Source organism: Micrasema longulum, unplaced genomic scaffold (assembly GCF_059751315.1).
Source record: "Micrasema longulum isolate JH-2025_06_02 unplaced genomic scaffold, ASM5975131v1 h1tg001722l, whole genome shotgun sequence".
In the NCBI taxonomy this organism is placed as follows: Eukaryota; Metazoa; Arthropoda; class Insecta; order Trichoptera; family Brachycentridae; genus Micrasema; species Micrasema longulum.
In genome coordinates, this window is record NW_028278900.1 from 1 (window position 1) to 240,383 (window position 240,383).

At 32.9% G+C, this 240,383-nt stretch overlaps 16 protein-coding genes and 3 long non-coding RNA genes across 28 annotated transcripts; 10 read left to right on the forward strand and 9 right to left on the reverse strand.

Annotated features, from left to right (window-relative positions):
- The first annotated feature begins 3,137 nt into the window (after nt 1-3,137).
- RIOK2 (RIO kinase 2) lies at nt 3,138-19,821 on the forward strand. Of its 2 annotated transcripts, XM_088237433.1 has the most exons (9): nt 3,138-3,319; nt 3,396-3,537; nt 6,488-6,656; nt 8,690-8,899; nt 9,727-9,918; nt 16,916-17,087; nt 17,522-17,671; nt 18,998-19,069; nt 19,274-19,821. In XM_088237433.1, exons 1-9 carry the CDS (start codon nt 3,254-3,256, stop codon nt 19,781-19,783), a joined length of 1,683 nt encoding a protein of 560 aa, XP_088093559.1. In that variant the 5' UTR covers nt 3,138-3,253; the 3' UTR covers nt 19,784-19,821. The 2 variants fall into 2 exon arrangements, with proteins under 2 accessions (XP_088093559.1, XP_088093560.1); XM_088237434.1 differs by lacking the exon at nt 18,998-19,069.
- On the reverse strand, nt 10,486-33,872 carry LOC148274205 (uncharacterized). 4 transcript variants are annotated; one of them, XR_015824352.1, is made up of 4 exons: nt 33,743-33,872; nt 30,720-31,909; nt 12,861-13,003; nt 10,486-10,753 (listed from the first exon to the last, which is right to left on the reverse strand). It is a non-coding gene; the product is annotated as an uncharacterized LOC148274205 (long non-coding RNA). The 4 variants fall into 4 exon arrangements; XR_015824354.1 differs by lacking the exon at nt 33,743-33,872 and adding an exon at nt 32,151-32,556; XR_015824351.1 differs by lacking the exons at nt 30,720-31,909; nt 33,743-33,872 and adding exons at nt 25,483-25,530; nt 25,747-26,094.
- Nucleotides 33,873-33,904: 32 nt separating this feature from the next.
- On the forward strand, nt 33,905-45,597 carry LOC148274206 (sorbitol dehydrogenase-like). The gene is made up of 8 exons (XM_088237435.1): nt 33,905-34,118; nt 35,364-35,397; nt 36,017-36,150; nt 37,190-37,380; nt 38,028-38,212; nt 41,518-41,696; nt 42,669-42,790; nt 44,881-45,597. The coding sequence occupies exons 1-8, from the start codon at nt 34,065-34,067 to the stop codon at nt 45,047-45,049; spliced, it is 1,068 nt and encodes a 355-aa protein (XP_088093561.1). The 5' UTR covers nt 33,905-34,064; the 3' UTR covers nt 45,050-45,597.
- Nucleotides 45,598-46,384: 787 nt separating this feature from the next.
- Nucleotides 46,385-48,779, reverse strand: fws (Conserved oligomeric Golgi complex subunit 5 four way stop). Its single transcript, XM_088237431.1, has one exon. The coding sequence runs from the start codon at nt 48,645-48,647 to the stop codon at nt 46,431-46,433; it is 2,217 nt and encodes a 738-aa protein (XP_088093557.1). The 5' UTR covers nt 48,648-48,779; the 3' UTR covers nt 46,385-46,430.
- A 734-nt stretch (nt 48,780-49,513) lies between these two features.
- On the forward strand, nt 49,514-64,044 carry MBD-like (methyl-CpG-binding domain protein 2). 4 transcript variants are annotated; one of them, XM_088237437.1, is made up of 6 exons: nt 49,514-49,660; nt 50,183-50,356; nt 56,568-56,717; nt 61,142-61,310; nt 62,124-62,268; nt 63,786-64,044. In XM_088237437.1, the coding sequence occupies exons 2-6, from the start codon at nt 50,316-50,318 to the stop codon at nt 63,953-63,955; spliced, it is 675 nt and encodes a 224-aa protein (XP_088093563.1). In that variant the 5' UTR covers nt 49,514-49,660; nt 50,183-50,315; the 3' UTR covers nt 63,956-64,044. The 4 variants fall into 4 exon arrangements, with proteins under 4 accessions (XP_088093563.1, XP_088093565.1, XP_088093562.1 ...); XM_088237439.1 differs by lacking the exon at nt 56,568-56,717; XM_088237436.1 differs by lacking the exons at nt 49,514-49,660; nt 50,183-50,356 and adding an exon at nt 52,146-52,461.
- A 1,397-nt stretch (nt 64,045-65,441) lies between these two features.
- Nucleotides 65,442-68,201, reverse strand: PIG-V (phosphatidylinositol glycan anchor biosynthesis class V). The gene is made up of 2 exons (XM_088237427.1): nt 68,064-68,201; nt 65,442-67,742 (listed from the first exon to the last, which is right to left on the reverse strand). Exon 2 carries the CDS (start codon nt 67,671-67,673, stop codon nt 66,063-66,065), a length of 1,611 nt encoding a protein of 536 aa, XP_088093553.1. The 5' UTR covers nt 67,674-67,742; nt 68,064-68,201; the 3' UTR covers nt 65,442-66,062.
- Nucleotides 68,202-72,126: 3,925 nt separating this feature from the next.
- LOC148274210 (uncharacterized) lies at nt 72,127-78,553 on the forward strand. Its single transcript, XM_088237449.1, has 5 exons — nt 72,127-72,473; nt 72,576-72,864; nt 75,041-75,144; nt 76,556-76,727; nt 77,534-78,553. The coding sequence occupies exons 1-5, from the start codon at nt 72,346-72,348 to the stop codon at nt 77,978-77,980; spliced, it is 1,140 nt and encodes a 379-aa protein (XP_088093575.1). The 5' UTR covers nt 72,127-72,345; the 3' UTR covers nt 77,981-78,553.
- A 654-nt stretch (nt 78,554-79,207) lies between these two features.
- Nucleotides 79,208-92,805, reverse strand: Xe7 (A-kinase anchor protein 17A). 2 transcript variants are annotated; one of them, XM_088237448.1, is made up of 8 exons: nt 92,705-92,805; nt 91,532-91,983; nt 87,588-87,795; nt 86,861-87,083; nt 84,046-84,210; nt 83,329-83,427; nt 82,344-82,512; nt 79,208-80,642 (listed from the first exon to the last, which is right to left on the reverse strand). In XM_088237448.1, exons 2-8 carry the CDS (start codon nt 91,849-91,851, stop codon nt 80,045-80,047), a joined length of 1,782 nt encoding a protein of 593 aa, XP_088093574.1. In that variant the 5' UTR covers nt 91,852-91,983; nt 92,705-92,805; the 3' UTR covers nt 79,208-80,044. The 2 variants fall into 2 exon arrangements, with proteins under 2 accessions (XP_088093574.1, XP_088093573.1); XM_088237447.1 differs by having other exon boundaries at nt 91,532-92,796.
- A 102-nt stretch (nt 92,806-92,907) lies between these two features.
- LOC148274212 (uncharacterized) lies at nt 92,908-94,074 on the forward strand. The gene is made up of 2 exons (XR_015824355.1): nt 92,908-93,275; nt 93,607-94,074. It is a non-coding gene; the product is annotated as an uncharacterized LOC148274212 (long non-coding RNA).
- A 1,620-nt stretch (nt 94,075-95,694) lies between these two features.
- On the forward strand, nt 95,695-98,306 carry Tbca (Tubulin binding cofactor A). Its single transcript, XM_088237446.1, has 2 exons — nt 95,695-96,237; nt 97,520-98,306. The coding sequence occupies exons 1-2, from the start codon at nt 96,029-96,031 to the stop codon at nt 97,653-97,655; spliced, it is 345 nt and encodes a 114-aa protein (XP_088093572.1). The 5' UTR covers nt 95,695-96,028; the 3' UTR covers nt 97,656-98,306.
- LOC148274214 (uncharacterized) lies at nt 97,781-105,823 on the forward strand. Its single transcript, XM_088237445.1, has 3 exons — nt 97,781-98,335; nt 100,357-100,543; nt 105,573-105,823. Exons 1-3 carry the CDS (start codon nt 97,781-97,783, stop codon nt 105,614-105,616), a joined length of 786 nt encoding a protein of 261 aa, XP_088093571.1. The 3' UTR covers nt 105,617-105,823.
- A 3,383-nt stretch (nt 105,824-109,206) lies between these two features.
- DCAF12 (DDB1 and CUL4 associated factor 12-like protein) lies at nt 109,207-123,173 on the reverse strand. Its single transcript, XM_088237440.1, has 8 exons — nt 122,902-123,173; nt 121,819-121,975; nt 119,225-119,377; nt 115,601-115,822; nt 114,347-114,599; nt 113,000-113,314; nt 112,792-112,889; nt 109,207-109,433 (listed from the first exon to the last, which is right to left on the reverse strand). The coding sequence occupies exons 1-8, from the start codon at nt 122,997-122,999 to the stop codon at nt 109,281-109,283; spliced, it is 1,449 nt and encodes a 482-aa protein (XP_088093566.1). The 5' UTR covers nt 123,000-123,173; the 3' UTR covers nt 109,207-109,280.
- Nucleotides 123,174-124,998: 1,825 nt separating this feature from the next.
- Nucleotides 124,999-140,042, forward strand: LOC148274216 (3'-5' RNA helicase YTHDC2-like). Its single transcript, XM_088237441.1, is given in 12 exon segments — nt 124,999-125,486; nt 127,023-127,269; nt 127,938-128,263; nt 129,009-129,155; nt 129,550-129,845; nt 130,990-131,168; nt 131,247-131,347; nt 131,926-132,067; nt 132,206-134,056; nt 134,059-134,483; nt 136,987-137,141; nt 139,798-140,042. Coding segments are annotated over 11 exon segments (3,999 nt in total). The 5' UTR covers nt 124,999-125,486; nt 127,023-127,052; the 3' UTR covers nt 139,958-140,042.
- Nucleotides 140,043-144,223: 4,181 nt separating this feature from the next.
- Xpd (general transcription and DNA repair factor IIH helicase subunit Xpd) lies at nt 144,224-174,250 on the reverse strand. Of its 2 annotated transcripts, XM_088237442.1 has the most exons (18): nt 174,058-174,250; nt 172,153-172,252; nt 170,428-170,525; nt 169,679-169,835; nt 166,637-166,739; nt 163,525-163,655; nt 163,000-163,220; nt 162,312-162,445; nt 161,020-161,136; nt 160,062-160,302; nt 158,193-158,260; nt 156,847-156,950; nt 154,350-154,448; nt 152,723-152,902; nt 150,676-150,852; nt 149,317-149,387; nt 147,025-147,163; nt 144,224-146,503 (listed from the first exon to the last, which is right to left on the reverse strand). In XM_088237442.1, exons 1-18 carry the CDS (start codon nt 174,060-174,062, stop codon nt 146,366-146,368), a joined length of 2,283 nt encoding a protein of 760 aa, XP_088093568.1. In that variant the 5' UTR covers nt 174,063-174,250; the 3' UTR covers nt 144,224-146,365. The 2 variants fall into 2 exon arrangements, with proteins under 2 accessions (XP_088093568.1, XP_088093570.1); XM_088237444.1 differs by lacking the exons at nt 163,525-163,655; nt 166,637-166,739; nt 169,679-169,835; ... (1 more) ...; nt 172,153-172,252; nt 174,058-174,250 and having other exon boundaries at nt 162,312-162,483; nt 163,000-163,137.
- Nucleotides 174,251-176,941: 2,691 nt separating this feature from the next.
- Dpm3 (Dolichyl-phosphate mannosyltransferase subunit 3) lies at nt 176,942-177,655 on the reverse strand. Its single transcript, XM_088237428.1, has 2 exons — nt 177,533-177,655; nt 176,942-177,438 (listed from the first exon to the last, which is right to left on the reverse strand). Exon 2 carries the CDS (start codon nt 177,430-177,432, stop codon nt 177,151-177,153), a length of 282 nt encoding a protein of 93 aa, XP_088093554.1. The 5' UTR covers nt 177,433-177,438; nt 177,533-177,655; the 3' UTR covers nt 176,942-177,150.
- Nucleotides 177,656-179,055: 1,400 nt separating this feature from the next.
- On the forward strand, nt 179,056-202,481 carry rb (adaptor related protein complex 3 subunit ruby). Its single transcript, XM_088237426.1, has 19 exons — nt 179,056-179,446; nt 180,367-180,474; nt 184,684-184,822; nt 185,814-185,974; nt 186,156-186,405; nt 187,254-187,509; nt 188,578-188,687; nt 190,149-190,416; nt 190,847-191,064; nt 191,932-192,190; nt 193,218-193,390; nt 194,517-194,620; nt 194,868-195,096; nt 196,324-196,501; nt 197,587-197,786; nt 198,599-198,737; nt 199,457-199,566; nt 200,484-200,587; nt 201,877-202,481. The coding sequence occupies exons 1-19, from the start codon at nt 179,343-179,345 to the stop codon at nt 202,022-202,024; spliced, it is 3,258 nt and encodes a 1,085-aa protein (XP_088093552.1). The 5' UTR covers nt 179,056-179,342; the 3' UTR covers nt 202,025-202,481.
- A 2,746-nt stretch (nt 202,482-205,227) lies between these two features.
- LOC148274220 (uncharacterized) lies at nt 205,228-220,194 on the reverse strand. Its single transcript, XM_088237430.1, has 3 exons — nt 219,986-220,194; nt 214,438-214,586; nt 205,228-213,035 (listed from the first exon to the last, which is right to left on the reverse strand). Exons 1-3 carry the CDS (start codon nt 220,041-220,043, stop codon nt 212,826-212,828), a joined length of 417 nt encoding a protein of 138 aa, XP_088093556.1. The 5' UTR covers nt 220,044-220,194; the 3' UTR covers nt 205,228-212,825.
- A 7,206-nt stretch (nt 220,195-227,400) lies between these two features.
- Nucleotides 227,401-234,818, forward strand: LOC148274221 (katanin p60 ATPase-containing subunit A-like 2). Its single transcript, XM_088237429.1, has 6 exons — nt 227,401-227,529; nt 229,808-230,188; nt 231,581-231,991; nt 232,284-232,480; nt 233,005-233,249; nt 233,669-234,818. Exons 1-6 carry the CDS (start codon nt 227,485-227,487, stop codon nt 233,797-233,799), a joined length of 1,410 nt encoding a protein of 469 aa, XP_088093555.1. The 5' UTR covers nt 227,401-227,484; the 3' UTR covers nt 233,800-234,818.
- Nucleotides 234,819-235,153: 335 nt separating this feature from the next.
- LOC148274222 (uncharacterized) lies at nt 235,154-239,750 on the reverse strand. The gene is made up of 3 exons (XR_015824350.1): nt 239,605-239,750; nt 237,890-238,036; nt 235,154-236,798 (listed from the first exon to the last, which is right to left on the reverse strand). It is a non-coding gene; the product is annotated as an uncharacterized LOC148274222 (long non-coding RNA).
- Between the last annotated feature and the right edge of the window lie 633 nt (nt 239,751-240,383).

Genomic DNA, 240,383 nt, shown 5'->3' on the forward strand with positions numbered 1-240,383 from the left:
TAAGACTGATCGTCTTACCTTCATGTAACAAAAATGATCAAGATATGCTACGATTGGTGTAACAATGCAGTACCCTATGCACCATTAGGTGTGGAAAGGGAATGATGATTTTATATTTAGTATTTATTTCAATCATAATGATTAGTGTAGTTAAAGTTCTAACTGATTACGAAGATACAGTATTGACCCTGAATCTTAAGTTTTGACAGTAGTTGGAGAAAGTATAGCTACATTGATAGCTATTGAGAACTCCCGCACATAACAGTCAGAGGCGGTTCCTTAGTATGTGCATAAGTGCAGTACACTGCTAAGTAAAAATATGTATAAATAAATTAGTAATTTTATTGATAGTAAAAACATGCTATAGGAACAAAGAAACAGGGATTTGTTGCAATATTATATTCGTAAACATCATAATATTTAATACTAGCGCCAAAAGATCTAGCGAGATCGACTCTAGTGGACGATTTTCTCATCTTGTCTACGCATGCGCAATCGTCCCCATGCATATTCTGTTTTGCACAATTCTTTACCCTGAATTTGTATGAAATATACCATATCCTCTAAAATCGTTATTTGAGCGAGAACGCATAAGAGGGAGAAGATAATATACATACTCCGGGCATTGCCAACGCATGCGCATTTGAAGTCTGAAGTTCATTTGTAATGTCACTTTGAACATGCGTAATGACATACTTATTAGTACGGATTTAGTTATCTATAATGTGCGTATAATGTTTAATGCGCAGGTTGTCATAATATTGCACGCTTATTGTGTCAGACCTGTCATATTGTTAAAATATTATTGAACTTAATAAACAAGTTACAAGTTGACAAAATGTAAAGAAATGCACGCCAATGTTTTCGGTCCGGAGCTGCCAGTGATGACAGTACACTTGTCTACGCATGGATTTAGATTTAGAAATTAGAAAAATAATTTTCCTGAATCATGTATGGCCCCATATTCTTATCGAAATTCAGATCACAGTCAAAATCTACTATAAACATTTGTGTAATGTATGCATGACTTATATAACATATGCGTTACCGTCCATCATATCGAATCTAAGCAACATCATCTGCTAAGAAAAGTAGCATGGATGATTGGCCTCAAGGGGGGAGACTACACTTACGGAGAAATGGAGTCAATTGTTAAAATCTCAGGTCTACAAAAACGCAGAAATAACATTGACTCTATATTTGTGTTTAATTTACTAAATGGCTTAATTGGTGTACCATCGTTACTGGAACAAGTGGCATTCAATGTTCCGATCCGCTGGTTGCGAAATAATAATGTGCTGTTCCTTGATCAGCACAGTACAAACTATGGCTTGTATACACCAATGTCCCGATTGTGTCGCATTTTAAACTCAAGACTTTTTTGGTGTAAGTCTTTCTAGATTTAAACAATCACTAAGATAGACCAGATCTTGTCTTGAGGTAGTAATTTCAAGGTTTCAAAAAATTATTCTAGTTATAATTTTCTCACCTGTACTCTCACAGAGCATGTGACAGCAAAATAGTGTGGTTCAACTGGTGAAAAATCTATATAATCTATCGCACCAAACTCTTTAACAAGGATAGGAGCCTAAAACAAAAGATATATTATCACGTTCATATTAAAAAGTATTGAATAAAAAATAATTCATAACGCACAAATTTGAAAACAGTATTTTTTCATATACATAAATATTTATATTGAGAAAACTTACGTCTAACTTTTTCCAGTAGATATTGTCTGATGTCAAGGGAACGGCAGTTTTTTGGTAAGACTTAGAATCGATTTTCTTAAATTGAAAAGACGCCATTGTTGAAAACTAATTTCGTGCATTTATTAAAAATCTAAAATAATAATAACCAACACGTGCAAATGCAACTGTCAAATTAACGTCATGTAGTTCTACAATGTCTCTGATTAACGTCAAATTGAAACCACAGACTAAAGAACTAACAGAATTAAAACCACAGATACATTACAAGACGTAAATCGTGATTTTAGATATACATACGCAACATGAGGACTAGGAGTTGGGTTCGAGCGTGCAGGACGTTCATCTAGTGATCAGATTCTATAATACAAATAGTATTGAAGAAATATTGATGTTCATAAACAGAACGGTGAATGTTCACGGTGTATAATATAATACCTATAAATGCTAAGATTCCTATATTCCCTTTGATACGAGCTAAACATACGTATCTAAAATATTTATGTTAAAAAAAAAATTCCCTTTAAAATAAGCAGATATTTTCATAACTCATTATAAAGTCGACCATTGTCTGCATTGGGAAATAACGCGGCAATATTAGAAAATATTTCGATAGGTATTAATTTAACCTTGCAATACATTCCTTTGTATTCTAGGATTTCTGAAATAATAAGGCACTTTGATAATAATAACCTTTAGGTTCACGTTAGCCAGTTCTGAACAGAACCACATTTTAAGTATCGCCATTATAAATAAATCATTTCAAACAATATTTACCTGAACTGTTACTAAGTACAAATTTATTCAGTTAAAGATTAGTCGAAGCGAAAATTAGTCGCATGGAAAAAATAAATATCCCTAAATTAATCACTCTCTAGAGAATAGAAACATAGAGAAGATTCATAATTGCACCCCAGGAAGACGCGATCTTCCATTTAATCTCAAGTTTCCGATTGGCGGATGTTCCCGCTTCCTCTCAGTTAGTGGAGAGACGAACAGCTACCGTCTATTTATACGCGTGAATGTGGAACTTCATTTTACAGCCTCCGATATAATACAATATTATCTTATTTTTTCTCAAACTTACCGCTATCTCAAATAAATAAACCACATTTCATAAGATACCTTGATTTATTTACCCCCGTGATACCTTCTTTAAAATGTTCTTTATATCTTTTGTAATATCTTGACAATAAATGTTGATTGTCAATACTGATTATTTTTTATTATTAGCGAGCGTCCCCGAGGCTAGTCAAACCCAACATCGACTGGATCTAGTAGGTATTGGTCAAACCCCTAATCCACATGCTTGCGCTTGTTGACGCTTGGCAAGCGTGTGAATTCACCTTCATATTTGTTTATGTAATCATTTAGTTCGACTATTGTTTGTTTATTGTCTGTAGTTCGACTTCTATGCTCAAATCTGACAAGTAATATGTTCATTTTTGACAGTGGCACGTGTTCTTGTTTAATATAATAAATCAATTAACAACGGCTTTCATTTAAGGAATTTGCTATTTATTTAGTACAAAAATATACACACCATGGGAAAGCTCAATGTCACTATTTTGCGATATCTGTCGAGAGAAGATTTTCGAGTACTGACAGCGGTAAGTCATTATCATAATAATAATAGTCTAGACTTTGTAGTAGTTGCACCTCCTATATTAACATATTTTTTTATAGATTGAGATGGGAATGAAGAATCACGAACTAGTTCCCGGTGCTCTTGCTGCATCAATCGCAAATTTACGACATGGAGGGGTTCATAAACTCTTAAAGGAACTTTGCAAGCAAAAATTACTATGTTACGAAAGAGGAAAACATTGTAAGATACCCAATTGATTTTTTTAAACCTATTATAAAATTACTTATCACTCACACACTGCGTTAAACATTGCAATAATGAATGATTTTTTTATTTCGTGTTTATTTTTAAAGTATGTCTTATTAAGGGCTTTTCAGTTATGTAAGCTTTGCATTGTTCGTGATCGGGCGGATGAAAAATACAGTTCTGAACTAGAATGGACGAGTGTTTTCGACTCGACGGCCACTCCCAGGTAAAAATCCTGAAAAGGGGATTGAGTGGAGAAAACAGTAGTTGCTAATAAAAATATGTCAATCGAAGATAAACGGGCATTGCACAGCCGAGTTTTAGTCCCAATACTTAAGTATGGAAGTGAAACATAGAACTGGCAGAGGAAGGATGAAATCAGAGTAAACGCAGTCGAAATGCGATATCTTGATGAATATGTGAGAAATCAATATATGACAGGTTTACAAATTATGAAATCAGGCGAGAATGTAAATCTGCGTCAGGTATGATTGATAAGATTAAGAAAGGGTCTCTGAGATGGTTTGGTCATCTCGAACAAATGGATGACGAAAGAATGGTAAAACAGGTATATATGGTGAGAATGAACGGTACTGTGGGACGAGGACGACCAAGGAAGACATGGCATGATCAGATAAACCGATATGTTAGGTCTGGTCATGTCAAAAGTAGGCAGAACGGACGGACATGTATCACAAGATGTATGAATGCGGAAGAAGCTTGGAATGTATGCCAGGATAGACATGTGTGGTAGTCCATTCTCTCTGCCTACCCCTACGGAGAAATGGCATGATGGTAGTAGTAGTAGTAGTAAAGAGGAGAAAAGTCCGTTTCATAGTTTAGTGACTAGCGTGTTCGCCTACCATGCTTGAGGTCCTAGATTAGATTCCTATACTCAACACCTCGCCGTGCATTCAGTTGAACTGTGGATAGGGGTGATTCTGCAGCTGCTATTTAACCGGCTATCTCGGGTGAGATAGCTTTCTTCAGGCTGGGTCTGCGGCGATATTCTCCAAAGGGGCAAGCGGCGACGTCGAAGGCAGAGAGGGCGTAGATTCAATAAAACAAGCAGAGTCTTGATTAATACATACTTTTATTTACAAAAAACATAGGGGTTTTACTATCAAATTTGTACCGTGTCGCGGTCAGGCACGGTACGAGACAGCATACTTAGGCCGCAAGGGAGAGCGAGAAGGGGTCGAACTTTCCCGGATTATATCGTAGCGCGCTCTCCCATTGGCTGGACAATTTTATATTTTATTTTTACCTTCATACTTATGAAGTCCGATAATTCCCTCGGGATATGTTTCACATATGAAACGAGTATGTAGGCCTCTTCCCCGTATCTTAATTAATGTAAAGATGATACAGGAAAAGATCCTACATACTGATAAAAAGGGTGACACAAGTTTCAATGGGATTGGACAGGGTCTGATTCCCCGCAATCCGATACATATATGTAGCTAGGGTCTCGATATTCTAACTTCTGCCCCTGCGAGTGACATAATTTACCGTCTTTATTTAAGGGGCAGCTAATTAGATTACAAATCGAGACTCCTAGCCGCAAATAAGCATGAAAACCCGACATATAAATAATACTGTAAAACACTTGTATCGTACACTCTCGTCCGAGCGCCATTCGTCGCCCTGGCGGCCACTCAGGAAGCTTCGGTCGCGGCCGGGGTGTTCGACCGCCTCTCCGTGCTCATTCCAACGTTTTTCCCCGTGCAGCTATCATCTCTAACTGGGAGCCCGCAAAAGGGCCGCTCGGCTTGGTGTCGATGTTTAATGCTCGGCGCTTGTTCGCCGCGCCACAGGCCGCGTTCTATGTCCCTTTGCCGCACGCGCGGTGATTCCGATACAATTCCTGTGCTGCAATTATGAACGCTATCTTCATCTGTGCATATTGAGACGGTACACTTAACTTCTGTACTGTTTCTATCTACCTTGGTATGTTTTACTGACTTGTGATCTCGGTGTCATATGATCGAATCCAACCAATGAATGACCCCGAAAATTTAGTCCGTGTTCCTTACTTAATTAAAATTTAAAATAGTTCTCATACTTGTAATAGGCTTCTGTGATAAAAAGTGCCCACTTCAAAGCGATTATTAACTCTGATAAATTCCAATTCAAGCAAAAAATGCTTGCTTGAACACGATTTGACAATTGTCTTCGTAATCTTTAGAGAAAATTTATCTTCAACTATACATCATAATCACGGCCCTAAGAGGGTCGGCATGAAATTTCTTCTTTATAAGGTAGTTCACACTGCAGTATTTCATAGGTGTACTGACAGTGATAGGGGCGGGCATTGAAAGCAGTAAATGAAAATTCTGAATAATGCGAATCTTTTATAAACAAAAATATTTTTGAATTAAGACATAATTCATTCACTAAAGCTTAAATATTTATTTTTGCTATGTGTGGTTCTAAAAAGAGGCGACAAGACTTCTAAAACAGATCCAGATATGTGGAGGGGGCTTTTTATGCAATACTTAACTGTCCCTGGACTGGCACTTGAACCATAACCTTACCTTCCTGTAACACATGATCGAGATTCACTGCAATGCCCTATGCACCATTAGGTGTGGATACAGGTTTGACGATGACGATAAAGTATTGCACTAAGCAAAACTATTTCCTGTAATAGATTGGGTTTTCTTACTGACATTTCTTGGTGGAACTGTATTTTAATTATAAATAAAACTTTGTGTATTTTTACTATCATAATTATTTCCTGTGATTTACCACACATTTGTCTAAGAGATTTAATTTCAACCAAATTCACTCTCCTTTCTTCCTTCCTATGCCAGTTCCACATTTCTCTTTCATAATTACGTGTTGAGACATTAATAATGATTATTATTGAATTATTACAAAATAAATACTTATATCTAAAATCCTGCTGTTTTTATAAAAGTTATCTTTTGAAAAATTTTAGATGATGGGTTCAGATTAACAAACTCCGGTTATGATTATTTGGCGCTGAAAGCTCTCGCTATGCGTGATGTGATTGCTTCATTTGGAAATCAAATTGGTGTTGGAAAAGAATCTAATATTTACACCATTGCTGATGAAGATGGTAATCCTCTCTGTCTTAAGCTTCACAGGTACTACTTCCTTTTCGTTCTCACTTACCGTCAGTTTATCTTAAAGTTAAAATACAAACAATATTTTTAAGGCCATCAGGCTAAGCCGCCATTGGCTGGTTTAAGTGCACTTTACACACTGTGAAACATTACCATTCTGCCTATGTTTCAACGCACACATTCCTGCAATTCTTCGATCTGTTAATTTCTATGAAGTAAAAGAGCTAAAACCCTTGTTGAATTAGTCAATGAAGTACGAAAATCGATAAGTATTTCAAGGTGTTTCCTAGTGTGTAATGATTTCAGCTTTTTTATTTCACGAAAATCAACAGATGAAGAAATATCATCGTCCTAACTTGCGAAAATCTTAAATCCCAAAAAAACAGGTTTTACTTTAGTAGCGAATGAGGCAGTTCAGTCCTACGAAAAATTGTATATAAAAAATATTTTCTTACTTGTGATAAAAATTAGACAATTAAATTGTACTGCGAAGTTTCTAATAAATAAAATGGAAAAAAAATATGGTTTTATTAAAAATTAACTACTTTGATCGATGTCACTAGTTCTTCCGAATCAACTGATAGTAGAGTGTTGTGACAGATTTCCGGTTTACGGGAAGCCAATTCATCAATGAGCAGAACTCACCGAAGAGAACTTGTGATGTCAATATTAGCAAATATATTTTTTTTACAAAAACCACTTTTTTATTTTTATTGTAGTGAAGTTTTTTTTTCGATGTACATATTTTTTAACAACGCATCACTGTACAGCAGGGGCGAACTGTGTATAGAAGCAATTATGTCCAGCTTACCATTATATTTGACTAACCATAATAATGTTTTACTGTAATTTTATTTACAGAAAACAAACAAAGATTTACTTTTTATTTTAAATCATTTCCACCGTTTGTATCTTTATCCTATTATAAAAAATAATATTAATAAAGCGCGCCCAGTGCCTGCAGTGAGCCAAGAAACTAGCCGATTATTCCAGCTTATTTTTTCATACAAATAAGTATACTATATTTTGAATGCCTTAACCCCAGTGCGGGTTTTTTCTCCTAGATGAAACTTGCAGATTGCACAAATTATTTTAAGATTCTTGATTTGGAAAACAGTCTTTCAAACATTATTTCTTAAGGGCTATTTTTCTTTGAGATGGTACTTTTGACATAAGACCATTTACTTTTATGCGTCATATTGCAGGACATATGGCACTCGAAGCAGCCGTTTTTAGCACTATTAATTTCTAGAACAATTCGGCCAGTTGACATTTCAATTGAATATTTAATATTGACTGAACTCGTAGTGCTATTTTTTATTTATTTTTAATGAGTTATGTATTAAAGTAATGGATAATATATCTATATAATATAATATATCACGAAGTTACGTCGTTTGAGTTGATTTCATGGATGAGAGTTGTTGTGTCACACAGAAATACAGAAAAATATGAATTTATAGTATATATTACTTACATTATGTTATGTACCTTCTATGTAGGTAAAAATATATGATATTTTTTTATAGCTTACCTGTAAATAAAACCACCATTCGCCACTGCTGTACGGATATACAAATTTTACACGTGGATATAGAAGTCCTACCAGAAAACGCCAAAATATCATTTTTGATCATTTATGGATTTACAAGTTAGGGTGATGATATTTACATCTAACCATAGGTTGGTGAATGTTTCACAATGTGTAGATCACTAGCACGTCCAGTTATAGAGCCAAAATGGATTTGATAGAATTAATTAAATTTTTTTTTAACACTCAGCAATTTGGCTTTTTCAGATGGAATTTTTTAAAGTGAGGCTTCTAGAACGGTCATTCATTTGTCTATTTGAGACCCCACTTTAATTAAAATTGTGTGAACATTCATTTTAAAAAAAAAAATACACCTGCCGATGGTGGTAGGTCACGAGCCCTGTAAATGGAAAGACTTTTGTTTCTTAAAAAAAGTTTATTGAGATATCTGTCTATGATGCTATTATTAAGTCATTTCATATAAATATATCATTATCATGAATCAACTGATGTGTTTTTTTAGGTTGGGTCGTACGTGTTTTCGCAATATTAAGAACAAACGAGAATACCATCAGCACCGTAATAAGGCTTCATGGCTCTACCTGTCTCGCATATCGGCTACTAAGGAATTTGCATACATGAAAGCATTATATGAAAGAGGATTTCCAGTTCCCAAACCAATAGATTACAACAGGCATTGTGTTGTCATGGAATTAGTCAAAGGGGGTCCTTTGTAAGTAAACATTTTAAATATATGTTGGCCTCGAGGAAAAAATCATAAACCATAAAGAATTATTGCCAATAATTGCCATATAGAATTGTTCATTTGCATAATAGACAAACATATTTCAGTATTCCACTAGGCGGACTAACATCTACTTGATTTCCCTTTGCAGGATTTTTACTTCGTATAGGGTTCTAGTTCTATGGATAATTGTAGATTTTTACATTCCATTAATTAAAGTTACCGTATTTTTAGGACCATAAAATGCACATTTTTTACTCTGAAATTTCAACGAAAAATTGGGGTCCGATGCGTCTTATGGTCCGATGCGTCTTATAAACAAAAACATTTTTTTCTAAAAATTGATAGATAAATTTTATGGTGCGTCTTGTGGTCCGATGCGTCTGCGTCATCCGCAAAATACGGCCATCATTATTTTTTAAATAACATTTCTATCAAAACCCAAATATAATCCAGAATAATTAATAATGAAATACTTGGTTTTAAACCATTTATAATAATGAGTGGTTAAAATAAAGTGTTTTATTTTAGTTTTATAATATTTACTCCGCTTTGCCTAGCATTTTTAGGTCTGCCAACAAATATCCCAGTCTTGATTTCTTTGATAACAAGTTGTATTTTTTCAAGCAATCACTGAATCAAATTCAACTATAACCATCTTCTTCACATATAAATGATTTTGTCTGTATTCTTAAAATGTATATTGTGTTTATAAATGCCCACTGGACGTGTGTATAAATAAAATAATGAATAATCGCAAAGTTATTGCTTCAAATATAAATTTTATATTCTAAAATACTTGTTTTTGTTTACAGGACTCACGTTTCATCTGTTCCTGATGTGGAATCTCTATATGATGATCTGATGAATTTAATAGTAAGATTTGGCGATTGTGGCGTTATTCACGGAGATTTCAACGAGTTCAACATTATGATAGATGAAGAAGGCAAACCAATTATTATAGATTTTCCCCAAATGATATCGACGTCCCATCTTAATGCTGAAATGTATGTATAAATATTTCAATTATTTTACTAAAATATTTTTACCAATGTTTTTAAACATTTAAAAAAAAAAAGATCTATTAAGTTGAATTTCTCAAGTGGATTTTTTTGTGCCTATCTATGTAAAGAACGGGAAAGAATTTCTAAGTTACTTTGTTAGCTCTTTTTATATAACTGAAATATCTTATTTTTTGCTAAAGGTTAAAAATAAATTAAAGTGTAATAAATTTTGCAAACAATATTAAATTAGTAAAAAATATGCATTTAGAAAAACATGTTCAAACATAGGCAGAATGGTAAATGTTACTCAGTGTGCAAAGTGGCCACTTAAACTAACCAATGACAGGTCATAATCTTCTCTGAAATGTTCTCCATCTCTATTGTAATATATTAATAAACATATAATGTAGGATAGGTCTTAGAAAATATGTAAGAAAGGTCTTAGATAGAAAATATGTAGAATAGGTCTTATTGCCCATAAATGGAAAACATTTTTGAAAGGGGAATATGGAAATCTAGGGATTTACAGGGCTTACGATACCTTATGGATAGGAGATAATATATAAGATCTTTTGTTTATTAAATATTAAAATTTCATTTATTTTCAATCACTATGAAAAAATACATATTTCAAATGGTTTCAATAATTCATATTTTACGGTTAGTTATGTCAAACCGTGTATCGATACAAAACAGTTTAATTTTTTCATCATTTGAAAACCATTCAATTTTCATTGTTATAGAATCTCTTAGGGCGTATTTCAAAATGGATTCCAAAATTTCATTGAGAGGGCAGTCTTCTATTTTATAAACACCGGCTTTAATTGGGCAGCTCAAACTGCAACAAGAAAATATCGGTTTAAGTTAAGCATGAGAGCAATCTGTTGTGACCGTTTTTTGATAGATTCCTGTTTAGTGATAATAGACATTTATTTATTGAGAAATTACACATGCAACATTTATTTACTTGGAAATTTATTATTTATTTCAACATACAAAAATATAATATATTAGAAATTTGTATAACACAGGTAGTCAAGCTGGTGATTTACTTTTTAAAGCATTAGTAGCGCTAGATAATTCAGCTCTCCAGGCCAAATTGGACAGACCAGGTACTAGACTAGGGAAATATAACTTACTACGAATACCGAAAAAAACGTGTGAAATGCAAGAAAAATTAATTGTATTTTCAAAATCAATATGGATATTGTGGAGAAATGTTATCATAAATAATGTTTTTTTAATTTTTTTATTTAAATGTGTCTACAAAAACATGACATGTTTGGCCTTGACATTTTTGACGATGTTCTATTTAAATTTAAATGGTCACAAAGTTCAACATTTAACTGATTCGTGACGTATTAGGGGCGTGGCCAATACGATGTACCGTTTTTGCGAGAGAAAATCGTAAATTTAAAAATATTTTTTATGTTACTAATAAGTACAAAAAATAATATTTTTATTCAACAGTATTTCATAGACCCTTATTAATTTAAAATTGTAAGAAAAAACGTGATATTTCACTATTGTGGTTTTTTTATAGATTTTTTTGTTATTATTATTATTAGTGTACCCTTTATATCACAATTTTAATAATATAATATCTCAAATGCATTTTATAAAGCTGATTATAATCGTATTATGATTTGAAAACATGATTTGTCTATTCATAACATGGAGGAGAATAAAAAAATGTGTTTTTAGTGGGAAACTCTCACATGCTGATTTTGAAGTTCCAATTAAAATTGAATTTTCAAATGAAATAATTTATTTTGTCATTACATGCTTAGGGTTGATTTATACTCATAGCATATATAATACATATGAGACGTATTAAAACAAAGTTGGCAATCTCAAATTTTTTTAGTTTTGAGATTACTCAATACATTTTTGACTCAAGTGGCATGTTAATGCGATTATTCTTTTTTATTTTCATCAGCCTCGTGGTGTGGGTAAGCCCATTTGCCCACCATGCAAGAGGTTCAATTCCTGACACGGTTGACCTGAAATATTAATTTAAAAAGGGTTTTTACATAGTCCCTGGACTGGCACCTGAAACGTAAGACTGATCATCTTACCTTCATGTAACAAAAATTATCAAGATACGCCGCGATTTGTATACCAATGCAGTGCCCTTTGCACCATTAGGTGCGGAAAGGGAATGATGATGATGATTGTTTTTTTTTGTACTTTTCCCAGCCTGCAGAAGTTACTCTCTGTACATTTTATTGGAATTTATCTGTAAATCATTAGGTTATGAAGAAAATTTTAGAGAAAGAAATATAGAAGTTTAGGCATCCACAGGGCTTATGACCTGTCATTTTTCAATTTAAAAAAAAAAAGGAATAACCCGCCAAGCCTCTATTTAGAGGCTTGGCAGCAGGTGGGATAGAGGAGATATGGAAGGAAGTAATGAAAAATACACCACAATACCCAGACCAATTAAGAAAAAAAATCTTTCTTGGTCGTTTTTCTTGCAACCGGCGGGAATCGAACCCGCGACGTCAGTTTCACAGTTGGCCGTCTTACCAACTGCGCCACTCTAATTGGCTGGTTTAAGTGGCCACTTGAGTCAAAAATGTATGAGATACTGCCCTGCCATTTATGTAGTATTTTGGTTTCTTTATTCATCGCCATATCTAACGCATTTAAGGCCAACGGTGGAAATTGCCGTCTTTGTTTTAACACACCTCATATATATTTATAAAGTCGATTAGAGTTCTAGGAGTTATAATGAAGTACGAACTGGCCTATAAGGGGCATATTCAAATTATGGTAAATAAATCACTGAAACTACTTGGCTTCAATAACTGAATATCCTCAGATTTTACTAACATCCGATATCAGTAAATTAGAATTAAATTACTTTTGGTACCAACACAACAGCAATTCTAGAGAAATTATGATCTGCTTATCTAATAATGAAGATGGTATCAAGCCCTAACCTTGGTTTAATGTATTCGAATTCATTGGAGAATGTTGTTAATGTTTGGTTGAAAATAGAACAACCATCTTCTGTTTGTAATTGGTCCAAATATATTTCGCAGGAATTAAAGTTGTGGATATCTTTGCATTTTAAAACTTCCATCTGAAATCAGTTGAGGTTTAAGCGTTTAAACTCAAATCAAATTATAATAGTCATACATGTTATTAAATATTTGTATATAACCAATAAATCAACTCCGTTTTGCAGACGGTATAGTAATAATAAGTGAAGAGGTAAACAAACCCTCTAGAAAGATCGGTCTGAAAATGAATATAGATAAAACTAATATTTTGAGTCTAATATCTAGCAATATATGTACTGGAAGAAAAACTATTGGTACTGTTGACGAGTACATTTACCTTGGACACAAAATCAAATTTGGGAAAATGAAATCAAACTGCGGAACTGCCTAGACGAATCGGGTTAAGTTAGGCTGCGTTTGGAAATCTGAAACACGTTTTAAGAAATAAGAAAATCCCAAATAATCTGAAGGGCCAAAGTCTACAACTCTTGTGTTCTGCCGGTGGCAACTTACAGTCTTGAAACCATGTCACTCACTGCTAGAAGTGTTCACAAAACTAAGTGCACTCAGCGTTCTATGGAAAGACAAATGTTGGGCATCTCCTTAAGAGACTGAATAAGGAATGAGGATATAAGACGCCGTACAAAGGTGACCGATATCGCAGAAAGAGTGGGAACACAAAAATGGCAGTGGGCGGGTCATGTGGCGAGACAAGAAGTGGATAGGTGGGCCCCAGAATACTAAACTGGAGACCCTACGAAAATAAAAGGAAAGTAGGGAGGCCACAAAGGAGATGGACTGACGACATCGTCGAACTCGGGGGCCATGGATATAAAGAGAGTGCCCGGGACAGAAAAACATGGAAAAATTTGGAAGACGCAGTGGAGAGAAACAGGCTGATAAGAAGAAGATATAACCACTTACCGACTTTTTTATGTCTACCGGTTTCGAGACATACCTGTCCCTCCGTCAGGACACCAATTAAACCAACATGCCATGAATTTTAATAAGCAAACCTTACATGCACTAATTAGGTTATGAAAATATTTTATGTTGTGGGAGAAATTGTTGAAAAAAAAGGGAGGGGCGTGAGTGATAGGTGACCATTACAATTTGGTTTAATTGGTGTCCTGACAAAGAGACAGGTAGGTCTCGAAACTGGAAGACATAGAAAAGTCAGTAAGTGGTTATATACAAATATTTAATAACATTTAGTAAAATGTTTGACCACAAAGTTAATGAATAATATTTTTAGTTTATCTAAATTTTTGTAGACAAGAACTGAATTCAACTCCCTGGGGACCTGTTAATATAAACATATTACAACAGAGATGAAGAACATTTTAGAGAAGGTAATATAGAAGTCTATGCATCTATCTACAGGGTTTATGACCTGTCATTGGCTGGTTTTGGCCACTGTATCCATTACCACTTTACACACTGTGTAACATTCACCATTCCGCCCATATTCGAACATCTATAGTCCCTTTATTCTTTCATCTGTTGATGTTTGTGAAGTTTAAGAGCTGAAACCCTTTATTTATGCGGGCGACCAATGACAGGTCATAAGCCCCGTAGATGCCTAGACTTCTATATTACCTTCTCTAAAATGTTCTTCATCTCTGTTGTAATATGTTAACAAAGTTAATGCTCTAAATATCAAAAATATATAATAATCATATTTAACGGTGGCTTTGTTGTACACAATAAATTAATGGTGAGACGTATCTAAAAGGTCCACTTTTCATATGATTTCTTCCAATTTTGATTATAATATTTTAATGTAAGAAACTATTTTTAACTGACAAATTTAGATTTATCTTTTATTCGTAAAATAAATCAATATTATTTTTTACCTTCATTTTCCAATCATCTAGCAAATCTTCCTTTACTTCAAAACTGCCGCTGATAAAATATTCTCCCTTATTTTTTTGTGCCACTCTCAGCTCTTTTAATGTTACTGGTAAATCTCTATCACCTGAACACTGACCAATTCTTTTCATCAGCACTTTTTTCGGTATATAACTATTCAATGCACAATTTAACATGCAAGTGTATAGCAAAAATATACAGATGAATTGCATTCTGAAGAAGTTTATCTGATACATGGTTTCCGATGTAAAATTTTGAGTTAATGACACTTTTTTATGTAGTGTCCCAAACAATATCATTTCACTTACATATGTATATACTGTTTAAAATATCAAATAATATAATAACCATCATTATGCTATGAAACGACCATCATTAACCCATCAAGTCCCAACTTTTTTTTTACATATTTTTTTTCATATTTTACGAGAGGTAACACCCTATAGGGACCTTTCTTCGTCTTTTAACCTCAAAAATACAATTCAAGCACGTAATATCAACAGTTTTAAAATATTTTATTTGAAAGATGCGTTATCTTGATGTTTGGAGATTTTATTTTCGTGATTGTCTCTCGGTTCTGACTTAAGAATAGAAGTAAATAGTCTGTACGTTTATAAAATTTATTTGATTTTTTTCATCATTATGATTGTAATTCAGTTAAATATGCATGTAATTATAAGATTTTTTTTAAAGAAAATAGTACCTAATTCTCACAAAAAGTAAAACAATATTTCAGTATTTAGAGAAATTGTGGATCGATTCCATAATTAGAGATGACAATGTGTCCCAATTTCCAAGTGTTCCAAGAAGCCAAACTTTTGGAAATAAGAAAAGTATATTGTTTTCAATGTTTAAAATATATATTTAAAAACCAAAATGTATTTACAAGTAATTCAAATAGATGAAGTCAAAGAAGGAATCGTGTGCTAGAAATACCACATTGTAAAACGAGGCTAGCACAAAGACATGCGTATTGTATAGGCCCAAAATTTTTTAATTCTTTTTAATTGATATTGATTAATCTTCGAAATTTTCCTTCTTTTAAAAAACACGCACTATTCTGGATTCAAACTAAAGATATTAATTTTTTTTATGATATATTTTGTTGCTCTTTAATAATAAGGAATATTTTTATGTTTTTGATACATTTTCTTTCCTTATTTAATTACTATAAAATTAAAAAGTACCTCTAATATTTTACAGAATATTTTCTTTTCTCTTATATTACACACAAATATTATACCTGTCTATTTATTATAGGAGCAAAAAATTCATAAATATTTCTTGTATACCCACAAACAGGCCATGCCTTTGTGGGATTTTTTGTTTACTATTTTTACTGTTAATATGTACTTTATTGCTATGTAATTATCCTTTATTTTTTTTATTTATTTCTTATGTATATTGTAAAAAAAACAAATAAATAAAAAAAATAATAAAAAAATATATTTAAAAAATTGGTACCGAATGGGTTAATACTAATCCATTGTTTTTTTAAAATAAATAGTGAATTTGGGTGCAATCATTTTTATCTTTTTCAAATAATAGCAATTGATACAAGTACATTTACGAGTTTAATAGAATATTTTTTGTATTTAATGAATCTACGAAGTCAGTACCTAATGTAATGATAAAAGGAGAGGTCTCAGCAGAATGTCCGTACGAGGTTTTCCCAGAGCATGAATTATGTCATACCCAAAACCCGTACGACTTTTGCTCAGGGACATCTCTCATTTATCGCACCGAGTGTTCAATATTTTGGAAGAACATATTAAGCTCTCAAGAACAAAAAATATTTTCAAGAAAGGAGTTAAGGACTGGATTTTCCTTAGTGGGAGGGATTTAAGCTGGAAACTCCTTGATGATTTTCCAAATATTTGAGTTTACTGTTAACCATATTGATGTGCCATATACATGTTTTTTAAAATATTTTTTTATAATTATTTTTTATGTTTCTAATCCTATATTTGTGGTGATATACTCATGTGTCTGTGTCATATAATTGCTCGTCCCATCTCAACACAGGACTTTAGTCCCATGGAGTTGGGACTTACTGTCTCAAATAATGTACAATAACCTTATGTATGTAAATAAATAAACGATGCTATTATTTATCGCAGGTATTTTGATCGAGATGTTACTTGTGTTCGAGACTTTTTTAAGAAAAGATTTGGCTTCGAGAGTGACTTGTTTCCGGTGTTTAGTGATCTGGATAAAGATGATGAAATGGACAAAGAAATTGCATGTTCGGGCTATGGATTTACCGGAGAAATGAACGAAGATTTAATAAGGGTAATGGATACTTACTCTCATTTTGTTTTTATATAAGTTTGTTTACAGTTACTTTGAAATGGATAATTTTGTATTGTTTTCACCTGAGGAATAACAATCCGATAAACAAAGGGGCCACTGTTTGATATCATCATACCTTGCAGCGTATCCCTATCATATTTGTTACATGAAGGCAAGGTGATCCAGTCTTATAGCAAAAATTTCATGCTGACAGGAATCGAACCCGGGACCTCGAAGTATGGTAGGTGAATGCGTCATCACTTCACCACGAGGCTGACTTATTCTCACTCGATTTCCTTTTCCAGGATTGTTACCTGAGATTAGTCATCTGCCTGGACACAAACAATCCCTATTAATAAGCTACGTAAACACCTAAACTTGTAATTAACCATAAAAACCTTATTAATCATTGAAAGAATTTCTTATCATTTTAGGAATATGGATTCATCACAACTAGTTGCTTCGCCAAAACTATAGAGGATAGTGATTCAGACGCAGAACTTAATGCACAAGATGACATATCATTTGAAGACACAAATAAATCTAAACTCTCAGATAATGAAGTTGAAGAACTTAGACAACAGGTTTATATTTTGTTTTCTTAAATTGTAATTTATTTTCGTATGGTTTCCAATTTAGTATTCTGGGGGTCCACCTTTCAGCTTCTTGTCTCGCCTCATGATCCACCGGCAGCCATTTTTGTCTTCCTGAGGAATATCTTAAAGCTTATTCAAAATAAATCATAGTAATTACGAAATACATTACAAACGTCCTTTTTTGGGTGCACGTGTGTATTAGTACTGAGGCGGGGAGGGAGAAAAAGAAGACTTTAAATAATAATTATTTTTAATTTTGAAACATACTGTAATGTAAATGAGGAAGTTCAGAGCTATGGGAAATTGGATATAAAAAATGTTTTCTTACACGTGGTAAAAATTAGAGCATTTAATTGTACCGTAAAGTTTTTAAAAACTGCATTATAATAATAATAAAAATGAACTACTTTGAACGACGTCACACATTATTGTAAATCAATTACAGTATTGTGATAGATTTCTGGTTCCCAGGAAGCCATGTTTTTAAACATTTAGTATATTTTTACAGCTACAAGGCTTTACTTTTTAATTTCACAACACCTTACTGACAAGAACTAGTGACGTCACGGGCAGAGTATTTTCAAAATTACAAAACTTCAAAAATTCATTGCAATGAGAATAAGATAAGTACATAAATATAAAAACCACTGAACTTCCTCGTTGGCCAATTATTTTATCGAATTGGCATATTTTGCAACACTTGTATCTTAAAGAAAATAATTATTATCCATTTTTGCATCCATCATTATTTCTAGCAGGATGCTGGATTACAACACCCTCGAATCTCGTCGTCAAATTTTTCTTGGGAAACATATGAGCTGATTTCTGGAAGTACATAATTGTTATCCAAATTTACTGAAAGAGATCAGTTTGTATGTTTCCTATAATTATACTAGAGCGAGATCTCTTGCGCTATTTTACGCACTCAGAAGCCATACAAATGCAAGTCAGAATTCACACATTAATAAGGCAATTCACTTGCTAAATACGGCTTCTGTGGAAAATTTTCTGTAGATTTCGGTAGTTTAGGAGCTATCTGCTTTTCTATTCATTAACTTCTAACTTATATTTACAGTCTGTATTATGTAATGGGTTAGACAGCTCGTAACGTAATGCGACTACAATTGTCAAATAAATATAAATAATATGCAACAAATAATGGTCCTATCCATATTAAATTAAATCTTCCTGAAAGTTATAAACCTTTAATATGTGTTCAATGTCCTGGATGAACATATTGAGTTCTCCAAAACGAAAGCCATTTTCAGAAAGAGTACAAATCTGGATTTTGTCTAAGGGAAGATACCATTGCAGGAGACTGCTGCGAGATATTGCATAGATTTATACACTATTAAGCGTGTTATCCAGATGCCCTTTGAAATATATGTATGTTTATGTAATAATATTTTATTTTTGCTATTATTTAAATATGTACGTGCTTCCATTTTCCATTATGTTGTATCCCAACTCAGCACAGGGCCCTTGGCCTCATAGAGTTTGGGATACGTTATTATTGTATTTTTTTGTAATATTTATGTATGAATAAATAATTTTTTAAAAAAATGGCCCTAATTTATTATTTATCTGCAGTTGGAACAAACATTAAAACAAGATGAGGAATCTTCAAAAAAAGAAGTCAATTCACCAAAAAAACCAGACCAATTTGAATCTAAAAAGGTATCAACTCAAAACTTGCGCACATTACAATATGTCAACAGTCTTACACGAGTATGTAACCCAGAGTCACAGCAGACAAAAGATGTAGATGAAGATTGTATTCCTATTTTGGAAACCATAACGGAAGACATTGTACACAAAGAAGACATTTCTAAGCTTGATAAAACATCACAGAAATACAGATTAGCTATGGTGGAGAAAGTTTTGTCAGATGTACGATCTATGAGATCGTTCTCTACGACATCAACCATCGCCCCAGAGGTAATAAAAAATAAAGTGAGGCGAAATATGAATATCCAACATAAAAGAGAGGAGCGAAAACATTGTGTCACCAAAGGGGAAGCGAGTGCTTCTACAAGAGTTAGGCGAGATAACAGAGACACTATTAAACAAAGTAAAGGTATATGGGGATGGGATGAATAAATTATACATGTATTTTATGCAGCAAATAAACAATAAAATAATTATATATGCTTTTATTATTTTTTAGTATCTGTTGTTACCATTAAACAGCCTATATCAGGCCTGGGCAAACTTTTTGAATGAAAGGCTTCATTAGGAATTAAAATTGAACAACGGGTTTCTAGTAAAATACTGTTTAAAGATATGTATTATTTTTTGTCATAAAATAGATTTTCAATAATAAAAATAAATGATTCTCTAATATCCAGCAATCAAATGAGAAGATTGGAACTGGTTTACATCTTCCAACTTTTTTTTATTTTCAAGTGTTCATTTTGTAGTTAGTGAGAGACCATGACCTGATAAAAACTGCGTAGTCCAGTGATCGGGGATAACCCAAGAAGATTCTAAGCGCTGACGGAAGATTCTAAGTTAACTGTATATAATAGAAAATTATTGAGGGATAATATAGATTTCATGAGAGCCTTGCTAGGAATTGACTTGGGACCTTGAGCATGATAGGCAAATGCACCAACCATTACATTACGAGGCGGACTTATCTCCAATTAAATTCCTTTTTAAGGGTTTTTACCTAAGAGTAGCTTAGTACAAGTCGAAGATTCTAATTATATTTCACAAACAGATCTTTATCCAAAAAAGGCGACCTCCGTGGTGTAATTACTAAACACTTGACTTGCGCACGGGATGTTCTGTGTTCAATTCCCGGTGAGAACACATTTTTTTGTGATTTTCTCGGGTGTTCTGTGCTGTTATTCACCACTGTGATTGCGCCTTCTGCACTGTTGTGCAAAAAAAAAACACTGACACTTAAAACGATTGTTAGGTACTTAAATTATTTTTTTACACGATAACAGTATATCTAATATTTTACATTTATAAAAAAAAGATAAACATTATTGTTTGAATCGAATCCGGAGAGCTTGAGGGCAGGTGAAAAAGAAAATGGATCGCTAACTTTTTGAAAAACCTCATATCAGTGAAGTTTCCTTTTGCCATCTTAACTTTTCTTCTATTTTTTGATCGGTACTGTCCTTTACGCTGTTACAATATTTAATTATATTATTAACTATTTGCCTGGCTGGCCATGGTATTGATTTACCAGGCGAAAACAAAAAATAAGAACCGCAATTTGGCAGGTAATCTATAGTAAACCTTCTCTAGACTATTTTTTTACGTCTTCTAAATATCATATTAAAAGAACTGCTGTAAATTATTTTCAAGATACGTCCATTATAAATCCTCGATACGTCCTATATATATTATTATTATTTATTTTTTTTAAAATTTATTTCTTAAGTTAGCTTATATTAAAACTAATATAAACTAATATGTACATTTACATCATCTATATATATTTATGTTATTTAATTTTATTTTTTTAATTAAACTTTGTATCCCGGAGCCGTGAAAACACGTGATTATATAACCCCGCGTTGTACCCTGTTCCAGAGTTTTCACGTGATTTACCAGCTGTTCAAAAAAGTGCATTTTATTGACATCTAGAGACTTTTATTAGTAATTTTTCGCTGCTGGTAAACTACATAAAAACATGGGACCGGGACATAACGCGTGGTTATTATAATCACGTGTTTACAAGGCTCCGGGATACAAATCACAAAAAAAGGAGTGAGACGCAGTAGGTATATATTCGAACATTGCAAATTAGCTCTCGGTAAAGGTCAATGTTGGCAAAACTATCATACAAAAATGACTTATTAAATATAAGAAGTTAGAATTGATTTAATCTAGTATTTTCATAATTATAACACGTTTAAGAAACCCTTCACAAAGCATGAAATTTCACAAAAATGGGCCGGGCACAGTGTAAATTCTATGTGTATTCGGCCGGTACTCAAAGTGTTAAAAGAGAGTAAGTAAGTAGATGTAAAAAAAAATATATTTAATAATGATATTTACTGATACAGGAGTTATATCAATGTTATGAAAAACAACTGACATTCTATTACCTCACTTTAATCTTTTGTTATCAGCAATAATATATGGAAATGATCCACTTAAGCTTTTGTGATCATAATAATTATTATGAAACTATCAGTAAACAGGTACTTGTGTGGAATGTTACATAATATCATTTGTATGGTGAACCGTGCTACATTTTAGATGTAATTTCTAGAAGTACAAACACAATATATATATTTTTTTTTTTTTTCAATAAATATTTGCGTTCTTACGATTTAGGTACCCAAATATTTAATTTTGAGGGCCATTTTCAACGAGCTGTAAATAACTCACAATTAGAAAATGGGAACCAAGTTGGAGTAGAGTGAAATTCGAATCACGGACCTCTGATCCGTGAGTCCGAGAAGCTAGCCACAGGACTACAACCCAATTAATTTGTGTGTTACATAATTTGTAAAGTTTGTCTGTAAGTAAATAGCAATTAAGAGTTAACCTGCAGATAGACATTATTTTTTTTTTTTAATTAAGTATAATGTACAGCGACCTTGGAGCGGTTACTCACAAAAACGTATTATTATTTAAAGAAATGTAGTATTATTATTAACCACCTTATAATCATCACCATTCCCTTATTACACCTAATGGTGTATAGGGCACTGCATTGGTACACCAATCGCGTGAAGGTGTGTGTTCTTATTATGTATGATAGAATTATCTTTAGATGCAATATAAATATGGAGTTGTGTTGTGTACTTAATGTGGCCACTGTTTCTCAACATTTATCTCGAGGGGTAATTTAATTACTACTTCTTCTTCTTCCTTTTTTATGGCCTTTTCACCGCTAAACCCGGGTGTTCTGGCCAGTGTCGAGTTTTTTTTTTTACATATTAACACATGTGTAATAACAGTTCAGCTTAACACCATTTATAACTAGATATTTACATAGAATTTTAAATACATTTTAATTGGTTGGGGACAGGTCGAGAGTTAGAATTTGAATAGGGAATGGGATATTAATTTTAGAGAGGTCGGATAGGAAATCAGGATAACAATCATTTATGGGGCATCCAAAAAAACCTGGTTTAAATCTTTCAATGAATTACTACAACTAGGTGCCTAACTTCAAATTAAGGATTTTTGATTTAACCACTAAAAACACTTGTTTGTATCCTCCGCCATGAATGCTACAAATAGACAAGTCGTGCATTAAAATCATAATATCTAGTACACATGTGGACAACCTGTGGTCTGTGGCCGTCTGTGGGACGTTTGTTGATCCAGTCCGCGGAAATGTGGTTTTTTGATCATACCAAAAATCATTCATGAAATCAAAATATGCTGAAGATACCAAAAGAACAATTTGAAACTAGGTTCACTGACTTAAAAAATATGAAAAGTGCACCAGACAACTTACAGATGGAACTTTTTGGTCTTCAAACAGATTTAGAACTTAAATCAAGGTTTTAAACAAAAAATAAATATGTTTATTAAATTTTCATCCATAAATTTAATTACGTATTTAAAAAATGAGAATAAAAATATTACTATTTTTTTAATTAAAAAAACATAACAAACAAACAACTGGGATGTACATATGTTTACTAGGGATGGAAGGGAAGTATGTTTACCAAGGATGAAATGACCAAGAAAGATTTTTTAAATTTTTTTTTACATTTTTTTTTGCACCACAACAGGCCAGGAGGCCTAATTACAGTGGTGAATTACATCACAGAGCACCCAGGCTTGAGGAAAATCACATTTTTAATTTTTGTGTTCTCACCGGGAATCGAACCCGGAACCTTCCGTACGTGAATCAAGCGTCTTGACCACTACACCACGGAGGCCGCCGAGATATTGAAAGGAGGGTGAGTGCGGGAACAGAGTGAAAGGTGCACTTAAATCAACCTTGGCAAATAAATGTTTGTGGCAAGAGGCAAAATTAGCAGTTCACAATGGAGTCCTGGTCCCGACCCTGATGTATGGGAGCGAAGTATGAACTTGGAAAAATAGGGATGAAAGTATGCTGAATGCTGTCGAAATGCGATATCTCAGGTGAATGTGTGGTGAAACTATGCACGATAGATGCACAAATGTCGAGATTCGTAAATGTAAGGCTGAGATAGGCACTATCGATAAAATCAAGAAAGGAGCTCTGCGTTGGTTAGGACATGTAGAGCGAATGGACAGCGAAAGAACGGCTAAAAATATTTACAATGCAAATGTTGATGGATGGGGAAATAGAGTAAGACTGAGAAAGACATGGTATGACCAAATCCAACGAATACTTATAGATGGACGTGTCAAAAGTCGGAATAATCGGCGCGGTCGGAATTAGATCCGTATACAAAGATGTGGTGTTCTATCCTCTCTGCCTACCCTTACGGGGAAACGGCGAGATGGTTTGTTGTTGTAAAAAAACATATGTTTATAAAAATCCTAGAAATAGTGCAATTTAAATAATAACAAAGCTATGAACATCTCAAAAAATATAGCCAGTCATAAATTGTTGATACGAGAAGATCAAAAGGAAGCGTCGTGTGTCGTAAGGCTTTGCAAAAGTTACAAATGAAAAAAACATTGGGACTCGCAAAGAAATTATGGATTTATTTATAAACAAAATGGTTTTTTTTTCCTTCATCTCTGTTGAAATATAACTCGCTAGGGGGTTAAATCCAGTCCTTGTCTACAAATATTAGTCAATATGGATTTATTTTTAAATACATATAGTAGTAGTATATTATACTTGTTTAAAAATAGCGACAAAGGAAATAACATTGATACATATCTCAACTGAGATGAAGAACTTATAAGATTATTTAGAAGTCTAGGCATTTACAGGGCTTACGATCTGTCATTGGCGATAACTTTTCACACTATATAACATTCACCATTCTGCTAAAAGTTTGTGATTTTCACACTTCTACAATTTTCGGAAGTTATATCAGACCTGTAAATGCCTAGATTTTCACATCCCTAATAATTCCCTCGTTTCGGTTGAGATATCTATCAATTTTATTTATTTCCTTCGTCTTTGTTAAGATGTCTCTTTAGTTGAAATCCAAAGAGAGTTAAATTCGAGTCTATAAAGTATTACTCTATTTTTAAAATCGTGAATTGGATTAAATACTTTCATAATTAACTATTATGATCGTCTAGAGTACTTTCATGTCTTCAGTTTAGAATTCAGAAGGATTTTAGCTGGTTTAATATTCTTGCACAAATTATATCTAACTGTATAGATGCCCATGATATTCTTGCTCAGATTAACCTTAAAATATTAGCATTTCAGATTAGATTATTGCTGCTTAGCAGCCTAAGGTAACTTGCGTACCAATTCTGTCTTTGCTGTGGGAAATTATAAAACCAACATCGGATTCTTTTCCCCTCTGCCAAGAATCCTCAAAACAGTGAACAAAATCTCATTAAACGGTACTGTCGATGTGTTCCTACAGCAAAGGTAAGCATTCAAGAAGCAAGCGGTGTTATCACTTCTGATTCACGATGTCACACTTACCATGTCCGCCTAGATTATGCCATAATTATACCCTTGTAAATTTATTTCGATTTTAGGATTGTTTAGATTAAGTGTTATTCTATAATATATACTCAATAATGCCAATCTGTTAGGGTTTTCATTGGTAAAAAAAAGAATTTAACATACTCAAAATGCTAGGCTTTTATATTAAACCACAATTCATTAGCATCATTACCCCGCATTGGTAGTTTGATTGCAGCGTACCTAGATCAATATATGGAATGTAAGGTAAAATCGATCTTACGTTTCAGACGCCAGTCCGAGTCCAGCGAACCTGCCGATGTACACGAACCTATAAAAGGGTTGAAAAAATAAAAATTAGATCCGTTTTTTAGGATTCTCAATCGAAAATTGCACTTTTACAATGTATATTCAAAGTTTTACGCTATCAATAACATTGCAGCGCCACTATAAATAGTTCAAGATGGTTTCTCTACCAAAATAGTATTTGGAATTCTACCAAACAAACAAGAAAACAAGCTTAGAAAGAAGTAAACATTATTTTTACATTAGAATGAATTTCGGGAGCGTTGGGCGTCGCGACGGGCGCGCGTCGCGATGCTTGTTTTGGTTTACACAATAATTATTCTTCTATTTTGGTTCCCACGTTTCAAACCGGTATAAATTGTTTTAGTTTCCAGAGTAGGTACTTTGAGACGTGCGTGTAGGTATTAAAATATATCGCACATCCGATAAAATAGAATCAATCAGTCCGTAGAGCCAAAAGCCTAAATTAACACGATGTCTTAAAACCATGTATTCTTCAATGAGTTTTTTTGAGAGAGAAAATATGACACAGTTTGAGAACGGTGGCATTCAAATCAGTGATTTTTTCATTTTTGTTTTTTTAGTTTCATTGCAAACACGAAGCCTTTCTACAAGTTTATTAATTACGATGTTGTTGTTAATAGGGAAATATCATATTTTTTAAGTAATAAAGGTCTATGAAATACTGTCTAATAAATTTATTTTTTTTAGCATAAAAATTATTTTTAAATTTGTAATTTTTAATTCCCGCGAAAACGGTCATTCCATTGGCCACGCGCCTAATACGTCACGATTCATGTTTATTTGTTCCTGGCCATTGAAATTTGTTTAGAACATTATCACCAATCCTGACGTCATGACAACTTACTACTACAACTGACTATCACAGTCACCGCGTTTGTCTACCATGCAAGGTTCGATTTACGACATTGATTGACATGAATTTTTTTTTTAAAAGGTGTTTTTACACCAGTATATTTTATAGTCCCTGGACCTGGCACTGGAAGCGTAAAACTGATCATCTTACCTTGATGTAACAAAAAATATATGGGTGATGATCTTCATAGTGCGCATCTTACGCAGTGTTTGGTGTACCAATGCAGTGCCCTGTGCACCATTAGATACGAAAAGAGAATGATAGTGATGATGATTACCGGGATTTGGTCCCATGTGGTAGTGTTGGAGATTTGGAGAGAGTCATTTACATCTCGTTGAAATTTAAAAACAATATAACGTAATGGTCAGCGCGTTTGCATGCCATGCAAGAGGCCTCGGGTTCGATTTCCCACATGGTTGACATGAAATATTTATTTGAAAATTGTTTTTACACTAGAATATTTCATAGTCCCTGGACTGGCTGGCACCTGAAGCGTAAGACTGATCATCTTATTATTTTATATATTTTTTTATTATTTTCTTTTATTGAGGAAACATACAGTACAATTACATAGTTTCATAGTGTGTACAGATAGACTCGACTCTAATGGACCAGAGAAAGTTTCCATATTAGGTATATTATCATTATATCTAATCTTTTATTTTTTCAAGTGCAAAAAAGAAGGCAAAAAAACATTAATGGACTTTCACTCTTAGTTTAAAAATTGAAATCGAAATGAAAGAGCTATTTTTAAAAGTTTGTATAACTACCACTAATGTTTTTTCATTATGTATTTTTGCATTATTTAATTTAGTACGTACTATTATTTGGCATATTATTTATTACTCCTATTTCTTACTATAGAATTGAGTGAGTTTCTAGAAAACATATCTCAATTATTATTTCAATTATGTTTTTATATATACATTCTTTTTCTGTTGATTTCAATGATACTCTTATTTTGTTTTTTTTAAATTCTATTACACTTGATTTTAATGACACAATTATTTTGTAAATTTGATTTTGTGTGAATCTTAATTTGTATAATTTATATTTTTTAAATTATTTCTGATTATCTTTTTTGCATTGTATTCTTTGGAATTTTATTATTTATTACTTATACCTTTTTTCTAGATTGTTATTATATTGCATCACATGTCATTATAATTTAATTTTACTATGTATTTTTATTATTAATTATTATGGCTTGACACGGGCATAGCCTAAAAAGCCTTAACAAGTTCATTAATATTTAAACTAGTGTAATTTTGAATGAATAAATAAATAAATTGATTAATGCATTTACATAAATGGATATAATATAATAATATAAAAGTAATTAAAACATGTACATTATCTTACCTTCATGTAACAAAAATGATCAAGATACGCTGCGATTGGTGTACCAATGCTGTGCCCTATGCACCATTGGGTGAAGAAATGGAATGATGATGACACATATATTATTTGTTTTTCGAATTCGGGGGCTTTTCCGCGAAAAGAAAACAAATATATTTATTTTACCAAGGCCTTCTACCTAAATATGATTTTATTTTGCTTATGTATTTTATTTTATTTTGTTTTACTTTACTTTTCTTCACTTAACATATTACAACAGAGATGAAGAACATTCAAGAGAAGGTAATATAGAAGTCTAGGCATGAACCCAGTCCTTGTCTACAAAAATTTGGACAAACTCAAAATATTGTTTTTTTACTTTATTTTACTTTTAAAAATTATTTTTATTATTTATTTTTTTAAACTTTATTTGGGATTTTTACAGCTATTATCGGCCAAAATACCCGATGCCGAAATACAAGTTTAAATATTTTTTAAATTACGTTTATATGACTTTTTTTACAAATCGCCTCTTTGCAAGAACAACGTGTCATCTCGAAAAATGCAATTTTACAGGAAGATAAACAAAAAATCTTAACGAATGTTTTTTTTAGATCTTCAATTAACTCCTTTATCTTCAATTAAGATCCATGGTAAAAATAAACATTCGTTCCGGTTTTATACTTTTTTTAATGTTGTAAATGTTTAAAAGAGTAAAAGTGTACTTCCTGTAAAATTGCGTTTTTCGAGATAACACGTTGTTTTTGCAAAGAGGCGATATCGTTATATCAATATCGATATCCTCTATCGTTCTTGCTCTAACTATAATGCTTTTTTTCGTCTATTGATATATTTTACATGCCCCTTAATTTATTTAAAAATAAATTAAGACTTATTATTTCTGGCTGCGATACGATCCCACTTACTATTTAATGATGCTCACACATACACACACCTGAACACTTACTCCCACACTAATACACATAAACACACATCTACACTTACTCTCATACAAATACACATAAAAATACCATTTTGTTGTAACACAATTTAATAATATGTATGACTCTTATTTAGAAACTTCGCGGGTCTGTCTTTAAACCGTATTTTTTTAAAACTGCTTTTATATCATTGTCAACTGTTTGTTTCCTTAAAATAAATAAATAAATAATAAATATAGAGCTTTTAAAGTGATAATGAAACTCAATAGATTTTTAAGCCTTTTAGATCCTTGTGGCCTTTTTTGGGTTGTTATGTGTTTTACTAAATATTGCGAATGAATAACTTCAGTGGTTTTAAAATAAATATATTATATGTTAATAGACTATCAAACTAAGCCACATTAAAAAAAAATGTATCGCATTCTTACCGCAATGTTTTTTTTTTTAATTACTCCGCGCGTGTTCGTCACTAGTTCTCATTGGTGAGTTGTCCCGACATTTAAAAGTAGAACCCAGTAGCTGTCAGAATACTTTTTTACTAAACGTTAAAAAAAATGCTTTCCGTAAACCGTAAATTTATCACAACGCACAACACACATGTCAACGCTATCATTGATTGGTTGAATGACAAGAACTAGTGACGTCGTTAAAAGTGATTTTTTTTCATACATTTTCGAGAAATTTCGCCGTACTTAAATGTTCTAATTTTTACCGCGTGTAAGAAAACATTTTTTATACCCAGTTTTCCGTAGCACTGAACTTCCTCATTGTGACACCACGTTCCGGGTAATATCTAATATTGCACAATGCATCTGACAAGTCGGCAAGTAGTGCTTGCTATTGACTCACGCCCCAACAACCTAGAAAAACGCCACTAACATTTTTCTTATTTAGGTACTCCAATGTTAAAATGTTAACGTCATTTTCTAAACGTCGTAAATTACTAAGAAAGAAGTCGCAAGCTATGACGTACGGGGTTCGAACCTTGGACTTCTGATCCGCGAGTCCGCGACACTACCACGGGAGTACAACTCGGTTCCTCCTACAACCTCTAATATTATAGATAATAGCACAGAATAAATAATATTTTTTTCTGTTTGTAGGGTTTTTATCGAAGCACTAAAAAACGTAATCACGATCACGTAGGTATCTGTATCAATCTATAATTTTTGATAATAATCGATGTATACCTACTGTCTTTTTTCGGTCACCATTTATTGTACCTACATAGATAGGTACACCATATTATGTTTGTATTGCGACGAAATATTTGCAAACCATAATGTTATTACTCTAAGTTATGTACATATTAAATTTATGAATTAATTACGTCGGTGAATAATAAAATAGTACCGGTATGCCATGCCTAAGGCATTTCTTATTTGTTAAGCAGGTATAGGTATAAATATAAAAATACTAGGTATATGATTTAATTTTCTAATGTATGGTTGTTGTTTTGTGGCAAAATACAAACAAATAATGGGTAGGTAATGGGTAGGTACTCTAATACCTACTTATTCTAACGCCCGCAAATATCATAGTGTTTTTTTAAAAATACTTTCTGCGTTACAAATGCATTTGACCAGGTTGCGCGGGTTAGAAATCAGAACTCTGCTACTCTAAGGTAAAAACCCTAAAAAAGGAAATCAAGTGGAGATGAGTCTGCCTCGTGGTCTAATTATTAGTTCGTTTGCCTACCATACTAGAGGTCCCGGATTCGATTCCCACAAGGTAAGCATGAAATATTTGTGTTGTAGCTAGTTTTTCACAGCAATATTTCGTAGGTCCTGGACAGGCGCCTGCAGCGTAAGACTGATATCCGACCTCGATTTATACCTATTATAAATTATCCCTGATACACTGAGATTGGAGCGCTAATGCAGTTTCCTATGCACCATCTGATGCGGAAAGGGAATGTGATGATGATGATGGTGACACATTATGTAGCTGCCGGGACTAAAACTCCATCGTCAAAATACGAGTATTATGGTATGTAGTATTTTGAAATCTTCGTAACCTATTTTGAATAATAACAACAACTTCGGTAGGTATACTTACATACGTACATATGTACATTACACGACACTTCATACCAATGAGGATATTATTAGAATAAAAACACTTTTAAACATTTTGTTTTGTAAACTTTTATCTTCAGTTGTACACTTTACGTGAAATATCGTGTTATGTTCTTGAAAATTTAATCTAAATACAAACTCTTTTATTGACCTTTGTGGCATCTTTATAAGAGTAATTAGACGGGTACTTTTCGTGCAAGTGAACCTATCATGGCACATAAGCCAGACCTAAACTGTCAAACTTCTTTTCATTATTTTTTCCCTTTATTATTTTAAATAAGCATATACAACAAAAAAGAAAGACATAAAAATAATGCGATAACATCAAAACTAAACGAACAAATTTTAAATATAAATTGAAACAAGCAATATCAGAAAACCCCCCAAAAACCTTATAGTGCCCATTTAGCAGAAAATAGATATGTATTTGTAGATACATAATATAGGCAGATTTTTTTTAAAACTACCTGCTTCCAAAATTTATATTAGGGTAAGAATGGGTATTACTGGTCACTTAGTCACTTAATGATAAATAATCACAAATCAGCTATTAATCAATATTTGTTTATTAAACTTTTTACTAATTATACTTTAAGTATTTTTGTAACGTAATCACAATCATTGAGATCAATCAGTTTTACAATTTTGGCATAATCAAAATATTTAAAAAAAAAAACGGATTTGACCGGTATTAAACACCATGGCAGGTTATACCAGTCACTAGGTTGGTAATAACCGGTCAAGCTTTGATCAGACATAAGTCGCAGATATAGCCCTCAGGAGAGTCATACCCGGCCCAATCAGCATGAGCCCTTGCCAGCTAATTCAAGAGTTTCATTAAAATAATGCTTATTAATGCTATTTTTTAAAGCATATTCATAGGCAAATTTTTCTAATCTGAAGCGAAGTGCAGCCATACAATATTTTCGCTAGGAACTTAACTTGGGAAGCCATTTCATCTTCTTGTTTTCTTGTGAAGACTGGATGTCTTCCCAGCTGTGAGCTATCCCAGTTCTTGTTCTTCAGTCTTTCTTGAGGCGCTGAAAATGGTACGCCAGTAGATCGAGCAGCCTCTCTAATCGGTTTCCTTTCATTCACTAGTTTAAAAGCTTTAATTGATCTTGGCTCCATGATGCCTTTGAACGTGGTTTTCTTCGCGTTTTAGACACTCTGAAAATATTTCACTTCATTTAGTAAAATTAAAATTAAAATAAGCCAAAACACTGACTTTGTACTAATTTTACTTGCGGGTAATACTGGTCAGCTTGACCGGCATTGCCCGCCTTGAAACATTTCTGTAAAAACATTTTTAGGTAACCTGTTGAGACAAGTTCAAAATCGAAGATTACTTGAAATGCTCGATGATTAGACTAACTAACAATGTAAGAAACGTAATAAAACAAACGCTCACCTCTTATTGTTGACGACGAAAATTTACGTCAATTTGTCGTGAAAACGATTGATGCACATTCATTCCAAACGTGTGCTAGGAACTGAGCGGCTGCGGCTGTCGGTGCAGCGGCACGGGATATAGGTACGCCACCCGTTTTATATGTGAGCGTGCGCGGAAACGTAGTAATACGAGTGATTCTGTAATGACCGGTATTACCTCCTGACCGGCATTACACGGTTTTACCCTACTACTATTTTTAGAAGAAAACGATAGAAAGGCAATAGCGGTTATTTGAAAATGAAAAATAATCTTGCAGTCACTAAAACTAGTCACTAGAAACGTAAGCTTTGAATTCACAGTAAACTGGCATAGACAGTTAGTCTTTTTTACTCCACTACGCGTTTTGCATAGCAACAACGAAATGACGGCAATGACGCGACAACGCTCATTTTTCGGGACATAATTTCAAACTATCGTCCTATGAAGTATCATCACTATTTGTGTCCACATTTTTTTTCTGTCATCACATATAGGGGAACATCTCCCTAATAAAACGCTACCAAATAGATGTATTAATATAAAAAATACTTATTTGGATATTAGGTGAAAATTGACAATGTGATTACATATTAAAATGTGTTTGTAATGGTGTAAATAAATAATTACAATAACATTTTTATTGATTATTAAATATTACATGTTATGAACAATTGTGTGTTCAACGAGAAAGTTCAGTGTTTTTTAAATTTTTTTTTTGGTAAAAGACTATTAAACAAAGCCAAAAAAAAAATATGTAGGTATTAAAAAAAAAAAAATTTTCCGCGTGTGACGTCAGAGGTTCTTCTCTGTCAGTTCTTCCGATTAGTTCGTTTACGATAAGCAAACAAGATATCCTTCACGGCTCCTATATCATTGGTTGGCTCATATGAACCAGTGACGTCGCTCAAAGTAGTGGGTTTTTATTTTAAAAAAAATTGTATTTTTTTCGTACATTTTCAAGAAACTTTGCCGCGCGCAAGGAAACATTTTTCTATTCAATTTCCCGTAGGGCTAAAGTTCCTCATTTTTTAAATGGTAATTTATTGCAATATCTTCCAGTCGATTTAAAATGAAGCTAATGATATAGTAAAACTCCAATCATCGCATATGAGTGCCAGACGTTATTTGGATGCGCAGAAACCCGGATAATTAGATTAATCATTAGATTAAGCCAATGTTTTGAAAGAAAACGCAAAATTTACTCTAAGATCCCTTTTTTATTGCCTTTAAAATAATACAGCGAATTGGAATCACATTAAACACTTACTTAAACATGTCCAAAAAAGTAAATTGCATGCCGCGATGCGTACCGGCCGCCAACGCCCTTTTTTAAATTATTTATTTTTATTTATTTATTTAAACACATGGACATTATAACGTCTCTTCTATTTTTTATTTCCTAATAACGATCCGGATATTTTGGAATCCGAATGCCTGGAGCTCGGATAAGCAGAGTTCTGCTGTACTTGCAGAATATTAAAATCTTCGCGATTATTATTGTATAATATGTTATACCTACTGAAGAATTCATGAAAGTAGTACTTATCTATAAAAATACTTTTTTGATATACCTAATATTGACTCACTCCAACATAGAAATTATTTGTTGAAGTATTTTTCGATCTCGATAAAATCCTTTCAGCTTTTCTCGACCAATTTCTTCCCGCGCGCACCAATATTGTAGAATAAGTTGTTAGCCAGTCTTTTATTGGCCTGTATTTTCCTCCGTCCGCGATTCTGTTACAACTATCAGCCACGCTCGCACCTTATCACATAGTACAGTCAATTGAAGTCGAGCATCTAACAATATAGACCTCTATTAAATTTGTATCGCGAGATATTAAATTCGCAATCGATATATTTTCGCGCCTACATCACTAAATTACCACAAAAATGTCGGTAGATAATTTGACAGCTGTTCTTCACAAAGTGAATGATATTCGATTGGTAAGTGAATTATTTCAAATTTGATTTTAAAAATATATGTCTCGCATAACTTATTTTAATTTGTAATAGCTATAATATGTACGTGTAAAGTTTACGGTTCATTATTTATTCAAGCGAATAAATAACTTACCCACTACTCTAACGTGACGCTAATACCAATGTCAAGTGTACAGGTACCTACGTAACATTCTCATTGGATTCCAGTATGAATTTATGTTTCATACATTTTGTTATAAATATTAATTTAACGGTTTTTAATCCATATTAGTTCATTTAAGAGTTAATCTATTAACTTGTTTCTTACTTTTAGTACACTTATCGTTACTTTTTTTTCTCTTCTTTCAATTCATCATCGTCCATCTTTCAAAAAGGGGTATCTCGTTTTTTGACAAAATTGAGTTATGAATATTTTAATAAAATTAAGTTATATTTATGGAATAAATGGGCACCGTACTGTCTTAAAATAATAAAAATCAACCAAGCAAAATACAGTAAGATTATTTTTTATTAATTTTAAAGGCGAAAAATTTCCAAACGAATTCTTAAAAAGTCGTCTAAAAATTTTACAAATTTGAGATACGCCTTTTTGAAAGATGGACGACGAAATAAGTATACTTATTTAATACCAGGAAATCTATATAAAACTAGTTAATTAGAAAATGAATATGGAGCGTACTCTGGTTAGGATAGTCTCTATCTAACACGGATCAGCCTGTTCTAAGATGGAGATTTTTTTTTTTTTAAATATATTTATATACAATATTAATTCACTATTCTATTGTTTTCTAGATTACTTTAGTTACTCTGTATAATAATTGTTTGTTTAAAAGGGTTTAATTTAATTTTTTCAACAGTTATTCTTATATTCTTATTATTTCTTCCAATTTACTATTTTTTCCACATAAATTATTTTGCTTGTTAAAGCATGTTAATGGGCACAGTCTAAAAAATCAAAATAAGTTCATGAATAAATATAAAATGCAACTAAATTTGAAATGAATAAATCTCTCAAAACACTCAAATGCATAGAATTAAGAATTACTTTATTCTGTGCTTAAATGTTCTTTTTTGGTGTTCACAGAACACTAAATCGAAAATTTGAAACAATATTTCAATTCGAAAATTGAATAAATTAAACACAGTTTCATTTTCAAACTATTTCTGTAATTTACATTCTCTACTTTTTTATCATAAAAATAATATTTAATTTTTAAATGTGTAAAAATAAAAATATTTTATTTACAGGAACAGCGGCCAATTCCTGATATTAAGGATGAAGGTAATTTTGATTTTTGAATGTTCTTTCAAAGATAGTTTTAAACATACACATACTAATAAAACATTTATTTAAAGACAAAAAACACCTGGGTAGGCATTAGGTAATATAAATTATAATATACAAAATTACTTTTAGATTTTCTTTGAATTTTAAATAATCTCGGACCAATGATATATTTTATTTAAAAATATCAATTCGACACTGGATAAAGAATAAAATTCTATTATTCAATTGTTTTTTTTACATCCAAATACTTCTATTTATAAAAAAAGTACATAACATTTCATTTTTACTTACATTTCTTAAAATTTTATTTGGATTATACTTAAAAGAATAAATTATTTAGCTGTCTTAAAAAGTTAAGTAATTATATGTTTGAAAAAATAATTTATCTTAAACCAATACCTCTTTCTGATTGCATGCGAATAATAAACATTTTATGTCTATTCCTTGGGTATATATTTTCGAAATATTCATACCCAAGGATTAGACATGAAATAATATTGATTATTGGCATGCACCCACGTCTGACAACCATCGGTGGATAAAATATATGTTTAGTCAAGTAAACCAATATTATTTAACAACTACTGAGACTGAAATTAATTTTATATTTTAGAGGTTTTACTCAAGATGGATTCTGTGGGAATTTGTGGTTCAGACGTACATTATTGGACAAGGGGGCGCTGCGGAAATTTTATTGTGGAGGATCCAATGATTATGGGCCATGAAGCATCGGGGGTTGTTGCCAAAGTAATCAATTTATTACCCTTAGTTCACTTTAACCTTTTTATCAAAGTTTTTGCAGTTTGATATTATATTTCATTACTACTTGGATAATATTACACCTGCTGTTGAAAGTTGAAAGCCAGATAAAGGTTTCAGCTCTTTTACTTCACATAAGTCAACAGATGGAAGAGTTGAGGAAATGTGGATGTTTAAACATAGGAAGAATAACGAATGTTACACATTGTGTAAAGTGGCCAGTTAAACCAGCCAATGACAGGTCATAAGCCCTGTAAATTCCTAGACTTCCACATTCCTTTCCAAAAAATGTTTTCCCTCTCTGTTGCAACAAATTAAGATCTAAATATCTCCCAAGGGAGGAAATCCAGCAAGTCTGCAAACATTTGGACATACTCAAAACATTGTTGAATATAAACATATAATTACACTATTTATAATAATAATTACTGCTAACTTAACTATAAGAAGTGAGTTTTTTTTTTTTTTAAATATATTTTTTTTTCAAATTAAGGAAATAAATATTTGATATTTCAGTAACTTTTATTGCTATTTCTTCAATACCCATCAACTCATTAATGATTAAATAAATAAAGGCTTTTGATTTGATGTTCTTGAGACAGATATATCCGTTTATGAAATAGACCAATTTCTGGCAATAAGTCCTCCGTTTGGCCACATTTATTTAATATTACTACGAGATATAGGATGGAAATTGAAAGCCCCACCCACTTACCCGGATTTGTTTTAAAGGTCTTATGGCCTCTTTTCAGATCCGCACATTGCAAAAACAGTTATTATTTTTTTCAAAAACTACTTTGTTTACAAAAGATTTGTGTTTTTTTTTATGGTATGAGCTACATGCTTCTATCTTGACATGCATGCTTTATTAGCTTCTTCCACTTCACACATTCCCTTTAATTATGTCTGCTTTTGACATGGCCTAGACTTCAGATTTTGATTTCTTGACCGTCTTCGTCCTAGCTATCAATCCCTCTCGCGATATGTTTTTATTTATAATACTAGTTAAGTGTAATTGCTCTTGTAGTTGGGTGCCAAAGTAAAGAATTTGAAAGTGGGTGACCGAGTAGCCATTGAGCCAGGCGTACCGTGCCGCTACTGTGAATTCTGTCGCAGCGGGCACTACAATTTGTGCCCGGATATGGTCTTCTGTGCCACTCCTCCTGTCCATGGGAACCTCACCAGATACTACGCCCACGCTGCCGATTTCTGCTTCAAGTACGTTCTCTTGTCTGCATTTATATGTATGTTGTTTAGTATTTTAGAATTTGTACTAAAAAGACATATATGACAAATTCTATAATTGTCCTCACTAGAGAAATCTGTTCTAAGGAGGGCTGGGCTGTACAGTATTAATTTTTTTAAAGGAATAACCCGCTAAACATCTATTTTAGAGGCCTGTCAGCAGGTAGGAAAGAAAAAATATGGAAAGAAGTTATGAATAATACACCACAACACGAGGACCAATTGAGAAAAAAATCTTTGATGGATTTTTTTTCTTGCAACTGGCGGGAATTAAACCCACAACGCCAGTTTCACAGTTGGCCATTTAACCAAGTGAGGCGCGACGCCTGTCAATAAATAAATTCAATAAATGTTTCTCAACTTCATTTGTTAACATTTTTATTTGATGTTAACAATAAAAGCCCAGTTACTTTTTTTAAAAATTTGTTTTATATTCATCTCTGTGAACAACATATACTTCAATATTTTTTTAAAAAACAAAATAATGAAATATTTGAAAACAATCTCACTAGGAATTTATTCATAACACTCTAGACGAGCAATGGGTATATTTTGTACCTATTTTTGTTAGTTTTTTTTATAAATTCAAGTTATTTACCAGTACAATTCCCTATTACTAGACTCCCCAAGCATGTGAGTATGGAGGAAGGAGCCATGTTGGAGCCGCTTTCTGTGGGAGTGCACGGTTGCCGTCGTGCAGGAGTTACTATTGGCAGTACTGTTCTTATCCTCGGGGCAGGTCCTATCGGTCTGGTCACCTTGCTTGCTGCTAAAGCTATGGGAGCTTCTAACATCCTCATTACAGGTACATTTTTATTTTAAAATTTGTATTTGAAGCATTAAAATTGTGGTCATTCATAATAATTCAAACAAAAACATTTAGTTTATAATCACTTATTTTTTTATTTGATTACTGACTGGTTTCGGAGCTACACCTGCTTCTATGTCGAAGTATAATCGTTAAAATTATAGAAAAGGATTTTTATTAAACTCTCAATCCTACTCTCAATCCTTGTTAAAGGAGCATTTGCAGCTCCAAAACTGATGGGTAATAAAAAAAAGAATAAATGGTCAAAAACAAAGTGTTATTGTTCTAATTATTTTAAAAAATCATTGCATCATTAATCAAAATCAAGATTACAATATATCCTGCGGCTAAATGAATGCATTTTAAATACAATTACAAGTTTTATACAAACGTCACACAAATACAATAACAAAACTTCTTTTCTTACATATTAAGTGTCATTATATTTACAGTGGATTTTTTTAATTGGCTTTAGCATTGTTAATATTTTTCTACTTATTTTTTTTATGTAATGGCTGTAAAAATCCCAAATAAAATAAAATAAAATGATAATAAAATAAAGAGCGCATGGGCAGTTACAAATCTAAACCTTGTGACCACTTTTCGGAATAATAAAATATCTAGATGAAAGAAAGTAAGAAGTATTAGCAGAAAGAACTTCCTGCAACCGCGTGCTGTTAAAATAAGATATGGATAAATTATAATATGGACCAAAATGGAACACTTTGTATAGAAGCCATTGTGATGTAGTCGAACGGCAGTGTGAGAATCCAAGATGTAATGCATAGAATTAAGAATAGTCCAGAAACCGCATACGCGCATCAAACAGAAGGCGACTAAACTACTCTTAAAAGAGTAATTTTATGTTTTGACCCATTAGTTTCTTTGTAGACGTTGCTCAGTACGCAACTCCCGATTTGAATTCAACTATGCCGTTTTGTGTTGTGTTAAAGTGTAGAAATACGGTTGGGATCTTTAAGAAACAGGATGGGATCACATTTCATGTGTAATTAGCAAATGCATGTGTAAGTAGCAAATGCATTACTTAAAAATGGAATTATTTTTCCATCTGTCAGATTGTCAAAGAAAACAAAATTGACATTTCGTTAGTGTTGCCAGGGAATTAAATTTTTTTACCCTACTTTGCTCATCTTATGAGAGAACTTATAAAAATGGACCTCGGAATTAACAACGCCGTGGTGGACATTTGACTGACATTACCTTTAAAACATCAAATATTATTGAACATGATATAAGAATATCGGTTTTATGTAAAATATAATTTGTTTTGTATTTTAAGTTCACGGTTCATTAATTCAATTACTCTTATTAAATGACCCTTTACTTATCTACTCTGTTGTGTCAATCAATGTTTCCGCGTGCACAATAATATTTTAGAATTAAAAAATTACTTTTTTTTTACCTACATTTGTGTAATGATTATATTTTTTCCTATCTGGCAACATTACGCGGCGACTTCGCGAATTCGCGCGGCGAAAATGGGTGATATTTGGACACAGTTCGATGTATTCAAATATGATTCTACGCTATTTCAGGATTATTTTTAATTCTATGATGTCATGTAAAAATATTAAGGTAAATGTAAAAAATTAACCTATTTTAGATTTTCGCATGGAAGCTCAATATTTGACTTGGCAGGTTTCTCACGCCCGTTTCAAAATACATCCATCGATTCACTCAAACAGCAGGAATAAAAACTCCATAAAAATATAAAGTAAAAATATTGAATTACACCTGTCACAGATATAAATAAATTATAATAATTGAATAAAATATATTATAATATGGACCAAAATGAAACACTTTGGATAAAAGCAATACATTTGTGTGAGTACTGTGTTCATCTCAACTAAGGTTGCATTACCTATGCATACCATCTATGCTCTGAGGTATAATTAAATAGAGATGATGCTTCATAAAACGATAGTTTGTTAACTATGTTTTGAAAAATGAGCGTTGTCGTGTCAACATTGCCATGCAAAACACGTAGCAGAGTAAAAAAGACTAGCTGTCTATGCCAGTTTACTGTGAATTAAAAAGCTGTATGTCGCGCCTCTTTACGCTGCTTCACATTTACCGACTACAAGTTAAGTTCCGGAATGGAACACAAGACGGGTGCTTAGTGCTGCATCTAGTATATACATACATAGCAATGTATCTATGTAATATTTTCTGAAAAAAAAAAACAATGCATATAGAATTGCATTCTACAATTGAAACAGAATCCAAATTAATTTACCTTTTATGTGCATAGAAATAAATGTTTGTTTATTTTCAGTGCCTTTTCATTTAAGTCTCTGTTTACAGTTGATAATATTTTTACATCGTTGTAAACATTTATTTATAAGATATTTTACATTATCCCTGTCGGCCTGTGGTGTAGTGGTCAGCGCATTAGCTTACCATGCAAGAAGTCTCGGGTTCGATTCCCGACATGGTAGACATGAAACATTTATTTAAAAAGGGTGTTTTTTACATTGTCCGTGGACTGGCACCTGAAGCGTAAGACTAATCATCTTACCTTCATATAACAAATAAACTTATCAAGATACGCTGCGATTGGTGTACTAATGTAATGCCCTATGCTCCATTATGCGCAGGTAAAGAAATGATGATGAAAACATTTCATAGCTTCCTTGGATTATCTTGCCTTTATGTAATAAATTATCAAGATACGAAGCTACATACACGGTGTAGTACTAATGTAGTTCTCAAACAAACAAACAAACCATCACGCAGTTCTCCTGTGGTGGTAGGCAGACAGGATAGAATGCGATATCACTCCGTCTTTGCATACAGACCTAGCTTCCTCTACATTCATACATGTCCTTATGCACACACAATGATTATTCAGACTTCTGACATGTCCATCTTATTTGTTGAGTTTGGTCATGCCATGTATTTCTCAATCTTTCTTTGTTTTTTGCACCCATCAACATTTGCATTGCAAATCCTTTTAGTAAATAAATCCTTACGCTATCTATTGGCTCTTCATGTCCAAACCAACGCAGCACTCCTTTCTTGATTTTGTCGATAACGCTTGACTCAGCCTTACATAATGCACGGATCTCGACATTTGTACACCTATCATGCATAATTTTACCACGCATATGCCTGAGAGATCGGGTTTTCCCAATTTCATTCTTAGCTCCCATACAGTTCTCTATGCACTATAATAGATAGATACATAATATGTATGTGTACACATATATTTTTAGCTTAAATATCGCAATGGTAAGTAAAGATTCGTGAAAGTGACATTTGTTTATTGATTTTTTTAGATTTGGTGCAAAGTCGCTTGGATTTGGCTAAAAATTTGGGAGCGACTCACACACTTCTAGTAAAGCTTGGTGAAAAGGAAGAAGAAACAGTGAAAAATATCCACAGCACAATGGGAACAGAACCAGAGAAAACTTTAGACTGTAGCGGCGTAGAATCAACTGTACGCGCATCTATATTGGTAAACAAATCTATATACTTTAACATTTATTATATGAACTTAGTATATTAAAATCAAACAAATTGAGAGTCTAAATTTTCTCTTTTTACTATGACAATAGGGTGTTTTCACAAGTCGTGAATAACATTAAAAACATAATATAAATTTAGAGAGGATTTTTACGATATAACTATCAACGTATTCAAAACAAGTTTTCATTTATAATTTTCACATATAAAAATGAGCACATACAAACGGGCTCGCAGTTGGCATCACGTCATTTTGACGTCACGCGTTATAATCGCTGACTGCGCTTTTCATCAACATTGTGTACAAGTTTGGTGTCAAAACGTCATTCGTGCCGTTTGTCTCACGGGGCGCGAAACATCTCATTTTCGTGTAATTAAAAACACGTTTCAAACATTTGTAGAAAAATTATCAGACGTAAAAATATAAATACTTTTACCATCTTAGAGTATATACTCTAAGGTTACCATTGTAACTTATTGCTTATTTAAAAATAAAAAATGAATAAAGCACTATTGTTTCGCTTTATGGAAAAATATTAGAACATCACTCTGTAGGTGAAATAATTGTCATAAAAAAAGATAGAAAAATGTACTCAAAATATATGTTTCATTATTTCAAAGTACGTAATAATATTTTAAATTTAATTCATACATATTTTATTGTGTTTTCTTTTATCTTAATGAAAATGGAATAAACATGTTGGTGGTCTCGGTAGTATAGTGAAGGTTCCGGGTTCGATTCCCGGTGAGAAAACACAACTTAAATGCGATTTTTCTCAACCCCGTGTTTTGAACAATAAATCCCCACTTTAATTGGGGCTCCTGACCTATTTTGGTGCAAAATAAAATCAAAAGATGAACCTCCAAATGGGCGTTTGGATTGAATCGCAGCGAGCATGGCATTTATTTTTGTAATCAATTATCAAGATGTGCATAATGCAATGGTTTTTTATTTTATTTTAAGGCTACAAGAGCCGGTGGTGTTGTGGTCATTATTGGAATGGGAGCTTCGGAATACAACATTCCACTTCAACATGCACTCGCAAGGGAAATCGATATTAGAGGAATTTTCAGATATTGTAATGAGTAAGTAGTTGATTATAAGTACTGGGAGTGCAGTTAGGAGTAGCAGTCACCACATTCAATAGTATGAAGGCTGTCTGGAGATCAGATTCAGTGAAAACCAAATGCCGCCTATATAACGTCTGCATAACATCTATTCTCCTCTACGGATAACTTTGTTTTACGGTTTGACTTTGTGAGGAGTGAAGTAATAAGAGAATGGACGTAGCAAACTCCGGTGACAACACGGTTAGCTAGGTCATATATTGTGGATGTCTCCTGAGAGCCTTAACCACGCTTGCCTACTTTACAAGGCATCAGGTTCTCAATGCCCTGGACGTCCTCTGCTGTTTGTCGGCAGTTTATGTCAGAACTTCGGGACGAGAACCTGACTTGGGAGGACGCAAAGGAGTTAACAGCCGATAGAGATGGATGGAGGCTGTTTGTGGATAGGATACCATATGCTCCAACTAGGAAGCAGACATGGAATGATGATATAGGTCAATTTCGCCTTGTGGTGTAGTAGACAGCGCGTGCCTACAGTGCTTGAGGTTCTGTGCTCAAACTTGGCAAGGTCAACATGAAATAATATTGATTTAAGTCTTTTACTGCACTATTTTATAGTCCCTTGCAAGTAAGGCAAATATTTTTAAGGATGTGTGTGGATTTATCAGACTTATGGTCAAGGCATTTGCCTTTTAGGACTGTAGCCCTGGATTCTATTCCATGCAAGGTCGACGTGAAGTATTTATTTAATTGTTGATTTTTCACTGCAATATTTCATAGGCCCTGCACTGGCGCCTGAAGCGTGAGACTGATCATCTTACTTTCATGTATATTATAAATGATCGCTGATATGCTGCAAAGTACTGATGTAGTGCCTCTGCAATATGAGGTACAGATAATGGCATTTTTTAATGTATGTGTAAATAGATTTTTTTCTATTGTTTTACAAAAAGCAAGCATTTCATTTTAGAAAATAGATATCAGATTATGACAGAACGGAGAAAACCTTGGCCTTGAATGTGACATGAAGTGAAAATTGCCTTCTAAAAGACTACAATCAAATGTTTTTTAAAGGTTACTTCTATATCAATTTCATTTTTAGATAACACTAATCAGTTATACACTCATATTTATCAAATATTAAATGCTAGTATGGCATTATTTTTCTCAACTATTTATCAATATTTTTTATTGTATAATAAATAATAAGTTACGATAAACTTAACTCTTATCAGCTGACTCTTCGTTTATAGTGTATTAACAGATTCGAAAACAAGTAAATGTATTTTAGTTATAACTAACAGCGGATTTTTACATCATTATTTATCATTTACGTCATTGGAAACAATAATATTTATTAAAAATAGATACACAATTGAATCCGCTTAATGTGATCACTATGGGATGTTTTACTTTTGATAACAATAACTGGTTGATAACATTAAGTAGAGGATAAAATAAATCATGAAGATTGGTGAACCAAAATTTTAATCCAGACTCAACATGATTGCCTTTCCAAGATAGATCTCTCTTTCAATCTATTTTTTGATTTTAGAAGTTTTTATACTTGCTCTGTTTCGCATAAAACAGGTTGTAAAACTTAAAAGCACACAGCTGCATTTTTAGCAACTTATTAAAGCACACTAAATTTTTTTTATTATAGCGCTCTAAAAATGTTAAATATACTGTTGAACTGAAACTTAGATTGTCCTCTAAACAAACAATTTGAATTCAGAACAAAAAATTTATTGACTCATTCATATTCTTTTTTTCTCAAAATATTGTGTTTTATTGGTGTCCACGGCACAAGTATTTACATCCAAAATTAAAACCGCGAAAACATATAACTCTCCCATTTTAACTAATTCTATTGGGTTGATGCAAAAGTTATGACCGTTTTTTATGATCCTAGGTAAAAAAAAATTTCTTCAGAAATGATGAATAGTATCTTCTTTTAAATGATTCCATTGTATAAAGGATGCTTTCCCCCTACTTTCTATTCCGTTTTGGCCTGGTCAGAGTACAGTGAAGAGCTCTTGTATTTTTTCAAAATGTCAGTCGATAAAGTGCATTTATGTCATTGTTTAATTTATTTTATTTTATTTCAGCTATCCTCTCGCTTTAGCAATGGTTGCTAGCGGCCAGATAAACGTCAAACCACTCATAACGCACCACTTCAATATTGAAGAAACAGAAAAAGCCTTTGAAGCCGCTAAAGCTGGTCTTGGTGTGAAAATTATGATTCACGTTCAACCCAGAAACACAAACAATGTTTAAAACCTTAAATATGTACATAAATTATTTTCTTTACTTTTTCAACTCATTTTTATACTCTACATAAGCCTGATAATATTCTAAGTTTTAAAAGCTATAAGAATTATGCATTTATTAAGATGTATTTATTAAATACACAGAATGACAAAAAAACATTATTGTAATAATAATACCAATAGTGTGTGATGAGGTAATAGAGGGGATGTCTGAGAGGACGAACTACAAGGGGTGCCCTTGTCGGGAATACCTCGAAGATTTATGTGAGGATATGAGCTGCAGGGCAGACCAGGGTGGCAGAGGAGATGAAAAGCTTCGCTGCAATCCATCTTAGAGGATTGAAACCAGAGAGAGAATACTAATAGCAATAATAATCATAATAATAATCATAATAGTAAACAAAATACCAAAGATGTTCCTTGCCTTGTTATTTTACAACACTGTTAATAAATATAATGACTTTGTATATAATCAACATGTATATAATATATTTAATAGTTAAGATTTAGAAAAAAAATTATGCTCACAAATAATAAAAATGAGGGAATTGTAAAGGCATTTTATTTATTTTCCACGTGTACAAATATTTTGTACTAGGTACCATATTTTAAAACAAACAATTCAACTGTAATGATTGCGACACAATCTACATTGGAAAAACTAAAAGAAACTTTAATTTTGTAAAATAACACTCAACACCTAAATCATAATAGTTTTTCTGAATTTGAGAAAATAAAATATTGAAATTGGACAACTTCGAAATCTTAGAAATTAAAAATGCGATTCATAATAAGAAAAAAAGAATAAATAACCCAATAAACAATATTTCCTTTAGTCCACTCCTGTCTAGTTTTAAGCGTATCCATCCCACATTACCATCCTAACAAGGCAAAAAGACTTGATCTATTAGTTCCATACACAGCGCAATACTAATAAAATAAAATGGGATAGAATTCATTAGTTGTTGATAACTTGATAAAGAAGCTTGTATAGCTTTGAAACAGGTCGGTAGAAAAAAAAAAGTGGTCAACCAAAAAAACTAAGTCGTTTTTATTTATTTTATTAAAATAAAACAGACTTATTCATAACTCAAATACTTAGCGGACTTCAAAATAAATTCAACTAAACATCAAAAGTTACTGCATTTGTACACATATTTTCGAGCATCATTCAGAAAAAAACACTTTTTTTTTCTATTGGAATAAATTTGACTGCTAATTAGGTATTTATTTCTAACAACAAATTATTAAAATCTTAAACACATTTATTAAACTCACATGTTCACAAATAAATGTATTTTGATATAATAATAATATGAAAAGAATAAATAATAATAATGGATTAACAGTATTTAAAATATAGTTTATTTGGAATTTTTATAAAAAAATTAGGTTTGCTTTCTTCCATCCTCTAGAAGTTGTAGCAAAAGTGGGTATACATCATCATATTTACTAATATTGTTTTGCCTTATGTGGCTATGGTACCTTTGCAAGGCGCCCGCTATAAACTCAAGGCGTTCCCTCTCATTGGGGTGATCCAGGAACCACTGGACCAACTTCCGGTGGCTCCATCCAGCACACTGCTGGGGAGAGAGAAGGTCTTGTCCTCCATGTGAAAATAGTAACATCATAACCAGGGAATGAGGCAAGGAACCGCCTTTAGACTGGCTGTCTAGTATTTCCCCAGGCTTGAGATTAAGCAAAGTAGACAGCGCTCGTAGTTCTCTGTAACAGTCCAGCAATGTCAAGTCCTGTACCAAAGGCTTAAGGGCGAACTCTAACTGCTTGCAATCTATTTGTAGTTTACTCCTTCCGAAATCCGATACTGGTCGGAGTGCGCAAACATTTATTACAAACACTTTGATTGAGTGCGTAGTTATTTCTTCCGAGCATTTGTTGATAGCTATAACATCTTGATACAGTGACAGATATATATCTTTACACCTCGTTATAAATTGCTGCAATTCTCTAATGTATAGAGAGTACATAATATTTTCCGGGATATCAGTTCTATTGAGATCAGTTTCGCTATGCATGCTTCCCAAGATAAGGTCTACAGAGGAATTTATAGAATTACAGAAAGGCTGTAAAAATAATGTAGCCGATATTTCCTTCAGACTACTTTGGATTATGCTCATGCTTTCGGTTTGCAGTATGCTGGACATATTTGAAAGTGCACGATTTATTTGAGTTGTAAAATAATATAAAGCGTTGGAAATATCTGCGTTTCGTTGTTGCGAGGAAGATGGAGCCTCCACAATCTGCCCCACTTCATTATCCAAACAAACTTGTTGTTCCGCTTCGGTGCTCATTTGTTTAATACATTTGGCGATACTCGCAGCCAATTCGATACCGAGTTGTTTGTCTCCCGATGATAAACTGAGTGCTAAAGATATAACCCTGACAACGGAATCAATGTCTTCGGCTTTAGGTACTCGGTTGGAGTTCCACATGGCTCTGACAGGGTCCAGAAGTTTTTCTAGAGATTTTGAGAGAAAATAGTTTTCCCAAGCACTCAGCAGATCCCTTTGCATCGCGAAATCTTTGTAGCGCAATTTTAGTGTCAAGTCATTGTGACACTTCAATAATTTAGGAAAGTCAACTTCCGCGCATTGGTTAGCATAGCTGGAACACTTCAAATCTGTACTTAAAATCCAGGACATTTGGGCCCAAAATGCTTTGGCGAAATTATGAAAGCATTCGAAACTCCGCAGATCATTGAAAACATTTTGTAAAAGGATTATTTTTTTACAAGACGTGTATAAGTGTTCATTGAAAAGTTTTTCCATATTTTCCCAGAAACGAACCCGGTATGTTTGCATGTTGACGACGTTAGCTTTGCCCGGGCCAGATTTGGGCGCCTCTCCTGGCTTTCTCGGCTCACTCACATTCCTAATATCCAAGCTTACCTTGATCGCCTGCCTTATATCCTTCAACACAGATTCAACTACATCGTCCACCTTCTCTTTGGCACAATGCAGATTGGTAAACACCTTGATGCTGGAGAGCAGCAGCTGTTTGTCTCCACTACTCAGTCCCTGGTATAACTGTTGGGAGGCATTGTCCACAAGTTCCTTCTTCTTTGTAGCAACCGTAGTAAGATAATCCGCTAAGAAATCGATACCTCCGAAGTCGTTATCGCCCAAAAGTTCTTCTATATCGAATATTAAACTAGCTTGCGCGGACGAGTCTCCATTTAGTTCGGGAATTATTTTGCACAATTGTATGACTTTAGATGCGTCTCTCATGATATGACACACATTTTGAATTCTTCCCAACACGATAGTTTGGCTTTCAAGTATATTATAAGGAATCAAAATTTGAGAGCGCAGTTTTTCGATCCCAGTTAATAAACCTTGAGCATCTACATGCATAGAGCCGATTACTTTTTCGAAATTCGTGGCATGGCTCGCCTGGGTAAGGAGGTCGTGGTGCTTCGATAAAACTTGTGATTCTAATTCGGAATTAAGCTTATCGATACCCGCGGTGAGTTTATTTACTTTTTCTGGACCGTTTAGATCTTCTACAACTTGTTTATCATTGCTGAGAAATTGCCGGTAGAAATCATCATTTTCTATTTCAAAACACACGTCACGATATTCCATAATGAAATATTTTGGAATTTCACCTTTTAGCAAAGTCTTGGTTAAGTCATAATATTTAGATTTAGAAATTCTGCAAAACACTACTTCTGCGACACGTCAAATCCGTCAAATGTGGTCATAGACCACAGACTAAAGTTATGGTAAAGTCATAGATTTTAAACATTCCTTTTAATCTCCGTTCTTGCAACAAAGGATGTACCCAATACTCTCTGGAATAATTTCTCTTGAGAATTAGTAACGCTACTATTGCAGCTTTTTCGACGTCCATTCTGCACGGATGTACAAACACTACGCCCGGCTTGGTCTTCTAGCCCTAGTTGCCTATTTTTCAGTCGCCGAGAGACCGAGTCTCCGGCGACCAGTCGACAGTGCATAATAGCCCTAAAGTTATATCCGTGTTGGGATTCATGGAGGAAGGGGGGGGCACAGTTTTTCCCTTAAGCTAGGGTTTCCTAGGACAGCGGTGCCCGTATTTTAACGGCCGTAGTGAACGGTGATGCAGTGGACAGCCGTCGTAAAGGTGACTAGAGTGTGGTTTTCTAGGAAAACGTTGTTATTAACACCATTTAACACCGTTTTCCTAGGAAACCACTCTCTAATCACCTTTACGACGGCGGTCCACTGCATCACCGTTCACTACGGCCGTTAAAATACGGGCACCGCTGTCCTAGGAAACCCTAGCTTTAGAGTATATACATCTGTTGAGGGATAACAAAACATTTTACCAATCCAATGCATGTGGTCTGTTATAGCAGACACATTTTAAAAAATATGTTCTAAATGAGAGAAAGGGAGCCAAAAAAAAATTCGTAGGTACGGTCCTCATTTTTTGTTTTGTAGTCAATTTTAGAATTTTACGATGCTCATTTTTTACGTACGCGGCCAGTATTGCTTCGAACTGTCAAACGCTCTGTCGGTATTTTGATGATTGCTTAACGTATTGTGCTAACTTGTGCCATGAAAGGATGTTCAAATAGAACAGGAAAAGGGAGAAAACGCTTCAGTTATCACGGGTATTTATCAAATATTATACATTGTCACATTAACACGTTTTTTGGCAGTTTTCAACATAAATGCACCACTACTTTTTTACTATCATTTGAGCAATTATTATAGCATTTGCTTCTGTGTAATTCAAATACTTTATACATTGGATTTATGTAATTTAAATAATTTTTTTCAATTGTTTAAATCCAAATATTTCTCTAAATGTTCAAGACATGCTAACTCGACGACCTTTTACCGAGTCAACCGACATCTGGAAATAATTCTTTCTCTTTTTATTTCACTGAAAGAATGTGCAATTGTCATTTATTTAACATAACTAAAAGAGATGACAATACATCTGCGCCAATTTTAAATGATATTTTTTATGACCACGTTTTGGGGCGGCTCTTATAATTAAGACTGCCAGGGCTGTGCATTACTTTAAAATATTACGTATTCACTTAAATGTTATTTATTAGTGTAATCATTTTATTTTTAAATTTATAAGCATAATATGGTTAATTAAGGTTTTTTTTTATTCCCGATAGATAAAATAAGGCGGAATAAATAGATTCATACGACAGGGTGGAACAATTGTCCCCTGAAAATAACAATTTAATGTGTTCCAACCACTTTCTATCCATTAATAAAAGACAAAAAAAAAATTGGTACGCGTAATAAATGGTGCCGTGCCGTGTTTTCGAAAACCTAACTCTCTATGGGTAAATATACATTTATTTCATATTTATATACCATAAAGTCCGAAACGTGTGAAATCGAAGATATAGTGCACTGGAGCAGATCCCGTAGAAAATTCTGAAGAGACCACATAGATAGAATGAGCAGCGATAGACTGGTGTCTATATTAGCCAAAGAATTACCTCCCGGACGGCACCCACCTTGAAGACCCCCTAAGCCTAAGCGATGGAACGATAGTTATGCCTCATCACGGGAGACTGGAGTAGTTTAAGTAAAACAGATCGTACAAACAATAAAAAAGTAAAAAGGTTTTTTTTAAATAAAATGGCGTTGCATGTAATAAAGTTATATTTAAATATTATCTGATGACAGGGTTGACTCTTTATCAGAGAGAAAACAGGCGTTTCCTCAATTATTTTACATCTATGGTTATTTTCAATTGATTTTTCTCAGCATTCTGTAATGGTTTGTTAGTTTGTTTATCAGTAGTCTGTGGTTTGTTTGCATCTTGCATCCATATATATTGTAATTAGAGATGAAAATAATCGACTAAATTTACTAATCGAATGAAGGAAATAATCGAATTGATCATTCGAATGAATAATTTATTTCCGGTATACCATAGACGATAGACACAGAAATTTATTCAAAGACAAACTCCGTTTTTCGGGAGAAATATCCATGCTTTGGGAATGTTAGGTACTTTTTTTCCTTTATAAGAAAAAGAGCCTTCTACCAAAATGTGATAACATCGGCCAAAAAGAAGTGACATAGATTTACAAATTAAAATTAAAAACAACACAAATATAAAGGAATAACAATATGAACACAAGCAAAAAACGCCCATTACGTAATAAGTAATAACGAATTAGTTGGCGATGAAAGTAGTCGGCGTAAAGCTCGCCCATTGGTCCATTTGTAGTCGAATGAATTTTACGCACACCTATTGGTCTATTTGTAGTCGAGTGAATTCATTAGTTTGAAAATTACTAATTCATTCGATAGTCGGCGTGAGACTCGCCCATTGGTCTATTTGTAGTTGAATTAATTTAACGCACGCCTATTGGTCTATTTGTAGTCGAGCGAATTCATTAGTTTGGAAATTACTAATTCATTCGATAGTCGGCGCAAAGCTCGCCCATTGGTCTATTTGTAGTCGGTTGAATTCATTCTTCTTCTTCTTCTTCGTATTTTCATGGCCTTTTCACATCTCAACTTGGGTGTTCTGGCCAGTGTCGAGTATTTTTTTTTTTTTTTTTTACATATATACACATGTGTTAGTAATATAATATGTACAAGTTAGTATGTTAGTATTCAATTTAATATATACATATAATAATAAAACATATTTACAGCTTTACACCATTTACAACTAGATATTTATGTAGGATTTTAAATACACGTTTATTGGGTGGGGACAGGAGAGTTAGAATATGAATAGGGAATGGGATATTTATATCAGAGAGGTCGGATAGGAAATCAGGATAACAATCATTTATGGGGCATCCAAAAAAAAATATGGTTTAAATGTTCCTCATCTAGCTGACATTCGCAAATGGCAGAGTCCCGGACATGGATTCTGAACAGGTGAGAACCATTGCAGCAGTGCCCAATGCGCATTCTGCATATGGAGGATGTCTCAAACTTGTTCAGAATCACTTTGGAAAACCAAGGCTTTTCTGTTACATTTAGTTTCAGTTGGAAAAGATGTTTACCCTTGGCTTGGGAGGAGGCTACCCAATATTCTGAGTGAATTCATTCGACTACATTACTGCATTCGGGCTTTCAGTCGACTACATTTAATAATCGAATGTAGTCGACTACTTTCATTCGACTACTTGCATCGGTAATTGTAATCTGTGGTTTGGGTTTGTTCAGATCTTAAGTCTCGTATTTTCTAAGTTTTCAATTGATTTTATCTTACTTCATCAAATACATTAATACAAATATTTTTTATACAAGCATTTGATCTGCACTCACTTTAAGTTTTATATTATTCAATAGTTATGAGTGTTTCCATTGAAAAGAAAAAGACAGATTGTGCTGCATTGCCAAAAGGATGGCAAAGGGAAGAAGTTTTACGAAAATCTGGTTTATCTGCAGGGAAAGTAGATGTTTATTACTACAGGTAATACCTACATGTTTTGAAGCATTAATTTATAATTTACTTGTACCTTTGAAATTTACGGGCCAACAAGGTAATTTACAGATAGTTTGCATGGTATCAACAAAGTTATTCTTTATAAGTATTCATGAAAGTTCTTTTGGTTTGCTTGTGGATAGTCATAAATTTTACAATATTTGAACATAATTGTGCTGTGTCTTTCTATATATTATTAATATACTCGATCCACTTTTGAGTAACTTGCAAAGAGTTTGGTATTTGTGTTCTTTTTTTAGTCATAAGAAGGTGCATGAGAGTTAATATTAATACAAAAATATTATGTGTATAAATATTGTATGTAAGAACCCTTTGACTTTGCCCAGCGCAGACTTCGTTAAGCCCAGCGTAAATGAAAATCTATTATTATAACATGTTACAGATCTCCGAGGCCCCGTGGAACATAAATTTTTAATCATAACTGACAAAATAAAAGAAAATGAATTTAGTATAAAAACTGCCCCGCTTTTCATATATTCAAAATGTATTTATGATTTAATCATACTTATTCCCCTGCAAGTAGATAGCAATATTAGGATGACACCAATATACTGTTAAATTACCTAATTTGATTATTTTTTTTAACGCCTGTTTTATAAATAACACAATCCAAAGTCCAATTGTCTTATATATCAATAATGAGTGTTTGATTTTCTGTCCTTCTCCGTAGTGCAATAGTGAACACATTTTATGACCATGTAAAGTGTCCTCCGCATCGGCTACCCCAGTGAGGACGCATTATTTTCTGTTTTATTAAAAAAAGTAAAAATCAGTGATTCAGTTGATGTTGATTGATGCATAAAATTTCTGTTTGATTCCCAAACAGTTCACATCGTAATGCTTTATTTAAAAAATAATATTTGTATGTATTTTCGTTCTTTTATATAAGGTCAAATGGGGCAAGAGTAACTACTGGGCTAGAGAAACAAAAGCTCGCCCATCAAAATCTATAGAATTAAGGGCCTATTTGTTCAGTCGGTCAGACAGAGAGATGCGTCGATGTTCCAGAATTGAAACAAAGATGTTACTAGTTAGATCGGGTTATGGTCCTGTGGCTAGTGTCTCGGACTCACGGACCAAAGGTCTGTGGTTCGAATCCCACTCTACCCCAACTTGATTCCATTTTCTAATAGTGAGTTATTTACAACTCGTTGAAAATGGCCCTCAAAATTAAATATTTGGGTAAATCATAAGAACGCAAATATTTCTTTTTTAATAACAAAAAAAAAAAAAAAACTATTGCTCTACAATTTTTTTGAAAAAGATGAATAATTTTTGACATTCCTTTTGTCTCAACAAAAGCTCCTTTTCTTGCTCATTTGAGTGATTGAACGTACAAATTTAATTGGCGGTTATTCTAGAAAGGAGATAATATCTATATATTGATTTTATTAAGAGATAACTTGCTATGATACTCGTATGTCAAGAGCAGGGCAAAGAAACAGTCACCAAGAACATAATAACACTATGTTCTTGGTGCAAAAAGTAGCTTTATATAAAATAATAATAAATATGCTTTCATTCTATGGTAAATTAAAAAATAATCTGGACACAGAGAGCGTTTTATTTGAATTCACAAAAAATGTATGACTCTTATTCCAACTGACCTTATTAGATTTCTTATATATTTAAATTTTATAGTGATTACGCTTTTATTGCATATTTTATAGTGATTAATTGGAAAACAAAATAATCCTGAATCTACAGACTTCTTTAATTTATTAAGATTGTGATTTATGGTATCCCCCTTTTTTTAATAAAATGATAAGCTGTGTTGGGAAAAAAATATTTAAATAATAAAGTTGTTGGTTTGGTAAAGAAATAATCATCATCATCACCCAGTGGTACTCCAACTGCAGTGTATCTCGATCATTTGATACATGGAGGTAAGATGATCAGTCTCACTCTTCAAATCCAGTTCAGGGACTATGTCTTTTTAATAACTACATATTTTATGTCGACCTTGCCGGTAATTGAACCTGGGATCTCAAGCATTGTAGGCATAAAGTCTAACCAATCACGAGGCAGACTAAACTCCGTAAACCTCCATATCTGGATGGATGAAACAGTTCTGCTTGTGAAACAAACCAAAACTCTTGACGGGTGTTTTCCAGTCGATGGCTACTCTCATGTAAAAGTCCTGCAGAAGAAACTTGAAGAGAGATGAGTCCGCCTTGTAGTGTAGTTCTTGGCGCGTACAACTACCATGCTCGAGGTCCCAGGTTTAATTCCTGGCAACATTGACTTTCAATTTTGTCAAAGAGGGAGTTTTACACTGCAGTATCATTGTTTGTTTTTTTTTTTTGTTTTCGACTCGATGGCTCCTTTCAGGTAAAAATCCCAGATAAGGATATCGAGTGGAGATAAGTTGTGAAGTGGTTGGCACATTCACCTACCATTCTTAAGGTCCTGGGTTCAATCCCTGGCAGGGTGGACTTGAAACTTTATTTTAAAGGTTGTTTATACTGCAATATTTCAGCGTTTTTCTCAGTCAGAAGCGTAAGGCTGATCATCTTATCTTCATGTAACAGATGACCGAAATACATTGCATTTGGTTTACAAATGCAGTGCCATATGCACCACTGGGTGTGAGAAAGAAAACAATGAATTTATTGTTTCTAGACTAGCACCTAAAGCATAAGACTGATCATTATCATCATCATTCCCTTCTGAACCTAATGGTTCATAGGGCACTCCATTGGTACATGAATTGCAGCATATCTTCGCAGCTATTATTTACTGTACTATAAATGAGCAACAATCAGATCTTGATATATTTCACAGCTCGGTTGGCAGTACAAAAAGAAGTTAAAGTTAAAGAAGTTTTGTAAAAATTTATAAAACAAATAACTTTCAAAGCCATTAATGAGGTTCTAAAATAATCATCCTATGTATGTGTGTATATTCGGCGCCGTGGCACTGGAAACTGGCGTCGCGGGTTCGATTCCCACCAGTTGCGAGATCTAAGAATTTTTTTTTCTCAATTGGTCTGGATGTTGTGGTGTATTTTTTATTACCTCCTTCCATATCCCCTCTATCTCACCTGCTGACAAACCTTAAAATAGAGGCTTAACGGTTTATTCCTAAAAAAATAAAAAATATGAGTACTTACACTTTTACGTATTTTTTAATTTGTTAACAATTTTTTAAATAATTTTAGATCGATCGATAAGGTGGTTGATAGGTTGCCTCATTAAGGTTTTTAAAAAAACAGATCATTTTTAATAATTATTCTTCTATAAGTCCACCTATATTCACTACACATTGTCACATACATACATACATTACTCACACACCCATACACACAGACGCATATATATACTCACCTTCATTAACATGTACAATAATAAAACTGATACACTAAAACAAGTATAATTATTATAATAAAAGTTGAGTAATGTTAATGTAATTGAGACATATTTTATATGTGTATTAATACCGCCATATGAAACCATTGTATAAATTCTAATTATAGAAACAAAACATATTAATGTTTTGTTTTTTGAGAAAAACAAAATAAAAACATGAAGGTAAGATGATCAGTCTTACGCTTCAGGTGCCATTTTTGAAACTATGAAGTATTCTAGTGTAAAAACACATTTTTAAATAAATATTTCATGTCGACTATGTTGGAAATCGAAGACGAGACCTCTTGCATAGTAAGCATACACGCCGACATCTTAACTTTATTTAACATGATCAAGATATGTTGCACTTTGTGTACTAATGCGATGCCCCATGCACTAACGAGTATGAATTCTCTCTGGCAAACATCCGTCCACAAGAACAGTGGGTGAAGAGAGTATGATGATGATGTAAAACCAAATTAAATGACTTTTTATGTATAAATATGTCAATTATTACTAAGTTTCCTAATTTTGTACATGTGCTATTGTCTTATTGTTCTGTTTTTATGTATTCAAAATACAGTTAATTAGATGTACATGCATCAGCTTAAAGCTGCTAGTGTACGTGAGAATAATACTAACTGGTGAGCTTTGTAGCCGGTTTTTTTTAACAAAATGCATACAATTAAGCAAAGTTGGATATGAAGGGTGTGGTTTCCTTGACAGTCCATCCGGTAAGAAGTTCCGCAGTAAGCCTCAGCTGGCGCGCTACCTCGGAGACAGCCTGGACCTGGCTTGCTTTGACTTCCAGCAGGGGAAACTAAACAGCCAGCTACTCCGCAAACGGAAACCGCGTGGCACACAATTTGATTACAGGTTTATTGTAGTCGGCCTCATTTTCCTTCATTTTGCTATTATTTCATAAACCTGTGCTTCCCCATACAAATATAATATCATCGGAACCACTATGTTTAAATAGAATAGCAAAAACAAATATTTCTCTATTTAGACTCGTTAACATCTACAGGAGTGATATTATTTACACTTATTAACAAACTATAGTTGAAATTTTGTCCAAACATATTTAATTACAAATACTTCTCACTTAACATCCATAATTTATCATAAACTGTTTTGTAAATTCTGCTTTTCTTTGGTTGTATGCAAATAATTGTTTGTCATAATTTAATTCATTATTGTGTACCATATTCCATATTGTCGACCTCGGGGTGTAGTGGTCAGCGCATTTGCCTGTCACGCAAGAGGTCTCGGGTTCGATTCCTGGCATGGTTGACATGAAATATTTATTTAAATGGGTGTTTTTACACTAGAATATTTCATAGTCCCTAGACATAAGACTGATCATCTTACCTTCATGTAACAAAAAATGATCAAGATAAGTTGCGATTGGTGTACCAATGCAATGCCCTATGCACCATTAGGTGTGAAAATGAGAATGATATTCCGTATGGGATGGTCCGATGTCGCGCTCAAAATATACAATTTGGAGTGATGCGTGAAAGTACTACAAATATTGGCGACCTCCATGGTGTAATGGCTGAGATGCTTGATTCACACAGGGAAGGTTCCGGATTCCATTCCTGGTGAGAGCTCCAAAAAAAAAAGTTTCTGAAACCTGGGTGATTTGTGCTTTAATTCTGCATTCTAATAATTCATTTAAAAAATCGTATACATAATATGAGTCGTTCACTTCCAAGACTACATAATGAATATCCAACAAAACCCAGAAATCACAAAAAAACATTTCAATTTATAGTGGAGTTTCAAAGACAATATTTTGAGTATATCCAAATGTCTGTAGACAAGCTGGATTTTACTCCCTAGGGAGATATGAAGATCTAAATTTATTGCAACAGAGAGGGAAAACTTTTTTGAGAACAGAATACGAAAGTCTAGGAGATGAGCAAATGTGGATATTTAAACTCAGGCAAAATGGTGAATGTTACGCGGTGCCCTATGCATCGCTGAGTGTGGATGGGGAAATGAAAATAAAATATTTTTTACTTATACTTTACAGAATAAATAAATATACAGGCAATCAAAATCATATTTGAAATCCTAAGCGGTTGTTAAATGAGGAGTACTTGTAATTATTAACTATCCAAAATATCTTATATCATCAACAGTAGTTGATAGAATATGTTTTGGAATTGTTGTGTAATATCTTCGATGGGCGGATATAAAAGTATAACTTTTCAGGAGAGCAAAAAACATTATTATGAACCCAATTATTTAGCTACGGAAGTCATATTATGCGAAATGGGTTTTTATTTAAAGATCATTATTTCATCTGTGTAACCACATTCGAGTAATTTGTACAAATAACAAACAGAGTTGTTTATTTATGTTTTGAGTAGTGGTATAAGTGTTGATACAGGCATACACGAGGAACATTTTCTCATATTAATTGTAAAATTAGCAAAAATACAGTTATACTGTTAAGCCCATTATAGATACATAAAGATGCTGCTACTATTTGGCCATTTGCTCCACATAACTTATTGTAATGACACTCCTGTAGATAATAATAGTTTGGATTATTGTAATAGAACTTAAGTTTATTAGTTTGTATTAATTTGAGTCCGTGTTTAATTTTTAGATACTGTTTACATGTTTTTTGTTAATTGATTTAACAGTATTTAATAAGTACAACGTTTATGACACCATTTGCATTCAAACATTATCCCATTTTAAATAAAATTTACTGTTATTTCAAAGTTTTATTTATTTATGTGTACATGAAAATCATATAAATAAAAATTGGTGTAATGGCCAGCGCGTTTGCCTACCATTCAAGAGGTCTCGGGTTCGATTCCCGACATGGTTGATATAAAATATTTGTTTAAAAGGGTGTTTTCACACTAGAATATTTCATAGTCCCTGGACTGGTACCTGAAGCGTTAGACTGATCATCTTACCTTCACGTAACAAAAATGATCAAGATACGCCGCGATTGGTGTACCAATGCAGTGCCCTATGCATCATTGTGTGCGGAAAGGGAATGATTATGAAGAAAGTGCATATTAAAATGTTTAAATTATGATACATTTTCTTCTCATAATAGATAGATAGCACGAGAAAAACTTGTCTATGTTTTTACTGCTTTTACGGTGACGTAAGTGATATTTTACTAAGGGCAAAATTATTGTTTAAATCATATGATACATATATTTTTACGCATTATGATGGATATGCAAATTGTGTATCAGATTATTTTTAATTTAGAACTTATTTATTGCACTTCACATGCATTATTTAAAGTCCTTACATCCCATTTAATAATCCACAAGTACTTATGTTAAATTAAATTTATATGACAAGTTTGCCCTTTCAAACTTATCCCAAATAAAATTTTTAGAAAGAATTTTAGTTTAATAGTACAAATATTGTATGAATACTAACAAAACGATCGCCTGTGAAATATTTGTTTTTGAATCGATGTTCCACGCATTTTGTATTTTTTTTGCTATTTTGCCAGTTGCATTATTTTTCTTCAGATTTAATTTTTGCTTGAAATATATAAAAATCTGTCAAAATAAAAAAGCATCGCTCTTCTTACTAGATCTCAATAAACACCCATTTGTCGCTTTGTGGATGGGATTGTCCTTAAATTATCACCCCTTTATCAAAATTTATTTTATTAACTTATTTTTGATATCTATAAAATAATTTAAACATTATGTACATTATGGAAATTTGTAACATTCTTCATACTGAATAACTTTGATTTTGTAATAGAACTTGTCAGACTGCAGATACAGAATAATTGAATGAAAAATTAAGATTTTTTTTCACTATCCGCTTTTTGTCATCTTATATTTTTAATTTAAATTTGAATATTAATAATACCAATGGCTTCTGTTTCACGAAAATCTAAATCGGCTTGCTTAATCTAATTTTTAACAATTTATTGTCTTAATTATAATATGTATTTTTCTACCCCATTAATTAATATTGATTACTAAAGTTTTGGATGGATGGATAACTAAAAGTTGTCCAAGCTAAAAGCCCTAAAAAAATATTCCCCAATTAGATGCATTTACATTTTTCTCAAACATATATATATATATTTTTTTAAATATTTGAAGCACTAAGTTTGTGGTTATTCATTATAATAAAATAAATATAAAACAGCTTAGTTTTTAACCACTTATTTTAAGTCCACTCCTGTCTAGTTTTAAAGATTGTATCAATCTCACTTCACTTTACCCATCTTAAGAACAACAAAGTTGTCTCATATTTATTATATTACAAATTATTTTGTTTTTAACCCCATTGCATGAGTATAGTCTATAGCATCCGCAAGAAGTATGATGGTCTCATGACATCCCAGAGTAAAACTATTGGCGTACATATTGTGTTCTGTTTTGTATGAAATTAAATTTGAAAGTTGGTTGAAGGGGGAATCGGAGAACATCTTGAGATACTTTCTGCTATGCTCATTTATTTATTATTTGTAGTCTCTGCTGTGGTCTCGGTGTTGTGGAAATATTAATTAACAAGTCTTCACAGTGGAACTCGGCCCTGAACTTTTGCCGAGTTGTATTTCAAAGTGGATTTCTGCATGATTCACTCCATTTAGAATACTAAACCCATTGGCTTATAATCTTCTAGAACTAACTGCAAGATTAAAACAACCTGTAATGATTGACCCCATTTTTAATATTTAAATATTAAATGTGTTTTAGAAATATTCAATTCTCAAAAAACATTTTTCATAAAATTAAATTTAGGGCAGTCAGATTGTATTTTTTGTAAAAAAACTTAATTAAAATTCATATCCCACTGAACACATATTATCAGATGTATTTTATTGTACTGTAAAGCTTTAGTAATATTAAATTTATTTTCACGCCTTGATAAAATAGTGTTTAAAAATTGGTCAACATTCATTTGAAAATTGGGTGATTTTACACAAAATACAGTAAAATTATTAATCATGGAAAATCTGTGCTTGAAACATTAGTTTCATTATATTGTTTGCTACCAAAAATGTATCAGTCTAGCCACTAAAAGCCTTATTTGTAAAAAAAATATGATTTTATTTACACTTAAAATATTTTCTTGCTTAAAATATGGAGAACTTATTATTAATGAAATAAAACCAGTAAATTAAATGTTCATATTATATTCTGGTATGCTTTATACATACGTTCACAAATAACTAAAAAATTTGCTCTCATATAGTTCAAAGTATATCAGCAAAATAATTTTATAGAATGTCATAATTGCATGTCTGTCCTAAATATTCTAATGTTATTTTTGAATTTTCATGAAAGCCGCGGTGTACGTTCAGACGCATCACTAGTCCCTCCGATCAGGCAAACTGCTTCCATATTCAAACAGCCGGTTACCGTTCACAAAACACAAGAGAGTAAAGTTAAAACAGATTTTAAACACGGACCACAAGATAAACCAAAGCAGCTCTTCTGGGAAAAGAGACTGGAGGTATGTATGGTTTGATGTATTATTCATTGTTAAAATAAAAATATATTTGTGTTTTTTTATAAATATATATATATATATAAACCTCATTGTTAGTAAATTATTTATTTATCATCGCTTCCCTTTTTACATTCAGTGGTGCATAAGGCACTACATTGGTAAACCAAATTCAGCATTATTCGATCATCTGTTACATGAAGGTTAGGTGATCGTCTTACGCTTCAGGTCCTAGTCCAGGAACAATAAAATATCGCAGCCCAAACCTTAAAAAACCTTAAAAATCAGTATTTCACGTCCATCCTGCCTGGGACCGAACTCAGGACCTCAAAAATGGTAGGCGAATGCGCCAACCACTACACAACGAGGCGGACTTATCTCTACTTGATTTCCTTAATCAATCAATTACTGTAAAATGTTTTAGTTATTTACAAAAAAGTTTTTTTTTATCCAACTAATCGCTTTTACCTAAATGAGCATCTTCAGAATAGTTTCTTTCACAAAAAAATTATTAGACATAATATGTACAATGTGTTTTACAATGTACAATGTGTTTTAATTGATCATAAAATATTTTAATCAATTAAGTATTAATATATGTACCTTAGAGCATAAACGTCCACATAAGAGTCCACTTTTTGCCATTTTGAAGTTAAAAATGCAAAAAAAGTTTTTTTTCTGAATAATATTTGAAAAAAATATAAATATACTTTTTAAATAAATATTCTAGTAGAGAAAGTCACATATCATTGATTATCTGAGTATTGTGAAAATGTTTCAAATAAAAGTTTAATTTTCACTTCTGAAATATGTGTTTAGGGTTTGACTGCCTGCGATTCTTGGGGAGTACTGGGCGGCGCTTCACTACCCAGGGGCATCAAGTCCATGGGACCACACAGCAGCGAGGCCACCACCATTCAGGCTCTGGCCACAGCTCTGCACGTCACTCCTCAGCCTGTTACAGGTACCACACAATCAGTTCTCCCCCAGGCAGTTATTGGTCAAAATGTGCTGATTGATAGATAGATTACAATTTTGCCTTCAGCAACAAATTTATTTCTTAAAACATGCATTTGATAACAAATAAAATTATTTGATGACAGATCTATCGATTTGTAAACTAGACTATTTTTTCAACGTAAAAGACACCTCAATTATTAGTGATTAGACTTTTTTTATACTATGGATAAAGAAACAGATTTAAATAGCTTTGATGTGTAGCATATTTAGATCTTATAACTCCCTAGGGAAGAAACCCACCCTTTCAACAAACATTTGGAAGTTGAGAAAATGTGGATGTTTAAACATAGGCAGAATTTATTTATATTTATTTATTAAAAGCATACAAAAATTAACATATAAATTATCAAGTCCTACTAAACTGCATAAAATGCAGTTCGTCAAAAGGTTCTTATAGTTAAGTTCTAATATATATACATAATCTTATCTCTTAAATTCTATAAACATATAAAAACTCTTATTACTATGGAAAAAAATATGTACATCAAAAATAAAAAAATGTCCAAATTAAAAAGAAAAACACGATGTTACACAGTGTGTAAAGTGGCCACTTAAACTAGCCAAGTACAGGTCACAAGCCCTGTAAATGTCTAGACTTCTATATTCCCTTTTCAAAAATGTTTTCCCTCTCTGTTGCAATCAACTTTAGATATAGCAAATACTTTTTTTTTTTTAAATATCAACAAACATTTATGTTTTAATATTGCACTTTTTTTAATTGTTGGTATCTATGGTATTCTTCCTGTAAGTAACCTTTAATTTATTTTTTTTCATGTTTATTCACTCACAGGCCAATTATATATTTATTTGGTTGCCTACTTAACGAGGCATTAGATTCTCGACATCCTGGATGTGTTTCCTCAATAGTTCATGTCTGAGGCCTAGAGGCTTTTTGAGGACACCAATGTTTTAACTAGGCAGCAGAGATGGAATGATGAGCCTATGTTTGGAAACAAACCATTTTGATCGAAATAAAATAAATTTAAAAAATATATTGTTAAATAAATCTCCTGCATCCAGGCAGATGAGGAATATAGTTCTGTGTGTGAAATAGAACCAGAACCCTAGACGAGTGCTTTCGACTCGGTGGCTGCTCTCAGGTAAAAGTCCTGAATAAGAAAATCGAGTGGAGATAAGTCCGTTTTATTGTGTAGTGATTGGCGCGTTTGCCTAGCTACATTATTAAGTTCCTGGGTTCAATTCCTGAGAAGGGTGGACATGAAATATTGATTTTAAAGTTTGTGCAAACTGCAATATTTCATTGTTCTTGAACCGATCCACTTACCTTCATTTGACTGATGATCAAAATACGTTGCATTTGATTTACAGTGCTCTATGCACCACTGGGTGTGGGTAGGAAAAATATGATAATAGTAGCATTTTTCTTATATAGCTACTATTTAAATAAATGACAAAAAATTATTCCCAATTAATCTACCTCTATTTATATTATTTCCACAGGTCAAACGGGATCTAAGACAGCAATAGCACAGAATCCAGGAGTGTTCCTGAACCCGGAGCAACCCCTGGTACAGGCCGTTAGTGTAGCGGAGGAAGATATTCGCCGCCAGGAAGAAAGAGTCAACCGAGCTCGCAGAAAACTTCAAGAGGCGCTCAATGCTTGTGCTTAGTGTCAAATATTAAACTCTCTCTAGGTCTATTTATGCAATATACTCATAATGTATTCTTAATTTTTAAGATAATATAATTTTTTCTATGATTCACTTGTTTTATTCTCAATATTTTTTTTTAAATGAATTTTTCACGGCCATAAGGCTTTTACATTCAAAAAAGTAATTATATAAAACACAAAAAAATAAACATAAAATTTTAAAATACAATATAAAGAAACAAAAGATAGAACAGTGTGGGATACAAAAAATATAAAGAAGCTGTAAAAGAGAGAAAAATTTGCATAAGATGGTAAAAATTAGATAAACAAATAAAATACAAACATAATATGAAAGAAATACAGTTTAAAGCAGCTACGTACATAATATTAGAATACAATATAAACAGAATATTTTCTTCTATTTGATATTGAACATATACATAATTTTTTTTAATTTACAAGACTCACGAAAGACATCAATGTTTTTAGCATATTAGTTCGCAAGTACATGCATCTTTACTACTGGTGAATTCGCGCTGTAATTGGTCAATGATGGACCACAGTAGAACAGAGTATTACATGTAAATAATTGAAGCAATTGCCTATGGATATTAATTACTTTTTTATGATTTAAAATCTCTCATTTTTTGCATGGGTAATGATTACACAGCACCGTAACGCTCGGACGTTTTTGGGACAGTAGGGAAAGGTTAAACTCATTTTTGTCTGTTCAAAGTAGTTTTTTCAACAAAAAAAAATTTAATCGGATGTTTTTGTTTATTTTTTTCTGTAGTTGTATTTATTATTTTTTTTTATTGATAGGATTTAAATATATTTTATTGAATATATGAAAAGTGTCCAACAAATAAAGTTTTCATTATTCTTTTCGCTTTCCTGTAAAATTAGAACGTAGAACCTAATTTTTTAAATATATGTATAGATTGTAGGGATAATAAAGTTTCGTACCTTTGGCTAAGATTGATAAAGCAGCACTGTGTAGAAAACTGTCATTCAGTACTTGTTAACTATGACAACAACGAACAGGCCATGCCTTTGTGGGATTTTTTGTTTACTATTAATATGTATTTCATTGCTATGTAATTATGCTTTTTTTTTTAGTACTCTGTTTTATCACTTACGTTTATTGTAAAAAAACAAAAAAGTTTAAATTAAAAAAAACTATGAGTAAATTTATAACGCATAGAACGTTCTGTTTCCATTGGAACATCTGAATAAAAAGTATATAGAAACACTCTTCTGCTAAAATGGAATGTTCTGTAAATAAATTTAATCCATCCATCGATCACTTTCCGAGATTTGCGGCCACAAACACACAGAACCTAAATGTATAAATATATGTATATAGATTACTGTATTTTTCGGACCATAAGATGTGCTTCTTTAGCTCTGAAAATTCAAACAAAAATTGGGGTGCATTTTATGGTCCAATGCGTCTTATCGTCTGCAAAATACAGTACATTTTATGCAGAAGTAAAAACACTTAGTAAGTTCTTGAATTTCATTGTATTATTGATAAAACTTACATATTAAATATCACAAAATTATGATGAACACAAAATGTTTTGGAATAATGTAACAAATACATTAGATAATTAATAATTCTTAGTCGGTATGATATGAATTCAGATAAACGGTGTAATGTTAGATTTGAGTCCCAAAATTGTTAACCATTAAAAATAATGTGAGGTGGATATTGTGATCTTTATTTTAGCCTTGGCTTTTGTACAATAATAATAGATGACTAGAGTTATACTTTCTTAATGTGCATAAAGTACCTTAGATACTCCACCCTCTCAATAAATTAACAAGTATACATAATTAAATTGTGCATTGGAATGGCGGTTTGTACTAGAAGATATGATAAAAGAAAGCAATTTGATGCATGCACTCTGTGCCGTGTTTCGAATTATGGATGTGAAAAACTTTTATTAATCTACAGGTTAAAATTTCCATCCTAATTAAATTGTAAGGCTTTGGTATTTTGCTAATAAATAGTTATAAAATCACAAAGCTTATTCCAGCTTCTATAAAATTGCATTATTTCGAAGTATACTAAGGCTACGATTGTTCTAATTGACTTGACTCGACAACATTCCAATTCGACTTCATGTCCAAGGATAAAAATTGCAAAAACATACTGTTCCTATAAAGTAATAACCTAGGAAATATAGTTTAGTCAGTTTAAAATTTACATCGGGGAAGTTTTTGGATAAAACAAATGTTCTCCATTTGCTACACATATTACCGATACCTTCCAGATTTGCAATGGCGAAGTAATCGCCTGAAATTCTACCCGAAGTTCCTATCTTTCTAAAGTGTTCGTTTATATGATTCTGCTCAGCCATTTTGGATGGGGTCGCTTTAATACCTAATGCCATGAACCAATACAGTAAAGGGCTGGCAGAGGCTAACATCCTCGTAGTAACTTGTACGTGAACAAACAACAAACAAAATAGAGCTAACGATAATCCGTGAATAATGTAAACAAACATATCTGGATCATAAGTATAGGTGCTAACGATCCTACTAGACCGTATACTCTTGGATGCGGCGCTATCATAACTCACTGTTCTTTGAAATCTAGCGACAGATATTCCCAGTTTGATGGAATGCTTAAAATGTTGGCGGAGAAATTGGTAGCAATTTGTAAATATAATGTAAAAGATAGGAGCCGCCAACAAGAAGTTCGGTATTTGCTTCCAATGGTAATACTTGAGAAATCCCACATTCCAGTAATGTTTTTGTACATAGGAATAAGCTATAGGAACGGAGCTATTGCACCACTCCCCTTTAGCCTGTCCCGGAAGGATCCATTCTCCTTCTATCAAATGCTGAGGTAAATTGTGCTCGTGGGGAATACAGAACTTAATGTAATTATATATCTGAATAAGGAGGAATGGCAGTACACTCAGGACTAAAGTTAAGACCAGGGCCATAATGGACGCCACCAGAGGCCACGACAACAGCGGGGTCAGTATTCTGTACTTTAATGTTCTATAACGATGAAATATTTCTGGAAGGGTTTTTTCAATCACATTTTTAAAGCTTGCGTATAGTATAAAACCTAAGTTAAGAATACCGTTGGACCTAGTCACTAAAGATAAACCGATTGGAACGCTACTTAGAATGTGAATATTGGTAAAGCGTAGAGTTTCTACCTCCGTACATCTCAGCATTCCTTGGAAGCTTAGCCACGCAAATAAACTTTCAGAGTATGGCGCTGTGAAAAATATACTCCCCGGATTTATGCTGTACAAAATGCAGGCTTTGTAAGCTAAACTTTCACTCTTCAATACTTTGTAACTTAACTTGTGCAGCGCGTCAGCGGATTTTACAAAGTAAATAATGTTTAAAATAGTGGCCGATATGATCAACAGGCTATGAAAATTAAGTAGACTTCCGAAGATATAAGATAAAATATTGGCTAGGTACCTTACGGTTAAAGGGAAGAGGGGGAAAAATGCTAAGCAGTTCTCGTAAGTGTATCCATACTGAGAAATGTGGAGGAAGTATTGCGCATCCCATCTCTTCAGACCGCCAAGCAGGGCGTCCACACAGCGGTCGAGCCACGACACACTGATGTCCGTGTCCACGGGACTGATGAACACGTGAGCATTGTGGTCCGGTATAAATAAGTTGAACACTGTTTGAATGCAAATTATGCCCACCCTGCTTAGAAAAGCAAACCAGAGAATCTTTTGCCGAGGTGTAAACATTCTTCTATCTTCAATGAGGAACTATAACATTTTGATCGGACACTTATCAATCAAAATCCATGTTTATTCCTGAAAAGGGGAGTTTTATTAAGTAAATGTTATTGTGTTTTATTTCATTGACTCATGATTATGTGAGAAATCTAGCTATACTAATTAATTTATTTTAAATAATACAAATATCTGGATATTATTATATATATTGAATAAAATAAATAACTTATTTTTATTTAAGATGATTTAACTATTTAAATGGCGCTATCGCCATTTTCGAGAATATCACTTTAAGGGCGCAGTCTTATTTTAAATAAACTCCGAGTTTGACTGTAGCTGTTCAAACAGTGCGGGTTCCCATAATACATAATTTTATATTTTGATAAAATGTTTAGTTACCTTCAACATGTTCAAATCTAGACATTGTTTCGATGTATAAATATACAACCATGTATTCATCATCACAACCTATATTATCATTATAATTTACAATCTCTCTTCAGTGATTATTGCAACGAAAGTTCATAGAATTAAAATATACTTCTGACAGAAACTAGAAACATCCAATTGACAATAGAAAAAAGGGAATATTTGACAATTAAAGTTGACTCGAAGGACTAGTTATTGTTCTACATTATCTCTGCTCGAAGGATGAGCATGCCACAGATCGAAAGCCCAAAATAAATTATTAAAGATATTATTGTCTATGCAATCATAGAGACCGTTTGTATTTCAAACATATATAACATCAATGTAACAATAGAAGGCTTTGTGATCATGTTTTGGTAAAAGGCCTTAGAACCTAAAGGAAAAAATCAAAAACAAATTTCAGTACTGTTTTCATGTCTTTCGTTTGATTAGAGTTATGACTGTCATTGTTTTTTCTTAACATAAACACGTGTGTTTTTAGTTCTTCCGTTACATGTGTGATTGAAATGTAAAAAAAACCATGACGCTTTTTGAAAAAAAAAAACAAATAATGCAAATCTTATCGTAAACATATGACTTTGGAAAACTTTTAAAAATTAAAACAGGTTTAGACTCAGACAAGACGATTGTAAAGGAGTAAAAAAAGACGCGGATGGTCCCAATTTTTCGAACGACTTTCCTCTTCGAGCACATTAAACTCGGTATAGACCTTGATACGAAAATTTAAAGGTTTTTACAATCTTCCAATTGAACGTGTGTCAGTTACACTTTAGTTGGATGACTTTCTTAATAATCTGTCCCCTTCTTGCTGTCCCAATACCCATGAAATTATTTGTTTTTCCGTTCCCTATTCCTATACTCCGCTTAATGCTCTCTTTTCTTCCACTGAACTGGAAAAGGTTTTCCTAAATTTAAATGACTTAGCTCCCGGTCCCGATGAAATTCCCTATTCCCGTATAAAATGTACAAATACCGCATCTCGTCATTTACTTTTAATAATATTCATGGTTAAATTTTTGATTCAGGTTGTATTCCGACTACTGGAAAGTGCAGTATCTCATTCCCATTTTCAAAGTTGATAAAAATCCACATATTGTCTCCTCATATATATACCAATTGCATTATCATCCTGTTTTCAAAAGATTCTGGAACATCTAGTTCTTCTTCTTAGTTTTTTATTGGATTTTTTCGCCACTAACTAGGGTGTTCTAGCCAGTGTCAAGTTTGAAATATACTTTTTTAATTATTTACACATGGTTAGTACTATACATACAAGTTACTGTGTTAGTATTTAATAGTACACACACTTTACATAATATATAACTTATTTACAACTTAATACCATTTATAGCTACATATTTACATAAAATATATGTTTATTGGGTGGGGATAAAAGAGTTAAATTATTATTAGGGAATAGGACGCTGATTTTGGAGAGGTCAGATAGGAACTCAGGATAACAATCATTTATGGGGCATCCAAAGAAAACATGATTCAGATCTTCCTCCTCGAGCTGACATTCGCACATGGCAGAGTCCCGGACATGGATTTTAAACAAATGAGAACTATTGCAACAATGTCCAATGCGCATTCTGCATATAGAAGATGTCTCAAATTTGTTCAGAATCACTTTGGAGAACCAAGGTTTTTCTGTTACATTTGGTTTCAATTAGAAAAGGTGTCTTCCCTTGGCTTTGGCCCTTTGTTGAAAGGCACTCAGGGAATCCGACAGGATAAGAAACTTGCTATATTGTGAGCTTAAAGCGTATTTGACAGCTTCTCGGATTGCGATACATTCCGCTGTAAATACGGATGCATTCTTGTGCAATTTGTACAACTTTTGAAAGTTGTCGTCTTCACAATATATGGCCGCACCCGTGTGGGTTGGCGAATCTGACCGAGATCCATCAGTGTAGATAATTCTTCAACCTATCCATCTTGATGACCGAATACGGTTGAATGTACACCGGGGTTGTAGGTGGCTTTCAACTCCAAATGTGAGTTCAATATTTGGGACGTATTTAGAAACTTTAAATGGAAAACGATAAAGGGGAAGAAGCTCTTTAGGGTTAATGTTAAATTCAAAAGATTTGTAAAAATTGAAGCTGTTGACAAGTAAAGGGAGTGGTTTATGGGACCAAAAAGATGATGACGTCACACTGTCAGAAAGGGATTTTACTTTTTTGAGGAGCAGGTAACTCTTTTGGACGGAGCATTTTAGCAAAAACCTATCCCCCAAATATTGTCTTCTCATTCTGAGTGGGGCATCATAGGCCTCTACCTGTAAAGCGTTAATTGGAGAGGGCTTCATTGCTCCGATGACTAGTCTCAGACTTTGGGATTGAATCCGGTCGAGTCTTTGGAGATTCTTTTTTGAACATGGTTCTAAAAAGAACGAGGCATAATCGAGATGGCTCCGGATATACGCAGTATAAAAAAGTCTCTGTATAAAAGGGTGGCTCCCCCACCATACTCGCGAGACTGCTCTTAACGTATTCAATCCGGCTTGACACTTGTTTACTATATGATTTATGTATGAGTTCCATGTAAGATGAGTGTCCAGAATTACTCCCAAGAACTTAATCTAGGTCGTAAAAGGGACTATCTCATCTCCATGCTGAATTTTTATGGTTGGGATTTTTTGCTGTCTACAGAAGGTTATGACATTACTTTTACCAGTCAACAGGTCTAAGCCATGATACACTAACCAATTCCTAATATTTTTCACACCTAAATTTAGTACATTTTCCAGATTCTTTGGGTCCTTCCCATATGCATACATGAAGAAGTCGTCCACGTACTGAAGCAAACTTGTCTCTGAGAGAACAATTCCGCTGATGTCATGCGTATAGATATTGAAGAGAATCGGGCTCAGGACAGAACCTTGAGGTAGTCCCTTGCTCAACTCTCTCTCCACCACAGCATGACCGCGAACACTGATTTCTACCTTTCTGGAGAGAATCAACTTTGCTATAAAAGGAGTGAGCTTTTGCGGGATTCCAATTCGTAGCATTTTAACTTCCATAATATGTATTATAACATTATCGTATGCTCCACTTATGGGAACATCTAGTTGAAAATCGGCTTGATTGGTTCGTTGAAAATAAATCGGATTATTCCAAATTTTCAATTTGGATTCAGGAGAGGAAAAAAAACGCGTGACAACCTTTTTGTTTTTGTTACAGACATCCAAATCACTTTAAATAATAAAAACATTCTAATAGCTTCCTTTCTGGATATAAGGAACATATAATAAAATCAAAATTCCGCTTCTCATTGAAAAACTCTCTTATTTGAATGTCTCCTCAAAAATTGGAAATTTAGTCAATAATCTTTTTCTTTGTAAAACCGATCTAAATCTAGATCCATTTGGGAAGGGCTTCCTCAAGGTAGTCCCTTGAGTATTCTTCTTTTAGGTATTTTTACGCATGATCTTTTTCACTGTTTTAGATATTCATATATTTTTTGACAATTTGCCGATAATTTCAACATTTATATTTCAGATTAACCATTTCTGTTGAACCAAATGAAATTATTGCTTGATCTGTTTGATTCCTAAATTACAAAAAGGAACTTATTTTGGCCCCTGATAAATGTAAAATTATGGTCTCTATGAGAAAAATCTCCCAATCTTTTGATTTAAAACTTTTGCATTCCACAAAATTAAATTTATGGGCACTCATTTCGATTCGAAATTAGCTTGGCATACTCACATTCAGCATATAATTTCGAAATATAATAAAAGCTTCATAAAGTCCACAGCTGGCGTTTCATGAGAATCTCACATAAAGACCCTTAAACTCCTTTTCAACGCTCTATAAGATCTCACTTGGATTATGCTTCATTTTTGCTCGAACCACTACCTAAACATTTATATTCTAAACTCGATTAATTCAATTCAATTCAAATTATTTTATCTTATTTCTGGCTGTATAAAATCTATACCATCTTACAGGTTGAAAATGTTAACCCCCCCTCCCCCCACTTCACATTAGAAGACAAAAACAAGCGAATTTGTTCTAATTTGCATATTAGGTACCTATTGGTGGAACAGTGGAACACTACGGATTGTGATAATCTAAATGAAATAATCTATAGCAATATATATCTTTAATCTATGGTGCTAGGTGAGTAAGTATAATCTGTGGCTAGGTGTGACAGATCGTTACAGAATTCATAGTTAGTTTTGCCGGGATTATATAAATTTTGATTTGATATTTGATTATTTTATCCTGTAATTTATTGAAATGCAATGGATAACGCACCAAAAAAGATTTCATTTGGTTTTAGCAAACAATTGAAAAAATCGGTTTCTAAACCAGTCGAAGAAAAAAAACAGTTCATTGATTGCTTGGAGGGAAAATCTATTAAAATTAAGGAGTAAGTATAAGAAAACTACGCCGTTTCATTTATGCTCTGCTGTACGTAGTATTTAAGTAAGTAATTTTGAGAATTCGCTCACTTTTAGCGTTTATTTTTCAGTGAAGAAGTTTTTGAAGAAAAGAAACCTCTGGTTATTCCTCTTAGGGAACGCAGTACCACTGCATCAGTTTTGGCTCGTATAGCAAGAGGAGAAGTGGATTTGTCTACAGAAGACGAGAAAGTTGACACTTCACAAGTGACCGCAACTGAACCCCCCAAAAATGAAACTTTGGAAAATATGGCAGAAAGAGAAATTTTAGAAAACCTTAAAAAGGACAGTATTCTAAAATCAAGTAAATCTAACCTCGTTCTGCCAGTGACAAATGTCACCAACTTTACCGAAGTAGAGGTTTGTTACAATTTATTGTGCGTTTTCAAAACAAACAACATCTTGACGCTGGAAATTGAAAAGTTATCAAGTGACATGTAGCAACTTTACAGAAGAACTAATTAAAGTTTTTCAAAATTAATTAAAAAACTCATACATACCTGTTATTTTGGCGTGATTCCTATATAATTTAAATAATAAAAAAAACAATATGCTTTTTTAATAAAAAAAAAACTTTAATTGGCTCTTCTGTAAAGTTGCTACACGTCGCTTGGTAACTTATTCCTTTCCTGCATTGATCTATATTCAATGAAACTGTTTGATAACCTCTAAATTATAACATTAGATAAGCCATTTAATTGGTTTCTGCCTCCCAATGTATAGACATTCAATATGTATCTTTTTTGGGTGATCCCGTGTAGGTTGTATTCGTTCCGACGTTTTGGCTACTATTGCAGGAGCCATCTTCAGGGCAAACTGAGTGTTTTGTAGAAAAAATATGTGTTTATGTACTAGTTATTTGTACCGTGTCGCAGTCGGCAGCAGGCACATTCCGTATCATTTTTTTAGTGCGTAGTGTCGAGAACCATGTTGAGTTTAATTTCAGCCCGTCGTCTTTGTTTATATTATTTGGGTAATTGTGTATTTCAATTACCTCTTTTATTATTTGTGCACTATAATTTCTAGGTTTATGCAAAATCTTTGATTTGAAGGCAAAAAGATGTACTGTGTCTATGAAGTGTTCTACTATTGCAGATTTTTCAGGGTGTCCTAGTTTATACATTTTTTTATGTTCATCAATTATTTTCATAGCAGTGCGCCCAGTTTGTCCCATGTACACTCTATCGCATCCTTGGCAGCTCAGTTTATAAACTGCTTCATTTTCCAGGGGGTTCTTGTCTTTCGGATTTAATAAGTGGTTCTATATTTTTCTACAAAACACTCAGTTTACCCTGAAGATGGCCCCTGCAATGGTAGCCGAAACATTGGAATGAATCTAACTTACTTGGGATCACCCAAAAAAGATAAACATTGATAACAGCAACCATGAAAACTTACGCATCTATAGACATTCACTCGTTATTATTTCATTAAAAATGAATATCATATAATATATAAGTAGTTATGACAAAAAAAAGCAAACAGAAAAGTTGAACTTTGAAAGTTGAATTGTATTTTATAACTTAACTTCAAAATTAGCATTTTAGACCTAACCACTGAAAACACATCATTGTATCTTCCTCCATGAGTACTAGACAAGTAGACAAGCTGTAATCAATTATCATAATATTTATTTATGCTTTATTAAGTTAGTTCATAACATCTTAAGAACTAATATAAACTTTTAATAATATTAAATTTTTTTTATCAAAATTTCTCAATTACATATTTTTTCAAATTAATTTTAAATATTTCAATTTTTTCTATTTCCTTTATTTCTTCAGGTAACTCATTGTACAGCTTCAATCCCTTGTACAATGAGTTTTGAGATTCTGTTTTTTTTCCTCGTTGGTAATCTTATCTTTTTTTTACCCTTTGTTTCATATGTATGACATTGTTGGTTAAATTTTATTATTGTTTTTATTTTATTCATCCCCTATTATTTTATGTATAAAAATTGCCACATTATATTTAATTTGTTGCTTTACTGTGAGCAAGCCAATTTCTTTGTGAATTCTTTCTACATTAGAATATATATATTTTTTTAGTATAATCCTCATTGCCTTATTTTGAAGAATTTGTATTTCTCCTTCATTACATAAAAAAAGAATGGAAGAACAGTAATTTATGTGTGGACATATTATTGTTTTATATATAAGAATACTACTTTTTAAATATATTACATTTCGTAATCTTCCCATAAATATTTTTTTTTTTTTTGTTACATATTGAGTATGTTTTTTAAGATTTAAATATCTATCCAAGTAGACCCCGAGATACTTTATTTCGTCCACATAATTTATATTCAAATTATCAATATTGATTTTGTAACCCTGGGGTATTATTTTTTTTCCCAATATTAATATATTTTGTTTTTGATATATTTAATTTCAATTTATTTACTTTTATCCATTTTGATATATCTCCTATTAATATGATTTTAATGCACAACTTGTTGTTATTAGTCAGTTGTTTTTTGTACAAAAATTTTCTATTTCATTCCCAACAATATTGTCAAATAAGTTATTGTTTCCAGTCAACTTTGGACGACTATGAGAACATTCCTGTTGGTGATTTTGGAATGGCGATGTTACGTGGAATGGGCTGGGCTCCCGGAATGGGGATGGGCAAACACGGCAAGTATGTATATTATATATTGATATAAAAATTACACCAATATTAGGTTTCTTGACATTAAAAAATAAACTAATTTAAATTTCAGAATGACGAATGTTACAACTGTGTAATAGACCGGTATAGCCAATCACATTTCACAAGCCTTGTAAATGCCTAGTTTTCCATCTCTGTTGTAATATATGTCAAATTTAACTTTGTTTGGGTCATTGTATTTTAGTCATAAATAACCTGTTAGAGAATGAAAAATAAGTTGTGGTATATATGGGTTCGAACCTCGAACTTCCTGATCTGGAGTCCACGACAATACCCACACTACAATAAGTAAACAGTAAAAAACTAAACAAATAGAGCATTTTTTGACATATTATGATTAACAAGTGATGACCGATAACCTAATTGTACCTATTGTGGTAGTCCAACATCCAACATCCAATATCCTCTGCCTAATTTCAAAAATAAAAGTGAATATTGCGTTCTTATGATTTACCCAAACATTTCAATTTTTGGGCCATTTTCTTTTAGTCATAAATAACCATGTTATGAAATAAGTTGTGGTAGAGGGGTTCAAACCTCAGGCCTTCTGATTCGGAGTCCGCGACACTACCAGGACCACAACCCGCCTTAAAAATACTGCAAACACGTGGCTAACAACTGAGGCTGTGGCTCCGAGGCTGGTTACTTTCTGGTAGATCCACATGTGTAGGGATGATGCCTTTCGTTCCATCGGCTTCATGTCCATTTTGGTTTTCTTTATATCATATAGTGAGATGAAAATTTCCCGCTCAAAATTTCTAATTCTAATTATTTTGAATTGATATTAAATAAATAGGTGTGACATTTTTGTCATTTTGTGTGATATAGGAATTTAAAAAAAAAGTAATTGTTTTACTGTTCTTAATTCCATTGTAATAACTTATATTTTCATATAAGTTATAAGTTATATAAGTTATAAAGTCAAATACTTTCTTTTCCACTCATTTACCATTAGAGGGTGAAAGAGTCAATTATTGGTCGGGAGGCCCAATTACAGCGCTGAATTAAAGCCAGGGTTCAGAAAAATCACACTGATTTTTTTTGTGATCTCACAAAGCGTTATTATTTCTTTAATTAAACTTATGACACTATGAACAGAGATGAAAGAACGCCACACCATTGTGTTTGCACTATTTTTCTATTACTGCGGTCATGCATCCACTTTCATGACTGTTTCGACCACTTTCACCTCTCACCACTTTCCAAAATGTTTTAATGATTTTTTAGAAACTCCATACATATATAATTATTATTCTTCGTATCAACGCTTTAACTAACTTTTAGTCAAATTTAAGCATTCTGTTATAACTGTGGAGACACAAATGGTAGATGCTTGTATAACATTATCTATGATTTGAATGTTTTAAATATAAATTTTCAGATCATCGAATTTGGTGATACCAGAAATGAGACCAAGAGGAATGGGATTGGGTGCGGATAAAGCTTCCGCTACACCTAAAAAGGATAAAAAAAACATAAAAGAAATAACCAGTAATTCAACTGAAGACGCTGTAAAAAATGTTTTACGGAAAAACGAAAATGAATCTAACCAGGTAAATAAAAATAATAAGGCTGAATGTCAAACAATGTTATCTTTTTTTTCAATAACATATAGATAACATATATTTTTATGATTATGGTAATGAGATTCAAGTGTCTGACATAGTCTGTGGCATCTACTAGTTTTGGTTTCATTTTACATATAAATATGTTCAATTGTTATTTATGAATTTGTGTATTATTTCCAAAGACGAATCGATATACAATGAATTATTGTAAAAAAGATACACAGTAAAGGCAGATTTTTAATAATATTTTTTGTCTTTGGGAAACTTTGTATGTTTATGATTCATATCATTAATCCTAGTGTTTCCACATTTATAGATTACATAGACAGGGTTATCACTAATGCCTTTTATATATATATATTAGTAACAATAAAACAGTGTTATGCATATCGTTGTTGCGCCGTAATATCTGCCGTGAACACTCTTTTTTTAGATGTATTTTTATTTTCTCATTAAGTTTATATAATTTTATTTTGAAAAAAAAAAACTCTTAAAGATTTTGTTAAAATAAAATGACATTATTTCCTTTGTTACAATAAAAAAAATGTATGATAAAATCCATCAAAAGAAACAATATTTTATTTATCTCCTGAGCAATTTCGAAAATGTTACTTTACTAATATTAGAACTCTCAGTTTTGTTTGTTTTATTTAGAGGAAATTTGCTTTGACATAAAAAGGGAAATTAACTAGAAAACAATAACACAATTTAAAATCGCGCAATTTATTTGTAATGTGTATGTTTGCATTTTTCTCTTTATGCAATATAATGATTCTTATTTTTATTTCAAGAAATCCTCAAAAGATGGAAATAACAGCAGTAAATATGATCGTGAAAAGCACAAGGAAAGTAATTCAAATAGCGATAAATATGATCATGAAACGCACAAAGAAGGTAATAACCGCAAACGAGATCATGATAGGCACGAGGAAAGTGATAATAGCAGTAAACATGATCACCAAAGGCACAAGGAAAGCAGTAAACATGATTATGAGCGGCATAAAGAAAGCAGTTCAAATAGAGATACTCCGAAGTCTTACTCCAGAGAAAGTGAAACCAGCTCACGCAGGCACGAGAGTGATTATAGTAAACGCAAGCATCAGTCTTCATCCAATAGGTATGACGAAAGAGAGGGAAGAAATAGTAGGCACACCAAGTACTCTAGTAGAGGTTCACCAACAGACGATAGAGATAGAAAATGGAAGAAAGGTCGAGATAGGAGCTCATCAAGAGATTGAAGACTTTATTCAATTGGGAGAAAAAAAGAAATGTGACTCAGCGCAGTGTCTTTGTTGGTTTTTTTAGTAATACGGAATTACAATTAATGAGGATGTTCAGGAAATTGGATACAAAAAATGTTTTTGACGTGCGGTAAAAATTACAGCATGAAATTGTACGGCGAAGTTTCTTGAAAATGTATGAAAAAATGATTTAAATAAAAACGGACCACTTCGAATGTCACTAGTTCTTCTGAATCAACTGATTTCCGACTTATTTCTGGTTTACCGAAAACCAATTTACCAACCAGTAGAACTCACCAAAGAGAACTTGTGACTTGGCACGCGAAGTAATTTCAAAATTACAAAAATTAAAAAAAATCGTAGCGCTGATAATATGATACATAAAATATTTTCAAAAAAACCACTGAACTTCTTCATTGTCACCTTTCGAAATGAGTGGTTTAGAGATTATCAATTCAAGATGTTTGTTTCTTGAGTTTTTGTATTACATTACCTACTGTTCTTGTGATAAGCTTTCTTGTATATAATAATAAAGATCTAAGAGAAGAAGAATAGAATAGAAGAATAAAAGCTTTTTTTTTTATATAATAAAGATCCCGTCGTAATAGAGCTTCCCAGGCCGCAGTGACGTCAGGAGCTTGCATAGCACTGACCCCCCCCACCTCTAAGAACATAATCAGGATGCATTTGCATATACATATTTATGTATACACTGGAACCTCTGCATGGGGGATATGTACACACCTAGTGGTGCATAGGGCAGTACGTTGGTACATCAATCTTACGCTTCAGGTACCAATCCAGGGACTAGGAAATATTCTAGTGTAAAAACACTTAAAATAAATCGGTAGTCAGATGGCAGAAGGAACCATCTGTATTTTTTTGGTTTTTAGTTGTCAAGAGTTTTAATAAATATTTCAGTAAAGACACAGAAAAAAATTATAAAAAAGCATAATTTAAACTGTTAATTAATTATTGAAAAAAAATGCTTTTTTTTTTTAGTTTTCGGATAAAAGTCTTAAAATTGAGTCTTATTTCAGCTCTCCTGATCATTTTTGAAAATTATAGATGGTCTCTCTGCCATCTGACTACCCAAATATTTTATGTCAACCATGTCAGGAATCGAACCCAAGACATCTTGCATCCGTGCATGCTACCATGGTAGGCAAAAGTGCTGACCACTACGCCACGAGGCTGACAAAAAAATAATTAAACTGTTAAGTATTTATTGTACCATATTTTATTTAAAAAATGACGTGACAATACATGTACTTAAAAAAATTGTAACAAAGGTTATTCATCATATGCATATTATACACCTAGTAAGTAAAAGAGCGATGTAGAGCATCCCAAAAATGAAAAGTATATTAATTAATTATATAAAGGCATTGTAATAATGAATACTTTTTTTTTCAGTGTTTTTTCGAAACCGTGTAAAAGTTGGTGTATTTATATTATTAAATAATTAAGAACTATTCAATGATAACTAAAAAACAATGTTGTAATGTACAAATGTCGATATGCTAATTGAAATTGTAATATTTCTATTATTCTTTATTGTAAATAGTTTTGTAAAATATTTTAAATCATTAATCTTTCAACTATTTTTGATTTATTTATCTTTTTGTTTCTTACTGGTGCCAGTTTTGTTGCCATGTGTCAATTTCTTCCAGCCAATAAAATTGATTTAAAAAAAAAAACTTGTTCATATAAAACAAAGGTCAATAAAATAGATTCATAAAAAGGAAATAATTCGTGTAAACAATGAAATTACTTCCCAATTATAATCATTTATTAAAATAAAAGTACCAAATCATTTGATTAAATTATATAAATATACGCAACAGTATGCTTCAAAATTATTTACAATAAACACAAAAAGTACTATGATTGCAGTCAGACCCGGACCGGAACTGCCATAGGTTCATTTGGCACAAAGAACCAGATATACTCGCTTACAAACAAACAATTTACAAACACGTATATTCCCATCCCTTTTCAGTAAGTGACGGGTCGCTAGCGTCCCTTAGATCTGGCGCTAATTGCAGTTGCATAATATTATTAATGTGTCGGAGGACTTTTGGACCAAGATTTTCCTTTACTTGAATCTTTTGGCAATGACCAACTTTTGGATCTACGACTACGAATGGATGACTCTCCTCTTTCCTTGTCTGTCTGCTTAGATTCTGGAGTTTTATCGGACCTTTTATCATTTGGTAAGTCCGCCCTACCTTTAGATTTTTCTGTAGGACTTGTATTCCTTGATTTTGATCCGTGGCTGTGTCTAGATCTTGATCTCTTGTGTCTCGAGCGCGATCTGGATTTAGACTTATGCGATTTTGATCGTGAATGGCGACTGTGCCGGGACCTTGATCGACTGTGCCGAGACCTTGGTCGACTGTGTCGAGACCTCGATCGACTGTGCCGTGACCTTGATCGACTATGTGATCTTGTACGACGGTTTCTAGACCTGGAACGTGACCGAGAACGAGAGTATCTCGACCTGTGACGAGAGGAGGATCTACGCCGAGAACGAGATCTGGAATATGATCGTGACCTTGATCGAGAGTAGGATCTTCTTCGAGACCTAGATCTACTCCGAGAATAGGAATCTCTGCTGTTTCGGTCTCCAGACTCCTCTGTCAATTTCTTGAAATATCTAGAAATATGGGAAAAAAAAACTATTAAAATATGAAATATACATTTTTATATGTAACTATACATATACTGTTGACATTAGTGGATGGAAATTTTTATTACAACAAAATACATAATTGATAAAAACCAATAATTGTTTTAACATGGTATAGACGGGGCCTATGTTCAAGGCGCAAGGAATGTGGTAATGTGTTTTGTGACACTGCCCGGTTGAGTTTTGATGAAAATTGGCACCTTGATATTCAAGAATATAATATACTCGTAAATATCGACCAACCAATTTTTATCTAAACTCAACTGAACACCGTCACAACACACTACCACATTCCTTCCGTGTGCCAAGGCGCAATGTTCAAGAACATAGACTCGACAATACATATTCTCTCACACTCATTAAAAAGTGTTTGCATATTTATTTATACCATAAACAGAGAAAAAGTAGAAATTTCCAATGTAACATTCTTACCCAAATGTATCATTTTTTTATTTATTTATTTAAACGCCTTGTAGGCTTTTACATGTTTTACATACATATATACAAATAAAGACAGACATGTATTTAACACAGAAGTAGCAAAAAATAAAAATGATTTTTAGAAGAAAAATATAAAAAAAATCATCTTTACATATTAGTATAAAATATACAATAGTATACGGTCAAATATTTGTGTAATTTTAAACCAGTAAATATAATATTGCGTAACATTTACACAGGCTGATCAAAGAATATGGTGAATAATTTTATCAATGAGCTTACGTCAAATGTGAATGAATCTCCTTCGAAGTACTTTCTTGGCTAGCGATACACTTATCCCAACATTGATTCCATGATCGGAAGCATTTCTGGAAAGGCCTTCAGCTGCTTTATCGTGGCCTTCTCAATGTCAGGAACTGTGTCGAAACGTTTTTCTTTTAGCGCGGATTTTATTTTTGGGAACAGTCTGAAGTCGCATGGTGATAAATCCGGAGGGTAAGGCTCCGCCTTCTTCCGCCTCCGAAAAAAGGTTCTTATCTGTCCACATCCGTGTGGACAGATAAGAACCTTTTTTCAGCGAGGTGTGACAAATTTTGCACTCATTCGTCTCATTTGCAAATTACCCGTTAAAATGATTTTCACGGGCCAGTGCGAGATGTTCAGTTCTTCAGTAAGCTCTCGAATAGTCAATCGCCTAATTGTACCTATCATTTTTATCAATTTTTGCACGTTTTCGCATGTCTTTTGAGGTCAAGACATCCCGAGCGTCGCTCGTTCAACATACTCATTTCTGTTTTTGCATCGCTCATATCACTTGTAAATAGTCTTTATTCGCCACATTATCGCCATACACTTATTTTAACATTTCATGAGCTTCTCGTGTTGTCTCAATGTTAATGCATTGCTCAAAATTTTTATTATGCGCGACAAGATATGGTAAACACGACTTTGCTTTTCCAGCTCTGGAAGCCAACTGACAAGTCGCTCCTTGTTAAAACTTGACACTGACTATCTCAACGGATTAGGGTATCGGACTTATTACTTCAAATGGATGAAGCGTCAGCAGTTGCTGCTATAAAAATTAATTTGGCATATTTTTTGATCAACCTTTGTAACTACGTTTATTATAAGGATACATTTATAATGCCAGTTTTAAACTTAAAAGCTTAATATAAAAATTGTTGAACAGGAAATAATACATAATATTATATTAAAATGGTAGAGTACTTGTAATAGGCGTGGTGCGCATTTGGCCCATCAAAGTAAGGCATTCTGGGTATTCCCCTGTATCCCCCCCCTCCGCGGGCCCCTCGAGGGCGCCTGGTGAAGCCCCGTCCCCGGCCGTAGGACTCCACTACGGGTGGAGGGTAGTAGCCCCCCCGTGGGTAGAATTGGCCTACAAATAATACCAGACATAATAATAATGATTTTATGGAAAAAAAAACGATTATTAATTTTTTGCAACAGAGAGGGATAACATTTTTGAGAGGGGAATATGGAAGTATAGGCATTTACAGGGCTTGTGACCTATCATTTTTTAAATTTATTTATTTCACATAAAACTTTATATTTTTTCTTTTCTATATGAACACCTCACTGGGCATAACCCGTGTCGAGGCATTAATTTACATTATTTTTATATTATGTTCTAGTACATTGGCTGGTTTAAGTGGCCACAATACACACTGTGTAACATGAATTATTTTGCCTATGTTTAAACATTCAGATTTCTTCAACTCTTCACAAAAGTCAACAGATGGACATCCCTGTGGATGTTATATAGATATACATACACACATAATACATATCAAATACCAAAATTAAAATAAACAAAAAATCGATTAGAAAATAAATGGATAATATTTGAAATATGCTTAGAGTAATAACCTAATAGTCGCCCATACGAAGAAAAACTATTATGATTATTGACTATGAAGTTAGCTACAGATTACAGCAATACAATGGGCCGTAGGTACTTGGGTGCAAACTTACTACTATTACTTACGTATTGCGGGTGCAAACCGAAACCGTCCATTACACGTTTGTTCTTAAACTAAAAACCAAACCAAAAATTTGGAACGCTTTTGTTCTATGCAATAGGGTCTCTTTTCATAGCCTCTTTCCATATCCCCTCTCTCCCACCTGCTAACAAGCCTTTAAATAGAGGCTAAGCGGGTTAAAAGGACATAAAAGGTTAAATAAAATATCATACCTGGCGGTTGGTGATAATTATACGTAGGATTCATGTACGGTCCGTACGGTGCGTAGCCTGGATACGAAGGGGGATAGCCTCGCATCATTCCATCCTCTTCTATTAAAAAAGTATATAAACATAAATATTATAATTGTTACAAATATATAACACAAATATTTTAAATATATAGATATTCCAATAAGAAGACCATTTCAGGATTTAGAATATCAATTTTTAAATATAAGAAAAGGTCGTGAGAATTAAAAAACTTAACTTAATAAATAATATTGCTTTTGTTGATCCAGAGAATATTTATTATGCATATGTAATTTTTCAATGACGATCTTTCGGATTTATTCGGCGGAACTAGGGATGCGGGATTAATAAGGGAAGAGGCGAGAGCTGATAGGGTCTCCTGGAGTGGAAAAGAAGAAGAAAAAAATTGATACTTTTTAGCTATAAATTTTTAAAATAAGTTTATATTTTTTACATTAACAATTTAAGTTCATTAGAGAATGAAAGCAAAAAAGAATGATATTTATCAAAATCGTTAACTATGGAGTTTTATCAATAAATATCTAGAAAAACCCTCAATATTAAGAAAGACAACCAGTCACGAATTGAAATGCCATATATTACGCGCTAGTAACATGTCTATTTAATTATGCGTCAATGAGAAACAAGTCATAAACATATTTCATGAATATTTATTTCCATTCAATAATTCTGCAGTACCTTTGATCATTTGAATTCTTTCCGGAGTTGTCAGTCGCTCAGCTTTAATTCTCTTGTTTGGTAAATCCTCAAGTGAGATTTCCGACCCCGAGGACAGGGAACTTATTGAAGGCGTGCGAGCTTTCTTCTTCCCCGTATCAAGAACCGAACGTAGAACAATTTTTCCTGAAAATATAAATATGTAAATCAAATAATAACTTGATTGCGAATGTTCTAACTCCGTGGGACTTTGTCCCGTGTTGAGTTAAGTAAGTTTTTTACTTATAAATTTTTAAAAGTAATTTTTTTATAATAGTTTTGTTTATAAGGACTTATATCCTGAGAAAAGAAATCGAGTGGAAATAAGTGGGCCTCCTTTACTGGTTGGAGTATTCACTTACCATAATTGGTATCCTGGTTCGATGCAAGCAAAACATGAGATATTTTTTTAAAAGGTGATTTTACACTTCAATATTACATTGTCCGCTATTCATTTAATATAATACGTATAAAATACTAACAACAACTTATACGTGCAGTATCGTCTCTCTATGAGGAGAGTTCAGCGTGTATAAGAGTTAATGGGGGATTTACATCTTGGTTTACGATCTCAAAAGGCGTGAAACAGGGATGTGTAATGTCACCATGGTTGTATAATCTATACGTGGACAACTGTATGAAAGAGATAGAATGTATGGGTATTAGAGCAAAAATGGATAATTTTTCAGTAAGCTGCTTGTTGTATGCTGATGATGCAGTTCTGTTAGCAAGTAGCGAGGCTGATTTGCAGCAAATAGTCTCTAGAATGTATGATGTATGTCTGGAGAGCGAATTGGCAATGAACGAAAGTAAGTCAAAAGTGATGGTAGTTGAAAGGGATAGTGAGGTTACTGACTGCATAATAAATGTAAACAACGAATGTCTCGAGCAAGTAGAAAAATTTGTGTATCTGGGAAGCATATTTTCAAGAGATGGAAGAGTAGAAAAAGATGTTGAAAGAAGAGTGAATGCGGGCAACAAAATGAACGGAGCACTAAGCACAGTAATTTCTAATAAAAATATGTCAATCGAAGCTAAACTGGCAGTGCACAACGGAGTTTTAGTCCCAACACTTACGTATGGAAGTGAAACATGGAATTGGCAGAGGAAGGATGAAAGCCGAGTGAACGCGGTTGAAATGCAATCTCTTAGACGAATGTGTGGGAAATCAATGTATGACAGGGTTACGAATGATGAAATCAGGCGAGAGTATAAATCTGAGTCAAGTATAATTGATAAGATTAAGAAAGGGTCTCTGAGACGGTTTGGTCACGGAGAACGAATGGACGACGAAAGAATGGTAAAACAAGTATATATGGCGAAAATGAACGGCAACGTGAGACGAGGACGACCAAGGAAGACGTGGCATGATCAGATAAACCAAAATCTTGAGTCTGGTCATGTCAAAAGCAGACAGAACCCAAGGGCATGTATGACAAGATGTATGAATGTGGAGGAAGCTAGGAATGTATGCCAGGATAGACGTGTGTGGCGGTTCATTCTCTCTGCCTACCCCTACGGGGAAATGGCGTGATGGTAGTAGTAGCAGTAGTAGTAAAATACAAACACTGTCATATCATTATACCAATGTTGCATGTATTGTTTGTGAACCATAATAAATAAAATATAAAAAAAAATAAAAAATTCCCTTTCCACACCTAATGGTGCATAGGGCACTGCATTAGCACACCAATCGCAGCGCGTCTTGATCATTTTTGTTGCATGAAGGTAAGATCAGTCTCACACTTAAGGTACCAGTCCAGGGACGATGAAATATTTTTAGTGTAAAAACACCCATTTTTAAATCAATATTTCATATCAACCATGTCGGGAATCGAACCCAAGACCTCTTACACGGTAGGCAAACACATTGACCATTACACCACGAGGCCGACAAGTTAAATAAATAATGATAGATAACACAATTTAAAATATATTTTATATTGTATAGTGTTGTTATTCCAACTCAACACAGGATCAATTCTAAGCATGAAATAAAGATGACTAAATAAGAAATCAAATCACTGTGGATGGGGTTATACTAAAACAGGTAGAGGAATTTGTGTATCTGGGAAGTATGTTTACTAGGGATGGAATGACTGAGAAAGATATTGAAAGGAGGGCGAGTGCCGGAAACAGAGTGAACGGCGCACTGAAATCAACCTTGGCGAATAAATGTTTGTCCAAGAGGCAAAATTAGCAGTCCACAATGGAGTCCTGGTCCCGACTCTGATGTATGGGAGCAAAGTATGGACTTGGAAAAACAGGGCTGAAAGTAGGCTGAATGCTGTCAAAATGCGATCTCTCAGGCGAATGTGTGGTAAAACTATGTACTATAGATGCCCAAATGTCGAGATCCGTACATTATGTAAGGCTGAGATAGGCATTTTGGACAAAATCAAGAAGCTCTGGGCTGGTTCGGACATGTAGAGTGAATGGACAGCGAAAGAACAGCTAAAAATATTTACATAAGAGAAAGACATTGCATGACCAAATCAAACAAATACTTAAAGATGGACATGTCAAAAGTCCGAATAATCGGCGCGCGTGCATGAGAAGATGTATGAATGTAGAGAAAGCGAGATCTGTATGCAAAGATAGTGATGTGTCGTTCTATCCTTGGCGTTATGGTTTGTTGTTGTTGTATATAAAATTACCAAAAGAGTTAATATTATAAGGACGAATACCAGGTTAGAACACATGATTAGAAATATTATAGGCCACAAGGAAAATAAATTAATGACAAAAGAACACAAAATGCCGTGATCTCTTTAAGTCAAACAGAAATTCTAATTACCTTCAATGGCTTTCCGTAAATTTAATCTCTGCTGTTCCAACTCTTGTTCTTGGGCTGATTTATATTTACTGACGAGACGATCGCGAACTGTTTTCTCCTCACTTTCATGTAGAAGTGCTTTCTCTATTTTTTTCAATTCTTTCTTCTTGTCTTTGTTGTTCTGCTTCAACTCATTTATGTGGAGAGCGTCTCTTTTGTACAAAGTGGTGTGCTTTTGCTTCAACTGAATTAAAAATTAAACATAATTGTGTACAAGTAAACCAAAGTATTACTACAATAAACGTCTTTGATTAGTTGGAAAAATATGCGGTAAATAAGTCAAATATAAATTTGGCTTATTTTGGCTAAGCTCTGTTAAACTATCAACTATTTATAATTTTGCAATAAAATAGACTACATGTATAGATATTTCAATAATTAATGATACATGTTTCTTTTTTATTACAATCTACTTTTATATTAACATATTACAACAGAGATGAAGAACATTTAAGAGAAGGTAATATAGAAGTCTAGGCATCTACAGGGCTTATGACCTGTCAATGGCTGGTTTAAGTGGCCACTTTACACACTGTGTAACATTCACCATTCTCATTCACCATACAAACATCAACAGATGAAAGAATTGAAGGAATATAGATGTTCAAATATAGGCAGAATGGTGAATGTTACACAGTGTGTTTTAGTGGACTCAAATCAATGTTGAACATTAAAATGATTAAATTACCTGAATTCTTCTGAAGAGCTCTTCAATAAGTCGTATACTCTGCAGCTTCCTCTGTGTCCGCAAGAGCTTCTTCTGTTCTTCGGCAATCTTGCTGTTGATTTCGGAGGACTCTTTTTGCTTGAGTTTGGCCAACTGTTTGGCTTTGCGTCTCTCCTCTCTCTCTTGCATATGCGAGAGTTTTTCCCTCGCACTCTGATCCCGCTTTCGCCTAAAAGGATCGACCACCAAATCCCAAAGCTGTTGAAACCACTATCATCCTTTTGCCGCGACATTATTACAGCGAGAAAACTTTACACTTAGACTTTATTACACTCCATAATAAACTGCGTAAAAGGACTCAATTGATTGCACACAATGCACAAGACCATGTTGTTAGCCTGGAATCAAATCTTCAAACCTCCCTTCATAGAATAATTTAAAATATTCCTTTTTAAACTTTTTGTATAAACAACATTTGCAGTTCAACCTAAATGAGTGAAATAAAACAGGAACTATTTTGCAACTAAATTGTAAAATGTGGTTATTATAGTATAATGGTCAAAATAAGCAATAGAAAACAAAATGTTCGAAGATTAGGTGATTTAGTATTGAACACACAAGATGAGTAAAGATAGTCATGTAAAATCTTAAACTAACCAAAGTACAAACCAACTCGTGTTGAATAAAATAATGATATTTGAACTGTTTTATCGCTTTGCCAGATATTTATAAATATTTTGTCTTGGAATCAAGTATAATGTCATATATCTGAATAGTTTACCTACCCAGTAAATTTTATCCTTAGAGTATATACATCTGTAGAGGGATAACAACACATTTTACCAATCCAATGCATGTTGCCTATTATAGCTGACTCATTTTCTACAATATGTTCTAAATAAGAGAAAGGGAGACAAAAAAAAATCTGTGGGTACGGTCTTCATTTTGTGTTGATTTCAGAATTTGTACGATGCTCACTTTTTACGTACGCGGGCAGTATTGCTTCGAACTGTCAAACGCTCTGTCGTTATTTTGATAATTGTTTTATGTATTTAGTGCTAATAACATCAAAATTAATTATGCTGACTTGTGCCATGAAAGGATGTTCAAATAGAACTGGAAAAGGGAGAAGACGCTTCAGTTATCAAAGGTATCAAACATTATACATTTTCACATTAATACGTTTTTTGGTAGTTTTCAATATAAATGCAAAACAAACATTTACTATTATTTGAGCAATTATTATAGCATTTGTTTCTGTGTAATTTAAATACCTTATGCATAGGATTTATGTAATTTAAATTTAAAAAATTCAATAGTTTAAATCCAAATATTTCTTTAAATGTTCAAGAAATGCAAACTCGAAGACCTTTTACCGAGTCAACCGACAGCTTGAAATAATTCTATCTCTTTTTATCTCACTGAAAGAATGTGAAATTGTCGTTTATTGAATGTAACTAAAAGAGATGACAATACATCTAAGCTATTTTTGAATGGTATTTTTATGACCATGTGTTGAGGGGGCTCTTATAATTAAGACTGCCAGGGCTGTTCATTACCTTCAAATATTAAGTATTAACTTAAATGTTATTTATAAGTGTAATCATTTTATCATTCAATTTATAAGTATAATATAGTTAATTCAGTTTATTTCAACAGAGAGGGAAAACGTTTTTGAGAAGGGAATATGGAAGTCTAGGCATTTACAGGGCTTATGACCTGTCATTGGCTGGTTTAAGTGGCCACTTTACACACTGTGTAACATTCACCATTCTGCCCATGTTTGAACATCCACATTTCCTCAACTCTTCCATCTGTTGACTTTTGTGAAGTAAAGGAGCTGAAACCTTTATGATGTTGGTGAGATTCATCCGGCTTCATTCTCAAAAACGTTTTCCCTCTCTGTTGAAATAAATTTAAATATGAACAACTCCCTAGGGAGAAAATCCAGCTAGTCTGCAAGCATTTGGACATACTCAAAGATTGTAGTAAATTAAGGTTTTCTTTTTGGATTCCCAATAGATGAAATAAGGCGGAATAAATGAATCCATGCGACAGGGCGGAACAATTGTACCCTGGAAATAAAAATTGGGCATGTTTCAACCATTTTCTATTTATCAATTTGGACAAAAAAAAAATTTTGGTACGTGTAATAAATGGTGCCGTACCCCCCATGTTTTAAAAAACCTAACTCGCTATGGGTAAATATACATTTATTTCATATTTATATACCGTAAAGTCAGAAAAATCTGTGTACGTGCATGAGAAGATGTATGAATGTAGAGGAAGCGAGGTCTACATGCAAATACAGAGTGATATGGTGTTCTATCTTCTCTGCCTACCTCTTCGGAGAAACGGCGTGATTTCCCAAATTCACCAAATCGGAAGTGGCATCTTCACTCTATCCAAAGATACAAGTTTTAATATAAAATTTAATAGAGATTACTGTTTTCAGTTCTCAAATCAAACAGTGAATTCGGAAAATATTTTGGAGATGGAGACCCCGTTTAATCAGTTTTTAAATATGTAAATTATAACCTGACGTCAGAGTGAGACAACATTTCAACAAATTGGTTAATTTTCAAAATCAATAAGTTTACTTTATTGCATTTTGATTTTTTTATTATAATTGCATATTTGTTTATTCAATTAATTTATGTACCCAACAATGTCATTTATAATGTTTATTATTGCTTACTTTTATTTATTAGAAATACTTTTAATAAACTTGTTACTAAATTAAAATAAACGTTTTTATTGTACTCCCTACTCCCTACCGATCTCTGTAAAAATTCGCCTAAAGTCGTGCATTTGTGACAACCCTGTTTTATAAACATCTGGAAACCAAAGACGTCTTCAGTAAACATACGACCACGCCCCCTTTTCAAAAATTCTTACAAACTTTTGAATAGTACGGACACTAAGATGTATATACTATAAGATTTTATCTTATAAAAATAATATTTATATTCTAAGTTCAAATAAGTAAGGTTATTTATTAGGTGGACTTACAAGTTGTGATGGTTTTAAACAGTACCTATGTTTCTACGAAACCCCTTTTCAGTTTTACGATACATATTTAGTCTGATATACTTTTATATGAGTACCAATATTCCTAAGTTTATTCTAAATTTCAAGAGGTGTAATCTTCCGGTCGAAAAGTAATTATATTTTAGTTATATAAAACTATTATTTTTTTAATATAAAACATTCTAAGTATACCTTAAAAAATATTGTTTTTATTTAATGTTTATTAGTTTTTTTTAAATGGTGCGATTTTCAAAAACAGCCTTATAAAATGGCAAAATTGTATGATTTTTTTACTTTTCATTGGACGTTTTTTGTGATTACTGGGTTTTGTTAAATACCTATTATAGAGAGGCTATGAAGTAAACAACTCACATATAAATTGGTTGGGAATATTATTAATTATTAGTTATTGAAATAGGTTAAGAATAATTATTCTTAAAAAATTAGAGATTTTATATCTCTAAATAGTTTTAACCTTTCGTATTTTAAACCGTTGTGTTATGGATACATATAAAGACGTATCTATACCTCAGAGTAATAACGCGCTATCACTAAAGAGCCGCCCATATCGACTAAAATCATTATAGGATTATCAATCACAATGTTAGCAATAGTTTACAGCAGAACAATAGGCTCTAGGTACTCCAGGTAGAGAATCGCAAGCACAGCGATGAAACCGTCCGTTTGTCGTTAAACCAAAAACTAAAGTGAAAATTTGCTACTTTTAAACACTTTTGTTCTATGCAATAGAGCAAAATGGAATCTCTATAGATGTAGCGCGTTATACTCTGAGACCTATACATATATTATGGCTGAGAAAAAGCTGCAGAGTGCAATGAACGAGCTAAAATGAAAATCCACTAAGATTAGTTAGGATAGAAAAAGTATTTAGTGACTCAAGTTTAAGGATAATTTTAAATAAACAGTAATAAAACCTCTCAGCCTCCTCCTTTTTCTGCAGTTTGAGAGTCTCTTCTTTCTCTTTCTCCTCGCGAGCCCTCTCCTGCGTCACCAGCCTCTCTCTCACGATGGAGCGCCGCTTGATGGTGGCTTCTGACAGGTGCTTGGTCTTGTCGAAGTCCATGTTTACGGTCACAGCATGCCCCCCGCCCTCCCCCTTCCACAGGAGCTTCATCCCGCGAAAGGCGTCCATAGCCCGCACAAACCCCATGTACTCGCTGAACTGAACATATCCCTCGAAGTACAGTTCAGAATCGTAGGAGAACTTACTGATTCCGGTCATGTGGGCTTTCATCTGTTTTCTGTATGGATCACATATCGGAATATCCACGCACCTCACTTTCCCGAACTTTTCAAACACTCTCCTGAAAATGCTTTCCGACGGCTTTGCGTCTTCATCCCGAAGGTCGCGGCTGCTAACGAACCACTTGATGGGCAAATTAGAGATGTGAATGGTGTCGGGCCGCTCCCCGGGTTTCATCTCGTCCATGGTAGGAGTATCACGAAAGAACGAGTCCCACGAATGACGACTCGGAAAATCTAGCTTCGCTTCGGAAGCTTTAAGTTTCAAAGGTTCCGGATACCCATTTAACTTAACAGACCTTTCGTCTAGACAACTAACTACACTCGAGATTCGTTTCCTATCGTCCAATTCACCCTCGAATCTGATTGCATCGGCTGAGCTTTTAGTTACTTTTAAAGAAGAAAATAAATCTGGCCTGATCATTTCCCTCATACGCTCCATCAACTCCCAGTTAGATATAGTCTTACCGAGAGCCTTGGATGAGGGAAGCTGGATAGAAATATTTATCTTCGAAACAGGTTTTAAGAATAAATTCTGTGGCAAATACAAAGCCACAGCGTCAGAAACAGAATTACATACTTGGATATTCATAGCGAATTTTTCTCAAAATCTACTTATGACTAAAGGATTATTCTTACATTGTGAAATGTAGTATGCAGGGCGGTTAGGGTATTAATCGAATACATACCCATTATAAATTATAAAAAAATAGTTTACAAAAAAAAACAACAAAATACCGAGAAACTAATCTAAGATATATGCATATTTAACTATGTTAATAGTTTATAAATGTAATGACAACCCCGAGAACCTAATTCTAAAACAAATTATCAAAACAAAATACAATAATTTGCGATGTCCTCAAAGAAAATTGCCTTCGCCAACTTCCGCCAAATCACAAATTATGATGTTTAAGTCATAGACAAATTATTTTTTGCATAGAAATCTGAATCTTCTCTACCCCATAGACAGAGTGCACAGTGCAGCCTTCTCTCATCAGCGGGCATGTCTATGTCAGTATGCGTCTGTCATTCTGCGTTGCACCACGGCCACACAGGAAAATATCTTGATGATATAATCATCATCAGATAGGTACTCCCACATTTGGAGATTTTTTTACATCGAGTTATGACCCCCTTATCACGGGGGAGTAAAATAATAATATGTAAAAAAAAATATGTCTTTATGGGGTTGTTTCGGGTATTGAGATAGAGTGGTGGCGAGAGAAAATTTAAGATGAGACTTGATCATCTCGGAGGCTGTGAAAAATCAAGTTCCGCGTTCGCACGTATGAATAGACGGAAGCTGTCCGTCTCTCCGCTAACTGAGAGAAAGCGAGAACATCCGCCGAACGGAAACTTGAGATGAATTTGGAAGATCGCGTCTTCCTGGTGCCTCATCGGATATGTAGAATAGTAAGTTCCTTCGCCATGTGTTCCTACTTTTATTCCTCATCATGATAATATAATCCTAATTAAAACTAAATGAATTTAAAGCCCAAAAGAAAATAATAAAAACTTAAATCTAATCTGAAAACGAGTAAATTGGAAGATAATTTAAAAAGCATGAATGTTTTATGTACTTATGTTTATTAAACTAAAACATGGAAATAATCTTAGAACCAGTTACAAACATGAGACAAAGAAAAATACTTACAGATCTAGGTCCTTAACTAATGCAGTTCGTAGTTATCACTCTTCACTAATATCTTAATTCTAACGCAATGGTTGTTTCACTTATGTGGAGAGATGATGGATGGTGGTCCGGATGCTGTGTTCGGACAAACACATGCTGGGCGATGTCCTGGGCGGAAATCTGCCATGGATAGAGCCTTGGGCGGCTCTCGGGATTCGGTCCCGTGGCGATGGTGAAGGCGACAGCCAGCTGGAAGACTGGCCGGCCGTGGGCTGGGCACACGCGCTGGCGGTGCAGGAAACTGGCGTTCCTTTGGAGAACGATGGATGTCCTGGATGTGGAGGGACCTTCGCGGCTGGAAGGCGGCCTCCGATGACCCTCGTGAAGTAGTCGGATTCCACGAGGTTTGCTACGTAGCACTGGCTACCCGTACACTTACTTCACTTCAACTTCCACGACTCTCGACATTGTATCGTCTCCGCGATCGACGGTACGATCGCGTCGACCCAACTCACTCTCCCGACTGTCGACCGACTCTTGGTCAACTCTTATTCGTGGCTCTTTTCCGACTCGTCTCGTTCCGACTGTTTGGGGTGGTTTTATAACTCCCAAATTAGGAGGTCTCTCCTTCTTTCTTTCACTTATTGCCTAAAACTTATTGTCTCTTTTCCACACTTATTAATAAACACCTCGTCATATTTAAAATTAAAATACTATGTTCTGCATATTGTTTCTTATAAAACTAAAATATAATTAACTAAGATTAGAATGTATATAATATTAAATACGTTAAAACTAATTAATAAAAAAATAAACATAAACTAAACATGGAAAACTAAATTATTAAACTAACTTATACCTATGAAGATTAGAAATTAATCAAGAAATTATAATTTAAAAATGATCCGCTTCTTGGTGTAGTGGTTGGTGCGTTCGCCTACCATATTTGAGGTCCTTGGTTCGATTCCTGGCAAGGTGGATGTAAAATACCTTCATACATATTATAAAATAGTCGCTGATACGTTGCGATTGGCGCACTGGTGCAGTGCCTTATGTACCACGGGCGTGGATTAGAAAATGATGGCGCAAAAGTTAATTAGAGTTTAAAGTTAATATGTGGCAAGTTGGAATAATCGGCGCGCGTACAAATGAAGATGTATGAAATTTGAAGAAGAAAGGTTTGTATGTATTACAGAGGAATCAATTATGCATTTTATTTTGTTATGTTGATATAAGTTTTTAAAACACAAATATTATTTTGATGGCCATCGATTTGCGAATTATTATTAAAAAAGGTAATGTTTTCCCCAGCGGAAAACATGGGTCAATATTTATTGTTAGAGTTATTATTTTCAATAGAAAGGGTTTTGAAATTCCGGGTAATTTGCCGCTCGGTCATTTGAATTTAACCCGAGGTCGTAATTGACATTAACAATGGACGAAATATTTGTGGGTACCTAGTAACGGCTCTGGTAAATGGGGATTTATTTTAATGTATTTATTTGTAAAGTCGGTCATTAAAATGGGGTTCTTTTTGGAATCGGCTAGCATGAACTAATAGGTTATATTTAAATGAATTATTGCTGAGAAACCCCAGATAAGAAAAAACGAAAGAATGTATTGGAAAGTTATATTTAAATTCATATTGAAATATTCTAAACTATCGCCGCGTTTTTTCCCAATACAAACAAGGTTGATTTTATAATCTAAAACAAAAATGCCTGCTTATTTTTACGGGGATAAAAGATTTTAATTCCTGAATATTTTAAACAGGTATGTTTAGCTCGTATCACCCTTAGCCTGTTAGGGCGATTCGAGAGAGAATAGAGAGTAGATATCATGTATTTTCAAAGTATTAACTTTGCGGTCCATAACCACATACCGATTTTTTATGTTTACCGGTTTCAACTAACGGGGATGTCTCGAAACCAGTAGACTTACATACTAATATTTACTAACATTACTTAATAGGATAGACGTTTGCCTACTTGGATACCTTCGTGTGGATCCATTTACGGTCTCACTCAAATATTCTGTTACCACACTTTTTTACCCGTTGTGAGGGTTCTAAAGGCCTCACAGGAAAGAAAAAACTATGACCATAGACAAAATATTTACAAGTCTATGATCGTAGACATAAGCTACATATTCTATAATCTATGAATATGATTCTGAATTCTGAGAATTCTGAATTCGAGCAATTCGAGGGATTCGAGGAGCAATGAGAACGAACGAGTTCCAGTTTTCGCGATTTTATTTTACTAATATTTGTAATTTTTATTTTTAATAGTCTCACTGTTTTGTTAATAACTCTGCATTGTATAATTTTTGGAGTTTACTAATGGTTACTAAAACCTTTGCTCAACCTTCCATAAAATAAAGGGTATAAGAAAAGACAAATGTGTCACGGGCGTGCATTGCGGCCTAACGGTGTTTAATGTGATTTTAACTTTTACTATATTTACAATCGGAATATCAGCAGCAGATTTAGATTTGTACCGAGGTTAAAAATTTAAAGTGACACCTCGTAATAATGGCCGATCCGCGTATTCGTCAAATAAAAATCAAAACCGGTATAGTAAAAAGACTAACTAAAGAAAAAACCGTCTACGAAAAAGAAGCGGACCAACAAAAAACCAGGATTCAAAAGTTTAAAGATGAAGGAAAAGATGAATATGATATCAGAAAGCAGGAAGAAGTTCTGCAGGAGGCATTAATGATGGTACCTGATTGCGTTCGAAGGTTAGTTTTATGTCAAATAAATAGACATGTTATTCCCTTACCAGCCGCATTGGATATTTAGAAAATATTGCATTGCCCTCAACAATTGGAAATAGATAGCAAATCACGATACACAAGTAAACATTTGTGTGAGAGATGCATTATTTCATAATTTATACTTTTTAATGACCGTCAGTGTTACTGGATGTGAAGGAGGTAGTGTTTAATTTTAATGAATGACCTCTGACATTGCTGTTTATATTCACTTACCCCCCAGTGAACTTAAACCGAGCTCTCTTAAGTGGTTGTCATAATATGCTTTATTCCTTAGAGAAACTACCATTTTAGTTGCCCTTCTCTGGACTTTCTCCCAACAACTCTATGTTTTTCTTAAATAGGGACTCCAGATTTGGTATGTATATTTATATATTTTAAGGAACAAGTCGTGGGTAATGTGAGATCATGTTTTCCTTGTTAGATTTAGAAGGGAATTGATACGTTTAACAATTTCAATAAATGTGATTCCCATTTAAGTTGATTCTAAACGAAAATATGAAACTAATTATTCACAGATGGCGCTTTTATCATTTTTTTATTGAAAAATGTCATTTCTACGTTTATTTTCAATGGAAATTTTACAAAACTTGGTTTGCGGAAACTTTACACTATATTGATTGTAACAAATACCATAACAATATAATGTAGGTCCTTTTTACAAAATGGTGTATAAAACAAAAAAAAAGTTTTTTAAAAAAAGATAAGAGAATGCTCTGATCCACTGAAAAATTAAATTAAGGCCATCTTGGATTTACTGGTGGTTTATTATTGGGTTGGTGAATAACTTTGTAATGTCAGCAAAGAAGGATGTGGGTGACCGAATTAGTTCCCTCAAATATAGATAATGAAATCATGTCAATGACTGATCCCTGAGGCAAGAGCGTCTTTAGAGATCCTCCCCAACTCTCACTCGAAATGTTATATTTGTTAAGAAATCCTCGATCCAACATGAAAGCTTTCCAAGGACACCAAAATGTTCCAATTTGGACACATGTCGTTTTATTGGTACTCGATCAAAATCTTTCTCGTAATCTAGGTATATGACATCTTTAGGATGACGTTCGTTCCACTCTTGAGTCACATCTGATCACAAGAAAAGTCCATCTTAGAGAAAGAAGGCAATTATCCATATATTTAAATGCATGGACTTACACTTTTAACGTGTCTAATTATAAATTATTGGAAACGACTGACGGATTCAGAGATTTTATATTTTAAAAATATGATTTTTGTATGCATTTTACAGGTTATTGAAAGCTCACGGTGAATTGAAATCAATTTTGGATTCTGAACAAGATCTTAAAGAAACAGGTGATTACATAGCCGCTCTTCAAGTTCTGGTTGATGCAGAGCAACAACTCCCTGACGCCCAAACCGCATGATATCGCTTTACTGCCGTTTAATATTTCAAAGCTTGTGTTAAAATAATATTGTGCTATAATCCTTTAACAGACATTTATTATATGTATATTGTAACATTCTATGTGTAATCAGCAAAACTGATAAAATGGCATTCCATTATGATAGTAATTCCTGTGGGGTCTGGCTCACAAATTCCCAGGCCAACAACAATGGTGCTTTTACTAACAATTGTGAGATCTCCATGGAAATGTTAAAAGATCAAGATAGAAGATTTGTCGAGAATTGGCTCTGCAAATCCCGAATTAAAACTAATCTAAATAATGAAAAGAATCCTAGCATACTTGAGTTACGTTTGTCTCTGTCTAAAATCTCTGAACTCTGTAATAATATCAAGCGGCTGGAAGAAGAAATGAGACAAAATGTCTCTGTGTTATCCAACGAAGACTGGAATTCGAGATTAGCGCTGATGAATAATTGGAAAAATGAAATTGCCATTGCTCGAGCGGGGAAGGATGAACGATCGTATGAAATATTGAAGAAGAAACTGTCCAAAAGGCTTGGTAAACGCGCCAGATTGAAGCGGCGCAAAGAAAATCTTAAACTCCAGAAAGTTCAGCAGGAAGCTATGAAGAGTGAAAAAGTTAAGGAAATTGATGAATGGCTTTTCAAAATGAAAGAAGAAATTGACAACAAAAAAAAGGTATTTTCATAAAATATATAAGTTTGATGGCTATGCCCGTGTCTGGGCGGATGAAGAATACATTCTGTGTGTAAAATAGAACCAGAATCTTGGACGAGTTATAAATACTGTTTATAGCACAATTTTTTTAAGGACAGTCGCCTGAATGTTCTACATAGAGTGTCCACAAAATGTAGATTTTAGTTCCATAAACTGATTATTCATAGGAAAATATTGGACAGCTTGTATAAGTAAAACATATTTTACGTTAATTTATGGCATATTATAAATAACTAAAACTTTAGTTATATATAATTTCGATAAATTTAAAAAAAAATTAAGTGTTACAGCAAAAATGTTTACATCTCTATCAATAATTAACTATTTAATTGAATTGTTCTGAGTTAGAATTCAATAAATAATATATTTTGTAGCCGCTCAAAGTCATACTACTGTTCTAAGAAAAATTATAGCAATAATGAGTGGACTTCCACAAACAAATGCATACGAAGTGTGTTCAGAAAATAATGGTAATTTTTAAATTTCGCGGGTTTGATTGTCAATTTTTTTATATTTTTATGTTGGTAAACATGTCCCTGAAGTATGCTAAAATTTTCAGCTGTCTTCATTGTTTACTTTGTCTGGCAGCCGCTGAGGTGAGACGTGTTTTTTGAGTTTGGCGATTTTCGTTTGTTAAAAAATGAATCAAAGAATTTGTATCAAATTTTGTGTTTTGAGAAATGTTAACAAAGGCCCATGGTGAGTCTGCTATGAGTAAAACAAGAGTTTACGAGTGGTATAAGTGTTTCCAAAGTGGCCATGCAGACGTTGAAGATGACGAACGACCCGGACGCCCCAGCACATCAACAACTGGTGAAAATGTGGAAAAAGTGAATAAATGGTTATGAACGATCGCCGAATCACGATTAGAGAAATCGCTGATGATGTTGGCATATCAATTGGCTCATGCCATGAAATTTTTTCAAATGTGTTGGGTATGAAACGCGTGGTAGCAAAATTTGTTCAAAAATTGTTGAATTTTGAATAAAAACAGCGGCGAATGGATGTTGCTCAGGTGTCATTAAATAAAGTCAATGACGATGCAGAATTACTGAAACGTGTTATAACAGGTGATGAAACATGGGTTTACGGATATGACGTCGAAACTAAGGCTCAATCGTCCCAGTGGAGGCATTCTGGATCGGCAAGACCGAAAAAGGCTCGACAAGTGCGGTCAAACGTGAAGGTGATGCTCACTGTGTTCTTCGATTTGAATGGCATGGTGCGTCATAAATTCTTGCCACGAGGTAAAACCGTTAATAAGGAGTACTACCTACAAGTTCAACGCCGTTTGCGTGAAGCAATATGAAAAAAACACCCGAATTTGTGGCAAAACAATTCATGGCTTTTGCACCATGATAATGCACCTGCTCACACTTCATTTCTGGTTTGTGAGTTTTTGGCCAAAAACAATACCTAAACGATGCCCCAGCCTCCATATTTGCCAGACATGGCTCCGTGTGATTTTTTCCTATTTCCAAAAATAAAGGGAACCTTTAAGGGCCGTTGTTTTACAAGCATAGATGACATCAAAAGCGCATCGCTGAAAGAGCTACAGGCTATCCTAGAGATCCAGTTTAAGAAGTGTTTCGAGGATTGGAAGAAGCGCTGGCACAAGTGTATAATATCTAATGGGGACTATTTTGAAGGTGACGATATTGATGTAGAGAAACAAAAAAAAAAAATTTCAAAAAATTTAAATTCCCTTTATTTTCTGAACACACCTCGTACATATTACTTTAAATATCCGCTTAATTACACCTCAGTCTGCCTTGTAGTCATTATGGCCAGGGCTTTTGCTTACCACGCAAAAGATCTCAGGTTTGATTCCCGACATGGTTGACATTAAGTATTTACTTACTAAGGCGCTTCTGCACTAGAATATTTCATAGTCCCTATGCAACATTGGGTGTGGAAAGTAAATGAATGAATTAAATTAATGAATTACCTACCTGCTCTACATGATAATAATTATTTAAAAGGAAGAAGAGCTCAAGATAGTAACTGAAAATGTACTGAGAGATGTTACAAAACGCCAAGCAGATTCACGAAAATTTTTGGCATTGTTTGAAGCTCTAAAGAAATTAAGAGATGCAAGAGCAAAATCAGCTCTTGGCCGCGGTGAAAAACTTAGCCAAATCCACATGGACAAATTTGCTGCATCCATTGGTAAACATTTTGTTTAAATATATTGTACTCATTAAAAATGTTATGTTTAAATTGTACTCAAATCCAGTGAAACTCAAATTATCTGGATTAATGAATACCAGACGTTATCCGGATATGCAGAAATCTGGATAATTAGATTATGTTTTTAAAAAAATGCAAAATTTACTCTAAGATCACTTTTTTATTGCTTTTGAAATAATACAGTGAATCGGAATCACATTAAAAACTTACTTAAACACATACTTTTTTCTACAAAATACACAGGTTACCCTGAAGATGGCTACTACAATGGTAGCCGAAACCTCAGAACAGGCTGCCAGTACCTTTTTTTATTTGTTATTGTAACATCTGCTTTATTTTTTATTTCCTGATAACGATCTGGTTATTTGGCAATTTAGATGACTGGGGTTCTACTTTATGTATATTGAAGCTGAGAAAAAATTGTTTTTATTTTATTTGTCTAGTCGATTTTTAATCACAGTAGTCGAAATTGCATCGACAACTTCCAAAGATCAAGAACTGTTTCCACGGGTTAGGTGTGACAAATGTTGCGCTTAACTTGGTTATTGAAAGAGCTCTGTAGATGTCACTTATTGTTTATAGTGGACATCGGTCTTAATGTCTGCAAACACAATATATACTGTACAATACGTATTGTTGTGAGGATTTTGTAGGTCCCTTTGTCTCGTCGTCATTCCTTATCATTGCATATTATATTATTTAAAGCATCAATTGTGCGGTCAAACATTTCAATAAATGTTGGTATAACCACTTGCCGACTTTTCTATGTCTACCGATTTTGAGATGTACCCAGTAGCGTGCCTAGGGTTTACGAGTAAGGCAAGCCCATATATATATTTTTAATTCACATGTGGTGTAATTCCCTGACGGCCTCATAGTATAGTGGTCAGCGCATTTGCCTACCATGCAAAAGGTCTCGGGTTCGATTCCCGACATGGTTGATTTGAAATATTTATTTAAAAAGGTGTTTTTACACTAGAATGTGTCATAGTCCCTGGACTGGTACTTTAAGCGTAATACTGATCATCTTACCTTCATGTAGCAAAAAATATTAAGATATACTGCGATTGCAGTGCTCTATGTACCATTAGGTGCGGAAAAGGAATGATGATGAATTCACTTGTGTGAAAACATGATGTATGCTTTCTTCACTACAGTTGTACAGTCTACAAAGCATCCAAAAGGTATATTATGACGAATAACAATATTTTATGAAAATATGCATAGGATAATCTTTCTGAGTTCGTTTAAATAAACGAAATAAAAAAAACACAATATTATTTTATATAAAGTAATTCCTCAGATATCAACCATTACCAATAAGTAACATTAATAAAATATAGCATGCGTAGAGTTGAATAATAGTCATCGGAACCCATAGATAGATAAATATAAATTATAATTGATATAGAATATTGGAAAAGGAAAAGGATAGTAGATAGGCAAATAGAAAAGAAACGTCGGCCATCTCCGAATTCTTTTTATATATGACGTTTGCACAAAATGAAGTAAATTATCATAAATCTGAACCAGTACGGGTCTTTAATCAATGAAGATAAAAATAACCGTTTAAAATAATCAAATTCCGTAAAAAAGAGCATAATTAACAATCGTAAAGTTTGTTCGATACGAAATACAAGAGACGCTCTCTGCCAACTTTACCTTAAAGAAGCTGGCTTCAGATTCCCATATAAAACTCAACATATACAGACAAACATTTTATGAGTTTACTGTTTGTTTACATGCGAATTGCACCGTGAAATAAGCCCCATAAGAACCCCACGTGCGTGAGCAAGATAAGAAGACATAGTGTCGTTCGCGCACACGGATTTCATACGGTTCGGATCTCGGGACGCGTACAGTACCAAAGTCGAACAGATCTCTGATTCTCATTTGGCGCGAAATTTAAACAACGAAATGAATTATTTTGAAGCGTTTGGTCCAGATTTGGTAATTTTGAAATAAAATTAATAGGCAAGCCCGGCTTATGGGCTTCTATGGAAATACCGCCACTGGATGTACCCATCTCTAAAAATGTAAAACCAACGTGCCATTAGCATATTAATACATATACATGCCCTGACCCTTCAAAAATTATGACAATTAACTCATGCCCAATGTGTATTCAGTCATTCTTCAACCGCCAGCCAGGTGTGACGTTTAGAATCGAAACAAAAATACCTACTTGTGTCATGAAAACGTGTATAAACCTTTCGGATAAACATTATAAGAAGAATAGTGTAACTTTTCATTGGTAAATATTTGTTCACGAGTGATTAGCAAAGCTTAAAACAATTAGTATTCAAAAAAAAAAATATTTTTTGTAAATGTCAAACTACGCATTGGTTTTGGGAAGAAGAGAAGAGTACGAATTTACTAGGTATATGGTTACCATTACAACATTGTTTAAATGGATTGAAGCCTTTCTAATGTGAAATAATGGTTGTATGTATTATTTATATGTACGATTTTAACTCCTATAACACGTTTTTAGCAAAGCTTGAAAGTATTTGGAATTTTGCTCTCAATAAGTACAATGAAGAGAAAAAAATAGGTTCGATGCTTATAAATGAAAATATAAGTACAGAAATTCCAGAATCAGCAAGGAATGCTCAAAGCTCTATCGCACTGTGGAAGAAAATATTGTTTGGAGGATCAAATAATATGCCGCAGCGTGACTTTTTTGGAAATATTGAGAAATTTGTATGCGTAAGGTAAATATGAATAAACATCGATAATTTATTTTTGTCTTTAGTTAATTTTGATTGTTTATTTATGTAATAAACGCCCAGAGGGCTCTTACAATATACAGTTAAAAGTACACAAAGCATTATAGAAAATAAAATCATAACTATTACATTAAACATGTAATTCATTCTAAAAAAAAAGAAAGAAAAAGCAAATAAAGTGAAGATGAGTAGAGAAACACATTAAAAAGAGGAGAATTGAGGGGGTGGCCATTCGATGGATATGATAGCTGATTTGATTGCAGCAGGAGTGGTGTGGAGCAAGTCCAACAGCTCAGCATAATTATTAGCAGTTCTGTGAATGCTCACTAGGGGAGGGAAGAATGGTGGGTAAAGTTTGTCCTATGGTATTCACACTGGAGCATGTGTTGGAGTCTCTTGGTCCTTGTGGGTACACAAAAGTTTATTGAATGCTTATTACTTCAGTAGTAGTTAAATTAAATTTATTTTCTTTGATTTTTTCCATGCCAGGCGGAATGTATTAAGTGTTAAAAATGAACACCAAAAGTATAACAAGGTGGTAAATATTATACGTCATTTGAAATAAAATTTTCTGCTCTACAATGTATTGTGTTTGTTTTTATCTTATATATATTATTTTATTTGATTACAGGCCTTTAAAATGGAATGTCAAGTAGACGAAAGTGAGCATTTTCGATACCTCCTTCTGTTTGCGTTCAATTGAGTGACTAATTAACGAGTACATTATTGAGTAATCTGTAGCATTTTTTTTTGTTGTCTCTTGTTTTCTTTATTTTGAAAAAACGGATGCAACCTTTGTCAACACCAACAAATTAGTCAATAATGTATTCTCTTTCATTTTCATACCATCTTCACCGTAAACTGCACAAATATTGCGAGCGTCTTTGGCAGCTGTATTTTCTTGATTGGACGCGAACAGAAGGAAGTGTCAAAAATGCTCACTTTCGTCTACTTAACATTCCATTTTAAAGACTTGTAATCAAATAAAATAATATATGTAACGTAAAACCAAACACAATATCTTAGAGAGCAAATTTTTTTTTTTATGATTTATAACCTTTACTATTTTGTTTTACTTTTGGTTCTCATTTTTAAATTAGGAAAAAACAGGCACAACCTATGTCGTGGGTATACTGGCAAAAAACTTTAACTCTAAAATCCGTTTTGAGAATTCAAGCATTTAAGTTTTGTTCCGATTTTACTCTTTTACATCTTATTTAAATTTAGTAAGATGTTAAGTGCTCATTTAAGAACATGTATTTAATTTTTCTGTTTCTTAATTTAATATCAAGTAAACATTAACTTATTTAAAGCTTTTAGCCTAAATAAAATGCCCGGTATACGACGTAACCTTGAATTTATTTTTAAAACTACAGATCTATGAAATTTAATATGATTTAGTGTATTTTGCCATTTTGTAGAGCGTTAAAAACTTTACAAAACTGTATCATTAAGTCAAATCCGCATATTTTCGAGTTAATGTTTTTTAACATATTACAACAGAGATAAAGAACATTAAGAGAAGGTTATTTAGAAGTCTAGGCATCTACAGGGCTTATGACCTGTCAATGGCTGGTTTAAGTGGCCACTTTACACACTGTGTAACATTCACCATTCTGCCTATATTTGAACATCTATATTCCTCCAATTCTTTCATCTGTTGATGTTTGTGAAGTTAAAGAGCTGAAACCTTTATTTATGCGGATGAGATTCATATAATTGAATTATTTCACCTACATACTAGGCAACGCCTGAAAATGTTATTTTTTCAATTTCTATACTTCTTCATGGACCAGGTAATTTATCAACAATATTTTGAGTTTGTCCAAATTTTTGTAGACAAGGACTGGATTCAACTCCCTGGGGAGCTGTTTATATTAACATATTACAACAGAGATAAAGAACATTTAAGAGAAGGATGTTCTTTATCTCTGTTGTAATATGTTAATATAAACAGCTCCCCAGGGAGTTGAATCCAGACCTTGTCTACAAAAATTTGGACAAACTCAAAATATTGTTAATGTTTTTTGCCCAGTATACCCAAGATATACCCAATAGAATACAATTTTGTGTGTGAAATAGAAACCAGAACCTTGGACGAGTATTTTCGACTAGCTGCTCTCATGGCATTTAAAGGTGGTTTCACATTGCAATATTTCATTGTTCCTGGACTAGCACCTGAAGCTTATGCTTAACTAAAGATCGAGTTTTGCTGCATTTGGTGTGTTAACGCAGTGCCCAATGCACAAATGGGTAAATTTCTGTAAATATTGTTTCAGGCGGCGTTGGGACCAATTTACTTGTAACGGGAATGAAGGAATGAGTATACCGCTGGGTTGGATCATACCAAAAGAACCACCCAACACAAAATGGGAAAAATATATATCAAAAGACAACTAATATTCCTTTTATTGAAACAACATGCTCTAATTCATTTGGCATACTTCTTGGTTGCATTTAACCATTAAGTTTCTATCTTGATTTTCATTGTAGAATTTTTTTTCACAAATAAATTTGCTATTATTAAAAACATGCATTTTCATTTGAAACAATAAGTGTATTGTAGATTTTTAACCTAAATTAGTATCTAACAAAATCAAAGAAGATTGAGAAGCGAGATTTTCTCAATCTTGGGTAAATATTACATCCTTTTTTTTTATGTATCCACAGAGCTGCATGCTGAAAAACATAGAGTAAAAAGTGGTTATTTCCTGATTAAATTTTTGTTCTAAAGAATAACATAACCTTCTTCCTGTCCCAACTCATTGCCTAGGTAGACTGGGGTCGGCTCTTCTCGTTCTGTAGGATTTGATGGTTGAGGGTAGGAGCTCATCCCAGATAGTGATTAACTAGTTAATAAGTTGCTGTTTAATGCGTATCTATTACATGGCAAATAAGATACAGCACTTGGTTGTGTAGCGCGAGCGTAGCGGCGGTGATGGGTTGAAGAGACTGCACTTGAACTACATGCTAGAACTGAGAGACTTACCGGACTGAACTTTTCTGGACAGGTTGGGCTGACTGGGCGTTGACTGCGCTCTGTGGTCTCTAAAGGCCACGTTCCTTTGTTCTTCATATCTCCATGGTAGGGACGATATAATTGTACTGCAGAACATTGATCTTTCGTTTCGCAGAATGTAATGAATTGAATTCAATAGAAAACACTGACTTGCTTCATCGGTCATCGCCTTATAATTTCAGGTGAAATTATTTAGCACATGTGTGTAATCGATCATGAACTACAAACCCCACAGGCTGTATATTCTGTGTGTCGCTTTTATCTAGGCCGTTTCTTTGCAGAAGTTTTGAGTATCAAGTTATCCAGGAGTTCTTCAGTCTTCTTCTGGATAACTGTTAAGAAAGATCTACAGACATTTACTGTATGGTCTGGTGTGCTCGTACCATCTCTGCTGTCTCCCTTCCAGCTTGCTGTTGATGCCAGTAACACCCAGGCTAATTATATATTTTAGTGATACCACAGTTTTAGTGATGAAGTTGCCTAGTGTAGGAGTTGTACATAGTCCAGCATTCGGAGCCATACATAATCGCAGGTCTAACAATAGTCTAACATACCTTCCCTTTTAGTTTTACAAGCATTTTTGGTCACCGATCTGAATTTCATCCATCCCATACCTTTTCTATGGTCAACTGGATGCCATAAGCATAACCTTTTGTGTAAATATAATTGTAATATTTTTATATATTACAAGTTCACCCAGTCATAATACACATAAACGGATAGTATAAATAAATAAATAATATAGACATTAAAACCACCAATTTAATTACGCCTATTAAATCTTTATTTATTGCTTTCACACATACAAAAACATGACCTACAGGTTTAGTAGAGTTTATACACATAATGTCATATCTTAGCTCGAGTCCTTACAACTTAAGGGATCTTTAAAAGTAATAAAAATACTTATCTTTTATTCATAATTATTATTTTTAAATAAATTTTATTTGAGGTTTATAAAAATAAATGTTTGATAGATAGACCGAGTAATCCATTAATTCAGTGTGCTTAAAGCGAACAATGTTGAAATTAATCATTACCATAAAATTGAAAATTACTAATTGAAAATGACTAACTGAAAATGGAGCATGTTTCATTTGTCAACTATATAGTTTATAATCGCATCTTGTTGAGAATATAATCAGCGCCTCAAATGGAGGCTACTATACAACGAGATTAAACCAAATATCGGTCCCTACAATTATTATTCAAAAGGATGGAAATCACAAATGACTAACTTTACGAGAATGCACTTGACAACGCACTATTTACACAGTACAATTTGGCCCTACGTTGGGCGCCATCAGGCAGATAGGGCATTGTCAATTCTTCAAACGCACCCATGTTTTATTTTATTTAAGTTTATTGTTGCGTACGCAGTGCTTTATTGCTTTACGGAAGTGATTTATTGTTTTTAACATTGCACTAACTGTCCTTTTCTTGATGATCTGTTTCTAGGAACATCTCACTCTATTATTCTGGATTTGGTTTATGTATGTATGTATATTTAAAAAAAAAAAAGAAAAGATTTTGAAGTTAAGATTTTAAAAAAAGAACAATCGATAGGTTTTCTAACCCTTCGTGGCACAGAAATGTGTAATATTTGTGTTTTTTTTTTTTAAATTGGACTGAATGTAATAGTCCGTTAAACCAGCTAAAAATGCACAGACTGACATATGCATATCATTACTGCGCTGGCAGGTGTGTACTAATGTTTTGCAGCAAAAGGACGTATGTTGAATTCACTCTAGTTCAAAAGTATTTCTAATTTGACGGCCCATTGTTCATGACGTAACTGACCCATTTTTTATTGGTTACTTTGTTTTGAAAATAGCAGATCATAGAATTTTCATTAAATTTTGTATTTAAAATGGATTTAAGTGCAGTATTGGAAATGTAAAAGTTTTTAGCAGAGATACTTCGTCAAAAACGAAAGTTCAAGATAGCCGAAAAAGACACAGAAGGTGAAGCCAAATCTGGGCACTAAAAGTTCAGTAAATTTTAATTATATAGCAACAAAATACATATATCCGTAAATAGTTTAAAAACACACATGAAATAAAAACAACCTTTATCATATAAAATAAATTATTTGTCATAATTTGTGGAAGATTAAACTAACAATTTTAAACTGTACATATTTGAAATATCTATTCAAGACCAGTCATAGGATTGATAATGAATCTAAAAAGCATTGATAAATTCTGGTACTCAATTTGCTTTAATCCACATAAATGGTATACCTATTGCAACAACCTCAATTAGGTAATGTGCAATTAAACCCATTTATACATTCTCAGTTTATAAAATAAATATAGTTTATCTCTATGTAGCTGAATTACCTAAAAATATTATGTATTTATTTTTATTGGATGTTTCTCTCTTCACTAGATAGATAAATCTTTTTCTCGATGTTTTATTACAATATTTATTAGATTGTACGCATTATTTACATAATTGTGAAAAATTTCACATTTAATTTAATTTACACGATAAATTGTATGCCTACTTCTCATACAAAATTTGCTTTATATTTGGTGGTATTTTTTGCAAGACATTAAAAAATATTTTACATCTTTACTGTAATAGAGGTGGTTCCATGAGTATCCTCACTAAACTTACAAAAATTTTGTGAATGCAATATATACAATTAATTTATATATCCTTTTTAAAATTATTGTTGTATCAAATTTCGTAAATGTCCTGTCAAGGAAAACGGTATCAGGAAAACTGATCTCTTAAAATAAACCCTTTAAAAATATTTTCCAATATTCTTGTTTTGAGGCAAAAGCAATACATTCTCTAAACCTTATTTAGTGTAGGATAAACATTTTATTTTTCAATCCACCGAATTTGGTCCACTTGCGTATTAAAATATAAAGAAACACAAGATATTGTGACGCTCAGCCATTGGTTTCACCATTTTATTAACATAAGATAGTCTGTATTACCAGTACAATATACTGGATTATTGCCATAAGCCCGCATAGTTCCCAATCAGAGTGGCTGGAAGAGGTCCTCCAGCTGTGAATATTCTGGTACCAGTAATGTCGTAACAGTGCGTATATATTGCAGGCACATACTTTACTTGGTTAAAGCCATCCGCTTCTTCGTCGGGGAACTGAAATTGAAATCAAAACTTACATGATTTGGTGATTGGATATGCAATTGTTTTTGTAAAGTGTAGTCTCTAGACTACCCATACAGCCTGCGGCCCGCCAAGCTTTTATGTGTGGCCCAAAATACATTATCGGAAATTTGATTTTAAGATTTTAATATCTTGATACTATCATTGCTCACTGCGAACTAACTGGGCACTTACCTACTCTTCCCGGGTCTTAACTCAGGTATTGTACTTGCATTGTTTTTATTTGTTTTGTACTGGTTGTTTCAAATCGCATAAACGAATTTAAAAGACAAATTCTTTTCTAAAATAGTAAAAATTTATATCACTATTAAAAATCACACTCATTTTTTTAAAAAACTCTTGGATACACGTTAGTTTTGATTTTTTCTTTTATTTACTATTGTATTTTAAGGTACAGGGAAACGTCATTTTGCGCCGGTTTGATTTACGCCGATTTACAATTACGCCGGTTGGTGCTGGCGTGGGATTCCCCCATTCGGCCGACACTAGACGACAGTAGGCGCCGCGATTCTAATAGCAGACACACTTTTACTCATTGTTTTATTCTATTACCGTGTACATGAACAGCCTATTGTGTGTGTGAAATTGTTTACGAGTTAGTTTTCGTTTTGTTTTTAAGAAAAAAAAGGTATGATTGTATATTTTATTTTAATTAAAGTTAAAAGAATATTAAAATATTTGTAGTTTATGCTATGATTCTCCAAGAAAGGAAGCAATAATCAAAATAAATCATTATTTATATCAAGAGATTATTATTTATTTTGTTAACAAATTTAAACTGTATTTATTAAATACATTTGTAATTTATTTTGAATTTATAATATAGGATATGTATTAAATAAACATGTAAGATTGTTCTTAGAATTTTGACACAGAACCTAACCTTATAAATTCCATTATATTTTTGTTTATTTTATGCCGATTTTTTTAACCCCGGTGTCTCTCGGAACGGAACGCAGTGTAAAACGACGTTTACCTGTATAGTGTACAGATATGACAGGGAAAAAAAATCATATAGGGAAATAGACTGTTGTTTGAGCTGGTATTGGCTAGTATACTGATAAGTGATCAATGATAAAATAACAAGTGGCGCCCTAATCGTGAATGAAAAGGGTTTTAACCAATACTGTTTTTCCCTATATATAATATATATGTATATACTAGCTTTTATTCGTGGCTTTGGTCACGTGGTATTTGGGAGAAATTATTTAGGTAATGAATTAGTTTTGTCGTTAATCAATGAGAGTTCCCGATGGAATGATTATTTTATAAGGATTGAAAGTAGCTTGGTCTTCCAACCATCGCTATGAAAGAAATACGATGATCCATTAGTCTGTAGTGACGTAGCATCGTTATTCTATTCACAAATCCAAAATCCTACTACAAAACCAAAACTAAAAGCAAACCAAACTAACTAAAGCAAGTTGATTATATCAATTTAAAGAATTCATTTCAAATTTACTATTTTTGACATGTCACCTTACCGCAATTTACCTTACTCATTTTCAAATAATGCTGTTCACTGTCAATAAATTATGTATTTTTTGCATTGCAATTATTTTTAATTCCGGGTGAAAATTAAGTATCCTATTTTACTTCTCACCTCTCCGGCTATCCCTATGCAAAAAATTACCCCAATAGTCAGTATAATGTTGCGGCCTGCGTACCTTAACAAAAATATGTATGTGGCCCTAAGAAAACAAGGGCTGAATATGGCTACTCTAGACTGAGAAGTCACTGCCTATATAAGACTCCATTATATATCATTGAATGCTGTGTAAGTTGCTAATAATATAAAAGTATGAAGTACATAATTGTTTTTTCTAAATTAATTTAACAATATTTCATTTAAACTATTTATTGACAATTCTTGATGGAATTCCATTGTAATGATGTAATAACTTATATTTACATATAATTATTAATTTAAAAAATACTTGGTACACTTCCACTTATTTATTTTGACCAATTAGCGCTTTCACCCTCTAGTCCTGGTTCATATATAGGACAAAATGGGAGAGCTATGAAATATAGAGTGAAAGAACATTTAGCTTCACATAGATTAAATAACGACTTATCAAACTATGCATCACATTTAAATGAATTTAAACATACTTTTGATAAAGAAAAAAGCATAAAAATTTTACATGTAGGACACAAAGGTCAAGTTAGATAGATTAGAAATAAATAGGATAAAAAATAATAGCGATAGAATTTTAATAAATCAGCAGATAGAATTTAAAAACTCACCCTTATTAGCCCCCTTAGTTAGACCCTGTACATTGTAATAAAACAATAAATATTTTTCATAACATAGAATATCCTCTTAAAGTACACCGCCAACACGTGTTTCCATCATTTGTCTCACTCTGTTCCATTGCAATATTGCATATTGTATTTTTTTCAACTTATTTTTAAATGTACCTACACTTAAGATAATATTTAGTTTTATACAAATTATCCATACACTGTATAATATTCACCAGTCTGAAGATGCCCATTAGAGGGTGAATGCGCTAATTGGTCAAAATAAATAAGTAGAAGTGTACCAAGTATTTTTTTAATTAATAACTTATATGTAAATATAAGTTATTACATCATCAATTTAACAATAGTTGAACTGAAACCGGAAACGTTAACTTTATGATTTTAATATTAATTTATATACATTTTAAATGCTATTTAAAATAACTATTTTATGCCTTGAAGATTCCAGATTCAATATCGGTCAGCATAATTATTTTATTTAATGAATTCAAACAAAATTAAACGTGATACAAACAGTTTTAGGTTCTTGTTGACACAATCCGAGTAGACAGACCGATTGCTTTTGGATACCTACTTGGATGCTACTCATATTGTGGCAACCGGTAATCCTATTACATTTGGACGACGGCGCCCATTTTAGTGGACATGGGACGAATGGCTCTTGGGGTACCGGGTCATTGGACCCCTTGTTTCTTTGTCAGAGATCAACTTTGATTGAAGTTTATTTAATTTTTTTTATTTTGGTGGACCACAGTCTATTTATTCGTGTTAGCTCGAATAAGACTAGTGAAAAAAAATGGGTGCTTCTCAAGAATTCATCGCAAAAAAGTGGTCTTATTCACATTCATTCCAGTGTATTTATATATTTCATTCCAACTCTTTTACTATAGATTATACAACAGATCCAAACAAGGAAACCACTATCCGTGTACATTTCTATAAAGCCAACTCTTAAGAGGGCTCTCGGTATAATTTCAATAACAATAAACGTTACAATTTTTTTTCAAAAGATTAAGACGAGATAAACTAATGTGTAATACATAAAATTCTGTACGCCACTTACCACATATCCTTTGGATGCTTTGAGAACTACTGTCTTTGAAGTGTGAATATTACTTTCAAGATATTTCCCAGCCGTGAGATCATAAAACATTAACATTCCTGAAAGTACATATGTATATTAATTTGTTGCTTATTTAAACCCAAATCTCCTAAAAGGCCAAAAGAGGTTGTGTAACTAATAAAGTGCAGTAAGAAAAAAACATACTGACCTAAACCCGTACCGATGGTAAGCATATTCCCTTGAAAACTGGCTGACCGTATTCCGCAACCATTATAACGAGAGGTGATCTTTTTGACATATTGCAATGTACGGCAGTCCAGCAGAAGTGTGTAGGATTTACATCCAATGGCGTACAGTCCACTTTCTTGGGTCGCTAAACATACCAGGTCTTGACAAGATGGCAGCTTTCTTGATATCTTCTGTTTGAAAGTTTCCGCATTGAAAACATGAATGTAACCATTGAGTGTAAGTGCCGCTATTTCTTTCCAAGTTTTATTGAATGTTATAGCACGAACTTTTTGTCCTGAAACCATCAAAATATAGGTGTCAAAATAACGCAACGGTTGATACTAATTATGTGATACTAGTTTGTGAATGAGTCAGCGTAATAAATAGAGAGACATGTATTCAGTTTCAAGCAGACATTTTTATTCGAAACCTAAGCTCAATAGCAATTATTTTACATAACATGGGGAAGGGTACACGGCTAAAACGGGCTCATTGCATTTTATCATTTATCAATTTTCGAGACATAAATACTATTTTTTCCTCCCGAGTGAGTTCAATAAAATGGAATATTCAATTAACATATCACAACAGAAATGAAGAACTCTTTAGAGAAGGTAATATAGAAGTCTAGGCATCCACAGGGCGCATGACCTGTCATTGACTGGTTTAAGTGGCCACTTTACATACTGTGTAACATTCACCATTCTGCCTATATTTGAACATCCATATTCCTTTAATTCTTACATCTGTTGACGTTTGTTTTCTTTATAACTTCACAAACGTCAACAGATGGAAGAATCAAAGGAATATAGATATTCAAATATAGGCAGAATGGTGAATGTTAAACAGTGTGTAAAGTGGCCACTTAAACCAGCCAATGATAGGTCATAAGCCCTGTGGATGCCTAGACTTTTATATTACTTTCTCTAAAGAGTTCTTCATCTCTGTTGTGATATGCTAATGTTAACAGCTCTCTAGGGTTGAATCCAGTCCTTGTCTATAAAAATTTGGACAAACTCAAAACATTGTTGGAATATTCAAACCTAACAAAATGCGGCTCCCTGTATTATTAATTGTAGGAAATAAATATAGGGTTTAGGCTGAAAAACAGTCAAAATGTGATGATTAGTGCAACGAACTAATTTTTGACAAGTTTGAATGTAGTTTTTTATCAATATAAAGTAAACTCTTTGGTTTTTTTTCATTGAATACTTTGACCCAGTGTAATTTGGCAAGCCAATACGTATTCCAGCTAAAATGACAATCCGGCTGCAACAGATACATTACAATGAATAAATCAGATGAAAAGGTATTAAAAATGTGCTACCTGATCTACATTCTTTGATGGTGATGGGAGATATGTAGTTGTACAGGGGCACAGGCGGTTGGGCGGGAGTAGAGGTGGTCGAGGCCGCGGGGGCTTTAGTGATGGTACTGGAGCTGCTACTGCTGGGGACGGCTTTCTCGGGGGGCGGAGCCACCTCGTCTGCGTCCTCAGCATTGACCCGCCAGAGCGCCATTTTAGTGTCTCGAGAACCGGAAACCAAAAACTCATCGTCCAACCAGCACATGTCCAAAACCTAGAGCAAAAATATTTATTTATGCTTAGTTAACCTCTTAGTGCGAACTGCCCCAATCGTGGGGCCACAAAATTCAAGTCAAATAGCGTATGGCCCTACGGTTAGGATGCGGTATTTATTTTACGTGTATTTCCAGATTATTTCTATATTTGGACTGTCGATGAAATCTATAGAAGATACCTACAGGTATAACTAGTTGTTTAAATTTATATTTTGTCATCATCGTCATTCCGTGTCCGCTTTCTAGTTGGAGTATATGGTGTCCACAAAGATCCTCCAGGCTTGTCGGCAGCCAGCACCCGTGCATCCTCCCAAGTCAGGTTCGCGTCCCGTAGTTCTGACATGAACTGCTGAAGAACAGTCAGCAGTGAACGTCCAGGACGTCGAGAACCTGATGCCTTGTAAAGTAGGCAAGCGTGGGTAAGCGTGGGATTGAGGTGATATTGAGGACGATAGAGGTTCCAGTTATGATCCCCTAAATTGGTGTTGGTATTAAATTGATACATGTCATGTAGGGGTCAGTCATAGTAATCATTTAGTATCTATCTTACTTTAGCAGCGGAAAACTCTGATTTTATGATTCCTATCATCCTCACCCCCCATCCGCACCCGATGGTGCATAGGGCACTGGATTTGTACAACAATTGCTGTGTACATCGATCATCTGTTACATGAAAGTAAGGTGATTAGCCTTACGCTTCAGGTGCCAGTCCAGGAACATGAAATATTGCAGTGTAGAATCACATTTCAAACATTACTTCATGCAGACTTTCCCAGGTACCGAACCTTTTATCTCAAGCATGGTAGGAGAACGCAGCAACCACTACACTACGAGGTGGAAATATTTTCGCTTAATTTCCTTATTCAGGATTTTAACCTGAGAGTAGTCATCGAGCCAAAAGCACCGGTTCAGGGTTCTGGTTCTATTTCACACACAGAACTGTATTCTTAATCCGCTCGGACACAGATTAAAAAAAAAAAATAGTTTGTACAATTTTTACCCAATCTTTATGCGCCTCTCCAACGCACACGGGGTCCAGCGTAGGAAGCCGGTAGACTGCGATCTCCCAGGAATTCCGAGCTCCGGTGGCCAAGAGGGTTCTGGAAGGGTTGATCTCTACTGCGTGTATTCCTGTCTGGTGCTCCGCTGCCCCCCAAGGCTGCCGACCCCGCAGTGTTGGGATCACATCCAGTTGACGCGTGTTCACATCGTAAACCATCAACTAAAAATGCGAGAAAAATTTGACCTGCAAACTTAAAACCAGTACCAAAAATGTAGCCAGCATGTGGCCAAACGCATATGAAGGCTACAACACGGCAAACATGGGCTCATTAAAAAATAATAATTTTTCGGGAGAGCAAAAAGAAGAGAAAAAAAAACATGGTTTACTCAGTTCATGTTTCATTAAAATCGGTTTTTCATTTGATATATTTGAAAAATATATTTTTACATACAATCACAGTAATAAACTAACAAAAATGTCTACTTTAAAACTTATTCCAACATACAAAAAAAGCTCATCAAGCGATTATTGCATTTTTTGTTTTTTTGCCAGCCGTGACCCCATTTTTTTTCTCCGATGATAAGACAAGGAGCCAAATTTTATAAGTTTTAAATATTATATTCTATTGAACCCATTCAGAGTAAAAAGAAATGGCATTAACATGTCAAAAACCAAATAAATGCAATTAGCCCGTCTTTGCCTTGGACCTAAGAGTTTTAATACTCTTTTAAAAAATACACAGGACATAAAAATATTAAAATTATAAGCGGGAAATAAACAAAATTTACAGTCTGCATTACTTAATGGGCTAAACAGCCCGTAAAGTAATGCAGACTACAATTTGTCAAATAAATAAATAAATAAAATTCTAATGTAAAATAAATCATGGTCACCCAGTAGTGTAATTTGTAACAATAATTATTTGCCTTTTGGCAACAGCACAATGTACTACACCAAGTATTATTTGTGCATTTATAATAAAAAAAAACAGTTTTTTGACAAAAAGAAAAAAACCTCAGCACGGGTATTCTCAATTGAATGTAATTATGCAGAAAGCAGCAATTTCAGAAAAAAATTCAGATGAATTCAGATGAATCTCACCCGCATAAATAAAGGTTTCAGCTCTTTAACTTCACAAACATCAACAGATGAAAGAATTTAAGGAATATAGATGTTCAAATATAGGCAGAATGGTGAATGTTACGCAGTGTGTAAAGTGGCCACTTAAACCAGCCATTGACAGGTCATAAGCCCTGTAGATGCCTAGACTTCTATATTACCTTCTCTTAAATGTTCTTCATCTCTGTTGCTAATCATGTCTTTTTTGTATTATGAAAAAAAATGAATGCATGCATTATTTATCATTTGCCAAGGGAAAAAACATTCTAACTGTTGTGTAGATTTGATTATTCGCCCTTTTCACAAAAGTGCTATTATCTCAGTTTCACTTTTTTATGGCTGGCTGCTTTCTGAATAAATACGTTCAATTAGGAAATAATACATTATTTACAAATCATATTATGTGATTTTTCTTGAGTCTGGGTGTTCTGTGCTGTAATTCACTACTGTAATTGGGCCTCTTAGCCTGTTGTGATGCAAACAATAATTGATGTTTATAAATATTGATAATAATTAATAAAAAAGTTTTTACTTTTTGAATTTTACATGCATAAAAATATTTTTTAAATAAAGGTATAGTAAAATTTAAATCATTATTTTTTTATACAGTTCATCACTGTGTATATTTTGTTTCGCACAAGCTTTTACCCTAAATTTGTATGAAAAATATCAGATCTGGTAAAACCGTGGTTTGGGCGGAGCTAGACTATGCTTAATAGCAGTAAATCACATGTTAAGAGGGAAAAGACAATATACATAATCGGAGCACTGCTGGCGCATGAGTAGATATGTAGTTCACTTGTAAAGTTACTTTGAACATGCGTACTGATAGAATATTGGTAAGAATTTATAGATTTAGTTACGTAAAAATATGCGTACAATGTTAGTGCTGTGGGGACCAAAGAGTGAGACGAGAATGTGTTGCTGTCTATTGGCGGAGTGCCCAATGGACCTATATAAGGGCGATCTGCCTCTACCAGCTTTCTAGTCTACTACGTAGTATTCTATGTTTTATTTGTGAAACCACTGTATTTTCATGTGTTCAATAAACTTAAATTGTAAGTAACTTCTAATCGTTTATTTACTTATTCCTTTAGGTTCAAACCACTGTATCCTATTTTTACATAAACTAAATACTACACACACTACAGTGCGTATAAAACAGTATGTAAACAAAAACAATGGCGGGTTTAGAATTACAAACTGGTTCTGATGCGCGAGCTGTCATTGCACATATTGTCCCTAGTTTATAACACCGGGGCTGGTGTTCTAAATCATCTTTACCCTCTAGAGAGCGATTATTTTGAGGAATTTTGTTTTTTGCATGCGTTTACACTTTGCTTCATATCTGGCCACACTGATGATTAAATGTAAAATAAATATGAACACGTGAAATCGATCATGGTAATTTTAATTCAGAATATTATTGCGCCCTTAACCGTTACCCAAAACACTAAATAAGATTGAATTGACCAAACCGTATTAGTTTTTAAAAATGTTTTGAAATAGTTTTATATTTCATTTGATTTTCATCAGTGTGGCCCTTATGTGAAGCAGTGTCGTCGCATAAAAAAAATTAAAATCCCCAAATTAACCATTCTCCAGGGGGTAGAGAAGATTCAGAATACCACCCCATGTCAGACTTATTATGTTGGAAAACTAATAAACTTAACGTTCAAGTACAAAATGTCATTAAATATTTGTATATAACCACTTACCGACTTTTCTATGTCTACCGGTTTTGAGACGTACCTGTCTCTTCGTCAGGACACCAATTGAACCGTCGGGTACGTCATGAAACCGGTAGACATAGAAAAGTTACAAATATTTAATAACATTTAGGAAAATGTTTGACCACAAAGTTAATGCTTTAAATGTTAATAATAGTTCAAGTACAAGTTTACTGTCAGTGGTTTTGGTCAGGAGCCGCCTGTGATATATATCATTTTCCTTTCCACACCTACTGGTGTATTGGAACATTAAATGCAGCACATTTTGATCATCTGTCATGCGAAGGTAAGGACATCGATCTTATGCTTCGGGTGCCAGTCCAAGGACAGTGAACTTTAAACAAATATTTCCCATCTACCCTCCCAGGAATCGAACCCGGGACCTCGATCATGGAAGGCGAACGTGCAAATCAGTACACTATGAGGCAGACTTTTCTCAACTCGATTTCCTTTTTTAATATTTTTACCTGAGAGTAGCTATCGAGTCAAAAACACTCGTTCAGGATTCTGGTTCTATTTCACACACATAACTGTATTACTCATCCGCCAGGACACAGACTATATAATTACACTTTTGTCTAGAGGCTCAATTACAGTGGTGAATTATGTAGAACCAGACAAGAGAAGAGCTACATTTTGTTATTGTGATTTCAGCAGGAATCGAGCTTGGAACCTCCGTGTGTAAAGCAAGCATTTTAGCCATTAAGAAAGCCACCATATTAATTTAAATGATAATTTTAAAAATATGAATTTACTATCAATATCCGTTTACCTTGTTACACTTTGTTCCAAATACTACTTGTCTGTCGGAGAGCCATTGTGAGCAGAATACTTTGTTCATGTTCCCCAAGCTAACGGGAGTTTCTTTAAACATGTCATGAGTGAGAATGTGGCGGGATGCGTATGATGGATTTATAAAGCGAGTCTGAAAATAAAATATTATTGTAGTTTAAAATGAAAAAAATATTATTATTAATTTTAAAGTAAAACTAAGCAAGTGCTTAATTTTCATTAAGTTTTGGTAATACTGAAAGTGACCTTGAAGAGGGCGAGATTATTCTAACCTAATTAACATAAAAACAAACAAATATAAAAACATAAGTTTAACTATAGATATGTTGTACCACTGCTAAAAGTTTCCTTTTTACTGATCTAGAAGTATAATGAAAATCAATTGATATAACAAGTTATATTACATAAATATAATTTACAACAACAACAACAACAACAAACCATCACGCTGTTTCCCTGTAAGGGTAGACAGAGAGGATAGAATGCCACAACACTCTATCTTTGCATACAGATCTCGCTTCCTCTACATTCATACATCTTCTCATGCACGCGCGCCGATTATTCCGACTTTTGACATGTCCATCTTTAAGTATTTGTTGGATTTGGTCATGCCATGTCTTTCTCGGTCTTCCTCTATTTCTGCATCCATCAACATTCGCATTGTAAATATTCTTAGCCGTTCTTTCGCTGTCCATTCGTTCTACATGTCCAAACCAGCGCAGAGCTCCTTTCTTGATTTTGTCGATAATGCTTATCTCAGCCTTACATAATGTACGGATCTCAACATTTGTGTATCTATCGTACATAGTTTTACCACACATTCGCCTGAGAGATCGACTTTCGACAGCATTCAGCCTACTTTCATCCCTGTTTTTCCAAGTCCATACTTCGCTCCCATACATCAGGGAAGGGACCAGGACTCCGTTGTGAACTGCCAATTTTGCCTCTTGTGACAAACATTTATTTGCCAAGGTCGATTTAAGTGCACCGTTCACTCTGTTCCCGGCACTCACCCTCCTTTCAATATCTTTCTCAGTCATTCCATCCCTAGTGAACATACTTCCCAGATACACAAATTCCTCTACTTTTTTTAGTATAACTCTATTCACAGTGATTTCACATTTAGTCATACTTTCATTTCTTTCAAAAACCATCACATTCGATTTATCGACATTCATCAGCAAATCGCTTCTCTTGCATACATCGTAGACCTTTGTTACCAAGAATTGCAGTTCCTCTTTGTTGTTAGCAAGGAGTACAGCATCGTCAGCATACAAAAGACATTTGACATTTAAATCACCCATTTTTGCTCCCATTCTTAAGCCTTTCAGTTCTTTCATGCAGTTATCGATATATTTTACCAATAAATAAATACAAAAATAAATATAATTTACTAATTAAAAATACTTTGTACACTTCCACTAATTTATTTGACCAATTAGCTAATTAGTTTGGCCCTGTATATTGCAATAAAACATTTAATACTTTCATAGAATAGAATCCTCCCTTGCAGTACACCGCCAACGCATGTTTTCAATAATGTGTCCCACTGTGTTTCATTGAAATATTATGTATTGTATTTCTTTCGACTTATTTTTTAAATGCACCTACACTTGAGATAATATTTAGTTTTATATCAATTATCCGTATCCTTTTAATATTTACCAGTCCGAAGATGCCCATTAGAGGGTGATAGTGCTAATTGGTCAAATAAATAAGTGCAAGTGTACCAGGTATTTTGAATTATTAACTTAATTAGTAAAGTTAACATAAGTTATTAAATCTTTACAGTGGAATTCCACCAAGAATTGTTAATAAGTTATTGACAATTTAGTTAAATACTCGTAACTTAAACTAAAAGAAAATATGTTTGTGTTTGTTAAATTAAGGAAAATAGATTCAAGAATCCAGCATAAATCGGAGACTGAACCATAGGCAATCTGAATATTTTTATATTCTTTTGATCTTTTTGGTTATTAACTAAGATTTACAGGGTCAATCAACGGGCTTAAAGATTTTATCTTCTTTTTCAGCTTTGTTCTTTCCACTGCTGGATATTCCTCTTCCAAGCGTTTTTATTTATTTTCTATCCCCCGCTTTTTTCATCCATGTTCTATTAGCTATCGGGGCAATGTCGTCGGCTCATCTTTTTTATGACGTTTCAATGGTTTTCATTTGCTCTTGCCAATGGGGTCCACTTTATTATTCTGAGATATAATAGTTCCTGCACACTGCCATTTTCATTTTACTGTACGATCCATGATATCTTCAACTTCGGTTCAGCACCTAATTTCTTTATTTCTTATTCTGTCTCTTAGACATACACCGAGCATCTGTCTTACCATGGATTGGGGCGTACATTTCAGTTCCTGGCTACGTTTTTCTATCACAGACATAGTTTTTAGTCCGTATGTTGTCGCCAGCAGTATACACAATTCATAGACTTGTAATGGTTATATTATTTTTAGCTACATTTCGATTTTGAGGTTAAGTAATTAATACAGGATTTCCCTTTATTTTAACATCCAATCTAATGTACATATATTTAATATATTATAATACGTAGAATCTTACTTCTTTCGCTTGTATTTCTCGTGATCTAACATAATCCACAAAGTTGTAAGAAGTCCGCAGTATTTGTTGCTGTTGTGAAGGCGTATCCTCTTCACTTTCAGAATCCGAATAGCAGACGAAATCCTCTGGTTTATCCGGCTTTCTCCGTCGCTCTAGTCTAAAAAAGATACCCAAATTTAAAACTTAGTAAATTGGTTGACAGATAACAAAAAAACTTCCAAAAAATATATTTAATATTATTGAAACACTAAACTTCATTATAAAATTAAAACTTAATGTAAATAGGGGCCAGATTACTTACCGTCTATGCGCTCTGTAGCTGCAAGACGTGCTGTAATCTAGCTCTTATCTGTTATAATACAAATATATCATAATTGGAAAGGAGGAACCAGAATCCCAATCGTCCATGCGCTCTATAGCTGCAAGACTTGCTGGGATATTTATTTACTGTACGGAGCCCTTGAGGTGATTTTCACAAAAATGGCGCTATATAAATTATCCAACTATAATAATAATAATATCAAAGCCTTGGACATTACATCACTGCAGCATGTGATATCTGTGAATCATATATTTTGCAGATTTCCAAAGGCATTGGCAAGTTAGTAATAAACAAATTGCAGAGAAGATTATAGCATATGAGTGGAGAAATGGATAAAAAAACAGCAAGAAATATTTTATTTTAACAAAAAATAAAGAAAACAAGGAAGGCCAAGAAAGATGTGGCATGACCATACCTAGTAAATTCTTGAGAGCATGTCAAAATACATAATAATTGACCTGCAAATACGGGAAGATGGAAAAATACCATTAGATTATATAGATACATGGAAGCCCTCAATCCCTACCGTAATATATAAATACAAAATTTTTGATTGCTGTTACCTGGTAAATTAAAATACTTATGTAAATATCATTGCGAAATAATGTGTTTAAAGTTGATAAATAAATTACTATTGAATAAGACTTCAGAACAATTCATCAATTGAACTTATAAACTAAAAAAATATTGATACACTAAATATTACATTATTTAGTAAGAAGATCAGATTATATTATTAAGTAAAAAAATAACATTTAAACCTGAGGGCTCTAGATTTGGCTCGCCTTTCTTCAAGCCTTGTGGGTGCATAGCAAGGAGGTAAACGTCCTTCGACGCAGCTTCTAACTGTTTGTGACATTTTTATTCTTCTTTGCTAGTTATAAAATGATTAATAACATGAAAACAACGAATATTTTAAGTTCTCCATTCCTAAACTCCATCAATTTTACTCAAATTTACTTGACACAAAGATTAGCTTGACGTATAAAGAATAAGAATGACATGACACGATTACCAACATACAGCATTGAATGTTGACAAATAATAAAAAAAGATCATTAATGCTGGATGCCAACCTGACGCCTACAACAAATCTTTTGGCCTCCCTCCTACACTTTATTGATGCCTTTTCTATCAAAACATGATAATATCGGCCAAAATTAGCCACAAATTTCCACAAAATAACACACTAAGAACAAAAGGAAAAGGGCATTCCTAAACAATATGTAGGTACACAAATACAAACATGATGCATATAGGTATAAAAGAACAACATAAAAGAATAGCTATCCCTTTTTTCGTTTACCAAAAACGGATAGTAATATCAGTCAAAAAACAAGCTTACAGATAAATACAGAAATGTATTCTCATGAAAAATGTTTTGAACTGAGATAAAAAAAATCTACTAATCCTCATATTATGCCATTGATGATGCAAAGGGCGCTGTATTGATACACCAATAAGTATAGTGTACCTACCTTGATTATTTCATAGTTACATTTTACAAGCATAATATTAACGTTGTATACCGACGTGAAATAATTAGCGGCTCCTTGTACATTACGCGTCTTGCTCTTGTTATATAATCATGTCCTCGACCCTGTGCTCTGGGCAATGCCTAATTTGATAGTGTAAAATATTAATGTGGACAGCAAAATATTTTGTTATCCGCTAACAGAGAAGCCTAGAAAGAAATTAGTGCCGAAGATTCATTTTTTTCTAAATAAAAAAAAAATTGGGGTATTATTTCAAAAGTCTTCTTCTTATATTTTGATGATTTTTTTTTCACCTCGCTACTGAGGTGTTATTTTATTTTCTATATTTATTTATTAATGATTTCATGAACCTTTTGCATAATTATAATAAAACCAGTGAAAAAAAATGGTTCTTATCTCAACCTGCAATTCGCAAATGACAGAATCATGGACGTGGATTCTGGACAACTGAGAACCATTTCAAAAAAGAAGTTTTGTTTTATTTATTTATTTACCTACCTACAAATATATTATCACGGAGGGAATAAATGGAAAATGAAAAAAAAAACTAAGTTTATGGGGGAGTTTTGTTATTTGAGAAAGTTTTCATTCGGAATAGATTTCGCGACAATCGAGATATGAATTCGGACTTGACATTTCGAGACAATCGAAACATTAATTCGGAATGGATTCCGAGGCAATCGAGATATAAATTTGGAACTAACGTTTCGAGAGAATTCATTCGGAATGGTTTCTCGAGAGATTAATACGAAAAGTTTGAAGGTGCTTTTTGGGAAATGCATTTGATGAGTTCTGTCTAACATGACATTTCAAAAACAATGGTAATTAATTTTAATGATTTTTCGGAAGTGTAAAATATATATCATTCGTGTTCAATATAAAATTCAAGTATGTAATGTTAATAAATTGTTTGTCTGTCGTATTATCAGCGTTATGATTTTAATTTTATTTTGAAATTACTTTTCGAACCTGAACTTCCTCTTTATTATTTTGAAGTACTTTCTTATTACACAATGTCATGTATATGTTGACCCCCCCCCCCAAAGCTTCAAATAAACGTCAGCATTTTTTAAAAAAAATTTGGCCGTTTTCTGATATTTCAAGGTAAAAAAAATCGATTAATTCGATGTTTGAATTCGATTATTTGCATGTTTCGAATGCTTGTATTTCGATTATTTAAATATTTCGATTATACCATCATTATCAATGAGACAAAATGGCACAAAATAAACTCCGACAAAGTTTGTTTTAGCTAAAGGCCTTATATTTTGAAAAACCAAGATCCCTATGTATTTATTGATTTCCACTTGTGCAATGGTCTATGGTCTGTAAGCTGCGCTGATCGTTGGCTAATCTCTGATTACTGCCATCTGCGCACGCGCAAATTGAGGTGAAATAATGTTTTAGTCGTGATCTGTGAATTTGTCTGTGTTTTTTCTGATTTGTTGGTTATGTCTTATCTTATATCGGTTTTTCGAATTTGATTATTTTTAAATTGGACTTGATATTTAATTCATATCGCTTCGATTTCGATAATAATACAATTGACCAAATCCTGTTTATATAATTTTCTGCTTCGTGATTTCATTACGGGAGTCAAGTGGAGTGTGGATATAGACTATAAACATAAATTAGTTCTGTCAAGAACGCCGAAAATCTGTTTTGAACATATATATGTATAAATATTGTGGATCTGAAAATCACATTTATAATCACAGACTAAAGATTAATCCATATTGTGAACGTACCATCTGCTAGGAATCTATCTAACTGTTATAATGAAAAACCGATAAAAAAAACATTAAAATATTACTCAAATAGATCGGCTTTTCCGTCGTTTGAAGTACATTGTAAGTAATCAAAACAATTTGAATATTGTTGCAACAAATGCTTTTTAGCACATCGTCTCTGCATATCGTATATGTATACAATTATTGTAATCACGCAAGTGAATCTGACATTCTAACGAAAACATTTAATGACAAATAGAATACATCATTCAAAACTTGAAAAAGTAATACTTTTTTTAATCAATTTTCTCTGTATCTATTGCCAAATTCACTACAACCAACTTCTTTCTTTTACGACTACTTAACTAACGCTTTTGAAGGCAATCTTCATCTTCAGGTTGATGTCCTTTACACCGACTTTTCTAAAGCTTTCGATAAAGTCAATCGCACAATTCTTCTGGCTGAACTGCAAGCTAATTGGTATAAGATATATTTTATTAGCATTTTTCATATCTTACCTTAGTGAATGAAACAGTTTATTCAAATTAACAATTTCTTGTCTTCTCCAATCACTGTTATTTCTGGAGTACCTCAAGGAGCCCACCTTGCTCCATTATTATTGCATATTTTTATAAATGATATCAATGTTTTTCAAAATATAAAATTCTGGCTTTTTGCTGATGACTATCTGTCCTTAAGTATCCTTAAGCCTCTGCCACATTAACATACACAATATTTTACATATTTTTTTTTTGTTGTTAAAATCCAATAATGCTGTTTTTAAGAATAAAATTGTTTAAACTAATAAATAAAGTATGTAAATTAAGTATTTAAACTGAAAAACAAAGTATATGAGTCCATGAAAATAACATTTTTATATGTATAAATTGTATGTATTTATTTGATATGTAATATATTTTCTTTACTAACTTTGTATACTATGTGGAAATCTGTTATTAGTTCTGAGTTAAACACTATATCTGTTTGTTTACTAAAAATATGCATGTAGAACTGTTGATTTCCCAAATAAAATAAATAAATAAAATATCAACAATATTTTGAATTTGTCCAAACTTTTGTAGACAAGAACTGGATTCAACAAGAGAGGAAAAATATTTTTGAGAAGGGAACATTGAAGTCTAGGAATTTCCAGTCCTTATGACCTGTCTTTGTTCTTTCTTTTTGTATTGATTAAAAAAAAAAATTACACCACAACAGGCCGGGAGGCCCAATTACAGTGGTGAATTATAGTTCAGAATACCCAGCATTGAGAAAAACCACATTTTGAATTTTTGTGATGTGTTATTTGTTGTTTTTTAATTATGTTTATGTTATATTATAATATTAGTAACATATTACAACATAGATGAAGAACATTTAAGAGAGGGTAATATAGAAGTCTAGTCTAAACATCAACAGATGAAAAATTGAAGGAATATAGATATTCAAATATAGGCAGAATGGTGAATGTTACACAGTGTGTAAAGTGGCCACTTAAACCAGCCATTGACAGGTCATAAGCCCTGTAGATGCTTATACTTCTATATTACCTTCTCTTAAATGTTCTTCATCTCTGTTGTAATATGTTAAAATAAAATATCAATTTTAGAAACAGTTTTTACTTTAATTATACTTACAACAAGTTATGTTTATCAGCAGGGGTAACGCAAGCATTTCTCACTTAGAATGGAAAAGAAGCAGCGAAAAGGGCGTGGAAAACGTGATAAAAACAATGGTATCGGAGAATGTGTCAGCATCACTATTGCTCTTCAATTTGACAACTTTATCAAAGATGATAACGAAACTGAGTTGAAGTTTCCTTCCTGTTTGTCGACCAAAGAGAGAGCTGCAATTCATAAAAAGGCCCTAAAAGTGGGACTTAAATCCAAATCTCGAGGCGCTGGTAAATAATTAATTTACATTAATATTTTGCAAAATTGTTGTATCTTAACCGATGCCAACGATTTAGAAATACTGTTCTTCTATCAAGGCATTATAAGCTAAATGATATATCCTAATTTATGAAAAATATACAAATGTATTTGTGACCAATAAAATAATATTAATATCTGACGTTGAGATTTTCGATTTCAACAATTTTTCCAAATATTTAATTTTATATTATAGTTGTATTCCAAAACTGGATACCAATCAATTGTGACTAGTTATTTAACAAAATAAATTATTCTTTAAACATTTTTAATTTGCTCAAAATATTACATTTGTTGGCACCTTCATGTGTAACTATATGGTTAATTAGTGTGCATCGAAATGAAATTTAGATCTTACAAACATTTTCTAGCCAATATCAGAAGACCGGGTCAGCCTTTTAGATGCCTACACCTACATATCCTCTTCTCAAATGACGTCTTCATCTCAGTGAGATGTTTATTTATAGTACATGTTAAATTTGTGTAATTTTTTTCTGATTTAATTAAATAGAAAAAAACAAATGATTAATATGTTTACTAGAAAGGCTGGCAATTAGTAGCTAACATGCCCTTATTTTATTCATCCATGTATACATACATAATAGGTAATATTGTACAATGTTAATAATTTTATTTACAGGTGCCAACAGGTATATCACTGTTTACAAAAGATCTGGTTCAACCTTAGTCCAAAAAGATGCCAAGCTGGTTTTGGATACAAACATGCAGCAATCTATCGCGGAACTGTTGAGTATGTATCCCATCACGAGCAGAGAGAAGGAAGAGTTGTCTAGCTGTTGTGAGAGAGAGAGGGCCCAACTAAATCACAAGTCTACCGGCTTCCTTAGTGGCGTAGTTCCCCAGATTCCTCACACTCAGAGTAATCCCGAAGTTGCAGCGTTTAAACAGGGACTACCAGTTTTCAATCAGAGAGAACAAATTATGAACACAATTACTTTGAATCAGGTGGAGGAGATATTTTATTATTATTGTTATTGAATTATAGGCATAAATTGTGTCCGTGCAGATGAAGAATATAGTTCTGGCGTAAAATAAAACTAGAACCCTGGACAGGTGTTTTTGACTCGATGGCTGCTCAGGTAAAATTCCTTAATAAGGAAATCGAGTGGAGATAAATCCGCATCATTGTGTAGTGGTCCTGGGTTTGATTCCTGAGAGGGTGTATGTGATATATTGATTTCAACGGTTGTTTAAACTGCAAACCTTCATTGTTCCTGGACTGGCACCTGAAGCGTATACTGATCACCTTACCTTCGCGTAACAGATGATCGAAATATGCTGCATTTGGTTTACAAATGCAGTGCCCTATGCACCACTGGGTGCGGAAAGGGGAATGATGATGGATTATAGGCGAGCAGTCCATAAATATATTACGATGATACTCGATAAAAAAAATATTTAATATAAATTTTATATTTGAAGCACTAACCTTGTGGTTATTCATTATAATAAAATAAATAAAACAACTTTGTTTTTAACCACAATTTTTTTTATTATTTATTTAATTTTTCCACTAACCAGTTTCAAAGCAAACCAGTTTCTTCGTTAAGGTTAAACCTTCGGTGGAAAAAAATATATTAAAAAAATTATTGGTTAAAAACAAAGTTGTTTTATTTATTTTAATATAAATTCTTTTATATTCAAAAGGATAAAAGTTGACCATAACACTGATTGTGTTAGGTGTTTTCAGGCAGTTATCATTGTGGGTGAGACGGGGTCTGGTAAGACTACTCAAATTCCTCAACTGATATTAGAACAGTGTCAAAAGGAGAATAAACCATGTCGCATTGTGTGCACACAGCCACGAAGGATATCAGCGGTTTCAGTTGCTGAGCGGGTAATTTCAATTTTATTAAACAATATAAAAACATTTGCTAAAACAATGTGATGAGAACCTCGCACATAAGATCACTCCCAGATAATTGAAAAAGATCGAATTCCAAAGTGATATTTTTCATCAAAAAATTTAGAAGGAGCTTTGCCTACACCAATAATACAAGTGCATAAAAACTCAAATTGTACAACAAACAAATAAATGGAAGACACGTAAATAATATTAAATCTTTATACAATTCTAAACAGTCGCTAAAGCAGCAGTGACTAATTGCAGGAAACACTGAATTTGTGAAATAAAACAGAATTTTTATAGTAGATATGTTTCAGTGAAAAGAGATTATTTTTCATTAAATGATTATGCATGGCAGTAATGTTTGCTTTAAATATGATTTTAGGTAGCGTACGAAAGAAATGAGCAAGTTGGTCAATCAATCGGTTATCAAATCAGGCTGGAATCCCGCGTTAGTCTCAAAACTGTCCTAACGTACTGCACCAATGGTGTCCTGCTGAGAACTCTCATGGGGGGAGGGTCTGCCCTGGCGGCCATTACACATGTTATTGTTGATGAAGTACACGAAAGGGATAAACTAGCAGATTTTCTTCTCATTTCCTTGAAAGATGCCCTCACCAAGTTCCGTGATCTTAGAGTTGTGCTAATGTCCGCTACAATAGACCCAACTATATTTTCAAGGTATGACTTTATCGCTAAAACTACTAATTATTCTCAATTATACTGTAGTTTCTTCAATAAGAACAAAGATTTGCATATCGTCGCATATCATAGTTGCGGTATACCCGGTACCCTCTGGAATTCGCAGATATTTTCCACACTCAGGCCTGGAAAAGTTAATTTGGTTTAATCCATTGTTTACCTGTTAAAAAATGACTTCATAACCAAGTTACTGTTTTCCATTCTCTATTAGTTAGATTTAACACAAATAGTCAGATATATAATTACACTTACATGTTTATAAATTTGTATAAACCACTTTGACTGGTTTCGAGGTTACTACCTCATCATCAGGAATTAAACTAACTTATAATTACAATTTAGTTTAGACAATTTTAGTTTAGACAATTTAGAATGATTAGAAATAAGTAAAGCCATTAATCAAAAACTTCAAATAGTAAATAATCAATTCAATTTAACTTTGTGTCCTCTTTTAAAAGTATTCCCCTTATGATTCATTTTATCTTCTTTCTCTTTCTTTCATTTTTCTGTCTCTTTCAAACAATATTTTATTATATAAATAGCAACACGTGTAATTATAAGTTAGTTTGATTCCTGATGATGAGGTAGTAACCTCAAAACCGGTCGAACTGTAACTCAAAATTAAAGTGGTTTATACAAATTTATAAACATATAAGTATAAAATATCATACCACAAAGGGAAAACATGTTTTTGATAACAACAATAGATATATAATTAATAAGGGGGCGGGAGGAGCTAATAGAGGCGGAAGTTTATATAATGATGAGGGATTTTTAAATATAATATTATTCATTAAGATTTTTTAAACTGTTTTAAACTAAAAAGCTGTGAATTTAGGATTGATGGCGTTCCACAAAGTTGCACGCTTTCTCAGTCGTCTTTTGAAACTTCAACAGTCTACTATAAATCCACTTTCTTAGCATCCAGCTGGCTGTTGGGCACACCGATGTGAGTTGCAATATTTCAGGCGAATCAATTTAACTCGAGTGGTCTAAGAACAAACTGTTTTATTAACTATATATTTAATCATGTTATTCCACAAAGTTAATTCCGATTTACGATTAATCAATTAACAATCCAAATAGTCAGCATCATGTAACAAATTTCCCGGTGTTCCTACAGATACTTCAATAACTGTCCAATTATAACAATACCAGGCCGAATTTTCGATGTTGAGAGGTTTTTTTTGGGAGATGTACTTGAGATGACAAATTATGTATCAAAAGATATGGAGAAAATTAAAAGTATTTTGAGAGACGAACCAAAAACCAAAGAAATTTCCAATCCTCCACCCCTACCCCGTAAGCTTATCAAGTTATAAATTAATTATTTTATGCATAACTAATATTTTTTGCTAATTTTGTATTTTGTATTATAAGGAATGGAGAATTTATTGATTCAGCCAGCTGAGCCAATAGATCCCGACTTGCAGGCTGATTTTGATGAATTTTTAAACTGTTGTTTAGTCGAAGGAAACCCGGTAAGTATCATACTTGACTTTTTATTTACTAAATAATATTGACAATGTTAAATTTATCAAATTAAGAAAAATAGTTATTACATAAAACCTACATTCATCATCATTTTTCCAATTCCATACTTCGCTCCCATACATTAGAGTTGGCACTAGAACTCCATTGTGAACTGCTAGTTTAGCCTCCTGCGATGAACATTTGTTTGCCAAAGTAGATTTCAGTGCACCGTTCACCCTGTTCCCGGCACTCACCCTCCGTTCAATATCTTTCTCGGTCTTTCCATCCCTAGTAAACATACTTCCTAGATACACAAATTCTTCTACCTGATTCAGAATATCTCCGTTCACACTGATTTCACATTTAGTTATATTTTCATCCCTTTCAAAAACCACCACTTTCGATTTATATTCATAAGCAAATCACTTTTCTTGCATACATCGTAGACTTTTGTTACCAAGAATTGCAGGTCTTCTTTGCTGCTAGCAAGAAGCACGGCATTATCCGCATACAGAAGACAGTTAACAGTTTATGCATTATGTATGAATTATATTCTATTTTCCGTTAATATGATATTAAATTTCAGGACTCGTTTGGTCAGATATTGTATATGTACATAACAGAAGGAGTTCCTCTAGATTGCCAACATTCCGAGACGGGAATGACTGGCTTGATGGCTGCAGCACACCACGGTGTTAAGGATACTCTGGGCCAGATAATATCCATGGGTAACATTGTTTTCTATTGCGAATATTATATATTTTGAGATGTATTAAAATAGAGTTAACATTTCGATCATTCCTATTTATTTTTCACATAGTTACTTTTAGAAATTCTTTAATTGATTTTTTATATCACATTTTCAGGAGCTAATCCATTGGTAACCGACAAGGAAGGAAAAAAAGCTGTTGATTATGCTAAACTTGCAAATCGAGAAGAATGTGTTCACTTTCTCGAGAATATGACTCTGGAAGAAGTCAAACCTGATTCTGGTACACCAGATAATAATATCTCAGGAGAGAAGTATATTGTGGATCTCTATTACCAGTCTATCTCCGATGATGCCGTCGATCACAATCTTGTCTTGGCAACTATTAAATATATTCATATGACACAGCCACCCGGGGGTATTCTTGTGTTCCTCCCGGGATATGACAACATTATAACTCTTAGAGATGCTATCCTATCTTGCGAAGACATGGATCAAAGCAAATATAAAATCTTCACTCTACACAGTAATATGCAAACCAATGACCAGAAAAGGGTTTTTTTCCAATTGTCCGACATGCGAAAAATTATTCTCTCCACAAACATTGCAGAAACTTCTATCACTATTGATGATGTTGTCTACGTTATAGATTCGGGGAAGGTCAAAGAGATGTATTATGAGTCTGCTACTGGAGTATGTTCCTTGCAATCTGTGTGGATTTCAAAGGCTTGTGCGCAGCAAAGGGCCGGCAGAGCTGGAAGAACGCAGCCCGGAAAGGTATACATTATGTGCTCCAATCGTAGATACGATAGTCTCATGGAGAATTCTACACCCGAGATGCTACGGGTTCCTCTCCACGAGCTCTGCTTGCATTCCAAGTTGCTGGCTCCTAGTAACACTCCCATAGCCGACTTCCTGAGCAAAGCCTTGGAACCTCCAGCCTTCTCCACTATACGTAATTCAGTAAGTCTTCTAAAAACTATCGGAGCCCTCACTGCGATGGAAGACTTAACCGAAATAGGTCAACATCTCTTGGACCTTACTATCGAACCTAAATTAGGTAAAATGCTCTTGTACGCATGTGTCCTGAAATGCTTAGATCCGATACTAACTATAGCTTGCAGTTTAGCAGTTAAAGAACCATTCCAGCTTAGTGTTAACCCCGTTAATAGGAAGTTAGGAAGCGAATCGAGAAGAAACTTCGCTGCGGATTCCTTCTCAGATCATATGGCACTTTTACGAGCTTTTCAAGCCTGGCAAGTTGCTAGAACTAATCATTCGGATAGGTCTTTTTGTACTAAAAACTTGATAAGTGGAGCTTCGATGGAAATGATAGCAAGTATGAGATCTCAACTACTAGCGCAATTGAGAGCGATCGGCCTCGTGAAAGCCAGAGGTCCCGGAGATATAAAAGATTCTAATACAAACTCGGAAAAGTGGCACGTTATTAAAGCTGTCCTTGTGAGTGGTCTCTACCCTTCTATCGCCAGAGTGGATAGAGATGATTTAACATTGAGAACGAGTAAAGAAGTGAAGCTGGCTTTCCACCCTAGCTCAACATTACATTCACCTGGGGGTAAAGCAGGACTTTTCAAGTCTCTGAAATCTATACCTACAGATTGGCTTATATTTGAAGAAATTTCAAGAGTCGGAAGGTTTTGTTTCTTACGCTGTAATACGGCAATCACAGCGATGACTGTCGCATTGTTCGGGGGACCTTTAAGGCTCAGTCCGAGTGCTCTGAAGTCGAACTTGGCGGGACTCTCCGACGATTCAGACAGTGAAGAAGAAAATAATTGTTCTAATGATATGAGTTTTATAGCATTGGATGACTGGGTGGTTTTCACTGCTGATTCTAATGACGCTTTAAGCATTTATCTCTTGAGACAGAAGTTTGCAGCTTTGATGATACGAAGAATGCTACATCCGGCTAAGTTAACTGGTCAAATGGAAGATAAAATCATATCCACTATTGTCAATGTCCTGGGTATGGAAGAACGGAATGTCGGTTGAACCAACCGCCCGGCATCGGTCAAAGACCTAAACCTTTGCTTATGGATTATCAATGGCCCGAGTCATCTAGACCGAGAAATAATGATCATGACTCGGGGTCTAATAATTATGACTGGAGAATGTATCAGCAACCGAATCAATTCAATTACTACCCCCAGCAGTCTAATCACGGGTCCAACAATCCACCTAAACAAAACAAGTTTCAGCAAAACTACTCCACATATCCTTCCCATTCCAATGTAAAAGAGGCACCAAACAATGTTCTGCTCGCTAATATAGAAAAATACTCAAACCAAACTGATTCCACAACAAGATACTTTATCATTAAAGCGACTAACCCAAAAGCTATAGAAACTGCGCAGAATACAGGAAAGTGGAATTTTGTGATGAGTACTGAAAGGAAATTGGTGAAAGCTTGCCTCGTAAGTCATTTTTCCCAATTACTTTATTTTGTAGTCAAATTATATTGCAATTTAAGTGAATGAGGAAGTTCGGTACTACGGAAAATTAACCATGAAAAATGCATAAAAATGGTTTTAATAGAAACGAACTGCTTTGGTATGTCACAGATTTATGTGACCACGTTTTCGCAATAGCCAATAAATTGTAGCATTATGCTGTTGTGGCAACCATGATTGCAACCAGCAACAGACTTCCGGTTTCCGGGATAGCCGTATTTTTTGACATTTAGTGTGTTTGGGATACACATTATAATAATTGTACGGAGTTAACTTTTAAACGTCAGAAACAAAAACTACTATTTGTCTTGATGTAATAACTTATATTTACATTTAAGTTATTAATTTAAAAATACTTGGTACACGATATTGTAGAATGCTTGCAAGTCAGCAGTTCGTAAAATAAAGTGGTCACATGTCAGCCTCGTGGTGTAAGGGGCAGCGCGTTTGCCTACCATTTAAGAGGTCTCGGGTTCGATTTCCGACATGAGCCACTTTTAGGAAGTGGAATAACGAAAGCCGATTTCCATTGGGTTGGAAAGTAACCAGGTGTGAGGGAAAAATTAATAATATGAGTAATAATAGATAAAGTAAAAGGCAAAGTCATATGAATTATCGACAAACTCAATTCATCGCTGCCGGGATTTAGTTTTGATAGAAAGCAGAATGCGCGATACTTCTGATTCATCGACGACAGAGAAAGGAAATTGAGGGACATTGGAATTTTGTGTATCGTTCATATCATGTAACAAAGAACGTTTTAAAGCTTCGTCAATCACCACCGGAGGGGTAGAAAAATGCAAGTTTAGTTTGTTAAGGTTCAGCGAACTACCTTTATCTACAGTGGAAATAGCTTTGCCCACCCCAAGTGAATGCAGGAAGTTCCAAGAACGTGCGGAAAATAGATTATCAAGTGAATCTTTAATATGTCTTCTTTTAGCATTCCGACATAGTTGGTTGCAACGATTTCTGAGTGTTCGAAACTTTTCCCAGCCAAAGACAGAATTGATTAATTTGAGTTTGGATTTAGCTTTGTTGCGTTTTGCCATCAATTTTAAAATGTCATTGCTAAGCCAAGGAGCTGGGGGATATTTTAGTTTCACTTGTCTTAAAGGGGCGTGGGTATTAACTCTTAAAAGACTGTGGTAAATAATCCCTTTGCGCGCGGTGATGTAACATCGTGTAAAAGACGGAATATTCTAAAGTTCAGACATTTGAAAAAAATGGAAAACATGGAGACTACTGTTTAATAACTCCTTTTCCATAATTTATGGGAATAAACATATAATTTAACCCTGTTATAGCAAAATAAATTGAAAATCACAAATACGCCGCTCATGTTACGCGCGTGCGTCCCCCATCATTGTCATTAACCAACTGAAGACTAAATCTGTTTTAGATGACACCCGTCGCAGAACAGCGTCTCAGTCTTCCTAGTTATGACTTCTATCTTCATGCTTTGTCTTGTATAAGGTATCTGTATATATGTGTTGCTGAATTAGCGGACATTCATGCTTCGCGTAGCAAGGTTAAATATTTTTTGTATTTACATATAGCATAGTGATACAAATTTTACTTTCCAAATCGGGTGTGAAAACGTCCATTTGAAGATTACAAAAAATACGAATTCATCATTTAAAAAAATAAGAGAGATATATCAAATCTTGTGTCCTATGTCGACTAGTGTGACATCACAGCCACACAAGAGTTAAACAAGCCAATGACCGTACTGTTTAAAGAGTTGACTTTTATATCGAGATTGTCCGTTTCATATATCTCCTTCCAGTCAATGTTAGAGGCGTCATTCTTAAATTGTTCTTTGTTAATATTGCTAACATTTCTAAGAAGTAAAGTCTTTTTGTGATATTGTGGACAGTTTATTTTATAGCTTAAATAGCAAGGAGTATCTAATACAAAAAAGTAAAAATTAAATTACAATTACTATGGCAACTGCTTTTCTTGACATTTAGCATGCCAACCGCCGGCTTAATGCAATAAATAATAAATTAAAATATCGGTTTTGGAATATTTTCCATATTTACACCGGTGAAATTCAAATATGTGATTGCGCAGCAGGATTATACGTCGTGAAACGTAAATATTTTGACATTTAATATTAGGTGTTCACGGATGTTCAATTGTGATCGCGAATACGACAAACAACCATGGTAAGAAATTGTTATCACGTCTCTTATTAGCACGTCAATAGTTATTGAGCTACAGAACTCTATGGGCGGTAATTTTGAAGTTTTGATGGGATTTTCAAAATTGAAAAACTTAAAAAAAATCATAGCAATGATAATACGATACATAACAATAAAATGTTTGGCTCTGTTTGATAGTCTATAAACAAATAAAAAAAACGGAACTTCCTCATTTCAGAATTGATTGTAAAAAAATACTTGTTTTATCAAGGTGCTAATCTATCAACCATAAATATGTATCGAGTGTATTTAATTATTTGCAGACTGGAAAAGTGTTTTTATTTTTCTCAATTGGTGGAAATATTTCAAAATTCTTTGGGTGCGCCGAGTTTGTGAACACTCTTTGTAAAAATGAATTACCAACCACTCACTCATTGAACTGGGCATCTACTCATCAACTCCCTCACCATGTCACAAGGTAAAATGAAAATTTATCTGTTTTCGAAAGTAATGCTATTATTATTATGCTAATGAAAACAGCATAGTGGAGCTGTTGCTAAATGCTAATCATAAGTTTGGTCACAATTTCCTTCCGCAAAAAGTCAGCTACGTTTTTTGGTCTCTTTTTTTTAATTGATTTCCATTTTTCTAAAAAATCTAAATCAGAAAAAGATGGATGCCTTTTTTCCCCTTAAGAATTTTTGAACTTTGAATTTGAATTTTATAAATTAAAGCTGAAACATTAATCATCGATATATGAATAGGTCCTTTTTTTTTTTGCATCACAACAGATCTGGAGGCCTAATTACAGTGGTGAATTACACCCAGGCTTAAGAAATATCACACCTTTTTTGTGTTCTCACCGGGAATTGAACCCGGAACCTTCTGTGTGTGAGCTAAGCGTCTTAACCACTACACCACGGAGGCCGCTGCATTCTAATTTGTAATGGATTTTTTTTAGGAATTGGAAGTCAGATTATAGTTGAGTGAATATCTCAATTATTTGCCTTATTTCAGATCAGTTCAGTGCCGAAAATTCGCATTTGTTATAGCAACATGTTCTTTTTGCAAAACAGTGAAAAAGGGTACAATTAAGTAAAATTAGATATAGTACAATTATGTAAAACTAAATTAAAATTCAATTATAAGCCAACATATTAGATACTGTCTATCCTCATTAGGTAAAGTAAATACCGGTACTGAGGTAGGCAACATTTATTTATTTTTATATAATACAGCCATAGAATTAAGAATGGTCCAGAAACCGCATACGCACATCAAACATAAGGTGACTAAACTACTTATAAATTAGTAGGTTTACGCTTTGACCCATTAGTTTCTTAGTAGACGTCGCTCAGTACGCAACTCCTGATTTGAATTAAACTATGCCGTGTTAGGTCCTTTTGAAGTGTAGAAATACTGCTAAGATCTTAAAGAAACAGGATGCAATGTAATGTGTAATTAGCAAATGAATGTGTATGTAACAAATGCATTACTAAAAAATTTAATTATTTTTCCATCTGTCAGATTGTCGAAGAAACAAAATGAACATTTCGTTAGTGTTGCCAGGGTAGTAATTTTTTTTACCCTACTTTGCTCATCTAATGAGAGAACTAATAAAAATTGGATCTCGGATTAAACAACTCTACCGTGGACATTATCTTTAAAACATCAAATATTATTTAACATGGTATAAAAATATCCGTTTTATGTAAAATAAAATTTGTTTTGTATTTGAAGTTTAAAGTTCATGAATTCAATTACTCTTATTAAATGACCCTTTACTTATCTACTTTGTTGTCTTGATCAATATTTCCGCGTGCACAATAAAATTTTTGAGAAATTAACAGATTGCTTTTTTTTTTACCTTACATTTGTGTTATAATTATATTTTTCCCCATCGTGCAACATTATGCGGCGGCATCACGAATGCGCACGGCGAAAGTGAGGCATAGTGGGGGAATTATTGGACACAGTCCGATGTATTCAAATATGATTCTACCCTCCGCTCCTTCTGGACTATTCTTAATTCTATGAATAAAGCATATTTTGTCTTAGTAATGTGCAGAGATGATTTCAATATAGAAATCTTATATAAGATGAAATAATGTTTAAAAATATGAAAATCTTATTTATTTATTTATGGACTTATTCAGTCATTTATTCACATTTCCTTAAAATACACACAGGTACAATTGAAATAAAATACAACTAAAGAAAACTAAAGCTAGGTCAAAAAAATAAATAGTAATTACTACCTCAAGACAGGATCCTGTATATCTTGGCGATTGTTTAAATCTAGAAAGACTAACACCAAAAAAGTCCAGATCTTGTCTCGAGTTATAAAAATTATGGAACTGAAAAAAATATACAGAAAAAAGTCCAAGAAGGTAAAAACTGATATATAAATAGTAGAGTCCAGTGAATAATAATAACATATGAAATTTGACAAAATAACATTTTTGAAAATGCGACACACTGACGAAAAAAATGGTGAATCACACACAAACTCTTAATTGCTACCCATTTTTGTATTGTATTTATTTAGATAGTTGTATGGGGTCTAGAATTTCAACCGTCCATGCGCTCAGTAGCTGCAAGACTTGTTGTTATCTAAATTCTAATTTTATAAATTTGCTTTTTATTTCGTTTTTAATATATCACTTAAACTCTAAACTTCATTGTCAAATAAAAAATTTAAAAAAAAAAATGTAAATAGGGGCTAGATTTCTTATTGTCCATGTGCTATGTAGCTGCAAGACGTTCTGTTATCTAGCTCATATATATCACAATTGGAGACGAGGAACTAGAATCCCAACCGTCCATGCGCTCTGTAGCTGCAAGACGTGTTGGGATATTTATTTATTGTACAGCGCCCTTGAGGTGATTTTCACAAAAATGGCGCTATATAAATTATCCAAACATTATTATTATTAGTTGTACAAATAAAATTTAAATAAATCATTTAATTTTTTAAAACCCACTAAGGACTTCTTCGGATTTATGTTTTGCAGAGGAATAACTTGGGCAGCATCCGTCATCTGATTTAATACTTAAACGTGTATGATACGACATCTTATGACAAATGGAATTGAAATTCTTGTTTATTGTATTAATTATTTTATTCATTTCAGACATTTAATGAATGGATTACAAGAAAATAGGAGAATTTCAACAGCTAGAGATGGACAAGAGCTGTGTGCCAATAGCGGAAGGTCCCTCATGACTCTTCTTGAATTGCCGTCCAGGAAATTCCTCAACAGTGGTCGACCAATTCAAAAACAAATGAACTAAATTTTTTTCTTTAACTGAAAAAACATCTTAAAATTTCAATTAACCCAATTGCTGTGTCTATTATTTACATGCATGTCTTGTATACAATTTCATTCAGCATGGATCTCTTACTACATAATATACATGGCAATTTTCTCATGTAAATTAATTCTCAAAATAATATTTTCCATAAACTTACTTGGTTAAAAGAGGGCAGATCACCTTTTAGAAATGTACCCATGGTCTTAAATTAAATTTTCAAAATACATATTTTATTTAGAATACTATCATTTGCATAATATTCAATTTGATTAAAATCTGTTAAACAAAACAAAATGGTAGCTTTAAATCACCAGTTTACTTATTACTTAAATGGTTTTTAGCTGAGAATTTAAAGAGTTTTCAAATAATATAACATATTAGTACTCTTATATATAGGATACAAAAATGTTTATAATTGGTGTTGTAAAAATTTTGTAGCAACTAGAAAATGTAATATTTTTTTATCTTCACACTTAAGTTCTTTTAGGATATCCTGTTTACTATTAAAGCTAGGGTTTCCTAGGACAGCGGTGCCCGTATCTTAACGGCCGTAGTGAACGGTGATGCGGTGGACAGCCGTCCTAACAGTGACTAGAGAGTGGTTTTATTTTTTAACGGTGTTATCAACACCATTTTTATAGGAAACCACTCTCTAGTCACCGTTACGACGGCTGTCAACCGCATAAATGTTCACTACGGCCGTTAAAATACGGGCACCGCTGTCCTAGGAAACCCGAGCTTTAGATGTTAATGTTTTATTATTTTAAAACATTTTCTACCAGTCTTTATTTATCATCATTTCACTATCAGAACCCAGTGGTGCATAGGGCACTGCTTTGGTACTCCGGATATCTGGATCATTTTTGTTACTGTTACATAGAAGGTAAGGCAACCAGTCTTACGCTTCAGGCTGGACTGGTGTCCGGGAACAATGAAATATTTAAATATTTCACGTCCACTCTGTTAAAAGTTGAACCCAGGACCTCGAGCATATTTAGTGAGCGCGGGGCGGATTCATCTCCACTCAATTTCCCTTTGCAGGATTTTTGGGTGGAAAACACCCATCCAGGGTTCTGGTTCTATTTCACACGCAGAGCTGTATTCTTTATCCTCCTGGACACGTACACTGTTGATTTATAGGTCTACTGTGAGTTGTGCCTATGAATGTATTTGTTAGTTGGGAGTATACTATTGTAATATATATGTTCCATCATGCAGACCGTAGACCCCTACCCGACACCTCGGCCAACTATTTTTCTTTCTGTTATTGTTGTATCATAATATTAAGAACAGTGTACATACATGATTATTCATAAGCATTACGGTATTCATTTTAAATGTGTGACGGTTAAAATTTACAAATTTTTAAAAGGGAATCTGGTCTTTAGACATTCATTGTTATTAATAATAATTGTCAAAAGATAGAAAAACTTTTTGTGATTTTTCAAGCTTTAACATGCATGAACGGTTTTTAGATGTAAAATCGCCAAGAATCTGTAAGTTTAATTTTATATGAATGTTGAAGTGGACGATGATAAAGTAATAGGTTTTGTTATTATGATTCTCGAGCATGTGTCATGTCAAATATTTAAAAATTGACATTCTGTGATTTGAGTACTTATTATTCCTTCTTAAAAAATATCAGTTTTTACAAAATATTAACTTTTAATATTATTTTTACTTTGTGAAATGTAATTTAGATTACATACAAAATTGTATTCAATACAAATGATTGTTCCTGACACACCATCTATGTAATATTATATTGTATGAGTATTATTTGTGATGTAATATTGAGTTTATTTATATTATTTGTCTACATAATGCTAAAAAGGGGGACCCAGTAAGAGTGTTTTTATCAAGAACATGTATTACAGTTTTTGTTTAAAATATATAAAAATAAATAAGTATATATTTCATAATGTAATAATTTCACTTCTCAAAATTGTAACAGCATAATTGTATTTTTTTTACCGCCAAACTAATACTTGACAACAATTGTACAATTTTTTAAATTTTGCATTAGGGTTGTTGCATAGTGCAGGTTGCAGCTAAAACAAATTTTCGTAATTTTCAAAATGTGTTTTGTTATAAAGTTTAGTAGACAGCTTTTGAGTAAATGTGAGTAAAAAATGTTATACCTATGTATTATTTAATAAAGTCATTTAATGATTTATATTTATTATTATTTTTCAAATTCGTAGTACAAATTCCTGTCACTACCAAGAAAAAAATCACAAATTTATTAATTCATACAAATACACAATACATCTTCTCTTTCTGTATTATTTTCTGTACCCACTGGGAAATTAATTCAATTCAATTAATTTATTTAAAAATAACACATATGTACATAACTAAAATTCAAGACGTATATATTATAATTGGAAAAAAAATAACTGGAAAACCCCTTCGGATACATGGAACAGATCATCCAGAGCGATGTTGTTCAGCATAGCTGTAACCCTTCCAACAGGCTTAACCATCAGCAGGATGGTCATGTATATTGAAATATGAAACAATCTATGCTGAATTATCAGGAACATACAAACCAATGCTCATCATAATCTCAGGATTATTGAACATACCGCGCAACAATCGATAAAAATGTGTAGTCAAATACACATTCCTTCTGGTCTCTAAACTGTTGTAGCCAAGCATACCCTGGAGAAACTCGGTCGGGTAGAGCCAAGTAGAGATATCTCATAAACTAGGATTTTCTCTATCATAAAAGAGTACTTCAGTTCATGTGGCCCCCAAATCATCGAGTCACTCTCGAGTCTACTTCGCGTCAAGAAGTTGTAAAGAGATCTTTCGAAAACCCTGGCAGTAAGCAGAACAAATCCTAACATCTTCAATGATTTACCACTGATCTATGTGATCATAAAATGTCAGGGTGCTCACAAATCTAATGCACAGATCCTTAACATTTTATGTTCATATCAGATTCTGGTCACTCATTTTGTAGCGAAAAAATTTAGTTTTTTGGGCCCTAATGAAAGACGTGACCGAACACTTGGAAACATTAAACCTAAGTTTGTTTCGTCCTCCCCATTCACATATATCCGCTTGGAGAAGACGAAAATCGTCCAAAGTTGTCACCTTTAAGAAAAGTTTTCAGTCGTCCACAAATAACAGAAAACGCGAGTTCACAATTACATTTTTAATATTAATAACACATTTTATGCGGACTTTGCTACAATGTAATGGGCGAAAATCAGTGAAAAATTACTACTTTTATAAAAATCTCTTAAAGCATCGGTTATTTTATTTTTTTGTTCCAGTATTTCACCGTCCTTTTAAGTTGTCCTTTCATTCGTAGCATCTTCACCGTACACTGCACGAATATCGTGAGCAGCTTTGGCAGCTTTATTCCTCGATTGAACGTGAACAGAAGGATGTAAAAATGCTTACTTTCATCTACCTGACATTCCGTTTTGAAGGCTTGTAACCAAATAAAATAGTATATGTAATGTAAAAGCAAACATGATATCTTGTAGAGCAGAAGATTTTATTTCGAATGCCATAAATATGAACCTTTGCCATTTTGTTTTACTTTTGGTGCTCATTTTTTAATTAGGAAAAGAACAGCCAACTTATGTCAACACCCAATCTATAATACATTGATAATAGTCTTAAAATGATTGATTGAGTTCTTGTATGGGCCTGTTTCACACGTATCGCATCAATTCACTTGGACCGGTAAAATTAGTGGGTGGACACATATTTATTATTTTCCTTTTTGGTTTCATTGAATTTTTTTTTTTTTAATTTTGCTAAAAGCAATCAAGTGGAGATTAGTCAGCCTCATGGCGTACTGTTTTGTGTGTTTTTCTGCCTATTGATAAATGAAATAATTTATGTATAAAATAAATGAATTAATAAGGTAGCATTATTCTGAGTGACTGATTATTCTTTTTTGCTATTTTCAAAAAAAAATCATGTTCTTATGATTAACAGAAATATTTCAATTTTGGGGGCCATAAATAATTCACTATTAGAAAATGGGAACCAAGTTGTGGTAGTGTTAAGTCTAGCTTTTCCTTTATCCTGTGGAGATACAAAACATCAGATGCAGCATAACTTTTTTGTTTGTCTGTTAATTTAATTTCCCCAATGGGTGAAATTTCAGTTCTCGAGATCCTAATTAATCAACTAAGGGCCGAATTTCCTATCACGTAACAGTCGGCGACAGCCGACTGTTGCCTGCTGGTGGATATTATATAAGTAAAAAAAAATGTTTCCTTTTATGTAATCTTTATTTTAAAAGGTACTTTTACAAAAAAAAATACCCACAAACCACAGACAAATCCGGTGCTGACGCTTATTTGTAGAGTAAGCTTTTTACTGTCCTTCATAGTCCGTCGAGCACTGGATCATTATATCAACAAGTACTACTTATCTGATATTTCTTACATGAAAGGAAGGTGCATCTTTCCTTGTAAGAAACACGAGGGGACTATGAAATATTGTATGAAACACCATAATAGAGGAAGGTAAGATATTCTTATTTAGAATATACCATATTTTTTTTATAATCCTCTGTATATCCACTCATTTTACAATAGTCTTCCCTAGATATGACAGCCACGTTAGTCTATATCATTGAAAGCCCCACCCACTTACTCGAATCTATTTTAAAGGTCTTGTGGCCTCTTTTCAGATTCGCAAATTGCAAAAACAATTAAAAAAAAACTAGCTGTAATGAACGGTAATTTTTTTATTTATTTTTTAATCTTTGTTTTCAAAAGATTTGCAAATTTTTATTTTTTTTACTGAGTTTATAATACTTGTGTAGAAAACTTCCCTAACCAATAATACCAAATTGTAATAATGATTGTACAATGGATAACGCACCGTTTTCAATTGTTTAATTTTGAGGTTATTTCTAGGTCGTATTAAATATATATGCCTACTCCAAAAAATATTCGAAAAATTTGTTTATATTAAAGAAGTTTATTCTTTGATCATAACTTTTGAATGTTGAAATACTTAGTATAGAATTTTGGCATTTTAATGTTATATTAAAGTCTATGTGAAAAACTCTTGTTAAGAATGTTGATGGTTTTTTTAAAAATCACTTTAATGCCCCGATTTATATCAGTGTTTATCAACCTTATTGAATATCATAAGCTCTACAGCCCTGGGTGGGCCATGGCTGTATCCAGGAGTCCATTCTAATTATATGGCCAGCCCACCTCAAGCGCCCCACCTTGATGGAATTTATTTGAATATGCAACCCCTTCACAAGCATTTTTTACTATACCATGTCTTGGATGAAGAGAAAATAAGAATATCCAGAGGTGGCAAGGGGGGTTTTGACATTATTAGTGCTATTCACCACATCCTACCATGTAAACTAACGTTGGTTATTTATGTCTCAAAAATAGAACCACGATTCGACAAATTGTTAAACAATTCAGCCAGAGCCTTCTCACTGAAATTATTGTATTTTTGCTGTAGTGTCGGGTATGTGTTGGGCAAGCTGTTATAGTGTAGTGCTTAACACACTTGCTTTTAACGTTTACCTTGCTTGCGACCCCTACGCCCCAAGCAAGGCTTTGCAATCCTACGGGGGTCGTTTACCTTGCTTGCGACCCCTACGCCCCAAGCAAGGCTTTGCAATCCTACGGGGGTCGTTACCCACAGGTTAAAAAACACTGATCTATAAACGCGTTCTAGAAATTCAAGAATTTACATTCAAAGACCTTCTTCACACTTAAGTAGGACGGGAAATTGAAACAGTAAAACAATTCGGCTGTAGTTTACACGCCAAATGCTTCAAAAATTAATACATGACGATACAAGTGAGTTTGCAAAAAATATGATTTCTTTTATACCAAGATGAATTGGAATTGTTGGAGGAAGACCTAAATAGTAAAAATGCAACAAGTGGCTATTGTCCTTATGCGTTTGCACGAGAACAATGTGGCTTCATGGGGTGGGGTGGTGGAGGGCAATCTAATGTCCTGCAGAGATAGCTTGCCAGTCTATTTCTAGGACAATCTCTGGGTCGTTGTCCTGTCTTCCAAATTTCAATATTGTCCTGTTCTCGTGTGAACGTTACTTTTAATAGCAGGCTTATTAAAAACTTTTCTTATTTTTCTTGCTCAATACTGGACACTGTGGTCTCCAGATGTCAGGCACTATGCGTATGGTACGCTTCCATTCTACCAGGTCCCGGGCCAAGTTAAGGGCAGCATTAATGAGGACCATGTTAATTCCTTCATTGTAGGGGACCGTCTCCTGGTCACTTACTTTTGACTGTTACTACCAACATTTTCGAGACTTCTTATTCTTTCTCATAGTACAAAATAAAACGATAAATAATAAACTTGTAAACATCTTTTTGTTTACACTTGTGGTCTACACAAGGTCCGGTAATAATCATTTTTGTAAAGCTTGCTTCTCTATCTTGCTTTGTTGTTCTTCGGATTGCAACTGCTGCAGGGTTAGAAGGGACACTCCGAGTTGATCTTCTCTGGTGAAAGGTTGGGCCATCTGACGCAGCCACCGTTTGCAGATCTATAATCAAAGAACTTATATCAATACAATTTTTTTACATATTAATCGGATACTGCTAGCAAATAGATAGATTTGGAGACTAACATTGTCATCTCTCTGATCAGGGACATGAAATAATATCATTGCCAATATTCCTCCTATTGGTCAAAGGTTCAAGGATTATTTCTCTGCCAAACTGTTTAATATATAATGTTAACAGATAACAAAAAATATTTTTTAAAAGAATATCTGGCTAAAGTAAATTAGCATAGAAGAAATAAAAATGTATATTTGAGTGACATACGAACAATGTAAATTTTTTAAAAACTGTACAGTCCTCCTTGGAACAGGTTTCCCTAGTGAGGGGAACTCTAAAATTCTGTTTGTTTAAATTTCTTCAAAAGAAAATTTTAAAAATTAAAGATACCAAAAAATGACACAAAAATATACAAAACATAATAATTTTCTATTTAAGTAACTTATTAATGATGTATAAGGATGATATATAGCCAGCATAGAAAATAATACAAAATACATATTACCTGAATAGCTTCCTCTGTACTCAGGTTACAAAGGGAATCTTTTAAATGTTCCTGTATCCAACGGGGCAATTTACTTTTCTTATCATTTCGGCTGAACCTCTTGTCCGCAAATATCATTATACCGTAGTCAGTTTTTCCTCTAAAATTTAAGAAATTCATAAAATCTTGCAGATAAATTATTTAATTATTTATTAAATTATGGATGATAAAACTCAATTACAAAAGGATGAGAAGTATCACATAAGTCAGAAAATGGTACAAAATATTGTTCAAGTTGTGCCAATGAATATTGTGTCATTTGATACACAAATTGGGTGAAATCTGTGGTCAAATTCAGAAAAATTAAAACATGTTCTATTTTTTTCCACAAATATTTGAACCAAGATCCCACTGTGTGCATCCCACTTTCTTTTCTGGAAATACTGTTTTTTAATATGGTTCACGATTCATGTTATTTTAGAAACCTGTAATGATATTAACTCTTAAAAGACTGTGCTGAATAATCCCTTTGCAGCCGGTGGTGTAACACAATGTGACCACAAGCATAAGTCGAGATATTTTGAAATGTAAGCTACAATACCAAATTATTTACAATGGTATGTGTTAAAAATGATCTTTATTCAAAGATGTTACATAAAAAATATAAAATTAAAGCATATTTATGCAAAATAAAGTTAGAAATTGTGTTCATTCCTTTTAAAATCCCGCCAGCAAGCGCTGTCGCCCGCGTCTGGTTGTCGACTGAATTCCGAATTACACTTACGACTGAATTTAGCGGAAATAGATCAACCGGGAGACTAGAAAGTATGCTATGCTAATACAACTCTTATTTGAATGCAAAAAAGAATGTCAAATTTTTATTGCAAATAAATACTAGATTTTATAAGAATAAATAAAAACGCTGTTAAAACATATTCTTAGAATAATATTGAAATAAAACCTAAAAAAATAGCAAAAAAAACTTGTAAGAAATAAAATAATAGTACGTAATACGTGATAAAATCAAATCATAATTAAACATACACAAAAATGACAACGTAAACACGTTTTTTAAAACTAGTTACGAACAAATTTTTTGAACACTTTAAATGAAATAACTTAGCACACTTCCTTGGGTACACTTCCACTTATTTGTTTGACCAATTAGCGCTTTCATCCTCTAATGGACATCTTCAGACTGGCGAATATTATACAATGTAAGGATGATTTATAGAAATCAAAATATTATCTTAAGTGTGGAAATGAGTGGAAGTGTACCAAGTATTTTTGATTAATAACTTATATGTAAATGTATGTAAATATTACATCATTACAATGAAATTCCATCAAGAATTGTCAAAAAATAATTTAAATCAGATAAATTGTGAATAAATTGTAGAAACATTTCGGGAACACGGTGTGTTAAATACAGCGTCAGCTCAGTATACTACAAAAAACTTCACGCGACTGATGTGTTCTCTGTCCCACAAGTGGTATAATTCTGTATCGTGCTCTTTCGGTATTGTTTTCTCGGCCACTCAAGCTCCGCCCCTAACGAATAGTGTCCTTGTCGGTCTTCTGATATGCTATATTCTCGTGCTCTTTCTTATAAAATTTAATAAACCACTTATAATACTGGCATCTCTTTCGTTTGTTTTAATTTATTTTACAAAATGAAGAAATTGTTTTTTATAGAAAAAGCCCGTGCATTTTTTATAAAAATGTTTCCTTATTTTAGTGTAAAAAAGTCCATATAAGGATTACAAAAAATATGAGTTGGTTATTTAAAAAAATAAGAGAGTTATTAAATGTTTTTTACCCGAGGTAGACATCCGTTACCGCATAGCCACACATGAGTTAAACAAGAAACATATGTAATACGAGCTTAAGTGTTAAATTAGAGTAAAACGATGCTAAATTTCCTAGAACAATGTGATATTGTCGCCCTATTTTGAATACAACGCTAGTAATTTTTTTCTGTATTTGAAATGATTTAATATTTTTCACCGTACAAAATAGCATCTATCTCCGTCATTTGAACAAAGAAATTGTTGACAGAAAAGAGAAAAATCACGTTTTTTGAATAATGCATTTTTCAAAGAAAATTTATATTCCTTGGATTACAACGTAAGCCTTTAGGTGATCAATTGTTTTCATTTGTTTGGATAAAACACTTAAAATCTTGTATATCTTGAAGTCTTCTGTAAAGTTATCATTTGGTGACTTATGTTGTATTCAAATTAAGGCGATGATATAGAATGACGTACTATGGTTGCATAATAATGATGCAATGGTTGAGTATGAAAACATTACCTTATAGCTCGACCAACGCACTGAGCAGCGTGCCTCATGGCATCAAAAGTTAAAAAGTCATTCTCACGAATCTGTAAGAATAGTTCATTAAATAATAATAATTATTCGTTTAAAATTACAAACCATTAAAAATACTACAAAAATTTTAATAATATTTTGGGGATGTCCAAGTATACTAAAGTAATAATTATAATACGCAGGTAACCCTTCCATAACACTGTTTCACTTCTACACTGTTAAAATTTTACGGAAACCCTCCTATAACACGGCTTCTTACAACACGGTTGAGTATATAATATGATGTTGGCAATCTTCAGTTGAAGTAGAAAACAACCGCGAATCATAAGAAAATGAAATTGTTGCCATATTAGAACTAGCTAAATCACTCGGAGGCGATGGTGATGGCGACATGAGCATTCAGGGTGTTCAAGATTTATCGATGTAAGATGAAATTGGTGAAGCAGATTTGCTGGAAATGGCTTCAGACATTCAAATCGATTTCGAAGAGAAGAACAGTGATGAAGATTGTGAAATAAAATAATTGACTACAGAAATTACTAGAAGGTAAGCAGGTATTACTAGCAAACAATCCAGAATATTTTTTTTTATGCAGATCCATCCATTAAAAGAAGCTGAAAATTCAAAAAGGACCTGGAAAACTTTTTAAGGAATAGCACGCATACGTTTGTTGTATCGAGCAGCAATGAGGAAGAATCAAGATTTAACAAATTAAAAAGATTATTTTTTTATCATTTGACACATAAATATAAGTTTTAATTGTTTAATTAATAATAAATAAGCTGTTTTGATTTAAAAAAAATCTAATTTCCCTTTTTGTACTGGGCCTGAGTCTCATACAAAAAGGTTTCACATATCACGGCATTTTATAGGAACCTGCCAACAGTGTTGTAGGCACTGATTTATAATTAAATAGAGATGATGCTTCATCGTCTGGGTCTTAATATTAATACAAAAAATATTCGGATTATGTGCAACCAATCCTGTTCTGACCCAGATCAGCCTTTCTATAATAACGGACAGAGGGTCGAGAAAGTTGACAGTTTTAAATACTTGGGAGTTCACATAACTGAGGATGGAAGCATGCACAAAGAGCTCGCAACCCGCCTAGGAATTGCTACATATATATCAATGGTTGTAAGAGGCATCACATACCTGTAGTCAACAAAAATAATAAGTGCTATTGACACACGGCATAACCTAAAAAATTGCCATCAAATATAATTTGTCAGTAAAAATTTTCATGCCACAAAATTCAGGGAAAAATATCTTGATACATAATACGAATTTATTTACTTCAACCCTCAAATTGAGGTTTCACATGTAAGGAAAAGGCCAAACCTGAAATTGATCTCTGAGATATTCCAAGCGCGCTTTGAGAATTCTGCTTTGTGTGTAAACATACGGAATACCAAACATGAGGACAGCTCTGCCCAAGTGATGGTCGAAATCAACTCCTTCTGAAACTTTTCCTCTAGCTACAGAAAGTAATACGGCACCCCGACCAGATTCACAAGCCTGTAAAATAAATAAAAAATTAAGAAATGTATAAATACAGTTTTGCAGAACCAAATAGAATAATTTTGGAAATAATAAAAATAAACTATTTACTCAACAGGAAAATTAGACAGGAGTGGAATATAATATATTTTTTGTTATTATTTATCATCGCTTCAAATTTCTAAGTTGTCTAATTTTAATGCTTTACAGAGTCTTTATAAAAATTATGAATATTTTGTATCAGGTTGCTAACGAATTTTAAGCGTTAAAAAAATATATATTTTGTGTTGTTTTTGTTTCTCATGAAAGTTGAATTGCAAAAATCACATTTTAATTGGTATATGCCAGATTTATTATATTTTATAATTGATATTTGATAGGATTGATGATTGACGATTGATAGGATTATATTCATTTCTAAATTATAGCTCAATAAGGCAGCATGCAGTAGCTTAAAACTTGGTCGGTAATTATATAAATAATTACTATTTATATGAATTTTTTTTTTTTTTAATCTTGTAAAATTCTACCTTTTAAGAATAAAAAAAACCCTTCTTGCCAATACTTAATATGTATAATAATCATAATTATTGGTAAATAATGCCGCCCTTGGTCTTGTGCGATGGTTTGTGGGCATATATTTACCTGTCATACCTAAACGAGACCATTAACCCGGCTCCTGGAGGACTGAGTCACCTTTTCAGCTCTCACTGGAGTAATTCTCTTCTACTGCTAGTAGGCTAAGTTTGGGTGAGGACCCAGTATTGCGGGGCATAACGCGATCTCTTGCCCAGGGCTACGGGTGAAGACCTCAACGGCTGTGATGGCGGAGATGAAGAGCATCAGTACGGCGGAGCAGGCGGAAGGGGCACAAATCTTCTCTCAGGCCACCGGACATACTTCGAACTATGGGCTGTTGGAAGACAGCGGCGTCAGGCAGGACGTTGTGCCGAGGTTAGCCCCAGTTAGCAAGAGGAGTTACTGTCTATGGGTCAGGTGGTAACCAACCGTAAAACAAAAACCACAGATTTCCTAGTCCGACGTGTAGGCTGAGGACTAGGGGGGCTGACCCCAATGGGACATATGGCCAGGAGGAAGAAGAAGATTGATAAATAATACCATTTTTGTAATACAATACTTCAAGTGCACTATTGAATTGAATTTAATTAAAATTTAAGTAAAACCATTTTGAACCTAACTTTTGAATTTTTAAATTTAATTTGACGGACTTATGCAGTCCATTCTAACGATGGTAAATACAATTTCTTATAATAAATACAGGTACTAATCAAATAAAATAAAACTAAATAAAATTAAAGCTAGGAAAAAAAATAAAAAATTACTACCTCAAGACAAGATCCGGTCTATCTTAGTGATTTTTGCATCGTTTGCTAAGAAAAGTAGCATGGATGATTGGCCTCGAGAAGGGAGACTACACTTACGGGGAAATGGAGTCAATGTTAAAAATCTCAAGTCTACAAAAACGTAGAAATAACATTGACTCCATATTTATGATTAATTTACTGAATGGCTTAATTGATGTACCATCGTTACTGGAACAAGTGGCATTCAATGTTCCAATCCGCCGGTTGCGTAATAATAATGTGCTGTTCCTTGATGAACACAGCACAAACTATGGCTTGAATGCACTAATGTCCCGATTGTGTCGTATTGTAAACCCGAGACAATAATAACACAAATGCTGTGAAATTCACGGTCAAGGCTCTTAGAAGGCATTGGCATTGAACACATTGCCTCCGCTTGTAAACAGTTGTCAGTAGAAATTGCTGAATACTTTCTTTTATTTGCTTACAAATTTCGATAGTCACATTTAATATGTTGAAGCATTTAAATTATGGTAAAAATACAAAAAAAAATAAAAAGGAACCTTAATATAATTCATGAGGGCGAAACTGGTTTCCGCACTGTCTTGAGTTTCAATAAAAAGAAGTTTGTGTTTCTGTAAGGAAGCTACAACACCCTGGTCGTACCACGAACCAACCACAGATTCCAAATACATGTAGGATGTGAAGAAGCATACAACACCGTCAGGTACGCATGAGGCAATCTGTAAATAAATAAAAAAACATTAGGTATTTATTACCAAATACTTTCATAATCAATTATTATGATCGTCTAGAGTACTTTCATATCTTCAGTTTATAATTCAGAAGGATTTCGGCTGGTTTGATATTCTTGCACAGATTAATATCTAACTGTATAGATGTCCATAATATCCTTGCTCAGATAAACCTTAATGTACCTCGCCGTAACTTGCGTACCGATCCTGTCTTTGCTGTGGGAAATTATAAAACTAACATCGGATTCTTTTCCCCTCTGCCAAGGATCCTCAGAACAGTGAACGAAATCTCACTAAACAGTACTGTCGATGTGTTTCTACAGCAAGGGCAGGCATTTAAGAAGCAAGTGGTGTTGTCTCTCCTGACTCGCGATGTCACACTTGCCATTTCCGCCTAGATTATGCTTTATACATACCTTTTGTTAATTATACACTTTGTTAATTTAAGTAGATTTTAAGAATGTTTAGATTAAGTATTACTCATTAATGCCAATTTATTAGGCTGTTGATTGGCTTAAAAAATATTTTTAAAAATAGACATATTTTGAATCAGTGGTTTTTTGATTTTTTTTTATTTGTTAACAGACTATGAAACTAAGACAAAAAATGTTTTATTTTATTTTTATATACCGTGTTATCACCTATACAATTTTTTAAAGTTTTTAATTACTCCGCGCGTGATCTAACTTATTCTCTTCGGTAAGTTGTCCTGATTTGTGGATTGGCTTCCCAGAAACCAGAAATCTATCACAACACTCTACCATTGGTTGATTCAGAAGAACTTGTGACGTCATTTAAAGTAATTCGTTTTTATTAAAACCATTTTTATTATTTTACACATTTTAGAGAAACTTCGCTATACAATTAAATGCTCCAATTTTTACTAAGTGTAAGAAAACATTTTATAAATGCAATTTCCCATAGCACTGAACAATCTCATTGTTAACCGCGTATCATGATTTGAACAAGTCAATATTATAACATTTTTGTTCAAATAAAAACTAAAACTAACCTTAAAGGAAGACATTTAAACAAAAAGGTCAATTACACTGCTCCTGCTTTGAATTTAGGTTAAGGCAATAATGCATCTTTTATTAATTGTTTACCTATTTTTATTCTTCATTCGCGTGGCAAACGCGGTGGCGCGCGGGCCGCGGCACAATTATTGTGACATAATTTTGGCTTTTTTGGCACATCAAATGAATTCCGAAAAAAATTAAACGTAAAACTGGGGTGATGAAAAATGAAAAAATGTTGATTTGGGGGAATATTTGTATGAGAATGTATGAAGAAAAATGGGTCCTGAACATTTCGGTGTAAAAAACGGGAAAACGTAAAATCGAGGAACGTAAAAACGAGGTTTTACAGTAATTCCTTCTGGGTATTTCCTAATTTTCAATGATTATTTATAAAACATTATTATATTTATGTATACCTCAACCAGAAGTTGACCGTAATTTCTTATAACTGCGACATCATCTCGAGTTTCAAACTTGGAAGATATTGCTACTTGATCATTTCCTTTTGATACAATCTGGAATTAAATAGTACAAAAAGGGTTAACACATAATACATCATTTAACATCTATTTCAAATATAAATACTTCTAAAACATAATATTGTCAATGCAAGTTCAATATCACAGATGAACCATCTGTCAAAAAATTCAGGAGGGACAAAAAATCTTGCGATTTAATAAAAATATAATTTAATGCAGTTTATTTTGTATTGATGTATATTGATGTATATATCCAAGACACCCAATAAAAGTCCTGTGATATTAGTGCACCATCCACCTTGTTCCTGGGGCTCACTCCCCTTTCAATATTTTATTAGTATTTCCATCCCTAGTACACAATTTGTGATCTTCCCAGATACACAAATTCTTCCTGTTTCAGTATAAATATTCACATTGATCTCACACTTAGTTATACTTGAATTTTTTTCATAAACTATCACAATCAATGTATCAACATTCATCACCAAATTGCTCCCCTTGCATACATTGTGACTTTTGTTAGCAAGAATTGCAGGTTCTCTGTTGCTAGCAAGAAGCACGGCATTATCAGCATACAAAAGACAATAATTAAAAGATAATCACCCATTTTTGCTCCCATTCTTAAACTTTTCGGTTCTTTCATACATTTATCGATATTTACGTTGAATAGTCATGGTGACATCACACATCCCTATTTGACTCCTTAAAGAATATCAAACTGCGATGTGTATAATTAATTTACTCTGTACAGTATAGTATCTATAATCCGTACAATTAAAAACTGAGCCTTTACGGTTTTATGAATTTTTGGATTACTGGAACCATCGGAACATTTTATAAAGATAATAAAGAGGTCTAGGCATTTACAGGGCTTATGACCTGTCATTGGCTTTTTTTATATTGTACATCAATAAGACTTTTTTTAAGGAATAACCTGCTAAGCCTCTATTTTAGAGGCTTGTCAGCAGATAGAAAAGAGAAGATATGGAAGGAAGTTATGAAAAATACATCACAACATCCAGACCAATTGAGAAAAAATCTTTCTTGTAACTGGCGGGAATCGAACCGCCAAAGCTAATTTTACAGTTGGTCGTCTAACTAACTGCGCCACGCCATTTAACAGTGATATAAGGCATAGCAGGGATGTCATTTGTGTCAATTTGTATTTGATATAAAAAATCTGTTTTTTTTTCCTGACAAGTAACTTTTGCATGTTTCTGATGTACCGTATTTTGAGGACAATAAGACGCGTCGGACCTTTAGACGCACCCCAAAATGTATCTATCAATTTCAATCGGACCATAAGCACCCCGATTTTTCAGAGTAAAAAAGTGCATCTTATGGTCTGAAAAATATGGTACTTTACATTGCAATTGAGGAAAAATCATAATCTGGTGTGGTTCCACATTGCGTGGAGTATAGTTTGGAGGATGAAACATAACTGTAATTTGTCCATCATCGGTCATCAAATCGGTGCAATTTGGATGGCCAGGAACATAACCAAGTAACTATAAGGCTTTTGGAGGAAGCTTTAGTTCTTCCATTCCTTGACCCGATGCCATGGTTTGGATTACAGAGACTATACTATATATGTATAAAGAAGGAATACAAAATAATGTTTTTTTTCGTCTGAAAAATCCAATCATATACGACTACTCACTGAACGATGAAATATTATCATCTGTGTCTAGTATACGAAATTTAGGTATTATACTTGACACTAAACTTTCTTTTACAATTCATATTGAACATGTTATCAATAAATCCTTTAAACTCCTTGGATTTATTAACAGAAGCACAACTGACTTCAAAAATTATCAATACCCTTCAAACTCTCTTCTGTTCCTTAGTTCGCACGCACCTAGAGTATTCCTCTGTTATCTGGTCTCCATATTATGATGTTCACATCAAGAATATTTAATCAGTTCAACATCGATTTTTGAGAAAGATCGGCAGGAGGCTGGGCTTATCCAGAGACCAATATACGTATAATGAGTTACTAACTACCTTAAATATATCTTCTCTTCAAGACCGTCGAAATAAATCCGACCTTCTAGTCCTATTTAAAATTCTCAACTCACTCTTTGATGCACCTGAACTACTGAGCTCAATAAAATTTAATATCCCAACTAGAAACCTCAGACAAAACTTACTCTTTCATACCGATAACCATAGAACTAACTATGGTTTTCATTCCCCTATGCCCAGAATTCTTAGATCTGCCAACAAACATCCCAGTCTTGATTTCTTTGATAACAAGTTGTCTTCTTTCAAACGATCACTGAATCTAATTTAATTATAAACACCTCTCTCCCGCTTCCACTCCCACAAAGTCTACTATATACCACTGAGTCTTTTTACTTTTTTTATAATAATTTTCTATGTATAAATATGTCCTTAAAAATGCCCATTGGGCGTATATATAAATAAATACCATCGGAAGTAGACATGGCCTCGCAAGAGTCATAGTGAAGGAGCTCATCACGACAGGGTTGAAATCTAGAATTTTTGGATACATATCTAATGGCGATAAAGTACCTGTAATGAAAAACTTACTGTCAATATACAAAGAAAATTGAGATTTTAATTTGTCATGGTATGTGTAATCCGTTAAAAAAAAATTTTTTTCTTCCTGGCGTAACTTTTTATGCATCTATCTATATTCGCATAGGGTGAGTGCTATAGTAATTGGACATGCTATAATAATTGCAGGACTGTAAAACTAATTGTCGAAATAAGTAAACATAAGAATTTATGTCTGCCATAAATTTACATTTATTTAGTATGTTCTTTATTAAAATGAATGCATTGCATTTACGTATTTTGGACAATATGGAAATATCACATACTACGAATACCGATAAAAATATGCGAAATGGATTTAGAAAAATTAATTGTATTTTCAAAATCAATATGGATTTTGTGGAAATGTTTTTATAAATGTTTTTATACATGACTTTAAAAATAAAATTGGCAAAAAATATGACTCCGCAAAAATGCGACATGTTAGACCTTGACAATTGTGACGCCAAGATTTGTGACGATACTCTATTTAAATTTAAACGGTCACAAACAAAGTTCAAAATTTAATCAAATTGTGACGAACCGTTTTTGCGGGAATTTAAAATTTAAAAATATTTTTTAACTTGACAGTATTTCATAGACCTTTATTAATTTAAAATTGTTTAAAATAATATCATGATTTTCCCTATTGTAATTAGAGTGTCCAATTACTATGGCACCCACCTATATATTATGTTATAGCTTAATTTTAAGATGTATTTTTCTTAAGTGTGTTTTTGTAATTATATTTTTATGTAAATATATGTATGGAAAAAGAAACAAATAAAAAAAAAGAAGTTAATTACAATTTGATTGAAAAATGTATTTTCTTACTAAATGAATTATTTAGACTCTCACTCGCATCAATAAAGATTTCAGTTCTTTAGCTTCACAAAGAATGATGAATGTTACACAGTGTGTAAAGTGGCCACTCAGACCAGCCTATGACAGGTCACAGGCCCTGTAAATGCCTAGACTTCCATATAGTCTTCTATATTCTTCATCTCTGTTGTAATATATTAACATTTAATAATATTCTTATTTTTATTTCCATATTTTTTAGGCAATAGTAGCATCTGGCATTTCTAGATACTTTTATAGTGATTTCGGATATTTGCAAAAATATTTAGCGTTAATTTATTTGCTTTTATTCCTGTCCGCTGCCCACATGCATAGTGAATATTACAGGTTGTTTTGATTTAAGAAAGACATGCTTACCTGACGTTATAACAACTGTTTGAAATCGTGCAAAAATTGGTCTCATGGCTATGGAAGAGTCGAGGCAGCTGAAAAAATTTAAACAATGCGAAAATTTAAATACAAGAGATAAAAATGTTATATATTTATTATATATAGTTATATATTGAAAGAACCCATGTCCATGTGGACAAAAGAATACGATTCTGTGTGTGAAATAGAACCAGTTTTTACATAATGTCTACTCTCAGGTAAAAATCCTGAAAAAGGAAATGGAGTAGAGATTAGTGCATGTTCGCATTGTAATATAGTGACTAGACCGTTTGTCTACTATGCCTGAGGTTCCGGGTTTGTTTCCTAGCAAGGTCGACTTAAAATATTGATGCTTGATTTTATCACTGTCCCCCTGGACTGGCGCCGAATCACGAGACTCATACATAATCGCTGATGTTTCCATGACTGATTTAAGCTGTGAGCAACTTGATAATCTTGAATGATTTTAGAATTCATGCATTGAGTAAATTTTTGGTCTTAGGAAATATGACCACATTTCTTACTATCATCACACTATTACAGGGAATGGCTCAAAATTAGACAGCGGAAAGACTATCACTCCCTCTCACTTCTGTTCACTGTATTTTATTGTTCTAACGCTCCTCCTCCTCTTAAACCTCCGTGAAAATTTTTAATGCTAATTAGTTCATGGTTTAGCCCTTTGATCTAATGAGGAACTTCAGCCCTGCGGGAAATTGGATACAAAAAATGTTTTCTTGGGCAGGGTAAAAATTAGAGCATTAAATTGTAGTGCAAAGTTTCTTGAAAATGTACGGAAAAAATAATAAAACATACATTAATAAAAATGCACTATTTTGAATGACGTCACTGGTGCATGTGAATTAGCCTATGATCTGAGAGCTATGGAAGATTTCTGGTCTGCTTGTCGCTTCTGGACCAATGGGAAGAACTGAATGAGAATAAGCGGAAATGAACCTCTGACGTTACACGCGGAGTTATTTCAGAAATACAAAACTTTAAAAAATTGTAGCACTTAGTTTAATAGTCTATTAACAAATAAAAAAAAATAAAAAAATTAAAAAAAAACCACTGAACTTCCTCATTCTCAAAGCACCCTCGTAATATCCATCCACAATTTCTGTTTTTCTCTAACTCATATAGTGTCCATGCGGCTTGACTGTGGAATCATCTCCCATCCAGTATCAAAGATGTTTCTACAGTATCTCTGTTTAAATCACGTCTGAGGAAACATTTCCTTCTTTCTCCTTAATCTATCCTCCTTTCCTCTCTATTACTTTTTCCCGTTGAATAATAGTATCGATTTAAGGTCATTTATATACAGATACAGTTATTTATATTTTTGAATATCATTAGGTCATTTTTTTTCCTATTTCCTTGACTCACACATGGAAGGTTCCGGGTTCCATTCCCGGTGAGAACACAAAAAATAAAATGAGATTTTTCTAAAGCCTGGGTGTTCTGGGTGGCAATATTTTCTCGAAGGTCACGTGGTTTTACGCATGCCCTCTAATTACCCAGAATTTTCAAACATTACCGCTAGATGGTGCTGTACTGCTGAAAAAAGATCCACGCTAAATGACATTGAAATATTGTAATGAAATAAACATTTGAAATCAATATTTCTCATCCGCCCTGCCAGAAAATGAAACCAGGACCTCAAGAGCGGTAGGTAAATGCGTTAGCCACTACACAACAAGGCGTACTTAAATTCACTTAATTTTCTTATTCGGTATTTTTACCTGAGAGCAGCCATCGAGTCGAAAACACTCATCCAGGGTTCTAGATCTATTTCACACACATAACTGTATTCATTCCTCAACCGCCTGGACACAGATAAGTAGTATAATATTGTACCTGAAATATAACACCGGATTTGACACTGTCGGAGTTTTATCATCAAATGGTTCGACAATTATAGTAAACCCTTTTGTATAAGTTGCTACAAGGGTTGCCAAGTTTGTGATGAGAGTTAGAGACGAATAGTTTGATGGGTCGGGTATTTCCAGTGTTCGAAGAAGGGACGATAATCTCGAGGCACAAAATCTTAGAGGTTTTCTCTCAATACAAACTCTTGACGCAAGGTCTTTGAGAAAACCTAGAAAATACAAATAACCATTAAACTGTGTTTTCTTGGTTTAAAGAGTCTACATTTAAGTGGATAAGTTAAATGTTTATAAATTTGTATAAACCACTTTAATTTTGAGTTACACTTCAACCGGTTTTAAGGTTACTACCTCATTGTCAGGAATTAAACTAACTTACAATTACACGCGTTGCTTTTTATAATATAAAATATTGTATGAAAGAGACAGAAAAATGAAAGAGAGAGAAAGAAGATAAAATGAACTTCCATTTTTCTGTCTCTTTCATACAATATTTTATAATATAAATAGCAACGCGTGTAATTATAAGTTAGTTTAATTCCTGATTATGAGGTAGTAACCTCGAAACCGGTCGAAGTGTAACTTAAAATTAAAATGGTTTAAACAAATTTATAAACATATAAGTGTAAAATGTCAAACCACAAAGTGAAAAATGTTTTTGATAACAATAATACATTTAACTTATAGTTTAAAAAACATTTTTGTGCTATTTTTAGGAATCGGAAACAAATTAATCAAATTTCAATTATTTCTTATGGGAAAAATTGTTTTTATATTCGTCATATTTAATATGCGTTTTTATATTCGTCATATTTTAATTTTCCCAGGAAATGATTAATGGCAAATGTATAGAGGTTCAACTCTATTTTAAATCGACCAATTGGAGGGATTACAGAAAAATATTTGGTAACAATTCCACTTGTTTTTACCTGCAGGAGATTCTTGCACAACATGCTGAATTCTTAGGCGAGTTTTTAGATATTCGAGAAATCGTTTTAGGAATCCAAGGAAGTGTTCAGCATTCCGAATATTTCCAGGAACAACCTCTAAAAATACATACATAAACATTATAAACTATATAAAATACTCAGCTGTCTGTGTGTTACAATTGAAAGCGGGTCGTGGTCTCATGGTAGTACTTATTAAAGTACATATTAATAAGAACAATGAAAATTTATAATTAAAAAATATATAATATAAAGACAGTATTTAAAGTTGATGGATAAACATTTCTATAAGGTACAATATTTAGATTTAAACATCACTAACGTTTAAATACATATGTCAATAATGAAAAGCTGACATAGACAATGTAATCTTGCCAAATAAGCATTTGTTAAGAATGTCAAAAATAGAAACATTTATTTTGACAGATTTCATGACAATACAAGGTTTGATAAAAAAATACATGGAGTTTGTGTATATTTAAAAAAATCTTTATTTGTTTCTCAATATTAATACTCTCCCCTTTAAAGTAATCACCATGGGCTATATGTAATACATTTATGCCAGCGGTTTTCTGATCCACGAAACTTTTTTGGAATGCACTTTTTAGTATGGTCTTCAGTTCCATCAGCGATTTGGTCTTTATCTCCTCTATGGTCGCAAAACATCATTCTTTTATAGTCCTCTTTATCTTTGGAAACAGTAAACAGTCACTGCCACTCAACAATGCCCAACATGTTAGTGAAAATCGATTTGCATGATCTGTATAAGACACCAACTTCCTATCACCTCCCTAATAGTCATTCGGCGATTAGCAAGCATACTTTGTTTGATTTTGTGGATGATGTCAGTAGTCGATGTTCTTGACTGCTCACGTCTCTCCCTATCTTCAACGTTTTCGTGACCCTCTATACTAATCGTAAACAGCCATTTTCTTCATGACAGACTTTCCGTAAGCGGTCTCCCAACATTCCATCCGCTGCATTTAATTTTGTATTAACATAAAACCTATTATAAATTCTTTGCTCCATCATCTTTGCGCTGGAATAATCTTGAAAATTTGCAGATCACACAAACCGTCTTGCTAGTTTGTCTATTAAAAACCAATTATGTGTCCAAAATGGCCGAAAATCGACAGATTAATTATAAAAATGTGTATCAATCTTGGGAAAAAAAAGCTCTTGCAATTGCGCATTAAAATTCGAAAATCAAATATTCCATGAATTTTTTAATCAAACCTCATACAGTACACATTGTGTGTTATTAATCTCTGTACCTGTTAATACTTCATCTGGTAAAACAGGATTGCCTAAAAGGGCATCAGAATCTCTAGCTATTGCAGCCTCCCTTAATCCCTCAACCATCTTTTGGTATTCTTCTGCTAATTTTGCTGCATCATCCTCCCGCAATCTAAATCCCAATAAAATAATACTCGGTAAACCTTTACACTAAAAAAATAATTCACATAATCAATATTTTAAGCACTATGTAACTACAATATTTGAGTTTGTCCAAATGCTCGTAGATATGTAACTGTGATTTTCTACATTTTTTTTTAATTTCTGACACTCACCCTCCTCAGTCTGCTCTATAAAATTATTTTTAAAATAAAAAATACAAAATGTGTAACTTCATAAAAAAAATAATACACCTAACCTTAGATTTGCATGAAAATTTCAACTCATCACTCTCTTGAAAAGTGAAATTTCTGGCGTATATTGAATTTCTTACATAATGACTTAACAATATTTAATAAGTTCATTAAACACCTTGACTAACAAACAGTTTGGCATCAATATTTATTTATTTTTTATTTATTCTTTTTTTTCTTCATTATAAACAAAGATTAATAATAAAAATAATGTGACCTGATGAGGACACATAATAATATACTTTTTAGTGATTTAAAACAAAGTTGACAAAAACTGTTGAATGATAATTAGTTTAAGAAAATTATGACTCACGCTGCCACTGTTTTCTCAAGTTGCTGCAAGGCTTGAGTACTTTTCTCAATGATTCTTCTGGTAATCTTTACACTCATAGAATCTATGCAGACATTATCTATGTTGTGGGCTTCGTCAAATACAACCACGGCCTCTTTGTTCAATGCTTTGGAAACAATGTCAGCTATTTTAGGGTCCAGTAGGTAGTGGTAAGAGTAAACAATAATATCTGAATGTAATATCTGAAAAAAAAAAACATTTGAACATTGATCAGATTTTTGAAAAATGTGAATGAATCGATATATTGTGGAATACAGAAGTTTGTTTTATAATAAAAGATGTTCAGCTAGCTAATACTATTTTTTATTTAAAAACAGATTCAGAAAAAAATATGAATCAAATGATTTTATTAACCCAATCAAAAAAGTTCGCTTTAAAACAGGTTATAACTAGTCACACAGATAGAACATAGTCTAGAAGAACACATATAATTTGTCTTACAAAAAGATTATGTACTAAACAAAAGGAAAAATTATCTGAACTAACCGCATGTCGTGCTAGAAAATATGGACACCAATTTCTATCAGAACCATATTGTTTTAAATCATCTAGTGTGTATACTCCGTGGGGCATGACAGATTCTCGTCCCTCTGCATTAAATCCTTCATAGAATTGACCTAAAATTAAAAAAGATAAATGAAGTCAACACTGGATGATCTATTGTTCTTAATTCCACCTTAACTTACAGCAATGGTTGACTGGAATAACTTGAAAATTGTCCGTTTAAAAACAAACCTTTTTAAAGAAAGAACAATGCAGACATGTGTACTACATTTTTAAAAAAAGCAGCAAAAGCTGCCCGCCCATAAAATATATTATTAATAAGTGATGTCTTCGAAACAGTTACTAAATATTTTTTTTGTGTGCTCACTATATACCTATACAATAATAATAATAATACATTTTTAGAATTTTCCTGTTATGGATTGATAGAGTAAGAAAAGTTACAAAGGATAGAGTGTGGGATATTCAGAGCGGTTTTATGAATGGAAGAGGATGTATGGATCAAATATTTGCTTTACGAAACATGACAGAAAAATTTCTTGCTAAAAACCAAAAGCTTTTCTGCGCATTTGTCGATCTGCAAAAAGCGTTTGATAGAGTTGACAGAGAAAAATTATGGAAGGTGTTATCGGAGTACGGAGTAAGCGGAAATCTAACACGTGCTATTGCTTCTCTGTATAAAGACAGCACAGCATGTGTTAGGGTAAATGGTTCATACACATCGTGGTTTGACATTCATAAAGGAGTGAAGCAGGGATGTGTTATGTCACCATGGCTGTTCAACGTGTATATCGATAACTGCATGAAAGAACTGAAAGGCTTAAAAATGGGAGCAAAAATGGGTGATTTAAAAGTCAATTGTCTTTTGTATGCTGACGATGCTGTACTCCTTGCTAATAACAAAGAGGAACTGCAATTCTTGGTAACAAAGGTCTACGATGTATGCAAGAGAAGCGATTTGCTGATGAATGTCGATAAATCGAATGTGATGGTTTTTGAAAGAAATGAAAGTATGACTAAATGTGAAATCACTGTGAATGGAGTTATACTAAAACAAGTAGAGGAATTTGTATATCTGGGAAGTATGTTCACTAGGGATGGAATGACTGAGAAAGATATTGAAAGGAGGGTGAGTGCCGGGAACAGAGTGAACGGTGCACTTAAATCGACCTTGGCAAATAAATGGTTGTCACAAGAGGCAAAATTGGCAGTTCACAACGGAGTCCTGGTCCCATCCCTGATGTATGGGAGCGAAGTATGGACTTGGAAAAACAGGGATGAAAGTAAGCTGAATGCTGTCGAAATGCGATCTCTCAGGCGAATGTGTGGTAAAACTATGTACGATAGATGCACAAATGTTGAGATCCGTACATTATGTAAGGCTGAGACAAGCATTATCGACAAAATCAAGAAAGGAGCTCTGCGCTGGTTTGGACATGTAGAACGAATGGACAGCGAGAGAACGGCTAAGAATATTTACAATGCGAATGTTGATGGATGCAGAAATAGAGGAAGACCGAGAAAGACATGGCATGACCAAATCCAACAAATACTTAAAGATGGACATGTCAAAAGTCGGAATAATCGGCGCGCGTGCATGAGAAGATGTATGAATGTAGAGGAAGCGAGATCCGTATGCAAAGATAGAGTGTTGTGGCGTTCTATCCTCTCTGCCTACCCTTACGGGGAAACGGCGTGATGGTTTGTTTGTTTGTTTGTTATGTAAATATTTAGTCTCATTTTCATACTCATCGACAAAACATTTTTTAATGTAGTTATTTCACATGTATTCTCGTATCCTCAGAATGCTGAGGTACAGAAATTAATATGAAACATTTATTTTATTTTAATGAATAACCACAAAGTTAGTGCTTCAAAACTTTTTTGTTTTTAAATAAAAAAAATTCACATTATAAACAATGATTAATAATAATTTAATTAAATTAAAATAATAATCCGGTTTGGTGAATCTATAAAATATAATATTTTTAGATTTTTTTTTGTGTGTAAAGAGAATTAAAAAAATTATGAGTATTTAAATAAATACATGAATTCAATAAACTACAAGTTTAATTTATAGAGATTGTTTTATGTATTTTATTATTTATACTGATCATAATTCCAACATGTCAGGAGACTAATTTATTCTGGAGATATTCTAGTAGATTAATAATACATATCAATAGTGATGTCAGACATTACATTGTTTTAAAGTTAGGTAACTGCTAGATGTATTTGAACGGTGGTGCTGGAAATGGATGCTACGCATTCTGTGGACTGTAAGACGCACAAACATCTCCATCCGCCAAGAACTCTATCAATAACCGAAAGACTCTTCACAACATGCAGAAAAAGTGTTTTTCCCAACACTGGCTGATGCAGCCAACTTCCGTCATCATCACCTAAGTACTTTCGAAACGACCCAAATTTTCACCGGACACGGAGCTATGAGAAGTTACCTATACAGGTTTAAATTAAGGAATGATGACTATTGTTCATGCGATGATATTTCTTCACAGAGTATCGAACATCTGTTATTACAGTGGCCATTTTTCAGTTTACAACGCCAAAATATTGAAGCAGAATGCAGGAAAGATGGAATATCCTTAACAGATGTTCACACTGTCGTTAAAAGTAGTTATCATGCGCTATTGTTCTTGGACTTTGCAACAATGATGATTGGACTCATAAAGGTAATAAACCAAAATCAGTGATCGAACATCCCATTTCCAAGATAAACAATAACGATTTTTTCCGAGTGCCTTAGCTTTGTACACGACAAGTAAGGCTACTAAATACAGGGGTTCAAATATATATATATATATATATATATATATATAAAAAAAGGGATTTCATAATATTTTGGGCATATTGCAAGAGAGAAGGGCGGTCACTCATGTTTCAAGATGGACCGACCAAATAAAAGAACTAAGGGGGTAAACGCTGCCCTCAACTTGGCCTCGGATCGAGAGCAATAGAGGTGTATCGTACACCTAGTGCCTAACATTCCATCAGACCACGACACCAGCATTTAGCGAGACAGTGAAGAAGAAGAACAGTTAAAAATATAGATGAATTAATTATTTGCACTCACAAACTGGAGTATTCCCGTCCGCTGAACTCTTTTCTCTTATGTAGCTGGCAGTTAGAGAATGGCATTTACCATCAACCGCTTTGCCTTCTTTTTCCTTTGATACCTGTGGAATATAAAATTGATATATAATCCACTTTTAATACCCACGTGGGGTTCATAGTCCATGATTGATGACACACACAAGTGCTAAGTAATTTCACCTGAAATTATAGTGCGATGACCGATGAAGCAAGTCAGCGTTTTCTATTAATACGAGATCAACGTCCTGCAGTACATTTACATCGTCCCTACCATGGAGAAATGAACAACAAAGGAACGCGGTCTATAAAGACAAAACAGGGTGTGTTAACGCCCAGTTCAATCAGTCAGCATCAGTCAGTCAATTCCAGCATGTACATCAAGTGCAGTTACATCAACTCATCATCGCCATAACACTCGCGCAACATGATTGATTATTCATTAGCCATGTAATAAATATGCATTAAACAGCAACCTCGTGTCTTCTCGCTGCCCTAGTTCTTGTATATTTAATAGACCATTTAAAAAAATGATTTATGAATAATGCAATATGTTTATTATCTTAGTACACGTTCATGTAGCTAAAGAATTATTATTTTTTCCGCTATCAAATGGTATTTTCATCATTTTTTGGGTGCCAATCTCCACTTACTGATTTTACTTATTTGACTTTAAAAACAAATGAAATTTATTTTGTACAATTTGCAAAATGGACTATTGAACATACAAGAACTAGGGCAGCGTTCTGTCTCTCACTGGGGTAACAACAACCAAAATCCTACACCCACAATATCATACAGATAATGCAATTTAAGGTATAATGCAAAAGTTGAGATAAGGATCATTAGAAAAAAATGTAAAGTACATAATTTTAGAACAAACTTGGATGTATTTTTTAGATAATAAGATAAACTTATATAAATGAAAATCATAAAGATTAAATTCCCATATAAAAACATATCATCACTCTCCTTCCCGCATCCAGCGGTGCATATGGCACTGCATTCGTAAACCAAATGCCTTATATTCCGATCATCTGTTACATGAAGGTTAGGTGATTAGTCAATGAAACAATGAAACATTTCTCTCTCTCAAGAATGGTAGACGAACGCACCAACCACTGCACAACGAGTTGGACATATCTCCACTCTATTTCCTTATTCAGGAATTTTACCTGAGAGCATCCAGCGAGTCACTCGTCTAGGATTTTCGTTCTATTTCACACACAGAACTGTATTCTTCATCTGCACGAACACAGGATAAATAAGAAAAATCAAATACAACTATATTAATGAGGAAGTTCGGTGGTTTTTTAATATTTTTTATTAGTTAATAGACTAAACTTTATTCTTTTTTTTTTGCACCACAACAGGTCAGGAGGCCCAATTACAGTGGTGAATTATATCACGGAACACCCAGGCTTGAGAAAAATCACTTTTTTTTTTGTGTTCTCACCGGGAATCGAACCCGAAACCTTCCATGCGTGAGTCAAACGTCTTGACCACTACACCACGAAGGCCTTGAGAAGTTAATAGACTCAAACTAAGCTAAAAAAAATATATTTTTACGTATTGTATTATTATCGCTATGCATTTGTGTATGTGCAAGCTAAGCTGATAATCGCTATGATTTTTTTAAGATTTGTAATTTTGAAATTAAAACTTATATTATAAGAAATCAAACATGGATTTGAGTCTACTGAACACTTTATTTTATTTTTACAAATATAAAAACAAAAATTTAGTGACAATTGTTTCGTCTTGTTAGGGCATTTTCAAACGAATGTGAAGATTAGATGGATTGAATGTCCTTATATAGTTATGAGGTACTTGAGTAACAAATAAAAATAATCTTATGAACTTTAGCATGTACATCAATCATAATTGCGGGGAAAACCAATAGTTAAGGGCGAGGATAAGTGTTTCATAGGTAATGGGGAATTTAAGTGTTTATATTTGAATTTCGGAAAAATATATAACAAAGTAAGTATTTATTGACATACATGTATGTATTGTAAGATAATTAATGAAGCTTTATAGTTTTATATCTGTAAATAATATTGCGGAAAATATATCAACAATATTATTATAGGTTGGTGTTCTATATCATTTTAATACACGATTGAAATATTATGAAGAAATTTATATAAACATAAATGTATTTTTATACAATATTTATATTTCAAGAATTTCTAAAAATTAAATACAATTGTAAAATGATTAGTCTATTAATAACGCATCATGCAAGCATGTACATAAAGGGACATAGTGTAAAATAACAGTATATTTATAATAATAAATATGTTAAATAGTGTTCAGTAGACTCAAATCAGTGTTTGATTTCTTATATTACAAGTTTAAATATGGAGTTCTACAAACCTGACATTTAAAAGGAAAACTCTGTCAAAACATACTAAACGTTGAAAAAAATGGCTACCTGGAAACAGGATATCCTTCACAACACATAACAACGCTATAAATGATTGGTCATTGTTCACCTGAACCTGTGATGTTTCAAAATAGTTCAATTTTAAATTTATTTCAACAGAGAGGGAAAACATTTTTGAGAAGGTAATATGGAAGTCTAGGCATTTACAGGGCTTATGACCTGTCATTGGCTGGTTTGAGTGACCACTTTACACACTGTGTAACATTCACCATTCTGCCCATGTTTGAAAATCCACATTTCCTCAACTCTTCCATCTGTTGACTTTTGTGAGGTAAAAGAGCTGAAACGTTTCCTGAAATCACGTGGGTGAGATTCATTCGGTTGAACCAAATCACCTACTAGGCAACGCCTGAAAACAATTTTCCAATATTTATACTTCTTCGTTTACTAGGTAGTTAATTCAAACATTGTAGTTTAATTTTATTGATTTTTTCATACATTTTTAAGAAACCTTGCGGTACAATTCAATGCTTAAATTTTTACCGCATCTAAGAAAATATTTTTTATGTCCAATTTCCCATAGCTCTGAACTTCCTCATTGGCCGTAGTGACTGTAAATATTTTAGTATAACTTACCTCTGGATGCACACACAAATTTTTTCGAGAGCTGAGAACTAGTCCAGTCAGGTTAGGTTTCTCTCCAGTACTCTTTTCATAGTAATTTAAAAGATTTTTCAACTCTTCTACAACCTTTTCTATTTCAGGTAACGTTCTTGAACAGTAAATCAACTTCCTAAAAATGTAAAGACAAATGTGTTTTTTTTTGTTTTTTTTAAAGGAATAACCTGCTAAACTTCTATTTTGAGGCTTGTCAGGAGGTGGGATAGAGGGGATATGGAAGCAGGTAATGAAAAATACACCATGACACCCGGACCAATTGAGAAAAAAAAAAATCTTGGATTTTTCTCTTGCAACTGGCGGGATTTGAACCCGCGACGCCAGTTTCACAGTTGGCCGCCTAACCAACTGCGCCACGGCACCTGTCATTAAAATCAACAATATTTCGAATGTCCAAATGTTTGTAGACAAGGCTGAATTTCCCTCCCTAGGGAGTTATTAAGATGAAATTTGTCGCAACGGAGAAGGAAAACATTTTTGAGAAGGGAATATGGAAATCTAGGTATTTACAAGGCTTATGACCTGTCATTGTGTGTTACACAGTGTTTAGAGTCGCCACTTAAACCAGACAATGACTGGTCTTAAGCCCTGTAATTCCTAGACTTCCATATTCCTTTCTGGAAAATGTTTTCCCTCTGTTTTGATAAATTTTTCAGAATTTTTGTCTGCAACTATTAACTTTTTAATGTTTTCAAATAAAAGCTTACCTGACATGATGAGGGTTATGAATCATATAAGCAACAATGAGAGAAAGCAATGAAACAGTCTTCCCTGTTCCTGAAGGCATTTCCAGCAAACAATGACCCTAAAATCAAATGTACATAATTTATTAATTTTATAAATTTATTGCATAAATACATGATTAATACCTAGGAATTATAAAACTAGTGAATTCAAAAATTAATACAGGTTACCTCTGATTAGGATAGTCTCAATTTAACATGGCTCAGCCTGTTTTAAGGTGGAGATTTTTTATGTTTGAATTTTTAAGTAGTTCTATACTAATATAATAAAAACAAAAAACAATACTTAAACTACTTGATTATAAATGCATAGCTAATTAAATATAAGAATTTAATAATCATTATTATATAAATATAGAGTATAAGTGTATATGTGCTAAAAATACATAATGTTACTTAAACATGAATAATATAGTAAAAAATATAATAAAAAACAAATATAAAGTAGTGTAATACATATGAATATAAAAAATATGTGTACCAATTATGTAAAGTAATATGTTTATTAGTCTAGATATTTTTTTTAAATCTCTCGCTACTCTATTTATATGTGTAGTTATTTTTTTTACATTTTGAGTCCTTTATATTTGGCAAAAAATCCTTAAATATTTTTGGAGCAATTACATTATATTATTTTTTACCAATGGAGGTTGATACAAGTGGGACAATACAGTTTATAAATACATAAATTGTGTTGCTGTGTGAATGTTTATATTTTGTTAAGTTCTTTTGACCTCACTTAATTTATCATAAAATTTAAGCAGTAGGCACCTCACAAACAACTGTCTTACATCCGATATCATATTTCATTAAATTGCATGAGAGGCCTAAAGGGATAAAATTATTAGGTCCTCGAGATCCCTATCAATCAGGCTTAAAGGGACGGTTAATTTAGGTCAGAATGACACATAAGAGGCCTGGAATGCTGATGAAACAAGGCCTGAAGAGCTGATTAAATGAAGCTGGAAAGACCGTTTATTTTAGCAATTACCTTATTAACCGCGGTGCTCATTGTAATTTATTATCGAAAAGGTTTGTAGTTATAGTATGAATCAAAAACAGAGTCTGTATATTCATGATCACTAACAAAATAAGTGTTAAAACCAATAAATAAAATGCGTAAATTAAGTATTAAAACGAATAAATAAAATACATCGATTTAGAACGCGGGAAAAGGAATAATAGTCTGCAATGGATGACTGTACCTGCTAGTTACAATTTAATTCTTAAAGAGTGCAGATTTATTAGCGTATGGCAGGAAAGAAAAAATATGAAAAAAACAAACTAGAATTTAGAGATGCAGATCCAAGCCAGTCAGATATTCAATTGATTCAGGCACTGCAGTCAGGGAGTCCGTTGGATCACCAGGGTAGCGTTTTGTTGGGCAATCTTTAACGATATGCTTGATGGTTTGTCTTTCAGCACCACATAAGGTGACCCTTTGTAACTAAATGTAAAATCATCACGAATCTTGACGTCACGATTATCAACTTTTTTATAACTTCTTTTTTAAAATTGTGTATGAAAACATTTCTCCACAGTACTTATATTGATTTTAAAAATACAATTAATTTTTCTAAATCCATTTCATATATTTTTAACATTATTCGTAGTATGTGATATTTTCATATTTTTATCTTGAATTTTTCAATAAATTATTATATGTTATGTTGAAAATCAAATACAAACCTTTGCATCCAATCCTCTCTTAAGTTCCAACATGTAAGCATATTGTTCAGGATAGATGTAGTCGTATGGGAAATATACTAATAATCCTTCGACACTCAACCTATGGTCAAAATTGCATTTTATTATTATTTTTATAAATATAAAAAATGTATATTTTATAGAAAATCCACTATACACCTTCCCCCTTTTTTAAACTTTTGCTCCCACAAGATATTAAAATATATATTTTTATTTATAATCAGTGCATGTTGGTGTTGGCTTCTTATAACATGGATCCTATCAGCACACTGGTTTTATAATTTTGTGCAACTACTAAGGTGTATTATTACAATAGTCAAAATATTATATTTTATAGTAATAAAAATGTATAATAATAATACTGAGGTGTATAGTGGGTTTTGCCTGTTAGTGTAATTAGTGTCCTGACGAAACCGGTAGACAATGAAAAGTCAGTAAATGGTTATATGGGCAAAGTGAACGTAGACTTGTATTTTTGATAAAGGGTGTAAATAAATAAACAAAATCTACAAATATTTACTAACATTTACATACATTTTTTTATTACTAAAATATCAAAAAGATATTGGCATAATCATATCAATGGAGAAACCGTATTAACGTTTAAACTCCTATAATAAATAATAATACGAAATATAAATTTATTTGATTAAGAAGGCATTCCAAAATATTACTCCAGAGATATTTCTTTGAGTATACAAGACCCATGTAAGACCTTTGTTGGAGTATGGATATCAAGTATGGCGTCCCTACTTCACTAAAGGCATCGAGCTACTGGAAAAAGTCCAATGTTGTGCTGCAAAAATCCCTTAATTACTCGAAAGGATGCCCTGCCACGGCAGATTAAAAGCACTAGGACTTACATCATTGGAAGAAAGACGGAAGAGAGGGGACTTGATAGAAATTTATAAGATACTCAATGATTACTATGACTGCCCTCTGCAATCAAAGATGTATCAATTAAATCCTAACACAAATTTACGGGGTCATAACTGGAAGCTCTATCGTCCCCAATTCCACCTCAATCCCAAGAAAAACTTCCTTTCCAGCAGGGTGGTTTCAGACTGGAATAAATTGCCATGCCTAGTTGTCTATTCCATTTCGGGCAACCAGTTCAAAATCAGTTAGGATGCTTTTTTGAAAGGAGAAGAACTTGGACAAAAAGCAGTAAACGAGATATAGGCACATCAGCAAAGGCCGCCTGCCTATAATGAATAATAATAATAATATCCACAGAAAGGAAGCAGCTATGATTGGGTATGTGGATGATGAAAGAAGAGCTAAAAACATTTACAGTGGAATTGCAGATGGATGCAGAAGCCAAAGAACACATAAACAACATGGAAAAATAGTGTTAAAAAATTACTCAAAAATGAATGTGTGAAAAATCGGAATTAGTTTGTGTTCATGAAAAGAAGAGTAGAGGAAACAAAGTCTGTTTTGTTTGGCATTCTATCCTCTCTACCTAACTCTATGCGTAGATGGGTGGTTAATATTTCAATGGTGATTTTAAACATATTTCAATATGTTTAAAATCACCAAACATAATATCGTAACGATTACCGAACAGAACACAATGTGATTTTTTCAAAAAAATATTCCTAAAACGAACAAGTTGCTGACCGATTTCGGTCAGCAAGTCAAAATATTATGGTTAAATAAATTTAAAAAAATCTAATTTCTCAATGAGATGATCAACGAGCTAGATTTATTTTTAAATTCAGTGGTGTACAGTTATTTGATAAGTAATATTACGCTTTACCGGTTTTACCACGGTGTAAACAAAACTCAAAATATAAAATGATGGTTTAACATTCTAACTGTTAAAATTTTATCGTTTAAGTAGATAAATATAATTGCATTATGGTTCAAATAGAGTAAACTCACTTCATTTTCCGGCGGTTTTTTAAATGTTCTGCAAATATTAAAATTTCCCGGTTTCATGCAACTGACAAAAAGGTATCACAACAAAAGTAAGGTTAAATTGGGTTAAATAGATTAGAATCACAGATTACAGATATATTAGAATATTAGAAATATAGAAGAGATCTTCTGTCTGGATCTGTCAAATATTTTCTTCTTCTTTTTTCAGTTACCTGAAACCAATCAGAAACCGCCGTAACATGTTTGTTGCCATATTAAAAAATAATAATTAAAATACATATGGCAGCACAAACGTGAGAAAAATTGAGCGGACTAATTTAAAATTTGGTTTTCGAATTAAATTAACAAAACAAGTAATTCATCATAGCGTAGTTAACTTTTTTGCAGGTGATAATAATAGTTCTACATTATCTCTGGTGATAATCAGAGAGCAGAGAATGCCATATCACTTAATCGTTCCACTCCTTTATTTCATTTTCATGCGTGTATATCCTAATAATTAGTACATTTTTGTTTTTGTTTTTGTTCACATTCACTTACTAGTGGCAATTGAATTTTAGGCACATAGTACTAAGTACGCAATTTTTTTATGCCTTTGAGAGTTTTCTCCTCAACAACATCATACTATTTTTTTAAACTTTTCTTCGGGTATTTAATATGGACTAGATTGTGACACGAAAAAGAGATTGCAACAAAATAATTGCCATTAGTATTCTGTATTAAGTCCCTTGACCAACTGCGGGTTACTGGTCAGTTAAAAGGTCTTGACTCAAAAGTGCAGTCTTAATTTATTTTTTTAAATTGGCTATGCAACCCATCCTACGTGTAATCTTAATGTGCAATACAAATTTTATTTGGTTTTGACTCCATCAATTAATATTATCATTCCCTTTCCGCGCCTACTGGTGCATAGGGCACTGCATTAGTACATCAATCGCAGAATATCTTGATTATTTTTGTTACATGGAGGTAAGCTTAAGTAAGTCATACGCTTCAGATACTATTCACGGACTATGAAATATTTTAGTGTAAAAACACCCTTTTAAATAATACTTCATATCAACCATGTCGGGAATCGAACCTGAGACCTCTTGCATGGTAGGCAAATGCGCTGACCATTACACCATGAGGTAAAATAAATTAATATCAGTACGTCTTATATGGATCTGTTGTAATTGAGGGCCAATCCCCAAATCCTGTCTGCGCAGGTCAAGCTTAAATTATAATTTTGTCTTTGAAAGGCAATGAACTGAATTACGATTTTCACAAAATGCTGTGAAACAAAAACTACAGATAGTGGTTTTATTGGAGACAGTGTAATGAGACTATTTTATTTATTTTTTCTAAAATACGTATGTGGGGTTCATGGTCCATTGATCGAAGACACACATGCAAAATAATTCAAATAATGCAAAATATCAGTTCTAGCATGTAGTTCAAGTGCAGTTTCTTCAACCCATCATCGCCGCTACGCTCGCGCTACACAACCGAGTGCTGTATCTTATTTGCCATATAATAAATACACATTTAATCAGCAACCTCGTGTCTTCTGTCAATCTCTAACTGGGGTAGGAGCTCCAACCCTCAATTACTAAAATCCTACACATATATCATAGAACAATAAAATCAACAAAATTTTGAGTCTGAGAATTTTGAGAAATCTCTGAAAGGGTTAGAGTTAATATTTTTTTTCATTTTTCTCTCGCTGTTATGTTATGAATAAAATATCATTTTAAGTAATTTATTATTTTCTCTGAAACCAACCTGCAGCTGGTAGACTAGGGATGCAGGGAGGTCCTACGCCAGTTGGAGGTGACAGAAAAAAAAGTATGTTGATGCTTCCATGTGTATTTATTACATGTTGAATGAAATACAGAAGTTGGTTATGAAGTGGAAGAGTAACAGCAATAACTGAAATGAAGTGATCTGAACTACTTCATGTCTGAACTGATCTCTACTAAATTACTACTGCTTGTAGCAAGGGTTTAACGGCTTTTATAGTAGTCATTTCTATTGCTCTCCTAGAGGGGAATTGAGGTTTTCTTCCATTTTCCCGACTGTCAGCAAATTGACGTCCGTGCTAGGTAACCAGTATTTTGTATGTTTTTATTATCTGTTGTTTACATACAGGAAATGCACGATTCACCTTCTGCATTGTCCTTAAGACGATAGCAGGTCAGGTGACAGTGGGTATTGGTTTACGGGTGAGCCCCACAGGGTAAACAAAGTGTGTAATTTAAAAAGAATTAGTAAATGACTTTTCTATTTAAATGCGTATCCCTATGTAAGTATACTGAATAATACCTTTTTGATGTATTGTTTACCTATGCAGTTTTATTACCAATATAATATAATAAAACAGAGTTTTATAGTTTATATATGTATATTTTTGTACAAAAATATTAAACAAAATATATTTTTTCGAGTCCATGATCATATGAATATGAGTTAAATGTGACATTAGGTATAATAAAAGTGGGTTTTAATAAGCAAATGTACACCAATTATATAATTTAGATACTGTTTTTAATAAAATCTTACTTTAATTAAAAGGGTGTCGGAGTAATATGATAAAATGTTAATTTATTTAAATGTTAATTATTTAAAACTGTTTACCAAGAACTGCATAAAGTAGGCACTTACGATTTTGTTTCATGTTGCTTAATAATAATTAATTTTTAAGGATTTGAAGTTTAAAAAATAACAACATTATGAAGATGATACTTTTCTGTTTTTTTTTCCATGAATGGTCTATATATGTTTTTCGGTGTGAATGTTTTATATTTACATTTGTAATTATATTTTTCACGTTTCACTGACTTATATCGGAATAGATTTAATGTATGATTCATTGTCATTCTTTGGTTTTTTTATATGTATACGTCTATTGCGGTTTCCATTACAATTTTTATTCATGTTAGCTTAAATTTAATTTGTATGTGATTTTTAAATATGTAATCTGTAAAAATGAATTTCGGTAAAAAGTTCCACTAAAGAAACAAATGAGAAATTAATAAAATAAATAACAGTGTTATTTTCAACTGGTGGACAAATCAGTATCTTGCAGACAGCCTTTCAAGGTGTGTATTAAAATAGTTAATCAAATGTATATCCTTTATTTCGTAAATCTTCTCTAGCTTCAGATATTTGGATTTGCAACTCTTTAGCAGCTTCGTGGCAGTCATTAAATGTAAATACTCTATACAGCACCACAGAGGCAGCATATAAACCAAAGGCGCCTATTGCAATTATTGGAGACATGATAATAAGAGGCATGTATGTATCTAAACAGCATGATTTAACGTATCCAAATACTATTGAGAACCAAATGCTAAATAAGAGTACACCAGTAGTCAGCCATTCCATTAATTTTGTCATATTGTACTGAAAGAAAAAAAAAACATTATATTTATTTATTATTATTATTTAAGTAATGAGAGTCAACGGTTAATTAATAGATTGCATATCATAAAAACACCTTTGTTCTTTAGGTAAACAGTGTATTTAAAATGTTAATAATTGGTCGACCTCTCAACAAATTTGACAGTACAAATCACAAATGGAAAAATACACCTTTTGACTTGACGTTTGAAAATGTCCCATAGACCAAAATGTAATAGACATTGGGCGTAGAAAAAAATGAGTAGCGGATTATATAAATGAAACACTATTATAACTTCTTATTCAAAACATTGAAAAAAATAAAATAACATTATACACGCTGACCGGTTTCAGGAAACAATTTTTCGTATGTGATTTCAAACCAGATTTGAGCATTTGTGAAGTGCCTTGTATTTGGGTAAAAAAAATTATTTTTTTTTTTTTCACCAAAAATAAAATCAATTTATAAATAATAATAATACCATCGTATATGTATACATACGATTTCGGACTGGCACCTGAAATGTTAATTATAGTTAGGATAGTTTACTATACTGTGATTGGAGTATTATTGCAGTGCCATTAGCAAAATTTAGTGCATTACGGTGATGATTGATGATTCACGCCACTGTAATTGAATTATAACTCAGGATCGGATTTTAAGTGAACCAAAGAAAAGGGGGTGAAATTATTATTCTTTTCTTCATTGTTTGATAGTTGTATTTACCTAATTTCTGAGATATTTTAACTAGTCGAGTTATACTACTTCTACTACCACTACCATCGTGCTATTTTAATTGACGTTTATTATCAGTGTGGCTAGATATGAAGGAAAGTGTAAACGCATGCAAAAAATTGAAAAATCCAAATTGATCACTCTCAAAGGGATAGAGAAGATTCAGAATACCACCGGCCGGTATTCTGAACGGAATTGCGCGCGAAAAGATCGCTATGTTAGCGTGTATTTAGTACGTATTTACGCGTTGAAAATACGTTTTTTTCGCGCGCTTTTGCGTTCAGAATACCACCCCTGAGGTTTTAATCTGAATCTTCTCTACCCTTTAGAGAGCGGTTAATTTGTGAATTTTTTATTTTTTAAATGAGACGACACTTTGCTTCACATAATAGCCACACTGATAATTAAACGTCAAATGATACATAAAAGTGTTTAAAAATTGGAATAAGACAAAGATGGTTTGGTCAATTCAACCTAACTAAGTGTTTTAGGTAATGCTTAAGGTCGCGATAATGTTCTAAATAAAAATCGTCATACGCGGTTTTACGTGTCCGTATTTATTTTACGTGTATTCATCAGTGTGGCCATAAATAAAACAAAGTTTAGGTGCATGCAAAAAGTAAAAAAAACTTACTCTAGGGGATAGAGAAGATTCAAAATATCACCCTTGAAACACAAATTCTTCTACTGGTCTGAGATATTTGTTATTATTTTATTTTATTTATTGTTTACGTAACTTGTTCTACATTATTTCTGATTGATGTCTTTATAGAAGTTATGTGAAAGTGGTTATAGATTTAAATTGGGATGAAAAAAAAGTTTCGTGATTGATAAGAACTTATTGTACCGAACAGCCATAAGATGGTAAAGATAATAAATATTTTATTTATAATACTTGTAACACTCAAAAGTAATGACGTTTATCGCTTCGTGTTTGGTGTCAAATTCGGTGAAAATTATATTTTCGTTTTTCACAAGGTTTTTTTTTAACATTAATTATCAACAAATTCACCGCAATATCACTCGTATTTTTTTTTTAAACCGATGTTCCGACTACGTAAAGTTTTCTTTTCATTACTATTCTTTTCTAAATTTTAATTTCTCCAACCACCAAGAACTTAACATTGCAGTAAATAATTCTAAAGAAAGCTGTTTTAAATAATTTTATAAAATGTCGAATCCCTCTTACAATAATGACAGAACTAGTGTTTCCGGGGAAGTTGAATACCCTGCTGATCCCGCATCTGGGGGATTCTTTCAGGCCGATTATAAGAAGTAAGTTTTTACATTGTCGTATTTTAGGCTTTAAATTGAATTGTTTGTTTTTGCTCTACTTGTATTTTGGCGTAGAAATAACGGGGAAACAAAACTTAGTATTTTTTGGTTCTATCTACTGTCTTGAGTGCAATTTTCACATATGGAAAAAAACACAATCATTGTTGATATTGATATGATTAATTGAGTAAAAACCTTTCGTTTTATTTGAGGAATGTATTTGTTTTTATATTACCGACTTTGTAATGGGTTTGTCATATTCAAACTCTTAGCCGAATTTTAAATCTAAACTACATTCGTGTACCTACAGTTTTTACCATATGTTAATTCTGTTGCTAATGTTATCTTATGTACATTCCCTGTTCTAAATGTTTATGTATTTTATTAAGAACACTTTTGTAACTATATTAGTTATGTCCCTTATGGTCATTCAAAGTCTGCAATGTTTTTTACTTGAGTATTTTGAAATAAGATTGACGAAAAATTAATAGACCCGGGCCCCGATTACAATGGGAAGTTAACATTTATCTTCTATTTTACCTTCAAAGTAAAATTATTTTTTCTGTATGAAAAGCGGAATATGCATACAATTTTTTCTTCTAAACATGTTCAATTATAGGTTACCGACGAAGATACTTATTTTCGTACACACATATTGGTTTTTCTTTATAGACAGTCGAAGATAACTCTGTTAACTTCCCATTGTAATCGGGGCCCTAAAAGTATTGATGCTGTCGAAGCTATTAGTGTTAAAAATAAACTCAAGTGGTTTAGAATAACAAAGTGTTTTATTTATGTTTCTATCTATTGAAAATACTAAATGTATGTGTAGCCAAAATGTTTTCAGGTCAAAATTGTTGGTTAGAACTTTTGCAAAGATAGGTAATGATTTTTTACTAATTTATCTGATTGAATTTCAGGCACGATGACCTTAAACAGATGTTGGATAGTTCTAAAGATTCCCTTAAATTGGAGGCCATGAAAAGGATAATTGGAATGGTAGCCAAAGGAAGAGACGCCTCTGACTTGTAAACATCTCTAATATTATTTTACTGTGTTATTCTATGTATTTTACTGTGTTATTGTATAAGTTCATTTCTAGAAGTAAACAATTTAGTCTAATTGAATATGCTCTATGTCTTGGGGGATGAAAAATACAGTTCTGTGAGTGAAATAAAACCAGAACCCTGGACGAGTGTTTTCGAGTCGATGGCTGCTCTTAGGTAAAAGTCCTGAATAAGGAAATCGAGTGGAGATAAGTCCGCCTTATTTTGTAGTGGTTGGCGCGTTCGTTAGGTTGGTGGGTCCCGGGTGTGAAGCCTCGCAGGGTAGATGTGAAATATTATTTTAAAGGTTGTTTAAACTGCAATATTTAGTTATCTCTGGTCTGGCATCTGAAGTGTAAAACTGATCACCTTACCTTCGTGTAACAGATTATAGAAATGCGCTGAATTTTGTTTGCAAATGCGGTGCCCTATGCACCACAGAGTGCAGAATGGGGAATGATGATGATGAATGTAGAATGATTGTTTATAATGTAAAAAAAAATAAACTTACAAGATACTCAATAATTACAATAACTGCCCTTACAAGATACTCAATAATTACAATAACTGCCCCCTGCATGAGATGCATAAATTAAATCCCAACATAAATTTACAGGGTCAACTGGAAGCTCTATGGTCCCCAATTCCATCTTAATCCCAAGAAAAACTTCCTTTCCAGCAGGGTGGTTTTAGACTGGAATAAATTGCCATGCCTAGTTGTCTATTCCATTTCGGGCAACCAGTTAAAAAACCGTCAGGATGCTTTTTTGAAGGAAGAAGAACGCACATAAAAAGCAGTACACAAGATATAGGCGCATCAGCAAAGGCTGCCTGCCTTCAATGAACAATAATATACTACAGAAAATTATTATTATTGGATTGTAAGCAAGCAGCCTTTGGGGGTGTGCCTATAATATCTAGTGCGCATTTAATACTTCATAATAGTGAAATGAAGATCCATGTTTGGCAATAACCTTATAGTGAGATCCTATGCACTGTTCTACATGCCAGTAAGCCTTATGAATGGAAGTCAAAATTCTATTAATAGGGCAATTTGCTTTTTCAGTTCTATTTTTGCGCAGAATGCATGTATATTTTTTTATGTATGGGCAATACTGGAGTCCTATGTAAAGTTATACTATATATATACAGTGCTCGATTTCTAAAAATTGAGGTACCAGAACTCTGTTAAGGGCGGACACACCGGGGGGTCTGGGGGGTATTCCATACCCCCCCAGCTAAAGGGGGGTCCGGGGGCCCTCGGAAAATTTTCAAAATTTCAGTTTAAAATTACGCATTTTTAGGCTGTTTTTACTTCTCAGTTAATAAACATACATGTTTATGTATGTAACATGTTAATAAACATAATGAAAAGCAGTAAAACAATACAACATAACTGTTTCAAAAATTGTTCTTAAAATATACTCCAAAACTTCATCATGTTTTCTTCGTATTTGCCTTCTCTTGATCTTTCCTTACTCTTGACAGCTAGCGCCGAGTGGTGTCCAGAAACCAGCCAAGAGTTAACATACTTCTCTGGATCAAACAGTCTAAGAGGAGGTCCATTAATTTTCAAAAACATCAGGCCAGAAACCGTTCTTATGTTGAGTGAAGATCGCAGCGGTGTAATTATTAAGTTCATCTGAGAGAATCCTCTTTCACATTCACTTGATGAAATGGCAACCGAGTCAATTGATTGTTTTACAGGATTGAGGCTTTCTGGTAACTCTCTGGAGTAGATATATTCGCGTAAACCTGTAATTAACTGTCTTTCGTTAAGTTTGAACCTGGAAGCAAGTTTCCTCATTTCATTTTCCCCAAAACTTATTGGGAGTTTCGTCGGCCAGGTTTTGGTATCCATAACTTCAAGAGTTGTAGCTAACTCAACATCTTTGTCATCAAGTAGTCTCGTTTCAATAGAAGTTTTAAGGGCCTCGTAAAATATTTTGGGGTTCAACGGCTGATTGTCTGATCTCCCTTCTTTTGTGTGGAGAGGAACCTCGAAAAAAGACAAGTTGTTTACTGCTTCTTGAGCCATTGTTGAGTAGGACCCTGGAACTGTTTTTCTTTCTTCAAATAAACCAACTGTGATTAGCAATTTTCTGTTCGCATAGTTCAAATCTGCATTCCGATGTTGTAAAGCTTCACTTAGTTCTGAAAGTTCTTGCAAAGCATCTGCCATCAATCCCAGGTCTAGAATGAAATTAGTTTCTGTGATTTTGTTAAGAAGTCCGGAAAAAGTACTTTTATCTTTGCTGTCTCTAGACGGGTCATTTGAAGCTTCTTTAAAGTGTTGGACTAATGCTTCATATGACGTCCAAACAGCTGACACAGATCTAAAACTAGATGCCACCCAACGGGTGCTCAAGACTCTTCCAATTTTTAAAATTTCTGTATCCAAAAGAGTTGCACAGCTTCGAAGTTCCCTGCTGTTCTTTGGTGAAGCATGATAGACAACATAGAGTTTGTCAATAAAAGATTTAAACCTATTAACTCCTGAAACAGATTTAATAACGTCTGACACTGACAGCTCAAGTCTATGGTTTGCACAGTGCCAAACAATAACAGAAGGAAATTTCTCACGAAATAATGTTGCAACGCCTTTGTGCTTACCGATCATAGTAGCAGCACCATCACAAGTTAAGCTTGTTAAATTATTACTTAAAAATACGTCAGATATTCCATTAGACCGAAGACAGTTCATCAAAGAGTCAAAAACAGCTGTAGCAGTAACGCCATCTAGTTCTATTAGATCCAAAAAGACGTTAGTGGAGCCACTCATACCAGTTTTAGGCAAAGAACACCGAACGTATACTATTAAACTTGACTTATTACTTAAGGACGTGGATTCATCAATTATCAAACCAAGTTTTGTATCATTCTTAATGATTTCATCTACAAAAGTTTTCTTCATTTCCTTACTGATATGCAAAGCAATTTTAGCACAGGCTTTGTCTGAGTGTAAAATGCGACCCATGTTAATCCCATTTAGTTCTTGCAAATCAATTTCCGTTTCAAAATTGTTAAAAGACTGATTTTCTTTAACAACCTTGTACGCCGTTCGGAAAATTTTCCCCGTTATTTCTTTTTCATGAGAGTTCTGTCTCAAAATAGTTTTCTCCAGTTTTCCGTCTTTACTTTCGGTTAGGATTTCAGCAGCTGCTTTATGACCAGCACTCTCTTTGTGGTCAAAAATCTTTTTCCTTAAGGACGTTTGCTTTTTCTGTTTAGTGTCACCATAACTGTCTATTTCAACATTTGCCCATTCTTTTGAAATTTTCATACCTGTTTTTTTCTTAACAGATAAGATCCCTACTTTTTTACAAGTACTGCATCCTAACTTTCCATTTTTAATTAACAACCAGTGATATTTTTCGCAAAATTCAGTTTTTTGAAAATTAGTCCAACAATCTGGCAAGGCATTGTCGTTACACTCAACCTTTTGTCCTTGTTCTTTAGAGTGATGTTCGTCAGAATCTGAACTGGTTACCTTTTCAGTGCTAGTTGACAGTTGTAAGGTCGTTGAAGATGGTTGCGTGAGGTTGTCTTCACAATCAATGGTTCGCTTAAGTCTCTTAGTATCACCCGAGGGTAAAAAAAAATCGGTTAACTTTTTGTTCATCTTATTTCACAACAATAACACGTAACAGTAACGTAACAGAGATAAATAAAAGAAGACCGTGTGTGCAAGTGGGTAGCGCGTAGTAGAGTACAGTACAGGACAACACGGACTCCCGACTACGGGACTACGACTGAGCAACTGAGCATCTAGTGATGAACGAAGTGGGGAGTAGACGCCAGACGGACGAGTCTATCTCTAACCTGGAGGGGAGGAAGCTATACTGCACGTGCGCGGCGGCGGATGAGTCTATCTGTTTATCTGTTAGCTTCGAGCTACAATTATATGCTTTATTAATAAATTGCGAGTTAATTTACCGTAATAGATAATAGATAATAACATAAGTTTAATAAATCAGTTAAATTTAACTGTTTTCAAATAATTTAGTTTTTTTACAGAGAGAGGTTCCGGAACGCCGTTCCGCCGCGTTCCGCCTGAAATCGAGCACTGTATATATATATATATATATATGTTTGGATAATTTATATAGCGCCATTTTTGTTAAAATCACCTCAAGGGCGCATATAAATAATTGCAATAGAAATAAATACATAATACATTCTTGCTTCCAGATTTCCCGCAGTGGTGAAAAATGTTGTTTCAAAAAATATTGAAGTGAAGAAACTGGTTTATGTGTATCTTGTGAGATACGCCGAGGAACAACAAGATCTCGCATTACTTTCCATCAGTACATTTCAACGTGCTCTCAAGGTTGGAATAGAAATATTTTTATTTATCTGACATTTATTTACCTAGTTAATCAAGATAGATAACATTTTTCAAAAGCACTTCTTGTTATCGTTGTTATTGACAACGACTGCAATACGGTGTAAATCACTAGTAAAATTATATGACAAACACTATGCGCATAACATAATGCTGTATTGTTGTCTGAAATATCAGCAAGAATGGAAAATCAGTATCTCCTCACTCTTTTTTATTTTTTGTATTTTTTATTTGTAATTAATTTATAAACCCTTACGGATTATTACATTCACATAACAAAATATTTTTTCATTTTCAATTTATACTCTGTCGTTGATTATATTTTTAACATCTTTTGAAAAGGTTCTCTGGGTCTTTTGTTTAGTTTTGTCTGGTAGTTTATTGTATAATGTCAGTCTGTGATTTATAAGTCTCAATTGTCCATGTGTCAATTTAGAATGTTTTATGTGATATTGTTCTGATATTTTCGTATTGTGTCCGTGTTTATTACAATTTTTTTCTATTTTTAGTGCAGATTCTAAAACATTTTAGTCTGTAAGTAAAATTCTTGATGGAAGTTCATTGTAATTTATTACAGAAATAAAAGAGGAGTGATACTTATATCCACAAATTTGGAATATCCAGTGACCTGTTTCATCGCTTTCGCGACATATTCGATACTGGTATCTTTGTTAAGAATCTATATCCTTACCTCTGTTTTGTATAAATAAATATAATTTCTTAATAAAGATACCAGTCTCAAAGATGTCGCGAAAGCAAAAAAACCGGTCACTGGATATTCCAAATTTGTGGATTAAAAAATCACTTGTCTTTTATAAAAACTGCAAATATTCTTTATTCTAAATTCTCTGAAACACCTAGTTGTCGGGGATAAATATTTAATTATGTACCTTCGACTAATATCTCCAATAAAGTATTGATTTTTTAATTGAAATAACTGTGTATTAAATAATAATAACGTTATTGTTTTTTATAGGATCCAAATCAATTGATTCGAGCGAGTGCATTACGTGTTCTCTCATCCATCAGGGTAGAAATGATAGTACCAATAGTGATGCTCGCCATTAAGGAATCTGCATCTGATATGAGTTCCTATGTTAGAAAGACAGCTGCGCATGCAATCCCTAAACTATACAGGTAATAAGTAATAAGATATGAAAGATGTCTAAAAATACATGTTTCTGCCATTTAAAAAAAATAAATTGTATCGATATTCATACATACTGATTTATTTGTGTTCTTGTGTTGTGATGAAATTTCCATTTGTATATCTGAGTACAAAATGAAAAAACTAAGCAATGCTATGTTTCATTTTCAGTCTTGATCCCGAACAAAAAGATGAATTAATTTCTGTTATTAAGAAACTACTTTCTGAGCACACAATCATAGTAATCGGTTCGGCAGTGATGGCGTACAATGAGGTGTGTCCAGAACGCAGCGATCTAATCCACAGAAACTTCCGGAAACTTTGTAACCTGCTTGTTGATGTTGATGAGTGGGGGCAACTCGTTATTCTGAATGTTCTCACTCGATATGCCAGGGAGAACTTTTGTGATCCAAACATCGGGGTAAGTTCAGAAAGTTTCTTGAAAATCAGGTATTTTCCTATATTGTCCACTAAGGAGATTTTTTTATTCAAGTATTTTTAATTTCAATTTTTAAAAAAATATTTAAGAGCATTATTAGTACATCAAAATATCCGTGCACCCCGCACAGATATTTCGATGTTATATGTTTTTCTAACTTAAAGTGGTTTCAGGCAATTATTTTTACTACTATAATTATTATTTTGTTTATACTAATAATAAAATGGGGCTTTATAAGTTATTCGTTTATATATTGTTGTTTAGGTCAATAATAAAACAGCACTTTAATTATAATGATTATATTATGTTCAAAACAAACGTTTCTTATTCTTATTTATATCTTTAAACTGCCAGTGGTGCATAGGGCACTGTACTGGTTCTCCAATTGCAGCTTATTTAGATCATTTGATATGTGAAGGAATGATGATCAGTCTATCACGCAGCCTCCGCGGCGTAGTGTTTAAGACGCTCGACTCACACACGAAAGGTTATGGGTTCGATTTCTGATGAGGACACAAAAATTAAATGTGGTTGTTCTCAAGCCTGGGTGTTTTGTGCTGTAATTCACCACTGGAATTGTGCTTCCTGGCCTGTTGTAGTGCAAAAAAATATTGTGTATCGTTATTTATGCTTCTGATTCAGTCCAGGGACTATGAAAACCTATTTCAGGATTTTTATGAGTGCCCATTGAGCAGAAAATATTCATCCAGTGTTTTCTCCATCTCTGTTGTAATATATATCAGATTTGATAAACTTCCCAGGGGGTAAAATCCAGTAATTGTCCACAAACATTTGGAAATATTAAATGTATTAAAAAAATGTATTTTTAGAATGTTGTGAATTCCGGCGATGAAGCAGACAAGCCATTTTATGAGTCAGAAGAATCCAACAGTTCTGGCCACAGTAGTAAGCACAATGGCAAAAAGTCTAAGAAAAGTTCTAAATCCAAGAAGAAGTCTTCATCTGGGTCCAGTTCTTTAGACCCGGATCACCGTTTGCTACTTCGTAGCGCTAGTCCTCTGCTGCAGAGTAGGAATTCTGGTGTAGTAATGGCTGTGGCACAACTATACTATCATGCTGGTCCAGGTAATTGAAAAAAAATATTTTTGCTTATTATTTTTTTTATTCTATTCTTCTTTTTCTTCTTCTTATGGTGCCACTCCATGTTGAAGGTTGGCATCATTGTGGAAATTTTTATTTTTTCTTTAGCAGCTCTAAATAATTATTTGAAGCTGCAGTGGAACTACTCTCTTATGTTTTTAAATCTAGAGATACGTCGTCTTCCTACACTGTGTTTTTCTTCAACTTTTCCTTGCAATATGATATGGACACTTCTCTCTCCATATAAAATGTCCAAAGTACTCTAGCTTTCTTTCCTTAATTGCATTTTTTTTTCTTTCTTTTTCCATGTGTTTTAATATATCTTCGTGCAAACCCTGTTTACCCATGATATTTTAAGCTTTCTTCAATAGCACCACATTTCAAACGCTTTAATTCTGTGGTAGCTTGGGTGAGAGTCCAGCTTTCAACGCCGTAGAGAAGTACTGAAAAGATATAGCATGGCACAATTTGCATAAGCATAATGATTAAATAAATCAGTTTTTTTATATAAAAAAGACACATTTGCGTTCTTATTAAATATGTTTATTTTATTTCAATAATCCAACAACAAACGAAAAAAAAAAAGTGGAAATATACACATTATTTTTTCTTTATACAATCCAACCTTTTTTGTGGGTTTAGTCGCTCCACTGGCCCATACGCACATTCCAGAGTGTCTAATTTATTATTTTGTTTATAAGCACATTTCTCGCATTAATTACAAAGTAATTTTAATTTCGATGTTATTTTAAAACAAGATAAATATGAACAAAAATTATGTATTTCAATTTTGAGTCCATTTTCTAAAAGGCATTAATAAGTGTGCTATAAAATGAGAATCTGGTTCAATCATAGCTTAGTTTTGCAACCGTTAAGTTAATTTCTTTGATTCACGCTTAATGCAAGGCTGAGATAAACAAAAAGGGGTTCTGCAGTGGTTCACACATTGTAGAGTGTATAGACAGGAAAAGAATGATGAAAATTATATTCCATGCTAATGTTAGATTAATAAAATGCGAGAATCTTGTCTTACAGTTTTAATTTTTTTTTTAGCTAATGAATTACAATTAGCGGCTAGAGCTCTCGTGAGGTTGCTACGCGGACCTATTGAAGTGCAAAGCATTGTTCTTCATTCCATTGCATCTTTGTCAATAAGTAAAAAGGTATTTATATAACTTTGAATTTTACTCTTCTGTCATAAATATTATTTACTTATTACATACAATTTTGTTTACATGTGTTTGTGATTTTTTTCTGGCAAAGAGTTTCCTGTATTAACCCTTAGACTGCTAAACAACGATTTTTACATTACATTTTTTTTTTTTTTTACATTTTTTTGCACCACAACAGGCCAGGAGGCCTAATTACAGTGGTGAATTACATCACAGAGCACCCAGGCTTGAGAAAAATCACATTTTAATTTTTGTGTTCTCACCGGGAATCGAACCCGGAACCTCCGTTGTTGTTAATCCCTATCATAAAGTTCTAACTAGACTGATGCTGACGTCATAATCCCCAAAAGGGTAAATGAATTCGGGAACTGCTTGTTGCACTTAACCGTCAGTGGTATAAAACATTTTCAAAACATACAAATTACCTATTCGACGGGTCATTATTTAGTTTTGTACCCATTTCAGCCCTAAGAAAAATTTAATACAAGAAATGTTTTCTTACGCGCGGTTATTATTTATTAAGTCTGTTTTAAATACATTTCTTTATAATATATACAGGTACAATTGAAATAAAATACAACCAAAAAAAAATTAAAGCTAGGACAAAAATTAAATAATAATTACTACCTTCAGACAAGATCTGGTCTATCTTAGTTGTTTTTAGTGATGCCATAGAAAAAAAGTGATACTGTATAAATAAAATTTGCCAACATTTAGGGGAAAAATTATTGTATGTTATTTTATGCATATAAATTTTTTTATTTTTGTTTTTTTTATCTACACATAAAATAATTTCAACAAGCAGTTTTTAAATCAAATAAAAAAACAGATTAAATAATATTGTTTGAAAAAATATAGAAATATTTTTAGTGAAATCATTGAAAATAGGTAAAAAAAATATTGTTAATTTCCACTTAAAACCGTTTTTACAATTTTTCTGGAAATACATTTACACTATAGTGTAGTCAATCAAATTTATTTTTATGTAATTCCTATTTTTTCCATACATTTTTCATTTCCTCACTTTAGCGTTTTCCTCAGTTTTACACTTTTTTTCTTGCTCCCTTGAAAAATGTAAAAAGGGGGTTTTACCATATCTTAATTGTTCATTTTGACACTTAATAAATATGTTATGACTGGCACTTTTCGTATTATGGGAGCCTTGAAGATTATAAAAGATTAAAGATAAATATTGTCTAAGAGTGCCATTGTATTCGGTTACAATGAACTTTTTAGTTATGTCAATTTGGCAAAGTGTACTTCATACCAAATTCTGTTAAATGTCATACTGAACTCAAAGCACAGTTTTTGTTTTTACTTATGGCACCCTTGACGGGGGGTGCGATATATCATATTATTATATGCCTAAATATTTTGTTATTTATATAATTCCTTACAAAAATGTCTACATTACATCAATTAAATTCAAATTATTTCGCACACGATTTCTAGGGGATGTTTGAACCTTTCTTGAAGACTTTCTTCGTCAGGACGAGTGACCCGACTCACATAAAGTTGCTGAAATTAGAAATATTGTCCAACCTCGCATCTGAGGCCAGTGTGTCTACAATCCTCAGAGAGTTCCAGACCTATATTAATTCCAGTGACAAAACGTTTGTGGCCGCCACTATTCAAGCCATCGACCGATGTGCGGCAAATATCAAAACTGTTACAGACACGTGCCTTCAAGGGTTATTGGATCTTCTATCAAATAAAGATGGTAAATAAATTGTATTACATTACGATGAACTAAGAGGCCTAATTATGTTCTAATTAAGCTCTACTAACACATACTATCATAATTAAGCTCTATCTGCCCACTAAAAAACAGCTGTAATTTGAAAATAAATATGTGTATTTATATCATTTATTAAGTATAAATTTTGACCAATTTTTTTTTTTACCTTTCTGTGTTTTGGCTGTCCAGAAAATGTTGCTCTCAGCAATACGCCCGCCATAGTACATAATATATTTTCTGTATATACTCTTTTCTTTTAGTATAGTTTTATTTCTGTATAGTTTTAAATGAATATTTTGTTAAAAATGGTAATATTTTATTTGTTAAAAAAAAGTTAATATCTATGTTTTGACTTGCTAGAATACCTAAAAATAGGGAAATTGGTTTTGAAAATGTTTATATAATTTCACAGAGGCAGTAGTAGCTGAAAGTGTGGTAGTCATAAAAAAACTCCTGCAATCGGAAAGCTCGGTAGACCACAAGGGCATTATTGGGCAGATGGTTCGTCTGTTGGACCACATAACAGTGGGCGCCGCTCGAGCCGCCATCTTGTGGCTTCTCGGAGAATATAGGTCTGATAAAGTTGCCCCCGATGTACTCAGAAAGTGTGCCAAAACTTTTGGCCAAGAGGTAAGATTGTATATTAATTATATAATATTTATTCGACATTTTTATTTTTGTGAAAAATCAGATTTACATAGTAACTTATGATAATGTATGCTACCATACCTCATTTTGTTCTCCTGTAAAGTAAATTTTTTATTCTTTCCCTATGTTGTTATAAATATCACAGATTTTCTTAGGTTTTTTTTAAATATGATTTTAATGGTATATGTACCCACAAACAGACCAAGCAGTTTTTAGATATATTTACTTTTACCATAATATATTAAAACTAAAAACTGTGGATGGTGGCATGCACGATAAGCTCGCAACCCGCCTAAGAATTACTGGAGCATCTTTTAACACGATGCGTGCTGTCTGGAACTCTAATCTATACTCAGTCAAAACGAAATGCCTATTATTCGACTCATATAATGCTAGTGCTCCCATAGGTTGCGAATCCTGGCACCTTACTAAAACTCAAAATACCAAACTTCTGAGTTTTAAGAGTAAGTGCTTAACGAGAATGTTAGGTATAAGGTGGTTTGATTTGATTGCACAACTACATTGAAGTCTGCAGCAGCCTCCTATAATGAGCGTTTCGAGGGTGCAGCTTCGGACCTGGCTTGGACATGTGCTGCGGATTTGTTTTCTCGCGGGCTCTTTCGGATTTTTTCGGTGGAATTAAGAGACGCGGAATTGACGTGGGAGGAGGCGAGATTGCCTGTTAACGATAGGGTCTCTCGGAGGCATCTGGTGATGTCCACATGCTCCACTAAGCTGATGAAATAAGCTGATGTCATTAAAATAAATCTCTTAGTGAAACCAGAAAAGATTTATGCATACACCTGGTAAACTACATGTTATTATGTAACTCGATGTATTTAATTTCAGGATGATTTGGTAAAACTCCAAGTGTTGAATTTGGCTGTCAAGCTCTGCTTGACAAATCCACTGCAGACCAGATTACTGGCGCAGTATGTGTTCACCCTTGCAAGATATGATCCTTCCTACGATATAAGGGACAGAGCGCGCTTTCTCAAGAGATTTGTCTTCCCTGGGGAAAATGATACCGAATCCGAGCTCATGGCGAATGCCCAGAAGATATTTCTGGCCACTAAACCAGCACCGTTGATAGAAAGCAAATTTAAAGGTTTGTTAATAATAACTGTAAAAATAAAATATTTCGTCAACTTATCTGAAGATCTGTTTGCAGGGTTATCTAAAGCCTGAATGAGGAAGTTTAGTGGAAAATTTTATATAAAAATGTTTTCCTACACATGGTAAAAATTAGAGCATTTTGTACGGCAAATTTTCTCAAAAATGTATGAAAATATTAATAAAAATATGTTTAAACTGAACTGAACTACTTTGAAATGTCACGGGTTAGAATAGCCAATCAATTATGTGTTGTGATAGATTTCCGGTTTCCGGGTAGCCTTGTTTTAAAGGGTACAGGGTTATCTTTCTTAATGTCTCACAGACTTTAACTCATGATGTTGCGGTTAAAAAAATCAAAGCGATAATAATATGATGCATTAAAATAAATAAAAATTTGGCTTAGTTTGACAGTCTATCAACTAATTTTTTTTTTTTAAACCACTGAACTTCCTCATTATTTGGTATATCCAGAAAGTAAGATCTGTTTGATAGATTAAAGAAAACAAATACATATTCTGAAAAAAAATAGTGTGAAAAAATCTTTAGATCTTTAGAAATCTTTAATGCGGCACAAGCTTTTGTATTTTATTTCCACAAAAGAGTGCTGCCTTCGTCATAAAAGGGGACACCTACTTCATTCGTCGCTGTGCGCATTGAACTGTCTCACGCATCTCCTTACTATTGAATGACTTATTACATGTTCTCCCTGCACCTCACTCCTCATTGATGAATGTGGATTGGTTCTTCGCATTAAGGAAATTAATTACAGACTTTATCTCACAAGTGGCGGGATTTTCAATTTTATTTGGCATTTCAAACAAACACTACGAAGTGTACACAAAAGTCAGCTAACTCATAATGGCGTCAACTTCCCAATAGGTCAGAGTAAGTGCAACACATGTGCGAAAATGCAATTGCAGCGCTGCGATGGCAAGAAATACAAGTGGAACTTACTTTCTGGATATACCTCGTATATTCATACTTATAAAATTATAACTAGGAATTTTTTTTGAGTGCAGAACGGCAGCAGTACACTCTGGGCAGCCTGTCCCACTACGTATCGGGGCGCACGGCCGGCTACTCCCCTCTGCCTCCCTTCCCCGTGCAGCCCTCCTCCTCCACCCTCAGGAACCCCGCTCCCGAGGACTCCACGCCGCCTCCCGCCACTCGCAATAAGACACACGACAAAATGGTATGTTCCACGATTAATTTACTCATCATTGAAATTATAAACAAGGTTAAGATTATATTATTTATTGTTTCAGCATTTACTTTGTGGTATGACATTTTAAATACATAATAGATAAATCAATTTGTATTTATGTGGGAGCTAAGACAGCCCTAATAAGGCCCAAAGCCCTACTGCGGGTTGCCTAAATGTGTTCCTCGTGTTGAACTTAGGTTGTGAGCCCAGAAGCAGAGCATAATGGTCTGGCAAAAAGCACCTGGTCAGCACCACGCGAAGGAACTACTAAAGGTTGGCTTTCGACCTAATGAATCTTGGCTGAAACCAAGTGAGTCTTCTTACTAGAGCCCTTACAGGGCACTGCAAATTGAATGTACAATTTGCTGGGGTGCAACTTTTTGAAACTTCTAGATGTAGGTTCTACAGTGCAGATGATGAAATACCCATGCACATTCTATGTGAATGTGATGCTTTATATCACAAAAGAAATCGCATCTTCGGGAGACTACTGATTAAACCTGAGGATGTTAGAGCGCTCGCCCCCTACCTAATAGCCCTATGCTTTAGGGATCTGGACTTGAAGGGGGAAATTTTGCATTATTTTATTTTATTTTTATTTTATTTTATTTGGGAAATCAACAGTTCTACATACATATTTATAGTAAACAAACAGATATAGTGAACACTCGCCCTCCACTCAGTAGCCAGGCTCTTTAAAGACCTGGGCTTGGAGGGCGAGAACTAATTTACAGGAAGTCATCATAATAGATCTTCACGGATCGCAATGACGTCAGGAGCTTATATAGCACCGACCCCCATTCTTCAGAATAAGAATTTTTATGCCACACATCATCATTCCCTTTCCGCACCTAATGGTGCATAGGGCACTGCATTGGTACACCAATCGCAGTGTATCTTAATAATTTATGTTACATGAAGGTAAGATGATCAGTCTTACGCTTCAGGTACCAGTCCAACAAATACTTGAGGATGGACATGTCAGAAGTTGGAATAATAGGTGTGCGTGCATGAAAAGATGTACATGTGAATGTACAGGAAGTCTTATCACATCATTATAACCCCGGGGGTGACTATTTTCAAATATTTCATAAAATGTTTTCTGTTGTTCTAGATCAAAAAGTTATTCTATTCTGAAACCGAAGAGAGTTCACCCGGCTCTTGTTCTTCTGCAGATGGTACTTCAGATGATGCTGGTACAGACCAGGACAGCAAAAAGTAATAATACTTTTAGATACTTTTTATATGCTCGGTTTGAATGTTACATTCCCATGTGTGTTGGTTTACTATAGAGAATGAAAGCATGGAGAAAACTAGCGACACCTATTGTTGAAAAGGGCTAAGTTTTCATAGAACTTAATTATTTTTCTAGATCGGTTTAAAAAAACAGAGAGCTAAAATTCTGATGTTTTTGTTTTGATATTTTATGCATTGTGATGTTCAGGTTACCATATTTGTGTTACAGAAAGACAAAGAAAACCTCCAAACACTCCAACAATGTTGGTTCCAACTCATCTAACTACGGAAGTGGTTCTTCAGAGTCAGGATCCAGCTCGAGCAGCTCCGACAGTGAGTCGGACAGTAGCAGTGACTCATCCGGCAGCCAATCTAACTCCTCGTCTGGACATTCTGAAGGCAACTCCGATAATGAGAGCTCTAATTCCCCTAAAAATACTAATGGGATCCTAGTAGAGGTAAGTTATAATATCATTACTAGAATATAAGAGACAAATGACATGATTACGGACTAGAGAGCAGACCAAAGAAGATGTCAACATAAACACATTAAGAGTGTAAATGTGTAGTAATTCTTTTCTTTTTAAATTATTTTTCTGAACATTTTGTTCATGCCAGTGTACATGGCAAAAATAGAATCTTCAACAAATGATGGATTTTACAGGAGAAGACTAAAAGCTTTATTTGTGGGACACTCAGTTTATATTTAATAAAAATAGGTTTTTAATTAATGAAAATTATATTTTTACATTCAATAAGAGTAAAAATTTAACAAAAATGTCTACCTTAAAAAAAAAAAAAAACTCTTTCCTTGAACATTTAAAAACCAGCTCATTTCAGCAATTATCGCATTTTTTACTGTTTTTTTGCCAGCTGTAACCTCATTTTTAAAATGTTTATCAGACAAGGATTCACATTTTGTAAGTTTTTAATATTCCACTCTATTGAACTCATTCAGACTGTTAGGGAAATAGAAGATGACCTTAATTCTCCACTCGGAAGTAAAGATAACGCTAGGAACAACCACTATAAAAGCAGTGGCAATGTCAGTAGTTCCATAGAGTTTAGTTCCGACATGAAGTAGTTCAAATTAAAATGAAACACACTTTGTTTTTTATCTCTTTTCTTATGTATATTTTTTATCTATTATTTTTATTCTTTAAAATATTAGGTTTTGAGGACACAAGTTTCTTTATCGAGGTTTACTTAACTTATGAATATTATCCTATTTTATTTTTAACAGTATTATTACTAGCAAATATTAAATCTAAACACATGGTAGGTAATAAGCTGAGTTTTTTGTCATGTAGTTTTTTGTCTTTGTAAAGATAGGAGGTGTAAGATGAGGGGGGTATGATCTTTATTACTACATAATAGACTGGTTGCATACATGGTAGACTGGACTATGAAGTATTGTTTATTTTATTTTTTTATTATTAAAAAAGTGATAAATAATTACGAAAATCCTACAAATGTTTTAATAGGGATTAAGAACATCTTTGGGAGGAGACTGTGCAAGTCTAGGCATTTAAACAAACACTTTATGCATTGTGTACCATGTACCTGTCTGATATTTGAACACCTCTATGATTTTTAAGTTTTTCGTAAATTTTTTAATGACCCTGTATTGAAATAATATGGGAATGTTTTTAATTCGTAAAGTGTTTTAAAACATTTTTTCATAGGATGCACCGATTCCACCTACAGCAATAAAAGATCCTACCATCAAAACAGATAAAAAAGAAAAATCAAATTTGGATCTCCTACTCGAACTTGAAGACATGGGAGACTGCCTTCCGATCATGACTCCAACCTTTGGAGGATTCCTTTCTCCTGTAACCGGAAATCAGCTCCCCGCAGAAGGTATTATATATCTGTTTATTAATCATAATATTTAGTTTATATTCTTGAAATAAATGTTTTTTTGTTAAACCCCTGTTGTTTTTTTTGCTTTTCTCTTTTATTTATAATGTCAATTATATTGACAATGTATCTTAATTAATAAACAATAAAAAATAAATCTTCCAAAAATGTTTTGCGGGTTTTTCCCTTTTCATCGCTTTTTTAATTCCGAGAGAAACTTCTAGCTATATTATTACTATATGGCCCCTTTTTAATTCCGAGAGAAACTTCTAGCTATATTATTACTAAATGGCCCCTTTTTAAATCCAGTTTCGTATAAAGTTTCATGAAAAGATACAAAAGTCAAACAAATTTCTGATAACCCAAATACGAGGAAGCAAAATAATTCTACAAAATGTTAGAAAGTAATTAAAGAATTTTCTAAATGTATCAGAGTCAAAGAAAAATCAATTTAAACATTTTTTTTTCTCATAAGTGTTTTTAAAATCTGTTAGATCTGGCTGACACTGGTTAATTTAAAATAAGTATTTTTACAATAAATATTTAAGACTTTACTAGCTCTGGTTTTTATTGTTAGGTAAAACTAAACATTCAAAATATTATTAAATATTTGTATATAACCACTTGCCGACTTTTCTATGTTTACCGGTTTCGAGACGTACCCATCTCATCGTCAGGATACCAATTAAACCAACATGCCAAACCCACTATACACTTTCAACACAGTTGTTGTACAACATAAAATATTTTCATAACCTAATCCGTGCATGTAAGGGTTGCTTATTAAAATGCATGGCATGTTGGTTTTATATTTTTGTGTAACAACTATCCTGACCTGACAAAAAGACAGGTACGTCTCGAAACCGGTAGACATAGAAAAGTCGGTTAGTGATATTTAATAACAGTTAGTAAAATGTTTGACAACAGAGTTAATGCTTTAAATATTAATAATATTTTTAAAATATATATGTACTTAACTTTGTTTTTACCAAAAATGCATTCCTCCAAATATATATCAAATATAAAATACAAACAAATATTCATCACAAATTTTATCATATTTTCAAATAATCTTTTTTTTTTAGATATGATATCTACTGTCAGTCCATCGTTTGTACCTCTGAAATCGTACGAACTCCTTTCGAAAATATCAGGAAAAGGTCTTATGGTTTTGTACCGATTTACGAGAGCGCCCCATTTGTTCTCCAACAAAATGGCATCCATTGAACTGTTCTTCAGTAATCAGATCAATGATGAAATATGTAATATCAACGCAGGAACAAAGGTATTTACTGCCAATTATTCGCAAAATATTTCTTTATTTTTACTTGACATTTCTTATAAAGTCAATTAAAAATATAACCATTTAACCTTTTAAATCCCACAGGAACTATTATCAGTCCTAAAATACAACCACAAAGCTGATTAATTGGACCAAAAGTTTTCTCAAAAATTTTTACAGATTAAAAAAAAAAAAATCTAGAGAATTTAAAATTAATGCTCAGTGATATTTTGTAAACTTGGTCTAAACTCAATTTTTATTAAATTAATTTAACTAGATAAATTTCATTATTATCATTCCCTTTCCGCACCTAATAGTGCATAGGGCACTGCATTGGTACACCAATCACAGCACATCTTGATCATTTTTGTTACATGAAGGTAAGCTGACCAGTCTTACACTTCAGGTGCCAGTCCAGGGACTTTGAAATATCCCAGTGTAAAAACACCCTTTTTTTATAAATATTTCATATCAACCATGTCGGGAATCGAACCCGAGGCCTCTTGCATGGTAGGCAAACGCGCTGACCATTATACCACTAGGCGCTGAGATAAATGTAATGTACTGTTTTTTGTTTGAAAATTATTTTGGGATTTTTCACACATTCTATGCAAAATAATTAGTTTAATAAGAATGGGTATTAAACGGTTATTAAACTTTAAATTTTAATTATGACATTTTGATACTTTAAACCATTTAGCAAGCTTGTCGTTTATTTTTATTTAAAAAAATAAGAATGTCTTTAATTATATACAACAACAAAATATATGTTTTACAAATAATATACATACTTTAACATCTGTATATTTTTTCAGGGTTTATCTGCAGATCAAGCCTTACACTCCTTTGCTCCAATTCCGAATTTAGGGCCTGGTGCTAGTCAATCTGGTATTTTAGGCATTGATTTCAATGATACATCTCAAGCTGCAACATTTCATCTATCAACTAATTTAGGTTAGTAAGATATTTTATATTTAAAAAATCATTTAAAGAATTTTTATTAATCAACTTGACGAATATCAAACATCACTAAAAAAATATACATTTACTTAAAGCCAATACAAAGCTTCTTATTTCCTTGTTTCTTAACAAAGCATAATTTTTATAATACCTATTCTGTGAAATATATATGTAGTTATAATGCTCAAAACAACTGGGTGTTTGTAAAAAAATAAATTTCTATAAAACAGTTTTGATATTATTCCATAGAATTCAGATTTAAAAAATGAGTTGCCAAAAAAAGTATTTTCTGTATTTTATTATTAAATTCAATGGACTTAAATTGCTTATTAATTTTTTTATTTATACTCTTTTAACGTATTTCCTCGATTATAAGACATACCCTTATTTTTGGAGACAAAATGAAAATACCATTTAAAAAAATATATATTATAAACAAAATCATCATCAGTGATTATTTATCACGACTGCGGAATCTTGCAGCAATTGTAAAACGCCATCAATTATAAGAAGCACCCCAAAATCAGAGACACAATATGAAAAAACATGTGTCTTATAATTGAGGAAATTTCATAATCGGTAGTTATTTCACAGTACCTATAAAAATATTTTTTTATTTTTATGAACACGTATACCTATGTATCTCTTAACAAAAACAAGACATTCAAATATAATTGTATGTTTTTTATATTGAATTGTGTATCTTTTTACAGGAGAAAGTGCGGTCTCTATCAAACCCCCGGTAGGGGAATTAATGCGTAGTGTTGCCATGTCTGAAACTAAATTTCAAGTTGAACAAAAGCGACTTAGAGGAATGACCCAAGTAGGTTTTTTAAAAAAATATTTTATAATTGGCTATTGAAATTTAAAGACCTTATTTTAAAAACCTCAAATGTCATAAACCAACAATTTTTCATAGCTGAATACCACTGTTTTACTATTGTTTTTATGTCTTAATGAAATAAAATCATAGATATACTTCAAGTGCACTTTTATAAATATTGTATGTATGTATACTTAAATATGAAATAAAATGTTAGTTTGATATTTGCTGTTTTTAGACAATATTTGGACCTTTGTGGTTTTTTGTGCAAACTAAACAAAAATTAGTATGAATATTTCAAATAAAAAATAAAAGTTTTTTAGAAACCTGTTGAACTCTCCATATTTAGATTTGTAAAAAATATTTATTTATTTATTTAATTTTACAATACGCCCAAAGGGCATTTACAAAAAATATACAGGTAAGTACAAACATAGTTAATAATAATTTAAAAAATAAACAACGCTTTTTTGTATACATGTAGAAACAATAAAAAGCATACTGCTATGCAAAATAAAAAGTGAAATTTTACATAGAAACAAACGCTGCTAAAAACTTGTATAAAGAATATCTAGAACGCCTTTTGAACTGTCAAACAACAAGTGATAGTGGCGCTACATAGTGATAGAAATGCTAATTAAAGGATATTTTTTGTTCACTCATACAAATTGATGCAAACAACTGCTGTTTTCAAACATATTAATGTGGACATTTGCTGTTTGCACACAAACACCGAATATGAATAGTGAATTTGAGTTAATTATGATTTTTTTTTGAAATATTCGAAATGAACCGACAGACAGATGATAATAATAATATTGTTTTGGAAAATTTTTCATATTTAATGCTTTTAAAACGAGGTCTTCATTTGGTTGAATTGAATTTGACTTTTATTACAAATGTTGATTTATTTTCAGGTGGAAGGTAAAAGTAATGTTCCTGGATCAACTCAGCTGATCTGCGAGAGAATTTATGAAATTGCAAATTTAGGTCCTATAACAGCACAGGGAGAAACCTTACGGTCAGTTTTATCCATATTTATTTATTAACTATTTGCATTTCCCTTTTTTCTTATTTGTCTTTTTCACTAGGAAAACCTGTAAAGAAAGATGCAAATTTACATTTTGTATAATTTCGTGTATAACATTGTTCTTAACAGTAAATTCATATCGTTGGTGATACTACAACACGGCGTAACCTCATTTTTTTTACAAAAATGTTTTTACGGCTTAAATTCATTCTAGAGACTTAAAGCCGTTAGTTTTAAATTATTGATATTTTTACTTTAAGTAATGATTATTGTTCTAATACTCCAGCAGTATTTTTGATTGATTAAAATCGAAAGTATAACAGAACAGGTTTTAAGGTTCTGTGCTATTGAAGTATCACTGACAATGTGCAGTGTGTAACCTGAAAAGAGGATACTTTAGTCTCGCACTAAAATTTTACAATTAGATCTTTGTGTACTAAGGTAAAAGCGGTATTGAGTCTATCCATTTTCTAATAGTGAGTTATTTACAACTCTTTTAAAATGGCCACCTAAATATAAATATCTGGGTAGATTCTAAGAGCGCTAATATTGATTTTTAATTTAAAAAAGAAAAAAGTTAAAATATTTTTTTTGTTCCCATCACGTTTTCAGTTCTTTAAATTATTTTAGGCCAGATTTTGCTATTGCCAAATAACTATACAGCTTGCCTACCACATACCGCACACCGCATCTGAGGACATAAGTCTCCTTGGCTCTCTGTAATGGGGTAGCCATAGCATCTTTGTGCAAAATAACTATAATTATGTATGTAGAAAATTCTGTGTTTCCTGGTTTTTTATTTATTTGCTAAGCGCCATTCATCATCATTATACCCTTATCCACAACCAATAATGCAAAGGCGCGGCATCGGAACCACAAATGTAGCGTATCTCGATAATCCGTTACTTGAAGGCGAGGTGATCAGTCTTACATTTCCAGTATCAGTTCAGGGACATAAATATTGCAGTGTAAAAACCCCTTAAAAAACAATATTTTACTTTGACCCTGGCAGTAATCGAACCTGGGACCTCAAGAATGATAGATGAACACGCCAACAACTACACTACCGGGCAGATTTTTTCCTGCTCAATTTCCTTTTAAAGGATTATTATCTAAGAGTAGCCATCGAGTCTAGGTTCTGGTTCTATTGTGCACAGAACTTTAAAATCCATTATCAACCTTAAATAATGACCATATTTATAATGTGATGTACGATATAATTTTAATTTAACCCTAGATTTTTTTAAATCTATGTTTATATATTTGTGTATATTTTGTAGGTTTGCTGGTCAGACACTATCTTCCCAGTGTTTGGTTCTGGTAGCTATCCAAGTGTCTTCATCCTCCACAGATATAACTATTAACTGTGATAAAATGGTCATCGGCTCCATGCTGTTGAATGAGATAAAACTCGCTTTATCAAGATAATTTGTCCATTCAACCTTAGATAATGAATGTATAATTCAACATTAAAAGATGTGTAAATACGTAATACGTATGTTAACTTTATTTAGTTTTGTAAATACAACGGAGATTGTTTAATATCGAAGAACAAATTTACATTAATACAATATATCACATAATAATATTTTTCAGGCTTGAATTAAATAAATATTTCTAATTCGTGTTACGCACTACCCTGAATAAGTAACCTGTAAAAATCATTCCATTCAATCATTTGGTCCCGAGAAGATAAATATTGTTTATAGGTGCTTGCTGTGTGTATTTGACATTACACAAGTAATGTATATTTATGAGTGACAGGACAAAAAGACATGTTAGTTCATATTTCACTCATTTGGTCTTTGTAAAATTATTTTTACCATATAAAATGTTTATACATATTATTATCATATTCATATTGTTATAATACAAATGTTTTTTATACTGACTGACTTTCATTTTTTCCAATTTCGCTTATATCCAAATAGTTCTGGAAGATTTCAAATGTACTTTTCAATACCCACCTACATTAATTTTATGTTTAATAATTTTTTACAAAAGGTGTAAATTTTCATATTCTCTACAACATAGCCTTTTTGAAATACTATACTCGAGTATAAACTCGAGTAATAATGCGCATGCTATAGAGGAGCCCAAACGTAGAAAAACCATTCTGTGATTATTAAGTATTACGTTAACTACAGTTTGCAGCAAAACATGGGCCGTACTCAGGTGGAGAATTGCCAAATCGATATTAATTTGCATTGTAATTACTTTCAAATATGTACACCTTTGGCGCTCCTACTGCTGTAACCAAACATACTGAAATTCACCATTGTTGATTTTTATTTATTACAATAAATATAAATGAGTAAATATCCAAGTTATTAATTTACAAACAAAGCCAAGCACACCGACGAAAGTGTCTGTTACGCGTCTGTTGACAAACAAAACAAAATGGCCGCCAGCAGAGTGAAGTTGTTGCTAACCAAAAATATGCATAACGGTTTTTTTCTATGCAAAATAAAGATAGGGCCCCTCTATAGCTAGCGCATTATTACTCTGAGCTATTATACTACGATATGCTATTCTGGGATGAACCATATCATCTATTCAATTCTGAACTATCCTAAATGCACATTTTTTTTAATGCCTTTTTTACAGAATATGATTTTCTGTGAAATTCCCTTTCTTTCTGTCTAATCTTAAATGCCAAATACACAACATTTTAAAAGTTATTTAGTAATTTCCGTTTATCCTATTTGCCAAACACTAAAAATCATTTATCTAATCTATCCTAAACCCTAACTCTTGAAAGGCAATTAAGCTTTTAACAATTTTAAACACTACAATACTCTGGAACGTACCGTTTGTAAAGCCGAACAAATTACTCTCCTGCACATTTTATGTTTTGGCATTTTGGATATTTCAGAATTGAATAGATTATATATTTTTAATTGTGATATATTTTGTTCATGTGTCATTTATGAGGGTTGATTGATTCACCCCTGACCTATTTCGAAGTGGATGAGAAAAAGTTATTTTATCTTATTTTTCAACATAGTCCCCCTATACTTGTATGCACTTCTTCTAGCGATGCTCAACCAATGAGGAACTTCAGCCCTACGGGAAATTGGATACAAAAAATGTTTTCTTAAGCTCCGTAAAAATTAAAGTATTAAATTATACGGAAAAGTTTCTTAAAAATGTTCAAAAAGTTTTTTTTAAAATATTTTTATAAAAACGAACTACTTTGAACAAATTTCACCAGTTCATATGAATCAACCAACGATAAGAGAGTTGTGGAAAATTTCCGTTTTACTTATCGCCAACGTACCAATCGGCAGAACTGAACTGAACCGAAAAGAAGCGGAGGAGAACTCGAGACGTCACAGGCGGAGTAATTTCTGAAATACAAAACATTGAAAAAATCATAGCGCTGATAATACGACACAATAAAAAATTGGTTTAGTTTAATAATAAAGAATATAAAAAAACACTGAATTTCATGTATATATAATATATTATTATATATGTACAAACATTTGAGAAAACATTATTTTAGAATCAGAATTATTAAAAATAACTAGTTAATTACATATTTGTGGATTTTGCTTCAAAATAACACATGAATAAAAAATATTGCGGGTTAAAGTTATCAAAAATGAGCTTTTGAAAAAAAAAATACATATGCCAATAAGTTTTCTGTAGTTTTTTTTGTAAATAACAATTTATGATAAAAACATACATCGAGGAAGACCGCGAAAGACATGGCATGCTCAAATTCAATAAATACTTACGAAGATGTACATGAAGTCGGAATAATCGGCGCATGCGCATAAAAAGATGTATGAATTTAGGGGAAGCGAGGTATGTATGAAAAGACAGAGTGATATGGAGCTCTATCCTCTCTGCCTTACTCCTACATGGTGGTTTGTTTGTTTGTAATATTAAGTGATGTTTATAATTAACATATTACAACAGAGATGAAGAACATTTTAGAGAAGGTAATATATAAGTCTAGGCATCTATAGGGCTTATGACCTGTCATTGGCTGGTTTAAGTGGCCACTATACATACACACACACTGTAACGTTCACCATTCTGCCCATATTTGAACATCTATATTCCTTCAATTATTTTATCTGTTGATGTTTGTGAAGTTAAAAACCTGAAACCTTTATTTATGCGGGTGAGATTCATCTAAAAAAATTAAAATTTCAATTTCTATACTTCTTCATGGACCAGGTGGATTTATCAACTTGAGTTTGTCCAAATTTTTGTAGACAAGGACTGGACTTAACTCCCTGGGGAGCTGTTAATATTAACATATTCCAACAGAGATTGAAGAAATATAGATGTTCAAATATGGGCAGAATGGTGAATGTTACATAGTGTGCAAAGTGGCCACTTAAACCAGCAAATTATAGGGTCATAAGCCCTGTAGATGCCTAGACTTTTATATTATCTTCTCTAAAATGTTCTTCATCTCTGTTGTAATATGTTAATATTAACAGCCCCCCCAGGGAGTTGAATCTAGTCCTTATCTACAAAAATTTGGACAAACTCAAAATATTGTTGATGTTTATAAAATTATGCAAATGTGAAAAAGTTTTTTTTCAAATAGAAAATTACCAATCTTGTGGAACAGGTGATAAAGGAAATCAATAGGAAAAAACATTTAAATATTTTATTTGTGTATTTCATAAAAGAAAAGTCCTGAATACATTTAGGATAATATCATAATGTACTCTAAAGAGGAAATTACAAATATTATTGTTTTAAAATCATTCTAATTACGGACATGATAGTTTCATGTAACATGACATTTATTTAATGCTTCACAGAGCCATATTTGATGAAACTGAATTCTGGTTTTTAATTTGAAATAAAACAGTGGGACAAAATTGAAATATATGTATGAAATACATACCTACATATAATAATGATAAAATATAACCTAAGTAATATAAAAGTAGATCTGTTTATATTCATTATGGCTTTTTATGAATGATCTTGTCACCGGCAAACGAATACACGATTATTACCTATTTTTTTATGCCAAAATTATGAAACAACAGAGGAAAAAATTATTGGTACATATTACTTAGCTAATCTTAGGATTAAGGCGGAACAGTTCTATTTTGATTGTAGAATTCCTCGCCACACAAAAATTATGAGCATACATATTTTGTAATGTGGCAAAACACCTTTAAGGTGACACGCCATTAAAATTAAAAAATATTGTAATGATAATTCATTGTGGTAATCAATTATAGTGAATTTTTAATTCTCATATTTATTATCTAATTAACAAATAAAATAATTGGAGACACCATTGTTGGCTTTTTATATAAAGTTTTTAAAACTAATACATGCTTTTACCACTGTTTTTATATGGAAGAAAAAATATGTTTTCCAAACATTGATTCAATATCGTTAAAAAAAATTACAAAGAAATTCGGTAATTTATTCAATTATTTCGGAAATCTATTTTATTATATGAATGCATGTATTATAAAATTCTCACCTCATTCATATTTTTAATTTCCTTATAATTCTTACCGTAGTTCGTACTGCTAAATTATTTTAAACTACCGCGAAACCGTCCAATTTCGCCCGCTTTTTTACAATTATGTTGATTTTATCAAAAAATGTATGTTATGCTTTACTTTTTAATTAATAAGAATGACCTTGGTAATTGAATTGGGTTACAAATGGTAAATTCAGTCATATTTAAATGCGATTCCAAGCTATTTAAAATTTTAATGGCGAGCAAAATTACCTCCGTGTTCGTCCATGTTTGCCCGCAACCATTATTTGTTGAACTGTAGCTCATATGGCGTTCTTGTTTAAGAACTACTTTATTGAATTATTAATTCAAGGGCAAAATTGTCGTTTGAACATATTTTCAATGGCTAACTAATAAAATATTCGTCTAAAAGCAATCAGGCAAATTTCCCCGCCGAACTCTATTTGTTTTCATACAAACAATTTATAGGCCGTAGGGTTGTCAAAATCTAGTTGATAACTAAAGAAAAATTATTAAATCTCGTTTATTTAAAGAAACGTTTTATTTAAGTACACATACCAATAATCCTAGTCTTACCTAAATGTCAATTTTTGATATCAGGTAGGTACACACATTTTTCGAAATGGCAAACACTTATACCTATGTTATGAGAAATAATAACTGTTTCAGGAATATAGTTAATGAATAACTAAAAAGGTTAAAACCAGATGACATAAATTTCAAAAACTAATATAAATTATTTAGTAATCTAAGTCCATAGCTACGAAAGTGAAAAAATATCGTTTGAGGGTGGATAATAACTGGTTAACTCCAGATATAATGAAAATGATCTATTAAAGAAACAAATTGCGTACTATGCAAACAATGAGAACTGCTTCAGAAACTATAGAAAAGCAATATAAGGAATATAAAAACACATTATCAAATGAATTAAGAAAGGCAAACAAGAATTAAATTAAATTATCCACAATAATGATAATATTTTTTAAAATCTAAAATACCTGTGTGCAAAACCTTCATTTTAATTTAATTTAAACTAATTATGAAAATAAGAAAGTGGCAACCCTAACACATTTCTTCGTTCGGGCAAAATTGACAACCCAGAGGCTCAACTTATGCGGGTTAATTTGCCCATCGTTATAATTCTTGATTAAAGCTACTGACAGCACATAATATAAACAGGAAATGATCTGAAAACTTTTGTCTATATTATGCAACGAGAAAAACTTACCTGTGTCTTTGCCATAGTATATTAAAAAACATAGAGTCGTAATTGGCTCGCAACAAATTACACGCTCACTTTGAAAGTTAGTGACAAAAGCTTCGGAGTGAAGTTAGTGACATAAATCTACTTTCCTCCTTAATTTACCAAATTTATCGAAATCAAATGAAAATAGTTTTTTTTAAGGTTGAGCACAGATTAGACTCGGTGGGCACATAATCCATTAAGGGCAAAATTGGACGGTTTCGCGGTAGTGAATTTTTATGTTAAATTCATAAATTGATGCTGCTATTTATATGGTCATTTTCAAACTCATGCTTAACCCTTTTCCATTAATTCGTAGACTGGTGGCAATCATTTTAATATTATATAATCATATTTATAAATGCAATTATAATATTATATTATTTATATCTTGTTAATGCAACACGCCAAAAAAACCTTGTGCATAACAAACTTATTAAGGGTACTTACAGAATTTGTTGACCAGAATTTGCCTACTAGAACTAAAATATTGTAATATATTTTTTTTGTTAGATATTTGATTTTAAAATTAATTTACACAATCATCTACCATTGATATTTTAGAATGTGTCATTCAAAATGAAAATATTAACTGCAAAATAAAAATATTTATCTTGGTCCTATATAATAATAAGATATGCAGAAAATTACTTTATTGTCAATTTTCCTGTAACATTTTAAATGTGACATTTAAACTACGCAATTGCTTACAACGCTGGTTTAGAATACTAAATCAATAATTCATAATTATTTAGTTTTTAAGTATACATTTGGAATATATTTTTATTCAGCACATTTTTTAAATATGTACTCAATTATGTCCCACTGTGCTTTCAAAAATCTACTAACTATGAGTTACATAATTAATTTTGCAATGAAAATAAATCAATTTTTTATATATAACCGTTTTTATGATGAATTGATCTGATATTAAAAGTATACACTAATCAATATGTTGAAAAACATATATGTACTACGTACATACAAATATAATTGCCCTACTGGAAAATGTATATTTTATGCAGCGCAGGATTTAATGCCTGGCACTTACTGAAAAGAGACGGGAATATACACGTTTGTAAATTAATACGAGCATATTATTCTCCTGTTCCTTGTAAGCAAGTGTCTGGTTCTTTGTGTCAACTGAACCGATAGCAGATCCGATCCGGCTGGTGGGTAATTCTTACTATCGTTTTTATGGATGTAACTGAGTGGTATCATAATTTTGTAAATACTTTATCAAATTAGAATCTTGTCTAAAATGCATTTTCTCAGCTGGTCAATTTCATTAAAATTTGGGGAACCAATATTATAAAATCGGTTTTACTTAGTTATTGTACTGTTTCACTGGGAAAAACTTTCATTTGTGCTAACAATTATTGTAGGAGGTACATTAAAAAAGGATGTGGACGATTTAAGAATATGTAGTTCTTTGCATTTAATGAGATATTAATAACAAGCGTGAAAACATGGGCTGGGGATGTTTTCTCCGTGTATATAATATTATTCATAATTAAAATACATTTTCTGTGAATAATTTGTAAATAAGTTTTATACCTAGATTAATAAGTCTTTTCACGAACCCCTCTTTAATCGAACAATCTTTCAAAAGATAAAAGTTTAACATTAATCAATTGAAAAAAGATAAACGTAAATCTAGGATTAAAATCAATTTCAAAGTATAATGAATCAATCAAAGAATAAAATATAATATTTAAAAACATATACAATCTGTTTCTTAACAATAACATATTCCATTCGCTTCGTTATTCATATTCTGTGTACCATCTGGATATGTAGAGTTTACATTTGATTTTCATAAGTGCAAACACTAAACTAGGGAATAAAATTGTTTTATATTATTATTTAAACAACTTTGTTTTGCAAAACGGCAAATGATAATTTGATTATGGGAAGTTATTTGCTTCAATACTAATTGCTATCACAAAATTCTAATTAATCACACTCCTCCACCTTGAGATAAATTATGTATTGTATATTTATGTTTACTATTTACAATGGCAATTGGTAAGATGATGAAAATTGCTGTGCAAAAATAATGTTTTATGGCTAATTAGCGTGTGTTTCCTATAGTAACAGGCAAATATTACAATTTTGTCACAAGTTTTGAATTAAAATATCTTATTGTATTATTTTTCTTAAACAGAGACCTAATGAGCTGTTAAAATATTGTAAGTTGTAAGGACAAATCTTAATCTATTTTGAAGAATATGGTTTAAAAGGATTTCTATTTACTATAAAATATTTTTCTTCTGGGTACAATTTACAAATAAAGAAAAATCACACAGATTTATGATAATTTATAAATATTTGGTCGACATTTTTCATGTGACAAGTATAAGAATCTGATTATAAATTTGATATATTTTAATATTTGCGATTGTCAATTTGATTTGCAAACAGTAAAACACCCTTTTTTATGAGTTTTTAACATCTGTAAATATATTTTGTTAAGTAAAATTAGTTAAAATCATGTTTTGATATATTAGCATAACAACCTGATATCACAATAATTCAATTAAATGGAAATGTGTTTTATGAGACATAAATTTACTGTTTTGTATTCAATAATGAAAATGCAAAGTATTAAAATTCTGCGCGATTGGTGTCACAACACAATAATATTAATTATTGTGCTCAATTAAAGTACATACTTATATATGTTATGTTAAAATGTCTAAAATATCTTAATATTATTAATTAATATTTTGGTTGGTCTGTAGTTTCCCCATGGACCAGTATTTAAAGCTTTGATTTATCATGCAAACACAAAAAAATGTCTGTGACAGAAGCGATTTAGCTACATATTATTCTTTATAGTAATTATATAATTCCTCATAAGTCATTTATGACGCGAGTAATTGTTTAAGCTGTGCACCTTATTTTCCAAATGAAACACAAAAGGCCAATGATCGTATTTGTAATACACATAAATAATATTATTGTACGCTTATCACTAATCATTTAAATAAAAACGCCCAAGCATAGTTTAAAGCCAAGGACAGTTTGTAGTTAGGGTATATTCAGTACACACCGTAAAATAACATTTCTGGAAGATGATGTGTCTGTTTAAATATCTGAATTTGAAAAGAGTATAAAATAGGAATTTACAGGGCTAATTTATTGAATTAGTATAAGATTGGTGGTGATAACAAATTAATCAATCCACCTATTTTTGAATATTTATATTTAAAAATAAAAACGAGCAAATTTTTACTTGCAAGTTTCTAAAAAATATTACCGCTATCTGTTGATTTTTTGTGAATTATTAGAGTTAAAATTATTTATGTAGATGAGATTCCTGTGCAAATAATTTCATTATTTTCTTACTGAAATGTATCTAAAATAACTCTGAGCATCCCTAGGGTTTAAGTGTATATATATTTATTTTTTTAATCCACTTACCAATGGCTAGCATATTGTCGGTGATACTGCAATACCGTGTAACCCGTTTATTAAATATTATTATATGGACTAAGAGCCGTAAGTTTAAAATTATTGCTATTTTTATTTAAAAAAAAAAAAAAAGAGAAATCTTGGGTTCTTATTATTCACTCAAATATTAAATTTTTCAGACCATTTCCTAAAAGTCGTAAATAATTTGTGCTGGAAAAATGGAAATCGAGTTGTGGTAGAGTGGGATTCAAACCTCGGACCTTTGACTCGTGAATCCACAATACTACCACGGGAATCCACAATAACCCGGTTTTAAAATAAATAACGTTAAATAACTAAATAGCTCTAAATAACGATAGTTTTTCTACTCCAGCGGTATTTTTAGTTGGTGAAAATAGTGAGAAATATATTAAAAGAACGCTTTTTAGGTTCCCCTGTCAAAAAAACAGGTAATAGTTACCTGGTATTGCAGCTTCACCGATGATATGCAACATTCTAGACAGAAAAGCTGTTTTGATACAAGTTTTATATGACCAAGACAATGATGTTTAGCTACAGTCCTGACCCAACCTGTCTAGTCTAAATTTGATGGTTGATAAAACATTTTTTCCAAATATCTGCAAATGTCACATAAAAATAATTGATGAATAGAAATTGGAAATCACGCTACCTAATATTTTAATGAGATGTAAAAAGGTAAAGCAATTACTTTGTTACTAAATTTAATACTACCTACGGATTTTTTCTATTTGGGTTTTAAAAATTCTAGTAGATTTGAAATATTGAAAAAGGGGATAAAATTGATAGCTATTTTTTTGATATTATATCAATATCAGTGGTCACATAAAACGCAACCATACATATTTTATACACGCCTGTACAAAATTATATATATCGATATTTTTTTTTTTATAAAATATTTACTATGTACAATTTCAATTATTATCATTATGTTAAAATAAGCACACCAAAAATAGCTTTTAAAATAAAATAAATAATTATCACAAGCGCTAAAATAATTGTTTTATTTATATTTTATATAGCTTATCAAATTTATGTGCTGATTTTCCAGTTTTTGTGTTTGTTAGATCTGCGGATTCAATATGTTATTTAGTTGTAAGCGTTGAATGCTTATTTTATTATGTCTTATTTTTGACTTGAAGCAGAATGCCATAAATACAATTTCATTTGCAAATGTTCAAACAGTCGTGGAAAGGACGTAACATGCATTATTCTACATTGATTAGAAAAATGCTTTGTTATAATACGTCACTATATCCATGAGAATAATTTAGTTTTTGAAATGCAATGTGATTTTTTATTCTGATGAAAAAAACTGGTAATTGAAAATTTCTAAAATTTATTTAAATAAAAAATGATTACTAAACAATACTAGTTATGAATGAACCAGCTTGTGATCCCGGGGTAGTTCTGATGACTTACGAAATATTGTTCCGAGATTCACACGGCTCTACCAAAAATTTATCCCGAATTTCTAGCCCAGTAATTTATGGCTATTTGAAAATGGCTGCAAAATTGGAATATTTGGGTACTGCATTTACAAATGCAGATATCTTATTGATTGTTTCAGTATTTACTTGGTGGAAAAACATTTTGAATTTATTGATAAAACACTTTGTAATTTTTACCACATAAGAGTTTAATATAAAATAACACAACTAGTTTCAGGAATTCTGAATAACGCATCACCAGGGCCCCGATTACAATAGGAAGTTAATATTTATATGCAATTTTATCTACTAAATAAAATTGAATTTTCTGTATGAAAAGCAGAATATGCATACATTTTTTTCTTCTTAACATGTTAAATTATAGGTTACCGACGAAGATACGTTAAATGTTTATGCAAATATTCTCATTTTCTATCGGTTTTTCTTCATAGAGGCCCAGGTGTAAATATAAACACTCTTATGTGGTAAAAAGTTAAGTGTTTTGTTTTAATAAATGCCGATATCTATCACACAGGCGATATTTAAGGCAACATTACTCAATTGATTTTAGAGCTGTTTATAAATTTGCCTTTTTAATCAGCACATATAAATTTGACACACCATACTTACATAGCTAGTCTAGTTTAGCCTGTTGATCGCCACACACAGTGCAGATATGGCAACGGGAAGTTTGAGGGAGGCTCGCAGCTGGGTGGAGGTGGCGGAGGAGTTTCCTGCCAGGATCTGCGCTCGCAGCCGGAGCCTTTCCTGGTAACGGGAGTCTTCCCCGGGAGGGTCCAGGCACTCGAATTCACAGCATCTCTCTCCAACACGAAATTTCTTACAAAACTGCAAGAAATCAATTTCATCAGTCATGATTGAGGACCGTTTTCACAATGTGAAATTTCTAAAAAAAAAAAAACAAATGCGTTTTTTTATTGAAATGGGTTCTTCCGTGTAAGCTTTATCGATTGGTGGAATAAAAGTTTAACAAAACGATATATATGCGAAGTTGTAGCGGTTCAAATATCGTGAATTTTTACAAAACGAAATAACTACGCTACATAGAGTTTTCACAAAGCTACATATTTTTTATCTGCATATTTTTTTGGGGTGTTAAATTTTTCAAAATCAAAAAAAAATCACAAACAAAACATGATTTCGGCCAAGAAAATAATAATAATAAAATAATATTATTTGAAATATGTTTTGTTATCACTTTATTTGTGCTATTATGTATGTAAAAAATATATGGGAGGTAAATACCTAAATGTGTATATTTACATAGGTACTTAGATATGTCAGCAGACATATCATTTTTAAAAAATCAGTTTAAAATTATTTCACGCAAAAGTAAACTTATTTAATTCCCAACATAAATCAATTTCCCATGCATTCCTATCACAAAAATATGTAGATATTTATTTTTTGTGAAAATTCGTGAATTTAGAACATTTTTATAAATAATTTTACTGATTCTGCATTGTTGATTTTTAGTACATGTGTAAGGATTTTATATTTCTATAAAACCTCATTTTTATTTTATTTAAAATCGTAATTAATTTTTTTATTTTTATTTTTAACATGAAAAAACTTTCTCCTGAAAAATTTACATTTTGTTAAAACGGTCCTATATTGTTATTTTACGAAGGTATGAAAATGCAAATGCTACAGCTGATTCTAAATTATCATTATTTTTTTTTGTGACCATGTATGTAAATTTAGGACAAAAAATATAGAAATTTTGAGAGAAGTAGATATTTAACTTTATTATCATGTAATTATTTTTTTATTTCGTTTCTTTTACATTTATTATATTGAACATAATTTAAATTATTGTATTACGTGTAAAAAATTTTTGGTGTGTGCATGAGTTTCTTACACTAATATACAAAGAAATTGGCAATATTTGTGTATGTACTGTTTGTTTACCTAATAAAATAAATAAATCATCATCCTCCTTTCCACAACCGATAGTGCATGGGACACTGCATTGGGAAACCAAATGCTGCGCAGTTCGGTCATCTGTTACATGAAGTTAAGGTGAAGATGATATGAATTATCGACTAATTAAAGGAGAATACATTATTGACTAATTTGTATTTTTTTTGTTGTCTCCTCTTGTTCTCTTCGTTTGGAAAAAAGCGGACACAACTTATGTTAACACTCAATATATAAATTTGGTAGAAAGCAGTTTCTGGTGTTTCTTGTTTCCTGCTTCCTGTTTCCCGGAAGTGTGGGGAATACTCACATAGGGGGCATCACAGTAAATGGCCTTGCACCACATGGGCTCGGAGTGGTAGCACACACAGAGAGAACACACCCCGGGTCCCGGCACGTACAGCAGCCCGTGGGCGATACTGTTTCCCTGAAAGTCCACGCATTCTTCCTCGACACAACCTGAAACAGTTAACCTGTCCTAGTACTTGGAGTCACAAAATGTATTTGAAAACAAAAGTACAATATTGACCAGAAAATTTACCAATTCGTTAGTTTTTTAAGATGGCTACTTTGCTGCAAGACAATTTCGAAAGCTAATTATATTTATAAAAAAAAAAACACATAACCTGTTATTCTGCATTGAGTTATTGTCAATATTAGTTATTTAGCTCATTAGGATCACTGAGTTATATGTGTTTTTGTGAATTTGTAAGATTTAACCATTGTGTGGCGGCTATGCATGATGTCACATGAGTCTACGTGACTTGATATATCATACTCGTATGGCTCTTACATTAAAAAAATAATGACGTTGTATTTTTCTACAACAGGCCTTATTTATTACTGTAATACTATTTTATGATCATCTATATTTATAAAAATGAATCGCCGTGTTGTGTCTCGCAAAAACTCAAAAACGGCTTGACAGATTTACGTGCAGTTTTTTTGCAAAATTTTCTAATTCACGTCCTCAAGGTATAACATCTTCAATATATTGAGGAGAAAAAAAGATTTGTAACAATTTTGCTTCATTTATTTATTTGTTTTTGTAAAAACTTAAAAGGCACCCCTCGTATAAAATATTTCATACCGTTAAGCAACATAATTCCATAGAAATTAATATATTCTATAAAGTAGATAAAAAGCAGGCAAACTTCAAAGAGTTCTCGGCAGGGGAAATATTTTATTCACGACTACCCCTTTTGATGTAGGCAATATGAGAGCACGGCTGCTCGTTAAGTAGTCGACAACAAGAACAACTGTGTTTCGATATTTTATAATGACAATATTATGTGTAAACGGCCTTTTCACTTTTTTTATTAGAATTTTCAGATAAGCATTAAATAACGACGGTAACGGTATTATTTTTTCCTTGCAACGTCGGATAAATTTTCAACAGTGGTTTAAAATAAGCATATTTTGAATCACCCGAAAACAAGATGTTTCGCGCTCAATAGGACAAACAATATTAAGATGCGCACTCGGCGGGCATGATTGCGAGCTGTTCTGTATGTGCTCGTTTTTAAACTCAAAAAATATGAACGAAAACTAGTTTTTATGTATAATATTATACATAATTAGAATCGTAAAAATTCCCTGTAAGTATTTAATATATTTTAAACGTTATTCCAGATTTCTGAAAATACCATATTTAAAATGTTGTTAGGGACGTATAAATTGTTAAAGATGGAAAAAAGAAGGTTAACTCTGTAATGTCGCGTAACATTAATCAAAAAACGAGATATTTTTAAATACAGGTATTTAAAAACAACAATTTAACATAATATTTGAAGCATCAACTTTATGGTCAAACATTTTAGTAAATAATAATCATCATCATCATCTTTCCCTATCCCCACCTAATGGTGCATAGGAAACTGCATTGGTACACCAATAATTTTTGTTACATGAAGGTAAGATGATCAGTCTTAGGCTTCAGGTACCAGTCCAGAGACTATGAAATATTTTAGTGTGAAAACACCCTATTAAATAAATATTTCATATTTACCCTGTCGGGAATCGAACCCGAGACCTCTTGCATGGTAGGCAAATGCGCTGACCATTACACCACGAGGCCGATAGTAATAATAATCATAGTTTATTAACAAAAATAACAATTACTTTATCTACTACATACACACTAAGGTAATAGATTTATCTGGATCATGTCTAGTCTGCCTAACTAGGTACAACCTGTTTTAAGGCAGACATTTTTATGCAAAAATAAACATTAACATTACTTTCTACTAGTTAATTTACTCTCACAGTTTTTCAATATTAATTTATTATTTAAGAATGTATATTGAGTAAATTTAATGTTATCTTATTTGTAAATAACAACTTTTTTAACCGATTTTTCTAATTCTACCGGTTTCGAGATGTAACCTTCTCTTCGTCAAGACACCAATTAAACCAACACGAAAAACCCACATTCACACATGTGTATACATTCACCATAGTTGCTGTACAAAAATATAAACCAACATGCCATGCATTTTAAAAGGCAACCCCTTTATGCACTTATTATGTTATTAACCTTTAGTCCAATAATCTATTTTCCATAATTTATAAAAAATAGTTAATTTATACCTGAAATAGGAAAATATGACTTCATTATTTAAAAAAAATAAAAGAAATATATCAAGTTCTGTATCCTATATTGACTCATGTGATATAACCACGCAAGGGATTGAAACAAACATCGTACAAAGAAAAAAAATGTTTTTATTAATTTTTTCTCACACGTTGTTTCTTACAGCATTTAAAATTTTCGACGATGGTATTACTTTAAGAGGAAAATGCTACTAAAAAAAAACGTCCAAAATAATGTATGCACCCATCGCGTAGATAAGGTGAAACAATAGACATAGTGAATAATAATACAAATTGCATGAATATCCAACCGCGTCTAATCTTTTGTTTTTTTTCTATAAGGCTGTCGCATTCGAAATGTCCTTATAATGTTTTATAGGTACTGCATATCATTAGAATATGCTGAATAATTTTACAGCTAGGTAGATATTTGATGAACCAACGCAGTTCCCTATGTACCATCAGGTGCGGATACGGCATGTTTATTACGAACGAAGATTACTTTTATTTATACTATTTTTTATTCAAATAGTCCCGTATTCTCATTACTTTGTTGAGTGTTTTTTTTAAATATTAAAAGGCACAATTAAAAAAACTTACAGAATATAATCAAGATAGTCTTCCTAGAAATCGATTCAGATCCCCCGTGCATAGGGCAAGCGTCATGGCCTCACTATGGAGGCCGCCCGAGCGTTATTACATTTTTTTTTAAATTTCAAAATACAAAAATGTACAAAACATAATTGTATTCCCATGAGTTAGCAAACTCATTCTGGGATAAATACAATTAAAGATTATCAGATAAAAATAAAAATACATTTAGTTGAACATAATTAAAACAAAAATGGACATATCTCGGAGATCTTTTTAAAAACAAATTATAATATATTATTTAACATTAACTTACATAGGTCAAGGGTTATCGAGAAATAATTTAAGGAAATGATTTTTCAGTGTTATTTGATTTCCATTCGTAGACTGGTAAGAAATTGATTTAAGGTGAATAGGCAGGAGGTTATATTGAGTAGAGGCAATGTAGAGGAGTGATCTCAATCCGAATTTAGAGGAGTGTACAGGGAGTAAATGTAGACAGTTATGAGATCGCGATGGTTATGTATATCCCTGTTGAATGTAAGCGCTAAATTTAAGTTTAATTTATGTTCCAATATTTGTAAAAAAGTGTTAGTTATTTCATATGAAGGTAAAATGCTAAAAGGAATTATATTTGTCTCGGAATATATCTCTTTTATGTTTTCATCTCTTGGAAAACAAAATACATTTCTTATAGCTCTATTTTGTAGAACCTGTATTTCCGCAATCCTCTTTTTCGTCGCAAATCCCCAGACACAGGTAAGATAGGATAGATGAGAGTGAAACATGGCAAAATATACGGCCCGAAGACGTGTTGTTGGAAGCATGTTCTGAAGTCTATACAGGATTCCAGCAATTGGCGCAATTTTAGATTTGACATGATCAAACTGATCATTCCAGGTTACATCAAACTGATCATTCCAGGTTTTACATTTTCAATCGCAACATCGAAAAGAAATTGCGCTTAAGAAGTTTTTTCTTTCGTTTTCTGAGATTTATATGTATTTAATGGACGACACATGTCAAACAAAGCCCGAGAAACCGTATTAACGTTTAAACTCCTATAATAAATAATAATACGAATATAAATTTATTTGATTAAGAAGGCATTCCAAAATATTACTCCAGGGATATTTGTTTAAGTATACAAGACCCATGTAAGACCTTTATTGGAGTATGGATATCAAGAATGTAGTCCCTACTTCACTAAAGACATCGAGCTACTGGAAAAAGTCCAAAGTTGTGCTACAAAAATTCCAAAATTACTAAAAAGGATGCCCTATCACGGCAAATTAAAAGCACTAGGACTTACATCATTTGAAGAACGGTGGAAGAGAGGGGACTTAATAGAAATGTATAAGATACTCAATGATTACTATGACTGTCCTCTGCAATCAATGGTGTATCAGTTAAATTTACAGTGTCATAACTGGAAGTTCTATCCTCCTCAATTCCACTTCAATCACAAGAAAAACTTCCTTTCCAGCAGGGTGGTTTCAGACTGGAATAAATTGCCGTGTCCAGTTGTCTATTTTATTTCGGGCCACCAGTTCAAAAACCGTTTGGATGCTTTTTTGAAGGAAGAGGAACGCAGACAAAAAGCAGTACACGAGATATAGATGTTCATCGTAATTATTTGTTTATTTTTATGATCCAGTCCCCTTGTTTTATAAGATCGTCATCATATAAATAAATCTTACGAAGAAATCAACATGAGAGATATTTGGGAGAGATGATCCTTCGAGGGAATTTTTTCCATAGTAAAATATTAGCATTTTTATGATTTACCCACATATTTCAATTTCCGGGCAATTCTAACAAGTCGTCATGCGTATATTAACGACTAGCTTCTAGATAGGTAATAGAAGTCGAGTTATGGTGGAGCAGGGTTCGAACCTCAGAACTCTGATTTGTGAGTCCTGACACTACCACGGGGCTACAACCCGATTATTTTTCACAAACATATCGTGATTTTTAATGATATTCAGTTTAGATGAACTTTCAAAGATATTTACATTCATTTCTATAGGTATCAATTTAATAAAACAATAAGTAATATTGTTTGTGTCAAGGATCAACGTTATTGTAATGAAGCTTTATTTAATCCAAAAATACGGCAAAAAAATAATTAATCATCATCATAATGATAATACCCCTATGGTGCATAGGACACTGAATTGGCAAACTAAATGCAACATGTCTCAATCGGTGATCAGTTCTACACATTTGAAAATACTAAATTTTTTTTGGTAAAGTAAGTATACGACCACGAAAAGTGAATTGGACGGATTGAGTTTTTTTTAATATTAGCACTTTATGTTTACGGTTATTTTATGTATTTATATTTTCATGATTACTAAAAAAACTCGTTATTTTTACTATAAAAAATACATTTAAGGTGACTAAAAAAACGAGAATTTTATTTTTAAAACTTCAAAGATTAGCTATTTATTATTTTTAAAATTCATCGAAAGTCATAGAACTTAAGAAGTACTTTGTAACTTTTGATGCAAAAAGTTCACGAAAAAAACTTAAGATCGATGTTGGAAAATATGACGAGAAAATTAAAAGCAAATTTAATGTAGTAGGTAGTTAGAAAATTCTGGAGTCTGCAAGGTGAGAAAAAATGTTTCAGTTATTTTATGTATAGAAAATAATGCGGCAAACGCACTTACCTACAATACCGATCAACACTAAGACGACACTTGCAAATGAAAATATACCAAACGACATGTTAGCACTTTGGAACCGAACAGCCAAATGGAAATGAAAGGCACAACCGACGTTCACCGCATGGATGATTTATTGTTACAGCTAGACTGGCTCGTGATAACTCATGGCGACACGCACCCCTCACGACACACAGCGCACCACGCACGTTCGCTCTCTGCGGATGCCGAGAGGCGAATGGTGCAGAGAAATGGCGCAGTGATGCTTACACCCTGGGAAATGGGAACTTACCCCAACTGGGGAAATTTAAGGAAAACCAATAGGAAAATGAAACATTTCTAAACGAGAGTAACAGTATCCCTCTTTGCACAGCTGTTTAAGTAGGGGTATCTTAGTCTTGTGTTATAAACGTTCCAGATACGTAAGACGAAAATTATATTCTAAATTAAACTAATATAAGTTTTGAAAAACATTTCAATCGACTATTTGAGCAGTGTCCGTGCCTAAACGGATAAAGAATATAGGTCTGTGTGAAATAGAATCAGAATCCAAATGATTTTAATTCTTATTGCGTAGAAGTTCACTATAAAGGTAAAACAATCGCTTAAAGTTCCAGTCCTGAAAAACAGAAATACTGAGGTAAATACCTCCCTTTTGAGAAAAACTATTTATTAATCGCTATGGCAAAAAGGCACCAAAAAGACGAAACTGTTCATTAAATGGTCTAGTGGTAAGTATTTTTATCTGCCATGGATAAGGCTGGATGCGATTCCTAGCAAGTTCGACAAGAAATACTTGTTTGCTAATCTATTTTTACTTACATATTTCATGCTCCGAGGAGTTCCAATCCAAGGATTGCCACTTGTAGCGACCTTACAATCACGATACAAAAAATTGATAAACGTTGAATTTAATACACCAATTCAATAGCAATGATAAATATCAATAATATTTTGAATATTTCTACTGGAAGTACTGAATAACAAGTACTGGATTTAATTTATACGTCTCATGCTGGAAACAGTCATAGTAATAATTTAGTATCTTATGTGTTTCTATCAAGTCCCTTTGCTTCGGGTGTTGTGGTGAAAAACACCAATTTACAAGGTCATAACTGGAAGCGCTATCGTCCCCAATTCCACCTCGATCCCAAGATAAACTTTTTCAGCAGGATGATTTCAGACAGGAATAAATTGCCAAGCCTAGTTTTAGGCGCACCAGCAAAGGCTGCCTGCCTATACAAATGATAATAGAACCCAGATTCCATTTTCTAATAATGAGTTATTTACAACTCGTTGAAAATGGCCCTCAAAATTAAATATTTGGGTAAATCATAAGAAAGCAAATATTTCTTTTCTTAAAAAAAAAAAAAGTATTGTAACAGAAATGGAGAACTGTTTTAGGAAGGGAATACGGAAGTCAAAGCATTTAATTTTTGTTACAGCATTTAAGGAATATTTTTCCCATATTAAAAGGAAACTAAATTTAACGAATTGTCGGGAAAAGTTTTAGCCGGATATGACAAGTCTCCGGTATCACACTGCGGTATAACCACTGGCCTAGTGCCTTACACCCGCCACCCACCACCTTATGATTCCCCAATTCCCACCAGACAAGGGGTATAAAGGGGATTTTGTTATTTGTTAGGGCACTAACATATATTCACTTTGCTAGAAAACTTGGCTCTTGGCACGCATATTGGAAGACTCATTTTACAACGTGCTATATTAGCCATGAATCCTTAATATTGTATTAGAGTGATTTATAATACATAATATTATTTATTAAATTATTATCACGAAACAGAAAATAAAATCAAATTTACACCAATGCGATATGACACGAGTTGGTGAAGTTAATTTTAAAAAATCTTACTTTATAGATCATCCCATTATTTCCTTTTCCGCATCCAGCGGTGGATAGGGCACCACATTGATAAACCAAATGTAACGTATCTCGAGCATCTGTTACGTGAAGGTAAGGTGATAAGTCTTACGCTTCAGGGACCAGTCTTAGAACAACATAATATTTTAGTTTGAACAACCTTTAAAATCAATATTTCACATATAAAGTTTATATTTGAAGCACTAACTTTGTGGTTATTCATCATAATAAAATAAATAGAACAACTATGTTTTTAACCACTAATTTTTATTTTTCACCGAAAGAAGCTTGTTTGCTTTGAAACCGGTCGGTGAAAAATAAAAATTAGTGGTTAAAAACAAAGTTGTTCTATTTATTTTGTCAATATTTCACGTTTACCATGCCAGGTCGAACGAATCCAAGAATTCAAGAATGGTAGACGAACGCGATAACCACTTTACAATGAGGCGGACTTGTCGCAACTCGATTTTCTTATTCAGGATTTTTTTATATTTTATTACGATTTTTACCAGGAGTGCAGCCATCGGGTTGAAAACACCCATCCAGGGATTTGGTTCTATTTTACACAGAGCTGTATTTTTCATCCACATGTACACAGAGAAAAATTCTTTCTCAAATACTTTATAATTTAATTTACTTTTTGAAATACTTTATAATTTAATTAATTATGCATAATTTAAGGAAAACTTACATTTTAAAACATACAGAATTGGATACGCTAGACTTTATTTATATCGCCATTTAACTACATACTCGTAATACATTACACTTCTTGGTGTTGTGCTTAGCGCATTTGGCTAACATGTTTGAGATCCCGGGTTCGATTCCCGGTAAGGTATTATCATCAGTTCGTCATCATCATAAACCCGTACGACCTTTGCTAAAAGATACCTCTCCTTTATCGCACCGAGTGTTCAATATTTTGAATGAGCATATTGAGCTCTCAAGGACAGACACCATTTTCAAGAGATGAGTTAAGGACTGGATTTTCCTTAGTGGAAGGGATTTGAGTGTGAAGCTCCTTGACGATTTTTCAAATATATGACCACCTTTTGAATTTTTTTTTTTTTTAACGTAATCCACCACAAATATTATAAACATGATAAACCAAACGTTTGCATTTACTGCGCATGTTTATCATATTGATGTACCATATATTTATTTAAAAAAATGTATATTATGTCAAGAATACTTTGAGAATGTACAAATGTTTGTAGACAGGCTGGATTTCTTCCCCAGGGAGTTATTTAGATCTTAATTTGTCGCAACAGAGAGGGAAAACATTTTTGAGAAGAGAATAGGGAATTTTGAGTCTAGGCATTTACAGGGTTTATGACCTATCATTGGTTGGTTTAAGTGGCCACTTACACTGTGTTACTTCACCATTCTGTCAACGTTTTAAAATCCACATTTCCTTAAATCTTCTAAAAATGTTTTCCCTCTCTGTTGCAACAAATTTAAAGTTCCCTAGGGAGGAAATCCAACCTGTATAAGCATTTGGACATACTTAAAACAATGAGGCAGAATCAGTAGTTACATAAGTAGTAAAAAATAATAATATATTTCCCATGATGTAGGCAATGTGTTAAACATAAGTGTTCATTTATTGATTACATCATGGGTGTAAGCTGGTGTAAGCATTAACTAGTAGTGGCCGACCGAAGATTCGATTTCGCTTTCGGCCAGTTTTGGACAACAAAACTAGTTTCAGCCGAAACCTGCAGTCGAGATGTGTCGGATTACGTTCGACTGTACTCGAGTGAAAAATTAGATAATATATTGGATTGTTGTCGATGTAAATAATTAGTTATTGTTGTCTAATATTGGGCCTTAGCTTGGTTTAAAGTTACGCCTAGGAGTAGTAGTAAAATAAGGATAGAAAAACCATACTTTAAACATACTACAATAAGCATGGTATTCCTAACCGTATTCTACCACTATGCCAAGGCGTAGCTTTATACCAATTTTATGACAAGGCCTATAAAAAATAAAAACTAGACTGACTTTGTGATCTGTTGGCTATAGTTGGAATTTCCGATACCTTTCATATTTATATTTTTGTAATTCTATTATTGTCGGCCTCGTGGTATAATTGGTCAGCGCGTTTACCTACCATGCAAAGGGTCTCGGGTTCGATTTTCGACATGGTTGATGTGAAATATTTATTAAGTGAGTGTTTTCATACTAGAGTATTTTATAGTCCCTAAACTGGTACCTGAAGCGTAAGACTGATTATCTTACCTTTATGAAATAAAAAAATATCAAGATACGCTGCGATTGGTGTACCAATGCAGTGCCTTATGTACCATTATGTGCGGAAAGGGAATGATAAGTTAAAGGTCGCTATAGAGCTTACATTAAAGAACTGTTACCTATTATATGAGTACGTTGTATGTTTGTATATAACATAAAAATTAACCTAAATCCGCTGAAAATAAACTCATTTTATAATTAAATGTATGCCTTCTATTTACTTGCGTATTTTATTCAAACAAACAAACCATCACACCTTTTCCGCGTAGTGATAGGCAGAGAGTATAGAACGCCATATCACTCTGTCTTTGCATACACACCTCACTTCCTCTGCATTCATACATCTTCTCATTCACGCACGTTGATTGTTCTTACTCCAAAGATGTTCCTTTTGAAATATTTGTTAGATTTGAAAGTGCCATGTCTTTCTCAGTCTTTTTCATTTACTGGATCCATCAAGATTCGCATCGTAGATCCTTTAAGCCGTTCTTCCGCTGTCCGTTCGCTCTACATGTCCAACCAACGCAGCACCCCTTTCTTGATGTTTTCGATAATGCTTGTCTCAGCCTTACATGGTGCACGAATCTCGACATTTGTGCACCCATCATACATTGTTTTTCACACCGTTTACCACACATTCACCCGAGAAATTACACTTCGAGAGCATTCAACCTACTTTGATTATTTTTCCAATTCCTTACTTCGCTCCCAGAACTCCATTGTAAACTGATAGTTTTGCCTCCTGCAACAAACATTTGTTTACCAAGGTAGACTTCAATGCACCGCTCACCCTGTTTCCGGCACTCAGCCTCCTTTCAACATCTTTTACATTATTTCCATTAAACATACTTCCCTGGTACACAAATTCTTCTACCTGATTCAGAATATCTCCGTTCACACTGATCTCACATTTAGTTATATTTTAATCCCTTATAAAAGCTCTTCCTTATGATAATCTTATCAATTGTAATAAAAAAAGCAAGCAGATATTACCCTAATAATCCTCTCTATTTACTTATAATTAAGATAGAGTCGGTACCTACCGACGTACCTACGTTGGCAGTATTTTCTTTTCAAGTTCCTATGAGTCCAATGTATTTAACACAAGTGTTTATTTATTGATTATATCACGGGTGTAAGAATTACTAGTAGTCAGAAAGGATGGAACGATACACGCGTCTTCCCTGACATATTTTTAGGTTCTTCCATATTCATACGTCATCCTGTCATGCATACCCTTCTTCGCGATAATAAAAAACTCCTACCTTAATAAGAGGCTTAATAATAAGAGGAAAAAACAAAAATATTTTTTAATGTTTTTAACTAGAGGTAAGAGTAATGTCATTATTATAATTAGTAAAAACTAAAGCAAGGATTTATATAACCGGGTTGTGGTTGTAATTCCGCTGTTGAAAAAATTCCGCCATATAAATCTCATGTCCTTTAAAGCTTTCAGCTCTTTTACTTCACAAAAGTTAACAGATGGAAGAGTTCAGGAAATGTAGATGTTTAAACATGGGCAGAATAGTGCGTAAAGCGGCTATTTAAATCTGCCAACGACAGGTCATTCCATATTCCCTTCTCAAAAATGTTTTCCCTCATTGTTGCAATAAATGTAAATCTTAATAATTCCCTAGGGAGGAAATCTAGCATGTCTACAAACATTTGGACATACTAAAAAAATTGCTCATTAAATATAATAAATATAATGTTTCATTTTCAAATTGGATCACGGCGTTAGCGAATTGTTTCCTACGTTTAAAAATAAGATTTTATGGTTACGGTGAAAATGTTGAAAATGAGTTCAAACGCTTACAATTTTCTGTCTAAAAGGGTTCCTATTAAATTTGTATTCATAGAAGATATATGTTTATAAAATAATTAAAGGTCAGTTTATACTAGAAAAATATTATAAGTTCTTATTGGTTGCAATTCATCGGCAATAATATTATCTAAACTAGATTAAAACTAATCTGTTTTCTGACCTGTTGCACATTATTATAAAATCAATAATAAATATCTATCGCTCAAATAATATAACATTAAATGTTTGTAAATTAGGATCTGACGTAAAAGGCGCATAATATTTTAGAATTTCTGCGTTTTTATTACACTTGTGCAATAAATTATGAATGGAAACTACCCATTTGGATAATAATAAAATAATATTAATTTACCAATGATAATTAACACTTTTACGAAGATTTAATGTTATGAATTTAAAGACATAAAACATTTGTAGTCAATATTGTATTTTAGAAACATTCATAAGGTGCATTGCATCTCTACCACATATTCGTCGATGCACCGAGCTCTACTAGCTTGGTAAAACCTCTCGTATTATATCAGTAGCATTATATGGAGAAAAAAATGCATGCCATGCCTTTGTCGGTTTTTTTTTGTTATTATGTCAGTATATTTTTATTATTTGTAATATTTATTTTAAAAGGCAAAAAATAAATTAAAACAACAACATACCATCACGCCGTTTCCCCGTATAGATAGACAGAGAGGATTGAATGCCATATCACTTTGTCTTTGCGTACAAACCTCGCTTCCCTATATTCACGAATATTCATTATCATGCGTGCACGCCGTCTATTCTGACTTTTGACATTTCCATCTTCAATTATTTTTTTGGATTTGGTCGTGGCATGTCTTTCTCGGTGTTCCTTGTTTTCTGCATCCATCAACATTCACATCGTAATCCTTTTAGCCGTTATATCGCTGTCCATTCGCTTTACGTGTCTAAACCAACGCCGCAGCGCCCCTTTCTTGATTTTTTCGATAATGCTAGTCTCAGCCTTACGTGATGCACGGATCGGTAGATCGTAAAATATTATTTAAAAAATCATCAATAAAAAATATTTATAGTATTTACGCAGAGTGATATAAGTATTACATTACCCGTACCTATAGGTTAGGTACAAAATGAATACTGTAGCCTAAAAAAGAGAGTAGGTAGGCTTCTACCTTATTATTGTATATATTTGCTTCGTGAAATTTTATATTTACATTATAATATTATAATCATGTTTGCCCATTAAATAGCACGCCTATGCGTGACTAGTATTAACACGCCACAGGTAGGAACTTATTACAAACATGATTCGACATGAGACCAATCTTAATAAATGAAAATCAATAAACGAAACGATATAAAATTCCTACCCCGACAAAAGTTTAATCTCCAATCCTTGCTTAATGAAACACACCCCTTCTATTAGGTATGACTGAACAAATTTAATATTTCCATGGCAACAGACAGACACAAAAAATGTTATAAGGGAGTTGATCAAACCACAGATATTGGTGAATATTAGATAAGATTTATAAATACGATTTGTTTAGTGAAACATTGTTAAAGATGACCCTTGAATTATCTTTCGGAACGTGTAATATACGAAAGGATGTAAGTAACATACAACATTAAATTAATCTACATACCTAGACATTAAAAGTTAAATAGTCGATGATTCCTATAAATCAGAACCATATATAAGATCAGACTTACTAGTAAATGAACCATATAATTATAATATACGGTAGGTAAATTTCAAATTGCACCGAAACAAAAATCTGTCAGATAACTATTAATACGTTATTTTTCAAATATTTTTTCTTCATAATTTAGAGAAAACTCGCCCGAATCGATCTATGAAATTAAATAAATTACGAGTATTAAGATGGTTGAATATACGTAATACGCATTGCGATTTAAAATATTTTTCCCAAATGTTTTAATCTGGTTTCAATGCGCATAATTTATACGTCAGTGCAAAAGATTATTTATAAAAAAAGAAACATTCGATATTTAAAATCAAACCAAATTAACAATATTTCTCTAAAAATTACGTAGGTACCTTTGATATTGTTATTTGACGTACGAGTCATCATCATCATCATCATTCCTGTATTCACATTTAGCGTTAGTACACTAATACCGGCGTATCTCGGTCATTCTTTGTAATGTCATGTATTTGTTTGTATAGTTGTACGAATAAAATTTGAATACCTTGTTATAACTTAACTAATAAACAATATATATCCAAAAATAATTTCAAAAACAAAACATTTTTATAAAATCCAAACGTTTCCCGATGATACTCTATCTACCTATGTTTGTTTTATTTGTTTTAATATTCAGGAGCAAATCCAGCGACCATGAAACATTGCAATGTAAAAACAGATTTTTAAATAAATATTTAATGTACACCCTACAGGGAATCGAACCCGCAATGTTATGTGTGGTAGGAAACACGCTACCCATTATGGAGACAGCAAAAAAATCCGACAGTATCAATATCTCCCATTTTGATTATTGTTCCCCTGTCAAGCTTTCAAAACGTGTTCTACGTAATATTGAAACATTTTTGATTGAACGAACTTAAACACTTATTTTAGTTTTTCATTAATAAAACATGTTTAACTGGATACAATTGGTGTTATTTTAATATTACTTTCGTTTTTTGTGCTATTTTTTTTATTTTAAAAGGGACATTTAAATTGTGTTACACTCTCAGAGTAATAATGCGTAACCTCGAGAGGAGCCCAAACGTAGGAAAACCATTATATGACTATTGGGTATTAAGTTAGCTATAGTTCGCAGCAAAACAATAGGCCGTACTCAGGTCGAGAATTGCCCAATGGATATTAATTTGCATTGTAATTACTTTTAAATATGTACCTGTGTATTTATCATTGCAGGGTTATTCCAATCTATTTTTCTATAATTAGCCTATATTTATTTTATAAAACTGAAAATACATGTTTGTGTTTATTTTTTTATTTATTTATTCATTTTATTCACAATATATTTATGTTATATTTATTGAGACATAAATCCCAACTCCATTGAACCAAAGTCCTGTGTTGAGTTTGTTTGTTTGTCCATCACATCTTCGAAATGGCGAGTCGTAGCGGCCTGAAATTTGGACACCTCATTTTAGATACGATTTCTAGATTAACGTTGCTATTTTTGAGTAAAACTTTAATCGGCCTCTACTCTACATGGATGCCTAGTGCGGCCCGGACATTATTGCCCATAATCAACTGTCATTATTTATTTATTTATTTATTATCAATAGTAAACACACTTTATTCACAAATTTATCTCTTAAATTGAGAAAAAATAGTATCTGAAGTAAATGTGCTGATTAAGGAAAATTTTTAAGCAACATAATACACGTGTCGGAATAATAAATGCCAAAAATCAATGTAAATCATGGAAAAATATTCGGAATCAGTTACCTATAAAAACTGACTCCTTTAACACCTTTGACGCTCCTACTGCTGCAATCAAACATACTGCAATTCACCATAGTCAATTTTTATTTATTATAACGTAAATATCTAACTTCTTTACAAACGAAGCCAAGCACAGCTACAAAAGCATCCGATCGAACCGTTATGTTTATGTTGTCAAATAAAACAAAATGGCCACCAATTGGTTGCTAACCAAAAAACCAACATTGCTTGCGTTCTATGAAACATAGTGATAAGGGCTTCTTTCTAGGTTACCCATTATTACTCTGAGGCTATTCTTAATTTTAAAAGGGCAATAATTGTCCCAACTCAACGCAGGACTTTGGTCCCCCGGAGTTGGGACTTATGTCTCAAAAATTGTTAGTTAAATATAGTACTGCAAATAAATTTTTAATAGCTAATATTTTTTGAACCACCTATTTCAGAAGGAGAATTCTAATAAAATAAGAAAACGAAATATATTATATTTGATATTAAATCATTTAAGAGATGAAGGTCTTTTTGAAACTGCTGATAATCTTATATCGGAAGCCCGTCTCACAAATGAATATCAAGTTTGCGACAATATGGACTTGGATATTATATTACAAGACTATTCCAATTACTATTTCATCAAATTTAATAAAAACCCGCTGATATGCAAGAAAAATAAGGAAGCCGACGGAGAAGCGTTAAAGGGAACAAATGTGGAGACTAAGAAAAATAAATTTAAACCTCAAAAACTAAAAGACAAAAATAAAGATCTGGCAAAAAGTGAAGACGGTTCAAAGGGGGAGGCTATCATCGTTACGAAATTGAAAGATAGGGTAATTCCAAGGCTTTTTATTGTTAACGCGAATAAATTATGTTCACATTATTATCCAGATAGATGCCATTTTTACGAATATTATTTTGTAAATAGGTAGATACGCCAATGAGGAACTTCATCGCTACCTGAAATTGGATACATTTTTTTTTTCTTGGGCGCGGTAATTTTTTTTTTTTTTTTTTTTTTATACGCCTCCACTCGTTGCGGTAAAAATTAGAGCATTAAATTTTACTGCAAAGTTTCTAGAATATGTACGAAAAAATAATTAAAAACATTTTTTTTAAAAAGCACCAATTTCAACGACGTCACTGGTTCATATGAACCAACCAATGATATGAGAGCTGTGAAGGATATCCGGTTTGCTTATCCCAAACGAACCATATGTCAGTTCTTCCGATTTTTATATGAGAACCTCTGACTTCACACGCGGAGTTATTTTAAAATGCATACATTTAAAAAATCTCAGCGCTGATAATACGATATCTGATTTTTTTTTTTTAAATTTTGGCTTAGTTGAATAATCTATTAACAAATAAAAAAATAATAAAAAGACACTGAACTTCCTCATGTAATCTGGTAACTAATACACATTTAAATTTTGTGATTCGCAAAATTGAATATTTCTGTTCAAATCATATTTTTAAAAATTCAGTTCTTGGTCTAAAAAAGATATCGGTAGTCAGATGGCAGAAGGGACCATCTGTAATTTTCAAAAATGTTCAGGAGAGCTGAAATACGTCTCAATTTCAAGACTTTAATCCACAAACTTAAATATTTTAGTATTGCTTTTGAACAATAAATTACCATTCTAAATGACGCTGATTAAAAAAAAAATTCTGCGTGTATTTACTGAATTAAAACTTTTGAAAACTAAAATATAGACAAAAATACAGATGGTCCTTTCTGCCATCCGACTTCCGATATATTTTGCATAACCAGAACCAAAACACGTTTATCTTTTAAGAGAAAATAATATATTTTTGATTCCCATAAACTTTCTCACTAGAAACTGTAATGGAATAATTATCTTAATTCTATGCCCGCATGATTCTAATGAGGTTTTCGTAATACTGGGTAGTGAAATGCAAACTGAAATTAAACGATGAAAACACTGCTAAAGATCATCACATATAAAGTAATGTTGTTTTAAAGTTAGTTTCAACTTAATGTTAAATTATTAAACGCCATGAAAGATTAAAAAAACGCTCCCATTTTTTTATTTTTCGTGCGCCACATTATAATAAAAATGTTATAAATAAAACTAAAGTACCATCCGTGCGACCTTTTCAACATTATATTATTTATAAAAAAATGCATAAAACTTTAAAGAAATAATCGTAGGATCCATCTTTCTTAAATTTATAGGTCTTTGAAGTTATAATAATTTCAGGGTGATGGAAACAATGAAACGTCGAATGACTGCAATTACTACGAAAGTACAATTGAGACAAAACCGTTTAGCAAATTTGTGTTGGATTTATCATCTGAATTCAAAGATGTTGCCGAAGCAATATATCAAACAACAAGATGTAGACATTCTGGAGTGCTATGGAAAGATATAAAGGGTTTAGAAAATGCAAAAAAATCTCTAAGGGAGGCCGCAATATTGCCTCTTAGGTATCCAAACCTATTTCAAGGGTTGGTGGCTCCTTGGAGAGGAATACTGCTATATGGGCCCCCTGGAAGTGGAAAAACATTACTGGCCAAAGCACTTGCTAGCGAATTCCACAGAACTTTCTTTAATATATCTGCCAGTCTAATTCTTAGTAAGTGGCGAGGGGAATCAGAAAAGAATATAAAAGTAAGAATTGATTTTAGTTTTCATTTGGCACTGTCGTTGATTGAACTTTGAATAAGTTTTTAAAAATCTTTAAGTGTTTTCTGAAATTTATTGAAATCACCATTAGACCTGTGTAAAAAATAAAATGTTTCATTGGAAATTTTTAGGAAATCGTGAGAAGCAAATCTCGTCATAAATTCTATGTATTCATTATTTTAATTTGCAAATCATTTCAAAGTTATTAATGAAATTCGCTTTAAATAACCAAAATGTCCTTGTCATGTCCATAATAATAAGTCTAACATTTTTGCAGATATTATTTGATTTAGCTAGATACTCAGCACCCTCTATAATATTTGTTGACGAATTTGAAGCCTTAGCTTCAAAAAGAGATAACTCAACAGAACATGAAGCCTCGAGGAGGCTTAAAAGCGAAATTCTAATTGAACTCGACGGATTAGGGAAAACTTGTGAAAATGTACTATTTCTAGCTACATCCAATCTGCCATGGTAAGTACTATTGTAAACTAATTTTATAGTGCCCATATTGTTATAATATTAATAAAAAGCAGAAATATGTAAAATAAACCGTTAGAAAGAAGCATGTTTTTTTGAAAATTATCTTATGGTTATCATATTTCAAGAAATGAAATTACGAATTGGTCACTACTTAGGTACATTATATTGTATTTGTTGCCGCAAATAGTTAGGTACCTTTTAAATATTACAAAAATTGATGTTATGTTTTCGAATGTTATGATCAAGTTAATGATCAATAATAAAGAAAAAGTTGTAAGGGGTGAGGGAAGAAAAATGATTGTGCTAGAAGGAATTTGAATTTCACTTTGGCTTTTTCCTAAATGTTGTATCATTGTGAATCCATATCGTGTTGATTGAGTTTCATTCTACTCTGAATTTGTGAATTTTTAAAACTGATTCTAAGTAAAAAATACTATCAATAATATACCTTGATTTTCTTAAATTCCATTCATTGTTAGCATTCTGATGAGCCTAATTGTGTGACTATATTTCAGGGAGATAGATCCAGCAATTTTACGAAGATTAGAAAAAAGAATTTACATCCCGTTACCCGATTTAGACTCCCGGGAAAGAATGTTTAAGATGTTTTTGGAAAACTCCGAATACAATACATCGTCTATAAACTTTAGCATTTTATCAGAAATCACAGAGGGATATTCTGGTTCAGACATTCGAGTAATCTGTAAGGAGGCTGCAATGATATCAGTCAGAAAATATTTAGATGAGATTAATGTGACAGGTAATAATATGTAATTATTAATTATTAAGTACTCTAGCACCATTAAGCTGATGTGTGTGTACATCTGATGCAGTGACTTAAAAATATATAAAATATAAATACAGATTAAGTCTATTGTTTTAAATTTTTCTCATCGATTACTTACAAAAAATGGCGCTTTCTTATATATTGTATTTTCTGTATACCTATATAGATACTCATAAATGTCGATACGTTTAATTAGTCAATATAATGTAAAAAATGCCCATCTGGCGTAAAGAAATAAATATTTCATATAATACTGTTCATCCAATTCGCAAACTCTAGGATCACCATAGTTGAAATATGAGTTATAAAATATTATCTCGGCAATTAATTCAGAACATAATTTACATGATTTTTGTGACAGATACTTAGTAATTTAGATTTTATTTCAACAGGAAAATCATCAAATGCAAAACATGTCATACATCATCAGGATTTAGAATTGTCGATATTTAAAATAAAACCGACAGCAAAACTTTTATCGGTAAAGTATAATCAATGGTCCGAATCCATGGGAGCTGAATAAAAATAATATATATCGTCCGACTAACTTGCAAAACTCCAATCTCAAAAAAAACAAATTTTACACGAGGGTGAAAAACAATATAATTTTTTGAAATTATACTGTTTTTTTCACCCTTTGGTAAATTTTTTATTTTTGGAGATTGGAGTTTTGCAAGTTAGTCAGACGATATGTTAGAATTATACATGTGGATGCATGGGAGTTTCTGTCCCAGTTGGAAATTGACAGAAGAAAACGATGATATGCTTTGACGTAAGATTTATTACATATTTGAACCGGGTTGTGGTCCCGTGGCTAGTGTCGCAGAGTCACAAATCAACTTGGTTCACATTTTCTGATAGTGAGTTATTTACAACTGGCTGAAAATGGCCCCAAAATTGAAGTATTTGGGTAAATTGTAAGAACGCAAATATTTATTTTTATAAAAAAATAAAAAAACTGGGTAAATGGGTATCAGCGTAAACGTTTTACCTGAGTAACTAACTGATTGGCTGAGTACTGACTGTGTAACTAAGGATGCTACCACTTATATATAGCGATTGCCCAGTGTTCACTTCACTTTCTAGTGGGGACCTGAGGTCGCATACCATTTCCGTGGCTGTCAGCAATTTCATATCTGTGCGTTGTCAGCAATTTGTCATCGGTAATTTGGATGTTTTGACAATCCATTGTTTACACACAGGAAATGTATGATTCGAGTTCTGCACTGTTTTTAAGACGATAGTAGGCCAGATGACAGTGGGTGTTCGTTTTCAGGTGAGTCCTACACATACGTATATACAGGTGTTCTTTAAACCCTGTCACATCCGAAACCACAGTGATCAGTATGGGGAAGAAGACATATAAGCATATTTAAAAAAATATTTAGAACAAAGAATTTTTTTTTAAATAAAATATTACAAAAAACAAATGGTTGCATACTTCTGCAGGGGAGAAGTGAGGGGAGCGCGGCGCAGTATCAGATTCCCCCCTCTCCCTCCTCATTTCTCCCCTGCAGAAGTAAGCAACCATTTCCTTTTTTTAAAATTTTATTCGTTCAAAAAATTTTTGTGTATATGTATTATTATATTATATATATTAATATGTATTCTTGCTCATACTGATCATCGTGGTTTCGGATGTGACAGGGTTTAATGAACACCCTGTATAGAACTTATTTATGACAGCATTGTTTCTCAGGTCATAAACATAAAATAATAAAAACAGCTGTAACAGTTTTTACATAACATGGGCGCACTGCACTGATCATAGCTCTGAGGATTAGTAGGATTCCAAGAAAAAGTTGTATTTGAATATTATTATAAAAATAATAAATTTTATTTGTTTGTAAAACAACTTCATTAAAAAAAACAATATATTCTTAATAATATTCTTTATTGAACATGTAAATAATATTTCTTTGATATAAATATACATACAACCACAGATTAATAAAATCCAAATTCATTATTATGATTTAATCACGATCTTATATAATTAAAAGGGAGTTGAGGAAAAGGAGAAGAATCACAATTTGAATCTACATATCACACGCAGACATGATGTATGAAAACATTATAGGTAAGGAATTTACAAATAGTTTACGCACACCCCTACAACTATTGTATTAAAATGGTTTGCAAATAATGCATATACATACATTATAAAACAGTGAAACATAAATAAACACACATACTAAATACTGATTAAGTCCTTGGCAAAACAAAATATTTCATTTGAACAATATTTGAGAGGTGTACATAGATAATCAAAGCTGAAATCTATGTAACATAAATATATATTATATTCCTAATATTTAAAAATGATACTCATATTTTATATATGAGCCCATCGCAGGTAAAGTAAACTAACTGACATTTTAAAAGTGAAGTCAACTCATAGCTTATATGTATTACATTTCTGTAATCCAAAAACCCTTTTTCTTAGTTCTTTATGTACAAAACATCAATGTTAATTTAAAATATCAAAACAGTTTACTAAAAAAAATTGCAAAAAGCTCAAAGTTGAAACTTTGAACACAAAAATTTGGCCATTCTGTCAGTTGATTCACTTCACCTCCAATGGGCTCATAGTACTGGCAGGCGTATTTACTGCAAAGTTTCACACATTTATTTTCTTATAAATATAAATAATATAAAGTAATTGTCCAGAAATAAATCAAATTCATAGAAATATTATATTATGTATTATTCATATTATTATAGAATAGAATGTAAATATAATATTGTATTGATTTAAAATTAATTGGTTTATTTTGTGACCATAATATCAAATGCGCAATCAATCCAATTTATTATTACCTTGTCAAAATGCAGTCTTAAATCATTTTCATTCTTTTACATCACAAAGTTGTCGAAACTTTATAAAATAAGTCGACAAGAAGCGAAGTATATTTTAAAAAATTGTTTAAATCCCGAATGAGAAGGAAGAGAACAAGTCTAATAGTATTCACATAGTACATTATGTAAGGTTTAAAGCATTGGTAAAAGTTATACTAATTGATATAAATAAATATAATAAAAACATAATAAATGTTTGACCACAAAGTTAATGCTTTAAATATGAATAATATAAACCTAATAAAATTAAAACCAAAACGATAATAATATATTGAAAGAAGTTAATTCCGTCAAAGCAAGTAAAACATTTTTACTGTACTTGGGGTATGTCGTTACCCTTCTCTTTATTTTGTCAACAAAATATAAAACTATCTCCAGCAAACCAGTTGAATTAAACAACATTTAAGAGTTCTACTCTATTTAATACTTTATGTTATAAGATTCTAGATTATATATTTCATATAATTCAGCGTCAGTACAATAAAAACGGCTTAATATCACAATTTAAGTATAAAATATGATGGCAGGAATTTGGCCATCGTCTGCGGATGTTCCATTATTATTCCCAGCAGCGTATGAGAATTGGAAAACAACTTTTTCTCCGTTTGGACACTCTGCCACAACCCTCCTTTGGCCTCTGGTACCATAGTAAGAGTCTGAACCCTAAAATATAAATATTGAGATAATGGCAGATAATAAATTACTCCATCTCATAGATAATCTGAAACGATGACTTCTGATATTTATCTTTCAAATAAAGCCATCATCATTAGAGATGAAACGGATATCTGGTAACTATCCAGCGAATACCCAGTAATGTGTGAAAATTTCATAAAATCAATGCCACTAAATTGATTTATTAGTATCAATTGTGTCTGGGAAAAAAAAAGAAACCATTATTGATTGATAAGTGATCATTAAAAATATCATGAAAATATTTTAACCACTTTTTATTTTATGCCCATTAAAGTTATGTTTTTAACTATATGAGAGAAATTTGAGTACCGGGGTGTTTTAACTGTTTCTTGGTCATCCTGTGAAATTTTACTTTTGTGGGTTACCACCTTTTACCTGAACATTGTCGATAAATATAGGAAGATATAAATAAAAACTAGATAGATAAATTTAGCCTAACTGTTTATTATTAAGGATATCGACCTCGCCGAATAGGTATCCGGCTAAACTACTATTTGTTTCATTCTAGTCCTCATTATTTCCCTATTTGCACCCAGGGGTGATATTCCAAACGCTCTCGCGAATTTTGTATGTAAATACACAAGATAAAAGCGTTTTCTACGGTGGCGAGAGGGGTTCAGAAAAGCACCGCAGTTGTTCATAGAGCACTGTATCGACACTCCAATTGCAGCATATTTGGATCATTTTTGCTGCATGAAAGGTGATCAGTCTTACACTTTAGGTGCCAGTATGGGAACAATAAAATATTGCAGTGTAAAATCAATATTTCACATCCACCCTGCAAGGTTCAAACCTTTGACATAGTAGACGAACGCACCAACCACTGCACTATCCATCTCACTCTAACACAATCAAAATCGTATTCCTCTCTCGTTTCCGCTACATATGAACGAACACTCTGTGACTCTTGTGCTAACTACTGGGGCTAAACTGAAAATATTTCTGTACTACAAACTGTTACTACTAGGGATTTCACTCCGGGCACTAAATCTAATTGATTCATATTGCTGAAACAAAATTATATTTGTTTGGAGTATGTAAATTGTAAAAAAAAATACCTTAAGAGTTGCACTAGCTATGTATGATGTATTTGGAGATATTTCTATCGGATCCTTGAACATAGCCCTAAAGGTATCATCAGTTCCATCACAGCTGAATGAAGTATTGTTGGATCCACAGACTTTTTTAGAACCTGTATGTATTATCTGAAAACATTTTCAAACTCAAAGTAGCAAAAATAATAATTTTATTGCATTAATTTTCATTACTTACACAACTAATTACAACAATGAAAATAAAACATGCTATAATTTATAAGAAAGGATAAAGGTGCTGCACGTAGACAGCAATTGTTGAGTGAGAATCGGCAGCTCTTTGACTGATTGGTTCGGGGACTCCACTGGAGTGAGGCAAGACTGTGCAGCAAATCCTGTCCTGACGATCAGCCTCTTTTTAATAATGGGCAGAGGATCGAGAAAGTTGACAGATTTAAATACTTGGGAGTTCACATAACCGAGGATGGTGGCATGCACAAAGAGCTCGCAACCTGCCTAGGAATTGCTGGAGCAACTTTTAACACGATGCGTGCTGTTTGGAACTCTAGCTTATACTCGTTCCAAACGAAATGCTAATTACTTCATTCTTGTATAATACCAGTTTGAGATTCGACTTCATAACTAACATTGAAGCCCGAGAATGGACACAGCAGCCTCCTATAACGAGCGTTTTGAGAATGCGGCTGCTCTCGGATGCCTCAGGAGAGCCTTGACCCAAGTTGCCACTTCTTCTCACGCACGGGCTCTGCCCATTCTGGTAGACTGTCCATAACGATCTTTCAGCTTTATTCGGCGGAACTAAGGGATGCGAGATTGATATGGAAGGAGGCAAGATCGCTGGCTAGCAATAAGGCCTCCTGGACGCGTTTGGTGAAGTCCACATGCTGCACTTAGGAGTGTATGTAGAAAAGAAAGAATAAATGAAAGAAACTCATTTACAGTACTTTAAAAACAGTAAAACCAGAAGTACACACATTGTGACAGACACAGCAGATCACTTTCTACCTCTTAGTGATCGCGCCTGTCACAAGGAACTGTATTCTGTAGGAGGTATCACTGCGGAATGACCGGGCGTAGGTAACCGCGGTTGGCGTGCAATTATCTCCGATGGAGATTATCGCTGCCTAGAGGCCCTTGCAGGTTTACTAGTAGGTAGCATTGGCGGCTGCAACCGGGTTGTAAGGCCGGTATCGCTCCGACGGCGGGAACGGCGTGTGTTCCGGGGGTCAAAGGTTCAAAGCCAAGGCCCAATTATCCGGGGTCAAAAATCCAATCCAGTGAATATCCGTATTCCAAGTCCAGGGGGGTAGCAGCGGTCGAATATTCCAAGTGGCGGAGAGGTCCGGGTCGAAGCAAAATCGCAAAGCGGAGAGACGAAATGGAGAGTAAAAGCCCGTAGTGAGGTTGATGACTAACTGATTTATTATTTGGCTATCGGGCTTATGTATACAAAATATTCAGACAGAAATAATATGTATACACAGAAAATAATAATATTTTTATTTTATCTCTCTAATGACTTCTATTCTATGTGCTTCGGTATGGCAATGACCACAATGACATATTTAAAGTTTGAGTTTTATTTTATTTTAAATGCATTAAATATTAAAAGGAGAGATACACTCTACATTACAAATTTGATAAGTGATGTACGAGTACATATAATTTTAAATAATAATAATAATCTTAAAAATAACCAATGAAAACATAAAACTAACCTGAATTTGAACTTCATATTCAGAAGACCCGAAGAATGATCCATAGAGGCCGAATCCAACCACAAATATTCTTTGGTCAACAATAAATCTAATTCGATCTGAACTTCCACTGTAACCCCATCGGGATTCCGTATGGATAAATCTGTATAAAAAAATTAATAATTAATTTTCCATATTATTTTTTTATGCCAGCTACAAATAGTCTACGCGATTCACAAAACATGCAAGAACAAAACCATTTTTTTTTTAATATTAATATTTGTTCGCTTTGTTGAATAGTAATTGCATTTTAGGTTATTCGTATATTTCACTCTCGAGTCTATTTCATACCAGTGGTTTGTAAAGAATTGTCAGTACATGAGGTTAATGAAAACACATTGTGAAATTTCAAGAAACTCACTATAATACACATCTTTTAAGTAGAAATTTGTAATGAGATTATTAGGTTAAATGGTCATATTTCAACATACACAAACGCCTTTTAAGTTAAAAAATATCATTATTACTACGAAGCAGTTCTGCGTTGGTTTGGACATGTAGAGTGGATGGGCAGAGAAAGAACAGCTAAAAAGATTTACAACTGGAATGTTGATTGATGTAGGAAGCAAGGAAGACCGATAAAAACATGACATGACCAAATCCAACAAATACTTGAAGATGGACATGAGTCAGAATAATCAGCGAATCATGAGCTGTATGAAGGCAGAGGAAGCGAGATCTGTATGCGAAGACAGAGTGATATGGCATTCAATCCTCTCTGCTTCCACCTACGGCGTAAT

Bases quoted from the DNA above. Each gene is read 5' to 3' on its own strand.
- RIOK2 (XM_088237433.1), top strand. From the start codon at position 3,254: ATGGGAAAGCTCAATGTCACTATTTTGCGATATCTGTCGAGAGAAGAT. The intron at 6,657-8,689 runs GTACTACTTCCT...GTGTTTTTTTAG, and splicing joins CTCTGTCTTAAGCTTCACAG to GTTGGGTCGTACGTGTTTTC. The intron at 9,919-16,915 runs GTATGTATAAAT...TATTTATCGCAG, and splicing joins TCCCATCTTAATGCTGAAAT to GTATTTTGATCGAGATGTTA.
- LOC148274206 (XM_088237435.1), top strand. From the start codon at position 34,065: ATGTCGGTAGATAATTTGACAGCTGTTCTTCACAAAGTGAATGATATT. The intron at 37,381-38,027 runs GTACGTTCTCTT...CCCTATTACTAG, and splicing joins GCTGCCGATTTCTGCTTCAA to ACTCCCCAAGCATGTGAGTA. The intron at 38,213-41,517 runs GTACATTTTTAT...TGATTTTTTTAG, and splicing joins TTCTAACATCCTCATTACAG to ATTTGGTGCAAAGTCGCTTG.
- fws (XM_088237431.1), bottom strand. From the start codon at position 48,647: ATGGAATATCGTGACGTGTGTTTTGAAATAGAAAATGATGATTTCTAC.
- MBD-like (XM_088237436.1), top strand. From the start codon at position 52,340: ATGAGTGTTTCCATTGAAAAGAAAAAGACAGATTGTGCTGCATTGCCA. The intron at 52,462-56,567 runs GTAATACCTACA...TTTCCTTGACAG, and splicing joins GTAGATGTTTATTACTACAG to TCCATCCGGTAAGAAGTTCC. The intron at 61,311-62,123 runs GTATGTATGGTT...ATATGTGTTTAG, and splicing joins TCTGGGAAAAGAGACTGGAG to GGTTTGACTGCCTGCGATTC.
- PIG-V (XM_088237427.1), bottom strand. From the start codon at position 67,673: ATGTTTACACCTCGGCAAAAGATTCTCTGGTTTGCTTTTCTAAGCAGG.
- LOC148274210 (XM_088237449.1), top strand. From the start codon at position 72,346: ATGGATAACGCACCAAAAAAGATTTCATTTGGTTTTAGCAAACAATTG. The intron at 72,865-75,040 runs GTTTGTTACAAT...TATTGTTTCCAG, and splicing joins CCAACTTTACCGAAGTAGAG to TCAACTTTGGACGACTATGA. The intron at 76,728-77,533 runs GTAAATAAAAAT...TTTTATTTCAAG, and splicing joins ACGAAAATGAATCTAACCAG to AAATCCTCAAAAGATGGAAA.
- Xe7 (XM_088237447.1), bottom strand. From the start codon at position 92,451: ATGAATATCCAAGTATGTAATTCTGTTTCTGACGCTGTGGCTTTGTAT. The intron at 84,211-86,860 runs GTAATTAGAATT...TTATATTTTCAG, and splicing joins TTTACGGAAAGCCATTGAAG to GAAAAATTGTTCTACGTTCG. The intron at 82,513-83,328 runs GTATGATATTTT...TATTATTTGTAG, and splicing joins TAATTATCACCAACCGCCAG to GCCAATTCTACCCACGGGGG.
- Tbca (XM_088237446.1), top strand. From the start codon at position 96,029: ATGGCCGATCCGCGTATTCGTCAAATAAAAATCAAAACCGGTATAGTA. The intron at 96,238-97,519 runs GTTAGTTTTATG...TGCATTTTACAG, and splicing joins GTACCTGATTGCGTTCGAAG to GTTATTGAAAGCTCACGGTG.
- LOC148274214 (XM_088237445.1), top strand. From the start codon at position 97,781: ATGGCATTCCATTATGATAGTAATTCCTGTGGGGTCTGGCTCACAAAT. The intron at 98,336-100,356 runs GTATTTTCATAA...ATTATTTAAAAG, and splicing joins AAATTGACAACAAAAAAAAG to GAAGAAGAGCTCAAGATAGT. The intron at 100,544-105,572 runs GTAAACATTTTG...ATATTGTTTCAG, and splicing joins CAAATTTGCTGCATCCATTG to GCGGCGTTGGGACCAATTTA.
- DCAF12 (XM_088237440.1), bottom strand. From the start codon at position 122,999: ATGTCACAAACAGTTAGAAGCTGCGTCGAAGGACGTTTACCTCCTTGC. The intron at 121,976-122,901 runs GTTTAAATGTTA...TATCTTTTTTAG, and splicing joins GCCAAATCTAGAGCCCTCAG to ACTAGAGCGACGGAGAAAGC. The intron at 119,378-121,818 runs GTAAGATTCTAC...TTTTATTTTCAG, and splicing joins GAGAAATACAAGCGAAAGAA to ACTCGCTTTATAAATCCATC.
- Xpd (XM_088237442.1), bottom strand. The intron at 149,388-150,675 runs GTTTGGCCTTTT...CTATTCTTACAG, and splicing joins ATCTCAGAGATCAATTTCAG to ATTCGTGAGAATGACTTTTT. The intron at 147,164-149,316 runs GTAATGTTTTCA...CTTAAATTTTAG, and splicing joins TGCGTTGGTCGAGCTATAAG to AGGAAAAACTGACTACGGTA.
- Dpm3 (XM_088237428.1), bottom strand. From the start codon at position 177,432: ATGACAAAATTAATGGAATGGCTGACTACTGGTGTACTCTTATTTAGC.
- rb (XM_088237426.1), top strand. From the start codon at position 179,343: ATGTCGAATCCCTCTTACAATAATGACAGAACTAGTGTTTCCGGGGAA. The intron at 179,447-180,366 runs GTAAGTTTTTAC...ATTGAATTTCAG, and splicing joins TTTCAGGCCGATTATAAGAA to GCACGATGACCTTAAACAGA. The intron at 196,502-197,586 runs GTATTATATATC...TTTTTTTTTTAG, and splicing joins AAATCAGCTCCCCGCAGAAG to ATATGATATCTACTGTCAGT.
- LOC148274220 (XM_088237430.1), bottom strand. From the start codon at position 220,043: ATGTCGTTTGGTATATTTTCATTTGCAAGTGTCGTCTTAGTGTTGATC. The intron at 214,587-219,985 runs GTAAGTGCGTTT...TAACTGTTTCAG, and splicing joins AGTGTTGATCGGTATTGTAG to GTTGTGTCGAGGAAGAATGC. The intron at 213,036-214,437 runs GTGAGTATTCCC...GATTTCTTGCAG, and splicing joins TTTACTGTGATGCCCCCTAT to TTTTGTAAGAAATTTCGTGT.
- LOC148274221 (XM_088237429.1), top strand. From the start codon at position 227,485: ATGACCCTTGAATTATCTTTCGGAACGTGTAATATACGAAAGGAT. The intron at 230,189-231,580 runs GTAATTCCAAGG...TAATAATTTCAG, and splicing joins TTACGAAATTGAAAGATAGG to GGTGATGGAAACAATGAAAC. The intron at 233,250-233,668 runs GTAATAATATGT...TTATTTCAACAG, and splicing joins AGATGAGATTAATGTGACAG to GAAAATCATCAAATGCAAAA.